General features: G+C 42.8%; 1 protein-coding gene and 1 long non-coding RNA gene across 2 annotated transcripts; both read right to left on the reverse strand.

The window, feature by feature from the left end:
• Positions 1 to 749: 749 nt before the first annotated feature.
• Positions 750 to 164,694, reverse strand: RAPGEF5 (Rap guanine nucleotide exchange factor 5). The gene is made up of 26 exons (XM_074574833.1): positions 164,368 to 164,694; positions 133,866 to 133,916; positions 132,615 to 132,721; positions 131,462 to 131,583; positions 129,924 to 130,092; positions 124,323 to 124,389; positions 116,661 to 116,709; positions 100,550 to 100,626; positions 94,775 to 94,900; positions 67,054 to 67,157; positions 66,671 to 66,759; positions 38,460 to 38,538; positions 36,260 to 36,404; positions 34,298 to 34,395; positions 33,621 to 33,651; positions 32,595 to 32,673; positions 29,449 to 29,598; positions 26,651 to 26,748; positions 24,719 to 24,841; positions 23,284 to 23,462; positions 19,864 to 19,954; positions 17,082 to 17,132; positions 15,873 to 15,960; positions 12,507 to 12,571; positions 7,891 to 7,945; positions 750 to 4,562 (listed from the first exon to the last, which is right to left on the reverse strand). Exons 1-26 carry the CDS (start codon positions 164,560 to 164,562, stop codon positions 4,444 to 4,446), a joined length of 2,607 nt encoding a protein of 868 aa, XP_074430934.1. The 5' UTR covers positions 164,563 to 164,694; the 3' UTR covers positions 750 to 4,443.
• Positions 164,695 to 216,036: 51,342 nt separating this feature from the next.
• On the reverse strand, positions 216,037 to 216,578 carry LOC141738253 (uncharacterized). Its single transcript, XR_012585347.1, has 2 exons — positions 216,404 to 216,578; positions 216,037 to 216,196 (listed from the first exon to the last, which is right to left on the reverse strand). It is a non-coding gene; the product is annotated as an uncharacterized LOC141738253 (long non-coding RNA).
• Between the last annotated feature and the right edge of the window lie 38,941 nt (positions 216,579 to 255,519).

Here is a 255,519-nt window from a genome sequence, read left to right on the forward strand (position 1 = left end):
AGTTAAAATTCACCCTACCCGTATATTAACACTGGCACAAACACTTTGTAGGTCAGGCTTAAGACTATTTAAGGTGCAGGCACTTAGAGGATTAAGTGCTGCCTATTTGTAAAGCACTTTGAACAGACATCACGCCGTAAGTACCGAGGATTATTTCTGCGTGAAATAGCCAGGTTTGGCTTAGTGGTTCACAGGGTTTGCAAGTGGAAAGGGTAGAAGGACAGGACAAGCCTCACTCAGCTGCATTACAGCACACTCGCAGCCCATCATGGACTCTGCCTTCCCCGCTGCAGACCAGCTGAGAGGAGGGAGAGGAAACCGCACCGGCAGGGATGCCTGATGACAGGGGAAAGCACTGGCTGTCCTCAGTAAGAGGATCAAGTGCTGATAAGGAGACTCCAGAGGATATGAAGATAGATTTACTCCTCCCCTCTCCCACAGGGACTTCTCATGGTGGCTCCAGGCCCCTCTTAGACTGTGCTGTGATGATAAGGCACAGCTGAGACCCCATTAACATCACCCCTGCTTCTGAAACTGCCTGGGATACATCAGTACCAGAAAATCCCACCGACCAGAGAGGAATAGGTTTGCGCTCCTGAGCCTCTAACCAGGCGCACACTGGTCTGCATCCACCTCACAAACGTGACAAGGGTTTGCGGAACCGAATGACTAGAAGTATGAGTGTAAAATATTCCAGTTGTTAGGAACAAAAAGTACATGTGATAGGCATGAAGGCACAGAGCCCAGGCTTCATTAAGGTAGTTTTTATATTTTGAAAAGCGATATTAAAAAACACTGGAAAATGCAAGGTAAATGTAACAGTTGCTTCTACAAGTTTTAACCTTGTATTGCTTGGCCATTTAGACATATAAATTATTGCTTACTAGCTCTCATAAATACACAACACAATAATATGTACAGAGGCAGACAAGCATGAAATATGAAAAGGAAAACATTGGCAACATTGATTCTGGTAAATCAGATTATTTCATACATACCAGATCTCGTAACGGTGGATAACTACTAGCTGTAGTCCCTGAGAAGTTAGGCAAATACCTTGATTTGGGGTTTTCCATTTTATTAGTTTTAATGCAAGCTGACAGCATTACAGCACTCAGAGAGAACGGTACAGGCAGGTGTTCTTACCTCAGCTCATTGACTTCATCCCAGTATTTTTAACAGTGTAATAAGATGGCAATAAATAGAATATGCAAATAAATATTACTCTGCTAAAATGTTTAGTATTTACATCTTTCTTTGTAATTTTACAGCAGCATATGTCTTACTATTCCTGATAACACCATTTTTTTTTGCCACTGTCATGCAAATGTAATTTATGTCTATCTGAGACGGGCTGGAATCAAAAAGATGTGTCATAGAAACATCTAAATTTGATGCAACAAAATCCCACATCAAAGAGGTATAAAGTGACCCAGCTTCTTCCTTTGTGTTGTCTAATTACTCCTCCTAGCTACTTAAGAAAATACGCAGAGGTGTGACTGTGATAAACTGGCTAAAGGTTGGACTCGATGATCTTAAAGGTCCCTTCCAACCTCAACAATTCTATGATTCTATGATTCTATGATTCGTGGATTTTTATCCTATGTAACATAATTGCTGTATTGAAGGATTTTTAAAAAGTCACACAATATCACCAGTGCTGGACCCTGGCAGAGGCTGTGTAGTGTCCCCCTCTCTTTCACAGAGTTTGCTTCTCGTTCTCCTCCCAACCACCACACCTTCAAACTGCTTGCCAGTCTGCAGCCCAGCTCTGCAATACTTCACCTGTTGAACGAAGGCTCTGATGGGCCTTTTTTTATTAGGCATATTAGCTATAGATTTGGACTATTTGCCTTTGCGTTATGGTAACAGTTACAATATCCGTATTTTCAACATGAAATTGATGCATCCAAGTTGGCCCCTCCGACCAGACATTTATATCCTAATTATACAGGCCACCATGAAAAGTTGTTTGTAAAGTTCTAAACAGTAGTCTAATTAGCCACGACACAGATAACGAGGTTAACGCTGGCTACGTGCCTTCAGACTGAGTTTATGTCAGCTGCAAGGGGCAGACAACACCTGATTTAGTATAAAGTTACAGCGGTGCAGAGAGCCAATACCTCAGCTAGCTTGAAGCCTACTGGTACAAGTTAACGCATCCATTTACTTCAACCACATTGAACTGGCAGAGGAGCCTTCGAGGTGGCTCTAGCATTCTCTCAAGTCAAAGCCTGAGCACAGAGCCATCTTTCTTCTTCTGTTTTTTGTTTTGTTTTGTTTGTTTGTTTCTGTCTTTTGCCCCCTTCTTTAATTTCCTTGTCTTTTATTCTCCTCTGGCACTGCTGCTGCTTCAGCAGCAGCAACTACCAAAACTATCACAGAGCCAAATGCAGTGAACTGAGAAACAGCCCCACTTTCTCATCCTGAATACTTTCTTACGCTCCCTCTCCCACAGATGTCAGGAGAACAGCTTGTGGACTAGAGTGTTAACACCACATGAGCTAAATTTAGCATGCAGGCTGGTAAAATAATGCCACAGTAAAAAAAGATTTCACAAGGGGGAGCTCAAAACCCAGCAAAGCACCCAGGTGATGCGGCTAGGGTGGGGATGCGGGGAATGCTGTAGCCAGAGGAAGAACTGCAATAACGCAAGCAGCAAATTGTATCTGGTTTGTGTTCTTACACTGCCAAAAGGAGCCCACCGCAGCTAGTATCCTCATCTGAACAGTTTTGGTCTGTTTGCACAAAAGAGTTATTTACAATATGTGCAGTCACATCTACAGAAGAACATAGGAAATTTTTACTCCATGGCCAGCAAGAGTTTATTTTTTTTTCTTTTTACTGGGTAAAAAGAAGATTTTTTTTTCTTAAAAAAAAAAATCATATAGCATTTGATAATAACAAAGTACAAGCAAATACATTTCTGAAACATCTGTTTCCTTTACAATAGATCTATACAATATTTCACAGATGGGAAAACCGAATGCAGTCTACAGATTCCCCCACAGACTACTTGTTAAAGCTGCTTTTTTAAAAATCCCTTTAAACCAGAGATAACACAATGATGAAGAGCATGCTACTTCAGTATTCCCACATTTCAGGAAAGGAGCATTCTCTTGGAAGTCTTCCTCACGTGGGAAACATGGGATAGAGATGGGCAAGCAATGCAATGTACCCTCCCTGCTCTGCAAAGGGACTGTTACCTCGAGCCAGCGTACAAACACGTGCCAGACTGTGCAGCACACTGCACGTTGCCCGTGGCATTCGCTAGATTATTTCAGGGCAACTTCTTAGCACTGAAAACCAGAGCCACGGTGATGGCGGTGCTTAGATGTAGGTCAACTGTAGACAAGACTTTAAAAGCGCTGCCTCAGTACATGCTGAGTAGTAGTACTTGTTGCTACATGAAAATTGGCCTGGAGAGGAGTGTGAGTGGGACAGTAGCAGTAAAGGGCCCCTGATGCTGTAAGCTGGTGTGTATGCAGGTAATTACAGTGGTACCCGATAAGGTGTACCCTTTTGTTCTTTAAAAACTAGAAGCGTGTGCAAGTTCGGTGAAGTTTTACCTGCTGAAACAGTATTTCCAGGAGGCGAGTTAGGAATGTGGGTGGATCTAGGCATTGCATTACACCAAGGAGTCTGTAATCCAAGCAGAAAACACAGCTCCTACTATAATAATTTATAACACATTAACGGCAGGAGCTGGTGCTGAATCTAAGATAACTGAAAAGAAAGAAAATAACATGTTTTCAGTGTACAAACAATTGTGTCCGTAAATTGCAACAAAAGTGGATTGGCTCTTACAGTGTGTTTTATAAAGCAGATTCTTAAGGGACCATAACAGCGTGAACTGTTTACTGCTGACCTCCACATCACGACGCACTCTTGAGTTTCGTCTGGTGCCCTGTCTTTTTATATTCCCGTTCTTGGTTGTCCCCACTTAGCTCAAGTACGATGCTCCAGTGGACTCAGGGGAGCTGCACGGATTGCACAGTATTTTTGGCAACAATACTTTGGCAGCCTTGAACTGGTGGTGAGCTGAATGCGGTGAACTGAGCTTCAATCCCCTTGCGGCATGTTGCTTGCTGAAATGTTTTGCTGCGGTGACACGACGATTCCTTTCATTCTAATATTGGCAGAATCTGCATTGAAAGCTACACTGGACCGAACAATATTTTCACAGAAACCAAGCTCCTGAGCTCAAAGGATGCTGCTCCGCTCCCTCCTGTCCTGGTGACCAGTGGGGATGGCACCAAGCTTGCCCTGCAACTCTGTGAGCAGCTCCTTTGCTGGCTCGTGCCTGATTTTCCTGCGCATGTTGTGTTGAGCTACTGATAAAACTCAGTAAACTGTTCTTATATAGGGAAGCAACATGCTTGGCATAAACATTCACTTAATTCAAAGTGCTGCAGTTACAAGGTTATATGAAGCTGTGTATGCTCACACTCGCGGCTCTATCCTGTGAGAAAGCTCAAACAGAGCTTGTTGGTTGTCGATGACATGCAGGTGATGGACGTATGGCTTCAGCTCATGATGCTCTTTCGAAGGAACTTCATTGCCTGCAAGACAGGAGAAAGGGGACGGATCAGAAAGCCATGCCTTGCCTGCTCCTCTGCCCTATGTGTTACCAAGTCCCTGGTGTGCCAACATGTCACAAAAAAGACGGCCAGTGATCCAAAGGACTTGCTGTTTAAGTGCAACGCATGAGCTAACAGCTACATACAGAAAAGGGGAGAAGAAAGAAGGCGGCAAGGCTGGGCAGCCAGCATGCACAAAGGAGGGACAAGTGGATGGCAAGAAGCTGACTCTTCCCAAGCGGAAGATTTACTCCTGCCGGCAGTACAGGCAGTCTGTCCCCTGGAAGGGTGGTTCAAGGTTTCCTTTGTGTTGCTCTGGCAGCACAACGGGACCTTGAGCAGGGGTGGGCGACCCAGCCTGTAACTTTTAAACAACCTTAACACAAGTACACAAGACAGCAGGCCCCGGATCATTTCCTTCAGAGCAGGTGAAAGGTGTCAGCGCAGCAGACAGATACAAAAGCTCTTCAAAGCTGCTCTGACAGGCCCCCGCGTTTTGATCTGTTATGCTTTTGATTTCTGATCTAGTAACAGAGACAAGAGTCATGCTGTCATTTCACGGGGGTTTACACGGCAAGAGGAATTAGCTGTGTAACAGACAAATTGAAGGGTGGCCTGAATAGCAGATGTTTTCTGTTACAAGCTTTACGCCTGACGTTGGCTTGTGGGAACTCGCCGCCTGTGAAACACTTCAGTGTGGCTGGTGACCAGAAGTGGAAAAGGAAAAGCTAAGCCCATGGCCACGACACCCATCAAGACAGGCAGAGAAAGCAACGAGATATGTTCCTCACACGCTGCTGACTGCTGACAAACGAGACAAACTAGTCCATGTCCTCAAGGAATTTTTAATAACATTACCATAAATTAAAAAAGAAAACCCCTCAAAATTCCCCGAACCAATCAGCTTAACTCGCACGCTCCCTCCCTCTCCTTTGTTTCATGATCATCCTTTTCTCCACGCTCTCCAGCTACATGAGAAGCTTTCCAGGAACCGACCATCCCACTTGTTTCTAAAGAGTGCTGTACGACGCTGGGTAAGTGACGTGGGATGTCAATGCATGTGGCTGCTAACGGGGCTCCAGGGCAGCCGTTTTTAGGAGCTATTTCTGAGCAGCTATCTAACTTGAGAAATGTGGGAGAGAACAGGACAACATGATAAATTTGTGTCAGGATACAGAGATGACCTTTTTGTTCTGAAGGAATAGGATCCCAGCAACTACTGGAAAACATTTGTATTTCTCATTAACACCTGAAATGATATTTTTTTTGAATTTTGTTATTTTCTCAGGCTGCCTTGCCTGGTTTTGGAAATGCTATTATTTGTTTTCAGGATTTAGGATATAAAAGTATTATTTCCATTAAAAAGGCATTTCAGTCTTGCTTGGAAGCTAACCAGTTTCCAATCCAGAAAGACTTTGGCCTGCAAGGTTAATACACATGATACAGTTCATAAACAATAATATTCCTTGCTTAGTTTTGTTTGAATTCTTTCCTACAGTCAGACGCCTGCTGCTCTTAGGCCAATCTGAGAATTGATGCAGTAGAAAGATTCACATTCCTGAGAGCAAAATAAGCCCACTAGAAAAGGAAACTGTCCATAAAGTCTCAATAAATATTCAGTGAATTCATTTCATGCCTAAACGAATTTAAGAAGAAAAAAAAAGTGCCTACAGGGATGTCTGTATAAGCTGCTTTTTAAATGCCAGCTTCACAATAAATCAAGTCTGTGGTAAAATAAAGTAACAATCATGTACTTCAAACTACCAGATTATATGATAAATCTCAGGTATTAACCTTGGATTTATGTTGCAACACTTAAAAAACCACTTGGAAAAAAAAGGGAAAGAGATGAAAGATTTGCAGAGAAGCTGCAAAAAAATTCACATCATTAAAAGGATCCAATGCTACATTTTATAACACCAAATAAGAGACATTCTAACTTACAGAGGCATGGTTTGGATTAATCAGTATTTCCTTCAGTAACTGGTTTAACAGAATAAAAACAAAAGGCACATCCTTTTCCCTCTCCCCCTCTCCCTCTCTTATATATATATCTCTCTATATATATCTATCTATCTCATAAAATAACACAAGAACCATAGTACTGACCAGCCTTTGTTTAAAAAAACCTGTACATACACATGGTAATTCTACAGAACAAATGTTCAGCAAAGCTCTTAACAGTACCTATCATTCTCTAAGGTACATGTATTTATATACAAAATTATTATTATTCTTTCTGCCGGAGTCCATGCTGATGGCTGCTGAAAATTCAGCTAGAAAAAAACAAATTATTCAAACTCTTTTTTCCCCAAGGCTGCAGCACAGTTCTGAACTTCTCTTTGGAAAAGAGGTTTCAGTGGCCTCGATAAATGACATGTTTAGCGGGTTTGGCTTAAAAACTAACCACTTCCTAAAGTAGTGTTGTGCTTGTCCCCTTCCTGTGTTTAACCTCTCTGCAGAGAAGGAGAAATGCTGAGAAGGAGAAAAACAAGGTTTCTCCTCTGTGAGCAGCAGAACAAAGTGAGCTGGAGTCTTCTGGCATGGTCTCTTAGGGTTGGATTCTCTGGTGGCTGATAAGGTGGAAACACACAGAAAAAGTCTTTTGTGCAGCTGAGGAACTCGTGACCGTTCCCATCTGCATAGATCTTCCAGTGTCTGAAGCAGGCAGAGCTCTATTTGCAGGCTTCCCCTAGCAGAGGTACTACCACAACCCCCTCCTTTCTACCTAGTCAACTACTTTCATGAAACCCAGAGGATCTTAGTATCTTGAAGACTTCTACAATTTTGTGAAATGTCCTTAAGAACCCAAAATAAGCAAACAATTGCTCTTGGTGAAAAGCCAAGAGAAAAGCCGGTGTGATGAATACCATCTTTTAGCTACTGGAAGCCAAGACAGCTGTGAATCCACTACCAAAACACAGGGACAAAGCAGGAGACTGACGTAACTTGGTTATAGCTGGGCAAGTGGGAAACAGCAGCGTACATCAGAGACCTCCCTTATTAAGTGCAGCTGGCACAGATCTTACATAGTATTTTGAAGAGGTGATAATTTTTGCAGAAAAATAATTTATGAAAAAATTTAGGAACTGTTTCTGCAAACATTTTGTAAATTAAAAATTCATCCAACTGTGGTTTCCGCTGTGTTGACCATCCCACAACGTTGCCCCCTCTTGCCAATTGGTTAAATAATTGTTGTCCACGTTTTGCTGCTGTAGTAAACCTGAGCGAGTGGAAAGAAAGCAGAAAAAAACCCCAAAACCTCAAGGCTGAGCAAAGGCAAAATAAGTAGCGAATTTTGGCTACTCACCAAACTGGTTATTTCTGCAATGTCTCAATGACCGAACAGTATCTGCAATCATGTGCTGCAAAGACAAGATATAAAACATCAGTGCCAAAAATCTGAGATGGATTCTGTCATTAGAAAACCCTGAAAAAATCTCCTTGCCCTACACTGTACAGCAAAAAGCAACAGTAGTAAGGTAGAAAATGAAGACAGCAGGAGAGAGACTTTGCTCTTCGCCTTAGTGATAACATATGATGAAACAGGGTTAGTCTAAAAGGTCCTTATTGATATCACACAGATTAAATGAGAACAACTCCCTAAGAGCCCATGGAAAGTGCTAATGAAAACCAGCCAAACAGTTGCTTATTTTCATTCCTGTGACTTTTATTAAACTGAAAGCCAGCAGCAGGGAAGTCCTGTGGACTGGGTGGATGCTTCTGGCTTCAACCCCCAGCTTCAGTGCATTATCCAGGGCATTCGCTAGTCTGCAACCTCTCCTCCTCTCTCCACATGTCTAATTAGACTGTAAGCCCCTTTGTGGCACAGACTACGCCTCAGTGTATAGCTGTATAATGCTTAGCACAATCAGGCACCAGTATCAGCTAGGCCGTTTTCTGCAGGACGATAACCAACCCAAAACAGCCAGCCCATAGCCTAAATGCTGCAGAGCAAGCACCCTGACGTCTCTGCAGACACATACCAAATAAGACTATACTGTAGCTATACTATTTTAAGAAAAGCTTGGATATTGGACGTTCACTTAGATTAGGCAGAGGAAATAAGAGGTTTAAGTTTGGTTTCTCATTCAGGCTTGGGTCTTCAACTTATGAAAACTGGAATCGTTCACTATAAATCAGTGGAGTGTACTCATTTTCGCTACATGTCGCCCATAAAATTCTTCAGGCATCACTTTTTTCTTTTTATTTGACTGCTTCTGTGGCAACTCTTCACCAAATCTAGTAATTAATTTAAGCAAATTGCAGTTAGCAGGAACGATATAATAGCTCATGCAAACAGTGGATGCTCTTCTCACATGTCCCTCAAAACCAATCAGAGGCAGAAAGGATTAACTGTCTCAGGCAGAGTATGTTTAAGACTAGAATGACGCAGAACAGCTCATCTCTCAACACCCTGGGAGTGGCTTACAAGGCTCCTCCACAGAAAAGCTTATCACAAGAGCATGTTTAATGGAAACTTCATGTTCCTTTCATCAGTGAATCAAAATAATTTTTCTTGTTACCCGCTGTCCTTCATTTGCCACGAAATCATGCAATCTCTTGTGCTGATGTCCTTGCACTGATTCTAATGAAGTTCTAATGAGATGATCTAGATTTCATGATGAATAGTGTGAGTACTGGGAGAGCTACAACTTCCACCAGTGCTGCTGCCGTGATGTTTTCCAGCTGATACCCTTTGCATTTGGCTTATAGAAGTAAGAGAGACCCCACTATCACACACACTGTCATTCTTTGCTGTTTCTCCTTTGTAGTCAGTCACTGTGGGGGTCCATCCCAAAACAGGCTTCTGAAAGTGATGTTCTGGTAATGGAAGAACTTCCTCGTGTAACACCGTCTTAAAGCAGAATCTCAAATCTCCCAGCTTTAGTAGCCTAATCAGGCATTTCTCTCTGTCTGTTTTCAGCTCTCTGGGATCCAATTGTAATACAGAAAATCAGCCAGTTCATCTGCAAAGCAAATGCTATTTTCCTGACTGTTTAAGCAGGTGCTTGCATACCATTAGTGTGATGAGTAATACATATTTCTCATGGCCTTTCAGCCTACCAGCTACCTAGGATCATTAGCACTCATTTAACCGAGTATAGCAAAAACTCAAGCTTGGGAGTTGCACAGATACTTGGGGGCTGGGGTTTGAGAACCTTCAGCTCCATGTACGTGGTCCTTACAGCTGAAGGCACTAGGTAAGAAGGCATCATCACAAACGGTAATGGCCATTGACCTGTATTAGAGTTTGCTGGAGTGTGGCTAAGACATGTCATTGCTAAGATTTGGGTGATGGCTGACTGGAGAAAAAAACCTGAAGAAGCCACATTTCAGTGAAGCAGCTCAGTAATCCCGTGGAAATACCTTGAGATGCAACAGGATAAAACCATATTTTCATTTACTCCTTCAGATTTAGTTGAGGAAGTGGGTATGGTACTAAATATCAATCTAATACTATTCTAGACCAGAGTTTACCCAACATGGGGTTAAATAAACCACTGCAATCCCTTCAACTTTTGCTAAAACTAGGCAACATTCCTGAGACAAAAGATTGTTTCATTTTCTTCTCTTTGCAAATTCCCTTCTTTATATTTTGAATTAACTTTGTCTTCACCGCAATCACATCATGTCAAATCAAGTTCAGTCACGGTAGGATTGTTGAGGCCACGATGGTCTAGGAATATAAAAGAAGAAGGGATTGCGGAGAGAGAGAGTATCTTTTATTAAACAAACTGATATAGTTGGAAAAAACAATGGTTCAGGCTGATAAGTCCTCCTTCAGGTGAGATGTTTAATGAAGAAATGAAATATTTCAAAATACTAATCCAAATGGAGACATGAGAAACCATCTTTGCTTTGAAATTTGTAAGTAGAAATTCTATGCATTTGTGACAGTGAGTAAATTCCTTCCCCAAAGCAGTAATCTGCTATGGTACAATAATTTTTTTCTTCTTTTTCTGCAACAGCAAATTTGCGTGTGAGGTTCAGTGCCTTGATCCAAACCAAGCAGGAGTCAATGTCAATCCTAATTTTTCTCAGCAGAGGTCAGAAAGTGCTCAGCACGGTATGTAAGACCAAGACAGACATTCTTCCTTGGGACAAAGCCCTTATAATTAGAAAAGAAACATGAACTGATGCGATGCATCTTCTTAGTAAGTTCGTGCCTATTGACTACATACCTTAGCATCCAAACGAACCGGTGTAATATGCCTACTGCCTGAGTTTCCACTACACTCATTTAAATCTCTCCTAAGCTCCCACTTCCTAAGCTTGCAATATCGCCTGCATTCATATGTACACAGGGCTCCAGGAGACAGCACAGTTCCCGAGGGTGTGATCCGACTACTAATTTGGAGGAAGTGTCAGTTTGAACAACCCTCCCACCACCGCCATCACCTCAGACTCCCCCCCCCCCCATTTAAAATGCCCATTATCCATTTGCATGGAAAAGGTGAAATCCTGGCTGACTGAAGTCAATTAGCAAAGCTCCCACTGCCTCTGGAGACACAATGGTGACAGAAAGGATGGGAAATCTCACCCAGCAAGCCCAGCATACATTAAACATATACATGATTAAACAACAAACACACAAACAAACTAACAAGGTCTGGCTAAGACTGGAACAAGAATCAAATCCTACATATTCACTAAATAAATATATGGGCCAGTTGGGGGATTTTAGCAACAATCATTGTGCATCAAGGGCTAGTTTAATTTACATGTTAATTGGATGTACTTCCAAGAGGCAATGAAGAAGAACATGCTAATGAGTTTTATGCAAACACCTAAAGGTCAAACAGTTAATGGACTTGGGACAAGAAAACCTTTCATTAAATGCAAATCAGCGTTCTTGTAAACTCTGTAACAAGAAAAGGTACAGAAATCAAATAGAGAACACAAAAAGAGGAGCTCAGGTTCAAAAGTCAAGGTCTACATCTGCTTGCAAGTTGAAAGACAACATGCATTACGATGGGGTATGAAAATAAGTCCAACATCTGGTTCATGAATAACTCCATGGTTGCACGTTAATTCTCAAACAAGTGTAAACACACGGAGAAAAAAGTTGGGAACAATTCACCAGGCACAGCCATCTGCACTAACAGTCCCATGGCACATCTAGAGCAACTGGGAAGAACATTTTGGTTTCTTGATCAAATACTCCAGGCCAGCAAAAAGAATCAAAGTTTCTCCACTCCACCACTCTTCAGATATATAAACTGTGGCTTTCAGTGCTACGAAAATGTTATCAACAAAGAAATGAAATATGCAAATCAGAGAAATCAAGCCTCTATCAGTAATATCATGCCAGAGTAGATGTCATAGGATGTCTAGAGTAGATGTGGCCGAAGACACAATGTCAGTAAGTGCCCTTCTACATAAAATAGTCCCCTTCTACATAGTATAGTGGTATTTACAATCAGTTTAATTCATATTTCAGGCATTATTTTCTTCATCATCTAACCTATATAAAAAGTTTGATTTTCATTTGAGATCCCTCAAATTAGCATACCACTGGCAAGTGATAAACTAGAGAAACCTTTTCTTTGGTGCCTTGAGAAAAAACAGAAAACACAATTCAGAGAAAGCTGAAGCAGGAGAACTTAACTGAGGAGAAACAGTCCACGAGGTGGTGCAAAGGAGAGAAAACTGAGTGGACTGTGTGGTGCCAATACTGGCCATCACTGGTTTAGCCATTTTACACAGAAGCGGGGTGAGGAAGGAGTGAGAAGAGAGAGAAGCAGAGGAAAGGGGCAGAGGAGATAAACTGTTGGCCGTTTCATCCTGTTTGCTCTTTTTTACCCCTGTTTGTTTCTTCCTGATTCAGCCAGAAGAAAACCTTTTAGTCTTACAAGATAAGGAGAGGAAAGGAAAGAAAAGAATGTGAGTCTCTGCGAAACAGGAAAAACAAAATTAGCTTACCAGCTTTTCAAAATTAACAAGGTTATCCAGAAAAGTTTTATTTCCTTCGTGAATGAATGTGACATCTGAAAAAAAAATAAAGGAAAAAGAATTACTTTTCATGCCTTTGTTGTTTAATACAAAGAAATAAAATGACTAAACAGCAACAAAAAGAAAAAATAGGCAAGCATCCCATTAAGGACTGACACAATACCTTGTAACAGTGGAACAAAAGCCTGGTATAATGATGACATGCAGAGATATTAGATAACAACACTACGTACACATCGTAACAAGAGGATTTTCAAGTGGGAGGATTGATTTCTTATTAAACCTGGTCTGTGTTACTTCTGGGGTGCATATCATACAGAGGGTGGCCGGGAGCAGGATGGGGCATCCAGAGGGATGGCCCTGCATGGCATGCCTGATCTCCGCACCCTGCGGCACAAATCTGGCCACGCTGCCCATGGCTGTGCCAGGGCTGGGGCTGGCCGGTCCCTCAGCCCAGAGCTCCATGTGGGCAGAGTTACCAGATGCTGGACTTCGGCTCTGACACCCCTTTGTCTCTCTCTGCGGGACACAATGACTCTGAAGGCCCCCGCAGGGATGCAGTGGCCAGCCAGAGACATTAAACACAAGCCACCAAACTGAAGTTCAAAGCCTTGAAGTAAGTATTATGGCCAGGGAAAAACACTTTTATACAGCATTCTTGGAGAGAATTTGCAAAGGCAACAAAAAGGTCAGTGAGAGGAAAAGGAAAAGGTCTATATTTGGCTCCAGGAAGGGAACTGAACACAGTGTAATGAACTGGAGAGAGAGGAATATCAAGCGAAAGAAATGTTGCCAAGATAAGATTACAATTACAACAGTAACTTGAGGTAATTTTCTCCATTTTTCTGATGCATATTAGGACACAAAGCAAGACCTATCTCTTGGTCACGAAGTACCAAGGACATGGACAGATTTCCTTGTGGGGAGTGAAGTTCTGCCTCTGACAGGGCATCCTCTGGGTCACTGGAAATACTAGCAGGAGCACCACCACCACGCCCCTACCAGCTCTCTCCTGGATGCGTGGGTAGCCAGGGGTACCAGGAGGAGAATAGCACTCTCTCTGTAATGACTATTTAGAATCACAGAATTGTTAGGGTTGGAAGGGACCTTAAAGATCATCTAGTTCCAATGCCCCTGCCATGGGCAGGGACACCTCCCACTAGAGCAGGTTGCTCAGAGCCCCATCCAGCCTGGCCTTAAAAACTTCCAGGGATGTGGCTTCCACCACCTCACAGCATGACGCAGCACTCCGATACCACTGCTTCTTAAAAGCCACAGCCGTGTCTGCCAGTAGGCAAATGGCACACAGTAAAGGGGCAACATCTCTCTCAGCAGAAGCGCCATCCTCTAACCCACCAATCTAACTGTGCATCTCAGCATTTCTCCTGTGCTCATCTCTAGGTAGGTCTCCTATGATGCCCACTTGGTCCCCCTCGTTTCAAAGGATTTTAAGACTGGGAACCTGCAGCTGATGCTGGGGGGTGCTTTGTCACACCCCACCCCGCTTCATCCTCCCCCAAAACAGCCAACCTGATTTATTTCCTTGTGTTTCACAGACTCGCTCTGTGCCCGAGGGGCATTCTGTAATTGCTTAGAATGGAAATGTTAACGGCTTCACATGCTGCCCCTGGGCAGCATCCTAAAAATCAGGGGGAAAGGAGGGAGAGGGACCACCTACACCTCCTCTGCTGGGCTGCTTTGGGGCACCCAGGGAAAGGACATGACTTCAGGACACAGGCATTACTTGTCTCTATATGAATGCAGTTAAAAGCCGTCCGTCAATTCTAATGAAAAACTTATACTGGAAGCAGAAATTTCCACGCAGCTTTTTAAGTTAATGACAGCAGTGTGTATATCTCTGAGGTGGAAGGAACAGAAATTTGCTTTGCAGCCAACAACTGAGAGTCTAGATAAATTCAGTGGACCAGAAAATTGCATCTGAGCTATGCTGTAAGGGCACATCACAGTATTTTATTACATATTTGAAAAATCTGCCTGATTTTCAAAAGCTGCGTCTGTGTGCTGTAAGAGCGCTCTGCATTTAAATTTAATTAACTTTAAAAGGACACTCTATTTTTCATAATTAGAAAAAGTTTATTAATGATTTTCAGTTTTTTCTTGAAACTACTTGTGTTCCTTGTGTGTTGAAATACAGTAATTTGTTGAGTTACTAATGATTTCTATGCTATCAATGCTTATTTTGTTGGTCTTGGAAATACCGTTAATACAAACATGCTTGACATGGAATAAAGTTCTATGTACTGTGCAATACTTTGGGAATTACCAACCTGGGCAACACCTCCTTATGGATCACTGTACTGAAGAAGACTGCTGTGTTATTTTGCAAAGCCTCCTTGCTATCTCCAATACATTTTACAGATACAAATGCTGCTTACGTGCTTGTTCTTTTACACCATATTGTAGTGGTATGCAAACATCATTGCTACGAGTTACTCTTTTATGTTTGCTGCCTTTGTAGGCAAGACATACTCAAGAGCACTTAAAAAATATTGATTTTGAAGCCTTGATAATTGTATCCATCTGAATTAATGCAAACTCCTTTGATATGTGCAAAGAGGGGAAGTGCCTGATGGCTCCCAAACTGTCACCGACTGATCTAGAGAAGAACTGTCTTCAAACAGTTTAAACTCGTAGCAGCAGTAGCAGGTTGGAATAAACAGCCTAAAGAGAACACTTATGGAATACAGGAATACTCAAATGAATTTGCCATGTTCAAAGACAAGGCAATTAATAATTAATGACTCTGAGACAATGGAATATTTTAAATACCTGCCACTTAATTAGCTGCCCAGCTCACTGCGTTAAGCAAGTAGTTGTATTTTGTTTTAATTGATTTTTTTTTAAATTAATTTTTTTAATAGTAAGATTTTATTTCTCTCTTTCAGAGCTGTAAGAGACTGTCCCGTCTTCTCAGGACAGACAGACAGACAGGGCAGGTTCTGCCTGCAGGATGACACCAGGCAGGTTTAGCCCGGCGAGGCAGGGCGAGCATCTCCGACCAGCAGCGTGGCCGAGGCTGCCTGTGCCATCTCTAGGATGCGGCCAAAGAAATGGCACATTGATCTACCCACACTTGGCCGGGAAGGTACTGAAGTCTGAAAACCTGTGTGAAAACTGCCATCTTCCCCCTCTCTTAGAAGGCAGCTGTTTATTATCTAGACCAAGTGCTACCTTGTAGATGCTGCTACATCTGCCACATATTTACCGTAAGTCCACCTGAAGGAAAAATCACCTTATACTTTTTTTAATTAACTATTACAAATTTCCATACATGCACTTGCACAATGAAGAGGAGCAGCCAAACTTGAACATTACCTTTCAGAAGTAGGGGCATGAAGGGGATTTTCGGCGATTTCATTTTCTTGAATGCATCTCTGTAAGCTTTGTGATTCAGAGAAGGGTCCTACAAAGCCATTTGGGTAATAGAGAGAAAAATCAATAGGCTATAAAAACAGCAATTCTAAATCCATTACGGGCTTATGATCTGAACATGATTTAGATATAAAAGGCTTCTTCGGGAAATGAGGTAGATAAAGGTTTTCTAAGCTAGGTGACTTACTAAACTGAACAGGAAACATAAACAGTGAAAGGAACAAAACCAATTATGTTCCTCTAGATGAAGCAGTGCGAAAATGGGAGTAAGCTGCAGAATAGATTCACTGGGACTCCTCTGTAATATCCCCACAAATTTCTATTAGCAAAATCTCTTCAGTTTACTATCTAGCACAAAATGTATCCCAGAATGTATTGCTGATTAATTTCTTCTTCAAAAAAACCAAAAAAACCAACAAAAACAAAACCAGCAAATGACCAACGAACAACAAAAGAATCCCAACAAAAACTGCTCTCGGATCAATGGAGCATATTGGAGATTTTCAAAGAAAATACGAGAGTATGTTTCAGCGGTGTTATAGAAGTAATTCAAAAAGTCATGTCAATTTCCCATATAAATGAACGCTTTTGTACACCAGTTCACACGCAATCTTGAAAACACATTAATTTATAAAGGACTCTAAGTACAGAAGCGTGACATCTGTTTAGCGCTGGATCTCATGTTCCCCGTGCCAGGCAGCGATCTCACCACGCACCCATTTCCATGACAGCCAGAGGAAACACTTGTTTATTTAGCTTTGATAATGGTGACAAAGACCCTTAGCCACGTATTTTGATATTTTTATTTTTTTTTTAAACTTCAGCTGCCCTCCTTTTCTCCTGATCTGCAGCATGTTGCTTTGGATAAAGGCTGATTAACGACCAGAGCAAACGAACAGCTTCCAAATTGATGCTGGGGAACCGGCGCTACATTTGCCTCTCTCTGCCCTTCCTCCAGCTGTCAGCCTTTTTCCTATTCATGTTTGGAGATCACCTCTGAGCTCTGGAGTGACTGCGTGGGCTTCAGCAAATCACGGCTCTGACATGACAAGTTCCAGCTCCAGACAATGACAGGCAGCCTCCAAATAAACAGGGAAGAAGGAAGGCAGGTAAAGACAAGCAATGCCGGTTTGCTGTCAACACCGTACTTACCGTCAAACTTTCAAGTTCAGTGAAAAGTTTCTTGAACTTCCCAGGAATTTTCTGAAGTAGGGAAAAAAACAGAGGGAAAAAAAAAAAAGTAGAATTGCTTAAAAAAAACCAACACACCACCAACAAGCAAACAAAACATAGGCAGAAAAATGCTGAGGTGTCTTTTTCCATGAGACTGCCATGTGTGAAGTGCCTGTTGTAAGTACCAACAGGCCACCTTCTCAGATAGTTAACCTCAGCTCCTCAGCTCCAAGAGCCCTAATTACAGACCATGCTCACTGCGATGCCAATGAGGCACCAGACCCTGCAGCCTCACCTCAGGGACCTGCATCTTTCTTTTATAGAAACTGCTTGTTAGCAGGTGTTTTTATTTTCTTCCCTAGCTTCCACATCTGCTGCATTTAACTTCCATATCAAGTTAGAAGCAGTAACGCAGGCTGAGAATTCAGACATTGCGATCACATCCAGGTTAGAGCATTTGTTGTAATCAACCTTCCCTTAAAATATGAGTTCTAGAAATCAACAGGCGTAAGGCTCAGTGCTGTTTGATACACTGCACCCAGGGCTGAGCAGTGTTACTACTGGCACATGCTGGTGCCAGAGGAAGAGAACTTTCCGTAAAAAGCGATTACTCCATCTCTGGTATCCCATCCTGATCCCACCGGGAGGTACAGGAGTCACCTTCCAAGGGAGGCCAGGCACAAACTACCTTCTTGCCCCTTACGATGATAACATCTGCTCTGCTCCACAAGCATCCCCTTCCTTTTATCTCGAAGATGCTTTAATAGATTCACCTCATTATACACAAAGCAATCGTTCTTCAGTTTGAATTTTGCTGCTGGTATTTCAGACTTGAAGAATGGTGCGTGGACCTTAAAGCCTGTCTGTTTTTTCAACCATACTAGTTAGTCTAGTAAAATATATCCCTTCTTAGTACAAATCCTGTCTTCCCTTTGTCCTTAGACCCTGACAGCCACAATGACACTACCAAGAGAAAAGAGATTTAGAACAATTGATCTTAAGTGGATGTGCTGTATGATTAAAATGGTTAAATACAGAATATAGAATTGCAATTGCAAATTTTTAATATCTTCAATCAGGGAAAGTTAGGCACACTAAAACACTGCATACTGTAGAAAAAAAATTGAAGAATATGCTTGGCAGCATGCTACCTATTTAAGAATTCAAGTGCAGAGCCAATATAATTTAGTGTCTAAATGGTTCCTTAAATTTAGGTGGCTTCATTTACATGTGTAAGTAATTATAATTAATTTATAAACATTGCTCTACTTTCTAGAAGTCACATTACTAATGCAAATAACCTTCTGCTTTTGAAATTTCCAGTGCAGTAAAGTTTTACAAATAAAAAAGCATGTGACTTCATAAATATTTTACATACAGAAATGTGACATATTTACAATGATACATATGCAGATGCATTCCTTGTTCCGACAAGCAAAATATTCTGCTCTTCCTGAGAGAAGTCCACCAGCAGCCCATGGTCTCCAGAGGTCTCATCACACAGCTGTGTGTTTCTGTGTGGGAGATCTACACCATTGCCACCGGGTGCCTTTGACACAATACTTAGTCCCTTCCACTCTGCTACCAAAGCCCAGAGAAATGGGATGAAGGCAAGCCGTAAGAGCAGGCGAGGGCAAATGTTCCCTAGTGGGCAAGGCATTTTAAAGGTAGGAGAGAGAATGAGTTTCTGTATCATTGTCCTCAGGTATGTATTTTTCTCTAAAATGTTTGCTTCATCTGTTATTTAAAGATAGCTCCTCCTTGCCTGTCCAAGTCCTATAAAATCCCTGCAGAAGCTGTCACTGCCCTTGTTTCTCAGCTTGCTGAAGCCACTGATATAGGCAGTGATGTTTCCATACGTATGACTTCATCTAAGGGGGAAGGCTTGGCTCTGGACAGTGTTAGATAGGTTTGTAAGTCTCTGATGGCCATTTGGTTTCAGCCCTTGATGCTCAAGAGTATCTCCAAGGCAGGAGATCACAGCTGTTCTCTGTCACTTTGTATTACAGATTCCCGTTTTTTGAGTACTGCCGACTTGTGGCACTGGGGGCATGGGGGAGGCATGAAACTTCACCCCACTACGCTAGATCACTCCTTCCCCAATTTTTGGTTCTTCAGCAGATATAGTAAACTCGCAGAATACTAGCACTCAATAATTCACTTGGATGAAAAAAAAAATCCACGATATAAACACAGATCCCAGTGGCACCCTCATCTAAACATCCCATGCTCTCTCTAGCAACCGGTAGCTTCTTAAGCAGATAATCTCTGTTCTCCAGTATGCTCCTTATTCACCGCCCATTTCCTAACTTTGTTGTATAAGATGAGCAGCTGCAAAAGAGCTGATAAAGGAGAATTAAAAAGGGTTTATTTCTACTTTGTATTTTTTTAAAATGAAATTGTTGCACAATAAGGTACAGTTTGTTTGGAGCCACCTTTATAAGACTTTCTCTTCTGACATCTACTTAAAATGCTAGGATAATTTACCCGTCTCTCTTTTTCTTTTTTTTTTTTCTTCCAGAGGGTAAAATCACCTTGCTTTGTTCTTTTTTAAAAGCTCTGGAAGGACACATTTAGTTTTATTTGAATAGCTATGTATCTATGGTTTCAAACCACAGAGAAGTTTCTCTACCAACACTCGCTCCATGTTTGGTTTCAGCATGAAAAAACAATAATTAGAAAGAAAAGATAATTCACCAGTATGCAACCTTTGTGAGAAATGGTTTGGATAGGGCCTAAAAGATACAAAGATGTGTCTTACCTCCCACGTCTGAGACAGCCGGCTGACGGATGCAGTGTTGAGACCCATAACAATAGCAAAGAATGAATTCAGATTTCTTTGGGCTTTACAGCTGTGGAATAAAAATACGAACGCTGTATTCTGATTTTTTGTACTCGGAATCAGAGATAAATGGAATGCACAGGTATCCTAGGCTACTGAGTCCCATTTCAACCCTCAGCACTAACGTACAATCATCTTCCACATAATGAACTCATTAAATGTCCTCTCATGACCACCTGCAGTCTAGGTGATGGGGTCTTTAAGAAGTTTTTTAGCAAACGTTCCACGGTTTCATCAACCCTGTTGTTGGCAGGTTATTTTTTTCCTTTGCTGTCAAAAGTAATTTTCCCTTTTCAATGTTCAAGTTACTCTCAGCTGTCCTTTACCATACAGAATAACTCCTTGACCTCTATTCTTTTGTATTATAAATATTTCCATCCCCTTTTTAATCTTTTCTGTGAATTGTACATCATTGGTTCCTTCAATATCTCTTTGTGGTCACGGCCTGCAATCTACTTTTCCATACTGTTATTATCCTTCATTGAATTCTTTGTAATTTATTTTAACTTTGCTCTCGTGCATTTCCTTCTTACCAAGGAGATGTAGTGAGACAGCGGGGAGGGAAGGAGAAACATATTTTCTGTTTTGGCTCTAAGTTCTTACACCTTTATCCTATGCAAGTATAAAACAAATATCAAATTATTTATTTGGAACAGCATCACACTTTGTCCTTGCCTTTAATTTGTCATCTATTATCACCCAATGACCTCTGTCACGGTACTGTTCTTTACAATCATGAATTTATTTCTTGAGCTCAGTATTAGCATTCTCTAGCTGAATTACTTTGCATCTATCTAAATTAAATCTTATCCTACTGTTGTTTGCACATGCCACTAGACTCCTTAGATCATTCTTTTTCTTTTCTATCCTCCAATGCATTTGCAATCCCTCATCATTTTTATTGTCTGAAAATCTGATTAATGTTCAATTTACATATCCCTATAAATTAGTTGCAGTTAGCACTGATTCCAACACAGGTCCCTATGGAATTTGCTTGATGCCTCTAATCTTTGACATTCTACTATATACGATCAGACCCTGCTTATTGCTAATCCATTAGGAAATTTGAAATCCTAAAAAGTTGAGCCCTTTTCAGATGAAAAGATTCCCCTTCCTCCTGCAGGTTCTTGAAGACCACTATAAACATACGTGTGCACGTGTGTGTGACAGTAAGAAATCCTCTTTTAAGATAATTTTAAGTATGAATGAATCCACTGCCTTCACTGGGATTTATCATCAGGGAAAAGTACGTGCCAAGGCCTTAGACTGGAAACACGCCAATCCTTGTTACAAGTTTTATAAAGCTTGCACTCATCGCTGTGAACGATCTTGAGATGACGTATTTCTCACTTCACTTCAGCTATCTTAAAGTTAATCCTAACTTTGTTGCTTAGACTCCTTTTATCATTAAAGCCAGGCAGCTCCCAAAGGTAACTCATTCCAAAACAAGAAAGGTGTCCAACACAGCCCGAATAAACTGTCGACTGGTTGGGCCCATTTCTCACAAAGAACTGTAGTGAGAAGGTACATCTTTTTCAGTCAGCCCCTGATCGGGAAGCAAGAAGGCTGCTGTTGTAATCCATTTATTCTAACCCTACATTGACCTGTTTCTGTAGCTCCTCAGGATGTTCATTTCTAACAACATCCTTATTCATTTTCTTTATTGAATCACTTGTTTTCTATTTTCAACTAGCTCATCAACAGTGGCTGGCGTAGGTATCTGTGTTTCAAATATTCTCTTTTATGCATTGACACACTTATGTAAAAGCCTTCTGTCTTCTTCAGGAGCTCCTTGACAGTGAAGCACACAGACGTTGAACATAAGATCTTAGTGTTGGTGCTTTCCTGACAAGCTGAAAGTAACAGGGGGCAGCCAGAGCTGCCCACAGCTCCCTACCTCTCTGCCTCAGTCATAAACAAAATAGCAGGGCTGCTTGCTCATGCCTCACGATGACAGTCTTGTGCTTGGCACACCATCCTTCCACCCTAGTTTTTCCCCTTCCATCAACTCTTCCAGAACTGATGAGATACGATAATGTCTTCTTTTATAAAGCTGCTTTTCTGATTTAAAAAAAAAAAAAAAAAAAAGATCCCAAGCAAACTACACACTCACTTATTTGTGCATCCATTATTTCACCATCTACAAACTGCGACGATGGGTGCTTCTGCAATGCACGGGGACAGCCTCACTACTGTTTACTGACAACTGTATCTAGTCTCCAAAACTTTGGCTTTTCACTTAACAGAGATGGAATTAATTCAAATAGAGCAACATTTTAGTCTGGTGACAAATATATCCTATTCATACGGGACAGACATGAAATTTTCCTTGGAATGCAAATTGATGCTACTGTGATGCAAGCAAGACATATGGAACTGACCGTTTTTAATGTAATTGGACCAAACTTAGCCATTGATAAGGCAGAATATGAACATACTACTGGATACCATACGACTTGCAAACTAAATCAAATCACATTTATGAGTTACACTAGATTAGATTAGAAGAATTCATTTCAGCAAATGCACTGCTTCAGCAGAGAACAGTCCTTTCTGTGTAAGTGCCTTGCAAATTAAATCAACCCAGTCGATGAAGGAACAAATTATACATTTTCCACGAACATGCATATTCAAATATTGCAGAAAACCAACAAGTGGAGAGAGAGGCAAGGAGAGCGGTTGCTCATATTTAAATTGCTCTATTCCCTTGGTTACTAAGAGTGGTTACACAGAAAAGGACTCTCTATGTATAGTATATATTTGTATTCTGTTCCAAGGCATAGAATAAATGCCAGCACTATTTAGTAATGGTGCAAGAATAGACCATTATCTAATTAATAGACCAAATCTAATTAATGAAGAACCCCCCGTCCAATAAACAAAAAATTACTTCAGAGAGGATTGCAGGGGGCAACAGCTTACTCCAGCCAGTTTCCCCCCTAGAGGCAGGACTTTAAAGATTACAACAGAGGTTTTTTTGGTTTCCAGGTAGTCTTTGGTGGGTAACGGTGTTGCTGCTCAAATAGTTTTGTAATATGGTCCTCAGGTTACCTCTGCTCAGGAAGGAGATATCTCTGCATCATCAGGCATTTTGCGGTTGTCGCTGCAGATGCAGCGGCTAAGCTGCTAGGGAAGATTTGAGCAGCACATACTCCACCACATCTCATTTTGGACAGTGTTTGCTGCTGTTATTTATGGAATATTTTATCTAGGCACGCTTACTATTAAAACACAGGACGACAAATTAGTTTTCTTTCTTTGCTTTTTGCACCTATTTCTCTGCTCACCAAATAAAGCATGGGAAATCCGAGGATTTTTGTTGCAACTTGAGTAACTTACTGGGCAGCAATCTTGATGAACTTTTTGACTAGCTGGACACGTTTGCACAGCTGGCTGCAGAGGAGTATCTCAGTGGCAACCCAAAGCTGGACCTCGTTGCATCTTTGGAGCAGAAGACTGAGATTCTCGGTGTTCTCAGCACTTCCCTGTCTGCTGAACGTGAAGTATATCAGCTCTTGCTGGAAGACATTGACAACATTATTAGGGATATAAAAACAATTAAAATGTAAATGAATTATAAATTATTTAGAAGCATGTTTTTGAAACAAGACTTGGTTACAGATGGTTATTTTTTCATTATCCATGAACCAGTCACAAATGAATCAGGGTCCAGGTCTGGCACAGAAAAGTCTAGAGGCTTATTATGGTAGGCAAGTGGCATGGAAGTCCTGCAAGATGTGCTTTTCTTGTGAGATTTCCTGCAGTTCCACTTCTGGCTACAGCCAGATATAGCACATAAGCAATCTTTCTGTATTTCATCACTTCTGTTGCAGTATAAAAACGCCACTATATCAGACCATTGCAGAATCTGAAAAATTTCCATTCAAACTCCTTCCTAAAAATAGCCAAGTTTTCAGGAACAGAGGTGTGGATATCGATTTCTGGGGGGAAAAAGAACCAACCAAACAAAACAAACCCCAAAAAAACCCAAAACCCCACCAAACTTGACCAGTCAAGTTTAAATCAACTTGACTTGATTTAAAGTGTCTAACCTGAATAAAAGAACCTGAAATTAAAAATCAAGGAAAGCACCTGATGAGAAGCAAGGGAATTTCCCATTCATTTTCTCAGAAAGACACCATGATGTTCAGTGAATGATATTTTCAAGTGACATTCTGTACTGTTATCAGCAGCTCACACCAAAACCTACTGAAGTCATTGAAACAACCCAATGGGCACTGAAGGGGGCCACTATCCCATTTTATAAAGTCTGTCCAGTATTTTTTATCTCACTGAAGTCTAACAAGAATAGTAATGTGACCATCTAAATTGCTGAAACTGCGAATTCTTTTGTGGTTAAAGGGATATCAAGGACACCTATTTGTGGAGTCCTCTATTTACTGGAACATTATTCAGTGCAAAGGACAATTTGCATATACAACATATTCACACAGTCGGTTTTTAGAGCATAATCATGCTCTTTTACTCTCTTGAGGCAAATCTCAACAAAGCCCACCAGGCATACAGGGAACATATGAGCACAGGGAAGTCACAAACCTTCGACAAATTTTTTCAGTATCAAGGATAGCAACACATTTCCCGAACCCAATTCAATGCCACCACTACTGAGAGCTGCCAAATCATGCTGTCATGATGGTGAACTGAGCAGCAAGGAATACCGATGCTCCAAAACGCTGGTGCAACGTCAGGACATCATAATGGCACCAGGCTGCATGAGACTAATATACCTGGAAGTGGACATGGTGCTTCTTACCTCGTGAATTGCATTGAAGAGGCTCCAGTCAAAGTTTGTTAGTTCTAAGGCAAGATCCCAGGTGTTGATTCCCAAAATTCTCACAGACCTTTGCTGCAATTCCTCATTTTCAGCAAACGGGTTCTAAATCAATAGCCAAGAGCAAAAAAAATCCTCAGCAAGTGCCAAAAGTTCTGCAATGAAACAGCTATTGGACCAAGGTACCAAACAGGGCTGAGTAAGTAATCTTCTCTAAGTGCACTCTGAGGGTTTTTTCCCCCCACTAATCAAAATCAAAGAGTTATAGCCTATTTAATAAATAGCTTGAAACAGGAAATGGGTCAATAAGATCAATGATTTGCTATTGGATTAGGCCTTCTCCCTCTCCCTCTCTCTCTTTCTCCAAACCTTGAATATAAAACACTGACCAAGTAGACAGCATAATGAAAATAAAATCCCTGAAACCATCCAAAAAGAAAAGCTGAATTAAGACACCAGGAAATTTTTGTATTATAAGCTAAAGGAATCATTCTGCAAACACACTGGATTTACAATAAATACGCACAACTTGCCCATCAATCCACCTTTACAAATAACATAAACCCATCCATTTTATGATTAATCTAGTCCAAATGTAATCACCAACAAACACTAAAACACTGTGGGTCCTGATTCATAAAAGTTACTTATCATATGACTGTGGGGTGCACTGGTACTGCTGGTGTTAAGGGTCATTTGACACTTCCATTATTAGCTTGGATTTTCAAAGGTTTGCATTTCTCTTGGGTTTTTTTACCTCATCAGGCTGAAACTTGGCACATGAACCATCTGCCAAGATGAAAGATTATTCTTATCAGTTAAGCCATTACTTTGGTGCTATGTTTCTGACAGTTACAGCAAGTTTCGCGATTTTTATTATGTAACTAATGAAACTAGATTGGCTGTCACCTGTCTGCACTGGAAACCTTCCCTTAATATTCGCATTTTTAGAGGTGGCTACAACGCCGGAGATAATGGGGATGACAGATTACAATGATAGTGGTGTGTCAGCTCTTCGGGGCACATTGATCCAACAAAATGTAAATAGACATTTCTCATCCCTAGGATGAATGCACAGATCCTAGCGGTACTGACAACGCACAGAAGTCAGCTGCGATACAGTCCCTGCGCCTTCCTCGAAACATCTGCATAATTAGCAGAAAACTAGTGAAAGAGTAATTCTGTGAGTGCTTGTCCATTCCCACCTCACTGGGGTTTTGGGAAATCATGGGGGGAGAGAGTCTGCGATCCTCGTTTCTGAGGACAGAGGGAACGAGAGGGACCTGCTGCCCTTTGCCTGGCTCCCCTCCCCGGCAACAGCAAGAGGACGGAGAGACAGACAGAAGGAAGGGAAAAGGACATACCACCGGCGATTTACACCAGCCACAGACTGACCACGCGGCTGCCACCACACTGGGGTCACACTGATGCCCAGTAATTCTGGTAGAACTCACACGACATCTATTTCTACGTGTAGTAATTCCACAGAGTTTGTCCATCACCTTGTGTGAATACGTACCAGCCACTTTCAGTGTGACAGCGGTACAAAGAGGGGAGACTAAAAAAAAAAAATAATTTAAAAAAGGAGTCATGTGGGCCCTGAATAATCCTTATCCCATCCAGTCCTGTACAAGCACAAGTCAGCTTTTCCAGGCTGATGTAGATTGAAAGATTTAAGCTGTCCAGAAGCTTTGGTCTATTTGAAATTGATGAACAAATTCCATTACTGTTCAGTCAAGTAACTGCTGTTAATGCAAGATATTATTTTTTTTCAGGTACAGAGCAGCTCAGTAAGCTTTACTAAGGAAGCCAAAAATAAATTCTGTATTGAAAAAGCCCTCTGAGAGGAATATTAAGTTCTTGATCTGGAGTCAGACAAATAAAAAATGGGAAGTATACAATACACATCCTTACCAAAGAATCAGTCAGATCTTTTCGGTAGACAAACATACGACTGGATGACTCAAAAGATTTTGAGATAGCCAAGTCATTTGGTTGTAGTTCATGTTTTTCTGTAAAAACAGAAAACAAAACACAGAAGCTTTAGGAAAGGAGTAAAAGCCATATATAAATATGAGAAAAACATTACAAATATATTTGTAAAGCCACATCAGCTTCTTAGAATGTAACTAAGCATCAAATCCAGTCCCTGTGAGGACTGTCACCTCCATACCGTTTGGGCACAATAAAGGCGGGATGTCTCTGATGCTGCACTAGAGCACAAAAAGTTCCAGCATCTGCTTTCAGCCTGGAGTTCACATAGGATAGAACAGAAAGAGACTCTTAAATCATCTAGCCTAACCTCCTATGCATTATACAACATTTCTTTTCAACCCGGTGCATCCACTGTAAACATGACTTTTGTTAGAGCAAAGCGTCTCGGCCTCCAGAGACTGAGCTGCTGCGTGTCACGGGCAGACAAGAGCAGGGGTGGAGATGTCATCAGTAGCTGCAGCCATTCGATAGGAAAAGAAGTTTAAAGACTCTCAACACCGTGAAATGCACCCCATGGAGCAGAGCTGAAGAGTCCTTTACAGTATGGTATTTACAGAAATCCCTCTAGACCTAGAGTAATTCATTTAGGAAACATCTGAGTAAAAGACTGGGACACACCAAACTAGTAGCAAAGAGAAAGGACCTTTTTTTTTTTTTCTTTCTTTCTTTCTCTCCACTTCAGAGTACTAGTTCAGCTCTGGGCAATCTTTGATGCATCAGAGAGAGGTGTGGGGAAAAATAAATCAAAACCCAGAACACTGCTAAAAGTCCGCCCTGGGAAAACTCTCTGATCCTGTGGGCTCCAAATAATCTTCTGGAGACCTGACACACGAGATTCGATTGCAGTGATTGTTTTAATGTGGACCCAAAAGCACTACAAGCATGTCGCCAGCTACCTTGGACTTTTCATTGCCCATGAGAGAGGAGTAGGACCAGGAGAAGTCTGAGAGCCAAACATCATTTCAGCCTGTTTTCCCTCTTATCCGCGCTTCTACCGACACCAGATACATTTATGTTGAACTACCAGTGTGGTTTTTTCAAGGTAATTTTGAATAAAAAGAGCTTGCTTGTTTTGTTTCAGGAGTATGATAGAAATGCATTCTCCAATGCTCATGCTGCTGCCCTCCAAGTGGGTGGCAGATGACAGTTCTGAGTCATGCAAACGGCCAAAAATCAAAGAAAAAAAATTGTGGCAGGGTGATGTTTATTGCTCGCAGCACAGGAGTGACAATGCATAGGAACAACGATACTGAAATTGTGGTATCTCCAATTAATTCAGGCAACGTGACTAAATAACATTTTTAGGGTTACAGTGGTCATGTACAAATGCCAAGTGGCAACCACTTCTGTTCTGTGGCTTTCTTGGGAACCAATGCGGTCCAAAGATAATAGTGTGCTTTGTTATTTATGAATTGTTGGTTTTCTTTACCTAAGTTCGGCAGTTAGCACCAGATCTATTGCTATCAAAGCTAAACTTGCCCTGCTCTTGAACAGGAGCGCAAGACCTGACAAACAGCAGCAGCGCAGTGATTTTGCAGCGCTATGAAACGCACTGGAGGCGAGTTTGGGCACACACAAGGGTAAACAGAGTGTGCTTGCAAATGATGTAGCCTGGCTGGCCAGGACACCTACGTGTAATGCTCCTGTGTGGCCACTCCATGCCCAGGCCCTGGATAACCAGGGCAGGGCACCATCTCTCGGCCACCCACACCAGTGCCCTGCAAAAAAAACCCGGCTATTTCATTGAGCTCACCGTGGGGGAGAAAAATGTGACCTTCCACTTCTGAATCAAATAAATAACCAGAACAAGCCAGCATTTGTGTATATTTCATTTAACTAGACTGACAAAGAACTAGCAACGAGTGCTATATCTGTAAGGATGCATCCTTTGTCCCAACGGATCAACACCAACTAACGTTATCTGAGAATACGGCCAAGATATTCTCCACTCTTAGCCCCTTTTTGTAGATGCAGCTTCGCATTTCCACGCGCCCAGTTAAATTGCTTCCTGTATATTCCCCAAGAGCCAAAAGACGCTGCAATGAGCAAAACAATCTGACCAAAGAGCTTGAGACCTGCCAAAAAGAAAAATCAAAACCAAAGAAAATCTTAGGGGTTTGGCTGGTCCCTAGTATGAGCCCACGATCAGTCTGGTCTTCCTTAAAAAAGAGATTAAGCCTTTCTGTTTTATGAGAAACATTAAAAATATAATAGGCAGAAAATGTCAGTTGTAAGCAAGACTGCTTACAAAATACTGCTTGGCTTGCTCTCGTCTCCACTGTGCAAATATATGTCCCCCTCCTTTCTGTTGGAGAATATTCATTACCCGTGCCATAAATGAGGAAACAGCCGCGCATATAGTATTTGTTATTCCCTTTTATATTTTTAAAGCAAACCATGCCTCATCGCCTTCCAAATTAATTTAAATGCGAAAGCAGGAGATTTATCTGTGGGGAAAAAATAAAATCTTGCAGTGCTGCTGGAGACTGAGAGTCCTTTGCTCTCCTTTCCCAGTGAGGAGATGCTGTCTCCAACAGTACCCAAGAATGAGCTGTTGCCATGGAAACGACTCTCTGGGAAGCAGCTCCTTATTGTTCCCGTGGTCATCCAGCTGTGGGCCCGCACAGGAACCGCTGTATCCTTGCACCAGAAAATGTCAGCCCTCCCTTACGTGGTGCACTAAAAGGTAAGTAATCCGATGAAGGGAAGTTATTTACCGCCAGAGAACGTGACTGTCACCAGCGCCAACTCCTCTTCTGGGTACTGGATCTTTTCTGCTACGATCTTCAGTATCTCCTGAGCTGAAGTGGATACTTGAGCTTTCACACTGACATAGGAGTGCTCCGTTATATACACACGGCAGAAAACTGCACAAAGGAAGAAAGACACACTCAGCAGTAGGCAGGGACACCTGAACAGAGCAGGGGAGAACCTTGCAGACCCAACCGTGGCCATGCCTTGGGTGGCTGCCGCAGCCTGACCCACAGGGACACGAAACTAAGCATAAACATCACCATTCCCCCCATTCCCACCCCTTCGCCCTGGGAAATGAGAAGGTCAAGCAAATGGAAACAGAGACCCTCACAGCAAGACCTATTTAAGACTTCCTACTGTGAGGATTTGTCACGGACAATCTCCTCTACAGCCTGTCTTCTTTGCAAACTCAGCTGTTGCCATCTTTTCTCCCTTCCTTTTAGGTTCAGATAAATCACCGTCCTTTCAGTATATTCTATATCCGCTGCTGAAATTATTTTGGACCTCCGCTTCCACCTGGAACAGGCGGCTTTGCAAGAAAAGCACTCCATGCTCTTCAACCACTGCTGCTACCTTATCTGTCTAGACATCTAAACTGCTTGAATTGCCAGGGTATTTTAGCACCAGCAGAGGCTGCCCAAACAGCAATGCAATTAGTTGTGACACCTCTTTCCCTGAACCACTTGCAGCACACATAAAAGGGACTGGTTTGGAGAAATTCCACTGGCTCATCACTTCCACTGAAGTCCATGAGCTGGTGAGGCTCTGGGAAGGAGAGTCCCAGCAGTTAATGCTGTGGTCACCTCAGACAGTACTTTGTTTCTGCTCCCCTCCTTCTGCTTGCCAGAATTTTAGGTTTACATCTTTTGCTGAGTTCGCTGTAGCCAGTTCTTTGAAATACAGCTGCCATACTTAAAAGGGAAGAAACAGAGCTGCAGACTCACAAAAATATTTCAAAAATCACAACATCTGCTAATAAGAATCACCACAACTCTTGGTTTCATACTCACTTCAATGCTTAATTAAACTTTCCTTCCTTCTACACTAGCAGTTCTTATTGCAGACAGGCTGCTACCATGTCAGTATAAGACAAAACTTTTCTTTGCCAGAAATCCTATATTTTTAAATTATTTTTATTGACAGATGTATGTAGCAATAACTCTTTGTTTGTCCTACAAGTCTTCGTGGCTTCAGGGCACTTTCATTAACTGAGACCATGCCAGAAGTGGCTAAGAACTCTGTCCTCGAGAATAGCCTTTTTCTTCTCTTGTAGTAAAGAAAAAATGAAGATGAGAAGGAAGGAGGAACTTAACATTTAACCTTGGGGAAGAAAAGTAATTTGATTTTATAATTTTTTCTTCACCTGTCTCTGCTGACAGACAGTAAATCAGATGTTGATCCTATGGCAGAATCTCTCTTCGGAATGGATATAACTCATTAAAAGATAGAGACAACAAATTGCACACTAAACTACTAGGTAGAAAAATATATTTTAAAAAATCTGACAGAAATATTTGGCTTCCATATGCAGCATGCAACACAACTTGCCTACAGCGAATTTGTTTGAAATCTCCCTCTGTCATTCGGGATGGGAAGATGACAGCAATATGTTAATTTATAACTGGGCTACTGACATATCCTTTTGTTTAACATCGAACTAAACCAACCCACAGGTCAGGTTCTCAAGCACAACCATCACACCGATTCTCCCAAAGCCTGCTCCCCAATGCACCTTTCAAACATCCTGTCTGTGGTATCTATTGGCATGGACCACGTCCTCTCTTCCAGGAGCCTCCGCTGCTCCTCTGTGAGCTGCAGGAGGGAATGCCAGTAGGAGGAAGCAGCCATAGGCTGCAGGTCACGCTGGTAATGCTTACATTAGGGGATAAAATGCCTCCAGCCCAGTGGCAGGGTGCGGCTTGGACAGACCCATCCTCCACAAGTGCCAGCAGCAGCAGCACTCCATTGCACCGACTTAGATGTTCACCCTCAGCGCCTGTCTCTCCTCTCCCCAACTCCACTTTTGCGATTTCATTCCCTCAATCCCATCATCTTCCATGGCTCACGCTCTCAGGGAGTGAGATAAAAGCAATTTAACCCAGTCAGGGCTGGCCTTGATGGGTCCTGCCCTTCATGTCCCCACAGCCATGCAGTCTGTCCCCTCTCTGGTGACAGCACACTTCCCCCCCATTCACCCATGAACCATGTCTGACTTTTTAAGAAGAATGAGTGTGGGGGTTCTCATCCAGAAACGACATTTTTAGAAGCAGCCTTGATAACGTAAGCCTCAAATAAACTTGCATTTGAAGCACGGAAAGAGGATATCTATGAGCAGCATGTATTGTGTGGAAAGATTTGGCATTGAAGGAGCTCAGTTTTTATTCTGTCACAAATGAGCGCTAAAAATATCCTGACTTCAAGTAAACTTCCGGACATTTGTTCCCAGTGAGAACTGAAGATATACCATCCTAGGGTGAGACTTCCAGGTAGGAGGTCCTTCTGCCTGTTCTCTGTACCCGGCTTTATCCTCCTCCCTGGCTCCTTCCTTGTACGGGCATTGCAGGAGGGCAACAGCCTCACCGTGTTGTTGCATTAGTAGTGAGGAAGGGAAATTGCATTTTGAAATGCTTGACATTAAAGCGAAGTGGCACCTTGCACTCCACATGGAGACGTTTTCAAGGAGAGAAGGAATCAAGGCGAGTTCCCAGAGGTAGCAGATCCTGGCCCATTTCATGTAACAGGCTCATTCATTCACCTTTTGCAACCAAGATCTAGGTCAAGAGACCGAGAGCATGAAATGGAGCAGGAATAATGCCTGGTGGATGGGCTGCCAGCATTCCTGGGAGGCACACAGCTCTGCCACAGGGCTGCTGCAGGAACCCGACAGGGTCAAAAAGCCTTTGAGATGTCATGTCACTGTTGAACCCCTGCAGAGTAGGAGGTGGGAAGTTAACCTTACACAGTCAAATCTTCCTCCTTTTGTGGTCCTAAGGTCCTGTTCAGAAGCCGCATGTCAGTTAAAAAAAAAAAAAAATTACACTACGGGCAGCCCTTGAGAAACAATTTCGCAGTTTTGGAGTTTTTCCTCCACTCTTTCAATCATACTTACTTTCTTCTGTTTCATTCATGGTTCCTCTGTGCTGCAGCCAGTTCTCCTTTAGACTGAATTGGTGGAAAAAGGTTTTATTCTGTGAGGGAGTGTGGGAGGAAAAAAAAAAAAAAAAAAAGAAAAAAGAGACAACAGTGACTCTCTGCATCCTTGTTCTTTACAAAGCAGTAATTCACACAACACCGCATTCAGCCCGGACATCTGGCCAAAAAGGTTCCTGTATAGGAAATCCACCCACCCCTTCTTGGATCAGTGAACTGGGAGTTGCCTTACTAAATAATGGCCAAGGTGGGGATTTTGGAGGAAGCAGGACATGCCTAGGCTAAGCAGCCTGGATGATTCAAGGTTCTCTGTAGCCACGTTCATAGCCCATATCTTACACTCTTATTCTTATATACATTTCCTATGTACCAATCAGCCTATTTAGCAATTTCACTGCAATCTCATGCTCTGCCTTCCACATTTCTGCAGTAACATTTTAAGCTTATTACACACTTCAGCTTCAGCCCCATAAATTTGACGAGCACAGCAATTCACCTCCGTGCAGCCTGTACGCCAGCTTTCCCTGGCTGCGTCTTCTCCCTCCAGATAAATAGACGGATTCATGTTCCTCTCTTTCTTTCTCTGTCCCTGTCACAACAAATCCCCCCCTTTGCTCTGCCTACTTGACATCCGTAGTCAATGCCTGTGCTCGGCCTGGTTTGCCCAGGTTGCTACATCTCTCCAGCCCGGTGGGGACACGCTCCCGGGCCTCTCCTGAATTCTGACATCTCAGAGCCTCTTGTTAAGATGCTAATACTGTCACAGCCACTGCAGGTTAGCTCACACAGATGACAACGAGGAAAAAAAAAAAAAAAAATTCCTTAAGCAACGTTGCAGGTCTAACCTCACTGATGTATCCTGTCATGTTTTTGGCCACCAGTCACTTTCAATTGGGAAGCCAAGAAAAGAAAGTAAAGCGGGCAGAAGGAAAGAAAGTGAGATGGGAAGTTATCTAGCAACCAGCAACAATTAGGTCTGCCTTACCTTTCGGTGAGGTGAATATTCATCTACAGTGCTGAAACAAAAAGGAAAATCCAAATTATTCGTTCCATCCAAAGATTAGGAAAAGGAAGTTTCCGTCACTGGCACAAAGGATGTAGTGAAAAGCAATGCTGCCAGCCCATGAGCTGCCGGAGAACACAGACACAGCTTGGGTCCCCAGTGTAAGCTAGTCAGGGCCACCCTCAGGGACACAGCTCTTTCCACTTCCCAGGGGCCAAACCACAGAAAAAAACTCCCATTTGTTGGAGTACAAATACCATAATTATTAGTAAAATAGTAACCCTGAGATGACTATCGCAAAAGAGATTTACTTCTCAGTAGTGCAGATTGCAGAGAGAGAATGAGAATGAAGGTACCACCTGAAGTCACAGACTGCAGCTTCCAAGGGAAATTTTGCCAGCTTTTCCACAAAGCATCACTCTACTTGCAAGTCATTGCAACCAAAATTGATGGGAGTGACTGCTGAACCACACACACCACCCAACAAACATCAGAGAAGGCTGAATAATCCAGCTTTAGCTTAAAGACGAGATGATTTGTAAAAATGAATACAGTACTTGTATCACTCATCACCTTAATGAATTACAGCAAGATGACAACAAAAATAAATTACAGTCTAAATAAAAGGAGACTTGATCACAAATATAATCAATACTTACTGACGACGATGCATCCCAAGTATCTTCTGAAATTCTTTCAGGTCCTTCTCAAGAATGGGATATTCATACACATCATCTAACACATTCCTGTATATCGTCTACAAAATAAAACGGTATCTGCAAAGATCTGACAACGCAAACATAAACCTAAAGCATCCCATTAGCGGTCTAAATCAGTTCAGGCACTAGCTTACTAAAACAAATTTCATCATTGTATTTCTGCAAGACCCATAAGGAGAGAATGTTCCTGTTTAAATTTCCAGACTGGTCAATATCCAGCTTGCCTTTGGAGAAACACTCTCTGTGTCACCACCAAGCGAGAGGGCAAAATGTTGACACTCATTTGTCTACAAACCGGAAGATTTAAAACAACACTTGTGGCCGTTACACAAAATCTGGGTTTGGTCAGAAGAACACATTCTGAAGCATGAGAACACACCACACCATCATCACTTACCCAAAATGATAACAACCAGGTTCATTTGATTAAGACTTTTAAAATGGAGAATGTTCTCCTTCACTTTTCCTCACGTTTGCATGCTTTTTAAATTGAGTTGATGTCTCTCACAAACAAATAACAACATACTCCTAGTTGTAAACCAATAAATAAATAAATCAACCCTACTTCTTATTTTTGGGGGAGGCATTGTGTGAATATCATCAATCAGGAACCTCAGTTAAATGTAAAAGACGCTACCTCGGATAAGAGGTAAATAAGCTGAATTAGTTCTCATGATTGAAATTCTAGGAACTATTTTCTCTATACCTTTTCAGAATCTGCACGTAGATCCTTCTCTTTCCCTTTCAAGAAAATGAGGACCATACGTATGAGCTGAGTCATCAGGTTTGCTTTCGCCCAATTAACACTCCTACATTCATAAATTTCAGCGTGAATGATTCTGGCCTACAATCCTATATATCGTTTTTGCACATATAATTCAGCCACCATTAACATTGCTGCTGCTTAATGTTGCGCAGAAGCCTCAAGCAAAGAAACTGCGTGACAATGCACAGTCACACCCCTCCGTGGCCAGAAAGACAAGCCCTGCATCAAGACAGGTGCAATGCAATGGAACCTAACTGACGGCTGGAACAATGCCCCCTTTCCAGGACAGCACTATACTTCTGGGACCAAACAGCACAAATCCTGAGGTCTCTGCTTTCACATGCAGTGTGTCCTACTCCAAAACCAAAGCAAACAAACAAAAAAAGGAAGGGAAGCTCAAGACTTTCTTCAAATTAAGTCCAATGTTTCACCTCTTTATCTTGAGCGAATGACTGAAGACAGCAAAAAGACTCTTAAGAAGATCTCTAGTTGCAGACAAAGAGTTTCCTCCAAAAACTTTCCTGCAAAGTCTCCTAAAATACTTTCATCTTTCAACGAGCAGGGAAAAAAATGAAATAAAATCAAGAACCATATGGATCTCAGGTCAGCGACAACATGGGTATTTGCAAATTTTCAAGAGAATTATAAAAGCTTCCGGAACTCATTCAGAAAGACTAGAAGATCCTCACTTATAAGTAAGGACATAATTTTATTTATTATAAATACATGAAGCTGTGCTGCTCTCTGTGTGCACCTGACAAACACTGTGGAATAGCATTTCACTCCTCAGTCAAAGTAGCATCTCTTACAAGGACCACAAAACTCTCTCTTCATTTGCGATCCTCTGCGTACTGACTGTGGACCCTGTTCTGGCAGAGATGACCACTGTGTTCAAGGAACCTCCACATCTTTGTAGTTTTCTTACTTTCCTAAATTTTCCCATTTTCTAGTTTCATATCTGAAAGTAATGTTTTTGACATTGAATGTACTGACATTACAGACTTTCTCTCCAATCTGACTATCTCTAAGGCATTCAAGGAAGAAACATTTTATATTATAGATTTTGTTGTTGGGGCTTTTTAGACATAGCATGATAATTGCACAGTGCTGAAACGTGTCAGAAAGTGTTGCAATACCTTTAAAAATTGTTTTAAATGCTCATCTTCGTGTAACCAGTCTTTGTAGAGAGAAGTCCACTGAGACACCAAATGCAAGACTTTTCGTTTCCTACAGGACACATCAGAATCATCTTCTTTCCCTTGGTGATTCTTGACACAATAGGTACAGCAGGTTAAGGAACAAATACTAAGGTCTCACTTAAACCTAAAAATTAAGTGATGGAAAAGACTTTGCAATCATCTCGGTTGCTAATGAAAGATGTTTTCACTACATTGCTCAGCTTTACATGCTTTATCCCATCTGGAGCTTTAGGAGGTTCATCAACATTTTGGAACGAAATGCTCGGTAATAGAAATGTCAGTTCATCTCCTGTGCCAACAGGATTTTTTTTTTTTTCCTTTACAGATTAGAGAGGTGAGTCTATAACAGTAAAATCAATTCAAAATGAATTATACAATGTCGAGTCATATCTTTTCTGCCGAACTGTGAACGAACCTTTGTCCTGCACACTGATGTCAACATGAATGTCTGGAGGAAGGAGGACAATGCATCATTAACAACAACAAAAAACCCAGGCAGAGGAAGTCAGTTTCTTTTTCCCTGCACAAATTACACTATCTGCAGAAATAACACTATTAAAATAAAAAAAAAAGGAAGGTGAAAGAATCTATTTCCACCATTGTTCTCTATTCACAAAGCAGAAACACCAAATGACAGAAGATATACAACTTTGTACATTGTTCCTGTCCCTTCACTGTTCTTTCTTTGATTAGGTGAAAGATGACGTTTTCACCACAAAAGGTAAGGAGGAAAAAAAAAAAGAAAGAAAAAAAAAAAAGAAAAACAAGTTCATTTTATAGCTACAAGTTCATTCAAACAATAACCCACAGATTATGGAAGTAATTGGAAATACAAGAAATAAATTCTTTTACCTCAAAATCAGTTAAGACTTATACACTATTACATGATAAAAGGAGCAGAGATTGTAAAATACTTATTTTTTTTTCTCGTCACATATTCTGAAATGTATTACACAGATACAGGTACTTAAGAATTAATGTATAGGTCTGGATAGGTCTTAACCCCATTTTAAATGTTATTTCATAACAGTTAGAAAGTTTTATGTAACTTTAAACCAAACCAGCAGACAGAAAATTGCTTGGCTGCTATGAGTTAGGTGTCTTTTGGGTACAGGCTTATTCAGAGGCAGCTTTAGCTTTGTACATTCAACTTCAGAGCAGGAATTTTCTGTTTATTGATTTCTCAGCTATGGAAACGCTAAATGTTTTAATATCTCTCTCTCTCTACTTACAGGCACATGCCAACTAGGGGAACTCGTATCTAAATTTGGATGTAATGTTTCCAGTTTGATCTCTTCCTCCACAACCTATTTGACTTAAGAAAACAATAAAACCTGAACTTTGGGAAGCTACAGATTCAAATTGAATTCCAAGTATCACAAAACTTTATGAAAATTGGACTGAAGAGACCCTGAAAGATCAGCTAAACTAGTCCATCCAAGTCCACCCTAACTAGTCCACCCTGAGAGGCTCACATATACCCTATGCTATCCTTGAATATATTTTCTAGTTTCTTCTTCTTAATATTCTCCAATATCAAAGATTCTACTGTCTCACTTTTCCACTCCAGTGTTTCTTTTCATATTGTAGTGTCTAACATGAAACTGGTTTACAGCAATTTAATCTCACTGCCTCTTGTCCCATTCGGAATTGGTATGGGAATAGATTCTTCCCTTCCTCTTTTACCTAAAGGTAGGAAGGCTAAGCCCTGACTTCCTTATCCTGTGAAGGCTGTCTCATTTATAGATTCCCTTTTGTCAGTAGAACAATCCCAATTCTTTCAATACTTCTTTGCAGGTCTTTTTTTTCTAGAAATCTGATAATTCCCATTGCTCTCTTCTGAAGTTTCTCCTACTTATTCATGCATTTCATAGGGTGTGATGCCAAAACCCCAGGTGCAGTCCACCTTCTAAGCATGCCATAATAAATATTTGACAATTGTTCTCTTTTCTCACCGTTTTTACATGCAACATCAAAATAAACACGCGGAGTTGTATTTCAATTATACCAATATGCAAAGAGCAAAATTAATTATCCCAGGCATGCAATTTACTACTTTTGATACAAGGCTTGACAATATATAAACCTAAGTGTAAGTGTGTGACCTCTGTTAATACAACGCTTAATAAAAGGATATTGCCTCAGAAGTGCCTGGCACAAGTCATCAGTCGTCATGAAGACTGTGTACGTGAGAAGGAAGTCATCCAGTAGAGTTTCTGCAGAGGAAGATAAAAAAGCCCAAGGTACAATTTATTAGCAAGAGGAGGAAGAGAATATCTACTCCTCTTAGTGTGCGTGGTAGGAATAGGACCCCCTCCCCCCAAAAAAAAGATCCAAAGCATACAGAATACATCAAACTAAGTTTCAAACAATACATTGCCACTGCAGAGATCAGATCCTTTATTTAACGAGCACATCCTCAGCTCTCAAAGAACCAACTAGCACAAATATGCATAAAATAAGCCACAGTTCAGGAATCAGTAAGAAAGAGTCCTTATCATGAACACCACCATCCTGGTTGCCTCTGCTGCCTGCAAAGCAGCCTTCCTACCAGATAAGATGTTCTGGAAATTCAGAAGCAAAGCTCTTAGCAATAGGAGAGAGAAAACTGTGATTGCCATGTACCATGATTAACATCTACGCACAGCAGTTGAGAATCATGAAATACATCTACTCAGATCTTTAGCTGGTTGGTCTTGTGGGCATCATTGTAAGCACTGAGATGTTTTCTCTAAGGTTTATTTAATTACATTACTGAAGTTTTTTTCTGCCTCTGATGTTCCCCCACCCCCCCAACCTGGTTTCTATCATACAAAAATGGGCTGAAGGTACTTGCTGACAGACCATCTCTACCCACTGCAGTTGTAGCACCTCAGGTTGTCAAGAAGAATGGCACTGCCAGTTCAGATCTCAATGTAACTTTCTCATTCCTCATTCCCAAGACACACTAGTTTTAGGATTTTTCCAAACCTTTACACAGCAGGGAGGCTGAAAGGACTGGGTTTGCTCTAGGATGAGAGGGCTCAGGGCTAATCTTGTGGTGGTCTTCAACAACACAATGGCAGAGTAGAGATAAGACTAAGTCAGACTTTTCCTGGAGGAGTGCAGCAAAATGACAAGGGGCAACCATCAGAGTTTGCAACAAGGGAAAATTTGTCTAGATACTTTAAGGGACTTTAGTTTTGTTTTTTCCTCCTGCAAGGAGGGTCAATCACTGGGACAGGCCTCCAAGACAGACCCTACAATCTTCAACATCAGGTATATTCAGGGCTTGCTTGGGCAAAGCCCTGAGCATCCTGTTCTTACTAGACCTGCTTTGAACAGGGATTGGACCAGACGCCTTCACAGATCACTTCCAACTGAAATTATTCTATAATTCTTAAATAACTTTGCTTCAAATTTTAGTAAATTACTCATATATGATGTGTGATCTAGGAATTAATTTGTATTTGGTTCACAAATAACAACAACTTTAGTTTTCTGCAAACAGACGAGAATTATATTGGTATTTTTAACCCCAAAATAAAAGTGTTTGTGTTTGGCTTTTTGGTTTTCTTTTTTCTTTCCAAAATGGTAAGGTTTTCCTCAAGTTTTGAGGAGTTTCTGCTCACCATATTTCCTTGAATTCTGGCAAATAGATTGTGTTCCCTTTAACAAGAGAACAGGTTTGCATCACCTGCTTTATCAGATAAGAACAGGAACACAGACAGAGGCTAAACAATAACAGAAGTAATTCTGGTTATACTGCAGAGCAAAAAATACTTCACCAGCATAACTAGTTGTTGCTAGTTAGTACCAAATATCCACTTGTGATTGAAGTGGCGGATTTACAACTGCAAAGACTAAGGGCTGAACCATACCTCACATGACAAAGGCAAGGCTGAGCCCTGATTTCCTTATCCCGATTTTCTCACTATTTGTCCGTGATCTGTTCCAGTCCAAGCTGGTGCTTGTGTATGAGTGTGCACCTGAGAGCATCCCAGCAGCTTTTCACACCAAGGCTGCAATTTCACAATAATTTAGACCAATTTCAGTTACAGCTGCTTTGCACTTCCTTGTCAGTGAATTATTGACCCCATAGCTGGGGTGCAGGACGGCAATAAGAATTCATCCATCTATCATTCAAAGCCAGATAGCATGTGGATATCACATGGAAGGATAGCTAATGACATCCCACCCTCTGAGCATGGGATTCAAAATACCTCCATTGTCTTTAAAAAAAAAATAAATCTAGCTAGATCAATGCATTTAACACAGCTTGTCTAGAAAAAGTCCTGATCTGAAGACGCAGAGCTAAAAACCCCCCGCATTCAGAAACAAAACAATTAAATTCTTTATATTTCACCAACGTTGTTAAAAATGGTGGAAAGTATTATCTCCGTATAAAAAGAATATTTTGTCTCAGTAAATGAAAAGACATTGTGAACAGCTTGTTCACCCTCTGAAAGGTCATCTATTCATTCTGTTGCACATCTTTTGGATGATACAATGCAGCTATTAAAGTTGGAGGTTTCACAAACATTTATTTGGAAACTGTTGTTCTTGAAGTCAACAACCACATTTTAGTTCTTGACCAAACTATGTAACTGTGTATCAAAGACACACTGAACAACAGATTATTTCCACAACTTTCTACTGTGTATAGGTGATATTTGAGTTTCAGGAATACGTAACCACGGACACTTGCTGAAGCAAAACAGGAATGCTTATCAATGAACTTCTACAATTGTTCAAAATGGTGTGACTTTATCACACTAATTGCTGTTAAAAAAACAATTTAAAAGTTTTCCAGATGTCTACCTTCAATTATTCAAGCACCCAAAGTGCTGGAGCGGGAAGAAAGATTGGTTTGTGATGATTTGAGTTTTTTGCTTTTTTGCCTGAACTTTTTGCAAGAAATATGCTACAGATATTACTAATGCAATTCTCTCAAAAAAAAAAAAATACTGAAGGGAAGATTAAAATTGTATGTTTGTTCATATAGCTTACAACTGGTTTTAAGTTCTCTGTCCATCTCCCTCTCTCTGCATGCTCAATCACACATCTATCTATTCACAGCCTTCGGCTTCTAACAACCTTATCAAAACAAGGTGTATCACTCAGCCAATTTAGTCATGCATATGTATACATAGTGATTTCTTTTTTCTTCTAAATGCAGAGGAAATGCTAAGAAGAAGAAGAGTTCACAAATTGTGATTCCAGTAGCTTGCATATAGGCTAGATCTCTTCAAATTGCCTCTGAACTTGTTTAGAAATTTAAACCCTTGAGGAATGTTTTGAACAAAAAAAGTCTGGATCCTACATGTGGTCCATTAATAGCATCATTCATCTGTTAAATTACTTTAACAAGTAAGCAATGAAAGTGCTTTTGATAGATTAAGTATCTATTACTAGACATAACCTAAAGACTCTACAATAATATTCGTATTTTTAAATGCCTGCACTAGCCTGCAGGTATTTCCCTGAACTCCTACTGTTCACTGCAACTATCTTCTGTATTTTCTTCCTAAATGCACTGTAATTTAAAATCATTCCAGAATGCTTTTTCATGCCACAGCAAGGACACAAAACCTGAGGGTGTACTGACTCTTCAAAAATAATTTGTTCAAAACAAACAATTGCAGGCTCCTCAGATACTTCTGGACATTAATACATGTCCACAAATAATGAGTTGCTGGTCTGAAACTGCAAACAGAGAGAAAGGCTAAGCATGAGAGAATTTGTTCACAGCAAACATTTCATTCTGTGTTACTGGCAGCCACTAAGCAGTAAATTTGAATGAGGAAGGGCTCTGAGTGTACAAGTTGGGCTGATAATTATGAACAGAAGTCTTTCTGGCATTTTTCTGTTTAGTCACAGTTGATTTAAGAGTTAAAAAAAAAAAGGCAATTCCAGTGAAGTCATTAATTATTTACAGTGCACCATAGTCCCACTCAGAATGGCAGTGAAATGCACTCCTCTGCTTCCAATTTTTACTCTGTGTCCCAGTTTCTGCATAAATTTGTGACCATCATCCCCATTATTCCCACAGAAAAAGTTTTTCTAGTATTTGTAGCAAACAGGGAGAACAAAATGCACAGCAATAGTCGGAAAAGAAAAACTCCCTTTGGAAGGGAAGTCCTTGAGCAAAAGCCTGTGATGCTATGCTATTTTTTTTTAATTTCTCTTCTTCATGAATTTTTTATTTAACCATTTTCTTCTAGCCATCAATCTAATTTTTCTTTGTTCCTCACAGTTTTCCTTTATTTGGCTAAGCAATTATTACAAAGTATGCAGTTAGCTTGCAGCCATGGAATATTTAATTTCAAAGACAATTTCAAGCATTTTAAAGCTTCATTAAGACATGCAACAGAACCAGCACAAGTTCAATGGGCTCCTGTTCTTGTAGCTCTCTGCGGGCAGCCTTAGGCAGCAATCTCACCACACTGAATGCGTGTTTGAGTATCATAGGCATAAAAATAATGAAAAAGCAGGCACTGTGCTTGTTTGTTATTAAATAATCAATTCGCACCAGCTTCTCCTAAGATAGTTTCTCACAGGCTGTGTGCCCCTCTCTTTCCCCAGGCAGCGCAGACACCAACTTCGCTGGGAGCAGATGGTACCGCTCTTCCCATCTTTCTGTGATAAAGTCCTTCTGCAAGATACAGTCAGGGTGGCTGAGGGATGGCAAGTGCAGTATATAGACATGGGATGTTCTGACACACTGAATTACTCAGGGAACGTTTGCTTTCAGCAAGGACCCGGCAATATGTCTACAAGAGAAGCTGCAATGGTATTGCACATATAAGGTGATGACACCCAATGGCAACTGGAAGATCTCCAGAGGTCCCTTCCAACCCTATGATTCTATGAAGGGCCATCTTGAGTCCCAAAGGCAATAAATGGTATATATTTGGATAAACAACACATCATATATTCCACTATACTTTAAAAATCAGAGAGTTCCCTGCTGCTTTCCATGTGCCCACTTACCTCTCTAACCAGATCAGACCCTTTCCTTCCAAGAGGGCAACTCTTCAAATATTAAGTCAATGTGAGGGCATGTTTTTAAATGCCAGGAGGGCAGAATGGGTAGCTCACATGGGTTTACACACCAAATCTGATTTTTCACTGGTTTCTTTTCTCCCTTCTTTACCCTCTTCTCTAGGCAGGGTATCAATTACTAAGCCTCAGGACAGAAATAAATATAGGTCTGTAGCCAGAAATCGTCCGTGACGCATATTTAACAGGTCAGGACAGCCAGTACACTTCACGGTGTTGTCACGTCTAACACCTGTAAGCTCTTCTTAAACTTGTGCATTTTCTTAAACTGCCACAGTGGTACAAGGCATCAGTGGAGCACTCTCACATTAATAGCTTGTTACATAGACCGAAAAGAGACTTAATCTAAATGCTATGCTATTTTGCCTTTGTCAAATGGAGGAAAAGTTAAGTTCTTTTTATCAAATTATTTGAGGACAGTTTTTAAAAAGCAAATATTTCAGTTTAGCTATCACATAGAATGAGTAAAGAACGGGAAGTGGGGGAATATTCCAGTGTTACGGACAGATACACCTCCCTAACTACCCACTAGAAATTTGTACGTCCACTCGCTGGTTATTAGTGTACGTGTGCACCAACCAGTGTCTTTAGACCACCACAGCTAAAGCAATACTGCATACTCATTTACACTACAAACATGTTCAATGGCTCAAACTGTATGCAGAATATACCTATTGCGCTATTGCTAATATTAGACACCCTGTCCAGCTAAGCCAGATATAATTATTCCTAATGCCAGCACCAAATCATTAATCCCTTTATACCCACAAGAAGAGATAACTTGAAGACAAATTCCAGTTTGTCCTGGTTTCCTGATCACCCTGTTACATCCTGAATAGTTTTTCTTTTGCTGTTTCTCAACAGCTACCAACAACAATAACAAAAAACTGGCGAAAAATAGGCCAAACAAGTCCTCCCACTTGCAGTGACAAACTGTGATTGCCGAGCCGACAATCACATATTTCATATCGGACTTTACAGAGCAAGTTTCCACATCCTATTCTACACGTTCTATAGCGTTTCTATTCTATACACTCATCCTATACACTCTATAGCATTTCTGCTTCCATCTTCTTTCCTTTTCATTACATGCTTATTTAAATATTAAGAAAAAATAAAGCTATGCAAAACAAGAAGGACAACAGGATTTTAAATATACAATGCATAAATCCTTTTTCTTATAATTACATGGCTTATAAAAGGTAACTTCCTCTATAGAGAGGAATATAAACACGTAGACTCCACATTCCTTTATCTGCAGATTGTTTATGTCACTACTGTCAGTTGGGGAAGGGTACTAATAGTGAAATCTTAAACTGCAAAGAAAAATAACTCCTCTGGGGTTTTTTTAGGAAAACTCATCACCATTCTGAACCCAAATGTCTCCACTTTGCACTGTACAAATCCATTGTGAATGGCTGTGCAAGAATTACAGAAAGATTTAAGGGTTTTTCAGACTTGTATTCCACACTAAATCGGATTATAAGAAAATATAGATAAAGTACTGGAATGCAAGTCTTTTTCCACTTTATGCAAAGTAGCTATTCAGCTTTCTCCAAGGATTTGCTGGAGGAGGCCAAACCTGTAGGGAGACTGAAAAAAAAAAAAAAAAAAAAAAAGGGGGAAAAAAGAAAGATTGCCTGAATGAACAAGCCACTGGAATTCATGGTTAACTCGTAGGCTAAAACTACTCCTACGGCAATTCTGTAGTGTCAGTTTGGCAACCCTTAACCCTTATTCATGCTATACAGCAGTTGTGGTTTTCGCTATGACTACGAGAGACTTAAACTGAGTAAAAGGATGAAAACTCATGTACTGAATTAAAAATATCACTCTCTGAACTCTCTGCGTTCCAAGCCGAGGAAATCGCTCAATGTCCTTACAGCTCAATTTATCTTTCAGAAACATACCAAATAGAAGATCATAAGATCTTCTTCGTCGTGAAGCATGTTAGAACCGGACTATAGTCTATTGGTGGGCAGGGTATAAGAACTCCAGCAGCATGAAATGTGGATGGGGATTACACACACATTTTTCAAACATCAATGTAAGCGCCGAGTTTTGTGTGGTAATGAGACCTCTTTGAAATTTTGGGGGGGATTTTTTGAGAAAGACAAAGACAGAGAGAGAAATAAATGCATTTTAGACAACATACACCGAATTCTAAAAGTCTTTAGCTATGCCATTTCCCATTCGTGATTACGGCAAAGACGATGGGATGACCATATGTTCAGATCCTGGCATCCCCTTATGTTAATACACTTACCAGTATTAGCCAGAATTCCCAACTTAAAAATCACGAACAACTTCAAAATTTGCTCTCATTTACACTCACTGTATCATCTCTACCTTGCAGGACCGGCCACTTCTCTAACATTTAGTGAGGCTCATCCTCCAGAGTATATTTGGGGAAAAAAACCCACACAACCAACAGAATCCTTTGGGGATTTTATCTCCCTGTGTATGACTGAAAAGCTGGGCTCAGTAACGCTAATGGCACCTTATGACTTCAAAGCAGATACTGAAAATAACTTTTTTAAAATAAATTATTCACTGATGGGGTTAGCAATACCACAACTGCTGAGAAATAGCTAAAACTTGCATTTCTCACAACCACCAGGAAAAGCAGCCCTATGAGATGGGGTTACAGCTGGGCAAACAGACAGATGAGCTCCCTGCGCCTGAGTAAAATGGATGCTGATTACTTACTACTCTTTAGGGAATAGACATTTTTTGCTATTTTAAATATTCACTCACTGAGTTCAAATTAAACTAAATGAGGGCTACGGCAGAGCATTTTCAAGTTTTTTCAGCCTCTCAGTGCAGAAAGCTCTTAAGCTTGATAAATTCTTGTCACCCCTCTTGCTCCTTTCTGTAAAATGAGAAAAATTATAATCACACCTCAAGGCAGACACTGCTACATGTAGATTTTTTTGCATGTTTTGGCTCACGTAATACTATGCAATGCTCTGAAAGCTTTCAGCAATGCAAATGCACGTCCGGCCAGTGGTGGCTGTAATCAGAAAATTGCTTGTCCTGCAGAAACGGAAAAACGATTTGAGGGCAACTCTTTTCAAAGATCGGAGTTTCTCAATAATCTGTAATTCCACCGCAATTTACCAAAAATGTCAGGATGTCTCCGACTACGAACAGAAAATGCAAACTGCTATCATTACTATCTGACCTAGCAAGATATTGCTCATGTCTGGGGGGATGCTGAGTGGTTTCAGATCTCCCCTGCATTCAGCAGATGGCAACGGCGCCCAGGACCTTGCAGGATTAGCCCTTAATCCAAAATCAAATCCTCTAAAAATGCTATGCCACCATGGACACAGCATGAAGCAAAAAATGAAAATTACGTTGAGGAAGAAAGGTCAATGGAAAAAAGAACATCGATATATAATTTGCTGCTAATGTATTAAAACAATTATAGCAGTTATGTCGTCTAACCACCGAAGCACCGAGAAATCAATGCACAAAGGAATAAAGAGCAAGCCATTTATTTCTAGCATTAGGTTAGAAAAAGAAAATACACAAGGGCAAAATTTTTAACCTGTACAAGCAGAAGTTTTATTAGAGGACAAAAATCAGAACGAGGAATGATTCCTAAGGTCATCTCCCAGAGATTTCTGGCAGTATTTTAACATCTGCAGAATGAATCAAACACATTCTCTCTGGTAAGGTCAAAGATCCTCCTAAAGTTGCATTCCAGTTGCTGCTATCACATGTATTGGAGCAGTTTCATATTTTGTTTGAGGGACAAAAAGCCCTGAAACCACAGGCAGAGAGCAAATGTCAAACTTGTCTAGCTTTAACGAGGCGCTAATTTTTCCACATAGAAACCTGAAGCTCTTTATTTTTTCCCCCAGGTAGGAGGGAGCCCTGGTGATTAATGTGCAGCTATAATGGTCAGGCTTACTTGAAATTATTGGGCAAATCCACTACACCGTAGCCATTTCTAAGTATTAGAAATATTGCCTATAGCAGTCACCCTAAGACACTGCTACTTTTTGTTAAAAAAAGCCCTTGCCCACTGCAAATAAAACACTCAAGCTTTCCATGCAGTTAAACTTCACTCGACAGCAAACTGAGGTATTTTAACGCACATGTGAAGTCCTCACACAAGCCTCCCCGCAGAAGGCAGACACTCCTTGTTCTCCAAAGTACTTTAGGAGAAAAACCCATCCTCCCTTTCCATCGATTGTTTAAAATAAGCCAGCCAGGCCAGGGTTGCCTGGAGCAGCAGGATGGAAGATAAAAGATTTAATGGTTCCCTTTCATCCTTCTGCCCGGGATCCAGCTGCCTTAAGGGGCAGAGGAGATGAGCAGGACGCCCTCACAGAGATGTCCTCCAGCAACAGACAGCAGAGCACATGAAGGGGCTGCATCGCCTGTCCCCCCCGCCACTGCGAGCCTAGTCCTACCAAGTGGGTGCTATGAGGTGCTCGTGGCTGCTCGAGGCTTTTCCCAGATCCACCAGCTCGGCACACGTTTGAGTCTAAAGGGAACTCTAAAATTAGACTAGACACTCAACTTTCAGAAAGTTAATATAAAGGAAGATGTACTTAATTCTTCATTCTTTTCATCTTTGCTGTCCAATGCTACTCCTATGGCACTGAAGAAGAACCAAGTTTCAAGTTCAGCATGTTCTTCTCTTGGCTGAATTGGAAAATCTACTCCTAGGAAACAGTAACATCTAGATCTAATATTATATATAAATATAAAAACATCACCACATCTTCAAAAGAAGACTGCGAGTACTTTATTTTGGGTCTTCAACTTGATACTTTAAAAGAGCCTACTTTCCAGTGACACTCCTAAGAACAGGAACACAAATTTTCTATTTATAACCCCAAAATAACATACATATATATAAAAATATATATATATAAAATCTTCACTGGCAGTATTTTCAAATATATACTAAGTTAAGACTATTAGCCTGAAAAGTTTTAACTTCAGTACCTAATGGCAGGCTCCAATATCCACTATATTTGGACAATATCCAGTCCAGCAGATTACGACGACTACAGTATAGCGACCAGAATACACTCCATACTGGTACATAATACGGATAAAGGACAGCTCAAACTACACGTGGCAATGCCACATCTAAAGCTCTGTAGGGCAGGTGCAATGCCTAGACTCCAGTGTGCGGTGTTATCCCCATCACCTGCTGCTGACTGCTTTCCGTCCCAACCAGAGGGATAGGTCCCTTTAGGGAACAGAAATGTACAGATCCGCACTGTGTGTTTTTAAAAAGTGTTTACCAAGAAGCTTTGATCTATTATTTTCCCCCTACAAAGCACCAAGGGGAAATTTCTTTGTGCTTCGGCCCAGGGAAGGAGATATAAGAAGAATCTTGTTTGCCCCTGGGAGGCGAATTATCATAAGTATGCTAAGCAGTGCAAGCTCCCCAACATGTGGCACTGGAGCATGTGCAGCAAACATCACAGCATCTCTTCAGGGAAGCCTAGCAGGACAAAGCCTCCACTGGCACAATGCTCCTGGCTTCCGTAGGTTCAGCAGAACTGCCTACAAAGCGAATGATGGCATTTTCATCTGAGGAAAAAAGGCTGGATTTGGTCCAAATCTATGCAAAAGATGGCAATAACATCCACTAGACTAACGCACTGACTCCTTCCAGCACGTGAATCAGCAGTGCACTGGGGTCAAGTGGTGGGACAGTTTTGGCGTATGGGGTCGGGCAGACTAGGTTAGGGTCCAGCAGCTGTGGTCCACTGTCATGTCACCTCAAGAGCGGGGACTCACTTGCCAACACCTTTTGACATTGGGAGATAAAAGGCCCAGCAAAAGTGCTGCATGGCTGCGATGTGTTACAGGCTCTGCTGGGAGGGGGGGCGAGGAGGAGGAGGGAATACTGGAGGGAATCTTGCAAACGCCACAGGAGACAGCCATTAGCATACTGCAATCTCACTGCAGTGCTGAAGGATGCCTCTTCCAGCATTTTGCCCCAGGGTACACAATAGTTCAGGCTGATGGGCACAGACTGCTCTGATGATACCTCTGAAATAACTTAAGCAATATCTAAACACCTACAACGCACAGCGGAGACCTCCTTGTACTGGGAGGCAGGTGGCAGGAGGGACACGTGGCACCCAAAAAAAACCCCTAAAACCAAAGAGGGCCATACTTACAACTTGCATTTCTCACACCTGCCTTCCTCCCTGCTCCCTGGGCAGCGAAGCGCAGCTTCACAGCATAAAACCAGAAAAACGAGCATCAGAGCACTCATAAGGCAGCTGCATTTTGCCTCCCCATGTGGTGAACGGGTTCCAAAAAAACCTGATGAGTTTCATAATGGCGATGTTAAAACACAACGTTACATTAATTGTAGACTTATTTACATGATATATGCCCTTAAATTACGAACCTGGAATTGTACTTGCTATACTGAGACACCCAAATCCTTCCAATGACAGGCTAACGTGTAATTAAAGACAGCTTTTCTCCTTATTATTACATCTTAATGGAAGACAGCAATCAAAAAAATGCCTTGTGCCTAGTCTGTGTCTGTATTAAGAACATCTAACAACTTCAAACTATCGGGTTTGTCAGTACAACCCCGCACTGACAGCAGAATGAAAGAAATGACAAAGGCTCTTGCTTGCACGGCTTAAAGATCATACAGGGGTAAGACACGAGGAACAGACAATATCTGGAGTTCAGCTGCTTGTGAGTATTAAAATACCTGCACAGGCATAATTCCCTGTGGCAGCAGAACCGTGCTCTTGTGCAAGGACATTTGGCTGCTTGCAATAGACAGTAGTTCAACGTTACACTTTTGAGAAAGAACGCCTTTATTTTGATAATTTTCAAACTATTTTCATTCATCGGAGAGCTCAGCATTAGCTCCTTGATTCAGCTGTACCATAATTACTCAGAGATTTTATTTGATGGCCTTGCTTATTTCAGTTAAACAAAGCAGGAATATTAAGCAATTACTGGATGAAAGCCCAGTGGGGTAATTTTATAAAGGCGTATATTCACTTTTGCCATTATTTCAGATTTTTAGTGCTATTTATTGATTTAGTCACATAAAATACAGCCAGAATACAAGTGTCGGATAGGTATAACTTTGGACTGGTATAGCCCAGCTTTCTTCTTTTGTATTTTTCTTTTCCAAGTCGTATGAGATAGCGTATCTTTCATGCACAAACTGGAAAGCATCTAATCAAGAGATACATTCTGTACCTTGTAGAAATTGTTTGTTCAGTTTTTACCCCTTCATCAACACTGCCAGCTGCTCCTTGGACTTCCACAGGGCACAGAGGAATCTCCTTGGCCAAGATGTAAACCATACCTTTCTGCAAAAGCATACATGAACCCGACGCAGTGCTCCGGATAAAGGTAAAAATTGTGAACTGCAGTAACAGGATACTGTAATAAACTAGGCCTCTTGGCTCAGCTGCTCCATAACCATGTTCCACCACTACACATAACAACATCTGGCCCTGACCAGTGCCTGATGCCATCTTTCATTTCTATAGCTCTTTTTGGCCGCAAGTCCCAGCACGTTTTTTATAAAGCCTGCTTTATTTTTCCAGTTTACAGAGAAAGGGAGGCAGACACGAGCTCAGCGGAGGTGAGAGGGACCTGCCAAAGTTGAGAGTACTAACCCAGTGTCCTCACTCCCCTTCTGCTCATCGCTCCACGGTCCCATGTAGATGATACTGGTGCATTTGACCTCCTGCCAGTGAGGCCAAATCCACCAAATGTGAGACTCAGATGGTGATCCCACTGCAAATCACCTTTCCCTACCGCATTTCCCAACCTTTTTCAAATCAAATAGGCTAACAGTACTTCCCTTCAGCATTTATTTTTCTTTCTTGTTCCCTAAAGGGAAAAGGCTTTTGCGGCTGAAACTGTCTGTCCAACTGTCTGTCAGCCTTGCTCTCCCTTACCCCTCTAGCTTTTGACTCTGTTGACAAATTTCAACCGGATTCGAGACAGGGCATCAAGTTTTTAAAGACACTATGTTCCTCTAAGTAATGAGAGTAAGCGCATCTGCAGAAGCAAGAGAGAGCCAAATTACTGTTCCACTGAAGTAAGGGCTGCCATGTAAGCACAGCCATGTTTGTAGACATAAAATAACTCAGCTAGAAGAGACGAAGGGATTGTGCCTCAAGCTACTGCTAGGAGGACTGTGGTTTTTTTGATTAAAAGATAGAATCTCAAACACCTGGACTACTAGCATCACTGAGATAGCCTCCTTATTTAAAATTCTGCGAACTGCGTCCATAGCCAGTTTCTCTAACAAGGCTTCCTATTGCTGCTGTTCCCATCCCTCTGCTGCACCGGGTTGCTGGGTCTTCTCTTAGTGGACCCTGTAAATTCCCAGGGCAGAGCACTGTCTCTTACTTTGTGTTTGCATAGCACCAGTCACAGACACTGTGGCTTCTGAATGCCTGTATATATGTAAAATGATAACTCATTGTCTTCCCGCATTTGTTTCTGCAAATAAGGGGTTTTTTTCATTAATTTGTTATTCAGTTTGTCATTAAGGCAAATTATAAAAACCCATTTGTAATTATTTTTCTTTTCTTACTAAGCACCAGCATCCTTTCTATATCATCCGTGGCTAGTCTATGGAAAATCATCAATTACATGATGACAGTCTCCTTAAACAGACTGCAATCACTTGTCCACGGCTGCAGCCCGGCAGACAGTTCTGATGGGTGTAACACTACCTATAGCTTCTTTCAGGTTACCAAATAGTGAGCATGTATTTATTGTTACTAAAGAGTGCCTGCCAGAGAAGGTAGCAAGGCTTCCTCTTAAGGGAAGACTCGGAGGATTACATACAACTCTTCAGCTAGCTAAATACTTCCTACATAAGAACATATATTTAAAAGCAATTTTCCAAATCAGTTTTTAGAAACACATCACCGATTACAGTAAATATACAGGAGCTAGAATCAATTCCATTAGGAGCTGCTGTTTTAAAGACATGGCTGTCCACATCCCAGAAGGACAATGAAGTATAATATGCAAGCTCATTTAATCACTGTATCCAATTACAAGGAGGAATAAATCATCACACACATGCCTATGTCTGAATTTTAAAAAGTAAATAAATCATGAATAGTCAAGCCAAACGTTGTGAATCTCTAGATTCACAGATTTGCAGGGGAAGTGGTGCATTCACTTCTCATTGGAAACGAGAGTATCCAGAAACTATTAACATCTAATTATTTGAAGATAAATATAAAAGCTGCCTCTTTTTTTTGTTCAGTTTGGAACCTGATCATACAGAACTGCCATTCTTTGCAGTAGGGAACACAAATCCTGACAAACATTGACCTCAACTAAGCTTGTATATTGTTTAATGACAGACTTTCCTGGTCTCTCTGCCCTGATCCATACCCAAGACTCCCCTAAGTCACAGGGGTTCAGAAGAGGAGCTGGGCCTTCTGCTAATGCTACAAATTACAGCACTTTGGGCAAGTGCAACTTGCTTTGGGCAAGTTTACCCTTTGCTGTAAACACCCTCATCCCAGACCTACATGACCGTACCCTCTAGGAGGATCTGAATTCTCTCCATTTGTCAAGAAAACCCAATACAGCAGTTTCCTGCAAAGCTGATGGCATTTTTGTGTTCTTCAGATGCTTTTAGAAAATTGTTATTAAAGATTTATCCTTCTTTGTAATCAAGAATATAGTTGTAACTTCCCAAATTGCATCTTACTAACCTTGATTCGCTGAACAAATTTCCTGTCCTTTAAGCCAAGCTGTTAAATCAAATGGCCTAAGCATGTCAAAACCCTCACCCAAGTATGAAGATCAGATTCTCATTAATACTAACAGAATCTGTATGCACACATCAAAGAAAAAAACTGTTCAAAATATTTACATAAGCTCCATAAGCAACCCCTAAGATGTGCCAAAGCTTTTGCCTAGAGAGGTGGGCCATCACACTGGAGACTAACAAAATTTGCCTCAACCCAGCAACACCACACTGGGATAGACCTCAGGAAAACACTTTCTTGCTGCTTTGCAATGGAAGAGAAACATTTGGGAGAGTACTGAAGGTCTGGAGAACATATGGGAGAAGCCCAGCTTCAGTTGGCAGAGACCCTCCTCTGCCTACAGGTTTAGACTTACCTTGCCCAACGGGCCCAGGGCTCCTGCCTGAGGACCCACATCCCAAAATCTCCATGCGTGTGCTTTGGGGCTTCTGCCCACAGGAAGGCTCAGGGGGCCAACGGACAGGGGGGTGCCATGGTGGCAATGGCTCCCCAGGGTCTCACACTGTCCTGGGGAAGGGCTCCCTGCCCACCGATCAGCCCTGCTGGGCCGAGCACACAGCCCCGGCATTGACACCATCTTCAAAGCGTTTGCAAGCTGCATGTGGTCCAAGAGCCCTGCACTGCTGTCACAAGGAGAGCAAGAAGGGAGCAGACAGCGTCCCTTTGCTTCCCAGGCCCTGCTGGGGGGACACTCTTTCTCTGGGTCGGGAGAGAGAGGACAGCCAGGAGCCCCCAGCGCGGCCAGGGCTGCCTCCTCACAGCCAGGCTGGGCTGGAGCGGGCCAGAAGTCTGCATCTGTTTGCCCATCCTCAGCTGCCCCGCTTTGTTCGTCCCCATGCAGGTGAAGGTGGAGGTGAGGAGGCGTTTCACCTGCCGGCATGCAGGGCAGGTGCGTGTGTGTGTGCGTGTGTGATGAATTTCTCAATCATCCAGTTGTTGCCTCCCTGCCGCTGCTTGCTGGCATGCACTGGGATGGCAATTTTCCAGCCATCCATTACAGAGTCATCTCCACAGACAGCAATGCAACTGTACGAGGAGAAGCCGTAGTCACCTTCATAGGCTAAATGTTTGCATTTGCCCCTTATTGGTGGTTTCTGTGGTTTGGGGCATGCAAAACATTGCTCGCTGCTGCTTTAAGAATTTGAATTAAACCCCCTTGACAACAGGGATCTGACAAATGCTATTTGTTTGTGGCTGTTTTTCACTGTTGTTTGTTTGCTTGCTGCTTCCAGCTTGTGGCTGTGCATCCCCTGTGATGTACTAACAGTAACAACAAACAAAATCCCACAGACAAGGCTCCTGTCGGGGCGAGGAATGAAACCCAACAAGGGCTTCATTATTGTGTTGATGCCGGGGCCCTCAAATAACGACTGGGAAAGAACAAAACCAGTATCTCGCTTTCTGTTTTGAGCTGCAGTGGTTCCGAGAGAGACGCCAACCAGCCCTAAATCCTAAGAAATAGGGGTGAAAGAGGGTTAAAGAAAGGCTGTGTGGGGAATTGGTAGAGCCTTGTGGGCAGGAGGAGGAGGAGGAGGGATAATGGCAGGAGGGGGATGCAGGGGCAGGAGAGAAATTGAAAAGCAAGAGAAGGTGAGGTATAAAGGCCTCTAGCCGTCCTGGGTCAGACAGCATGAGTTCTCCATGATTACATCCCTGATTTCTGGCAATTTATCAAAACTCAAGTTCAAGCAAAGGAATAAAATCACAATTCATCCCAAATGTTGTCACAAGAAAGCCTAAGTTTTTTTTATTATTAGCTTCCATCAAAATTAGATCCATCAATGCTGCCACTTTATTTACATTGATCTATTTTCCCCGTCCTCCCACCGCCCAAGTTTTTTGCCCTTGGTGTCCTTGAAAACAAGCCGCTACATTTTCACTTCAGAGAGAGAGTACTGATTTGGTTTCGGAAAGATCTCACAAGCGTTTCTGAACTGAGACTAAGTCATCTCATGATCTCAGCCTGGCTCGGGAGACGGCGATGTGAGCTGCTGCCACGGCTACAACTCACATCGGCATTTTTCACCTTGTCTAAAAGATGGGACAAGCAATTTACTTTATTGCAGTAACTGATGCTATTCCAAAAAGCTCTTTCTGTCAGAGCCAGCTACAGTCAGTGAGAGTAACTGACATCTCACGAGAAACCTTTGGCTGTCAAAGTGCTGTAATTCCACTCCTATTTCAATCTGTGAAAGGATCAAAATTGACTTTAAAAAAAAAAGAAAAAAGGCAGGATTGTCTCCGATGCCAACAACATAGACTCTCCTAAAAGGTGCTATATACCCCAACTGACACCAAACTGGATCAAGCCTTTCCTTCTAAAAAAGCGACAGCAATTTAAAGCCTGCATTATGAGCTTACCAATTGCAGTCAATGCACAAAGCTTCTGAATTTATGCCAAGTGCATTCTGCTCCATTATCTCCCTTCCAGACAGGCCCCTCCGCTCTCACAAAAGTATTCCTACTAAAAGCATCTATTTCTGCATCCAACAGCCCATCTTCTGACTTGCCCACTAAAATCAAAACCTACCAAGATAACACAGACCACAGCAGAATCCCCTGCCAGCCTCACCCAGCACACAGCAAATCTGGACGTCGGTAGCTGCAGCCACAGCTGCTCGTTCCCCTCTTTTTTCCTTGGACACGATAGAAAAGGCAGCAGCCAGCGTTAGGGCAAGGCGAGAGCCAAACTCCGCTGCACTGGATAACTCGGAGTGTGCTGGCACCAGTTTGCCGCTGCCACAGACGGGTTTCTCAAGCAAGTGTGTTTATTCCACACAGCAAGCAGAGGCGTTGGGCGCTGTAATGCAGCTCAGGGTTGGCAGCTGTTAAGGGAGGTCTTAAGAGCCCGCAGAAAACCTCATCAGGCACTACGCGTAGGGGCAAAAAGCAGAAATCTGTTGCAAATTAATGGCTCACAAAGAAGTCTCAGGTTGTGGCTTTTTGCTCTTCGTTTCCCTGGGCGTCCTCTGAGCACAGGGATTTACAGAAAATGGTTAGGTGGGAAAGAAAACAACTGCATCAGCACACTGTACAAGTAAGTATCACCTAACGGTAGTAACGGGCAACACGACAGGGAGCTTAGTAAAGTAACGATAATTGTAGTTTGGCTATAGCCAAAACCAGCCCCGCTCCTGCTCACAAAAAGACTGAGGCCGCTGCTTCCATAATACCATGAAACCGTTTGAACTCGGGGCACGTTAAGAAGGATTGCGGGGGAAGGAGGAATTAACAGCATGAGAGTAAATTTAGTTCACAAGGGGAAAAAAGCAGCTTTGAAGAACAGATTTCTTTCAGATTCTTAATACACAACCTCAAAGCACAGGTCTTCAGTGAATCCATCCTTCCATCCTGTGGGCGAGGAATGAACACGCTCTTTATATTCCTCAGAAAATGTTAATCTCACAAAAAAATCATTGTATTCTATAGCAACTTCCAGCACTGGAAACACTGGAATTCAAACCCTGAAGACAGTGCGTGAACTGTATTCTTGGACTCAAAGATGCAGCAAGTACGTCAAGATACAGTTTCATGTTTTCAGCATTCTTACATAAAAATTCCCCCACCCCATGAAAGCGTCTTAAAAAAAAAAAATCTTTCAGAGCACCATATCCGAGTTTTATAACGTTACGGAATCAGCGCTCAGGCAGGAGTGCTCTGCTGTATTCTGAGAACAAGCTTTCGACTTAACAGCCATCTCACTAATGCTACTAGCAACACAGAGTCATTAATGGACAAACACCCTGACGTATGTCAGCAAGTGGTCAATCTCTGTGTTGTGGAAGAGGAACACAAAAAGAGAGTACTGAAGACAACGTCCAGTTTTCCAATGGTCTGCCGGTCAGGGGTTAATAGTAAAAAGCCTTAAGAAGGAAGGAAAGGAGAACAACACGAAGTGGTAAGATCGAGTGAATACCCAGGAAAGATGGCAGACCTGCAGTGAAGGGCCTGATGGTTGGGGTTCCTGCAGGACTGCACAGTTTGTGGCTCCTGCTGCAGGAACAGGACATGCAGACACTTCATAAGAAGCAGCAACACTGATATTTCAGTTTTGCATTTCCAGTTCCTGCTCTCACAGTTAAATGACCTGCCAACCCACACACCATCTGTTGCTATTCCTCTTAAGCTACTCTCTTACAGATCAGGTCTCACTTTTCCTCTACTAGAAACAGCAGCTTTGAGATAACTGTATGTGGTTTATAATTAGTCAGCTTTAATGAGCCACATTCCAGGAAAACATAAAGGCAGGGCTGTATCTGGGAGCTGAGAGGATCCAGAAAGTTGTGTCACCTTCAGAGTAGGGGCTGTCCTCTCCCTTCATGGGTTTCACATTCGGTGGTTTGATCTCACCACTGCTGCAGGGGAACGGATCTCCAGTAGGCAGAAGTCACTAAGAGTTACCATAGTTTAGACTCATTTCAGAACCTATGACTTTTTGCTAAGCCAATATTGACTGCTTTTGCCTTTGACGTTCGTACGGCTCACTAGAGCCAGTATGACATTAGTTGCAACAGAAGGGATCTGTCCTGCTTCATCTCCACACCTGCAGCCGTGGAATTGACCCAACCTCCTTTGTAGCGTTTAAGCCAGACACGGAATCAGCCCAAGTGGTTGGCATACTTCTAAGATGACATCTCCCCTGTCAAGAGATCTCTTTGGCATCAGCACTGTTCAGTGACTCAGTTTTCCTTTTTGCCTTCATAGCCCTCAGTCCCAGCCTCCTGACCGGGGAACACTAGGTATTTGTGCTAGATGTGACGCTGACCAGCCACGCTCAAGTGATTAGAAAAGGACTCAGACTAAGGCAGAAACTAAGAGGCAACCTCTACTATTCTTTTTATCACTAAAATACAAGCATTTTTATAAAATAAAACCTTGCAAGTATTTTTTTATCCCTTCCACACTCACTTCTTGGCCTAACACCACCAGACAATCAGCAGTTATCAAAAGCACTATTCCGAAAAAAGTTCTACAGAAATATTTCTCAAATATACCAACATGTCTCTTTATAATCTCAGCTACTTAATGCATCTGTTAATTTAGAGATATATATGACCATATATCCTTTCATAGATTTCAAACACTTACTCCATCGGTTTCATAATTCATATTGCCTAGAGCTCCAATGTCATTAGGGTGAAAGTGATTTTACAAATAACAAATTAAAATTCTTTAGGGACACACTGGCTTTCCAGAAACCTTACCAAATTCCCAGCGTCCAAACAACTTGTCTCCCAGGTACCTCATCAAATTGTTTGTATCACCCAAGTCTGTTTTGCAGTACAACAAATGAACACATTCTGCCTTTTACAGCTAGGAAAAAAAAGGAAAAAAAAAGCCTCTTTCACTGTCTAAAGAAAATTATGAAACTTCACCCCTAAAAAAGTTCTCCTGCTAGACCTGCACTTCACAGTTCCTTTCTGCTTAAAACACTAAGATCATCAAAACCCTTCATATTGTCTACAGCGTGCATCTTCATAGTAAATGGTTTCACACTAGGCTTTCATGACGGCTCCTTATCACCTTCTCACATAGTAAAAGGTGACAACTAGCTATAATGAACAACAGAATTATAGAGAAAAGACTGAAGAACTAAGAATACTATGACAGAATTGACTAATCATATACAGTGGGTAGCTTCTTCTTTTGCAAATTTTACTCAAACACAAAACACATGAAACACTTGGGGCCCTGCCATCATCCCAAGCTATTCTTGCACAGGGTACAAAAAATTTTATTTAGATGCTTGAGGTGCCCAAAGGTGCCCAGGTGCTCCTGGGCACACTGAAACCACGTGTTTGTCTGATGACTACCTTGGTTCCTTCCCCTTCTTGAAAGGGTCTACTATGCTAAGTATTTGTGGTGATGAACTGAAAAAATACCATCAATATCTACAGAGAGAGTCCTGATCACTAAGGACGCTCATCATTCCCCACGCTGCCTCTAGTTTCCCAGCCATTGGACATAACAGTGAAACAACCCAGGAGAAGCATCCCAGGACTCTGCCTTTCTGAAAGTTTGCCCTAAATAAGCTTCAGTGCCCAAGAGCAGAACTTTTTTCAGGCTCAGTGTCCTCATTTCCCAGAAATAACTGCCTGAGCTCCTGCCAGGAGACAGTATCTTAGACATGTTTCCCTTGTCGGCATTTCCTATTAGCTTAGGCACCACAGCGAGTGACACGCTGTCTGTAGTGAATCCCAGACGTGGCACTCCTTCTGCAAGCTGATTCAGCCCAATAATGTGACAGAAAATAATCCTACCAAAGGGGAAAAAAAAGAAGTTTCCTACTAAGATACTTAGATCTACTTGGCAATGAACAGGAGGACAACTGGAGGATGTCAGATCTTCCCATTTGAGCAGAAGCCAGTGTCACTACCAGCAGCAGTTGGTCCCAACCTCATGCTATCCCCAGGGCTCCTGCCTCTCTCATCCCAGCTCCAGGTCCCACCACACCATTTGCACAGCCATTCAGCAGAAAACTGTTCACTCTCTAGTGCCAGAGGAGCTGATAACTCGCTCAGTTGTCCAACTGAAGGAACTAGTACCTTATTATGATAGGTAATATCATAATAGGCTGGAGCACCTATGCTGTGAGGAAAGGCTGAGAGAGTTGGGGTTGTTCAGCCTGGAGAAGAGAAGGCTCCAGGCAGACCTTATAGTGGCCTTTCAGTACCTAAAGGGGGCCTACAGGAAGGATGGGGAGGGACTCCTTATCAGGGAGCGTTATGATAGAACACGGGATAACGGCCTCAAACTGACAGAGGGCAGATTAGATTGGATATGAGGAAGAAATTCCTTACTATGAGGGTGGTGAGGCACTGGAACAGGTCGCCCAGGGAAGCTGTCGATGCCCCATCCCTGGAAGTGTTCAAGGCCAGGCTGGATGGGGCTTTGAGTAGCCTGGTCTAGTGGGAGGTGTCCCTGCCCATGGCAGGGGGGTTGGAACTAGATGATCTTTAAGGTCCCTTCTAACCTGAACCATTCTATGATTCTGTGATTATAACCTTAGATTCTGATTAACCGCTTCCAAACTGCAATGTGTGGCATGCAATGTACAGGGACAGAACAAAGATCCCCATAAAATAGAACCAGGTCTTTGACAGGGGCCAACAGAGGATGCCCAGGGGAAGAAAAAAAAACTAAGAAAAAGACAAATACAGAGTTACCTTTCTCTGACACGCCCTCCTAGGTTCCAGCAACTGACAATGGAGACTTTCCAAACTGCAAGTTGTACTGATGTCACCGCACTCAGAATTTTGCCAGGATTTTGCCTAATTTGTTTTTAAACCCTTCCAAACTTTGGCTTCTACAAAATCCTCACAACAATGAGTTTCACAGTTAAGCTGTGCATCATTTAAAAAAAAAAAAAAAGTCTCTTTATTATTTATAAACCAAATAATCTCACTGTGTTACAAAACACTTCCTGCATTATGAGAAGCAATGAATAATCTTTCCATACTCACCTTTCCCACACAATTCGTAGTCTTGCAGACTGCACCATGTGCCTCCTTCGCAGAAATTGCTTTTCTGTGCTGACCAGACCTAGACCATTTACTCTTAGATGTATTTAATCTATACTTCTAACTGCCCTTGCTGCTCTTTTCATGTTTTTTTTAGTTCATTTACAACCTTTCTGAGCTGGTGGAGAAGAAGGAACCATATTATACATACCATATTACATAATTATACAATGTTATAACTACGGTTCTTGCTTGTCTTCTTTCCTAATTGTCCCAAATCCCATTGCCTTTTTGATCCATGCTGATCAAAAATTTCCAAGAACCATCCACACTATCTCCAAAGACCTATTTTCTGCATGATATTAGCCAATTCAGCACCTCTGCTGAATATGTATAATAAGGATTTCCTTTTCTCCATGTCTGAAAATTCATTACTTTGCATTTTTCAAACTTGGATCTCATCTGCAATTTTATCATGCAGTCACACAGACTTTTATTCCTTTCATCTTCCTTCAGCCACGGGGCTGGTTTGAGGGGGCACACTCCCAATTCATTTCCCCAGTCCTACACCGCCCTGTTCTTACTACTTTCATGAGGCTATTTCTGAGTCGTATCAGCTTCCTCATCTAACTCACCTTGCGGAGACACCTACGCAAAGTTTGTCAGTACGACGACAGGACGACGCGGCAGCTCAAACAGGCAGTGAGGGGTGGGAGTAACAGATTGTACAAGAACATAATCTTGCATGGCCACCAAAGGTGAAACCACGGCTTCATTTATCATGAGTTCCTCAATCATTTAATCTTACCAGCACATTCTATTACGTCAGTTTTCATCCCACACTCAGCAGCACCCAGTCTTCAATGGAGACTTCTCTCCATTTTAAACACTGACAATTTACTCTTATGTTTCATTTTCTCTCTTTTAAGTCATCATCAGTCCTGAAAAGCATCTTCTCCCTTATCAAGAGGATCTTTTAACTTTCTTTAAGGAGTTTTGGCAAGGGACTTTATCAAAAGCATTCAGGAAATACAAATATAAGATATAGGCAGACCAGACCATATATACCTTCATAGTCCTTCAAATCTTTAACAGCTCTACAGGATACACAAGATCTCACTTCTCACTGAAAAAAACCCAAACGTTTCCCTTCCCTCAGTACAATATCTCTGCATGCATTTCTTCCTTCTACTTTTACTGTATCACCACCCGATTTCCCACCATAAAGTCACAACTTTCTGCTGCAGTTTTGCATCTAATCAAACTCGTGCAAGCCAAGTTCAGCTGCTAAAGGCACTGGTCCTTCTCTCCTGCGCATCTTCCACTCCCTGCCACCCTCTCCCTGAGTCAGGGGCAAACTTTGTGCCACTGACAGACAGGTGGATCAGGAAACTGATCTGTCTTAAAACTAATAGTTCAGTATTTCCTTGGCTAGTACCAACCAGGACCAGCTCCCTACTCAGCTCTGCTGACAGAGGCGACAGGCTGTAGAGGCTCAGAGGAACCAGGGCAGCAGCAGGAATGAGTGGCTGGGGAAGGCCAAGCTGCTGCTTTTGACTACAGCACCATTTTCTGCTGGAATAATGTATTGGTAAAATGACAGCCTTATTGCTTAGACGCTCACCAAATAGAACCATTTCTTTTAATTGGCATCACATTTTCCGCCTTCCTCTGCCACTGAAGCTGATTTATATGATAGATTACACACCACTGTTAAGGAGTTCAGCAATTTCATATCCGAGTTCCTTTAGAAGTCTTTGGGGAGTAACATCTGATCCTGGTGATTTGTTACTATTCGTTTTATTGATTTATTCTAAACCTACTTCTACTGACACTCCGATTTGAGACAGCTTAGACTAATACTGCAGGAAGCAATGGTCCCGTACAAGAACCTCCCCAGGTTCTCCCACACTGAACACCGAGATAAACAATTATTTTAGCTTTTCTGTTATTCTTATGCTGATGTTGCTCCATGCGTGTTAACTCTGCTGAACTCATTCCTCTCCTAAAGGCATGTCAGTAATACGTGTTTAGCCCACTCAGTTTTCCTAAGACTTTGGGGAAAAGTTTACAAAAGCCCTCAAAATGATGACAGACAACATGTCATTATAAAGGACTGGTAAGAGGAAGGGCCAGCAGGCATTTATTCTCTCCATCCTACAAGCTGAAAGATAGGATCACAAAATGTTGGGCAAGTATTTATTCTCCTTGACATCAGTCCACACGCATCACATCATATGCTCATGTTGATTGTGTGGCAGTCAAAGGAGTATGTTTTTTAACACCTTTTACTTATCAGTAATAAAGCACAGTGAGCAAGAGTTCTAACAGCATCCTTTATAGCTAAGAAACAAACAAAAAATATCAAAAAGCAATAAGACTTTTTTGTCTTGGATTATGGAACAGAAGACAACACCTAGAAAGAGCAGAGCCGTACCCCTTTTTTGCAACATCATTTAGCAGCTGGCTGTGATCAGCTCATGCAAGACAGTACCATTCTCCTAAAAGGTCACACATAGTTAGTGCCATTACCAACATCAAAGCAGTGTCATTGGTGCAAGTGCAGAAACAGAATGGATTAAACAAAAGCAATGTCATCTTTGATGAGGATTACCCCAGGAGGTATGCCTTGCATTTTCTGCTTGGATATTGACACATTTGAAGTGTCTCTCTCAGTTCAATTCTTAAAACTTCAAACTGTCCTCTAAATGATGCACTCAGCAGACATCCCACAGTGATCCCAACAACCTTAGAGATGACTCAGAGAAGCTGTACATTACAGGAATTTAAAATTTCCACTCATCTCGTGGTAGGAAACAATAACTTGGAGGGGGGTACATTACAGGTTATAGAAATCAGTGAGATGAAAACTTTCTCCCTTTGAGATAGAAGGTTGGCAAGACTTTGTTACTGGCAAGCTCTGATTTAAGATGATGCCACAAGAACTCACATATATTCTGACTTAGTAATCACAAAAAAAAAACCTCAGTCATTGAACTGTTAAGTAGCTAAGCTTAAAGAGTCTTGTAGACCTCAGGCTTTCAAGACATCCTTGCCTACAGAAGTCATCTGAGGAATGGACTAGCCTAGCTGTGCACCTTGCAATGTCCCCTTTAGCGTCCTCAGTTGCTGTGACAGTGTTCGGCCACACCACAGACACCGGGACTCTTCTTCGGGTCAGGTAAGAGAAGGTCTCCCCACCTATTTTTTTACAGAAGAGGATGCTGGAAGTGTTTAAGGCCAGGCTGGATCAGGCTTTGAGCAACCTGGTCTAGTGGGACGTGTCCCTGCCCATGGCAGGGGGGTTGGAACTAGAGGATCTTTACGGTCCCTTCCAACCCGAACCATTCTACACTGCAGTAGAACGCTTAAGCTATCTCGCTACAGGTTTAGTGGCAGCTGAAGGGAACGTTGAGGCCTGGGCTGGACCCCAGTTAAATTTACTCCAGAGCAGCCCCAAAGCTTCTCTTTACTCTCCCAGCTGCAAGCGGTACCTGCTGAGTTGGGCTAGACAATGGAGGATGGCTGGGAGCAACACATGGTACATCATTCAGCCATGTCAGCGTTTACAAAAAGCGGTGCTCCATGACCACGCTAGCCCCAGGAGATAGTGGATATTTTTTTAATGACCACAGAGGGTTGCAGTTATGATTTGTTATACAAAGGGTGGGAATGAAAACATGCAGAGCATCCGTCCTTGGGAAGCAGTGCAAAGGGTCGAGCAGGACAACAGCCCCCAGCACACCAGCATATGTAAGAACAGCTCTTTCTCATGTTCTTTACAGACACAAATAAGCAAACCGGGTTGGGGGTTGCAGGGAATGCAGGAGGCCAAGGAAGTCATCCTGGAACTGGCAAACCGACAGCAGGAACAGCAGCTGGGTACAACAACATCGTCCTTTTATGTTCCGCAAAGCTACGCCTGCTAAAACACAAGCCTGTGGGATTCTGCAACTCGACCATCCTCTGAGATGGGCCAGACTGGAACTACAAAAAATACAAAGAACAGCAAATCCAAGCACGCAAACAACAGAAAGATGCCTTCAGGTGCACACACAAAGACGTACATATCGATGTCGATATCCCATACTTCCTTGTGCCAAATGCCACTCAGTCTGCAAAACAGACTGATAAAAACCATTACAGGGGTACCTTCCACATAAAATATCGGGAAATATAACTCCCAAAACCTTTCACTGTGACAACATTCTGTATTACCAGATTAATAAAATCAGAAGAAAACAGTATATGGTGAACTACCCTTGAGGGAATGGAGGGCCGCTGGGCAAGGTTTAGCACACTTCTTTGTGATGGCAAAAAACTGAAGCCACAGCTACTTTGTTCTGCCCCTGGGATCCAGTTAACCCTGGCTACAGGGCAGAGCTAATTGTTTCTTTCTAGAAGGAGTTAGGATAAGGCAGAAGAGGTGAGGGGAAGCCAATCAACCTTTAAATACATTACCATCTGCTAACAACCAGGCAAGTAGTGGTTTAGCATTTGTTTTGAGGGCAGTTTACCAGCCCCTCTCTATAACAATAAGAACAGGCTTATGAACAGCCTCCTGGTGATGGGGGGAGAGAGAGCAAAGAGAAAAGAAAGAAAAGGTAGTACACGTGAGAATATACACAGCATCTAATGCTTTACTAAGGAGTGCTTCATATTTACGAACACTAAAATATAATGCATATCACTAGTGAAAATCTCATTGTTTTCCAGCAAGATTGTGAGCTTATAAAAAAAAGATGAAGCAGACTATAAAGACAGGCAGGTAATGTCACTCACTCTGCATATGATAAACATTAATGGAGAAACTTATTCTGGATCCAACATTTGACTTTAAAGGGACAAGGAAAGACCCTCACTACACTGCCTAAGAGCTGGCTCAAGTAAATTCCACTCAGAACTAGTCTGAGGGCATTTGTGGAAGTAAAACAATCACAGTCTCTCTCTGCACTAAATATTAATGTCTAGGCAGACAAAAGCAGCGCTAGGAATACCATAATAATATCACCAGCAGACGCTCTATATGTTTCTTCAGGGCATTCACACATCAGCACTAGGAATATGCCTATTGTCCCACATTAAACTAACGACTTGTTCCAAAAACCCAATCTCAACGTTCCTCTGGGAATCGCAGATGTTATTTATATTTTCAGTCACCTAAAAGGATTAAAGTGTGTTTATTCTCAGTAATCTCATTTGGAGAGAGAGAGATATATACAGGCAGCAGGAGTATGCGTTTTAACCCTATTGGGAACGATGAAATGCACGGCTCCATTTACAGCCAGCTGCCTTCCTCAGCTCTTCAGTATTCGGGACCTCCGAAAGTGTCACCGGCCTGGCCGCTTTCATTAAAACTATCTATGGATTGCAGGTTGCAGGCACTCCTGATAAACTATCCCGGGAGCTCTTGGTGACAGCAAGCTCCGCATAGTGCCAAGAGATCCAGCTGAAAATTAAACTGCATGTCAAGTAGCCCGATCAATATAATAATTGCTCTAGGCTGGAGCAAATTACAATCTCTGGTTGAAAACACACCAGTACAGCATCAGGCTATACGCTGTATCCTGAGTTATGAGGAAATCTATATATAAGGCGTGCTTACGAAACAGAAGATGAGCCAAAGTACCGGGGTGGTGGTAAAACGCGTACTTAGCCAGGAGGCTGAAGTGCACAGCAAGAATTGTGATCAATGTAATGACAGCCGCAGGCTACGAGGAACGGCAGCTTCTGCCCGAAGAGCCACGGGTGCCGCACCGGGCACGCCGCAGCCTGCGCCTCCCAGCCACCACCGAAAGCCCAACATTAAAGAAAGGCTGAAGTTGCCGCTAATCGTGTGGCTCCCGCTAATTGCCGGCATTCCTGCCCCGCCGCCCCGCTTCGCCACCTCCCCACAGCCGCACGCCCTCGGCTTCCTCCCCACATTGCACCGGCTTGAACACCGGGATGGCAGCCGGCTTTCGGGACCGGGACCGGCACTGGGCCCGGCACCTCTCCCCCATCCCCGCCCAGAGCCGGGGACAGGCGCTTCCCCGGCGGCCGCCGCCTTCCATCCCCGCGCCGGGTTCGCTCCTTACCCGTCTCTTTGTCCTGGGCGGCTTCCAGGTGCAGGTCGCTGAGGAGATGCTCCAAAATCTTCTCCGGCGTCCCCGACACCACCACGTATCTGTCGGAAAGCAGAGAGTCGCCGGAGTCATCCTCGGTGGAGGACTGCGAGCGGCTGCTCCACTCGTCCTCCTCGTCCTCCTCGTCGATGTACTTGAAGTAAGGCACGTCGAAGGTGGGCAGCGGCCGCTCCCCGCCGCGGCCCGCCAGCGCCTCGGGCACCCGCACCCTGCCGCTCCCCATGGCCCCCCGCTCCCCTAAGCTCGCCCCCCGGGGGACATCGCTCCCCGCCCGCCGCCGCGGAGCCCGGCCCGGCCGGCCCAGCCCCGCACTCCCGGAGCCGCGGAAGCCTTACCTCCCGCGCCGCTCGGGGGCCGGGCTGCGTGACCACACCTTCCGCAGCACCAGCGCTGCGCCGGCCTCCTCCCGCGCCCCATCGCCGCCGCCTCCATCGTCCGCCTTCCGTGCGCCAGGGTGGGGAGGGGGGAGCGACAGAGAGAGGGACAGGGAGAGATTGAGAGAGAGAGAGAGAGAGCGCCGTCAGTGCCCGCCGCCGGCCCCGGGGTGCTGCCCCGCCGTCGAGCGGTGCCCGGGCAGGGCTGGCTGCCGGAGGTCTAACACCGAGAAGGGGGCTCTTTGCACTGCTCCCCTTTGTGAGCGGACCTCGGCATCGTGTGTTGGATTTCAATTCGCAAGGAGAGGGGTGGGGGTGGGGGGTGCGGGTTTCTCTGTCCCCGAAGTGATGGCTTGTTCAATTTCCAGCCGCTCGAATCAAGCAGGGGACAGGTGACAATAGTCAGAAAGCAGCAAGTGCTCCCGAGCACTCCAATAATACAGAAGCAGAATCCACCTTCTGTAAAGCTTCTCTCCTGTATTTCAACAAAGGCAATAAAACCAGTGGGACAGGCATGCAATGTATGCCTCTGAGCATCTCTTTAAACACTGTGTACGGTTGTGTTTTTTTTTTTTATCTCCCTCCTTTTCAGCAACTTTGAAACTTAGGAAACAAACACCACCACAGCAAGTTAAGCCCAGTGACCGCCCCATGCGTGAATCTTGGCCAAGCTGTGATTTGGACGCTGACTTTCTCCCTCTCAGCCGCCTGAAACAGAAGGGAGCTGAACAATCATCCATTTCTGCACACGCAGCCCACATCCACAGAGCAGCCAAAGCCAGCTGACTGTGCAGCGCAGGAGCTGAGGGTTTGCTGCTGACTGAGCAGGGCGCATTGAAACACGGCTCGCAGCCCCCTGTGAGATGCTCCTGGCAGATTCAGGCACCGGAGGGGGAGCAACACAAAAGAGGCAGCTCTTTCAATTCAAGCACATCCAGTAGTTGCTCTTCCTCTAATTCTGACCTGGTTTAGTTATATCGTTCAGTATGTCAAACACACATATGAAGGCAATACATGGGCTACTCTGAGGAGAAAAAACAGCACTGGCGCATCAAATGTACAGTATCCAGCAGTGACAAAGAGTTCAATTGGGCTAAAAATTGCTGAGGAACACCTATTGGCAAAAGAAGGGAGAGAAACCAGTTTATGATCCCCCTTTCTGTTATTTTATTTCTAATTCCGAGACCCAGCGTGTCTGATTGCTGCTTCTGGTTGTCACTGTGGTGCAGGCATGCCCAAAGATGCAGCCCCTGCCCTGAAGAAGTTTTCTTTATCAGTAAACAACGTGTAGAATTGATCTATGACATTTCTGCAAGGTCAGACATACAGGTACTGAGCCAATTAATGTCAGATATTCATTGTAACACTCCCAGGGGACATAACTGAGCAGCCGCGTTACAGGAATACTGATGCATAATTGTAATCTTCCATTTCACCGGCCGTGTTTTTTTGTTGCCTACATATTTGAAAAGCTGCAATGAAAGAAGCAGCAAAAGAGACAGAGAGGAAGAACAAGAACAGGTGCAGCATTAAAGCAATTCAGTAACGGGGAGGTTTATCCAAACAAATAAATCTCTCCATTTCTCTGTCTTTTCTCCATCATCCTCTGAAGAGATCCCCGATCCTCATTTCCCTGTGCTCACTGACATTCCAAACTGCAGCACATATGGGGCATATCCGTGATGTATGGTGCTGTATTTGTACAAACCATCTATTTCCACATATATGGGAATGGATTTTAAGCATACCCATATACATTACACACATGAGCAGCTGGCAGCAAGTCAACGGGGAGCACTGGCAAGGCAAAAGCTATCTCATACAGAAAGGACATTAACAATGGGCTGTTCTGCAAGACAGCGCTCCTGCTTCAGCATCTCACCACTCAGAGACATTTTCAAAAAAAATTTTGGGTAATTGTACGCAAATTAGCTGCATAATTCTCACCCCAAAACCCAATGGTGAGATATTCATAAGGCTCTTCCTTTTGTCCTTACCTGTTTTATCAATTTCAAGGAAGAGGAAAATCAATCTATTTTGTCAGAAAAGACAAAAATTGCACAAAACTAAGGCCAATCAGGTTCAATTTGGATTTTCATTACCTGCAATAATTATTTCCAAAAGAAGGGGAGGGATAGAGAATGTCTTTATTTTGCTATCTTCTATTAAAAATAATTTCACTCTAAGGGAAGAATTATTATTTCATTAAAATCCCACTTATGCATGATGTGGTTTTGTGTTCAGTCAAACCCTTTAATGATACCACAAGCAACAACAATTAACCTGAGCAAAGCAAAACACACAGGCAACTCCTATGTATTTTCCCGATTTTTACAAGTCCTGATTTCATTGCAGATATTACTCTAAAATGACATCAAGGCACACTTCATTTATCAGAATCTTGAATGGTCCGTGAAATAATTAATTCTCGCTGGAAGAAAACAGGGCTGGCTCTCAGTATGCTCCATCTAAATCCAGCGGCAGATGAGGAAGAAGATGCAAAGGGCCCCCAAGTGACAACAGTGTGTACTGAAGAGCAAGGCAGCACCCTAGCTGAGTCCCTAAAATTCAGTGACTGACTCAAGAGACGTTCTCGTCATACCCCCAATTAACAACGAAGCCTCCCAGCACTTTTTCAGACCCTTATGCAGCCCTGGCTTAAGCAACCTGCACGGACCACGCAGGAGCATGGCAGCTCAACGCTACCAAGGCTGAGAGAACTGTATTTGTTCAGCCTTGAGAAAAGAAGCCTTAGGTGAGACCTTATCACCATGTTCCAGTATTGAAGGGGTGGCTACGAAGAAGATGGAGACTCCATCTTTACAAGCAGTCACATAGAAAAGAGGAGGTATCATGGGTACAAGTGACTCCTGGGGAGATTCCAATTGGACACAAAGAGAAAAATGTTTCACAACGAGAACAATGAGCCATTGGAATAATCTCCCCAGGGAAGTGGTGGATTCCCCACCATTGGACACTTTCAAGATTGAGTTGGACAGGGTGCTGGGCCATCTTGTCAAGACCACGCTTTGGCCAAGAAAGGTCGTGCCAGGTGATCCTGGAGGTCCTTTTCAACCTGATATTCTATGACTCTATGATACCATGTCTCCCATTTTATGGCCGGGCAGATGAACTGGGGCAGCGAGGCTACTGCTGGATCATGCTGCAGATCAATAGCAGAATCGCAGTTCAAACTCTGGTGACACCACACTGGCATCTCAGCTTTGAGCCCCCTACGCTGCCTATTTGACATTTACTTCCCTTCACTGCAGAAGGTGGGAAATGACTCCCAGCAGCCTCGGTCAGAGTACGTTTGGACTTGTGCTTTCGCAGAAGTGGGACAGGAGGGGGTAGAGCACCAGAGATGCCACAGAGGTTAATCACTGTCTCACTTCACATGTGGCCTTGAGCAAGTTTCTTGTGTAGACTCTCCCCGTCTCACTTGTGCCTTCAAAAGCACCATTCACATCCTGCTTGGATATATTCAATCCCTGGTGCACATTACCCATCACTAGGAAATTTAGCTAGTGTCAGGAAGCTCTCTGTGTGTCAACCATTATATTTCACACTTATTATGGCTTTTAATTAATCATCTCTTCATAGCTAAACACAGCACTATCAACCCCTGCATTACTTCCCAGCTAGAGTTTTGAGTAAACAGTAAGGCCTTTTGGGCTCAGTGGATCTTCTGACCAACATTATGGTCAATTTTCCACTCCTCTCATCCATCTTCCTAATACTGAGATAAGCCATTTATCTCCCGGGTAATATGTTTTAACAGCAGAAAAGTGCTACCTTTATTTTCAGCATGAAAGGAACCCCGGGGTGGTATAAATATTTATATGCTTACAGGAACGAAACAGCTGGAAGTCCTTGCTTAGCGGGCCTTAACTTGTGCAGGTTACGCTTTGCATGAGTAGGAACATGACCTTCCGAATTACCACTGGGGCAGAAGAACGCAGAGGTACATATGGTAGTGTCGAAAACAGCCACGCTATACCGGCTTCCTTATGGAAGACATTCGGTTTCTGGGTTATTTGCAATTGGCAGGGAAGTATCTGTTCTCTGGACAAAGTAACCGATAACTTTGGTATCAGTCAGGGATATTTCCGTGTCCCTAGAAGTCCTGAGTTTGGCCTCTGAATTAATTAAAAGAGAAACCAACACCCAGAATGTGCTGCCTCCCCCCTTCCTACGAGAAACATCCACTGCTAGGAATAGCACTGAAAAGCTGCTCTACTTTCTAACAGCTTTCTAACAGCAAAAAGCCAGCGTGCTCTGCACACAGTGTATTCAGAAGCCTGCTTCATCGAAAAGAAATTGCTTTCTCACTTCATTCCTCCACTGGACAGGACACCTGCGCAAAGATTTATTTCTTTACCTTACCCATTACTGAAGGGTCTGTTAGGCTGGAACACCTCTAATTGGCAATGCAAACTATGCGCTTCCCAATGACAGGACTGTCCTTCAACATCTCTCCACCAGCTTTTTACAAAAAAGGGACCAGACCCAGAGCTACCCCGGCAAACCCCAGACCCAGAGAGGCTCCAGAGAGAAACCAGACACTGCTGGTTTCAATGGGCAAAGAAGTAACACAGCAATTAAAAGATAACCTATAAGGCACCTATAAACTTAATGGAGCATGGAAAATCCAGTCTGCAGACAGATTTTGCTGCTGCCAAACAACAGAGCAAAGACAAAACGAATCGTCTTTGGGCAACACGCAAGAAAGCAAACTTTACACAGGCTATCTGCTTCAAAATCACATTAAATAACAAAGAAATTGTCTCCTCTAGGAGTTACAGAGGGCAGGAACATTTTGTTTTCATAGCATAATTTGGTAAAACTGACTCAACGCAATCAGATAATGCTGATCACTTCTGCCTCTATGTCTTTTGATGCTGGTGCCAGGGCATGCCCTTGAGAGGTATGGCAAAAACCATACACGAAGAATTCCTGGGGCTGTTCGTGTTCTGAAGACGAGACCGCTCCTCCCCCCCCCTCAATGAATCCATGTATCTTTCCTGCACTCACAGGAATATGTCCGTGTAAGAGGTGCGAAATACAAGAGTGGAGGCTGTAAGGGGGCTCAGAAGCACAAGCATAGAGAGGCTTCCACTGCAGTGCAGGGAAGGTGCTCAAACTGGTGACGGAGCAGGCCAAAAGCCACAGAATAACAAGATCCTCACTGCAAAAGACTGATTGTTTTGCTGAGCAGGTATATTTTTGCTTGGATGTTAAAATCAATCCCTGGTGTGTATTACCCATCCCGAAGAAGAATGACAAGGGCATGATCAAGAGAGAAAGTCCCAGTCTGAAAACTGGCAAACGCTGAGTGGTATGCTTTAATTTAGTGCCTGCTCCCGCAGTGTGACACAAGGGTCCCCAAACCTGCCCACTGAGAACTAGCTTGGACACAGCAAAAGTTATAGAGTGACATCTGCGGTAGCTCAGAGCTCCCTCCAGCCTCGTTACGTCCCACAAGCAGATCCCGGCCATAACAGCCGAGAGCTACAGCTGTAAAGAAAACCCTTCGCAGCTCAGGCTGAAGCATACTCAGAGCTTACCGAGCCTTCAAATATTAACCTGCAAAGCTCTAAAAAACTCTTTACAGAGCATGTACAAACTACCTTTTTTTTTTTTTTTTTTTTTGGCCTCTAATTTGGGCCAGTTTGTCTGGATGTTTATGAAGATGGCAAAAAAACAGAGAGTCTTCCCCAAAGGGATTTCAGCTCCCTCTTCAGAAGTATAAGGGCATTAAGAGCTTTTCAGAGAACTACTGCCAATTTTTTTTTAACATAGCGAAACAGTACTTACCCCTAACCTTACTCTTAGCCGCTTCTAAACCATGTTGGCTGCATTTTTCATTAAAAAATTAAATAGGTTGAGGCAGATACCTTTCAGAATAAGCAGATAATATGCAACAACTCTTAGAAGCAACTGAAAATGAAGTCTTACAATGGGACACATTTGCCAATGCTAGTAGTAGACAATGAGCCCTGGCTATAAAACACAAACATAAACATATTTATATTAAAAACATGAAAGAAGGTTAAAAAAGAAATCTGCAGCCATTCTATTATCAGCTTCTCCTATAAAGAGACACTCTTTCAGACAGCATCTATCAAAGTCTAAAGATGATTGCCTGCCTACACTTCACTATGTTTTTCCCCGGAATCAGTTATTGTGGAGACTGCAGAATAAGATTTAAAGTCACCAAAGTACAAATAGATGTACAAAAATGACCCTATATTCCTCTTTATTTGACAAGAAAATGGAAATGAACCCATCATAATTAAAGTGGAGATGGACAACAATATCTCTGATCTCTGTGGATACTCCATCTCAGAATATGTTGCTGTATTTCAGTTTCGAGACAGACCAAAATCTGCATCAATAGGCTTGAATCACTTTCAACTACAGCTAGAGAAAAGCATTTCAAAATCACCAGCACAGCTTATTCAAACTGCGTAAGGAGGAGACTGGTATTTCTTCTGCTGTGGTTACCCTCTCTTTATTCTAGAAAGGTAAAAACAAAAAAATAGCTACTATTCTACCTCTACTTAAAATATCACAGCACAAAACATTTTCAGTGGAACTGCCTATTTAGTCAGTTGCATGATCACCACTTTTTCCAAATTTCAAGGGAAAAACTACCTTCCAGGAATGCAGGAACATCAACAGCAACTTTTCATATGGCAATTCTTAAGAATTAAAAAATTCTTATGTAAGTCTATGTTATTTTATTTCACTATAAAATACAGCTCATAGCATATTCATATTACATTTTATTATTTTCCCCATCTTATGAACTTTTCTCCAGTTCTTCTTTGTACTCTAATATTTTTGTTTCCTCCTGCAGTTGTTAAATCTACTTTCATAAACACACACTAATTCACAGTATACTGGAAGAAACAGAAATCCACTAATGACATGAAAATGCCTTACATAGTGATTTTGTTTTGGCTCTCAGCAACTTCTGACCAGTCTATAAAACCGTAAAACGCTTTAAATGATTCCACCACCACCTCCCCCAGCAAAGGGCACCCAGGGGTGGTACCAAAGCTTCGCCATGGTCTCACACCGATGTATCTGCCTCAGAGATGCACAACAAAGAGCCAACATTCGGCTCACCACAATCTGCTCTGAATTTATCAACTTTGCAAATGGCGGTAAAAGGAGCACCAGCCACATCACGGGGAAAAAAAATAAAAATCAAAATCCTTTGTTGCTGAAACCAATTTTGAATATCACATCTGATAATGCACAGAATAAGCCCTTTTAGAAAAACTGTTGGTGCTGTCATCTGCATACTGAGTATCTGCGGCAAAGGCAACGTTAATAACAAGTTACCCTTGTAGAGGGGTCAAAAGGACGGTGCTGGTAAAACAGAGATGACAGACAACAGGCATCAGGGAAAAGATTAATATCCCTACACAGTCATACATCAAGGAACTCAATTTTTGCCTGTAATCCCAAAACTGCTGAGAGTAGGATTATTTCTGCTTTCCCTATTACTAAGAAGAAAGAAACCGCTCACGGGAATAGGGCACTGCTAAATGCGAGTCCTTATGCGAGCAGAAAGGCTGCGGTTAGGTCCGAGGGCAAAAAAATAGCTCCGTCGCGTGATGTTCCCAAGCAGCGGTCCCACCGCAAGCGAGGCTGGGGTTTCCTTGTGCAGGCCACTTAAAAACCATGAAAAAACCTGTGTATTTCAAGAGAGACAAAAGGAGCGAGAGAAGAGGACCCTCACGCTGCATTTCATAGCAGGTTAGTAGCAAGAAATGCCCTAGATCAAGACCAAATTGTCCATACCTCTGACTGGCCCCCAGTTACCTCCAAACATAATTTAAGGTGAGAGCACTTTTACAGATCGGGCTTTAATGAAAGGAAGCGATACATCTAACACAAGGAAAAAGGCACAATTTCTAAAATAACATGAAAAAAAAAATTACTGGTGTCATAGCCACCGAGGTAATCATCCTATAACCTTAACACTCCACAACTCTTTGTCGGATAATGAAAAATGTCTTTTTAAGACAACTGAAGGCTATGCATTTTGGTTTTCCCTTTCTTGGAGCACACGCTCTTCAGAGCCATTAGTAGATAAGTTTGACAGCCTGACAGAGAGCTACCACCTTGGCAAGGACAACCTAGGAGACCTTCTCTCTGCAACTGTACAAAAGCGGAGGGGGGGAAAGAAAGGCGGAGGGAGTGGGGAGAGGGAGACAAAAGACGTGAGGATGGTATTAATATTGTTATCATTCTGGATATGGAAGAACTGCAGGTCTAGAGCATGTGTATTTGTAGAAAAACCTGCATCACACCAGGGCAAATTATCGTGGGTGTAGAACAAAAGGGGCAGGTGCCACCCATCCCTTCCAGTGGCCTTGCAGTTAACGTGGCGGTGCGTGGAGCTGGCTGGAAATGTTCCAGTGCAACTTTTTTTTTCTACTGAAAAACTGTGGATTCACTACAACTGACACAGTGCCAGAACACGTCAGTTTGAGCAGAAAGCAATACCCCCACCGCCTGCACGTACTGCCCGCCCCACGCTGGCAGGGCTTCTGCATCCCCTGCCCACCAGAAGCTCATCTGGCCTGGAGGGCCAGGTCCCAGGGTAAGTGGCAGGACGGTTACATCCATATTTCTGCCCTAAGGCAGTTTTGCAATTTTATTATTTTCACCAGAATCAGAATGGAAACTTTCCCCCTCCCTCCCAAGAATATCAAGTTTCCTACAGGACAAACATTCAAACACCAGGTGCAAGTACCTCCTTGGCGTATAGAACAGAACAGAATAGAACAGAATAGACTACACTGGACTGGACTGGACTGGACTGGACTGGAATGGAATGGAATAGACTAGACTAGACTAGACTAGACTAGACTAGAATAGAACAGAACAGAACGGAATGGAATAATGTAGATGAAGCAACAGTTCAATCCCCCAGCTATCAAAGAGTGTCTTCCAGTGATGTCAGTGATCAAGCCTTAGCTGCAGTGAAAAGCATAAGGGAAATTATATAAAAACTGCAGGATTTATGTCTCAGCCAGGAAGGGGGGAGGACTGTTGAGGATTTGAGGAGGACTGCAGACTTAACCCAGATACCCCTGGACTGATAACACATACTACTATTGCCATATGCCTTAGGAAAAGGAAAACGGAAGATGACTGACTAGATATACAGAAGTTATACTTGAGAATAATCTTAACATCAGAAGAGCAAAATTCAAGAAATTACTGGGATACGAGAGGAACTAGATAACAACTTGATTAACATCCAACAGGGCTGCAACTTGGCTTCTATGGCAGCCCCCATACAGTTTTCACACAAGAATGAAAACCACAGAAGATAGCTCACTAACATTAGTTGACTTAAGTTATTAACGTAGACTAATATTCACCTTGGTAAGGACAAAGGCCTTACAACCCTTATAATGGACGTAGTGATAAATAACGTCTCCTGAAGGAATGGAAGTGAGATGGCTGTAAATATATGACACTGTTCAGCCTTACATTGCTCTAATTACCAGTGTTGGACACATACAACTCCTAAGTCAAACTGACAAGATTGCTGATCAGTTCCTTTGTCTTTCACTCCAATTCATACTTGGTGTGGAGTAAAATACTATTTAAAAAAACTGACTTATCTACTCACTGTCTGCCAGAGAAACCTTTGTATCTTGCCTTATGTCCATACTACCTCTCAATGATGACAATGCCATTACTCTAATTAAAAAAATTAATATATATATATACACACACACATGCACTATCCATATTATAAGCGACAGTTCCAAATTAGGAAGACTAAAACTTGTCTATTAAACTGAGATGCTGCTCATTACATTTATCACTGTAAGGCGTATATCTTTTTGTTGAAGCATTATGCTCACAGAAGGACACAGATGATTTGTCACCAGAGAATACTCAGCAAAGGCCAGGAGCTGGTTCTGGTCTTGCAAAATGCTTAAGATAAACTTTAAAACCGAGAATACTATATAAAGCTTGAGCTCATTCTCAGGAACTCTAAACCCAAACTCTCTCAAATGCATTGACGTTTAATAAGGCCTTCTAAACAGCAAGTGTGAAAAAGCACCAAGGGAGTAAAAAAATATCCAAAGCTAATGTTTAAAATAAACCCAGTTTATTTAACTTCTAGACCAACAGCAGATGTCACAAAGTTGAGTTTATATCCTGTGTTTTGGTGGTTGTTTTCAACTAAGTTATATATAATGCAGTGATTTTTTTTTTTAGAAAAGCATGAATCACTGTAAATATAATTTGTGTTTGGATGTTGGTTTTAACTCCCTTCAAAACAGCCTGAAATGACCAGCCTTTTTACTAATGCTTTCTACTGGTTCTTTTCTTGCTAATTAATTCATGCATCTAAATCATTCAAAAATAGATAAGCCACTAATCACTTTCAGACTTGATAACGTATCCTAAGTAGACAGCAATGCACAGAGCATGTAATAATGCTGCCAAAGAGAAAGGAAAACGGAGTGAGAGGGAAAAATAAAGCTCACTCTGTCCATCTAATAGCAGGAGATTTGATTCTGCATTTATTATGTAGGATGAAATGCTCACTGATGTCAATGAATAGTTTACTGCTTCTATACAGGATGCTTTTTTCTAACGTTACACACACAGAAGCAAATTAAAGGCTCTCCCCCTATTTTTTTTTTCATTTGGTACAGGTTTGTTGTCCACATTTATCAAAAGTAAAAAAGAAAAGACGTGGGAAATAGTGGGTTAACAGTTAACCAGCTCCTGTCAGCAATAATTCATTCAAAAGTGGAGGTTATAGCGTACAAGAAATAACGAAATTTTACTGTGAGATTACAACAAGGAAAAGAAGAGCTTTTGTGCACACCTACGTAAAGAATAATATTATGAAATGATAAATTTAATTACATTTTCATGTATTGAAGAAAACCAAAGTGTCACAAACAATAAAAATTACAGAAAAATATACAATGCCAGTCACCACATTATGAAGCAACATTTTATATTTCTCCCATTTTATGATTTTATATAATCACATATTAAGTTACTTTTATTTTTTTCCAGATGGAATCATGTATCTGCTTCTTTACTAGCTACACGCTCTAAAAATTTATTTCAGTATGAATGTTGGGAGTTTCCTCTCTGCTTTCTTTAGATAATACAATCGTGCCCAACTTTAGGAGGGACGTAAGTTAGTTACACCAAAGGCAATCTCAACCTTTATTCAAGTTATGGAATGAAAAATGCATTGTTACCATGGCAACTGGTAAATCACATGGTATCTGCAATGAGATGCAAGGCATCTTGAGTAAACACTCATCCGTGTGCTTGTGTGTCCTCCTCCGCACAGAATAGTTCCTTTGTGGAGGAACATGCACAATTTCACTCTCTTCTACAAAAAGTTGATAGAAGTAATGCAAAATGTTATTTTTGCATGGGGTAATTTAACCAGATCTACCATTAGAACAGGAACAAATATTGCAAAAAAAAAAAGATTAAATATTGAATGTTTTCCTAGGATTTGCCTCAATCAAGACCGTGAAACTTTACAAATGACGGAGCGTACTCTCGAGCTCATGTTGTACCTTGGCATCAGAAGACCATTCACAACAGCACTAGAAAACAAGCCTTCCTGACAGCGTGAAGAGCTGCCAGACATGCAGCAGCACATCGCGCTGGGGCAGCTGGAGCTGTTACCGCCTCCAGCTATCTGCCCCACCCTTCCTGATGGATGTTGCCACCCCCAAAACAAGGACATCTGATCCACCTTTGCATCAGCCCTGAACCACACTGCTGCCTGTCTTGCCGGGCTCAGATATTAGCAGGAGCAGCTAACATACAACCTCTCCCTGAGAGGGCCTCCTTTCCTTCCCTCTCTTAACGATGACACCTCTCTCCAGAATAATCCCTTCAAACCATACTGCTCCACTGCCAGTCCCATCCACAAAGTGTCAAATATCCATCAGTCACAGGGCTTTGAGTGTACTTCCCTGCTGCCCTTTTCTAGATCTTGTTCTCCAGCCGCTATCACGCCCACACAACGCTCCTTCCCCATCCTTTTAATTCACCACTAGCACCAGATTCCCAAATAATCTTCCTTTCTCCTCCCTCAAGATATCACCTCCTTCTTGACCTCCCGAGCAACCTGAAGCGCTGTTATCTGTAGGGAGAAACAGCCACACAGTGATGCCACTTGCCAGCTTCCGATATCACACCGTATGCACAGTGGTTTCTTCAGCCAGCAAGGGCTCCCCTTGGGGATGCAAATGTCCACTGACACATATCTTCTCCTGACCCCACTTTCTCCCACACACCACATCCCATCACCATCAGACAGCATGGTACGCACTACTCAGACACTGCCAACACCTATGATGTCACCTATGATGTCACCAAGGAATTCCGAAAACTCTCTCTCTCCTGACCTCCCTTCCCTTATTTTTGGCTTCAATTCCTTCCTGAACTTCACTTTATAGAAGTTATATAGCTTTATGCAGGGTTATACTGTTTTTCTGTATAAGTTGAGATCTCATCTAGCCAGCATCTTCCACTCAGGAAATTATTTTTATGTCACATCTCTCAGAAAGTCTCCCTGTCTCATAAGCCCTTCCAGTAATGACTTAAACCTGTTTACTTTGTCATTGCTGGGCCCTTCCTTCCCACCTGGTTGGTCATTTGCTATTGGACCTGAACGTTGACAGGTAAGGGGATGCCATGGGTGAAGAAGAGACACGCTCTGGAATTCAACAGCTGTCACAGAGCATTTGAGTAAAGGAAAGATAAAATGAGATGTGCGAACAAATGGCCAGGCTTTAACTCCCTAATAGAACCCTGTGGAGAGGGTTACAATATCCAAGTACTCTGGGGAAATAACTAATGATCCTTTCTTCAGTTCAGTCATGTTTCAAGAAGCAATCGCCTGAGTTACTAAGTGCTTGAGACTGCCTCAGTAATTGCAATGATTTATTTTATGCATCATCATAACTACAGCACTAGGTCAGGAGGACTTGTGCCTTATGGATGCCTTGAATTTTAACACAGATATTGGAGGATTAGGAGACTGCAATCAGAAACACAGAGACCACAATGATTTGACTGGGGGGGGCGGGGGCAGAAATTAAAATGAACGGTATTTTCAGGTGATCCTAAGCAGAAGTTGAGTTACATTTTCCTCTGCTCCCTTAAAATGCAAGTGATCACAAACTGATGTTCCTGAAGATCTCTGTTAGGATTTTTTTTCCAGTGTAAGTAATGAACGTGCAGTTAACAGTGTAACTACCTACTCATTAAAGACAAAAAAAAGCCCAAACCATATTGTCTCTGTCTTACATCTCTGTCTGTTCCAGAGGAAATTCTCCCTGTGCAAAGCGTGTTTCTTCATCTGCCCTTAGTTTGTACTGGGAAAGTGGCTGCAAAGAGGGAGGCAAGACCTTCGGCTCATGAGCATTTATTTGCCATGAGAGGTATAACCTTTACACGGAGCCACTCACCTGACCTACCACGTGTGCCAAAGGATATTTTGTGAGGACACACATCCACCATGCAGGAGGATATATTTGCACAGCAACAAAAGGGGTTGATGAGCAGCTTCTCGGGTATCCCCATCCTCCTGACATCACTTAAACCCCGTTCCCCGGTCACCCTTTCTTTTAGCTACGTGAGGCTCCACTGGCACAGAAGGACATTTTTAGGGTAATGATAATTTAACGTGCTGTCTTCACCAGAACTTTCAGGCTATTTGAAGATCTTGAAGACAATTCCCCTCCACCCCCATAAACTTCAAACTGTTCCCCCATGATAACGGAAGTAAAAGCATTGCTAACCTGCAGCACTGTTTTTCCAGTTACTGTGTTTCAAGGTTAGCAATGTGGAAAATACTAAACTAACCCGGTTTTCAAGGTCAAAATGAAAAACACAGCAATGATAGTCCACAGCAACTTCCATTCATTTGGTATTCAGGATGCATTCTTTCTGAATATCAAATCACAGAATCATTGCCAATTCATCAGATTTTAAGCTTTAGCTTATTAAAAATTAGACGATGCTAAAAATAAAATGCAGGTTTTTATCTGATATGATTAAGATGTTTCTGTACAGCATGATCTAAGCCTCTAATTATCTATATCTCTATATTATCTCAATTGTTATTTCAATATAAGCAAATTCATAACAATGCATTTTAATGGAAAATATTCATATACTAAAAAGTGGTAAAGCAACAGCAGTCAATAGAAGCCAAAAAACTGAATGTCAAGATGCTAAAAAATGAATATGCTTCTCTACGCTGTGTGTGCCAGGAAAGCAAGTGATTTCCCCTGATGAAGCAACTCTTTGGGGCTTTCATTTTCCTAAAAGCCCTGGTCTATTTAGAGGTAGCTCCTAGCTCCTTGCCCTTAACAATGCAATACAGATAAAGTTCATTAAATATATTGTTGAAGGTAGGAAAGCAAAGAAGTTTTGCTGTAGCAAGCACTTAACGTGTGCATGGCAAATCAGAAGGGAAAAAAAAAGTAAAAAGGACTGGAACAAATTATTTGTCATAAAAGCAAAAGTGATACCTGCATATTGATGTTACGTGCTGTGCTGCATTAGCAAAATTGCCCAAATGAAGAGTCCCCAGAATGGGGAGTATTATTAGATCTTAATCAATAGGATTTTCTTCAAGCAGGCTGGGCACCCAACCATTTGACGCAGATCTTTTCCATGCACGAGAGCACTGGAATACCGAAAACTGCAGCGTTAATGGAAACTTCAGCAAGGAAAATTGCAAATGCCTACGATTTTATAGTTGATTTTCACATTATAACGGTCAAGCAGCTTTTACAGCTTGTTGATATTTCTGCTGGAATGCTAAACCTTGATTTCTTCTTACAGCAGGTAAGACATGAATTTCTACCATAATTAAATGACTAAATTGCTATTCTTTTTTACTGTTTCTATTCTTAGGGGATCCTTTAATACATATTGAACATCACACAAATTAAAAACTAACAGCATTTTAAAACAACAGTTATATGCATGATTTACTGTGTAGCTTTTGTCTAATACAAATATTTACTATTTACATGTCACTGGAATGAAAACAGTATGTGTCAATTGATTAACCAGTAAATATTAGACAGAATTTAAGCGCATTGCTGCAGCAGTTGAAAGGGAAAATGGTGTAGTGGAATTGCAGCCTTTTTCCCTGCATAGTAAAAAACTAAGTTTTGCACCAGGGAAGAGACAGTCGTATCTGTACGTATACATATGTGTGCTTTTGTGACAGCTGAGGGTGGGAGAGCGAGAACAGACAAATTACAGGGAGCATACGGCCACCCCGTGCAAGAGCAGAGCAACTCTCTGTTCTATGGATGGCTGCGGATCCCACACAAATTAGCACAGATACCCACAGCTCTGTTGCAAAATTGGAGCATGTTCCTTCAGTTCCTGCGTAGGTTCCTACAAGGGAAGTAAGTCTAAAATGAAATATGAGAGGCAGACTTTTGGGGGTCTCCTGAAATGAAAGCTATAGCTGCTCCTCTGAAAAAAAATATAAAAATAAAGGCCACCTTTAAGCAAGTACCTGATTTGGGGGTCCCACATGAAAAATCTGTCACCCTAAGCAATCTGTTCAGACTTTAAAAGGGAAGCTGCTTTAACCTATCTATAGTATCCTTCAGCCAGCCAGGGCACCCTAACTACTCAAACACCACATTAGTGTGGGAGAGCATCCCCAGAGCCTAAGTTCACGATGTTCCTGAAAGCAGGAAGCAGCACTTCCATGTATGAACCAGGATCTGAGGCGCAGCGACGTTCGGTCATTAGCCCAAGGTGTCGGAGGAAGCCTGAGCAGGACGGGGAGCTCCCAAGTGCCCGCCTGCCAACCCGACTCCACCACCCACCTTTCCTCTTCAGGGAGGCATCTATGGTAACGTGTCCCTACAAAGAGTTATCTGCAAGATAACCCAGTGAACAGACAGCCTGCATCTAACACTCTTTCCATCAGCAGGCACTGGACGGAGAGCAGGGGAAAGGTAACATTCACAGCCCTGACGTTCCCAAGGTGGGGACACAGAAGTTTGTAGAGGTCTCAAATGTGATGATGCCTGGGATTCAGGTTTTGATTGGAAGAACTGAAAGGGAAATTGAAACTTTACAGAAACGGCTAGATGAAAACCTGATGCAATCTGAGGAGAGAAGGAGGAGGGAAGTGTCAGAACAGATGGGTCACCAGGAGAAAGCAGCTTCTTTATGTTACCAACTAAGACTGTGTGTAAATGACTGGTTATTCTACAATGTGAAAAAAAGGTTCCCTAAGTTACCCTTGTAAGCAATCAGCTTTCCTTTTGGCAAGGTTTGCAATCTATTTGATGAATGAATATCTACAGCACATAGCACACATAGGCATTTAGCTCTACAAGAGAACTGGGGGACCACAAGCACCCCAAGTTCCTTGGTGGAGGAGGATTCTGCCCCACCCTTGGTGAAAGCCTGAGAAAGGCCCCAGACGCAGGACACCATCACCTGCAAGGTGCAGGATTTCATGAGTTCCCAGTGGGGCACTGGGCACTGCTCAAACTCCTCTGGAAAATCTTGCGATGCCCATGATAAAGCAGGTAGGACAATCCTCCACCCAGGCTTAATTTACTTCTTCTGCCTCTGAGGGGAATAGGAGTAAAGAACTCACTGCAAAGGGAGTTTTGTTTAGAAGCCACATGCTTCTCTTACACAAGTTCATCAAATCTCGAAAACAAAAAAGAAATCAATATAGCCCAATGATTAGCTCGCTATAGGTACTGTGCGCAGACTGACAGATTATTTAGACAGACTGAATCAATGTGTTGATTCCACTGAAAAGATTCAGGTTTCACACATGAGGAGACAAAGCCGGACTGTTGGCGCACTTTCCAGCCAGGTGCCATGCACACAAGGAAATCGAGGCCTGAAAGCCTCTGGGTTTTAGCTTGAAACCTGAACAACCAGGCTTTGCATGCGAAAACTGAAATTCTGGCCTCTTCACTCCAGTCAGCTCTGATTAGTGTCTTCTCCCCTGACCCTGACCCCATCGATTCTCTCGATTAACCTACTAAATATGGCCAAACAGCATATTTTCAAACACTAAATCGATGTAACTGCTGTAGTTGTGTCCACATATATGTTTTAAAGGTTCCTGTGGTGAATAACCCCTTACTTGAAATATTAAAAAGCGTTTTGCAAAAGGCCGAAACTGATAATGTATTAATTTGATAAGTATCGGTGCCTCTAAAATGGGGAAAAACACTGTGATATTGCAAACAAACCGAAAAGGTGATGCACATTCGCATTCTGTGCTTGTCTCCTACTCTGCCAAAAGAGCAGGTTCTCACTTGTTCCCCCCAGCACCGGGCTAAGTAGAAACGCTGCTCCTGACAGAGCATGCACAGGTCTTCTCCCCTCACCTCCCAGAGAAAATGGAGAGGAATTAAGGGATGGTGCTCTCAGTCCAGCCACCCTGTGTGAGAGAGCAGTGTCAGCCAGGCTGGCAGGGGACAGAGCTGATGCACGGCACAGCCAACAAGGGGTGGGAGCCGTCTGCCTTTCCCGTGATCAAACACGGCCGTGCAGTTCAGCATCACCCCCTGTTCAGGGCTTACCCTAGTTCAGAGCTTGGAAATCCATCTAAGGTTTGATCTCCAGCAAGCTGTTAAAGGAAATACCACCTGCTATTCATGATCTTCCTGAGTTAGGTCATTCTATTATTTTCCCCGTCCCCAAATGAGGCTAAAGTACTTTTTCCTGCAACCAGCAACTGCTGCCACTCCCACACATCACGGCCTTCCCCGCTCGGATGTGCACGTTCCAGCCGCTGACAAAAAAAGCTGGGAACTGCCCGCCACACGCTGCCAGAAATTATACTCGAGGAAGGCCGCGAGGTCATTGCTAATTTCAAACCCTGTTTCATGTTTCCACATGAAACATCTAATTAAAACTTTTCACTGCGTCGTTAAAATGAAATCCATGCAATTGCACTTGAGACCTCATTTTCACGTGCTGTGAATTAGAATATAGGAGGTGCTGCACACAGCGGTAGCAACACTAATCGAGGAAGGAGAGGGGAATACCTGCTTTGATTTAGAGGAAGACAGTCAGCAAAAATACCACTAACCGCCTGGGTTTTCATTCCTTTGCTCTTTGAGCTGCCACATACAACCAGGAAAAATGAATACAAGTGGTGTATTAACTGCTACCAAATCAGCATTCTCCACAGGTGACCGTGTGTCAAGCACATCTCGCAAAATGCCACCACCTTCAAGGCTATGGCGCGACAGAAGCATTAGACCCTAAGAGCTATACCCTGCTCTCACCAAAAAATACGTATTAGCATCAGCAGGAGCTGAATTAAGCTTTAAAATGAGTGACAGAATGGTCATAGCAAAAGGACAAGGTTTGGAGACTTTAGGGATGTCTTGTGATTTAAAATAAATAAACCCTGGAAAAAAGAACCCTGCAAAAAATACAAGGACAAGTTGTCCTTCCTTTCTTGCCGTGGAGCTTCAGCAAGGGAGGCAGAGACAGGCACTTTACAGCCGCCCCTTTTCCAAAAAGCCCTCAGTGCAGACAGCCCGACTCCGGTACATGGGAGGCAGCTGAACCTAAGGGAAAGGCTGAGGCTTCACGCCGGCATGGCTCCCGGTGGTCTCCAGAGCCTGCCTGCAGGAACAAATGCTAAGAAATGCTGGTGGCATTTATTCCAGTGAGGTCCTGACACGGGCCATCAGATCTCTGAGGAAAGCGAGGTTGCTCCGGCAGTTGGGGAGGGTTGTGGTGCCAGCCCAGCAGCGCCTGATATCAAAGGAGGCCTCACCGACTCCAGAGCATCCTGCCCCTGGAACCACGCTGACCTTAGCACAGAGTGCACATCTTGCTACAGAATATCCTCTGGTGCGGTGTCTACTTCAAATGGGAGCAAAGCTTGACATGTAGAAACATATTCACCCATTCAATGACACTAGCCATGTATCTCCTGCATTACTGGCCCAAATCTTCACTTCAATGAAACTGAAGATTCTTCCTGAACTTATTCAGGAGAATAGGAGAAAAAAAGAAAAAAAAAGGAGACCTGCAGCACTGAATCCTTTTTACATTACTCTGATCTGGGGGCAGGCTACCGAATCTCAGATAACTTCCAAAGCGGATGATGTGGTAGACAGTCATCAGCTTCTGGCTTATCATCAAAGTTTTCCAGTTATCAGCCAGGTCCACACCGTGAGCCAAAGCCAGATGCACTTGACTGGTTTCAATTCCAAGAGAAAAGTCAGTAAAACAATGAATGACTTAAAGACCTGCACCATTGGAAGGTGAAGGACAAAATTACCTCTGAATTTCAAAAACTGCTTGGAGTTTCTGACTAAAGTTTGCATGGTACGTATTCAAAGCATTATGAAGTTTTCTTTTTAATCTTCATTAATTTAGATAACAAAATCACAAATTTGACAGAGACATCTGGGCACTTTTGTTATTCACAGTTCCCAGGACAAATGCAGAAATATCTGTACAGAAGTAGGATAGCAGGACTTATCCACTGGATTATCAGCATAACCGGGAGTTTATCAATGTCATAAATCAGAAAAATGGAGAAAAGAACATTCAGAGCATCATCAAATGTATTGATCATACAAAGAGAGGGACAGAACAATAAATTTAAAATCGAAAAACATCAGAACAGGTGTTTTGAATTCATAAACTGGTAATTTCTACATTTTTAAAGGGAGAAAACGATAGATTAATTCTATGTAAGCCTTTGGGCAGTCTAGAAACACAAGCAGGTAAGTGGTTCAGAATCTGGAGAGAAACACAAAAGCAGAGGAAAGCTTTATGAGAGTTTCTCTGCGTTTTCACATTGATATACAGAGCAGAAGGCAGAATGATGGAACCGCGTTTTCAGTGCTGGTGCAACCAGGAATTGTGTAGTCCCACTGCCCATGGAAAACAGCAGCTCTGTCCTCTCCCTGCTCCTGGATGCTGATCCCCACTCGTCATTCACCCACTTTGTGCATGTAAGCCTTCATGAAGCCACATGGTGAAACACAGCGTCTAGATTAAAATTATGCCAGCCAAAAAAATGCAAGGACATTTAATTTGACCCAGCTCAGTTTCTGGATTTGGTAAATCACAAGGCTTTAGGGAATAAAGGAGGAAGGCCATGTTTCACTGTCAGCAGCAGCCTAGCTCTGGTCAGCGAGGGTCATCCCTGGCACCACATCTCATTCCCACCCCATGCTCATATCCTCGTACCATGAGGGAAACTGATCCAGTTGGAAAGTAACCCCACAATAGAGGTGTATTTATTTTATTTTTCAGCTGGATTATTACCCATGTCTCTTCACAGAGCAGCACAGGGCTGGGGACAAGCAGTCGGGGCAGGGATGCTGCTGACGGCACAGCCATGGATGCGATGCCCAAGGACCCAGAGAATGTGAAGTGATTGCAACTGCTTGGCCTTGCCTCAGCTATGCTCAGGTTTTTAAAAAATATCCCCCTGGCCCTCAGCAGTTCAAAGTCCAACACAATTCCAGCTTACTGGGATCCCCCAAACCACCTCTCAAGGATCTCAAAGCAATTCATTAACACTCATTAACCACTGCAGGTTTTACAGCACCCCGTCAAGGTCTTACATGTTTAAGACCCCATTTTATATCTGGGTAAACAAAGGTGCAGAGAAGTGACACGATTTGAAGAGGGTTACATATTAAATAACTGATGGAGTCAAAATGACTGATGGAGTCAAAAATAAAAATTCAGTGTTCTGGCTCCCAGGTTTTAGCCTGCTAAATGCCACATGCCCTTTTTACCCCTTTCAGCCCAGTAGTTAACGTATTGTCCCATACAAGAATGAGTCACCGTTCCACACCAAAGAAAGCCCAGCAAAATGTGTACGTGGAATTTCCTTCTATACAAAGTAGTTTAAAGTTACAGAATAAATCAAAGAGGAGCAAATTAGGCTTTCTTTTCTTTTAAACACTAAGCCGAGCATCTGGAGGAAAGAAGGCATTATGGGAATATGTAACTTGACGCAAAGGAAAACAGTGAGCTTCCCACTTGACCTGTTCCTATACTATGTTCACTTCATGAGAGCACAAGCACGACTCCTCTCAAGTGCTTCATTTTTACAGGAAGAAGGACCATATAATCTCACCGCTATTTTGCATTCCTGGTGAGAGGGCATTCTCCTCCAAAACCATGGCCACATTAAATAGATTCAACAAAAGGAACACTAAGTCCTCTTAAAAGTATACGGTAAATAAAAATACTTTTATTATTATTTTAACAAAGGTGTCGCAAGAGACTGAAACAAAGCTTTTCCTAGCAGCCAGTCCCAGTCCTACATCTGAGCAGGAGGATCCTTATCTGTGGCAAACTTTTCCATTTCAAAAAGATGCCTGTGCCTGTTCTGCACTGAAAAAAAAAATCCTAGGACCTGCAGAAGTCTTTCTTCTCAGAAGATAAAGAGGTTGGCTTATGAAGAACAGGTGATCACCTGGGGCTATGCATTCATTCCAGCAGATGAAAGATCGACCGTCTGGAACAGGACACTCTCTCCAGGACATGACAGAACTAGATTCAAGTCCCTGTTCCTCCTGATTCAGACCAGAGACTTGAACTTCAGGTTACCTCCACAGCAAACATGTACCTACCTCTTAATTACTTTCTCTTACTCAACACAAAGCTATAAACTGACAACCTCATTGATAGACTCTTTTTTTTCTCTTTTTTGGCTTACAGTTGAAAACTAAGTCAAAATTGCAAACTATCAGCTTACCCCGGTACAGCTCGCTCTGCTAATGCTGGTAGATCTAAGAGGTATGAAGGGAAATGGCAAACTCCTGTGCTAACATGCCAAATCCATTCTGTTTCAATGACTTCAGACGTCTAGACCACCTCATAGCTATTCAAGCCACAGAAGTTTCAGCAAAAGCTTTTACTGTGCTATAGTCATGTCCACTTGATCCACAGTTCTGCAAGAGATGCAGAAGAGCCTCCAAAAGCCAAAAGCACTAAATCTGCACTCAAGCTACCTAATAGATCTGTCCCAGCCAGAGCAGATACAACAAAAGCAGTGACGATTTTTTTAAAAAGTAAAGCACAGATTTCAGTCACTGACTGCATTCAGACGTCATTCGATATCATTGTTTTAAATAACATGTTTCCGTCGGGGCCCTGATTACTGACCGTCAATTCAACAGTACATCGGTGCAAGGCCATGGCTTTGTCAAGCTAACAAATACTGCAGCTCTGGACACGTCCTGACGTTCATTCTTGTCTCCTTGCAGGCGTCCAGCTGGACAGGTAGATGCACCCTAAAATAACCTTGATGTGTCATGGCTGGAATTTCCTCAAGAAATTCCTCGGTCGTGAGTAATCTATACAACCCGAGGCTCTAAATCGTTAATCTTCTTTTGTAAGCCTTTTAACAGCTTCAGCCTAACCACTAACCTGCTTCAATGAGCAAATCATCTGTCTTCTTAATGAGACCACTGATTACAAAAGTTAGTACCTGGCAAATTAACAAAACTGTTCTTCGGTATCTGTTGTCCTTCTGAAAACATACCTGCCCGCCTATAATAGATCTCTTTCATCTTGAACTGGCTAAGTCACAGAATCAATACATTCAAGCTTATATAATTTTAAAGAGTATGTAACTCTAATTAATATATACATTAATCTGTAAAGGGATTACAAGGCGGATTTAGGAAACATTCCCCTCCGCACTGATGCATGAAGTATTGCAAGAGCCCCAGCCTAGAATATAATTTATATATAGTTGAATAAAGAAATGTGTATTCTTTATCCCTCTCTTGCGAACACATCAGAGAATCTTAAACTTGTTTTGAACATTAGTGTCAATTTGCAGAAAGTTTATTCGGTTGATCCGACTATGAAAACGGTATTATAATCTAAAGAATATTCTCCCGATGTTGCTGAGGTGAAAAGCACTTTTACATTATTGCTAAGACAATGACACTATAACCAGAGGTGATTTTCTTAATGAGTGCAACGCTTCATTGAAATAATAAGTGGAAACACTGTACAAACTGTATCACGTCGATTACAAAGGCGTTATTTGAGTTGTAATTGCTTAAAAGGAGTTCAAAAAAATACGGTTCAGTGCAAATATGCCTCAACTGCATCTCAAATGTATGCTTGAGCAAAACCAGCTATGATGAATTACTTCAAATGGCTTTACATACAGACCTTGCTTTCTATAATTAATGTCAACAGTAAGCAAACTTCTCAAAAAAAGCAGGTTCATTTTGTAGCTGAATATTTCAATATGGATTTTTCATCTATTTTATGTCAAAGCAATTGTTTTAAGGGAATGAAATATTTAAACAACAGAAAAATACAAATATCTAGTTTTACATTTTCCTAGGCTTATGATTGTGATTTGCATGTAATGATAAAATTAGAACTGCAAGCTTGCATAGTTATTTTTACTCTAGCCCCCATTTGATATTAAAATAATTTCTGTGCTTTTAGACAACCATTCATTTTATTTATTTATGGATACATTGAATCTCATTGTAGGAATGCAAGAGCACAGAGAAGCAACTTATCTGCCTATTTAGGAGTTCATTTACTACTATTTACTTTCTACTTATTAGCAAAACTGAAGTTTTAGGAAACTTAGCACATATGGTAGGTTCAGTGCTTTAATTAAGAACTTTATTCTAACACATTAGCAAGTGGGAATGGGGGAAAAAAAAAACATTACAATTTCGTTTTTGCTTTCCTTGACAAGTCTGTGAGCACCATTACAATTAAATCACTTTGCGAACATTATATTCACCAGAGAGGGAGTTGGCACTGTGTGCTACAGAAGAACACCAATTCCAATATAGCAGTCTAACCTGGTCACAGCAAGCTTGCGGTGCCACAAGCAACTAAGCAGCTCACATATAATAGAGTTTAAGCACAAAACTTTTTAAATTATAAGACTTCTTCAGAACGCCTTTTTTATCCAGAGCATAAATCTGAAAATAAATGATAGCATACCATAAAACAAAAGCCGTATGGACTTTCTGACTTGGGCACCTAAAGTATAAAATAAAAATGTATGCAGGTACAAAATCATCATATATATACACCCCGGTTTTACACCCTCCAGAACACATCCAAACTGAAGGAATCCCTTCTCTCCCCCACCATAGTTCCAAACCGAGCCTTCCTCCAATGAACCACCCAGCTGCCACATATTTTCCCTCATCCATCTGCTTTTTCTGAGAAAAAATTATATTTTGTCTCCTTCTGTACCAGTGACCCAAACCAATCCAACCCATGCTTCACCTGCCCATTGTGGGCCACAGACCTCCAACACCACGCCTTGAAGAATACCTTTAGGTATTTTATCTGCCTGAAAACCTCTGGAAGACCAGAGACTTGTGCATCCACGTCATCTACCTTTCCTACGTGAGTCACCAGGTTCTGTCCTCAAACTCAGATGAAGATGGTGATTATTTATCTGAATGACAGGAGGGCCCATCAGTCCTCCTCACAGCCTAGCTCCTCATCGCACTCCACACCTCATTCGCTGCGCAGTAAGAAAGTTATTGGGATTGTTGGGTACCAAATTCTTCAATTGGGCTGAGTGCTCCTCCTTCTTCAAAGGAAAGTACAAGAATCGGCAAAGCCCAATCATACTACATTTGTGTTTGCTGTTAATGCTGGAAAACCAAGTGAGGTTGTGCTCGTCCGAAGAGACCTGCTGTAGAAACACACTGGGTAGCACCAGAGGAGTCCCAACTCCATTTCCCATTCTATGCGTGGGACACAGTACACGTACAGAGGAACTATGCATATACACAGTTCTAACCTTTCGTTCAAGTTGAGGGATTTTTTTGCATATTCCTAGAGGAGAACAAACCAGAACTCTGCTTTGGGCAAAAATTGCCCCTTGGCCATCTTGGAAAAAGCAGTTTGGCTTGCAGGTGGGTGACAAAGCCCCCAGCCTTGAGCAGTGACACCACCTGGGGTTGACTGAAACACAGAGCCCTGCAAACCAGCAGCACTTCTCCTTCGAGGTGGGCTGCCAGGAGGCCAGCCTGGCTAGCCGGCTCTCCAAGTGCGTGGAGAGGAGCCTGGCAGGGTGTTCAGGCGTCTCATCTACAGACCGAGGGCCGTCCCTTTGAGGATGGCAGATCATCCGTGAAAGGGCAGTTCGAGCTCCCCAGGAGGGAGAGCTGGCAAAAGCTTTAGCGCAGGGATACTTACTGAGAAATGAGGGTCCTGTGGAGAACAGGCAGAGCCACTCCATTTTACTGCCTACATTGAGTGCCCATTACCCTGTGTTTCTAAGACAGTAATGTAAGAGTAAGCTAGGCTTTTAAAAATTTTAAATAAAAAAAAAAAAGAAAGATGGGCATGCTGCACATCATTTTGTAAGGACAACACTCCCTGAACATGTTGTTCCTCTGACATTTACAACGAGCACCAGGGACTGGGCAGTCAGCCGATGCCAATGAATCTGCCATCACTTCTGTAGCTGCAGGATGAGACGGGAAGGTCTGAAAGCCCCCATCCGAGCCGTACTCACTGCAGTCCAGCCTGCTGCTTTTCTCCTTGGAGAGGAGAAGGAACAGCTGGCCGGAGCAGCGAACTCTGCCCAGCCAGGCAAATCCTGGCACCTGCACATGCGCCAGAGCAGCTCTCGGACCACAGGGGAGGAAGGGAGGGAGAGGAAGGGATGGAAGCTCACAGCTTCCTGAACGTATGCAACCAACCACCCCCACCCCAGCGAAGCATGGGGTTTTTCCAGTGAAAGTAAATCACCTGAGTCAGCTAAACTGCGAACCCTACGACGGACCTTGCCCATGTTCGGTAATGCCTTTTGGGCGACCATTCCTAATGAAATCAATAGGCTGGTTGGGGGCTCATCAAATACACCCGCACCGAGGATCGCAAGACTCGCTCACATCTGGGCATGGGCTGCCTGGACCGTAGGGAAGAGCCACGTCACCCCCCACCCTACAACACCCAGCAACGTGCAGCACGGGGTGGGGGGAGCACACCAGAACTTGTTATTGCCAGCCCGAGCTGTAAGGTGGTCCCCACCCAGAAATAAAGGGCACATGAGAAATGACCGGGGCTCCTGCAGTCCCTCAGGCGACATTTCTCTTTTCCTGTCACCTCCTAGGTTTGAAGGCACATCCTTGCCCGAGAGCAGTAACTGCTGCTTTATAACGCAGCTTGCTCTAGCTGCCGCTAAACTGAAGTCACTCATCTCCTAAATAGCAGCAATTGCTAAGTACCATACTTTTCAAAGGAGAAGAAGAGCTGAGCGCTTCTTTCCTTGCCATTTTTGGAACTGTACTGTAATCTGTGCAGCTACGGAGCTGCAGCTGACACCACATCACCCTGTGCAACGACCAGAGTAAGCAGCAGAAATATCCACTGAATTTTTTGGAGTATCAGTCCCAACATTCCCCTCTCCCCCTATGCCCACAGCATCTGTAATCTTGCTTCCAAATCCTGAAACACAATTCTAGCTAGCTAGCCTTCCCTAGCTTAAAATCTTCTTTACTTAAGCACCTAAACTTTTAATTGCACTTTGCTGATACCATTTAAAGATATATGGAAATTCTGCCAGATGTCCACGGCTAGCGGATCTGCTGAGGAACAATTCAATCTCAGGGATGTGAGCCTGGCTAATTACCCTTCTCCCTCTTGCACACCTACTGATACAATTACATATTTAACTACACCAGACTACACCTTATACTCTGCCGAACAGAGCAGTATGAAGCTCTGAAAGGAGATTTCATCATTCTCTTTTCCTTTATGCAGCCCTACTTCAGTAGGAATGAGCTTGCAGATGAGCTGAAAAGTATTTCTTTTCTAAAGCACATGTCTTTTTTCTACAGTCCAGTGAGCAGAAAATGGAATAAATTACATATACATTATAGCAAGACACATGAGGACTAGGTGGGATTTTTGTTGTTTCTTGCAGTTATTATCTGGGAACCTTTAGATGAATATGCAATCAGAATAGAAATCTGGAGATTTCTATCTGGAGAACAAAATTAGGATACATTGTGCTGCTATAAGCAGAGCAGTCAAGTTTTACTGCATTTTCAATCCAGTTATTAACATCTCAGTAAGTGCTTTCAGAAGCAACAAACAGAATGCTGCTTTCTTCACTGTAACTTTTGGTTGAAAACACATTTTTTTTAAAGAAACTGCTGAATTCCCTACCCAGACCATTCTTCCTAATTCACCCTGAAAAGCTCCAGCCAATGCTTGCATCCAAATATACCAGCAGCAAAGTAATTTTCTTTAAGACAGTTTAAAGTAAGTACTTTAAGCACTCATATACCTTACACATTATTTAAATACACCCTAAAACCCAAATATTTCATATTCACCAACAACAATTTGGTAGAAAGCACCCTCAAATCATCTGCTATTCCCTATATGTATAAGGTATTAATAACCGTAACTGACAATTAATGACAACATAATACTTTAAGTGTGTTGACAATTATTGAACTGAATGCGCTTCAGAGAAATGTAAATGCCAGAGGAGAGCAGCTACAGCTCCATGACTAATGTGTGCCCTGGATTCTGACCATCAGCTTTGCTATTTCAGTTTTGTGACCTAAATCTCCCTCCCCTACCAGAAAGAAACAAAACACCCAAACAAGAAATGACTTACTTGTTCTGCCTTCTCCAGTGGTTTTCGATCCGCCTGCAAAAACTGGCAGTTTTCTCTCGCCAGCTTCTGGACCAGCTCAATCCGGCCGATGTCATCTCTTCCCTGGAGCTTGCACAAAACCCCTGCCTTAAGGGTGGGAGAAAGAGCGAACAGATACTTAAATCCGCAATCCCAGGACATGACACCGCCACAAATTTCAACCTTAAAAGAAATGCATCTGTTTTCTCATATCTGCGGTACTTGGGCGCCGCTGGCTGAACGCAAACGAGGCACCGCTTCCTGGGAAACAACTGGAGAGGAGCTGAGGCACATCTGAATCTCCAAATGTATCTACTTTGGAGGAACGAAGGCAGGGCTAACTAAATGAACCGCTCCTCTGAGTGCAACTATCAGATAGGCTGTGTTTTATTTGTTCCTGTCAGCCTGTTTCCTGTTACATAAGAGAACAAGAGCAAGAGGTTAAAAACTCATGGGAAAGTTAGCCAGGAGCAGCCCTGGAAAAAGAATGAAGCGCAACACAAGGCACTCCTAAAAATAACAGGCTACAACTCCCTCCGCATTTTTCACGTATGCAAGCCTCAAGAGTTAAAAGACAGTTGCGCCGCGTTTATTTGTTCTGGAAATAACAAATCAATATCTCCTGATTTTGTTTAGGGAAGAAAATGAGATTTGCTTTAAAAAACTGGGTTAGAACTATTTTTTATTTTTTTTTGGCTAACATTCTGCCAGTTATTCAAGCTATGCCGATAGTGTTTCATCAAAACATTCAGCACTGGTTGTTTTATAAAAATGCCATATATATACATACATATATATATATATAAAAAAAGACGGATTCATGCTTGTACACAGGCATACCAGATCCATCACAAAGTTAGCTGATGAGGGCTACATTGCTCCCTGCGAAGTCAGTGGCTAGTATCCCTGTCCATGATTTGGTCATGCATATAGCCTCTGCATAACTCAGACCTGGCTTGATGATACCACACAGCTTTTATTAGCCCAGATGTTTCCTGATGAGAACAGCATGTCCCATGGAGGGCCAGGCACGTGGCATGGCTATGCTATTGCTATATGACTTTAAAGGCAATCTGCAAATAAACCTTTTTCTCCACTTCCTTCACCCTTTTCGTTCTGCTATTTATCCAGAGCTTTACTGAAAAACTCATAAAACATCTTACAAGTCGGGACCAAAAGCCAGGGATGCCCTGACCACTAACCTGCAGTGCCACGCAAGCTCCAACCCTTTGGCCTTGAGAAACTCCTGCCCATGACAGCTGAAGGTCTGCGAGTGCCCACCCAAACCATCCTACAGTCCCCGGGTTTCTCCAAGGAAGAGGGAAATGTGGATTAAGGTTTCTTCAGCTGAGGAGGAAAACAAATCCACTTTCCGAATAAGAGCTTTAATATTGATGGAAAAAAATAGATTCCACGACCAAGTCCAAAGAGTCAACCATACCAAATTATTTGAAAGAAATTTTTATATGCCTACATTTCTCCAGTCTGGATGAAGGCATCTCCTCACAAGCCTGGATCAGGCACTTGTGCTCTGGAGAAGGAAAGAATATCAGATACAGCCTGTGCTTTGCATGTCCAATGCTTAGTCCCCAGCCTCCTGAGGAGCCCAGCTTTCCCACATAAGGAATGTATGCAGGTCAAAAATCTGCCGAGACAATAAGGAACCGCAGCGCCCTAACCTGAAGGTCCTTACATTGCTATGAGATTAGCTCCTTATCTTCTAAATCCAGAACATGGATTTATGAACCAGTTCTGACACACCGTTATCACCTGCAGATCAGGAGTGAGACTGATTTTATCAAATGTGGAAGAATATACTGATCTAGTTGTCCAGACTCATTTAATCAATAAAGAAGCGCTTAAGAAGAGAAAATTTTTTTACTTGACAGTACACATTTAAAAATGGTCAGATGAGTTGTTTCCTAAAATTCTCCTTTTTCTCCAGTAATTTACACAGGGAACCTAGGCAATGATCACAAACTTGGGTGAGGTCTGCTGTCTGCACTTCGCAACACTTTGATGGCTTGGGGACATCAACTAGAGCCAAACCTGCCTACTTCATGGCTTCGGGATGCTTCTAGCAGAGAGTATAACATCTGTGCACTGTAATCCCCCCTGGCTTGTAGGCTAAGGATAACTCAAAGTGTTATTAGCCTGTTAGGGCTTTGGGGCTATGAAGATTTACAGTCTCACTGGATCTGGGATCTTAGTACTGTGGAGGCACTTTTCACACCTTCGTGTTGCACCCAGACAAGTCAGACCGTGACCTACGAGTGGCATAGATGGCTATGAGTCCCTGTATTTCAAACATCAGGTGGACAACGACAGAAGTGCAGTGTTCCCTCTGCTGAGCAAATACTCATTGATCTTCAGTGTATGAAGTAAAGCCCAATGGTTAAAACCATTTATGTTAAGATGAGGAAGGAGGACTTCAGTTTTGAGGTGACAGTTGGCTTCAGTGTTTTCAAGTGGAAGAAACATCCTGGAGAAAGACAACTTTTTAAACACATGGGCCTCACTCTCTTTCACCCCTTTCCTTCTGCCTGTGTTCAGACAGAACATATTATTGCTTTCTGCATGGATGAGCACCCCAGGGAAGAAGTATCTCGAGATACAAGCCCATTAGCCCTGCCACGAATATGGTCTGTATTCAAATTGGCAATTTCATTAAAGAATCATATTCTCCTGTTTCAAATAACCACCAAGACTAAATCTTACATTTTAACATGTCCCTTTCTCCCCCTTCTCCTCTGCTATTCTTTAATTTCAAGAATTGCAGAGAACGTGAAAAATATATTTATTTTATTGGGTTTCCAGAGGATAGAAGGTCAACTAAAAGATTTCTGGGAAGGCTAAGGTATTATTAAGTTAATTGTACATGCCTGGCTCCCTAAGTAAAGAATGCACTTGAAATACAAAAGGCTAAACATGCTTTTTCATAATTAAGAAGAAAAATATGAATCACTTTTAATTCTGATTTCCTCAATTATGCAGACTTTCTACTATAAATCCTTCTGTTAAATACTTACAAGAAAGCATCCAGGTCAACTAATTAATTAATTGATGACAGCTTCTAGAAGCTGGCTGGGAAGATGTTGATAGAGCCTCCTATTACTGGTCATTTTCACTTGTCAATATAAATTTAATTTTCAAGCAATACCTTTGAAGCTGTTAGACAAAAGGGTAAAGGCAAGTCGCCCTTCTTGCAAAGTGTAATTTTGATTTGTAATTTGTGCAGGCACACACCCTCCAAAATCCTGCATGCCCAAATGTTTGTGCTCAGTCCTCTAATTCTCGTACACCAACAGAGATACAAGTACTAACTTATGTGAAGGTGAAAAACACAAAGTTGCATTATTTTAACTGGCTTTAATTTAATGAATGATAAAAGAATGTAGGAGCTTTATAGTAAGGCTTTACTACCACTCACGGCCCAAAATTACTATAATTAAAGGTGTTTATGCAATATTTGAAATGAAATAAAAAAGTTTAATGGGAAGGAAAGTAAATTAGTCACTATTGAGGTTGGAAAAGTAAAGATGCTGACAACACATTTTCTGTTTCAGAACATCCATTGGAAAATATTCCCTCTGCAAAGTCCATTAATGAATATGCTAGCAGCGACACAGAGGTGAATTAAGACATCCCTAGGCAGACAGGATGGGAATTTGTTTACTTTATTTACGTTGTTTACAGCATGCTCGCTTTTTAAAATCATTGTACTGAATTTTTTCCGCAGTTCTACCAGTTTTGTCAACCAACTCCAATGGAAGTCAAGCCTCCGTCCCGCAGAGCGGTGTTTAGAGCAGGCACCACACCCTTCAACTCTGCTAACAGAAAAGGTCCGTGGTGGTTTGGGTTTTTTCTGCTGCACCTCTGTCTCCTTCTGCGTCCGGTGACGACAACGTGATTATTACAGGCTTCACCTTTGATCAACCTGCATACTTAAAAACCATATGCCACTGCCTCAAAAGATGATTTGCTTTGCCTCAGTCACACGCACAGTCTCACTAAAGTGAAAAACATCATCCACACCTTTAAACCAAACTGTATTCGGTGTTTGCAGGATGGCGTTTTTTATGGCACTGACAAACAAATCGTAGCAACAGCTGCTTTGGTAACACCCCTCTCTCCTCCCAGTTGGGCGCTCGAACACTTTTGTTAACTGCTCACTTAATAATTGCTTGATTTTAAGTGTGTTTCACTTTCTTAAAACTATATATATAATAGAAGCTGATTTCTAGCCAAATAAAAGCTGAGCAAATCAGTATCCCAATAATAAATTCTTATGGATTTTTATAATCTGCCCAAGTAATCTTATTAGCTGTAATTTTAGGAGCTTTAAGCACACGTCATAGTCTTTCTTTTTACATCTCTGACACCAATGTGGACAAACGTTTTCAAAAACTACAATAATCAAGTAGAACTGAGCATACGTGAAACCCAAAAATGAAAACAGAAAGCCAGATTTTTTGTGCAGTGAGGTCAGTATTTCCCACTGGGTTTCTTCTATAGCTGTGCAATGCACAGCTGAGCTCTAGAAGACTGATCCTCAACCCCACACTGACGTGAGTTAGGACTCAAAACTCAGGTAACAAAATTTTCACACATTAGGGCTCCTACTACACTTTTGTTTTTTTTAAAATAGATTTGAAACCGCGTACAATGAAGAAAAGAGCAGGCCACTTCCGAACATCTTGTTTGAGCATGACTCATGCTGGAAGAGCCCAGTGACACACCGACAGAGCAGGCGTACCCGCACGGTCTCCAGCTCTTCTGCCTGCACTCTCCAGGTGTCTGCCATGGCCCAGGTTTGCCAGCAGAGCTGCTACCAGGCTCACTGTGGTTGAGACAGCCCCGACCTTTAGAAAGATACAGGTACTGCTAACTTGGGTACATGGCTTGTACCCCTTCACCTCGGCTTGCGCACAGACATGAGTGCAAATCCTCTCTTTCTTGCACACAGCTTTTTAGCAGGCAAGGTGTTAGGAGATAAATCAGAGACAGGAACCGCAAGTTGCGTATGGAGGAAGGAGAAAATGTGGCAACTGGTGGGGAACATAAGATTTGCAAGAGGAATATAAGAAAAAGAACAGTCAAGACTGGGAGAAAGCAATTTTAAATTAAAAGCAATAATCAGTACCTATATAATGAGCAATATAGTTACACTTGCACAGCTTGAATGCACGAACTGAATGACTGAATGAACTGAAGATTAATCAAAGAAGATTCACAGAATTAAAAAGGGTAAGCAATTCTACAATAAAATACTCTAAAAGGCAGTTAAGTTTCTTCTGAGCAAAATCTAGTAGTATGCTTTGGTTGTAAATGAGGGCAGTTAGGGAAGGAAAGAAAAAGGTTGTTGCTTACACTCGAGTGACTAATAAGTATCCTCATTTCATTGCATGTCTACTTACAGTGATTAAAATTCAATCAAAATGTCACATGCCCTTGCCTCCTGTAACACATCTCATTTTATTTCCACATCTAGTATATGCTATGTGCGTAATCTAAAAAAAGCAGAGAGATAGCTGAAGAATGCTGTCCGATTGCAACATCATGGGATTAATTCCCAGAGTAATCATCAATCTTATTCTAAATAGTCACATAAGACAAGATCCAGCAGACTTTCTCCTTCCTATGGGTTCCCTGCACAGAACATGGAGGAAAATCCATTTCCCAGAGCTATTGAAAGCAGATCTTTCAACCTGTAGATCTGAAAAAGTTCCCAAGACAGCATTAATCTTACACATTTACCTGAGCATCAGAGGCATCCTTGAGCTCTTCTGGTCCTCTTATTTCTTGACTGCTGTTTTCTTCATTTTGATGAATTGCTAAAATAAGAAAGAGGGAATGTATTGGAAGCAAGCAGGTTTAAATCACAAGAAGCAGCAAAGCAGCACGGTCCGGGTTAGATCAAATAGGATGACCATTCAAGAAACTAGAAAGCTAAACTTGGATTAACCGCCTTGAGTGGTTTTGGACAAATCCTATAAGGTATTCCTTATTGGGTTTGGACAAATCCTAAATAAGGTATACCTTATTTTCCCCAGGCAGTTAAAAGCAGTACTAAATAGTTTTATTTCCGCTACTGTTAGTCCTGATAAAATGGTGACATTTAAGGAAACTCTACTATTCCATACGTTATAACAAGACCTGGTGACTCATAAAGAATAAAACAATCAGACCTCCCTTTACTTTCATTATATTGCAGAAGTTCAATTCAGACTAAACAAAATAAGCAGATTTATCCCTCATCTCAGACTTGGAAAATTCTATATAAGCCAAGCACTCTCAGTCTTAACAAACACCACCACTAACCATGAAAAGTCATCTTCAGAAATAAATGGTAGCAGAAGATGTTCTGTTAAAGGTTATTTGCTGCTAACACAACAAGAGAAACCAGTAACTTAGTTCAATTAACATTGCTTAACACCAGCAAGACTTGCCAGACTTTAAAGAAAAAAGTTTTGGATCAAACTTGTAATCTCCACAAGGGTTGAAACCAGAGTTATCAGTTTACCTAGCTAAAAATACAAGGACCACTTTTGAAGGGACACATCAGACTTCTGTATTGCAAAACAGCTACATCTATAGGTAGTTCTACTATCTCTAGTCCAAGATACCCTTCCAGTCAACACACCCACCTGCTGTATTTTGTGGGACATTAAGCCCTCTGATGTTCTGAAATGTGATGCATGGCAGGTTAGGAGGGTCAGACCCAACGAAACACATGCAAAGTGACTCTACCTTACACCATACCCATTTACTTACAAGCACCATAGTCAAATATCATCAATCTTGTGTACACATTGAATGATTTGCTAGTGTAGCCATAGCAGTTGTGACAACAAAAGCGTCCTTGATGCGGTAGAGGTGGCAAATCCATTTCCTGAACAACGCCAGGCTCATGGCTTTGATGGATGGGTGAGAGGGATCCGCTTGCGTGCTTCCTCCTGTCCACCTCCTCCCTCCTTCAGCCCTGGGTACCTCAGCTGGTCATCAGGCTGCATCCGGCCAGCCACAGCCCACAGCACAGTGTTTTCAGACAAGGTTCTCCAGCCCTGTTTTGCCTTAAAACTATGTCTGTGAGCTGAGGCAGCCCAGGATTTGATTGATTAACAAATCGGCTGTTGAGGGAGCAGGAGAAGGGTTGGCAGGTAGCAGTACTACCTTCACCAGCCACCCTCACCTAAGTTCTCCTCAACTCTCAGCCCGAACCTTTAGATGTCCAACCCGGTTACCACAGATGAGCTAACACACGTAACATGAGCCATGAGGTCTAGCTTGGTGTGTCTACATGGGCGCTTTCTCTGGGTCTGATAGAAAAAGCAGCCTCGCCTTTAGGCAGCATCCTGCCACTCAAAAGAAAAGTAACTTTAGACAGCTCTTGACCTCTAAAATAAAGCATATGGACTTATTTTCTTTTTACTGCAGGATTTCTGCTCATATTGCTATGCCATATAGGTTATAATTCTTCTTTCTTCCCCCGTAGTTATGCTATCCGGGGAGAAAAAAAAGTAATAAAAATGTAATTATAAAAGGGGAAAAAAAGTCATTTTGTCAATACAGTTCATTCCATTCAGGGATCTGTTTTAATCCATTATCAAAAGAAACCGGGGGTCTGGTATAAATCTTCACTAGTGGCTTTGCTGGCATCACTTTACCAGCCAACCTCTGAAATTCAAGGTGAATGCTGAAAACACAAGGTCAATCTAGAGCTATAACAGAAAGCATCTACAATGGGGGGTTATATCCCAGCAGCACTTAAAGCTAGGCAAAATCAAAACGTGCTTGGGACATTGTGGCATATCTCTGTCCCAGGTTGGAAAAGTAACAACCCACTGGAGCACTCACCAGAGTGATTGCCCTACAGCTCCGTGTGGCCCCTGCTTCCCTAGGGCAGGTCAGGGCTTCCCAAGGCAACCTACTCCATCCAGCCAGGCTGGGGGCCCTGTGCAGCCCCTTCCCTTGTAACCCGCCTCCCAGCCTTCCTCCCCAAGAGCTGCCTCCTCCTCTTGCACACTGCCGCGCGTGCCCGTTCTACCCACTGCTGCTGAGGGAGTCACAAAGCATTCAGGACATCCATTTGCCAAACACCAGGCAGAACAACCGGCATGAGATGGGAACATTGCAAAGCCAGAAGGCATTAACGAATGCTAAAAAATGGTTGTTTGAGCAACTGCAAATCACTTAAGTCTGTGGCTGCATTAGCAGAAACACAACGTTTCCCCAACTCTCCTTTCAATTTTCTGATTTCTCCTAAAATCAATTTGCTGTAGCCGCTGATGGGCAAAACATCCCCACAGACGCTGGCTATTAATCACGGTATTTAAAGGAGTGGCACCGTGCTAGTAACAAGACCACAGGTCCAGGTTTAAGTGATTTACATTGATCCAGCCAGCTTTCCCACCAAGCCTGAGCAGATGGGCGCTCCGCAAACAGCTGTGCCAGGGGAAGAGGTTAGTGGCTGCCAGCCGTCCTCTTGTCACCGGCCTCTGTTACAAGTGTCCCCTTCCCTGCCCAGTGCCAGGGCAGAACACCCCAGAGCATCTTCAACCAAAGCAAACAGGCGGACCTTCAAGGAGCAGCACGCTGTCGCTAACCTGGCTGGGCTGGTAGATTAGTGGCCGGGGAGCTTGTGAGAAGCAGCAAACACCCACGGCTGAGGGCAGTAATATCTTTTACCTGGCACAAAGGGAAAGGGAAAGGGAAAGAGAAAGAGGGTACGCATCCACAACCCCAACGGATACAGGTATCCTTGGGTGTCGAACAATTTTAGCATGAGTGATTTTAAAGGTGATGAGAAAATGACCTCGGTTTAGATGTACCCTAAGTGAATAGCTTAAAAAAATAAAAGAAAAAAAGCTGGTTTTATCAGCAGTTTCACAGCTCAACTCTAAAAAAGCTGAAAAAGTTCATAATCCAAACCCAGTTCTCCTTGGCTTCAATGTTGTTTAGACTGTGTAAGGAATGTAGAAAAGAACCAGTAAATATTTTCTTAAAGGAAAAAAAAAAAAATCCCAGACCTCACACTGACGTTCTCGGAGCCCTCTTGGGAGAGAGGGAGCAGTCGGCCTCTTTTTCATGAAATCACAGACTTGATTTTTGTGTCCTTTCTGCCTCTTATCCAAACCCGTAAGAACCAGCCACAATTGAACCCTTTAATGACACGCAGGAAGCAACACTCAAGGAATCACACCATCTCATACCTTTTTTTCCATCACAAGAACATAGTCCCTTGAAGGCTGCAGTGGCCACACTGACAAATAACAATGCTTAATTATATTTTCTTGGTTTCTGTATGAAAAGGTTACTACATATTTTGTCCATAAAATACAGAAAAAACACACCAATTTCTTAAAATATTCCAGTGTATTCAGAAATTTATGTTACTGAGGATCATCACACACGCTTAAGAAACGAATTGCAGTATTTCTATACACGGTATGCCTCCTAACCCCGTAACAACTCACAGACAACACTTGAATTGGCCAAGGCACTGCCCTTGTGGGTTCTTCTGCATGCAATACAAGTTCTGCCATAAAATCTAAGAATTCAAGGATAATTTCCCACTTACTGTCAGTTGGCCACTTACTTTCTCATAAAAAGGCTTGACGTTGCAAACTCAACCATAGGAAAAGTGAGCGGAAGGCTAGGGTGGGATGGGAAAGTATTTCCCAGGCGAGTGTTGATTCTGGGACGGTTCCCTAAAACTGTAACATGTACATACAAAAAAGTTGTGAACTTTGGAGCTGGGCCAAACCCGTCCTTCTCCGCCAGCGTAAAACGGCTTTGCTCCCTGATACGAATACCCCAGCATGTCTTACAAAGCAGCAACAACCAGGGAAAGGCAAAGGTGGTTTACCCTAAGCTATATGTATCTATTTAATGTCATATTTGGGTTCAGGCTTCAGACCAGAGACAGGAAAAAAATGCAAGCAAACATAGAGTGACCAATTCCCTTTCCTACCTGCTGCATTTCTCCTTCTTTGGAACAGAAGTCGCCATGAATGAAAGAAAAAGATGTTAAATGAGCATTAGCTTGCTAACGTGCAGTTCAAATGTGTCTATTTGCAAATTAGCCTAGGGAATTCAGGATGTTGATTTTTTATGGTCACTTAAGGATTGCAGGGCCATCATCTGATCTGAGTTCCTTGTGCCCCCACGGACCAGAGCTGAGATTTTGCTAGCAGATTCTTCTGTAAACTAATGTTGGAACAGCGAATTCTTGTGGGGGAGAGCCTTGTCCTTTGGTAATCCTGTTTCAGCTTATTAAATCAGCAGAAAAGAAATAAGAAACAAAAGTAAATAATTTGGTACTGGCTACCTCAGCAGAATCAGCCATCACACGGGGGTGTGAAAGGGAAGGGAATGCAACCATCGCTCACACTGGAACTGAGCGCATCCTTTGTGTCACCATTACCCACCGAGAGTGTTCCCCTGCTTTTGTTGCCACGCTACAACGTTTAACGTAGATTTAAGACATCGGAAGGGATTTGTCTTCCCCAGCAGCACGGAGCATTATGGGCATGCTAAAGGGCTCACCTTAGCAAGACAGACTGGCATGCAGTGAGGGTCACAACAGCCGCCTGCAGCACTACGGACCTTCTCCTGCCTATGGAAGAATCCTGCCAAGGGTGCCAGGGTTACCCCCAGAGCAGTGTCTCCACAATACGCTGTTCTGTACGTCCCCAAACTTGAAGGTAAATTAATTATGTTTCATGAGTAAGATTTTAAAAAGTCACATAATACAATGCACATTATTTCATGTTAATACTTTGTCTTATTCAACATAGCAGACTCTTTCACCCAACTGAAAGTAAAAAGGACAGTTAAAAAAAAATAATTCACATATAAACCAACTCCTGGAACCCACGGCATGGCAATCTTCCCAGAGGCTTTGCTGTATTGTGCTTTCTTCCTTTTCTGTAAATGAAGTTTCTTCTTTCTACCCCTTCTGGCTGCAAAGATAACCTTCACAACACAAACCCAGGCACTAGCGTCACCCTGCTGCTGCAGCCAGCCAGACTGGAACAATAACACCAGGAGAGGTGTGAACTTCCTCCCTTTGGCTTAATAGGGTGTTAACTTTGAAAGCTAATTATTTAAATGCTTAAGAGAGGACTGCCATCACGGTTAACCATTTTGCTGCTGAACAGCAGGCAGGGACATATCTGTCCATCCGTAAGCGGCTCGCTGTGAGTGGCACCCACATGGCCATTCCAGGACAGAAAGCCAGCTTAGCTCCCCATCACATCACTGCTGGCTGTCCCACTCCTCCTATACTTGCTGTTCCCTCTCTTGTACTACCCTAAAGCATTTGGCGAGTGTGGATTGGCAAAGGATTACTTCTAACCTGGCTCTGGTTTGATGACCTGGTTGAGAACAGAGCCCCCAGGCAGGGCAGGGGACAGGGCACCCCCCGCAAGCCAATGTTGCTGCCAGACCCCTTGGTCCGCACAAGGGGTCTTCAGCCCTTGAGCTTGCTGTGAAGTCCAACCGCGGGACAAGGATTGCCTGCCTTTTGGGGCCAGGCAGCCCGTACACCTAGCCCTTGGCAGACATGGAGTTTACCTCTGCACTGCCCTAGGCTGCTCCCAAGGCTGAACTTGCCTAGCATGTTGCAAACCCTCAGGCAAACCCTCGGGAGCAGCCCAAGCCTGCGAGATCCCAGCTGCCAGGCTCACCTGCACAGCCTATGCACCGGCTGGATGAGGAGCTCCCTGTCCCCACAGCTGCTCCAGAAGCCGCTCTGCTCGCCATACGGAGCTCGGTCACCCCTAAGGCTACGTCCCCTCATGTTTTCAGTGATGCTCCTCAGTTTCAAATGGGCATGTTCATTTATTATTCAGCGTTGTCCTTTAACCTGCTAACATCCTACAACACCAAAGAACTCTGCCCTTTCCAAAGATTTCAATCCTCTCAGTACTATGAGCGCAAAATTTATATATGCATCTCTCCTTTCTCGCCAGTAAGCAAAAGGCACCTACGTGCCCTGTACAGATAGGAGACACGCACCACCTTGGAAGTGGTAAAGAGCCTACTCCTCAACAGCAGAACTTTGTTTATTTGACAAGCCAACAGATTTTCACTGTCTCATCCCTGATGGATGGTTACAGCCTGCTTTTCTGTCCCTGTCAAACCATCACTGTTGAAAAGACCTCAGGAATCTGCAAGAATATTCCCCGGGGGGAAGGCTCCAGTGCTCTGAATTGCCAGCAGCCTGCATCAGTTGATTTATCGTCAGCTGCTGGGAAGCTCACAACTTCTAGCATTCTTCTTATATCCCAAATTTTTTGAGAGGCGTGTTTCTTTTCTCTTTTCTTTTCTTTTCTTTTCTTTTCTTTTCTTTTCTTTTCTTTTCTTTTCTTTTCTTTTCTTTTCTTTTCTGTTTTGTTTTTGGTTTTTGTTTTTTTCCAAAGGAAGTTGCTAGCATGAAGCTTTTCAGAAACAAACAGGAAAAAAAGCATCTCTCTCTTAATCACATCATTCTAAGCTAATTTCATGATTTTTGAAAACTTTATTGTTATTTTGAACAATGGAGTTTGAGGTATCCCTTGTTATTCTTTGTGAAAGGTATAGAGCGAGCTCTAGAGAGGCTGGTTACTATGGCAGCTCTGAACTGTTTAACAGTGTTATAATGTTTGCTGACGCTTATTAATTTATCAGAGTGGAAAAAAATGAATAGCTCATACGGATACCACTGGGGAAACTAAAAGCCAGATTCTCCAACTTATGTAAGGCACTAGCGCTGGGCGGTGGAAAGGAAGATGAGCAGCAAGTAAATGCTTTACGAACCTCTGACTGAGGACCATTTTAAGCCAGACCAGGTCCTCGTGCATACTCCTCTATTTTCCAAGTCCTATTTCCAGATTAAAGGGGGGAAACCAACAAGCACTGAATAGCTCTGAAATCCCCAAAAGCTGCATGTAAGAGACAGCGATAATCCCAGGAATAAAACCCTCCAACTGAGAATCGGTTCCTTATTTACCATGAAACTGTAATCTTTTCCCAGAAATTACTGAAAAGAGAAAGCTTTTTAAGCTTAACGTGTTTCCTTTTATTAGCAATACAAAAATCGCCTTTGAGCTTTCTCATTCCTTCCCACTATTTCTGCATATATATATGCAAATTATCGTACCGATTTCCCTTCACCGAGTACACCACATATCTCTGAAACAGTTGGCAGGCCCCTGGGGGGGTGTTGCCCAGACAGCTGTGCAATCAGCTGAGTAAATCAGCTAATTAAAGAAACAAAGAAAATGCAAAAATTATTAAAGACAGACTCCTGCTTACAGCATTGTTCAGCACCTCTTTATCTAAAAAAGCCCAGCAAGCATGGGATGGAATAAAGGTGCTTGTAAATTGGGGAATGAGCTACTGCACACGTGACAATGATGCCATTTTCTCTCAAACACCAATCTGGGATTCATGATATTTATGCTTTGTAGTTTAAATCAATTTAATATAAATTACTCCAGCATTTTATTTCGTTTTAAAATGACAAAAGCACGAAATGTAATGTTGGTTTCGTAAGTGATTTCTGTATGTAAAAAATGGTCATTAACTTCTGCTTGACCTTAGGTGTAGAACTAATATTGAATTTGCACAGAGGGTACTCATTATGCTGGTCTGGTTTCCAAGCAGAAAAATAAGTTCCCAAGGGTCCTGGTGCTACAAGCCATGTCTCAGATCTCAAACAGGAAACAGGACTCCCAAAAATGATGCAAAAACATTTCCTCTCATTGCAGAGTTTATCAAAAGGAACAGATAGCAGCAAGGGTAGGAATCTGCAATCTAAACAGAGCAAAGCCAGGGTGGTAAGAAAGGAGGCTGACAGATGTAGATTTGGTCTTGCTGATCCATACACCATTAAGGCGCCGTTCCCTTCCACTGCATCCGAATGACCACAGGAAGGACAAACCTCACTTTAAACGAGACTCGGGCCCGCCTACGCTATATAGCCATTGTAAATTAAAGAATGAGCATACCAAGTAAAGCCACTGATATTTCCCAACTCAGCTGGGTTATGGCCTTTGCTGTTATTCTTTTCACATTATTGTACAAGTGGTTTTGTTAGGAAGTTCTGGTTATTTTATTTATCAATCAGAACTGGAGCCTCTCATCTGCGTTTGAAGGCTCATGTTTCATCCAAGGTGGTGGTGCATTAGAGGAACATAATTTGTAAAACACCTCTGGCTAAACAAGGGAGGCATTTTTTAGGAGATAATCAACTGCTGTTGATTCATGTGGCCAGGGAAGGTTTGGTTTTCAATGCCTGGCACTTTGTGATACATAGTAAGGAAAAGCCACATTTTACACATACTTTGAACATACGAATTCGTATCATTTTTTATCCAGAAGAAAAAAAGTAGAAAACGAGTTGCAAACACTGTAGGATTACTACAGGAACAGACAAAAGCAATGTTCTTTGTAGCAATAGCAGGTCGAGGAAGACCATTCAATGGCTGAATGCAGAAAGCTTTAACTTTTACCGGGTGCTTTTAGACATGCGTTTTCATGTGCATGATATTTAAAAAACCAAGTGGCAAGGAATGTATCTATAGCAGCGTTGCCTGAAACGAGATGTTGGAAGGGTGGAGAAGAGCCCGTTACATGATCAGCAGGTGCGGGGAGAATAATTGCTGGGAACTGATCAAACAAGGAGGTAGGGGCAGTCGCTGAGCAGGGTGGTGCAAACCGAAACACCGCGCTCTATTCCATGGAAACATCCTCGGGGCATGGCCAGGAAAGGAGCAGGAAACAAAGAGGACTCTGAATAAATAAATTCTGTGAACTCTCTGTAAATGTCTCTCCCAAAGCACTGGAAACAAAACATTCACCTGGGAATTGTTGGGTTTTTTTTTGCAGAACTGCTGTCTTTCCAACCATACTGTGCAATCTCTTTTTGCGTATGTGCAGAACACCTGTCACCTACACAGCTATCCTGCATTGCTCATTCTTCTATGCGAGTGCCTTACAGATCATACCAAAAGAACTATGCCTGAAGTTCTGAAACCACTGCAATAACCACACCATAAGCTGTCAAAATCCCTCTCAGCGTAATTCCCACCCGAGAGCTCTTTGGAGCTCTTTTCCTTCTCTTTCCAAGGCTCAGAGTCCATTCTGCGTTACATCAGCTGTGGAATACACAAAGGCTGGTGGGCGTAACTGCGTAGTCTGCTCACTGGTGTTGTCCAGGGCACTTCCCACCCCCAGCATTGCCCATGGTGGGCACAAAGCAGGTGGTCACCGATACAGCCATGGCACAACGGAGCTCTGTGTGTGTGTTGCACATAGTGTTCCTGACCAGCCAACATGATGGTCAACACCATTCCCCAGGGCTAGAAGGGGTCTGATCCTATCTTTTTGAAGCACTGCCAGTTTTCTGGTATGCCTGATCTCAGGAGTGATGGAAGAATCCCATGGGATGCAACAAGACATTGGTCCCTAGGAGTGGGCATTCCCTTCAATAAGGCATAAAATATTTTAAAAGGATCACTTAAAGAAGCCAACATGATTACCTCCCTTACTTCAAGGCATGAAATCCTCAAAGCACAATGTAACTTTACAAATATTCCTAGCTATGTTTTCAGGTGAAAACTTTTATTTTGAGCCACATTTCAATGGTCAGAGGAAAAGCAGAGATAAAGTTATCAGGACCTACCAGAAGCATGACACTCCTGCGCCTTTATTTTGAGTGGCCATTTCTCCAGGATAAATGCCATTATTAACACTTGCAGAAGAACTCTTATTCCACATATTTTGCCAAGTTTGACTCTTGCTTTAGAGAAGTGGATGCTTGGAGGAATTGAAAATTGTGATGAAATAAGGTCTTACTTAAGTCAAGTAAACAAACCCACTGAAAAGAGACGTAAGGGAACATAGAAGAGCAGCAACATACTACTGATACTAACCTTTTCCCACCCTTCAAACTTATCAATTTTTCCACGAGGGAAAATGCACACCTCTCTGGCACATGACTGTCACTTTATTCTGTAAACAGGAGCCCCTCTTTATGCCCTTTTTCAGTGACATAAAGTAAGTGGACATTTTACACCAGAGATATTGTATATCTGCTTGTTTACAAAACCTGTAAATTCAAAGGGTACTTGATATGTTTGAGATCTAAACACAATACTGAACTGCTCCGTTCTTCAGTGACCTTTGAGCATTTATTTGTGACCTCATTTTCAAGTATGTGTACAAATCTCATTCAAAGTCGTAATGATTTCCAAAGTTTTTGCTAACTATTGGGGTATAAAGTTACCAAGAAGTCTCACAAGGATCTGTGCTACTTAGGGAAAAGGGCTGAGTGGTAAAGATGTGGTTTCCTGAGTTAACTAAGCTGACACAACAGCTTAATGCTGCCAAAAGGGTCTTACTGAGTTCCTTCCCGCATCTCTCCACCTCCTGACCCTGATAAGAAGCCACCACCCTCACTTTGTGCCAACTCCAGCACATGCTGCTGCAATACTGCTCTCGCTGCCCCATCTCAAAAGGAATACAATAGATGTGGCAAAAATTATCAGATTTAATGGGATAGATTTGGTATGAGGAATGACTAGCAGTTTAGCCTGGAAATGAGACAATTCACAGGGGGTATGACAAAGGTGAATCCTGAATAGTGTGATGATGAACTGGGAATGGATTGTTCACCACTTACCGTCACCAAAGAGCTATATCGCAACTGAGTGAGGGTCGTGGGGAATGTGTTTAAAACAAACAAGAAAAAATACGCTTTCACATACCACACACATGAATTGTGGGGCCCTGTGCCACAAGAGATGATGAAGGTCAGGAGTATACGCAGGCACAAAAATCAATTCGATAAATTAATGGAGAAAAGGTTCACCAAGGGCTACCTAACACAACATAGTGGGTACAGCAAGATCCCTCTTGCACAGACTGGTAGATGCTGAGTACGCACATCAGAAGAAGGACTGTTTGTACTTGCTCCGTTTCTCTACCCTGAGCATCCCCTACTCATCGCTCACAGTAAGATCGGAGCTGGATGGACTTTTAACCTGACCCAGCCTGGCTGTTCTCATGTTTTTAACCGGGCTGACCTTGCCTGGAGTGTGTTCGAGTCGAGTCACGCAATCAGCTCTGACAGCTGTGCTGTAGAGGTGGCGCAGCGGCTGGGAAAAGGAATAGCTGGTCACAGCTTGCTTTTCATTCATGTGGGCAAAGCTCAAGCCCCAATGACTGCTTCATATTGAATCGCCTGCCCTAAAATAAAAATACTAAGCAAATCACATATAGGCGGTTAAGTCCTGACAGAAGCAATACAAAAAGAAAGGGGAAGGGTGGATATGTATACATATATGTCAGAACAGGGTGGAGGCAATCCAGAAGATCTCAAATATAAAGTTAATACATTGCGAAAGTCATATTATTATAAATAAAATGTAAACGACCCATTTAAAAGAAAAATCATAGAGCTTGTAAATTTAAGAATGGCACGACTAAAAAGTATCTAACTATATTGTGGAAACCTGAATATCATTCTTAAGAGGGAGCAAAACCACACACAAGTGCTAGGGCTTTTGTGGCTGCCCTGCCCTTCACAGTGGGAGGGAGAAGCACCCAGAGCCCCGACGCTGCTCCTGTAACACCTGTGGAGAAGCTGCTGTCGTCCCTTCCTACCTCATCAATATGGTCAGATATTATCTTAATTAGCGCCTGTATTCAGAAGCACAAGGACCAGAGCCGTGCTCTTACTAATGGCGCTTTGCACGAATAACATTATAGAAATTGGTTTAGATATGAAGTTAAAGGAATTTGCTGGGTGATGCCATGGGGTGCAGCTGGGTTCATGCACAGCAATGCAAGGTGTCTTGTTTGTGGATGGGATTAACAGCAGTTCAGAGCATCCACCTGACAGATTTTGATCTGTTCAGATGTACCTGTGTAGCTCCGCCACCGGCTAAAGCCTCCAGCCTTAGGCTATTTGCTGCTTTTTATCCTTGTTTTAGTTACCACCTCTAACACATAAGAGATGTCATGAGCCATGACAAGGAATTGAGATAAATGCCAAACCCTGTAAACCTTCAGATGAGAGGCTGCGTTTCTGTTACGTTTCAGCACATTTGTGGAAGCCATCAGTAACCAGCAAGGTATAAATAAAGCCAACAATTCTAATGCCAAGTGCTTACAATTAAAAAAAAAAAAAAGTTATCTTCTGCTCCACTTCCTTGCTTCCCCAAAACCTTTTAGCAAACCAAGGAAGACAGCATTTAATCTATTTATTCTAAGGTTAAGCAAGAACAATTTTAATGTTATTTTTATAAAGTGCACAGGCTCATTTTCCCCTCTTAGGTCACCTTTATCATGAGAGTTTTATTCTAATGAAATATAAATGTGCTTTCTAGTCAACAGTGTTACTGAGGTCCAGCAAAACTTCAGGATTACAGACACTAATTTTACTATTTTTTTAGTTTCATTTGCAAAGACACTAAAAATGCTGAGCTCTCTCTGCATGAGGGCTCTCAAATACCTCTCTGTCAGCTTACACCTAGCTATTGGAGTGGGATACGTGCAGTACACATCCGAAATATGAAAACTGAGCCCTTTTCCACAGCATAGAAGTTTTTCGTTTTTCAGGTTCTGCATTTTTCCTTCAGCCATCTGTCAGTTTTATGTGTTTCTCCTATTCTTCCACCCCACATTAAAAACAGAAGAACACCTCTTGGGGAAAGGCATTCTCCCCCACACCCTATTGACTTTTTATTTTCTGGTAGCCGACATTCAGATCAAGTCAGATCCTGTACTAGCAAGAATTTGATACTCTGCCCTACCTCCCAGCAGGCCCAGGTCTCTACCTTGGTTTTCAAAGCATTTTGTCAGTAGATACAGCGTCTAAATAACTGAAACAGCCATTCTGCCCCAAGAACTGAAATAGCTGTGATTGATTACCACTCCTCATATACATGTACTAGGTAGCAAACCCAAGCTTCATTTAAACAAAAATAAACTGTTTCACCCTGGTAACCAAAGGTGATGTTTCCTCCCTCCAAGAATAGCAAACCTTCCTAGTTGGACCCTCTTCACCTCTTGCAGAGGGTGTTTGTGGCTTGTATAGCACTTTCCATGCAATGTAACCCAGCAATTACAACAACAGTCTCAGACAAGTAATAGGAAAGCTTTAATCAGCCAGTTTTTCTAGCACAATTAAATCACTGCGAAGTGCCTCTCTAAGGGCAGAGGTATATCCAGAAATTAAAGTAATTCAGGAACAAATTACACAGTCCTTGCATTAAGCAAAAATACTCTTTTTTTTTGCTCTTACTGGTAGTGCTAACTGGCTATCTAGAGGAAATATTTTAAAACACTGTAATTTAAAAACCACCAAACAATCAAAAACTTCTGCACAACCGCTTTGGTTTTTGGGCTGCTGATCTCTAGGAAAAGTTTTGGCTAATGAACTGATTACCAACTGCAGGCAGGTTCCAGCCAGCAGAGTAGGACCGTGCCCGTCGCCCCCGCTCCCCACTCGTGGGGGAATCCCAGGGCGGATGAGCCAGGTGCCCACGCTGTTCACACCAGCCTGGAAGCCACCCAGGGCAGCTGGCCCAATAGCCATGTTCCACTCTTTTCATGCCAAAATAAACTCTTTGTCTGATCTTGGTTGGTTTATTTCCTGGAATTACATGGAGTCTTGGGAGAGGGTTAGGAGAACAGTATCTTCAAAAGATACTGGGGCTTCTAGCTCCAGAGGTACTTTCTCTGAAATATGCTTCGCTTCACCAGGCACAGCATACCATAGCTTGATTGCTAACAGTAACTGCTACGCTGTGAATTTAACCATCAGCAATAAAATAAAAAAAAGCGTAATCAACCACCCTAATTTACTCTGCTCCTACTGTAGCAAAGGCATTAACTTAAATTAGACCTTACAGTTATGCCTGATCATGTAGTCGTTTTTTACAGTCGTCCAAGATGAGGCATAAAGAAATGCAAATTTCAACAACAAGCATGCACTAGTTAAATTGACTAAAGAGGTATCTTTTGTTCAGATCTAAACTGATATTTTAAGTGTTTACCTTAATGTATTAGGAAAGGCTGGTCAGCACTTCAGAGCTCTATAGGCAGCTTTTTTTTATTTAAGGCTGTGATTTTTAACAAAATATTTCTACGTACTCAGTGTGAGTTGCTACTACACTAATAGAAAGGAGACTCCAAGAGCTATACTCCTTTCCCATTTTCATCTCCTGCAGCTTATTCCTAATCCAACCCCATCCCATTTTCTACTGACACAACCGTTTACGTAGCCACCCACCGACAGGAAATGGGAGGCTAATTCAGGTTAAAATCAACTCTTTTGGGGAATGGAGTTTTTATTTATTGCCAGTAGCAGTAGTAATATTTGCCAACGCAACTGCCGAGAAGTAGGGAAAGAGATTTCTTAGAACAGTATAACCAAGTAAAAAGGTAAATGGCACCATACTCTCGGCCATTTTACAGCAAAACTAAAGGTTTCCTTGAGCCCTTCCTTAAAATAGCCTGTTTTTCTCTGCACCGAACCAGAGCAGAAGCATTTCCGTGTTCAGCCATTATAATTCAGGTGGGACTGGGGTGATACCAGGTAAGGGCAAGCAGCTGAGGGGTGTTAACACCATAAACTACTACAGCAGTTTCAGAAGCAAAGCTATTACACAGAAGCAATTTAGGTCCGAATTCACACTTACATTTGTGTTTACTTTCTGCAGGCTTACATTTACAGATGACTGTGGATATAACCTATGGGTACCTCTATTTCCAGAGAAAAATGTATCAAACTGTGTCTAGAATAATTTTGTAATACTTCACATTTTCACAAGGAAATATCTGCAGATATGTCAGCCACATCTTCTCGGTGCCTCCAGGTTAAGATATCCTGTTGTGCGCAGTGCGTGTGTCGTGTGTAATAAATTTTGTGCTGTACTTGTAAGCCGCAGCTAGACAGTAGACAGATACAGATATTATGGCACAATATTATTAACAGGTGAGAAAATAGCTCAAAAAGTGCAAGATTTGTGGTCTCAATTTCTAGCAAAATCACTGAAGATCACAAGAGATGCTCAGTGAAAAAGACCTCCATGGCTGTATAGTCAGGTCCGACCAAGTAGGTTTTGTTAGTTCCCATGCGGTGGCCGGCAAACACAGCTGCCGCGCTTCCGCTCCAGCTCAGCAATGCAGATAGATACCCTCTGAAAGTGGCTGTGCTACCAAACCCCAACAGAGCTGAGATGGCCACATATTTCACTGCCTTTGCACTCTATCACCAGAATTTGCTGTAAATGCTTATACTATCAAACACTTTCAATTATCCACTTACATTTCCTCTTCTACTGCCCTGATAACAGAGACTTGCCTCTACAGCCATACAGATGTATAGTCAAGTCTTCAGGAAATAACACCTTCATGGATGAACTTGTCCTTTTGCTTTAGCATATAGAGATACACCTGACTGGGCAGCTAAAACACAGTGAAGATGGCATGATATACTGGGCCATAAAAGAAAACATAGGAAAATTCTCAGCTTATTTGTCTTAAATGTAAGTCAAATAAAGACATAAGCTTCTTTTATAAAGTGCAAGTCCAGAGAAAATAGTGATTTTGTCCAGAAAAAGGCCCACGTTCACATTCAACTGTAACACTCCGATTTTATCAGCTAGGTCATTAGATGTGACGAGCTAGGGGAAGCAAAGCTTGACAGTAATTGCATTGTGCTATACACACAGATTCTCCAACGAGAGAGGAATGAGGTCCGCTATCTTTGCTTCCCCATGTTAATAAGACAGCAATGACAATCCAAGTGCTTCAATAAATGACAAAAGGGATCAGTGTTACAAAACCCCCTCTGAAGCCCAGCCTGACTCACCTGACTTCCTGGCTTTCAAGGCAATGACAGCAGCCAGTTCCCTCTGTACCTAAAATACCAGGAAAAGAAAGAATGGTTATAGTTACTGGCACAGTCAAACAAAACAAAATGCAACACTGGTAAGATATCGGCTATTGATCCTTTGGAGCAGACAACTGCACATGGAATTATGCAGGTACTTGGTTCTGAAACTACAGTCAGTTTTCCTAGCAAATCTATTTCCTTTTCAGCTGGGAGTTCTATGACAACTTTTTTTTTTTTTTTTAAACTTTAATTTCATGTAACTACTGCACATTCCTTAGGGAGTGGGCAATTCAGTAGCCCAACCTGTAATTTATTTGCACAGCATATCTCTTTTCACAAGCACTCACCTGAAGCATCTTCCTTTCCTTGTTAAATGTTTGTTTTGCCTCTGCTGAGCACACTGTAATGCTGGATTTATTGTGTGACTCCAGGATAAGAGAGTTCTCCATGCTGAGGTCCGGCTGAGGTTCACGTATATAATTGACATGCGCTTTACGGAGCTTTCAGGAGGGAACAACCTCTCCTAGTAGCACGGCTGAGCATTTCAGAAACAAAATTTAACTTGAGATGAATGTGCAGAGGTAAGAACCACCTGATTTCCAGATTGACAGGCTATCTCGCCAGCCTGTGATGAAACAGCCCTGCCATGCTAGCCAGTTCCCTTCCTCATTCTTCATATTTTCCCTAGCATCTCTACACAACCAGCTACCGTCCCTTTAGCCAGCTCGACTCTACATCCACTTCTCTCCACAGGTCTGTTCCTTTTTCTATCAGTAAAATTCTGTATTGTGCATTGTTTTTATGCTTCATACTTCCTTACTGCCATCGTCTGTCCCATTGCAGCTGCTTCAAGTGCCCTCCAGTTGACCTAGAGCACCCTAGACACTCTCTCCTGCATAAACCTCAGCTCTTCCCTTCCTTTGCCCCATCTGAGCTCTCAGACCCTTCTGCACACCTCCCAGCTTCTTCCAGTTTCCCTCATTTTCCCAAGACGGTCTGTCTTTAGTATTAAAAAAAAATAATTATGGGACATTCCAACTATTTTTCTAGGGATTGTCTTCCCTCTCTGTACAAAGTCTCTAGCAGTGCATACTAGCCATCTTGTCTAACAGACCTATGCAAAGCTCAAGGCTATTCTGCAGTGGGAGTTTTGACATCCAGTTTCTGAGAGCATGTGAAATTTAAGACATCGTTCACAAGACATGTGGTATGATCAGAATAAGGCACAAAACCTGTGAAGGATCCCCAAAGCAATACAATTACTAACAACTGTCAACATCCTGCTCTCACTATTCTGAAGAAAAGTTTGAAAACAAGAATAATTAACATTATATGGGTCTGAGCAGAAAGGCAGACAAAATCACCCAGGACATTTCAGTACAATGCTAACTCCAGGATCCACCGATCAGATACTCAGCAGCCACCCAGCAGTATGCAGTCATACCAGAGGCCACATCCTTCCTCTGTTTGCATCCTTCCTTCCCTTGTGGCAAAGGACCAGGGAACTTTTTTTGCTGTCCTTGCAAGGTACAAGGATCTTTTCTACTCCTGGCTGCTGCCCCACTGAGAGGGACAGGGTTTTCTGCCACTCCAAGCAGGAAAATATGAAGGCAGTGCCACAGTTTTCTTAAATGTCGTCCTGTTTCCAGCACAATTGTGCAAGCTGGCAGTATTACCTTCCCTTCCTTCCTTCCTGTACACTCATTCCCATGTCTGGAGAACTGTTAATCATGGTTAATGTAACCATAAACTGCAAGTAAGATGGGAAAGAACAGTTCTTCTGTGGAAAAACAATTTGCGTGCTTGCTTACTTTACAGCAATTAATATACACTAGTAATAATACATACAAGCTATCCAAAGTTAGAGTGGGATTTTCAATAAAAGCCCAAATTGTTTCCGAGTAACAACACCACGACTTTTTGTGGCTACCCGGCTCAGGCCCTCTCCCTTCACTAAACTCAGCAGGAGGTACCAATGTCGATGCCCCGATCCCGGTCTATTCTCACAGGTTACTGACAGTAAGAAACAGTGCACTGATCTCTCATCTTTATCTTTTAGCATTTAATAGACACGTTATCTCAAGATTAGCCTTAGGAGATGCTACAATCTGCAACAGTTGTAAACATACCAATTAACCCAATCAAACAATTGAAAAATGCAAATTTCTTCCTGAGTGTAAAGAAAAAACCATCTTCTCAGAAGAAAAAGCAGCGCTGTGGCATCCTGCAGTTATACTTGCAGTATTACTTTTCCTTATAAGGTGGCACTTTTCAAGTTTGAAAGACAGTGCTAATATCATAGGCAGTAAAAAGGCTGTTTTTCTGTCTTTTGTCTATCTTATGCAAAATATCTCATTGTTTGCTGTGTGCCAGGAATGCAGCCGGTGTGTTACTTAACCTGAGCAAAACCCTTCAGTTAAAGCAGGAGAAAAAACTGTTCTTCTAGTCTTAGTCTTAATATTAAGCAAACGTTCCTTCATCAAAGGGTTTCATCCCGACAGTCTGATCTCCCTCTCATAGGGCACACTCACATCACAAAGAACTGGTACTGCTGAGCATCCTGCTGGATTTGCCTGGTGTCCCTAGGTTTCGTAATCTATATGCTTTTGTCTATTTTAGTGTAAATGCACTTGACATCTCCGCTGGACATGCAATTCCTATGCATCATTACACTAATGGAAATCCATGTGCAACGTTCATTCCTCATTGCACACATGCTACACATTATCATACTTCTTTCTAATAGGATTTCAGTTACTGCCCGTTTGACAAAATCGATAGTTGCACATCACATTGAAGATAATAATGTGGACTCAAAGTAAAATACACATTCAAAAAAGAGCTATGCCCACCATAATAAATTGAGATATTAAATACAAAAAACAGGGTTTATACATATAGGTTGTCGCTACAAAGCTAACACTATCTACATAGTATCCCATTTTGAGTCGCATTGAAGATGTCAAAACTGATCCAGTTTAAAGGCCAGCTTACTGCACAGTATTTACAGAAATATTATGAAAGTCTGAAAGAGAACATTTTGAGTGTGCTGTTGGCATGTTACCACATCTTAATCAGTTTTCTTTTTGCAATATGAAAAAGCAAGAGTGTGCATACAGAGTGGTACCCACGTGTACTTCTGCCTGACTAAATACAAATGGCATATTTATATGGTGAATCTTCTCATCTTCAAAGGACAGAGGCAGAGATTATTCAAAAGTAAATGACAACTACTGTTCTTCTCTTATCCATGAATCAGCTCATTTTATCACAGAAGACACAGTTGTGCATCTAGTAGACAGTGCTCTACCACCTCTGCTTTTTTCCCCTCTCTTTTTTCTGCCTATAGTAGTCTTTTGTGAAACAGTATTCTGGATGTCGGTGTGCCAAATAAGACTTCAGATCTAGAGACAAAACGGCAATGCTTACAGAATCTCAAAATGAAATCCTGCAACAGTAAGCTCTAAACAGCAGGGTTTTGAAAGAGTCTAGTTCACATTTTTGCATCTCAAGTAATGATAGTTTCATGGACTTTAAATAAAAGTAGTATTGGCTCACGTCTTCAAATACCAGAAAACTGTATTTCCCAGATACACTGCATTCATATTCTCATATTCTCTTCCGTCCCATCACGAGGTAAGGTAAGAGCTTTGCAGTGGAAACACTCACAGCCATCCCACTGTGCTCTGGGTTTAGCAGACAAGACATTGAATATGAAGCTGTTCTTTGGGAGATGACATGGAATACATGACAGCTCTGGAATGCTTCTTTAAACCCAGGAGTAATCACTGCATTTTCTTAAAAATTCGTGATGAAAAAAATTATCCAATGCAAATGCATTTCAAATGGCACTTTGCACTTGCACAAATGCTTGCATGTCAGCTGCATTTACAATTTAAGTTTGATGGTGTTGTCAGTGCCTCATTGTAATGGGGCATATGATATAAGCATGTAATTTGATAGGCTCCGTTCAGTTATCTTGACTGACTCTGCTTCTTCCATCATAGAATAAAGCACATAGAAAAAGCGTGACCCCCAACAAGTTAGTTTCTTATCTTTTGTATCTGACTGTGCTCTTAAAAGACGTGTATTTCATACATTATGGACAAATTAAGACAATAAGAAACCTCTGCAGTTTTTTCCCCACTGCCCTTCTGACTTGGCATCATTCACCGCAGCTATTGCTATTATCTTTTCCAATCTCCATAACAATTGTTTAAAATCAAGAGTGCATTTCTCTAACTAATCAGTTCTAGATTAGCTGAATCATCAAAAAAAAATAAATCACAAATTCTGCAGTGAATGTGAAAAGTGGAACTCTACAAGAAACAACACCTGGTAACAAAAAGCAGTAGGGAGTAAGTAATAAGAGCAAGGCCAACAAAGAAAGTCAGGCTACAGTAAAGAAAAAGAGGTAGAGAGAGGAATTCACCAAACTTGTACAGATGCCGCTATGTCCGTGCTAATCACTCTATAAGCCCTTCATAGAGAGTGCATACCTTACCAATGGAGCCTAAGGTATGACAGTTTTTCCCTACAGTAGACTTTAAAAACAACTCATTTATTCAGCATCCTACAAGTGCCTATTTCTGGTCCCTGACTGTAAGGAGCACCTGGGGAAGCCAGCTCAGATGTAGATGCCTGCCATATGGCCACTTATATTTAGGTGAGGTGAGTTCAACCCTGTGCAACAGCAATAGCTTTTACAGAGTTACAGAAATACATAATTAGACCTTACGTGCATGCATGCTTACAGTTTCTCCTGTGCTTTCAGATGCTAAAACAGTGAGTTATATTTTAGGCACATGGATTCCTCCAATGGTGCTTGGGCTGGATCTTCACAATCAGTTTCGGTTTGAAAATTTGGAAATTTAATCCCCCAAAAAAGAAAAGCTGACACAGAAGCATCCTTCTGACCTGACACAGAATGTTTTATTCCATTACATGAAAAGCAAAAAAAAGCAGAAGAGATTGCGGTACTATGAACACTAATAAGATTTGAACCTCCAAACCTAGCAATGTACAAAAAAGTCAACTCTGATCTCTGACTGCTTTATTGTTGGAGTAAGTGTGGCTGGAAGTAAGGTTTTTGGTTTGTTTTCACTTTTGAAACACTGGTCTGAAGAGTATTGTGAACAGGATTCTGAATTAAGAATTCTTCAATGAAGACTGGTTTGATTCTGTGCAAAATATGTAAACATTCAGTGAGCCAAAAAAGCAAGACAGTGTGAACACATTTCCAGTCGTGGCTAATACCTTCACTTTTGGTTTCCAGCTCCTGCTCACAGGACTCTCTTTCCCTACAAATTCTGAAGCTGGCAGCAAAAAGAAAAAAAAGGAGAACCTGTATCCTGGTGAGTCCAGCCCTCTGCTGAGTGGTGCAAGCTGAGGGTTGAAATTGCCTTGGGACACATAAAGGTTCTCCATACACTCGTAGTGAGTACTTTAGATCCCAGTCTACAGTATGGAGCAAAAGCAGTATTCTGGAGGGGTAAGATGGAGAAGTTCATATACAGAGGGTAGTATTTGGAGGATTCTCTCTGGTCTTATGGTTTTCCCCAGGGTTAGACTAGAAAATTGTTCTAGAGAGCCTGCACAGTTTTGTGGAAAATCAGAAAATGCAGGAGAAAAGATCAGTCTTTTTGATGCCACCATGGCAATAGATGGGTCTCAGGCCATCTGGAGATGCAACTGCCTAATTTTTCTTTAGCTAGTTAGCTACAGCAAGACAATGGTTCATTTAAAAATATCTGCCCATGTGCCCTGCTGCTGGAATCACTCATGATGTATTTCAAAGGTTTGACCTTGCAAGCTAGACGTGAAGCACTCTGAACTCACTGGCAATTACTCACATGTTTAAAGATATGTATTTTACTCAAGTGTATCCAGTACAATTAGATCCTGTTCTTAAAGTCAGAAAGTCACTTTACTTTGTTCATAGAATCATAGAACGGTTTGGGTTGGAAGGGACCTTAAAGATCATCTAGTTCCAACCCCCCGCCATGGGCAGGGACACCTCCCACTAGACCAGGCTGCTCAAAGCCCCGTCCAGCCTGGCCTTGAACACTTCCAGGGATGGGGCATCCACAGCTTCTCTGGACAACCTGAGTTATTGAGTGCTTCCCTTTTTTAACTGATGAAAAAACATTATTCATCTATTTTTGAGGGACACTGGCAAAGTTTTATAGAGTTGGTAGTTTCATGGGCTTTTGAAAAGATCTTACTTTGCAAAAAGTATTTTGTGTTTTTCTATTTTTTCTCTCTATGGAACTAAAAATTGAGGATATTGAGGTTCTGAGTTCTTTCATTTTCAGTTAGGAAAAAAAGGTAGAGGACGCAAGGACTTTGAATACAGAGAAAATTAAAAACAAAAAACAATTTTGAAACACTAAATTTTCTCAATGTCAATTATTTTTGCATAAGGTTGAGCATACAGAACCACTGGCTTTACAAACACATTACAAAATGTCTTTTGTAAAGACATCTGTCTTTACAAAATACAGCCACAAATTCTCCTTCCCTTCCATTTTTCAGAAATTTCAGGACAGTACTTTATTCATTTTACTTAAAATAGCTCTTATCCTCATGCCTTTTTCACGACAACTTCACCCTGCTTGGTTGACTTTCATCCTGTACTTTATCACGTACCCAAAACAGAACTGGCACTAATTCTGTGTTTTGCTGATACCATCATTTAGGGGTGATGTTTGCAGAACCATACAATCACAGAATGGTTGAGGTAGGAAGGCACCTCTGGAGGTCGCCTGATCCAAACCCCTGCTCAAAAGCAGGGTCAGGTAGAGCAGGTTGCTCAGGACTATGTCCAACTGAGTTCTGAACATCTCTAAGGATGGAGACTCCACTTAAGTCTCTGGGTAACCTGTTCTACTGTTTGATCACCCTCATGGTAGACAATTTTTTTTCTTATGTTTAAGTAGAATTTCTTGAATTTCAGTTTGTGCCGCTGCTTCTTGTCCTGTCACAAGATGTCACTGAGAAGAGCCTGGCTCTGTCTTCTTTATTCCCTTCCATCAGGTATTTATACACATTGGTAAGATCCTCCCATAGCCTTCTCTGTTCTCCAAGCTCAACTCCCAGTTCTCTCAGCCTCTACTTGTAAGTCAAATACTCTACTCCCCTGGGTGTCTTCATGGTCATTCGCATACACTCCAGTATGTTCACGTGTCTCTTGTACTAGGAATTCAGAACTGGACCCAACACTGCAGATGTGTCACACCAGTGTGGAGTAGAGGGGAATGATCACCTCCCTTAGCCTGAGGGTAACTAATGCAGCCCGGGAAGCAGTTGGCTTTCTTTGCCGCAAGGGCACATTTCTGACTCATGTTCGACCTGCTGTTCACCAGAAAAAATCACCATGATCCTCCAAATTGGTATCTCCTGGGCCATGAATAGCATGGATTACAAGAGAGCAGGCTGCAGCTGTCCTTGCTAGGTCTGATTTTAATAGCTTTGGAATTGCACTCTAAGACCTCAGTAACGTTTCCTCCTTTCAGAGACAAAAAAGTAGTTTGCATTACAAACACCTGCTCACTAAAACTAAGTCTTTAATTTGAAAGGATCCAAAACATGACAATATTTCAAACATGATCAGTACAAACTTTGATGCAGTGACCTTACCGCAGAAGTGAGACGAGCAAGAATTTCAGCATTGGTTTCTGCCGTATCTTCTATTTTCTGATCAGGCCTTAAAAAAATAAAAATAAGATTTTATTATTTCTTTCATTTTGTTTCAATATCTTTTGATTCCTGGAAAGCAAGGGAACTGTGTACCCACAGACACTAATGTAAAAGAGCTTTTGAGATTCCACATCAAAATGATGACTGCAACATGACAATAATTAATTGTGTCAGTAACGACAGAGTACACCCTTTGTCCCTTGCTGTCAAGAACTCTTGTGATTGGACTAGTGTAAAACGGTGAGAGAATTCTTCGGCTATAAAAATATGATGAAGAACTGAAGAATGCAGGACCCTCTTAGCTCAGAGTTTATTGGAATGCATATTTTGCTCTGCTAAAAACATACTCCATCAACAGTGCAAAGACTTTTCCATCTGCCCACCACCCAGCTTTGGTAAGGTGTGGAGGAACACCATGGAATGCAAGATCACATAGATAAAAGCAGACAACATCAAAATCATTATGTGACACATGAAGCTTGATATTTAAAAAAAAAATAATAATATGTGATAATGAAAAGAATACATGTAAGAAGCCAAAACTTAGCAAATTAAAGCAACAGCTGAGAACACTATTAGGTTCCCTTGACAGTTACTCACAAGACAGAGAGACTTAGTGTGTCTTTGCCGAAGTGGGGCAGTGCAGGAAGAACCCTGCTAGAAACTGTCACAGAAGTCTGGCCCACGTGGAAAAAGCTACGCAAAAGCTGTTGTGGACAGCATGGGATAGGACTGTGTTTTTCTTTAAAATAGTCTAATTCCCATCACTAAAACATCTGCGAGCCTTTTGGAAGGTTTATCAACAATCAGAAGAAAGATACAAATATGACAGGGTTATTACTATGGGAAGAAGAAAAAGAAAATGCCCTTGAGTCTTTACTTTTCATGGTATTCACAAAGTGTGGCATGCCAGCAGATACACAAAACTGCAGCTGCTGTAATAAACATAAATCCCAGGTATTAGCAGGAGCTTCTATCTTTGACTAAATAATTTAATTGCTCATATGCTCTGATGTCTTTAGGGAGAGAGCTGACAACATGTCTGGAATATGTAGCTGGTATATTGTGGTTCTTACATCCCATGTCCAAAAATTTCTTTCCCTGATTAAAAAATTAAGGTCAGAAAGTACAGGATGACACGTGCATTCATTTTGGGGCAAGCATATCCAGACCAAAATGGTAATTCAGATTAGAAATAACTATTTTCACAACAGCCTTTCTATTAAAAGTGTGATTTAACATTTTAAGTGTTACAAACAGCCCAAAAGAAATAAATGAACGCAGTTTCATTTACAAAGACCGATTCAGTCTTTCTCTTTATAATTTGTAATAAGATTAAAATAACTGACCTCTTTAGATGCCTGTGTTTCCCTACACATCTGATCCCTTCTGATCTCTCAGAACCAGGCTAGGACCTGCTTCTTCTAAATTGAAGGCAAAAGATAGCAGCTCAGTAGACACAGCCACAGACGCAATCTATAAACCCAGAACAGCATATTGCACAGCTATTTCCATATTGGGCATTTATCACTTCATCCTCTATTTAAAAATACTCCCAGTATTCATCTGCATATGAGCATCGAATACTTCTGAAACGATTAATATACTAAAAATTACAGTCAGCTCTCCAGAATCAGAGAGGAAGGGTATTCTGATACCCAGGCTAATGGAAAAATGGATACTGAGGAGCAGAAACAGGACAGATATCATCCTATTTTTTTATTATTTTTTTTTTTCAAAAGGGGCCAGCCAAGGCCTAGGAGGGTTGGTACCAAACAGGAGCTACAAAGCCCAGGCAAATGAGCCTAATGCCTATAGAGGTCGGTGGTCTGTGGGCTCAGTAGTGTGTTAAGCACAGCGAGATGCAGGAATGCTTGCCCTAGATCTGCATGCAGGAAAGTCAGGTCCAGCACAATTATTACTGTACGCCACGTGAAAGCAACTGCAGTGCTTCCCAACCCACTGATGGAGGAAGCAATTCGGATACACGCATGGTCCTGTACCTGGAGCTCAACTGTGCAATGTAAAGCCACAACATATGTCTCTACGTTGGCTTTACAACCCACTTACGACACCATTAAAAGACCCACAGATACCTGAGACCTGTTTGCATTCAGCAAAAGCTTTCCAGAAACTCTACAAGGCAGTAACTAAGTGAATATCCCACCCTAGCTATTTGCATCAAAACCAAATTACTTTTAAAAATGATTACTTTTCTGAAATTAATAAAATGTAAATTATTTCAGGACAGAAGATACAGAATGTTGTGTAACACTTCTGAAAATAAAGTAACAAGCAATCTGAGATAAAGAAAAAAAAATCCCCAGTTAACATCTCTTCAAATAATTAAAACAAATATTATGGGATACATTTCAATAGTCTAAGGCACCCAGTGCAGTCTTGAAATGTTCACTGAGTCTACCAGTGGTTCTGGGAATTAGGTGTTGTTATAAACACCCCCATTTACAAAGAAGGAAATAGAAGCACATAAAGATTAAACACCTGATACAAAGCCACTGCAGTCACTGGAAAAGAATTCAGGAGGCATTGGATGAGAGCCTAAGCGATTGCACAAGGTTGTAAGGAAGCCCATGGCACAGCTTTCAATACAGATCTTTTGTTCCCAGGCTATTGCAATATTCACTTCTTTTCCACTCAAGTAGAATTGGCTGTGATTAACATAGGGTGTTTAATGACCCCAAGAGGCCTCTGCATCAGTCCCATCTCATCTGACAACATTAACAGGGTCTCACATGGAATACACATGGAATAAACGTAACAACATTAGCCTTCAGTTTAGTGTGAGCTGCTAAAAATCTGCTATGTCCTGTCTTGTTTTCCATGGTAGATTACCACCATTGTTATGTTTAATGTAGGGAATTTGTCAAGGTCAAAAGGCAACAGGGAGTACTTATTCTGGAACTACAAGCACATCTCAGGCTTCAGAACACTATTTTAATTGTAGAACGTACTATAGTATTATTTGGTAACACTGCTAATACCGCCCAGAAACAAATAGAAATCCTTCAAAAATCTGTACAGCAAGTCAAGACTGGGCCATGTTTATTTAATAGGGTTTCCAGAAGAGCTGCTGAAGGGAGTCCCCAGAGCTCCTACTGCCTACTTCAGGTCTACAGGCTGCTTCTTGGAGAGCAGATCCATGGTAGTCCACAGAGACCCACTAATGCACCCAGCAGTCCTGCTGCCCACCAGCTGCGGGGAGACAGAGCTCATCTGGCTCCCAGGACCACCAGGAGATGTCCAACGTTGCCTTCTGGTGCACAAGCAGGTGGTCGCTTCTGATTTCATCAAAAGCAGGGAATCTAATTAATACGGTAAGAATTTCTCTGTCCCTATGTACATACAGAATCAATGCCGTCAATACAGATTATGAGAAAAACTAAAGGTAGAAAAATTAATATAAGAATATTAAATTACAAGGAAGACTTTGCTATCTAATGGTATGCAAAACAGCATATATGCTTGAGAAAAGACAAACACTCACTGCAAGGAAGAGTTTTTAGAATTGCCCTCTTTCTTCATGAAAAAGAGTAACCTGGTCAGATAACTTTCAAAAACACCTCATCAATTCTATTCCTGTTCAGATTGTGTTTTAGCAGTGTACTATTTGCATCAAGCATGGAGGGTTTTGAACCTGGAAAAGCCTCTTTTCCCTTTAATATCACACTCCCTCAAGAGTATACCGTTATTTAAAATTCAGTTCCTTCAATACATATTTTTTTAGAAAGCACCCTCACAATCTGACAGGTAAAGCCTCCAGAAAATAATTCTTCAGTGACAATGTTCCCAAAAGGAATCCAACTTCAACTAAAATTTGAATAATGTGAGCAGGAAGGAGCTGGAAATGTACATTAATGAATAATTGTTCAATTCATGTGACAGGGATCATCTTCCACCAGGAATGACAGTTGCACTGGAACGATAAAACTGCAAAGCAGACTGTAAAATAGTGTTACTCTCGGGCCAGAGTCAGCATACAGGACACATTTTTAACTCGAGCCTAAAAAGTCTTCAATGCATTTTCCTACTCAGCATCCTTCACATAACACATCAATATGACCTATCTGCTCTATCTTTTTGATTCAAAGCCTTTGTACGAGTAGTCATGAACCATGAAAAATGGCCTAATTTGCAGTGATAATGAGGAAAACCCCAATTGCCACTGAAATCAAGATGAAATCGCCCTGATATTTAAAGGACAGACAAACTGCTTAGCACCAGAGTAGGCTGGAAGACAAGAATTTCTATTTGCAAAAATATTCAAAGGTTTTCTCCCATATGAGTCCTCTGCTTAGAAGATCATATTCAGTCCCGCTGCTCTAGCCAATCTGGGGTCCTTGTCACTTGGCTACAGTCACTCAAGCTGACCAAACAAATGCATTTTCAAGGGACTCCCTGCTCCAGAACTGCCAATTTGTGGTTGGTGAGGGCAGTCAGCAACAGGGGAGGATATCAACTTTCTGCCCTGACCCATGCAGAGAAATTACTGAGATATTTTTCTACCAGCTGAACATGTCTGAATTTAAGAAGCTGGGCTTGAGACAGCTTACAAGGACTTTGGGCTTTGTGCTCCTTTCAAGTATATACATTGGACATTTATTTGAGAGAATGTATTTTTAAAATCTAATATGTAGGGAAGAAAGTAGTTACAGAAGAAAAGTTTTGTCTTTGACATCAAAGAGACTAAATCCTAGTACTGGCAGAGTAATGGTTCTCCACAGTATCAGGTTTGAGGATTCATCATACAAGGGACAAAGGAAGAATTTAACCCAGCTTGTCCATCCAGGCCAGCTCCTGCAGACTTGCTAAGGCATGAGGGGCCACAAGCCTCCAGACCTCTCACTGACACCTTTTTCCTATATTTTGGCCTCTCACTGTGGCACAAGTAACTATGGTTTCCTTCTAGCTGCAGTAAAGAGACAACATTTAGAGTGCAGCTGTATCAGCACAGAGGGTATGATAATATCCAATAATCAGGTGAAAACGGAGACATAGGAAGTGAAACTCTTAAAAGGCATATTCTGAAAAAGGAATAATAATGTGAGGCTACAGAGCTCTGGCAAAGGTGCAGTAGCAAACTAAAATCACATGACTGTAGGTACCGTATTTCTACCCATCCTCTCTATCCATCTGACAGCTGAGCCTGACACAGAACAAGGGCATCTGATCTGCTCATCAATCAGCTCCACACCATGCCTGCTGCCAAATTTGTGCCAAGCCTCCAAATGTAAAAGGATACCAAAAAATAATAAAGCCATTTGCCCAGGTAAGATAGCAAGCTAGAGTCAGCAAGCTAGTGCACAAGAACTACAATATGCCAAAACCCCCAAGTCGAGTGCCTTCATTTATCTACCCACACTGACTTCCACAGATGAAAAGCCCACCTCTACAAAGTTTGTCAACCCTGAAAAGAAAGCTGGCTCATTTGCACAGTAGTTTGGGAGTAAACAGTGTCATTATAAGCCAGCCACTTACAAAAGAGTCAGCAAAAGTTGCAAACAGCTGTATACGCACACTTACAGATTACACATGTCAATCCTGGGAGGAGACAAGGGCAGTAGTTGAAGTAGGAGCTTTACTCCATTCTTCCATGTTTCTTCTTTCTCAAATTCACAGAAAAGGTAGGTACATTCATCCGCTGAGAACTGGTAGAAAGCATGACTGTCTTGAAAATAGAGTTGTCTGTCCACTGTTAGGAGAAATAACATTAGATAGCCTTTAAACCTTTACCACATAAAGGTTCTGTGTCCCCACCACGTTCTGTATTGAGCTTGGCTTTAATGCTGAGGTGCACCAGCACATAGGTCTAAAGGATCGCAAACTCTGCATAAAAGCAATCCTGCCTTGTATTAACCTAGTGCAATCAAACAGGACAACCACAAAACCTCAATTTGAAGAACTCCAGGCTCCTGTAATTCAAGCATTAAGACTGCTGAGTATTTAATCAATTTTGGAATCAGGTCAGAATTAGGGGATAAAAACCTTCCACTTGTCAGATTTCTGAGCCTCGATTTCCATTGGCTTCTAATCTGTTCTCACTAATGGCCAGGCACTGGAAGACAAAGTTCAATAATGGGGATGCAGCCCATCATTATCCCAGCTTCTCCTCAAATCTGTCATTCATCTCAGTGGCCAATCCAGCCCTAAACCACGACACAAGGCTATTGGATTTGTAGACTAGACCTGGGTAAAATGACACGCCAGTACAACAGCTGTCATCTTCCCTGGCATAACTGGGATTGAACTGGGATCGAAGGACAGGGTCCAATGCCAAAACCTCAGGCTCTTGCTGGGAGAGTCATTCAGCCCTTGTTGAGGCTGCATGATCAGACATACTGTTGGTGTAGTTGGAGCAGAAGAAAACCTTTAAGTATACTGTCAGCGCACATAAGCAGAAATCTTCCATAATACCTCACCTTTTTGCAAGGAGGAAAGTTAAGTGTCTAGCACAGACTCCAGGGCCGGGTGAGTTGAGCTACCTAAGCAGTCCCACCTACAAAGTAAAGTCCATCAGATTTCAACAACCACATTAGCTGGACCAAACCCCTAAATTTGGTGGGGAAGGTGGGGGCATCCGGTTAGAACCTGGCATGACCACTGTCTCAAGGAGCTGAATCCTCTCTCAATTGTAATCTAAAACTATGAAAAACAGAGAGAGGAATGGAAAATCACTAATAGCTAAGAGAAGTCATCTGGCAAAGCCATGATCTGCAGTGACTAAACAGCTGCTCTCTTGTGAGAAACCTAAAAGGGCTTGAGGAGAAAAAAAAAATAGGCTGGAACTGCCTGCAACTTGGTGATAGGCAATTACATTTACAAAAGCAAAAAGAAGGAAATTGCCTAAAAAAAGAGAGACTCATCTTTGGTATTTATGAAATGAAAGGTCACAGAGGTGAGCCTACAGAAGAGATAGTAAAATAAACAATTGTCAAGGAAAATGGATCTATCTGCTCTTCTTTTTTCTTTCCCTCCTTCCTCTCCCATCAAAAATCTGAGTCTTATCCTATGCAGGAGAAACTGATAGCCTTCCTCACACTAGAAATACTATCAAGACTGACCTGATAATATAATGCCCATATCCAGGAGAAGCTGCCACACTCCAACGGCTGTAGATCTGCACTTAACAAAAGGGCACTGCTCCAAAAGCCAGTCTACCAGTTCCGATCCAACACAGCTTCTCCTGAAAATCAGCAAAACGTCACTTCTTACATTACAGTAATGTTAAAATGCTCTTTTATAATAAAATGCTATTTTTTAAAGCTATTAAAAGTGAATCCTTTTGTTCAGCAGGGTAAAACCTTTGTCTCAATTACTAATTTTTGTAATTCCATTCATTTCAAGGGAATAAATTACTCTGGCAAGTCTCAGGGGATGCCTCTAGTTACAATGAGGGAACTCGCGTTAGGTGAGTGAGTTCCCTTACATACTTAATTCATGTGGCACACTTTACAATATGTAATATTTTTATCAATTTCTGCTGCCTACAGACAGTCATCCAAAGATGTATAAGAGCTAAATAAAATACAGCTTTTAGCCTCAGGATTTTATTTCCTTTCTGAGCACAAGCATAAGCAATACAGCTACACAATATACGTGTAAGACCTTGAGTGTTGCTCTGCGACGTACTTCATCTTTCACATTATTGGTAAACTTATCTTTCTAAATCATAAAAAAAAGAAGTTGTGACTTTTTTGAAATATGGATATGAATGAATGGTGCTATAATAAAGACCTGCACATTTCAGCATAATTGAAAATAGGAGGAAGCATTTATGCTGTAATGCAACACAAATGGAAAACCACTTCATTACAGAAATATTCCATAAATTACACGCAAAAAGTCACTGTGTAACTAAATCTTAGGAATCCAATTAATCTCTTTTACAACTCATATAACTTCAGACCAGAGTTGAATTTAATACTCTTTCTTTTCAAGAAAATAACTGCCAAACACAATTGTATATGAAGTCATAAGCAATTAAATTAACGGACACACAATCAGGCCACTGCTGCTTTCTGACAACCGACAAAGGAACATAAGAAAAGATATTAAAATACATGAGATTTTAAAGACTTTTTTTAGAAAATATTTTTGATTCTTAGTAACACACACAAAATCTCACTCTTGGAATTTACTCTCTTGTCGAATCAGGGCATAGACAAATGCAATTAAAACCCATCCAGTTGATTAAAATGAATGATCTCAGGTTACCTGCAAATGCCAGTAAGGTACACCCTGTCTTTAATCAGGTCAGACGCTTGTAGAGTAAAAATATTCCTGAGAGCTCTCCCAGCACAGGAAGGACTTTCTCCATAAATCTGAATGAAAAGAGAAATTGAAAACTGTGACAAACAGGGATTTATTTCTCCTGTATTAAATTGTCTTGCCACTGTCGGCTCCCTCCTTCTGAGCAATGCCTTCTCCCCAGCTAACTGACAAGCAAGCAGTCAAAGCCTCATAGGAAACGCACCCCAACTTCCGCCATACCCAGCTGTATCATGGGTTGCAAATGCCCCCACGAGCTGGACTACTTTTATTTTTGCTGCCTTAGAAAAGCAGAGGTTTTAGTATTCGTAAGCTTTACCTTTGAACAACCGACAAGTTCAAGTGAAAACAAGTGTTATTCTAGCAAAGCAAAAAAACTTTATTAACCATTGCAAAACCACACAAACACAGTTAAAATTAAATATTATTCCATGTGTATTTGAGTTAAATTATTTCATAGAAGCCTAATAAACATTGAAACACCATATCATAGGTTCTTCTTTTTGTTCAGAAACTTTGGAAGTATCCTATGATAGCTATGGGTCAGCTAATCCATGCCTTCCCAGGAGGATGTGGTCTTGCAGAACGGACACACCTCTGACTTCCCCTACACCTGATTTCTACCTTACACCTCAAGGCTGCAGATGTGTCTGTCAAAACAGGACCCAAATCCATCTTCTATAAAACCATGTTCCACCTGGACTCTGTATACCAATCCTTACTGAATTTAACTCAAGTTTCTTTAAATGGTGATGTTTCCTTACCGTCCCAGCAAAACACATCAGTAACACAAATAACTAACTTGAAAGAAAAACAATGACGCAGTTTCAACTTTTTGTTGTTGTTTCCTATGTTTAGGAATCTTTCACGGAAATATAAAATAATCCTGAGACAGTAAAGTCTTGTGACATGCAAAAAAAGAGCTCTCAAATAGTACAAAAGTAAGCTAAATGGTGGCAATCGTTTAGACAGCTGGGAAGTGAGTGCACATTGGAATTCACAGCAATTCAGTTTGCAAATTCACTAATAGAAGTAGACGATTTCTAACACACACAAATTATAACTTGCTAACTGTATTTAACTGCAGGCCACATTCACAAATGTCTTCAAAGCTACGATTAAGAGGTTGAACCAAAGCAAAAAGATTCCTAATACATTGTTTGATGAAATAGAATTAAAAAGAAACTTGACAAGTACCTTGTTTGAAGGAGTTTCCAAATAGGGATTTGAAATTCTTCTGGACAGTGTCTGTAAGACAGTTTTGTAGAGTTTTAGTTTTGTTCTGTTTCTTGGATGGAAAAAAAATAGCAGCAATCTAGGTCTTTTAGCTATTGACATCTAAATAAAAAGAATTTATCAAATCATCTGAGCAGTCTAACTGAAGTCTCCAAATATTTATTTTTTTCACATCCAGAAAAAGGTTCGGTAAACACAGTTCTGTATTGTTTACTACATTTATTCTTGATCTGGAAAAGATGAGCAATGAGGTGGCAAAGTCTGTAGACAACACACAGTTATTTGCATCAGGAAAGACCAGAAATGACAGTGAAGAATGTCCAAGATAAATCTAAAAAAAGTTAGGTGAAAAGACAGTATCATGATGAGCTCAACATTAACAGCAGCATGTATTAGAGGGAGAAAATGTAGCTACACATGCTCTAATATTTCTTAACGCAAATTTTATCAATTCAGTAAAGACACCTCAAGGTCACAGAACACTTCTCAAGGAAGACCACTCTTCTACATAAAATTCTTAACTGTAGTTAAATAAAATATTAGGATAAATGAGGAATAAAATGGTGACCAGCGGGGAGGTAACATTCCTGTTATATGTAGATCAGCATTTTCTCTGCCGTGCCATATGCTGCACTGGTAACAGCATCTCAAAAAATGGACGCTACAGTGTTAGATGGGATTCAGACAATAATAGTAGTAGGAATAATAAAGGGTTGGGATAAATTTTAATATGAGAAGAGACAGAAAAGACTGTGACTTTGTTCAGAGAGATTACAGGAGACATAATGCAATTACACAAAATAATGAAATGGCACAGAGAGAAGACTTTCTGTGCTCTGTTTTATGTAGCAGGAGAATAACCGATCACTCAATGAAATTAGAGAGGATTCCTATTTGAGGAGATGATAGAAAGGAAAATGACACATAACTTCACAGCAAGGAAATGCAAATGCCAAAACCTTACCGCTGATTAATACAGATTGGGGATTTAAAGTTATAAAATTAACAGTGAACCAGAACTCTGGAAGGCAAACAGAGACAGGATAAACACCTCTACGAGAGTCAGGTTTCCCCACCTTTACTCACCGTGATACTTCCATATCTTGCCAGTGTTAAAAGACAAGATATTGTCTACTCTGATGCTTACTGGCAACTTCGATCTTACTACACGCCACACAAGACACAAATAAACATTGCGTAAAAGAAGTCTGGAAGTGGAACAGAAGACATTGTGCAGGTGCACTGGCAGCACAATGGGAGGATTGTGTGGTGCTCCCTCACGTTATTCCAACTTGTAAGCAGCATAATTAATTCCTCACTTTGAGAAGGTTCCAATTCTCACTTGGTACATTGTAATCACAAAAAAAATCATCCTTCACACCCTGTAAGAATTACAGAATCCATATTTCAGTAACACCACCTGCTTTTTTCCCCTCTATGTTCTGGTTACTGTATTTTTAGAAAGAGAATGGAAGTGACAAGTAACCACAGAAGCATCTAACGCTGTTTACCCTTCCACGCTCATCACAAATGTTAGTTCCACACGTAACAGTAGCTCCATATGGAAATACTATAACATAAAAGCTTAATTCCCCTCCCCTGTATCCAAGAAAGATGCCATAAGAGTGCAACATTGCCTCAGATCCCACTTACTCTTCCTAGCCGGCTCGTCATTAGCACCTCGGCTCTGCAGCAGCCTTACATACCACCACTTCACTTGGTTTCTGTCCAAGTCTTTCATTCAACAAGCCTCACTCACTGCAGCAGCACGGTCGAAATGTATACATTGATTTCCCCCCTCCCCGCTCTATTCCCAGGCTGGCGCTAACGACATTATCATCAGCAAGCTAATTCCAGTGATGCCAGTGGTTACTACAGCCCCGGGCATTGCACTGGCCCGGTCCCCAGCATTCAGAGGCCTGCTGAGCCTCAGACAGGGAAAACACTGCTACTGCAGGGTGCAGTTACACAACAGCATGAGACCAAACTCAGCAAAAAGGACAAATTTGGTGGCCTTTTACAACGGGGTTACAGCATTGTTGGATAAGGGAAGAGCGACTGACATCACCTACCTGGACTTGTGCAAAGCATTTCATACTGTCCCATGCGCATCCTTGTCTCTGAAATAGAGAGACATGGATTTGATGGGTGGACTGCTTGTTGGATAAAAAATTGGCTGGATGGCCACACTCAAAGAGTTGCTGTCAACAGCCTGATGTCAGGGTGGAGACCAGTGAGGAGTGCTGTCCCTCAGGGGTCCAGGACCAGTATTATTTAACATCCTTGTTGGGGAGGTCATCCTCCCCCTCTACCTTGCCCTGGTGAGGCCACATCTGGAGTACTGTGTCCAGTTCTGGGCTCCCCAGTTCATGAAGGACAGGGAACTGCTGGAAAGGGTGCAGCAAAGGGCTACAAAGGTGATTAGGGGACTGGAACACCTCTCTTATGAAGAAAGGCTGAGAGACTTGGGTCCTTTTAGTTCAGAAAAGAGAAGACTGAGGGGGGATTTTATCAATGCTCCTCCAAAATGATTTTGGTACATGCACCCCAATTCAAACTACATTTGCAAATAACTCTTAGAACAAGCCAAAATGTGCTTTTAAAGCAAATTCATTAGTCATCAAGCAAACAACTCATCTCTTGTGAAAACTACCTTGGAACAGCTCTTGCTGCCCATGCCAAGTGCTGCTTTCCAGGCACTGCTACCTCAGCATCCCCCTGTGCCTCTTCACCAGATTGAGTAGAAGCTTTGCCAAACCACGTGTCAGGGAAGAGATGGGGATGTGTCAGCATGTATAGTCCTGGGACAGGAGACCATATGTGCAGCCAATCCAGAGCACTGGGTGTCCTCCAGGAGGGCCTTCCCTTTGTACATGAATAAATGTGCATAGGTGGCTTCAGCTTCCCTGCTGGGATGCAGAAAAAAGAGGCAGCAAACTGGTGCCTTGGGCTGGGCGATCAGGAGCATGAAGTATGAACGTGGCCCAGGGATGGCATCCTAGCTTGGGGACACAACTTGCATGTGACAGGAGAGGACAGTTGGGACAGGTAGCCCAGAAGGTGGTTTTGGAATAGAACTGCTAGAATCCAAATCTAAATAGACAACAGATAATTTAGTCTGAAACTGGGAAAAATTAAAAAGGAGTTTACTGTGGTATTTAAAACCACTAGAAACACAGGGAGTAGAGCAATGGTGTTAAAAGAATGAGAGGATTAGAATAAAGTGACCAGCAAGTAATTTAAAACAACCAGAAGGAAATAATTCTTTACAATCCATATGACCACCTCATGGAATTATTAGCCAAAGAATCAAATATTCCAGCTAGGTTTTTAAAAGCAGTAGCTAATTCAATGACTGATACTACTATGCAAGGTCTATATCTGGGATAAATTAGTATTGCTTCAATCGGACAATTATTGAGTCTGCCAATATTTAAAGCTAGGCATGCAAAGATATTGATGATAGTATTTTAATATATGAACACAAACTGATATTTGAAAGGTTTGGAAAGAAATTCCCCCACAACATACTAAACAACAAGCAAAGTGTACTAATGAAGGCACAATTTGGTCTCCATTGGAAAGATCAAGCTGTATCTTACTGTGAGACGCTGACTTAGTTCTTTACTCAGCAGAGTATTGAACTGGCTCCACTATAGCAACTCCCTGTGCATTTACTACAACCTGGTTAATGTTCTAATCAAAGGCTAAAGATACTACAGAGCATGTTTTCGGTCATGCTTCTTGAAGATACATTTGAATTTTCTCCTTGGTTTTAGATCTGGGATTTTGCTTTGGCCCCATCTCAACTTCAGAGGATGACGTGCCTACAAGTTGCTTGTGCTTTGCCTCCTGCCCAAGCTGTTCCCACAACTGCTGCTATTTCTGCCATTGCCAGCGCTGCAGTCGCGGTAGCATCAGCAATGCTCCATACATCTGCTAGCAATTTAATCACCATCACGCTCAGAAAGAAACAAAGCAGGAGTGCTTGGAGCTCCAGTTCAAGTGCTTTCCTCAGCTGGGATTTAGTACAGTGGTAGCAGCCAGCAACCTGTCTACACTAGAAGTCACGCTGTAACACTATAGAAGAGGCCATCGAAATTGGAGGAAAATAACAATTTCAGATATGGGACGCAAATGTTTTGCTTTTCTTCTAAGAGCTTCTGATATTCCTGTGCAGTTAGCAAGGAAAAAAACCTTTGGCAAAAATAGGGAAGTAAGAAAATTATTTCATTAATCAAGATTATTCTTTTTTCTGAATCTTTTACAGAAAAATTTACATTGAAACTAAAAGAAACAAGAAAAGGCAGAATTATGGCTTTTCCTCCCAGCACGTTGTTTAAGCTTCCATTCCAAGTGTTTCAAATAACTAGGTTTTTAACTGGTTGCATTACCAAAAATTGAGCATAATGCCACATTAAGAGTTTGCAATGTGCAATCAAACTTTACCTGTTTTCAGTTTACAACATAGTCATAAATATTTGTCTGATCAGGGTTTAATTTGCAAACATGCCCATGATAGTTTCATAGTTTCAGGGCACTATCACTGTGTCCCTAAAGAATTCAGTATAGCACTTGTGCATTACAAATTGGATTACTCAGTATGCTTAAAATTAAGCAAACACTTCAATGTTGTCCTCTGTCAAGGTTTATTTCCCTAAATATAAATAGCCTGGAAAAAAAAAATCATCCCATTTTGAAATGCACGTGGTGTAGCACAGACTACCTGGTAACAAGATCGTTTCTGTTCCCTGACAGGGGGATTTCTGCAACTACTCAACACCTGAATCCTAAATGGGCTAATGTGACCACAAAGGAAATTATACATTCACACAGATTTCCAACAAGCATTTAAGCATCCAAGCCTAAAATACACTTTCACAAGTATTCATGCTGGAAACTTCTCACGTTCCAACCATGAGACACAGTGTACGGAAAAGGACCACAGATAAAGCTGAATCCAAATTGACTCTCAAATACAACCATATGTTTGTGCTTTCCTCTCTTTACTAATCATTCAATTCTAACAATACAGTAGCTCAGGAAAAATTACAAAAATCCACCAGGGGTATTTACTTAATTTCCCTCAGGCTTCTCTCCCCCTTCACACACAAATCAAAAAGTAATTATTTTTTTCCTAGACAGATTTCTTTGTCTCATTACGAACCATGACAATGATAATGCCATAATAGCGACAGGAACAACTGCAACTGTTACAACTGATGGAAGTCTGGGGTTTTTTGCCTTCAAAAATATTTGCTGGACTTGCTAAAAGCAAGCAGCTATAATAATTAGAGAGTTTCCACTCCAGCCCTGATCTGAACATGAATCTTGGAACAAAGCTGGGCTGTACCTGTCCGACACAACCTCCTCCACCTGCAACACAAGAAGGCAGCAATTTCTGCAGGAGTAAATGCTCATTTATTCCCAGTGCTTAGTCATGCCAGGCAAGGAGTGGGGGAAGGGAAAGAAAATTACTGAACAATTATCACTTTACCGCCTTCAAATTTTTGCATTTGACATCGCTAGCTACTGTGGAAATTATAGGGGTTTAAGCAAAAATCAGATATGGGTGCTGCCTTTAGGAGATGAAATGCTACCGTTGTTTGAGGGTGGCTGGATGTAAGGAGTGTTGTCATGAATCCCAATCCGTTTCCATGTGGCAGCAGATTTTTCCTCGTGGTTGCTAAGGCACAGCAAGCAGAGTTGGTTGGGAAGCTCGCTGACTTTCAGCAGATATCATTCATATGAAACCGTAGAATATGCCTGACTTTCTGCCAAACAGTATTCGCAACAAACAACCTTCCCCCACTGCTCCTCTCGAAACCCGCTGTCAGAATTCACAGATAACGAAGAACAACCAATGGAACAGTTCTCCACATTAATATTAATTTAAGATTAAATATAAAACTCTTTATAGAAATGACTTTTCCGTTATAAAGGATCTTTTTTATAAAGGAAAGATCTTCTGGTTGTCTTAAACTTCGTCTATTTAGGCATAGCGTAAAAAGGTCAAAAAGCTGTAAAAAGAGAAATTTGTATTCAGCAGAGCTTGCAGCGTAGGGTTCCCAGGTGAGCCTGCAAAGCTCTCTGGAGACAGCCAAATGGGTTGTTAGTGAAAGGAAAGCAAAGAGTGTATTCTCGCCTGTTTTCTGTATAAAAAGAACCCGCAATGAATCTGAATAAGTAATTTCACAAAAGGGAAACCCACTACTCATGGTTTATTCTTGCCTCCCCCAAAACGGAAAGGCATCTGCAAAGAAAATGGCTGCTCTTTGTAAAGACAAGCAATGCTCTTTAGATTTAAAGACTTATTTCTTCAGATGACAACAGTCATTAAAGCAATATGTTTAGAAGCATTTCTGTATTTTCCAGTACATACTGAACTAAATATGGCTGAATGGGTTTATGCTTCAAACAAAACCTTTTTTAGTTAATCTTGCATAAGCCAGCCACTTTAAAAGTCTCCATAGCCTAGCAAGGAGTGTAATTTAGTGCGCAAGAGCAAATTTTGCTTGCAATGCCCTTTTTTTTACCCAAAAGGAGTTAAGAATAGAAAAAGGTATTACAGAAGACAATATGGCAGGACTGGCTGGTTGCTTTCCTCCCTATTTCCCATGGAAAGCTGTGGATCAATCCCTCTTCAGGAAGGCACTAACACTGGCCCAAACCTCCTCTGTCCTACCCTGTGCATCAAATAAAGCTGCAGCATCCTGGCACTAAAGCCAACCCAGTCCAAGAGAAAGGGAGCAGTGGTGAACCAGCAGAGGGGGATGCCTGGGTTAGAGAAACCTTCCATTCCTTCAAAGAAAGGCGACGACCACTCTCCGCCTAATGACAGGTTTCCATGACCAGATTAACGTACCATAAAACGAGGCCACTGACAAGCAGGTTGAGCCCTCCCTCCAGCTCCTGCTTCACCTTCCCATCCCCACCCCTCTTCTGCTCTGTGCTACCCCTCCTGTTTGTGAAGCCAAGTGCTGAACCAAACTGGAGGACTGATAGCTTTGAACCATCTCGTTAAACAATGGCTCGTTTTAACCCAGATTATTCCCCCCCGCCCCAGGTGACTGGAGCGGTATGGGAGCCATACAAGCTCGATCGCTAGCGAGGCGGGTGGTAGGGGCACAGGGGAAAGCAGTGGGACGCGGAGGGAGGCAGGAAGGGACAGCTGTGCTCGGAGGAAGCATTTGTTTATGCTGAATTAAAACTATCCAAGGAATGATGGCATAAAACACGCCTAATAAATCCTCAGTGTCTCTGCTCCATCAACATAAAAAGGAAGTTAGCTATGCCCACAAAAAATGACAAGACAAAATTCAAAGGTGTCGGTAATGGGGAACTTCACCTCCCACCTTCATGTTCACATAAGTGCATCGGTTTAAGGAAAACAGAAATCCCATCTCATTTAACTCCATAGATCAACTGTAGACTGCATGGGCTACAGTCATAGTTTACAATATAGAAATAGGGCTTAAACAAGTTTTCTCTTCTCTTTCTTATAAAAACATTATGGATACTTTCAACTCATATGCTAATACAGTGTTTGCAATGAGATCTCATTAAATATGAAAACAGGAAAGGATCAGGAAAGAAACAGAAAAGAATCAGTTTTACTACTTCTTATCATGCTCTATATAACATTAAAATATGCAGAGTACAGTTAATTGACTATTTGTGTTCCTTCATTTACCTTACTTTATTGCAGCATTTGTGTTGGAGTTTGCCATTTCAGCCATACCTTTCCTAATGCTACCTAAAAAGCTTCCCAGAGCATTTCACTCTTCCTGGCTGTCAACAACATTTCACAGGAAAGCAGTATCCTCCCTTTTTTCCAATACAAAATAGGCACTGTACAGACTGCGGCAGTAAAAATTAACATTATTACTACATTTATTCCTCTTTAAACTTCAGCATCTAATAAATACAGTAGATCGTCTTTGTATTCTACCATTCCTGGCCATTAGCATCTAGTTTGGTTTTGATCTGGGGACACAAGAGCAGGTGGGTGGGTTTTTTTGGTGATTATTAATTTTTTTTGCAACAATTAGTATTTCTAATGATGCAAGTTATCATTTAATAATACATTACTTAAGAGTTTTCAAAAGAATGCGCACTGGATATTTCACACTATAATTAAAAAGATGTTCCCAGTGACAGGTTACCATTTCTTTTCAGATAGATCTAAATGAAGACATCAACAAAACAGTGAAAAGAGAGATCAGGAGTAGGAAAATGCAGATTGTCTGCATACTTAAAAGCTTTTCAAAGCACCTCTGTTGGCATATTTCTTCTGTTGCCAGCAAAATACCTTCTCACGACACATTTCCAAATAAAAAAAAGAAAGCAGGGTGGCATATCAACCAAGCAAAGACATTCTGCAAGCCAGGCAGCTTGACTCACAAGCATGCATTAGTAAAAAGAAATTTCATGGGGAAATTGTGTGCCGAACACCAGAACTAATGCCCAGGCTGTACAATCCCCTTCCTGGGGTTTTCATAACTTGACCAGACAAGACCCTGTACAACCGCTCTCGCTTTGAAGTTAGCCCTGCTCGGACCACAGGCTGGATCAGACTACCTCCAAGAGGTCCCTTCAAACCCAAATTATTCTGTAATTCTCTCTTGCTCCATCACTCCCAGATACAACTTAATTCTGATCCTCCAACCAGCTGTAGCAGGCACAGGAGAGAAAGTCTGTGGAGCTCCAGAGCACCCAGAAATACTTTTCTAGAGGCACCCTGTGTTTAAAAAAAGTCTCTTAAAAATCACATATTTTTCCCTTTCACCAAAACTTCTCCCGTGAGCACATTACCCACGGTGCCAGGTCTCAACTGCTGAGGGGCTCATGTCCCTCTGCTGTCAACATTACTGCAGATAATACTGGTGCCAGAACTTGGCCTTCAGCAACCCACAAATTTTCACAGATTGAATATAATAAAAATTTTAAAGCAGACAATCAATTAAGCAAGTCATTGATCTCACCTGTCACCAACAACCACCCATCACGTAGATGTAACTTTAAATGCTCCCACTCTGGTGCCAGGCAAAATCAGCACGGTTAGGGAGCTGATTTTCCCCAGTACAGGCTCGGGAGCATTCCTGTGAACTGCCCCCCTGACCCTGCTGCAGGGATGCTCACCTCTGCCCCAAGAGTCGTAACGAGCAGCAGAAGGGCAAAAATACCCAATACTGCTGCAGCTACTTCAGTGAACACAGGTGCAGGAACAAAACTTCGACTACTAGCTAATATTCTGCAAATCAGCTGTGCGCGATGCTGACGATAAATAGCTAAAAATGTCAATATATAGTATATGCATTATTGAATAAGAAAATCTATTAAAATCTTAATTTATTCAGAAGCAATTTACAAATAAAGAGCCAGTTTTATAGATTTCGATAACTAGAGTAAGTTTAATGTTACAAGTTTAAAAAGACAAAGTTAAAAATCAGTGCTTTGATTATGATTTATGAAAATACCTCATAGTATATTGCATCAGTTTAGTTTACTATTTGAAAAATGCCTATATTTGTGGCAACCTTTTATTTTTTTTTTTTGAATGAGCTGCATACAAATAGTCCATGAATGCTTTTGCAAGTGTGCAAAGGTATGCTTTTAATGTCTCTGTTCTTACCTGTTTCAGAAAGCTTCACATTTACCACTGCCTGCAGAAAAGGTAGGTCACCTGGTAATTTCCCAAACCCTATTCCTAGAAGTAGAGGACAGTTATTCCTTTCAGGACCAAGAGGCATGTTCTGCCTTTGCCAGTTGAGACACCTGAACAAAACATTGACATTCTTTATTTCTAAGGAACTGATTGTCTGGTTTTGCAGAGACCTATTGGACAAAGCACCAGACTGTTCAGCAAACCTCAGTTTTATACCCAAATCTGATGTGGTCGCAAGCTGCAGCAAGTCATGGGACCAACCATGACCACTCTGCTCTGCAAAGCACTTTGAGACTCAGTGGTAAAGATGGGCTATGCCAAGGGCTAGAAGCACCCAAGCTGCCTGCCATGTAGCCAGGGTAACCCCACTCTGAGTTCAGGTACCTACAGGACACTGAAAACACAACACGTCATGAATAAAACTGCCGACTTTTGCTTTTCTTGCTTCTGAGGTTTCCAAAGAGCAGGAGTGGCCTTCACGGTGGGTGAACAAGCTCCAGTTAAAGACGCTAGCATTGCAGCCTGAACAGTTCAACAATCTGCAGCACTGTTGTTTGTATTGGCAGCACTCTGTTATGTGACCTCTTGGGAACAATATTAATTTCACTGACAGTAGCTCTTGGCACAAGTCAGTGCCAACCTACTATGGACTGGAGAGTGGGAGTTCTTAACCACTTCCAGAACTGCTGTGATTTACTTTTTTGTAGACAAACTACTAAAGATTAACTATTTTAGTTTCGTGAAGCAGTCAAGGCCTCACTGTACAAAAGAGCTTTGACAATGTCCCGCATGGCATCCTGGTCTCCAAGCTGATAAAATATGGGTTTGATGGACTGACAATTCAGTGGATAAAAAACTGGCTTGACGTCCGCACCCAAAGAGTGGCTGTCAATGGGTCCATATCCAAGTGGAGGCCAGTGACGAGTGGAGTCCCTCAAGGATCAGTACTGAGACCAGTCTTGTTTAACATCTTCATCAGTGACATGGACAGTGGCATAGAGTGCACCCTCAGCAAGTTTGCCGACGACACCAAGCTGTGTGGGGCGGCTGACATGCTGGAGGGAAGGGATGCCATCCACAGGGACCTGGACAGGCTGGAGAGGTGGGCCCATGCCAACCTCATGAAGTTCAACAAGACCAAGTGCAAGGTCCTCCATCTGGGTCGGGGCAATCCCAAGCACCGATATAGGCTGGGCAGTGACTGGCTTGAGAGCAGCCCTGAAGAAAAGGACTTGGGGGTGCTGGTAGACGAGAGGCTCAACAGGAGCCGTCAGTGTGCACTAGCAGCCCAGAAAGCCAATCGTATCCTGGGCTGCATCAGGAGAAGCGTGGCCAGCAGGTCGAGGGAGGTGATTCTCCCCCTCTACTCCACTCTCGTGAGACCCCACCTGGAGTACTGCGTCCAATTCTGGAGCCCCTACTACAAGAAAGATATGGACATGCTGGAACGTGTCCAGAGAAGGGCCACGAGGATGATCAGAAGGCTGGAGCACCTCTCCTATGAGGACAGACTGAGAGAGTTGGGGTTGTTCAGTCTGGAGAAAAGAAGGCTCCGAGGAGACCTTATAGTGGCCTACCAGTATCTTAAGGGGGCCTACAAGGAAGCTGGGGAGGGACTTTTTAGGATGTCGGATAATGGTAGAAGGAATGGATTAAAACTAGAGATGGGTCGATTCAGATTGGACATTAGGAAGAAGTTCTTCACTATGAGGGTGGTGAGACCCTGGAAGAGGTTGCCCAGAGAGGTGGTGGAAGCCCCATTCCTGGAAGTTTTTAAGGCCAGGCTGGATGGGGCTCTGAGCAACCTGGTCTAGTGGGAGATGTTGGAAGTAGGTGATCTTTAAGGTCCCTTCCAACCCTAACAATTCTATGATTCTATGATTCTAAGAAGCACTCAATATCAAGGAAGCAAAAAGATTGTTCCCTGGGATCACACAAGCAAGTTCTTGGCAAAGTAGATCCAGGAACTCCTCACCTGCTCTCAGCAGAGCCTCAGCACTACTTGGAGCTCTGCTACCGGCACCTTCAAACAGTCTGCAGAATGGCATCACACCAACCCTGATAACATCTGGTTTGTGCTTGAAAACCTTTGGTCCGGCTGTTGAAGCAGGAACAAATGAAAACTCAAGTGCACTCCATCTCCAAAGGGAGATTTGTTACCTCTGAGATGGGGAGGGACTTGAAAAGCAAGGCAGTTCAAAAGTCTCTGCCGGTGTGCCAGAAACCACTGCACGCCTGTCGTTCAATCCCGATTACTTAAGAGATAGAGCAGCATGGGAAGTAGAGTGCAATAACCATCAGATATGGAATAGGATTAGAACATGAACAGAAGTTTAGCATATGCAAACAACCACTAAAAGCAGCTTAGGTAAATTTAGCTTTCACTAGACTGAGAAGTTACAGAATCAGAAAATATTGACAGATGCAAGACACAGATGAATCTTGTAAATTTTTGGACATGGAAAAACAGCTCAAGTGTCAAGTACCTAACAGATACAAGTTTTACTTAGTACGCTAAGATCATAACCAAACAATATAAATGATATTTCTTATGCAGATTAAGCTATTAAGAAAGTAAAAGATGTGCTCAGCACACCCATAAGGTCACAGAAACAGTTCAGATGTCTTTGGATAGGAGCCTCCTTCATGAACACAGGTTCCAGAAAAGCAGAACACAGTCTTTGAAGTCAGGCAAAGCTTCTGCCCTAAAGAGGCGGATTTCCTTACTAGTATTCTTTACCCTTAATTTTAATTATGTGCCTTTCTTCTGATATATATCTGTATTTTCATTCTTTATTCACATAACAATTACTTGCACACATTTGATATTACTAAAGTACATGGATATATCACATCATGCCTATGTTGCATTATTCTGAATTTATTCACTGTAAATTTACTCACTCTAACCTCAATTAAGTCTACAAGTCCTTCTTCCTGCTGCCGTGGAAGTTTGATCCCTCTGTGTGAGGGCTGGGGGGTTTCTCCATCTCTTGAGATTTTCCAGCTGGTACCAGGGAGTTTTCTCATTTTGATATACAGTTATGAAGGGCAGGACCTTGCTCCAACAAGATACATTTGAAAATGTAATGAATAGAACTGGTCCTTATAAGAGTTCCCTACATTCATCATTTATTTTCAAGACAGCATGGGCGAGATCAGACAAGGCCTGCACAGATGATCCCTGCACCTCTCCCCAGGCTTAGAATACAGATGTTCAACCAAACTCAGTTTAAGCGAAAAGCCACAAAATTTGACAAGCTACTCTTGTGAGATTAACACCCTCTGTGATGATACCCCACTCAAATTCATAGAAAAAGGAAGTATTAAACTGTGTTGTACTAAACCTTTTTTGGAGAAAGTAGATATGAAAAAACTATCTTAGGCAGCCTAACTAACTAACTAACTAACCAACCAAACAAATAAGTCTTCCTTCGATTGGTCCCACATCAGTCTCCTGTCCCACCGGAGGTCATTAATCCTGGTAATTTCTCAATCCTCAGAAAAAATCCCTCCAGCAAAACTAGACCTGGTATTTAAAGCATAAAGTTCTTATCCCTTTGTTTTATTCCTTATATGTATTAGGAGGTCTTTAAGCAAATATAAAGACACAAATGTTTTTTTCCTTTACAAGACAGGTACTATTCCTTCAACAGAAAAAAAATCCAACAATTTGAGAATCAAAGGATTAGAAGATATTTCTATTTTTATATCTGACTAAATTATCTGAATTAATTAACCTTTAATTGCATTTCCAACTATTATCTAGTTCTGCATCCCAACAGAAGTCCCACCATATGATGTCTCTATCCTAGTCAATCCGATTCCAATATTCAAAGGCACAAGCAAAAAAAAGAGTGATAGAAATCTAAATTAGCATGAAAAACACATGTGCAGTAGAAAAAAATAAGTGCATAATATTATAGCAGTGCAGGGATTGGAGGTGAATTGTATGTTATGAAGTTGAACATACATGCCTGTGTCAGATCTGTCTTGACAAAGAGACTGAATTCTCCATGATTTCAACAAGATCTCTGTACATCAGATGCTGTACGGAAGATTACTGGTCTGGAGGAACTGTTTGTGGGCCACTTATCTCATGTGGAATGGGCCAGACATCCACCAGATATGAAGATAGTCCAGAAAATATGTATCAGAAGATCATGCTAAGGGTTTAACTGTAGTTGATGTAGCTATTAAGTGGCCTTCCTAGTCAACTAGTTATAAGCTTTTGTTTTAAACGAGAAATCTCTTGCCTTGAAAGTTGTGGATGACCTTTCTAGGGCTGTTTCAAAACATACATGAGGCACTAATCACAGCCTGCACCTGCAGAATCTGCAATAACAACCCAGACGGAGCATCTCATCCCTCCCTAAGACAGCAGTGGTAGCACTATAACTATTTTTAAGGAAATACTCATTAGAACACGTAAGAGAGAAGCAGAAGGACACAATGTGAACACAAGCACGCTTACCAGTTGTGTGAACCAGGCCATCTAAAAGAAAAGTAGAATAGCCTCTGCATTACTCACAGCTGAAGTACAGCTGAGTGTATCCTGAACAAAGCAACCTCAAAGAGCCAACAGAACAGTCTGCTGATGCTGTAGTACAATCAAAGGAAAGGACACACACATCATTGCTTTTCTACGGGGTCACATTTCCACCACGAGGTCACATTTCCACCACCTGAGGACAGTCAGGCCTGGCAGCCAGTGCTAAGAAAAGTACATTTGAGGAGCATCTGACCAGCAGACTAAGCAGCAGCTCACGCATTCCCTGTGCTCCTTGGAGCTGCATTCTCCTTGCCCCGCCGGACACACCACTGTCCAGGGCTCTTCCAGGATCCACCTTTACATATCCATGTAAAGCAGCAACACAGAACTGAGCCAGCTTCTTCCGCTTCACCAGATTGAGTCTTCAGCCCAAGATCCTTGAAGGGCTGCTTTGTCCCGTGGAAATAAAAGCACCAGAGGTAAACACGAACCACATTTTTTCAGGTCTAGGGGCAACGAGAATTAACTGTCTTCCTCCTTAATATTCTGCACGACAGCCAATGCTTGCAACATCGATCATTTCAACGTGCTGTTTTCCTCCTTCCACTTGCCCACCGTATCCTGGTTACCAGCCCACCCAGATTTAAAAGTCAGTAATAAATATCATTTTAAGTCAGCAAATGTTTTCTGACCTACGCAAAGCAGGAGGCGGGAGAGAGCAAGGAGAGCGGCGGGGGAGAGATGGGGAACTGCTGCCTTTAAAAGTTGGTTCAAGCAATATGTCCATGGAAGATGCTAATTTGTCAGAGAATTTAGACTGAAGTCAGGGAAGCAAAATGATCTAAAAGATTAATATACTGCAGTATTCCCCACCGCAGTGGCTAATCTGTCGGAGACTAGCAGAGATACTCTACCTGTGTTTCCATAAAGACTAACAGAAAGCAAGATATCAGCAACCTCCTAGCGTTCTGCTGTGATGCTCAGTCTGCCCTCATCAATTCACCAAGGAAGCCTGGGCCAGCCTGGAAGCCCTACCAAAGCAGGCAATACCTGTTCAGACTCTTCCAGCCCCTTTGCCACAACAATCTCAAAAGCCCCTCCAGCTCAATAACTCATTCCGCAGCAGGGACACCCAAGCCATCAGTTAAACTCTGGGCAGATTGATGGCAAATTGCCACTTACTGGAAGAGACCTTCATTTTGAGATACACTGTCTTCAAGAACCAGTTGATTGCTCACTGCTTCATCCTTTCCCACACCAGCTTTTTAGAGATGACTTCAAACCAGCCCTTGCCTCAGTGGAACCACCACCACGAACCACATGGGCTTCACCAATTTCACCTAAGCCAGCCTAAGCCTATGGGATAACGTATCTATTTGGTCACCTCTCAAGTGCCAAAAATAACTGTAACAAAATTAAAGAGTTTCAGCATCTTCTTGGTAGGTAGATACACAGGCAGAGGCTTCTTCAAAAAGCAAAGCTTGCAAAAAGAGTAACAGAAGTTTTTTCACCTCTAATCTATTTGCTGCCTTTCATCTATGCAGCACCATAACGTCTGTTGCGGGCACTGGACACACCAGCAGAAGTTAACTGGAGGGGGCCTCTAGGACACCATTCCTGGTCAGTAAACCCTTCCCTTGGAATTAACCTTCCTGCTCCCTCCACCAGGATATGATCAAAAGATCAGATGGGTTCATGAACAACAAAGCAACGGGAACGCTCTGGGGTTTGGAAGATTACACGGGAGGTTTGTTTGCATGTTTTTAGCGTGTCTCATGCTTGTTGACGTTTTGAACTTCTCCACTTGTGCCAAGAGATAACAATGACTAACTTTGGAGGGAAAAAGTCACGGTATAAAGAAACAAGCATACACATAGTGAAACTGGAGTTGGCTCAGGCTGAAAAGAAGATGACTCACAGAGCCTCAGTGTTTAGTTTTGTTTCTAAAAGTCAGATAACACCAAGAACTGCGAAAGCAAGGGATGAAGATTCAGTCTGTTTTCTTGCTTAACTCAAATAAAAAATAAAAAAAAAAATAATCAGGTTTCCAGTTTTGTAAGTCTCACAAAATTTACCATTAGCTCTTCATGACAGGGAACAGTTTTTAAACTCAGATGTATAAAAAGAAATTATTATTGTCTCTGGATAGCTTCTTTGGAATTCTTTTTATTAACAAAATGGAAGAATGTAACATTTCCTTATCCACCATCCTGCCATAAATTTTCCTGTAATATGTTTTGCTATTAATAAGCAACTGAAGAAGGTCCTTTTCTACAGCCACAATAAATGAATTCTCCAAGACCATAAATTTGCATTGTATTTAATAAGACCACAACTTTTATTTAATAGCAGTGCTGCTCTGTTAGCTACACTTTGTGCTTAAATGCAAAAGTCCACTACAGGGACATTTTGTGTCTGTGTTTATTAATAAAGAGCTTTACAAGATTAGAGAACAGCTATCTGTAATGTGACATTCTTCAAAAATCTTTGGCGATTTACCTGTTTTCATCCTGGTAGCAGTTTTGCCATAAAGTTGCATAAGAAGAAAAATAGGGGGAGGGAAAGGGGGGAGAACAAACCACTCTCTTCCCCTCTCCACTCTTTCTTTTTTGATTTATTGGACAGGTCGCTAATTCTTAACAAGCATATTCTCTACTCCATCCCTGCAGTTTTTAAAGAAAGTACTGATAGTAGCAGAGACAAGAGATGATACTCTTGCAGAGCCCTGCTCAGTGGTTATTTGACAAAGTTGTTAGTTACTAGTCTGTGTAGAACCTTCCATGCACCATAACCCCATGCACCAGTACAGGCTGGGGGCTGCTGACCTGCTGGAGAGCAGCTCAGCTGAAAGAGACCTGGGAGTCCTGGTGGACAACAGTATGACCATGAGCCAGCAATGTGCCCTTGTGGCCAAGAAGACCAACGGCATCCTGGGGTGCATCAAGAAGAGTGTGGCCAGCAGGTCGAGGGAGGTCACCCTCCCCCTCTACTCTGCCTTGGTGAGGCCGCACCTGGAGTGCTGTGTCCAGTTCTGGGCTCCCCAGTTCCAGAAGGACAGGGAACTGCTGGAGAGGGGACAGCAGAGAGCTACCAAGATGATTAGGGGACTGGAACACCTCTCTTATGAAGAAAGGCTGAGGGATTTGGGTCTCTTCAGTCTGGAAAAAAGAAGACTGAAGGGGGATCTTGTCAATGCTTATAAACACTTAAAGGGTGTGTGTCAGGAGGATGGGGCCAGGCTCTTTTCAGTGCTGCCCGGTGACAGGACAAGAGGTAACGGGCACAAACTTGAACACAGGAAGTTCCACCTAAACATGAGGAGGAATTTCTTTACTTTGAGGGTGGCAGAGCACTGGAACAGGCTCCCCAGAGAGGTGGTGGAGTCTCCGTCTCTGAAGACATTCAAAACCCACCTGGATGCGTTCCTGTGCAGCCTGTTCTAGGTGACCCTGCTCTGGCAGGGGGGTTGGACTAGATGATCTCCGGAGGTCCCTTCCAACCCCTACCATTCTGTGATTCTGTGATTACAAACAGTTGTCCACCCATTGAACAGCAACTTGAATATTCTTGTATTTCTTACAGCAACAGGAAAGCCTCTGACACAGTATGTTGTAACAAGGTCAAGACTGACATGATATTAACTGGTTTCCTTGTATGTTCAGAGACCGTCTACACAGCAATACTCTACAGTTGTACCTCCAACTTCAACAGAGATAATATAGACACACCCTAACACACAAAACTCCTCTAAAGAAGGTGAAGCAGACTTCACTGGAGAGACAAAAATATTGTAAATGATCAAGCAATAGCAAAGTAATGAAGGACAAGAACAGGATTAAACAGGCTGTTTTCATTAAGACAAGGAAAACACAAAGTTGCCGCAATGTTATATCCTAGGCTGAATGCTGTTTAATAAAACATATTTGTAATGTCAGTATCAAGATAAGCAAATTTTGCTTATATTATTTTGCTTAGCCACAATCAGAAGTCTATAAGCAACTTCAGATGGACCTGGTCAAGGTAGGTGACTGGACAACTCCATGTTAAATTACGTTTATCCACATCAAATGCAAAGTAACAGCCACCCGAAGGGAAAAAATGCTGACACCTTATGTGGGTTTAAATTAACTATATCAATTTAAAGAAAGCAACCTGAATGGCTGCGAAGACATTTCAGTGAAGAACTAATCTGTACCACCAGGAACTCTAAAAAGATAGCAAATTTCTCGGATGAAAAGCCTACATGATGGAGACAGGGAGGAAATTGCATGTTTTATATAAATCAGTGGTGCGGTCTCATCTAGAATATTACATTCAGCACAGGCATCACAAGCTCAAGGGGACATTGCAGAAGCAGATAAGAGTTCAAAACAAGGTAACAAAACTGATTACAGCATGGAAAGAGCCATCCAGAGAGACTCCGATTGCTTGCTTTAAAAAACAGCTGTAAAAATGAATATATAAAATCTAACTGTACGTAAGTTTGAAGTTCCCTGCCTCACAGGAACAACAGAAGAGTCACGGAAATTAAAGGTGGGATATTCAAAACTGATCAAAAAGAAATGCTTTCATTAACAACAGAACAAAACAAAACATATTTTTCCTTCCGCTGTAAAGTCATTATCACCAAACCCCGCACACAAGCTCTGTAAATGTGAGTTCCAAGAGGAGTCTGAAGCCAAAATACCAGCCAGATTCATTAAAAGGCTGTATTTGTACATTGGTAACATGAAAAGCTAGAACTACAATGGTTGATGGTAACAACCCCCAAGCATCAGAGTATAACATATCTCTGGCTATTTGAAACCAGAAAATAAACAATGTGGAAGGCAGACTATACAACATTTGCCCACACACTCTCTTAAAAGCACAAGAAACTTTATATTTGCGGCTAAACCAGCTACCTGTTAGATCAACCTTAAAACTTAGATATAGGAGCAGACAAACCATCATCATGACCCACTACAATGTGTTTTTTATCTCCACTAGCTTCCTCTGAATTAATTGTTTTGTTCTTTTTTTAATAAAACCACTACCGGTATAACGTAAATATTTATTGCCACATTGAATTGCAAATGATCAACTCAAAAGTGGGACCTTTTAAGCAGGGCTTCAGATAAATTCTCAGTTTATGCACACACTGCATGAGCTGAGGACAGTCATCTCAATGGAAAAAAACCAAGCGAGATCACTCCTGCTATTCAGCTTGGAGACTTACCAGTTTTAATGCATGCACTGGCAACCTAAGAGACCTATTGATTTGCAGCCATTCATTCAAGTGCAGTGAAAGCCATAATTAGATAAATAGCTTTGGTAAAACTAATCTGAAACTCATTTGTTTTGGGACTGTCTGTTTAATGAGATAAAACAAGAAATTAAATATCTGCTGAATGTTCCTCTTTGTATCCTTCAACACAATAATAAAAATATAAACAAAGAGGCATTCATTTAACTACCATTATTATTTTTGCATTTTATGTATTTTGTTCCAGCAACTGCTGTCAAAGACAATTACAAAGACGCTATTTATGAATGACTATGCTCTAACGGGCTGACCAGTTTTATCAATCTCTTTCATACATGTGGATACCAAGCAATAAAAAGAACAGGTCTTTTAATCATTTGTGAACACTCTTCGAGCTGACAGAGTATAGCGCTACGATGGCATCTATGGTGTAAGCTTTTAGAGTAACCAAGTTCCATTTTTGGACATGATCATGCTGTTCTTTGTGAACAGAAGATATAACAATTAATCTAGCAGGATTGCTGTATTTTGGTTCTTTACTAGTTTGTTTTTTTTCCAACAAAATGTTGAGGAAGACTACTTTAAAGAATTCCTATGCACAATTCAGGGGTACCATGGACAGATGTTACAGTTTATCCTTCTTTAGCCAAAACACACTTAAGCTTGGGGTACGTTGCATCCTTACCTTTCTTCTTTGGCAGCTAACTACAAGATTCTGCTTTTGTTCCTTTAGGACGTGCATCTCCCATGACTTTGGCCTTCCTTAACAAACACCACAAATCTCAGTTTGTCCTGCAACACAGATTCAGCAGCAGACTCGCAGCCCACACCCCCAGATTTGCTTTCGCTGCCAAGAGGCTTCGGGCGCTGCAGAAATGACACACCGCAACAAAGCGCTGGATTGTACACGAGCTGGGACCCAGACCAGATCTAAGGGATTCTTTTAGCTCATTCCTTCAGCCATCCAGTAAACAGCAGCTTTGTGACTTTCAGAGCTAACCATGCGTGTGCATTGTTTTTCTCCCCTTCTTTCCATATTTTAAAAATCAATTTATGCATCACTGAAGTGCATTCACCTACGGGATGAAACGGAGCATCTGCTTAACAGTGTGCACTAGCAGTCTATGACAGCAAATGATTAACACATCCATCTGAAATTACAAAAGGATCACTGAGTCTAACTCCCTTGGCCAGAAAGTGGTGAGAAAACCACGATTAAATGCTTATTGTCTTAAAAAAAACCCAAACACAAATAAACAAAACCCAAACACCTGCTCTCCCTCCCCCTCCCTACCCCGAGCAACATCATAAATTCTTGATGCTCACAAGTGGTGTGGACCTCAATTTTCTGTTGAGTTGGGTTTTTGTGTTGTTTTGTTTTTCTGTTGTTTTTTTTTTTTTTCAGGTGGGGAGGGAGGCTTAATCCAAAATGCAGTACTTCCTCTGGTTTACTGCTCCTCAGCACTGACCTGCAGACTGTATATACTGTGCCATGAAGGGCACGGTTTGACATACATTGCTTTGGCCAGTGGTATCACTGTACGCAGCCACAGCCCGTGGCTTGGTGCTGCTTGTTCCACAGTCCCACTGATGATGCTGACACACGACCTGCAGAGATGCTCAGAAGGGACAGCTGCAGGAGAAGCTACTAGCAGTTCACAGTAGAGTACACATATAAAACCCACGCCATAACGAAGCAACAAGACTGCTGGAGAGCCTCTGAACTATTTCTTTCCCTACTGCTCTAAGCCCATGTGTGTCTCAGACACATAAATACTGAGCTATGAGGTTCAGGAAGCACGGAAAGAAAGGCAGCGCCTCCAAACGAAGGGCAAAAAGAAAATTGCATTCCTCACAATCAGTATTTTTAAGAAGGCAAACTAAAAATCATCCATCGTTTTAAGTTTTAATGTGTTAATTCAGTTCCAAAACTGAAGGCAAAAAATTATTACTGATGCTATGAATACAGCTCTACTGGTATTTATATAGACTGAAGACGTTTTTTCCCCTCAATCAGCAGAATATTTTCTTTTTGCACTATAAAAAGTATATTGAGTTTTAATCAGTTAGCCTGCTGTGTCCTCTCCAGGAAAATATCTTGTGAAAAAGGAATTCATCAGAATAAACTGTATAATACAGTATTTAAATATTAATAATTGACCCTAGCTTAATACAACTGCCATAAGTAGAACAATTTACAAGGTCAGACTAACCCAAGCCAAACCATAAGTTAACATAAGATAAAAGACACTGTGACAATTATGAACAGCTACTGCCTTTTACACCTGGAACTTGAAAAAATTCAGATCCTGTTTCCATGGTTTTTAACTTTACACCCCCAATGATTTCATCTTTATCGTTAAACTTTTGCCAAAAGCGCAGATATAATGAAAAATATTTAAATCAAAAGGTGTCATATGGATAAAGTTTATACAGTAGATACTAAAAAGCAACTTAAAATGCACTGAAATGGATTTATGCATATAGACCCTGCGGGATCTGTAAAGCAGCCTGATTTGAGGAAAAAGAGATTTCGGAGTTTGTGCACAAAGAGCAGAGAAATGTATGGATGGCCCAGCAAAGCCAGACCTGAGGGTGTCCAGAAGAACGGAGCGCTCTCACTCTGTCCAGAGTTAAAAGGTGACCCATTTTATTCTCAGTCCTATAGGACCGTACTGAGCCTCAACTAACACTAAGGCTCTTTTTCTAAGCATTAATATGAATCCCTACTAGAAGATGGCTTGCATCCCAAGGAGATGACTTTGGGACCAGACCTACAGCACCTGGGTGCCTGGAGATCAGGCACAGGAACGTGGTGAGACCCACCTGGGCTCTTACGCAGTTCAGCAGAGCCAGACCCAAAGTCAGTGTACTGAACCCCATCGCTTCGTACACTGGCTGTTACACCCGACACCCACGTGGGGAGAGGTCAGAAACCATGGCTGGACAGGAGCACTTCAGCTATAACTGAATAAGCAAGTTATATAGTATAAATACAAAGTTATAGAGTATAAGTATAAAGTTACATAGTATAAATATAAAGAACAAGCAACTTCCTTTCCCATATGTGAAATTTTACTTTAATTGTTATATATTAAGCATAAAACATCTGTTTTATTACAATAACTTTCCATGAATTAGGTTGAAAAGGTGGCATATTCTGCCTTCCTCTCCCACACACTTTTAAAAAGCTATCACCATCTATTTTCAGCATTTTCATCAGCATAAAAATGCACAGCTTGTTTTGCAATTTCCTCATGGCACAAATGGAATTCAAACCACTGGGGCCATACGAGTAACAACAGCTGAATACAAACCTTAACGGGGTTTGTCATAATTGTACAGTGCAGCGCTTGTTCATTCATCCTGGCAGCTGGGAAATGTAGCGTGAATTAACCAATAATGCAGGTTTGCAACCAAGCAAATTAAAGTATACAATTCCACAAAGTGAACTTTGTCCATTTCCCTTTAAATATATAACTAAGGGGACAATCAGCTCACATTTAAATTGAGTCTTTCATCAAGATGTAACACTAGCAGAAGTTTGGCAAATACTCAGATACATTCCTTTTAATTCCAGTGGAGTTGATCTTGTTTCCTACATAGATATCCTTGACAGGTTTCCAAGCCACACACAGCAGCGCATCATCTGAGGATCTGCAGGCTATCTCCCTCGGAAACAGGAGCAAAACCAAAAGTGAAAGTAGTGAGAACCTTCTTCAACCAGAACTACAAAAATGTGTAGGGTGGATCAATGTTTTCTTTCGGAGTCCCTATCTGAAGGTGTTATTACTGAGACATGAAAAGCAGCACCTTAAGACTGAGCACGGGCAAAATTAACTCAAGGTGTTTTGAGATTGAGCCTCATTTACAGTGTCGGCAAGGCGTTAAAGACAAGACCCTGTTTCATAGCAGCCAACTATGGGTCAAAGAGGGACTTACCAGGATATGCTCTGGCCAAAACAGAGAAAGGGAACTCAGAACCTGCCCCATAGCTCAGAGCAAGCTGCTGCACTTTTTTTTCCTGTATCAAAGGGTCGATGTCCTCCACCCTATGCACCTCCCAAGAGTGTGACCCACATGAGGCAAACCCACTCTTCCCCATGCACTCGTGCTGCGCCTGGCCTGTCCCGGGGATGCTAGAAAGCAGCTGAGATGCCAGCCCAGGCACTGCCAGCCTCACACCCAGGGTCAGAGCAAGACAACATGCCCTGGACATCACCCTGGCAACCAGACTAATCCTCCGCCTCAGGGAGAAAAATAACTTTGGTCTCTGCAAAACTTATCAGGTTACTTCCTGGGGCAGAAGAGTGGGTTTGCCTCCTGTTTCACTCAACTGTAGTTAATCAAGATCTGCTTGAGGGTAGGAAGGCTCTACAGAGGGACCTGGACAGGCTGGATCCATGGTCCAAGGCCAACTGTATGAGGTTTAATAAGGCAAAGTGCCGGGTCCTGCATTTTGGTCACAACAACCCCAAGCAACGCTACAGGCTTGGGGAAGAGTGGCTGGAAAGCTGCCCAGCAGAAAAGGACCTGGGGGTGCTGGTGGACGGCCAGCTTAACACGAGCCAGCAGTGTGCCCAGGTGGCCAAGAAGGCCAACAGCATTCTGGCTTGTATCAGGAATAGCATGGCCAGCAGGAGCAGGGAAGGGATCGTGCCTCTGTACTCGGCACTGGTCAGGCCTCACCTCGAGTACTGTGTTCAGTTCTGGGCCCCTCTGTACAAGAGGGACATTGAGGTGCTGGAGCGTGTCCAGAGGAGAGCTACCAGGCTGGTGAGGGGTCTGGAGACCAGGTCATATGAGGAGAGGCTGAGGGAGCTGGGCATGTTTAGCTTGGAGAAGAGGAGGCTGAGGGGAGACCTCATTGCCCTCTACAACTACCTGAAAGGAGGTTGGAGAGAGGTGAGTGTTGGCCTCTTCTCCCAAGTAAATAATGACAGGACCAGAGGAAATGGTCTGAAGTTGCGGCAGGGGAGGTTTAGATTAGATATTAGGAAGAATTACTTTACTGAAAGAGTGGTCAGGGACTGGAACAGCCTGCCCAGTGAGGTGGTTGAGTCACCATCCCTAGAGGTATTTAAGAAACGTCTAGATGTGGCACTTCAGGGCATGCTCTAGTGGCAGAGATTGTAGGTTGTTTGGTTGGACTCGATGATCTCAAAGGTCCTTTCCAACCATGAAGATTCTATGATTCTATGATAGTTTCTCAGATGTCATAACACATGGGCTAATTAAGAAGTATTCTCAATTTAGTAATTCACTGAACACTGACTATGAAACAAATTATTATGCAAATAAACACAAGAGACACTGAAATTCCCCATCAGCTACTGTGGTCACTGCCGCTAAGCTATTTTACTCATTACTCAACATTTCACATGTCACCAGTCACAGACCTGACACATTAAAGGATACTGTGAAAGACGATTATCTTAATCAAATACGTTTAGCAGGAATACATAATAAGCTTGATTACAATAGGAAAAATTCAAGACTACTTACCGAGACTATTTTTAGTCACATAATAACTGACAAAGTGATGGGAGTATTAAGTTACTGAGTAGAACCTCTACGGCAGGCTTTAAAGCAAAATGTCACCAATATCAATCAGCCTACTTCGGTAATACTTCTGACAGTAAAACTTTCGATTCACTGAGCTAGTACAGTATTTTTGTGCACTGATTTCAGCCAGTATAGCACCTACACACCACAACACTGCATCTTTTTAATGCAGCAAGAATTCCAAAATCAAAGCCTCTAGTGTATATATGCATATACATAGGTACCAGAGCAATTGTTCTCCTGATTTTTTTCTCCTCCTCTCATTAACAGCACTGGTCAAATGAGCATGAAGGTGCTAATGAAGTGTGCTGATGGCACAAAATGGGAGGTGTTGTGAAAACAAATGGAAACAGAATGGCGTACAGAAGATTAGGTGACTGGAATATTAGGAAAAGAGTGTAATTCAGCAGGAAGAAAGACAAGGTCACCCAGGCACTACCAAGATGAGGAGCTGCGAAGAAGAATGTGGACTGCTATAAATGTCAGTCATTGGTGAAGATTACCTGAGTACAAGGTAGATCTATACGCATGGCTCAATCAAAGTGTAACTATCAAACACAAACATAATGTACCCATGGAAAGAAGTACTGGAAATTCTGAGTATTTCCAGCAGGGAATTTCTAATCTCCTGGCAAAACCTCATCTACAACACCATGATTTTCCCAATCGTGGAATGAATTGATTGGAAGAAAGTAACTTGAATGATACTTCTGAAGTAGCATAAGCAACTGAAAGCTTCTTACAAGAGATGAATAAAAATTTAGCAAAATGTAGGTTGAGAGGTTTGGATACTTCATTTAATTAAAACAGATTGCATACAATTTGATTTTTTTTCCCCTGCCAAAGAAGAGTTGTCTCCAACAGCATGACAACTGCCAGTGCCAGAATATATGATAGATATCTCTAATACGCTCCAACCCTCCTAGCTATTTTCAGCTCGGGAACCTTCTGTGCCTGATGAGGATTATGTATGTTCAATACATTCCTCTTCCATGAACTTCTCTGGTCTCACCTTGAACTCATGTAAACTCATGTAAGCCCTAACTTCTGTGGTTTATTTTCAACCTGTAACCCTACAGTCAGTTTACATCCTGACATATACGCACACAGCAAAGTTGTCACTCAAAACAGAGCTAAGGTGAAGACAGTCAGAGAACATTTGCCTGGCTGAAGACCTCTAGGAACCTCACAAAAGTCATTACAGGGTCTCAGAAAAGAAGAGTCATAGTATCTCTTCAACTTCCAGCAAGCCAAAAGGCACATCCCACAGCGAAGGTTTGTACAGGCCAGCAAGATCTTTCACAATATCAGAGTAATAGCGTTTGACACCGTGGCATCCAAAAGGTTTTCCAGCTCCACTACTGTGACAAGAGCAACATCCGTGCTCATGTATAGCAACAGTATTTTGTTTGTGTGTAAATGTAAACACTGAAAATGTGTGTGTGTGCATGCATGCGTGCAAGGTAATTTGTCCTCTGACTTCTGAGCGCTTCCCTGCTCTCCCAGGAGGCACTCAGGAGGGGCATTAGCTCCATTAAAAGTCCAACTCAATCTTGTGAAAAGGATTTTTGGCATAACGGAGTGACTGCTGCACTGATGTGCCTGCAGGACCTCACCACTGGCGTTCCTGGTGCTTCCAGAGGCAGAGACCCGTATTTCATCGCTAATCACAAGAAAAAGGGGAGGAGAGGAAGACATCTTTGGCAAGCACCAGGAAGAACACCAAAGACAGTTCATGACCAAAATGCTCATGCTTATTACATGTGTGCTGAACACATACCTCAGGGAGGCAAACTAAGAAACAGAAGTGTCTCACTTTCCAAAGATTTTGAGAAAGCACATGGCAGAGGGAAATGGTTCCACAGGGCACAGTGACGCACCGCAACAGATCCCTCCTCTGCCCTTGCACAAGCTCTGATACACACACACAAGACACACACACAAAACTACCGCAGCAAAAGATTGGGTCATTTTCTGCTGTTTTACCCAGCAGAAACAAAGCAGCACCAGGCAGAGGCTGAGGAGTAAAACCCACGCCTCCCCGCTCACTGTGCAACCTCCAGTGCCATCTCCGACATCTGTGCTGCACTTGCCCTAAGACAGAATTTAAGAAAAACCACCGTCAGGGACAAGGCCAACGTCCAGTTCAAAGTTCAGGAGCTTTAAAAAAAAAAAAAAAGCATTGGGCTTCCCTAGCAAAGGAAGCGGCGGATAGTTTTATCTCTTATCAAACAGTCTAGTGCCAAGGGCCGAGGAGGGAGAAGCCCAAAAAGATCTAAAAAAGATTATTCCGCCCCACACTGGTTTGCAAAATTTATTCCATTTTTTGTATACTACCTTCTACTATGCAATGTTTTCCACCCCCGGCACTGCAGGAAGTACTTGAACAGCACGCAGTGAAGTACATCCCTTAAAACAATTATAGCACCCTTAACACTTCCATTATATTTTATTATCCACACTCCCCAAGCATGCACGCATGCAGATTACCCCTGCTTTATAGATGAGGGAGCAAACTGCACTGCAGGTGGTCCCTCAGCGAGTCAGCATCAGAGGCAGACCCCCTGCTCAGGGGTCATAATATTTTTCTAGGAAATTAAACAAGCCAGAATTTCAGCTAGTCAGCATTTGCTTGAAAACAGCTCACCTAAGTGAGCAACATTCCTGATGAAACCAGCTGGACAAATAAGACTCTCAGCTTGGCGTTTGAACAAACAGAAAAGCACAAAGAAAAAGTCACTGGAGAGGAAGATCAGACTAAATTTTTTTTTCAAAGGGATGGAGGGAACGGAGATTTCATAAGCAAACAAAACCCTCCAAAAATTAACTTTGTATTAACTTGAAATATTTTGTTGAGGTGGAAAAAAAAAAAGGAACCTTTGTTTCATATTTGTGTTACTCAACCTTCCTTCAACCTTATTTTAAGGCTTTTTTAATTTAAGAGCCATGTTTAAAAGGGAAAGCAGTAAAAATAATAAAAATTTTATTATTCTAACATATTCCTTCCCTCTACCAAATACTGTCATTTTTCAGGGTTGAAGTTATTCTCCACATTAAATAGAAATACGTGAAAAGTGTCGTGCCCCTAAAATTCCATTTCTGGGGGGAAAAGGCACACGCACAGAGCAGACAGGAATCAACACTACTAACAGAGTCGGGCTGCTCCCTGGAGAATTGTGTGCATAGGAGAGACCCTCCATGCACCCCGAGTGTCCACTTTGTTTCCAAAGGGAACAAGTGACATTAACGTCACTACTGGACTCCTAGCACTACCTGTGCCTCAGAACACCCCACTAGACACCTGCACTGATGAATAATTCTAGCTGCAGGAGAATCCCTGCAAATCCAGAGATGCACAGCAGTCCTGTTCTCCACGCAGGACCAAGTCACCAGCCAGAAGGTCCTGATGAAGCCATACAGCATCTCCACACAGCATTGCCCACTGATCCAAGATCCGCTGGGCTGACTCCAGACTGACTTACAAACTCACCATCCTCCCTCCAGCCTTCTTCCTACCAGCTTAGACAGTTCAAGGAAAACTTTGCAAGATGACCCACCGGGTACTGGAAAGCAAAGCCACAGATGACACCACCACTAAATCTGTCATGCTGTGTTTGATGGTCCGTAGCGCGGCACATCAGCAAAGACAGGCAGAGCCTCAGCTGGGACTGTATGAAGCAAGAGGGGACCAAGGCTTCAGCCAGCACAGCTGAGGAGCTGCACGACCCAGGAGCCACCCAGGCTTCTCATCAGGCTGTTAACTCACCCACTTCAAATATATATAGAGTAGATGTTCATACCACTTACTTGTCAAATGCTTTCAGTAGCAGTGATGAATAACCACAAGGATAAACCTGAGCCTACTCTGCATGGTGTCTCCCTGAAGCATTGTGAATTTGTTGTGCTAGAATAGTATTTCAGACCTGCCTACAAACCAACACGGTTACCAGCAGTGGTTCTGCACTGATTCTTACCTCCTCACTGCACACTTACTCCACTTCTCAGGTAGTATGATTTTAAAGTGGAATAAACTAAACTCAATTCAGAAAAGGTCTCATCTTCACTGGAAGACAGATATCTGACATAAACAGCCTGTTAGGGCAGAGCAAGACTTGACTATTTGAAATTATATGAATCCCCTTAGCTCCGTGTTCATATGGAAGCTTGTCAGTGGGTTACAATTTCACCTGAATAATAAAAATCATTAGGCATCTCCATACAGATTAGTCTTCATTCTGTGGGTTAAACTCACTTGAAGAAAGAAATTAATCCAGAACAGGAATCTGAACCAAAATATTACTCAGAAATAGCCACTCTGCTGTAAATTTATATACTACCTTAATCTTATTTATCTTCCTTGCATGTTCTTCTAAGAACAAAGCATTCACCCAGGAAGTTTGGTTTTAAATTCACACCCTACTATATTTCACAACAACTTCCCCATGGAGAGAAAGCATTTATTTACATGGGTAAAGTACTGCAAACTCGATGCGGGTACAAATACACACCATGCTGACTTCTCCTTGCACAGGCATTTATCAGTGTACCAAAACCACACGGCAGCTCGCTTGATTCCCCACGCAGACAAACCCAACCCCATGTAGGGAAACCCAACCCCTTCATTTCAGCTACTCAGATGGTGGGTTTGAGTCCCGTTTTGGCCTGCAAGTAAGGTTTGATGGCAATCTAACGCCCATGATATGGCACCAGTCACAACTGGGAGACATCAAAGGCACGAGCGGCCGCTCACCACTGCGGTTCCCAGCTGCGGTGGTGTCACGCTGTGCTTCGCCAGGGCAACGCTTCCTACCAATGCCCTGCTGTACCATCAGACTTTCTAAAGATGAGTCAACTTATGTGAAATTTGGCTCAGGATTTCCGCCATGCCCACCTGAACCCACGGCCTCGGCCTCTGGCGGCATGGGAGACTGGGGGCAGAGCGTGTCCAGAAAGGCCATCTAGCTTCAAAAACTCGAGCGCACGTTGAAGTTCACTGCTTTCACAGGCGCTTGCACAAGTGTCCGAGCACCCCTGCCAGACGAGTGTATGCATCGGCCCATGCAAGTTCTGACACACGGGAGGGGAAAGGAGGGACGAGAAGAGCCACGGGAGGAACAAGGAGATGGGGACGGGGGCGCGCACTCACCCCAGACTGATATTTCATTTTTCACCAGAGCTGGCAGAGGCGGGCCGAGCCCGGGGCCGGCCTGCGGGCACCCCGCCTGGTGGCCGCCGAGGTGCCGCCGGGCGCGGAGCCGCCCCATCGCCCTCCCTCCCTCCCCGGCGCTCGCCCGGTGGTCTCCCGCGGAGGGCCAGCGCCGGCCGCCTGCCCACCGCCCGCTCCCCGCCGCGGCCCGTCCGGGGTGGCTGCGGGCGCCGCCCCGCTGCCCCGGGCACCGCCGGCGGGCGGGGGGCGGCCCCGGCGGGCGGGCGGCGGGAGCGCAGCCCCGGGCCGCCCGCTGGCTCCTCACTCATCCCTCCCTCCCTCACTCACCCGGCCGGCGGCGGCGGCAGCGCTCTTCCTCCGCAGCGTCAGCCCGCTCCGCAGCAGCGCCGGCAGCTCCCGCAGCTTCTGCCGCAGCTGCACCGGCGGCGGGTCGTGGGTGCCGCCGCCGCCGCCGGGGCTCCAGCTGCGGGCCAGCTCCGCGCCCTCACGGGGCGACGGCATCTTGACGGAGCCCACGGCCATGCCGCATCCCTGCCGGGCTGCGGCGCGCAGACCCGCTTCTGCCCGCCCGCCCGCCTTCCCCTCGCTCCCACCCACCCGCCCGCCCGCCGGCGACAGGGACACGGGCGGGCGGTCGCACGCACCGCGCTCCCCTCGCGCACCGGCCCCCGCACGCCGCGGCCCCGCCGGGCGGGCAGGAAGGGCCCCGCCGGCCCCTCCGCCCCTCCCGCCCCTCGCCGCGGCTCCGGCAGTGATAAAGCGCAGGTAATGAGGAGGGTGGAGGAGGCGCGGGCGGGAAGAGGCAGAAAGTCCTGTTAACTCCTTTGCGCTCGGGGGCGGCCGCCCGGGCCGTGTCCCCAGCTCTCCCGGTGGCCTGCGCCCAGCACAGACCCCGGGGACACGGCGCGGGGGGGGACACGGGGGAGAGGCGGCGGGTCCCAGCTGAGGCCGGAGGGGTTCGGGCTTCTCTAGGGGCTGGGCGATCTCTGGCCGCTCCCGGAGGTTGCCAAGGCCAGGCTGGAGGAAGCCCCGAGCTGAGCCTGCCGCGGCTGGAGGGCCCCCAGGGTCCCCAGCTGCCCGAGTCATCCTGTGGTCCTCAGGGCTGTAAGGGGGAAAAACGCTTCCCTGCTCCCCTCCCAGTGTATTCTTGACTCAGTGAGGTGTTTTGTCCTCCATGTCAGCATCGGTACTGGAGAAACTGGTGTTCACTGGAATGACTTGCTCCCAGTCATTCCCAGGCAATCCCTGGAAGGGAACCCTCAATACCAGAAACCAGTTCCTTCACTCTTTGTATAACGAAGAAAGATGCATTCAAGGCACTTGTCTAGAATTCAGTTCCTTGAATTATGGGGGCTTTACTTAATCTCTGGAGTCTGCCTTTTCTACCTCAGTGGTACAGGTGTTGCTTCCTTTCTGCCAGCCCCTATTCTCATCTGTTTAGATCAGAGAACTGAATGTAAGGTGGGGCTCTCCTGACATATATATATATATATATAATATATATATATATCTTCTGCCTCAGAGCTACAAATAAGGCTCACCTGCTCTTCCAGGTTGAATTCACCAGTGCCTAAATGTCTTGGTAAATGACATTATAAATTAACCCAATCTCACAGACACGTTGCAGAAAGTTTTTGCCCTGTCCCCACCAAGAGGTCCCATTGGTTTCAGAGACTGACCCTAGTGTTCACCCATCCATGCAGGGAACTGGCTTAACCATGAAGCTAACCTTGCAATAGAAGTAATAATTTTTTCCTCACTGATGTGCTCCCTAAACCAACTCCTCTGGAGTTGCAGGGGTACCCATAGTGGAAGGGGGGTGGCAGATGAGCCCAACCTGTGTCAGGGTGCCAAGATGTAGAATGGCCCCCTTCCAGTGTCAGTGTGACATTGGGTTATCTGTCACCTGAAGGCAGCAGCAGTAGCCTGGCCTTTCAGCTACGCTGGCCTGACAGCAGGCTGCTGCAAAAAGGTGATCCTGCCTACAGCCCACGGTTGTCTACTCCCTTCGCATCCCTTACGCGGGATCTCGTAACCGCCTGACTTTAGTCAGCTGATCGACCTGGTGGAAAAATAGAAAATAATGAATTTTCCGTTGGCCAGACAGCTGAATTGATCCACCTTGTGACCACACAGCCGCAGGATTGGGGAGGGCAGAAATCTGCATGTGGGGGAAAGCAGAACCGCTCCTTTCAGCAGCTGTCCGTCATTAAATCAGCTTAACTGCATCCTGTGCACATGCCTTCATGAGCAGTACCAGGCTGACCCAGGTACTTGTGAGAAGGACAGGTTTTGCTCCAGCCACATTCTTCTGCCACCTCCTTCCTGCCAGTACCAACAATCATTGCCCATTACATGAGCCAAATCTGAAAAGTGTAAAAAAGTGTAAAAAAAAATAAAAATCAGCTATTTTAGCAGGGTGATACAGCCCCGTCACCTGATGCCTATTGCTGACGCAAAAGCCAGAAAAGGGACAGGAATGTGAGAGCCTTAACTTCAATGAAAAGTGTGCTGCAGACCCTTCAACCCCAAAACACCAGGGAGATCTGTGAGCCCCAATTTGCTACACCAACGCCAGCCCTTTTGCAAGGGCAAGTGGGCAATTATGCCATAAAGATGCTTGAGCCGAGGCCACGCTGCATAATCAGGCATGAGGAAGACGAAGAGCACTGGCTGTTCTGTGCGATGCCTCGTGTCCCACGCATTTCTGTTATTTCACTTGATTTGTGCTTCTCCAACTGCCCCGCAATGTGGTTTTGACAGCTGTGTTGCCTGGCAGCCACTTTGTCACAGCTCAGGATGTAATTATGAGGAAAGGTGTATCTTGCACCAAAAAAGAATAATGGATCCTTAGTGTACCGGCTTCACAAAAGGACCAGCTTCTTTGTCCGAGTCTTTAGGCTCTGCTACAATACAAACAGCAGTAAGACAACTCAATAAAGTGTTACTTAATGTGACAGGCTGGGGTATAACCAGAAGTAATTTGATTATGTTAAGAAAGGGTAAAATTATGCCAGTGCTCAGAATGTCTTGTTTGTTTATTAACTGAGCAAGGTAAGTATAACTTGCAAACGATGTTGAAAGAGAAATAAATACGCTCTGCAGTGCGTTTAAAAATAATCAGCTACCGGATAACATAATTTGCACTAACAACTGTCAGGAAAACGGAGTAGATAGTAGTTAGGTCTTTCTAGCTTGGATCATTCCACTTTTGGGGAAGATTGTGATAGGAATTGTTTAAAATTAAACCTTATATTGCTTCTTTTTTGTGAAGTCTCAGAAGGTTTATGTTGGTGAACGAGTCTGATACCTGTTCTTTTTCCTCACAGGAAAGGTGGACCTGGGGGAGAGCAAAACTAGATCTGGTCAGGAAGTATTTGGCAAAAGAGTTTCATTATAAAAAATAAACAACAATAAAACCTAAAAAACCCAGTGTATTGCACTCAAAATGGTGTGTTCAGAGTACCTTGCTTTCGGTGAACTGTCACTGAAGGGAGAGCAGGGCTCTGCGGAAAGGGGGTCCCTGTTCTCAGCAGGTTTGGCCCTCGGCTGACTGCGGATTTCCTGCCCCTCACAGTAACACAAAAGGGATGTCAGATCCACTGACCACGTGCAGGCACTGGGGAACCTCCAGTTCTCCTGATTAAACACTTTTAATTTGGTCCAACATAAAGCAAAATCAAGGAGATACTCTCTCCTGTGCTTCTACCAAGAAATTTAAGTTTGCATATACTTCCCAGAGCCTGGATAAGGTTTTGTCCACTCGCTTGCAAGAGACTTCGTATAAATATAGGAACATGTATGTTTAAATGGATACAGGGTGGAATCTGGAGACGTAAGCAAATTTATTGCAGCTTTGCAGATGTGGGGCCTGGGAGTGTCTGCTTTTTTTGAGCGTGTTTGTTTTTCTTTCGTGGTGTAGCACAATCAGAAGAAATGCAGTAAAAACAATACAAGTTGTTTCATGCCTGTATGCCTTTCATATCAGTTTTTAAGTAGATCGTTGAAAAAAAAGAATTGTCTGGAATCAGACGTTTCTTGACAAAGCATAATAAACACTCATTTTGGACTTAAAGTATTAGGAGTTCTTGGCTCTGTTGGAATAATCAATAGATGCCGCTTTGGATTTCCCTGCATGAAGCATAGATAGGTAGTGCAGGGTTAAAACTGGGGAGCACTGGGGTGCAGGAGCCAGATGTGAGGAAGCCATCGACAGGCAGCAATCCTGAGCCAGCTGCTTGCAGAAGTCCTTTTTGAATGTTTGCTCTCCCTGACCTGGCAGGAGGCGTTCCAAAAATAGCAAGTTTTTTTCCAAAGCAACACCACCCGCCGTACAACCGGCTAAACATCACTTCCCCTTCCCCAGGCGGTCCTGACAGAGTGGGGACGGGGGAGCGACGCTTTTGTACTCTTTCAGAAACTGAGTCGACTTTCTTCTTCCCATCTCTTCAGAAAGCAAGCGAGCATTTTTTTTCTTCAGAACCTCTTTCTTCAGAAGCCTCTTCTCCCACGCAGGAGGAGGCGAGCTCTGCGCTGCCCATCTCCCCGTACCACATCTGAATGAACCACAATGGAGGTCCCCTCCTGCGGGACTTATCCCGTGCTCTCAGAAGAATCGTATCCTGCAAACTTTACTTTGCCAAATGTTACTCCAGACCCAATGCATATGAATCGCAGACTGTCCCTGTCATGCTCTGAAACCCTGCCAGCTCTCAGGCCCCTGACATGGGGTAGTCTGCCCTGGCAGATTTTTATTTCTGGCTGGGGGAAGGCTTTGCTCCATCCTGTTGCTTTTCAGAGGAGTTTTGGGGCACAATCCCCAGTGCCAAGAAGGGGTATGCATGCCCCTCATCGCTTCACCCACAGTGCCAGTGTGGCAGGTGACCATCCAAGCACCGCGTTGTGGCTTGGAGACGCGCACTGCAGAAGTCTGGGCACCTCTCACCTTCTTCTGCTTTGGAAAGTTGTCATCAATTCATCCAACTTCAAAACAAAACCCGTCTGTTCACCCTCAGAGCTGCTAGAGATTGTTTTTTTGTCTGAATAACTGGCTTTAGCCTTTTGAGTTTTCACCTCCCTTCCACCTGATCGAAGAGTGGGATCCAAGTTGCGTTTTAAATGTTGGATATCGCCGACTTACTGCGGATATAAATAGCATAAATCGGTTATCAGAGCCATATACATCAGGGGCATTTATGTGGATCACGTGTACTTTTTTTTTTTTTTAAGTCATCAATTTAGTTTCTCTTTTTTTTTGAAAGAAGAATTTCCAGCTGGTTTAGTACCGTGTCATCGCATAGACCAAATATTCAGTGCCTTAAGCTCAGAATCACTGCTCACAGCATTTCCAAGATGTGAAAGGCCTGCAAAATGTAACGTACGCTCAGCAATGGAAAGATACCAAAACGGGAAAGGGGCACGAGGAAGAGGGGATCAGCACAGGGTGTGACTTGAAAGACAGCAGAACGGGAGAATAACTACAAAAAAGAGGGAAGAGGTGAGAGATAAAGGAGATGTAGGAGTAGGTGAAATATTTCAAGTAGTTTCATGATTTGGGTGACTCATAGCTGGAAAGGCTGAAGCTGCCTCTATTAATTCAACCCCCAGTTTTCTCTTGATGGCCTGCAAACCTCTTTAGCATCTGACCCTTTCCCCCTCTGCGTCATGCTAACAGCGACCAGCCCCTCTGCCCCCAGCTCCTCTTCCAGCCTTCAAAACTCAAGGCATCTTCAAATGGCTGCTCAGCCCATGTCCTGCCCAGGGTTCATCCAGGGGATCGGGACACGATCCCCGTTATTGGCTCTTCACCGCTCAAAAATGAGAGAGCTCGGGAGCATCCTGACCTGCTGGGTTTGCCACTGCTGTTGTTTGAACCAGAACTGGGGGCACTACTCAGAGGATGGTTGGGAGAGGGTGTGTGCCGGGGGGGTGTTTGCAATCCTAAATGGATCTCTTTTTTCGCATTTCCTTTAGTCATTTGGTCCTTTTTAAGAATCACTGGGCCATGATGACAAGGGCAAAACTAACATAAATACAGCCAAAAGAATTGTTTAGTGCGTGGCAAAACTTTTTCTTTCGTACAAACCCAAGGAAGAATGCATTTGCTGTGGTAATTGTGATTTGCCAGAGCTAATGAACCTGACCCAACTCCTCAGTTTTATTTGTCTTTTTAACATACCTGGAAGCAGGGGACCTTATGACCCCTCGGGGAAATTAAAACTCTTAAAGCTCTCATGTCCGGCCTTTTCTGTCAAAACAATGTTGTTATTGAGCTATTGCTCTTTCTTTTACAGGACAAAATTAAACTCCAAAGCCAATAAGACCCTCAGTGGAGTTTGTTCGTTATTTCTTTTTTTTTTAACTAAACACAGAAATCTCAAAATGACTAATCAATATCTTTTAATTAAAAATTAAAAAAGAAACACGTAAATGGAACGGTGAAATCAGGAAGTTTTTCTGGCGTCTGCAACCTAAATTCAAGTTCGTTTACCCCCAGGCACATGGGTGTATGCGTGATTTTTTTTTTAAAATGTCCGATGTGAGAAGCTTTACATACACTTGCAGAAGAGATTGTGTAGGAGATTTTGGAAGAGACAAATTGCAATTAGGTGCTAAATTCTCACTGAATGTCAATGGAAAATCTCCCCTGTGTGATTGATGGTTAATCTGCATATTTATCTTTTCTTCCTTAGCTCTTAAATTCTGTATTTATGCTTAAATTCATGTTTTCTGTTTTAATTCATATTTTATGTTTCTTCTCCATATGTATAAGTGTGAGGATGCTTTAGCCCAATTTTGCAGAAACTGGGTTGAAGACACTGTGCTGCCTCTTTGTACGTCTGAGACCTCTCTGTGAATCTTCAAACGCTTAAGCTCATTGAGCACATTTGACAGAGGTATTGAAGTCCAAAAACTATTAAGTCCTTAAAAGTATTCTGAAAATGAGCAGCCAGTTAAGAGCTGCGGTTAATGCTTCACTGAGGCAAAAAGTGCAGCGTTTCGTATGAGATCTTAGAAAATCCAGATAGGGTCTCAACCTCAAGACAGCAATCCATAGAATATCAGGCTTCATCGATCCCCCTGCTCACATAACCACCACAGAACTGTGATATATGTATATATATACGTTTCTATAGAGTATACATCCCTACAGTGTCCAGTCAGCTTTCACATGGGCAAGCTACCATAATGTAACAATAATGACTTTCTCATATGATTACGTTATCATTTGCAAAAAGAGATATTTGCATATATGTGCACACATATATACAAGGTCACCTTTTGTTTTAAGTACATTGTTAGTATCTCTCGCTGTCTCCATGTGAACAGACCTTAGCCCCACATAATCTCTTTGATGAAGGGAAAATACAAAACCACATGCCAAATACTTTGAGTTTTCAGCATAAACCTGGATCCATGTTGTCAAACTTTTCCCAGGGATAGTAAACCCAGTAAAATATTTTCATTCCAAGTTCTTGGGAGGTTGGAAAAATCAACAAAAGAATAGTATGAGACCGATTGCCAGAAATAATATTACCATCTTAAACATAAAACCATCTCACAACATCTTGTGAGCAATGAAATGCTTTAAAACATTTTCTTTAATTTGGTTTGTTTGTGTTGTGTTCTGGCTTTTGTTTTGTTTTAAATGTGCCTGATTTTTCCCGCTGAATGAGACCACTGCAGCTGTTGAACAGAAACACAAGGCAGATGCCTGGGAGAGAAAATCGTGTCCGATCTGGGGTTTGGGCGAGAGTCTCCACTGTACAAGGGATGGCGCAGGTTTGCTCAGAGACTAGATAGGTTTCTCTGGTTTTGTTAAGGATAACGTTTCCTCCTGGTAGAGGTAGTCAAGTAAAGCCAGACTGACACCAGCAGAGGTAATAAGGCTACGGACAAGTCCATGTGGCTTTGTCCTTTCCATTTGGGTGATGGTAGAGCAGGGAGGGCTGACTCCAGCAAGTTTGGTGGCATAAGCCAAAGGCCAGGGAGAGATGTCGTCTTCCATGTCTGACAGAGTGGGAAGGCCAAGTGCTCTTGAAGGGAGCATGTGCCTGTGGTCTAGTGAATGGCTTTTGAATGGATCCACACAAGGGCATTTTCAACTCTGTGCCTGGAGTTACAGCTTGATGAGCCCTCAAGTCTCTCTCCAACAGCCCTCCAGGGATTCCTGACTGTTCAGTTGTCCCGTGGGACAACGGTTGAAAGGATCTGTGGGAAAACATGATGAAAGCAATCTTGTCATTATTTTTGTAATGACCTATTCAAGCAAGTAGTCGAGAGCAGGGGCAGGGAAGGAGAGGTGGCTAATCAAAACAGCTCTCCCTGTGCTGAGATACCCAGCACACCTGGAGAAAAGAAGTTGGCTCTGTCTTGCATACCCCAATCTCTTCGCCCTTCAGCCCCCTCTTAACTGCTTATGGACACCCCTGGGGACTTCTGAAGGGCAACAGGAGTTGAGGAGTTAAAGGCATTGGGAGAGCAAACCAGTTTGCCCTAGAACTTAAACTGGTGGCTCCAGTTGAGACCATCCATGGAAGATTATGGATTGTAATGAGGGGTGGGTTTCAGTGAGAACCTCAGCTACAAAGGCTGAAAATATTTGTGATTTTTGGTCTTGCAACTGTACGTGTACATGAGAACAGTACTAGCATGCATTTAGCTGTCTAGTGCATGCATTTAGCTGTCTGAAATGTGTTTAGGTTACCTGGGAGCACCTAGAGCTGTAAAAGACAACACCTATAGTCCAGTGCCCTGACAAGCCATATCAGCAGCCATGTAAAACCTGTCGGAGGAGAGTCACAGTAAATGCACAGCATTTTTCTGGACCTATGCATGAGAAAGAGGTAAGATGAATTTTCCTTGCCCATGAGAAAATACTGGTGCCTCTCACTGAAGCCCCGGAAAAAGACCTTTTTTGTACTTTGCCTGCAAGACATTTACAGCACGTATCAAAGGAAATTTAAGACATTTTGCCAACTAGAGGACTTGGCTAAACTAATACATTTGTAGCTGAGACTAATTTTTGAATTAGAGCTTCAATAATACTCTTATGGCAACCTGCCTAGACTGTTGTGGTTAGACAATAGCAATTCTTCCCTTTTCTTCCAGTATTTTTATTCATTTGCAACACAATTTGTGAAGAGTATAACTTGAAAGCCAGCCCAGCATCCCACATCACAATTAACAGACAAACCTTTAAGATAATTAAGACATACATTATTTCCCCAACCTTGTATGTGACTGCCTCAACACAGTCAAATGTTTAGAGCTAGACACTTATCTCTAAACATTGTCCTCAGCAGTGATTCTTAAAAAAACCCTAATACACATTAAAGAAGGAAACAGAAAAATATTTGATTATATATTTGAGTTTCTGCTCCCCAATTCTTGCCAGCCTGTATTTGTCTCAGGGAGACTGACTTGCTGTTTAATTAAGACCTAGGTAGCTTTCTGGTAGTAAGCTACTCTTACTGGCTTGCAGTGACTCAATTTCTAGTATTGTTTTGTTATTCTGACTTGTTAGAAAAGGAGAGAGTAAATACTTGTGAGTCTTTCAAAGGTTCAAGTGTCTCACTTCCCACAGTTTTTCAACAAGATAATAAAAGGCACCTGGGAAAAAAGGCATGTAAGTGGCCGGAGAAGGCTGATAACAATAGGATGATATATAGTGAGTCCCTCCAAGTTTATATTAGGCCTGTATTACAAACCATGAATATCTTCCTATCAGCCTTCACTGAAGCTGCCAGTCAGTAAGTACTGATTACTGATTAAGTAATTCATGAAAAATTCTATTTTGGCAAGCAAGAATGCTGTGTGAATGGGGAGTTATTAAAATTAAATGGGTCATGTAAAATCCGACAATTTGTCCTGTGAGCTCCACTGACAAAGCTGAGCCAATGTGGAGAATGGCCGAGAACTTCTTATTCTGTTTGAGGACTTCGAAGTACATCAGATCTCATTAAAGACCAAATAAATGCATTTCAAAATGGAGAAAAATGGAATTGATTCTTCACCTTTGGGTTTTGTTTATCTACAGTGTATCTACATGTGAACCGATCAACCAGACCCACTTTTCCTGTAAATGGAGAGAAACAGGAGTTTGTAGGCTTGGATGCAGCCACTGTGTTTTGGATGAAGCATGTCTTACAAATGGCATTTGATCTCCACTGACTATAAAGTGAATTAAGGCAGGCAGCTCAAATCTAGACAGCTGTACTGCAGACACCTAAATTTTGCACTGAGTTTCCACTCACACTTCTGTAAAATGGGCGTAAAACGTAACTAAGACAGGAGGGAACATTAACATTATCCTTGGCAATGCAGATTGATCACATACAGTACAAGGAATTTTAAAAGTGGACTTTAAAGGCCTGCTCCACAGTCATTCAGTTCTTACCAAAAGCTGCAGAGATTTTTGTTAAGAGCAGAATACATATAAAATAATAAACCTATATTGCTGGGTTTTCGGTTTTTTTTTTTTTGCTGCAAAGTCCAAAATCCACTGCCACTAATTCCCTGTCACTGAGTGCTCCATAATACAAATCCATATGTGAATAAGTTTGTTATATCTAACAGGAGTTGTATTGATTTCATATAAGTTGTGCAGTACCCATGATTGGCAGTTTATCAGTACATCAGTTGTTGGCTTGTTTATGCAAAAAAAAAAAAAAAAGTGTTTTAATAACTTCAGCCAACATTAACAAACCTCTCGGGTGAACGTATACTATTCATGCCCTACGCACTCATTGTCTTGGATATCAACTACACACCTTAATTAAATAAACAGGGTTTATCTTTTGTTACATTACAAATCAATGATATACACTTGCCTGTAAAACTACTTGGTAAGACCCGCAAGACAGACTCCATGTCTGAAACCTTTGTCCTACTTAAGTTATAAGGAAAACACTAACTTTAAGGTAAGCCATATACAAACAGGCCATTTGTTGTTTAACCTGTTCTCTGGAGGCTGTGTTGCTACAGATGAATAAACAGTGCTTAGTCTGAGGACACCGTTCAGACTCACCGCGTTTTCCAGGTGGTAGGCTGGAGAAGAGGAACAGCAAAGGAAGGGGCAGTAAATTCACACATTTGCACCCTGTCACGGACTCCAGCATGCATAAAAGAAGTCACCGATATTTTGAAGATGGTGAAATAGTTCAGACAGTTCATCCAGTTTCAACAGCACGGTGGTGCGACTGCTGGAGTAAAACTGCCAAATTCTTCCCTCTTTCTTCTTTAGGACTGTCACAGATAATCTTTGGCCAAGTAGCTAGTCAGATGCTGCTTGCCAGCCCAGCTATCAAGATTATGGATATCACAACCATTATTTCATTAGGACACCAGCCGTAAGCCCAGAGCCTCTGACTTGGCCACAAAGACTTCAACAACCACCAAGGTTTGCTGAAATGCAAATGTCTTCTTCCCCATAGGAAAACATGAGAGGGTTGTGGGGCATTACCACTGACACCACTGACAATCAGCACATTGACTACCATATGGCTCTCTCTTCCTCACATCTACATACGTCTCCCTAGCTTTCTGGCACCGCATGTACTCCCCTGTCAGAGGCATGAAATGTGAGTGCCAAGTGGCAGAAAATAAAAGCTGAGGCTGTCCCACACTCCCACAGAACCTTCCTGCCCACCTCCCTTCACTGATGCTGCCAAATCTCATACCCAAGATGTCCTGTGATTCACAGATGATTTAATCAGTTCTGAACAGATAGATCTTGTGATCAAAAAAAGCACCAGAAATGCAAGGGACCATAAAAGGACACCACCATACCCAGCAGTCCATCAGGGCTCCTAGTGCCCATTATCTTCAACCAGCACAAAGTTTTACACACTGACAAGGGGGAATGAACGAAGAACATTGAATACAACTGTTGCTTCTCCTCTATCATGGTAAGCAGGTGCCACTTGACAAAAATAGCTGACATGGAACCCAAAGGACGACGCACTCCGCTTCAAAGACACAGTATGGCATGCAAAGTGTCCTGGGTCCATGGGTAACAGCCTGCTATTGACCATGGTCAGCCTTCTCCACTCTAGGTGTTCAAGGCTAGGTTGTATGGGGCTTCGAGTAACCTGTTTTAGTGGAAGGTGTCCCTGCCCATGACAGGGGTGTTGGAACTAGATGATCTTTAAGGTCCCTTCCTACCCAAACCATTCCATGATTCCTAAGTAAGCTCGCAAATAAAATAGCCAAAGATGAAGTGTAGCCTTGTATAACTGAAGCTTTATGTCTATATTCAGATCCAGGACTTGGATGCGAAACCGTTTAAGCAGATGCAAAATTTCCTCTAGTCACTGGACAGAGAGTAAACATCCTTTCTCACTCTCCTGGAACTGCCTAAAGCATTTGAAGTTGTCTCAGAGACCTGATTCCTTTTCCTGAGAACAAAGGCAAGGTCCGGGATAACAATCTGAAATGGTCTGAGCTCTTTCTGCAGCAGGGCACTCAAAAAGTAATGAGGGAAAACTGCAGCTTTATCACAAACTTTCACACAGCTCTTCTTCAACATCTACAAGTAATCACTAGGTACAGCAGCTGGAAAACCAGGACATAAATTCCTGCAAGACTTGTTGCTTGGAAAGTCATTTGTATCATCTGTCTGAAATCAAGATTTTCCATAGCATCATCTAACCTGTGCCTGGTAGACGATAATCTGGTTTTAGTAAATCATGCCTTGATCATCCATCATCTGACTATAGCTTGCATTGTATGTTGGCGGAAAACTGCAATTACTGTAAAATACGGCCAGGTATCTTCTCAGAAACACAGGCTACCACAAGAAGCCACCCTGTTGTACACAGTTCTCCCCTCAGGAGAAACATGCAGCAAATTGAGCACACAACAGACTTGACTCAATTTGCTCAGCACGTTGTGAGAATGTGCAATGCAGTTGCAGTGTAAAAACCCCACACAAGCGCGGGGGGAACATACGTATTTACGAACATCCACGCTCAGCTGAAAGACTGCAAGTGATGACAAATTGAAATTACTTTTGAAATTGATTCCAACACTTAATTATGCTCACAGTTAAAACTTTGCTTTTTAGAAAGGTATTTATAACAAGCATTTGAGTCATCTAATTAAAATGTGACTTAGAACAAATAAGCATGAGAGCCCAACTTCCCTACATGCCCAAAAGGAAAGATACTAGCTCATGGCTCAGAGCACCTAAATAGATTCATAGAATCAGACAGTGTAAATATCTATCTTTGCCTTTGTTTAAGGTAACTTAAAGCCGTGTTCCAGTTCAGGTTTGTCACCTTCACGTAATTACTTTCGATATAGCAGAGAAACATTGAAGCAGAGCAAATCCAGTTTTGGATGTAGCGAGAATAGTAATACTGCAACACGCCACCAGCAGCACAGCTGGAACTTCAGCCCACACTTCTGCGCCTTGCTAGCTTGGGATAGGCTTAAGTACATACTTATGCCCTGCTCAATGGGGCCTGTAGAAACAGATTTCAGCTGTTATAACAATGCTTTTGTCTCTGGCACGCATCCGTGCGAGGGATTCCAGCTTCTCCAATTTCCTGAGTGTTGCTCGTTTCCTGGAACATTTGGAAGCGTCACAACCGTCTTCCCCATTTCTCTGCCAGCTTGCAGCTTGCCCTCCGGGGCAAGGGGTTCAAGTGGCTTCATTTGATCCGCTTTTACTGGAGTTTGTCTTTTATTTCTGATAAGATGTAAACAAATAACCAGGAGTGCTGGATAAAAACAAATACACACACACATACACCCCTCCCCTTTCATTTCTTGTCTACTGTCCCATGGCAAAACTTGGTGTTACAAAAGATTTGCCTCCTGTTCACCATCTACTGACTTCAGCGGCTACTCCTTCAGTCTTAAAACTCGGTCTGCGTTCTTCTTAGTAGCTCTTTTCCAGCATACCCATTGCTGTACAGCTCTGGGGCAACTCTACAGGCTGCTCTCCACACTGCAATGCTGCTCTCTTCTCATAGCAGCACAACGCAGGCTTGTGCTGGTGTAGGCAGGGCGCCAGGAGGTGTTCAAAAGCTGCTGAGACTGTTCAAAAGTTGCTGGCAATGGCTGTGTCCCCTTGTCCCCCACCCTCATCATTCTCCTATTTTATTCCAGCATGAGGCTCAGGAGAAGAAACAACAGACTGGACAGAACTATCTCAGGAGCAGAGCAGGCCCTCGAGGTCGTCACAGGGAGACTACTTGATCTTCTTCTGTATCAACGACAACACAACTGTTTCAGTTTCACATCTCACTGACAAAATCAGGAGCAGAACAATGTGGAGCTGCCTTGGCTTTCTGAATGATTGAGCATATGTTCTCACTCTGCTCCCAGGTGGCGTAAAGCACGATCACTGTCTTTTGTTGACGGTGTTTTTCTTTCTGAAAGATTGAATTCTACATCCTGGCTTTCAAAAACCCAGTTCACGGTGTTCTGCATTTGCCTGCTCTAGCAAATATAGGGGCAGTAGTAAAAGGCCAGCGTGGGAGCCAGTGCAGGGTGACTGCTGCAGTTTTCATACTCAGTCATGCAGAGGCTTTGGTCGATATACGAAATAGCTTTCTAACCCCTTCACATACACTTTCCTGATGGAAATTCTTTACAGGTCGTTGTTTCCCTCGCCTGAAGTTTTACAAATGAATCACCAACACAAATCTGACTTCACTTACACATCTTTTAAACAACCCAGCCAGGAAGCATTTGGTATTCAAGGGAGTCTCAATAGGGAGAAGGGTTAAAATCTAACTCCCCCTCATTGACAGGCCTTTAGAAAAGCATGTCATACTACAATGTCACCTTGCCTTTGCTCTTGAGGATGAAGTTTCTGAGAAAAATGTGCGGTGAACACACTGATAATGCACAGATGTATTCACACAACATATGCACCTTGAAAGTGTGTTAAATTTTTTTACCGTTACTTGTCTATTTTTGGCATGTCCCTTTCTGTAAATTCCCTATGTGCATGTCTATACGTGTTTGCAATGGTATTAAGAAAGTATCTTTTGCAGTGGTATCTCTAAATCATTGAGCAGTCTACCCGTTACAGCCCCTGTAAACTGCCTGCAGAATATATAAACACCCAGCCTTTTATATATGCATTAACCTGGATTATATCATTGGCATCCATTAATCTCCATTATAAGCATTTTTTTTTTAAAAAAAGGCTGTCCAGTGCAAAGCTTTGTATAAAAAGTGGTATGGATAGAGGCACTGGGTTAAAACCAACTGTGTTCCCGTGGCACAGGCAGTCCATCAGCTGTATCGCAATAATTGACCGTGAGCATGTTCTTAGTATGCCCCAGTTGCAAAGTAAAATGTTTTAGTTTAAAACACCATGAAGGTGCCCGCCCACACCCTTAAACAGCCAATAGGCTGCGATGTGGCTATTACAACTTACAGTCCTCACCATGTCTTAGGACAGGCTTAACTGTGACTTTGGTAGAGCTTGGAAGCTTCTGCTGTTACATGCCAGGCCATAAAGAGAGACAGAAAACCCATTCATTATTATTAGATTACGATACAGGAAAAATCAGGTATCAAGAACCACCTACCCATCAGCGCTGCTTCAAGCAATGAGACATAAGATATCTCCACCACCTTGGGCTGCTCAAAACAGTGAAATCTCACTGCGTCATGAATTATGAATCTTGGAAGGATGTGATCCACCTCAGCGCTCAGCACTTTCAGAAAGTTATAAAGCTACCCGAAACAGAAAACTGACATTTCAAAAGCTCCAATGAAACACTGCTTTTGTAAATTTTGGTTCCACAGTATAAAATTGTTTCATTTTGACTACATAACCTGTTTATCAAACAGATACGCTGTGATTCTACATTACAATAATGCTGCTACTGTTCCGAGCATCCTCTAATACAGTCCAGAACAACGCTTATTTACTCATTTAGTGAAGCAGGTTATTTGATACTACTGAAAAATCTGCCTAGTATTGATAAAACAAGCAAAGTCAGGTGGTTTTTTTCAACCTGATCAAAAGTTTTAGCAAAATCCAAATGCATCTATGAAAATTTTTGTTTTGAAAAAAATGATGTACTGCTGCAAGGGAAATGTCTCCTTCCTTAGTCGAACAGTGAAACTATATAGAGTAAGTAGTAGCAGTGCTTATAGTGTCTGCTACCTACAAATACATTTCATAGAATCATAGAACGGTTTAGGTTGAAAGGGACCTTAAAGATCATCTAGTTCCAGCCCCCTGCCATGGGCAGGGACACCTCCCACTAGACCAGGCTGCTCAAAGCCCCATCCAGCCTGGCCTTGAACACTTCCAGGGATGGGGCATCCACAGCTTCTCTGGGCAACCTGTTCCAGTGCCTCACCACCCTCACAGGAAAGAATTTTTTTGTGACAATACAGGTCTTATTCCTGTACAAACCCATGCTTTGCTGGTCTTGGCTTCAGTCCCTTCACTTTAGGCCTTAGTCTTTTCTACACTCCTCTTCCTCAAAGATTTCTGGAAACCTAAAGGAGATTTAAACAAAACAAAAAAAACGTCCTATTAGTCTTTGAGAAACAAAAATATTTTCTAAAAAGATTCTCAAAATGGAAAGCAGGCTGAATAATCAGAATTTGATTTTATTCAGACAGCTGGTTAAATTCTGCAAGTCCTGAATATTCTGCTCCAAGTTATCTCCATTACAGGAGAGAGAAGCAGTAGCAGAATTTCGTATTTCAGAAGTAACTAATACAAGATGGATGAGAAGCTTTACCATTGAGTTCGAAAGACAGCATTCAACAGTCAGTATAGTTAGCATCTGGTTATGAATGGCAATACCAAAGCTGGCACTGTTAAACATCTTTATCAGCAACCCAGATGGTGGGATGGAGTGCGTCCTCAGCAAATGCACGGATCAATCCAATATAGTCAGCATGTGGAAACAGTTGTCCTCCTTGGTGTTTGTGAAGCCACTCTGGCCACTTTTACATCCCCTGGTACAGAGGTGAGATCAAAAAACTGGATGCTTGCATGGGCCCTGCAGGCTTCGTGATACAGTAAGATACAGCACATCCTGCGACTGAGGCCCGTTTTAGCTTGTCCTTGACGTGAGATATTAAGGATGTTCAATTCCATAAATGCAATAGCACAGCACATGCCCTCCTGGTTCACAAAACGTTCCCACGGCCTTTCCACTGTCCTGGAAAGTGTGATGTGCAGCTGGGACAAACACAGTAGGTCAGGGAAGTTTGTAGGTTAGTGGGTTGCGTGGTACGAAGGGTTAAGATGGAGGGGAAGGCTCCCTTCTCCTCTTCCAGGCATGTGGTCTCAGACCTCAGGCTGTGGGGAAATAAACCTTCCCGGGAAGTGGAGTCTCACGGGAAAAGTCTTCTGCTCCACAAAGCTCCCCAGTCTAAGGGCAGCAGAGCTGATGTTCTGGTGCTAGCTACTGCCTAAGAAATATACAGTTTGATGCTGTCTTGGTGGAGTTGAATCACCCAGACATTAAAAAAAACACTTTAAAATGTGCTTTAATTTCTTCTGTTTTTCTCTCTCTTTCCCCACTGGAGAAAGTTTCCTATTCCCAGGCATCATGTAAGCCTACGCAGAATTATCTGGGGGATTAATGAATGCAGAGAGAGCGGCAGGATTTAGAGAAGACACCCACGGGAGGAGAAGCACTGCTGAGATGAACGTTTCCAGCAGACAGATTATATAAAACTTTTTACTTTCATGAGGTAGATCTAGCACTGGTTGCACAGGCGTGGTGGTGGAGATCACAGGAGCAGAGGGACTGAACGAGGTTCAAACTGTGCAGCCAAAAGAAAGCTCTCTGGCGGGGAGGAGAGAGTCTTCAGATCCTTCCAGCATCATCACATCTTCACATATGTTCCCTATCAACCCCCTGCATGAACAGTAGGTGGTCAATACACTCTTCATGCACTTATCTTTCTTAGGTACCCAGCAGGCTAATTGGATTCAAGTACTCTGCTTTTCCTCACCCCTGCGGCAGAGAAAAGGCTTTTTATCCCTCAAATGTGACAACAACAAATTTCAGAGCCATCTCCCGTGTGCCCTTTCTGTGCCATGGTCTTATCAAAGGGTCGTGGGTAACATTTGTTTGGGAGGCACACTAAAAAACAATGGGCAGCCCATTACTGACTAATTGCTTAATTTAAACCGGTGAAAAAAAGAAGTTCAAATTCAAAGCTGAGGGACTCTCAAACAGCCGCAGGTGTTTCCCTCTGCTGTTTTGTTTCTTCTTTAAATTTATGCTAGCTGGCAGAACCAATATCTATAGAATAAAAATTCAGTTGGTGCCTACCTTCTTTTCTCACCCCACCCCGCACTGGATTTCTCACAGCTCTTCACAGGTCCACTGCACCGCGCCCCTGTTTCCTGAGCTGGGCACCGCTGCTGACCAAAGCCCCACAGGGCAAAACATGCTGGTAAAGGGAAGGAAGACTCTGGAAAAGCTGCAGCTAAATGGTCTTTCTGCCTCTTCTTGCGAAGTGGTTCTGAAGCACATTGCTATCGCCCTCTTGTCTTTCACTGAAATATTGAAAGCATTTGAGGATTTTTATGCTATGTCAATTTAAAAGCTTTGATACCCTATTCCACAACTTCTGTTAGCAAATGTGAGAGGGTTTCCTAGCTCCTCAGGATCCAGACCGTATCCTGCCAGCACCTCTAAGGGAGCGTGGCAGACAAACCCAAGCATGCTATAGGACATGGAAAAGCCGGAGCACGCGACTCGTTGCAAGAAGGTTGCAGCAGAGGAGCGAGCTGTCTGTCTGTGCTGAGCTGCTCCACCTCACCCCAAGAGCAGCGTTAAGCAGAGCTTCCACTGGAGTGACAGTGACACTTCTAACAGGTACTTAGGCAGAGTGAGGTGCTTGTTAGTGGGGCTATTATCTGTCACGAAGACATGTCAGAGCAGCTAATATAGCTTACTGGGGGGAGGTAAGGATACAGCTACTCTGAGCAACATAACCTTCTGCCAGCAGAAAGTATCTTTGTAGTAATTTGCTTTCTACATTAAAGATTATACATATGATGTTGGGATTGGATACTAAAACAATTGCTTTCTCAGTTACAAAAATGAAGCGTTGGCATAATAAGTAGCTAACTACTTCAGTCACAAGAAAACCTGTAAATATTTCATGTCTCAGGCTGATGCTGTGGATGTAATGCTTTCTTCTGGACCGGAATGGGGCCGATCTTCTCTAACCATAGACTAAGTCCACGGGACACCTCAGAGATGATGCTGCTCAGCAGCTGCCCGTGCCAACCGTGGAGGCGTCAGCCGCCTTCCTGTGTGAACACAATGCTAAAAAAAATCTCTGGGATTGATGGAGGAGCAGCAGCCAAGAGGAGCATCGCAGTGTGCAGATAGGCAATCGCTGAGGATTGCCAGCGGCGCCTGGAAATCAGTGTGCCTGGGGACGGCACAGAGAAGGCTTGAGCCAAATGAAAGCACGTGCTTGAGTAGTGGCAGAGAAACTGGTGTGCAACAGAAGGCTGATGGAAAATCTTAAAGGCAGAGGTCAGAAAAGCAGTCTTTTTGCATAGGGACTTGACCAAAATAGCATCAAAATTGCTTTGTCAAATCTAGGATGAAATTCTTCTAGCAAAACTATTTTTTTCCTGAATAAATTAGTCCTTTTTTGAAGTAAAAAAGCTCAGGAAAGAAAGGAAAGAAAAAAAAAACAACCAAAAAAAACCCCCAAAAAACCAAAAGTGGAAGAAACTCACCTAACTTTTCTTTCTTTCCCTTTTTCTCCTAAATCTGAGAACTGGGCCATTCCTGGGGTTTCCAAATGTCATCTCATCGAAGACAATTTGAGCACAGATGAAGAAGTTGATTTTTATCTAAATTCTTCATGAGGTTTCAATGCATTTTATTGTTGCTTGCTTTGTTATCAATATAATTTTTAAAATGATACTGAAGGAAAATAATTGCTTTAACCACTTGGTGAAAAAACCTCTGTTGAAGTTGTAAGAACTTTGTCTAAATCCTGAAGGATCATGTTTGCATACTGCAAGTCCTACAGGTCACACAGTAATTGTTTAAACTGTGGATGCTTTTTATTCTAAGATAAAGGCTTCTGCTTTTTTTTTTTTTTTTTTTTTAATCACAAGCATGAACTGGAATTAAGGATCTCTGAACCTTGGGGCTGTTTCCACCTGAATCTCTAGACTCAAGTGGAGTCTGCAAAGGGCCTCTGTAACCATTGCTCTACCACAGGGCATAGATCAGCCTTTTAACCATGGGTTTACAGGGAATTTTATAGTGGCATCAGCACTGCAGGAGACGTGCCTGCTCAGGAGCTGGACTCTGATTTCAGGTCCTCGGTCCATGGGAAAGAGCGTGCTTTGTTGCTCCATTGTAAGCAGGTTAATATACTCATTTTAACAACTGATTTATAGTTCAATTATTTATAATTTTCATTTCCTGTTGTTACTTCTCCAGTTAAGAGACATCATTACAGGTAAAGCCTGGGCATTGTGCAGAAAGTGTTCACTGGGAATCTACACAAGGTCACTAAGCATGTTCGCGTGTGTGCTGTTAAAGGAATTAAAGCTAAATTGAGCCACGTACTTGGAAAACAAAGCAGATGATGTGTATTCTGCAGTGTTCTTTTCCTAGGACAGTATCTTTTTAAGAGCAAACAACAAAGGGCACTGACATGGTTATTTTGTGACCATGCAGAGGATGTGATGCTGCTATTTTCTCATCGTGCAAAGAAAAAAATGAATGCTGCCCATCAGGCCCTCAGGACCGGGCTCAGTGTTTGCTGGTGTCCCCCGGCAGCCCCCAGCCGTCCTTGTCTTCTGCTGGAAGCTCAGCTCGCATGTTCTGGGTGTGGGGACAGAGCTGGCCCAGGGCACAGAGAAAGACAGCAGCTCCTTGAGGCTGCCAAGGGCAGTTCTGCACTTGCCTCTTGCTGCAGGAGAGGTCAGTCCGGGAGAGAAAAGCTGGCTTTTCTACTCATGCTTTGGAGATGCCCGTGGGCTGGTGTGTTTCAGTAGCCAGGCTAGCCACTGCCTTCCTACAAGATGTGTGTTTGCCACAGAAGCAGCACAATTTTTTGGCTATTTACTTTAGTATCCACGGCTCTTCCTTTCTTCTTGTCCTTGATTATCTCCTTGTGCTGTCTAATTGTGAAGAGAAAACTCCAGGAGGTCAAACCATACAGTAATTAAGCCTATGTTAAAGATTAAATGAAAGTGCTTAACCCTATTTGAATCTGCTATTCTAAATTTCATGGAGCGAACTCCTTATTTGGGAAGGAAACACTGCATTTTGCCTGAAGTAAATGATAAATTTTCTGGATTTTGGGACTGATAAAGAATAGCAGGGACTTGGATCCTGGATCACATAAAGCAAGTAAATCTAGGAAAATGTTTTCACCACATTTTTGATGGTCCCGATATCTACTAGATCTATTTTGTTAAACTGTATTTAAAAATCCATTTATCATAGCTTGCTTATCAAGATGCATGTCACATGCACCGTCATGCTGATCAGCCTGAAACGGAGCAGTTTCTCAGCTGATAATCTGCTGTGCCACAAGAAGGGCAGGTTAGAAGTCAAGACTCCAGGGATTAAATTGTGGTCCCTTTGAAATCGATAGGCATCTTGCCAATCAGCTGGATTCTGCTCTGTTTTGCTGTTTCACATGGATTCTCTTCTTGATTCTTATCGGCGACTTGCTGTGGGACTTCAGCAAGTTATTTAACTCTTCTAGTCTTCTACCTTTTCCAGCAGTATTTTGCAATGCATTAGATATATTTGTAATATTAAAAACATTAAGATGACCAAACATTCCTCTGTGGTCACCCTCCTGACACATCAATTTCCTGTTGAGGATTGTGGGTAGGAAAGGCCAAAGGTATTTCCTACATTAAGAAATATAATTTGTGTATAAGAATATTTGCCATTTTGTGGGTAATTTTCTGAAATCTTCTTTCCATAAGTTCTCTGGGCAAAACCCCCTTTTGAGGTCAGCAGCAAGGCTGTGTGAGTAAAGCCTAAGGACTTTATTTGGCACTTGGGGCACATAGCAGGATGCTGATGGAAAGATGTGCAGACCAAGCTCTATAGCAGCTTGTTTTCTCCAGTGTCGTAAGACACAGAAAGCAACACTGGTGTAAAGAAAGGCAGCAGCCATGTTATTCCCTAGAAAATGCAGTTCTCACTCATTTCTCCAGTTTCCCTTCTCACATCTAAGACAATCCGCCTGCTGCTAGGTGAAGGTGTGTAAAGTGGCTCATGTCCAGAGAACAGCACCGTGGGACATCTCTGGGTGACGCATGGCCACCCTTCTGAGCAAGTAAAAAGAGCCATGTCCTGGCCATCCCAAGGGGATGCTGCACAATTGATGGATGAGCTCTTTCTCTCCAGAGCAAGGTAATCTTGACCATCTTCTCTCTTAAGAATAGTCACTACATCCTGGTATCGCTTGACATGTGAAGCATTGCCTGGGAGACAAAACAGGCCCAGGGATCCTGGTGGAAATTCAACAGTATGGGCAGTGCTGAAGGTTTGTGTCCTAGCTCTGTTCAGCTCCCTGCTATATGCATTTCCTTCATGACCCAAGCTGTCATTATTATTTTGCGCAGTACCTTTCCAGTTCAGAGTGCCTGAGTGAGTGCTGCATCGCAGCCTGCCAGATGTTGTTTTGGTAGCATGCCACCGGGTTGTACAGCTTGTGTATCCTGAGAAGTGGCAAGTGGGCATCTGTGGGATGTTTTCAGGTTGCAAGGCCAGCTAGGGTAATGTTGGAAGATTGATATAGGAGGAAGGAGCCAAATTTGTAATGGTTTCTTTCATGCTTTGAGACTGTGGGATGATTATTGTCAGCTGAACTGAGCCAGCTTTTGATGCATTTATGAGGTGTGGGTGATCAGGAGATCAAGGAAATGAGTAGGAGATTACATTATTTGCAGCATAGGTGCCCCTAACTTTGGTGGGTCTTTTGGTGCCCTGGGATCCTGGAACGTGTAAGTGAAACAGAGCAAGGGGGGAGGGCAGCAGGACCGCTGGGGAAGCAGGGGGTGGGAGCTTGCTCTGCACGCTGATGTAAGGTCCCAGGGCTGCCTGTGGCCATCTGCTCGCACATCTGACCCGTTTGGCTCTCTTTGTTTAAAATGAGTGAGAGCAGCAGCAGTGCCCCCCTCTCTGCCAGGCCCCGCAGGTGCTGCTCCACAACCCGAACCGGAGAAAGAAGTGCACATTTACGGAAAGTCCTTTTCCCTCCCTTTCCTTTCCCTTTTAAGGCTCTTGGCCAAGCTGTGTGATTCTTATCTAGTCTCTGCAGAGCCTTTAAGTGAGGTCATTCAGGAAGTTTAATTAATCCTGTACAATTGTCGCTACATCCTTGGCTGCGCATTGTACTAGGGCCCAGCCCACTACCACAATACATCTTACGACAGCTGAACATCTGTTTAAAAACTGATTGCCAAGAAGAAGTACTTGCTAACCCTAGTTTTCCCTCTGGCTGTATGTATGCAGTTCAACACAATATTGTATAACAGTGTTAAGAGTAAAAACAGAATTTCCCCTTGCTCTCGGGATCAACTGGTAAAGCAAACTAAAATTATCTGGGAAAGGCTGGTTTTCAAATATCAGTGGTAAAGAAATGGGCTGGCCTCCGTGTGTCCCGCTCGGCCTATTTCCCAGGCTGGCGCCGTCCGGGGCGCTGGGCTGCAAACTGATGCCGTGGGACATGGGACTTGCTGGGATGCTGGGGCGGGTTCACCGTTGGCTTCCGTCCCCGACCACTGCTGCTCCCCTGCTTCAGTCGTGGGACATTGCATGTCCCTGGGAGCGTGTGCTCTTCCACTCCTTACCCTCTCAGAGAAATTACACTGTGAGAGGAAGAAAAGAAGAAAGAGAATGATAATGAAGGAGGGGAACTGCAAGTTTTTTGCAGGGGAGAAAAAGAACAATAGCTGGTGGGAGACAAAGGGAGTAAGCGGGGTGGCCACTAGCAGAAATATGGAGCAAGCAGCACCCAAGGCTGTAGGGGCAGAGAAAAGATGATGGAGCGTATTGAAGACATGGTGTCAGTATGTGCCTTTATTGGACAGAATAGTAAAGTATCCTTGTAGCCTTTTCATCTCTTTTCTTCCTTTATTTACTCCTATCCCTCTCTGAGTTTGCTCCAAACATTTTAGTAGTGTAAGAATATTAAGAAGTCTAGCATAAAATCCATCAAGGAGCTGCTTTTTGCAATGGTAGGCAAGTATTGGGGCCTGAAGTGGCACAGCTTGTACTTTAGGGAGAAGCAAAATTCGTCCCTGCTCCCGCAGGCAGGAGACCCGATGTGCTGTGCCCCAGAGCCCTCTCACCTGAGATAACCACTCCTGTTCGAGGAAGGTGAAGGTGGGCTGGTGTCCCAGCACACACCAGTGCCACACCAGCCTTCCTGTCCCCCGGCCCCTCGCTGGCATGTTGGGCTGCTGTGGCTTGCCGAGGAGCAATCTGACATGAAAATTGTCTAATTTAGCATCTGTGATGAATAACGGGTGGTGAGAGTTAATGTAGTAAAAGAAAGACTTTTTGAGTCTCCCGAGGTAATAATCCATGCTTCCAATTTCCTGAATGGTCCCGCCTTTTGGTTCAGTAATGAAATCTATTTTTCATAGTTTGTCTGTTTTGAGTTATCTGTTTGGTTTCACCCTTTGCATTTGTTAAAAAAATAAAAACTAAAAAATTCTGCTTTCTTTGAAGTTTTGCAGAATGATCGCACAGTTGGATGGACAGAGAGGTGTATTTACATGCAGGTGGAGCCTTCAGGATTATTAGTCCTGGTATACTCAGATTTAACTCTGTACAGGGCCAGTCTTTTATAGTGGTTTATCTTGAAATAAATTCATCTTTCTCCAACATCAGGTTGTCCTTTCTTGGGGTTATTAAAGAATAGAATTTAAAATTAGCACCATATACTAATTAATTTCATATTCTTAGTTTATGCACTTGTCTTGCAGATACAGGCAAGCTCTAAACAGTAAACTGTTGACATAACCTGCAGTATATGAAGGCATCATCTGTAATGATGATGATACATATATCATTATATATATAAAAAATTATTTAATTATTTGTATCATCTCCCAGGAACTGAGATCTGTACTGACTTCATGCACAGAAATATGCTTGCCACACGGTGTCTGAACAGAAATGTCAGGGGGCTGAGTTTGCGAACGCTGTCTGTGTGCAGATGTTAAATGGACAGCTTAGGCACCGTCCTCCTTCGATGAACTGTACAACCGGTTTCTCTATAGCAGAGAGGCATAATTGTGTGGCCAGGGACCACTACCAGAGACAAAATGCTTGTGGCAGGAGGTGTCTGTCTGTTCCCACCCTTACGGCACCTCTCCGGAGGACAAAAACAAACCCAAAGCCCATCTCTAGGGATGTCTCAGTTGTTCTGGACTTCAGGCATTCTGCTGTATAGGTGTACTGGAGAGCTTCTCACTTAGCTTTTTGGCTAAGAAACATGTGATGACCAACTTAAAGGAGGGTATAAATACTAAGGAGGGCTAGAGGTGATATCTAGTGTTATCTTTCTAGGAGAATTTATATTTATTGGTAGCTTTCTAGCCAGTATTTCCCTGCCTCAACACAATCCTCTCAAGTACACTTACGGGACTGCATGGGTTGCATTTTAGGGTGTTTATCCATCTTATCTTTTGACATTGGCACAAATGTGTCTAACTCTGATTTTTGCGCAGAAGCGTTAGGCGTCAGCATAGGCTGGGTATGCGTCTTTCATAGTGTAATAACTCCCCTGTTGTCCATACCTCCATTCTGTAGCATTTCTGACATTTTCATGTTTCATGTGTCTCAGGCTGCCTGAGCTTGCTTCCCTCTCAGAGTACCTTGTACTGTTTTATGGCTTGCGTGAAAATTGTAGGCAAGGGAGAACTGCTTTCTGGGGGTGTAATATACCTTGCATTTGTACAAGAAAAGTTTATTTTATCTGCTTTGGGGTAGAATTTAAAGTCAGGAGGAGATGGCAGCTGGTAAAAGCCGTGTTTTCGAAGTTTAAAGGCCTGTCCTGATCTTACACCCTGTCTTTATTCGCTTCTCACAGTTGAAGCCAAAGGCGATTGTGCTAGCACAGTCAAAACCAGAATATGCCCCACTACCCATGAAATAAATAACAGCTGGCACTGATATACACAATACCATATTTCTTCAAAGGGCTTACCAGACATTAACTAATTAATCCACTAGTGCTTTTATTTAATGAGGTCTGAGTACCAGCATGCTCACAGAAGTCTATTCTCTACGTGCTGCTCTCTGAAGAATGCCGCCTTTTGTTTTTAGCGCCACACGCAATAGTATTTTATTGATTACTGTTTGTCTCCTACAGTGCCGTAGGGTTTTCACGTAGCAACATGCTGGAGAACCAGCTTTACCTTGCATTGTGTTAGGTGTCATGACTGCAGTTTGCTAGTACTTGACATTTCTGTTCAAACGGTGTTTAAAACTCCATGAATTCTCACAGAAATGGAAAAACAAAAGAAATAACTAAGAAAACCATCAGTCCCATGAAAACTATCCCATCTCCTCCCTCAGATTGGCTCAATTTTCTGCAGTGTGTCAGGTGTTTTAGCACGGTGGCTCAGATGCTTGAAACCCAGCTAGATTTAGCCGAGTTTTTGCTCCAGGCTGGATATTTTGTCCTTCCTGCGTGCTGCCTAGGCCTGTGAGGGCTGTTCCTCTCCCCAGCACACAGCCCTCACTTGACACCGAGAACAACCCCCCCAGGCTGCCTGCAGCTCTTCGGGGCTCAGCAACCTTATTGCCCCACCGATTGCCGCAGACTCAACAATCCTTGGCCCCGTCAAGAATGATGCAGCTGTCTAGGCGGGGGGGGGAAATGTCTGTGCCCATGGTGGGGTCCCTGCCAGTGTCTGTCTGACCTCAGGGCTGGCTTCACATCCTGCTCTGGGCGATGGTTGCAGCTGGGCGAGGGGCGGACGCAGCGCACACAGCAGGAAAGGCGACTCGGTAGGCATCCGTTTTTATGGATCACTCAGGGTCACGTTTTTATCTGGGTATGCAGAGCTGCAGCTATCAGCTGTCACCTCCCGAATAACTTGGGAGCAAGATAGATGGGAGGCTTTCACCAGACAAGTTAAATCATGTGTCAGATTGGTCGGGATTCTTCTCATTGAACAGCTGAGGTTTGGTTTCTGGGGTTGCAGTGCCACTGACACACCTCGTGCTTTATACTTACAAAAGACCACTGAAGTGCTAAGCTTTTTAAAAGCTTTATAAATGTGTAATATGGGGAAGATTGATTAAAAATATCTTTCTAGATGCAAGTGGCATCACCTACTCTGGTTGTATATTATCTAATTATAGTTTATCTTTATTTCTCCTTGCCTCACGATATGAGATATCATGAATTCTCTCGCAGGTTTCTTCCTGCTGTATCAAAAGAATTGTCAGGTCTTGTTTTGGCTTGAGCAGTTATATTTTCATATGACGCTTTTAGTGTTTGTCCCAAGTGCCTTAGTACCACTGTTTCCAGGATGCAGTGGGTTCTAGTTTCTCTCCCTAATCCCTGCTCCCTTTGCTTGCTTTACACTGCATTTGTACTGACTAAAGATGGCTGGTTAACCATCACATATACTAGAAATTCCTGCTTACCTGTACCATAATTAATGCTCATGAACTGCACCACTGTCAGGTGCCCTTTATATGTTCTTAAGGCCATAACTCAAAGCAGAGTCAAGGAGAGAAAGGGATTTCTGTCCATTTTCCTCTTCTCTGAATTTTCCCGTATGGGGTGTATGTGTGACAGGAAGGGACCCACGGATCAAAGATGTCAGTGCTGGGGCCCCTGCACCACCACTGTGTGTAATTTGCCCCTTTACTCCACGGCAGGGTTAGTCTGGTTCTTCATATGAATGCCCCCAGTCATTCAGTTGGGCTTTCGCATTCCCAGGGAGGCTAAAAGTACACTTTCCTCTCTCCACACCTGGACCAGAGTGCTTGGTTGAGTTTCCTTTGAAAGCAACGTAGTCCATGCCGAACAAAGTACCCCCACTCCCAAACACCACTGAAATGCACCCTGTGAGGATGAACGTGGGGCTATGCGGCTGCACTGTGTTACAAGCGCTGCCTGAAACACAGATGTGCAGATCCAGCCAAGGGAGTCCAAACGATATCGGGTTTATGCTAAAAACAAGCTGCAGATTTTGTCAGGCTGAGGATAAAGCTGGTGTGAAATCACCAACCTATTTCTGCTGGACTAACCCCCGCATCTCCCAGCTAGCCAGGCTGCCATTTCCCTTCTAAAGGCTTCTTTACTGAATGGTCTAGGAATATGGGATTTCCAAATGAATATTTGAAGAGAAACCAGGGGAACTAGAGGAAACAATGAGCTGGCTTCTTGTGTGAGAGCTGTGCCTCCTGCTTCTTCAAACCATGGGGACAGCCCCTGACCACAGGGCAGTGTTTCACTTGTGAACATGCCTTTGCCTTTCCTCTTTTGCAGGATGGTGTGTTGGGCACAAAAATTCCCTAAGCAGAAACGCAGCAGCTCCTCCGCCATCGGGGGCTGCAGGTCCTTCATCATCTCCATGTTGGTGGCCTTGAAAAGTCTTAAGAAAGCCCCAGTCTTACAGTCCGTGACGGAGACCTGACCTGCCCTAGGAAGGAAATAATCACACAGTCTGCTCTGCCCTTGTCCGGTTTGGAGCCAAAGATGTCACTTCACCACAAAAGCAGAGAGGAAGAGGAAGGGGGAATGACCTCACCCAGCCGCAGCAGAGAGCACAAAGGGGATAAGACCGTTGGGGACAAACCCAGCTGCTGTGGGAACTTCCCCTCCCTGGCCTTTCTGAAGGTGTCATCGGTATCTCCAGCCAATCAAGCAACCTTCTGTCTGACGCCTCCTGTCCATGCCTACTCACCCGCTCAGTCTGACCCAGTTCTCCCTGTCCTGGCACAGCCCCCCCTTGGCAGTGGGACACCCGGACCCATGCAATGTACCTCCAAAGCTCCCTCCCTACTGTTCCTCTTCCATGTACTGGCACAGTCCACCTTTGATGCCTTCCCCCATGCACGCCAGCCTTTGCTGCACCTGCTGGTGTTCTGCCTGAGTACAGTTCAGGGTCTCTCCTTGGGTAGCAATCTTGGATGCCTGTGTCTTGGGCTAGACATGAGTCTGTCCACCTGTTTTTCATTGGAAGGTGGAAGCTATCTTGGGGAAGGGCTGGGATGACACAGTCTGTATCACACATACATTCCTGGAGATAAGACAACTCCCAAAGAATCCAGGTGTTCTGTGCCTTTAGTTTTTAATTGACTACTAAGTAATGCATGAAAACTAGACTTGTAACATCCAATTTTTAAGAACTTCCAATCTCCTTTGATGTAGGCAAAAAAACCCCACAACAATGTAAAGGCTTGGTTTGGGCAAAAATAATACCAGAATAATGCATTCTACATCCAAAGGAATTAGAAACAGCTAATAGGTGAGCTACAGACACGTGTACGTGCTTTATCTCTGAAAAAGAGCATCCCTTTGGATATTTGCTGCCTATTTTATGCCCGTGGATTTCCCTGTTTCCTTGATTCTGTTCACCTCCCAGGGTGTGTGAATGTTGTCAGGCTATCAGGTGCGTAAATACCAGGAGATGAGATCAGTTTTAACTGGGGAAACTAGGATTGGGAAATGAAATTTATTTTTTTTTTCCCCTACAGTAGTGAAAACGTTTGGGTCTTATTTCACTGGAACTAATTAGCTTTGTTAATTAGAGACCGGTTTCTGTTTGTCCTGCTTGTGCATCTGATGGGAATAAGAGCAGAGAGCCCAGGGAGCAGAAAGACTTATCAAATTCTTTTATAATATCTCAATTGCCTTGTCTTTAACACATGGTATGCAAAAAGGTTCAACAGCAAAAGTGTGATGAAGAAGTATGGTCAGTGATGTAGGACTCAGCAGTCACCTGCAAATTGCAGTTACTAAATCTTTGGTAGTACAGGTTTTGGCTTCAGTAAATACTGAGATAAATTCAGATACAGCTTCCAAGATATTTTCATACTGTGAGATCAACTATCATAACTTGCAATGTTACAGCTGGTGGTTTTTTTTTTCTCTTCCTCCATCCCTTCCTTACTGCAGAGGAAAATTCTTTTTGAAGTCTTGGGACATGACGCTTCAAAGCAAAATTATAACCTTAAACATAAAGTTCCTGCAACCTGAATATCCCTGTGTTTTCTCAAGGTGACAAATTTTAATGCTATCACTAAAAAAGCGATAAAAAATAATAATGAACTGTCAGTCTCATCAGCTTTTTTAGAGGAGTGATGAGATAAATTGCAGAGTGAAGCAGTTAAAAGTTGGAGTAAAAATACATTTACTACCTTTTTGAAATCAATGTATATTTCAGAAATGTTCAGCAATAGGCAGAGTGCTTTGGGCAGAGACTCTGCTGATAGATTTTAAACCTACTGAACCAGAATTTCAATGTGAATATGCACGTGTCAAGCTCTGATAGGTGCCTCTAATAGCTGGAACGAAATTGGTAATGCTCATCATCAAACATCACAAAAAAACTAACCTGTATCTTCCCAAACACTGATCCGGACCCTTTGTATGGTTTGATCCGTCATCAGGAGAAGCTTCGTCCTCTCTTAAGAGGTGGTGGAGGAAGTTAAAAGAAGTATTGTAATGCATTCATACATTAGCAAAGTACCTATAAAAATATTTGGAGCATAAGAATCCTTTTCTAAGCTAAACCTACTGCTATCGGCAAGTGCTTGGAGGCTGCTGTTTCACTACTTTGAATTCCGTTCCAGTTTATCCATTTATATTATGTCAAAAGATGACATTTTATATGGCCTTTCTCCTGGCCACTTCTCTCTCTCCTTCACCTCACCTAACCTTCATGTAAGAATAGATATAGTGGACACCAGAAAACTTGTATTTTGCTTCCAATTTCATTTAATCCTATGCTTAATGATGTTGAAAATTCACAGAACCTCTAGAGATCTCTTGGGTTCCAGGCTCTACGTTTACAGTTTGCATGAAGGTAAAATCACATGGGAAATACTCAGGAAAATGAGGTATTTTCTCTGTCATAGAAAATACCTTCCTCTGATAGCTGCAGGATCCTTGATTAGTCTTTGTCTTTCACATCCTTTTTTAGGGATGTTATCTGTGCCCGGGTTGTGTATTTGTAGCAGTCTCCAGCAAATGATTTATTTCCCACCAACTGTCAAAGAGGAAGGATTATATCATGAGGCTGATTGCTGAACTGTCTTTATTGCATCATTACTGGTGTTTTGGAGAGAGCTGAGAGAGGAAGCCTGGGTTACTGGTAGCCTCGGGATTGACACTCTCTAAACAAGCTGAAATAGAGAGTGGGGAGAGAGAGGGATTTTCTTGCAGCGCCAGGGCAGTTCCCCTGGCAACAAACTGCTGTCAAAAGTGAGTTTGCATCATCTGAAGGGTCCACGTCCTTGAGACCGGGGGGCCAGAACTTGCTCCCAGTTCTGTGAGCCAAGCTGTGCGATGCTAATGAAAGGCTTGGAGGACATGCAAGCAGAAAGCTCCCTCACTGGTTCTGCTCTCTCCAGCCAACAGCATCCATACCTATTTTTTGCCAACCGGTGACTGTGGGCATGGTATGAGAACTCAGGAGACCACAGTGGAAGGTTCAGGTTGCAATTGCCTCCATGGCGCTTCACGACGGAGGATTTTAGCGCTACTGAGCCTTTGGGTGCTGCAAAGTATCTCTAGAGGCCTAAGTGTCCTCATTACCCAGGAAAAGGCTGTTACCCATGTAAGAGGCATGGCTGGAGCCCTGCTGCAATCGTGCAGGTGGGGAGAGGGAACAGTTTTGTGGGGCCTGAGGACTATGCCAACACACGTTGTGCCCACAGAAGGACGAGGATAGCTTCCCTATTTATCGCCATCCTGGATGAACGCATGGTGTTTTTCACCTGCCATCTGCTGAGCACGGGAATCTCTATTCCATCAACTCCGTGCTCACATGACGGTGGCTTAAAATCTGCTTCCCCACATAGGGCTGTTTCTCCTCAGCATGCATGCCTGGAAATAAAAAAGCAGACATGTACCAATTTTATTCTATACTTCTATGCATATTAATGACACGATTTTGCGGACACTTTCCAGGGCTAAATACTTGAGCTAAACCCAGCCAGTCTGGGAGACCAGGGAATGTGTGGACAGGACTAAGAAAGGGTTCAGAAGGCAAAGTTTCTTTCTCGGGCCTGGGAAGGTGTGAGAAGAGCTGTCTAACTCTAACTTAATCATAAGGATGGTGGAACAGTTCCCACTATGTAGGCAGCCGTGGAGGCAAGAGGAGCCTGCTGGGTTTTTGACATCTATTTTGGGAACTGGTGTAATTTTAACTGCCTTCAGCACAGCCCAGGCTCCATGAACGATCTGTTCCTTCACAACAGGAGGAAGGGATTGCTCTGCCTACTGTAATATATCTAGTGCAAAATTTTTTGGAGGTAGCATTTTGATTAGAGACAATCACAATGGATGAATTGGTTTAAAAATGAAAGTGGCAGATGTAGGTGTAATTATTTCTCCCTTTTCTTTGATGTGAAGATATTTAAATGTACATCTCATCCAACTGGAACTGACATGGGGTCATTCAGATGAGGGTGACTAATGTAGTGTTGTCTCTTTTAAGTCTATCAATACCTGTAGTGACACAACATGGCTCAGCATCAGCATTCCCTCTCTAAACATGCCTGTTTTTAAGCGTTTATGTAACTGCTGCTGGAATTTCCTCCTGACTGGTTGACACTTGTCGGATCTATTGAAACCTTTTCAGCAAATCAGGAGAAAAAATATTTTATGTTGCCTAGAATGGAAAAGTCTTTTCTTAAGTCTAGTTTAGGTTTGGTTTTTCTGTTTGGTTTTTTAAGAGGAAAGCCAAAATTGTTATAATTGAAGAGCTTGCCCGGAGAAGCTGTGGAAGCAAGTGGGCAAAGCCGTAAGAAACCTTAGCAAGAGGCTCTCTAGGTGCCTCCCAAGGTCCCTTCCAGCCTCAGTCCTTCTGTGATTATACAAACTGTGAACCTTGGCAATGTGATAGCTATGTGCTCTCAAAAAATTGGTTTAGAAATACAGCACTGGGGATGACGATGCCTGCTCAAGATTGGCAGTATGTCAAATGCTTGAGATGAGACGGGATATTACCTTGCAACCTGCACACCATGTTGGAAGGAGCTGCTTTTTGATGGCAGTGCCGTACATTTGTCAGAGAAATCCCAACAAGTTGTTTACTGTGAGTATGTATTGCATGTGTACATTGCAGTACACCTCTGCAGTATATATTGACAAAGTATGCTCTTAATAGACTAATGTTCTTTTAGGCATTATCTGAACTCATACGGATGTGACAAGCTGCTCTGTCATGCTGTGGATCTCCCGCTCCTCATCCCTCCAGCAGAGCTTGTAGGGTGCCACTTTTTCAGAAGAATTGTGCTCAAGTTTGCCAGCATTCAGTTTGTCAAAAGCAGTAGTAAACACTAAATGTTATGGTGGCTATTTACAAGGTAGTATGCAGAGGAAGATAGTAAGAGCCACGTATGCAAAGCAAGAAGGCTGTTGTAAGCCAGTATACAGCAGCATATATAAGAAGTGTTGATGGTAGGTTAGCGGTTTGGCTCAGTGGGCCTTCGAATTTGAGCTACTACCTCATCTCCCTCTCAAACAGCTTCCTCCCAGAGTGATGTTAGACTGTCCACTAGGAAAGAGTTGCGTGGAGGAAAAGCCTGAGTTTCTCTGTGCCCATGTTCCCCTTGCAAGGTATCCTACTGGCTTCTTGGCTCCAGCATCTTTGGAAAGATGTCATCTTTCTAGTGGTGGCTGCCACTTGCTAGTGATTGCTGCTGGAACAGTTGCTCTCCAAGCACCTCTGCATCCAAGATTTCATTTTCATGCATGTTCCTTCCATGTCTGTGTATAATTAAAGCTGAGCAGCCAGTTAGAGCATCAGCAAAAGTCTGTAAATGCCAGTGCTGCAATGTTCATTTACCTGCACGACATGAAACAATGATTTTGAATATGTGAACCTTCTCCTGTGGTTTACTCGACACAGCATCAGTATTGTCTCAGTTCTGCTGTTGTCGCCTTCTAATGTGATTCCGTGCCATGTGAAATTATGCAGGTAGGCCTGCAGGGTATAACCTCAGCAGCAGATATTTGCAAGACCAGGTCCAAATTAAATGATAAAAATCCTCTTCCGTTTCTTCACTTCCTCTTTCACACGTCTTTCCCACTACAACTTCTTCTTGTGTGTACCTTCATTAAGACAGGCAATGTACTCTCCCATATTGTGCTGTTCTAATATTTCTTTATTCTATTCTGGTTCTTATGCCGCCCACATCAGTATGGCATCTAACTATCACGTAGAGATTTGAGTGGAAAAAATTGAAAAAAATGAGAAAAACAGCCCTGCTGATTAACACTCTTCTAGTGATGGAAGTGAGAGAAGGAAGAGAAATTGTTCTGTTAGCATTTAATTTTTGAAAAGCACTCAGTGTAAAGGTTTTGGGAGGAACTTTCTAAATACTTTGCTTAATAAAGCAGCAATTATGTGAAAATGAGAATAGGCGATGATTGCAGAGACAATGGAATGTGATTTCTGGAAAAAAAAAAAACCATCACTGTGCAAACTCAAATCTTCTAACATCAAAGAGAGCGGCATCGATGCAGCATTGATAAACTACACTCAAGGAAAGTAAAATGCTAGGTAATGGCCATCTGCCAGTCACTGTAGATTAAAAGATACCTTTTTGTTGCTTTTTGAAGGTGGAACAGAAAGAAAGATGTTTTACTGAACAAGATTATAGGAAAGGACATTCCAGATCATGAGCCCTTAATCTGGTAGATAGGGAAATCAGAAGATATATGGGGGAGGTTACCCATCTATCTGCCTATATGTATGGTAGTCAATACCCAGCTGTGCGGTCAGAGTTTGGGGTAAATTAGCATGAGAAGAGGAGAATGGAGGATGACTGCAGGAAGCAGCTATGACACGTAGCTTCCCAAAATTATGCGATGGTTCTTTGTTGTTAATTTTCAGAGAAAGAAATGAGATTTCAGTGTTTGGCCAGTAGCCAGTAACTATGTAGACGAGATTAAAACAAATTGTAATATGAGGTATTCGGTGCTATTTCTTGTGGCTTCTCTTGTGTCTTATTGTAATACTCCAAATAAACATAGACCAAGAGAGAAAACATCTTTTCTCTCATTACAAACTTATCCTACAATTACCAGTAGCAAAACAAATACTTCATTTCAGTAGCACCTAGAAAGCATGAATGAACTTTGATCTTAGCTCTGTATTTCAGTACAAGCCTTCACAAGAACATCTAGTACTGATACACTTCTGAACACAGAGAAAAGGCTGAAATAAAATAGGATACAGAACGTACAGCACAGGCAGAAACGTAGCATACTGTGGCATAGTGTTGAAAATATTTTTATCATAGCTGTACATCTAGTTCTCAAAAAAAAAAAAAAACACCCAACCCTCTAGTGCATTTTTTCCTTAAATTTGTATTTTAAAACTGATTATATTCAATGACTTCTGGTTCAGACAGAAGGAATTTGAAGAGAAAAACTAGCATACATAAAATAATATGGGGCATTACCTTTTCAGTTTTAATAAACTCACTGGCAGCTGCAAGCAACAATCATAAAAATTATTCCAAGCGCAATTTATATCTCATATCTGATGCCAGGTAAAAACAAAGCAACAACTGAGACACTAAAATATGCTAGGTTAAAGTATAAGGAAATGAGGGCTTTTCCCTGCTCTCCCCATGAGTCAGTAATTGGAGTTTACACCTAAATAATAAAATGAAGGGTGCATTAGAGGTAGCATGGGTATTTATAAAACTCAGAAACATGTAGGAAAGGATTCCACACTGGAAGTGTATAGTAAAGCAAGATCTGACTGAACACAGCCAGGCTTGCCTGCACGGAGGCAAAAACAAATATTTGGATGAAGGTACTGCAGCTTTTGTATTATTAAACATACCTACCATTTAAGAGAAAAAAAATCTCTTCCACGTTGGAGGAGTCTGTTCTTCCTAGGGAATCCTGCTGAGTGTACTTCAATGTCTTCCTTCAGTCTTGTTAGGGCAGATTTTTCTGTTACTATTGTTCACAGCAAGCATGGGACGTTATGTTGTGGAGGGGTAGACGTATCCTTTGAAGCCTCCTTTTTTGTTGTTTTTGGGCTTGAGGGGGTTTCTTTGAAGGCTGGTGCTAATACATCTGTGAGTACGCACCCTTGTGAGCTGCATTGATCTGAGTTAGTCTTGCCTGGGCTATATGAATGTCAACAGCTTAAGAAAAGAATGGAGCGATTCTTTCAGCCCTCAGATGTCTGCACAAGGGTGAGGAACTGCAGAGATCCCACCTACAGTATAGAGGATATTGTGCAAGAGGGAGAATTTGGAGAAACAAAGTAGTGCTCGTATATCCTCTGCCTCATGGTTAGTGCAGGCGGGCAACAAAGTGGCTGGAGAGAAGCAAGAGAACTGAGCAAGAAAGGAGCATGCCTGACAACAGAGAATCCAATTCTTCATAGCTGGGCAAATTGGTGCATGTCCATGAACTATCTCATGCCAAAATCCCCGTGTGTCCTCAAGCCTTGAGATGAGTACACTGGAGGGCTGAGGGGATGCCAGGAGGCATTCATCTGAGGAAGACAGTCGCACCTGCCCGGGGCACTCCCACGTGCTTCCTGGGGGAGAGTGCTGGCATACAGCTGGGTCCCTGGGCAAACCAGCGATGTTGACCTTGGCCACCCTTGCTGGCTTACTTCCCACCTTGGCTTGAGATTTGGATTGCTTAACTACCTCCTTGCTACCACATGCCTGCTGCAGGACATTGCAGGTCAGGCGACATAGCGTGGGCATAGGAACTATGTATAGGGGCCTTATGGATCTCAAGAGCTACATGTTTTCTACCCTTACAGGACTGTAGGGACCTTCAGGTCTCACAGCCCCTGAGGAGATATCGTAAAGGTACTAACACCAATTCTCTTTCCCTACTGTATTTCATCCAGCCCAAATACCAGGTGCAGCAGGGAACACTCTGCCCTAACTACAGAATTATTTCCTTCTGCCATTAAAAGAAATTTTAATGCACAGCAAGCTCCATTGAAGTGCAAGTGAAGGGCCCATTTCATAAAAGATTTAGGCACTGTCTCGGTGCATACTTTTGATTTGTACAGCAGGGAGCTTGCACTTGGGAAGAAAAAGGGTTGGGGGGAGGACTTTGCTTTAAATGACAGCTTTTTTCCTCATTCATTTTGCATTCAAAAGACGAAATATATTTTCTCTCTCACTAGCCTTGATTTATGACCTTATAAAAATGAGATAGAATCAGCCCAGAAAGAAACAAAGGTTAGGTCTTCCCAGAGCCTGAAGCCTTTGTGTAAGTCCCTGAAGAACAGCTGTGCAAATTACATTTGCTGCTATCAGATAAAGTGGAGACAGAGAGCAGTTTTTCTAGCAGGATCGGGACAAGATTCCATTTTATGTTGCCATTTTGAATGCAGGTTTGATTTTGTTTGCTGGTAATCACCGCCTTTAACATTACCTTGCTAAAAATGGCTATTGCAGGAGAACTCGCATCAATATGATATCAGCACAGGCAGAAAGAGAAACATCCTGTTTATGTGAATGTCCCTAACAAAGGAGTCAAGATCTAAACAGATAGAAGAGAATGCCAGTAACCATGAAACAAACTACATGCCAGATGTTAGTCATGTTGCTTAGAGCACTACTAGAAGTTGATCAGATATTATGTTGATGAGCGCAGCTTATGAACCTGTAGATAAGGAAAGCAATAGGTGTCATTTGCATGATTAAAGGCTCGTGTAGCACTTCTACATTAAATCATAAATAATTCCATTTTACCTGATTGTATGAATTAAAAGGTTACATTTTAAGGGATTTGCTTTCCTTTCTCTGCAAATTCATGCAAAGCATTTTAAACTAGAAATTAGTTTTATTTTATAGCTGAAAAGAGTCACGGAATCATTAAAAAATTTAGGTTGAAAGGGGCTTCTGGAGGTCATCTGGTCCTAGCCCCTGCTCAGAGTGGGGCCAGGTTCAAAGTTACATCAGGTTGCTCAGTGCCTTGTCTAGTTAATTTTGATTATCTCTATGGAGACATTTTTTCCAGACAGCCTCTTCCATTGCTTAACCACCTTCACAGTGAAATTGTTTTCCTTCCATCCAGTCAGAATTTCCCTTGATGAAACTTGTGTCTGTTGCCTCTTGTCCTTTCACTGTGCACCTCTGAAAAGCATCTGGCCCCATCTTCTCTGTAATCCCCCAAACACCCTGGCAGGCTGCTGTAAGGTACTGCCGGAGCCATCTCTTTTCGGGGCTTGACATGGTTTAACCCCAGTTGGCAGATAGGACCACACAGCCACTTGCTCACTGTCCCCATCTGGGACTGAGGAGAGAATCGGAAAAGTAAAAGTGAGAAAACTCATGGGCTGAAATAAAGACAGTTTAAATTGGTAAAGCAAAAGCTGCACATGCAAGCAAAGCAAAGACATGGAATTCATTCACTACTTCCCATCAGCAGGTAGGTGTTCAGACATCTCAAAGAAAGCAGGGCTCCATCACGCGTGATGGTTACTTGGGAAGACAAACTCCGAATGTGCCCTCCTTCCTACCCCAGCTTTATATACTGAGCGTGATGTTATATGGTATGGAATATCCCTTTGGTCAGTTGGGGTCAGCTGTCCTGGCTGTGTCCTCTCCCAACTTCTTGTGCCCTCCCAGCCTACTTGCTGGTGGGGTCATGCGAGAAGCAGAAAAGGCCTTGACTGCTTAGCAACAACTAAAACCACCAATGTGCTATCAACACTATTTCTCATCCCAAATACAGAACACCACCATCCATAGCACTACACCAGCTGCTAGCAAAAACATTAACTCCATCCCAGCTGAAACCATGACAGGCCTGAACAAGCCCAGTTCCCTCAGCCTTGCCTCACTGGGCAAGTGCTCCAGCCTCAACCATCTCAGTGGCCCTCCACTGAGCCCATCCACTGACATCTATGTCCCTTTAATATCTGCACATCAACAAAAGTTACTCAGTCTTCCATCTACATTTAATCCACTGAATTCACTTTAAAGCTATCTTTAAATTAACATGACACAGCTGCAAATGCAAAACCTTAAGCTTCTCTGCTGAGACTTTAAAGAGGGCCAATACAGGATAAACACAATGGCAGCAACAACTCCTAGCAGAAAGGACTTTTGAAAGCCACAGGTATTTGTACTTTCTGTAACTTCAATATTTTGTAAAGGCACAAAAAGGAACGAAGATCAACACATGCAGTCACAAACTAAAACTGGCCCAAACACACAAAAACTGAGGCAGAGGAACACAAAGTTTATCTCTACTCATCTCTTTTACCTCCACAAGGTGAAGGAGACACCTCTGCCTCCACCACCTCCCTCTACAGCCTCTGTCTGTTCGAGTGCGAGCGGCTTTGCTGAGTCCGGAGCACCTCTGGGTGGCCTCGAGTGGAAGTGGCAGACACTTTCCTCTGCCCCCTCCCCTCCGCCATCTGCTATCCACTGTGTTTCGTGGTCCTGCGTTTGGGTTTACGCCTGTAGACCTGGCAGATTTAGCCCCGATGCCTCAGAAAGGCCAGGCTGCCACGCTGCGTCATGCCTGCAGGCCCTGGGCCAGGGAGGATTAGCAGGGGGGAAACAGAAGATTTTCCAGAGGAAAGCCCCTACAAACAGCCTTTTGGGAAGAAAGCCAGGCTCAGATTTCTGTCTATGGCCGTACATTGAGAATAAAAGGAAACTCCGAGTGCTGTTAGAGCAACATTTTCTGGGTGAACACGCTGCACCCCTGCTACATTGCAGGATGGCTAAATCACCTCCATGGTGGCACCCTCTGCAGCTCTCCACGCACTGTCGTGGGGCTTTGGTTCTCCTGTCTCCTCCTGCTGGTCTCTGCCTTAGGTGAGACCAGTCCTGTAAGCATTAGGGCACCGTGTCCCCCCCCACAGAGGACTCTCTCGGGTCCCCGTGCGCCGATGCTGAAAGGCCTGTCCATCCCACACGCTGCCCGAGGAGCGGGGCGCTTCCCCTCCTGGTCTGCACCAGATCTCATCCCCTTCTGACAGCCATCCCCAGGGTGAACCATGCCTAGTTTAGCTGGAGGACAAGACTTCAGCACAAAAAGCACAAACGTTTGTAACTGAGCTGATCGATTTGTACTTGTCAACATGAAAAGGCTTCGGAATAGCTACACGGGTCCTCCTCAACGCTGCACATGGCGAAGTGTTTAACTACTTGAAATCATGTCTTTCCGCCCCCCCCCCAGCTAAACTCTGGATATTGTCTACTGTTAGAAAAATGGCTTCTCCTACGGCTCCGGACCATATGGCTGTGTTAGTATGACTACTGGGATTAAGGAATTTCAGCCATCTGCTGAGCCATCAGCACCCATTCCCTGCCTGTCCCCTGCCCCAGGAGTAGAGTGCGTCCCCAGGAGAGGAGGGATTTGGCTACCCAGCCTCAGAGCTGGGAGCAAGGGGAGCTGGTTATGCCACTGATTATTCATGGGCCAAGATTCTCGGGAAGCCAAGAAATCTCCTCTCTCTGCGTATGAGATGAAGCTGACACCAAAGGAGGCTAAAAAAAACTTGGCCTTGTTAGTGAAGATGCCATTCCTCTCTCGGTCCATTAGTGCCACTATTCCTGAATTTTAGGCCACAAAAAAAAAAAAATTCTGGGTTTTTGCAAAGCCTCTTTTCTTGTACTGGATTGAACAATGTCACCAATGCGCCCTGAAATCTCCTGGAAATGTAAGCTTCTGGCAAGGAGAAAAATCAAGCTACGTGAAGATTTTATTGTTACTTTTATAAAATTCTAGATTGCTATAGTTTTCAAGTGAAGAATATCCCAGTTTGCACAGGCAAATCAGCCTATCGGTAGGAGCTGTTATTAAGTAGATTTTACACAACACAGCCTGAATACAGTCCAGTCAGCATTAAAGGAAAAAAAGGCTAATGATGTGTAACGGAAGTACCTCAGCCTGGCAATACAGAGCCACAACTAATGAAGCACCAATGCATCATCTTGGGTGAGCAATCTCTGTAACTTTTCAAACTCTTTGTTTTACATTTAAATATTTTAATATTAATTTATTCTAATGTCATCTCAAGTGAATAATGAATGATACCAGAATTGTGGTTTAAAAGACCTCCAAAAACAACAAAAAAATACCAGACTCTTATAGATCAGCCTGCCCTGGTTATTAAAACACAGAACAATTTTAAGCAGAAAACCTCTCTATAATGGACTCCCCAAAGGCTACTTAGCCAACTACAAGAATTTTATGTTTACCTTGAAAGCGGTCATTAGTATACACTAATAATATCTAAAAACATCCCTAAAACCTGTACTTATGAGTTAAATAACTTCTATAGTCCAGAATGAATTTAGCAGGAGACGATGTAAAAGAACAAGAGTCTAATATGTAACAATTAACATACAGGCAAAATGCACCAAAAGTACAAGAGTAGGATATTTGTGGAAGTCCCTGCATCATTTTCTGGATTGCAGTGATTATTCTTCCCGCCCCTCCAAAACAGCATAATGGGTGTTTCTCAGGGATTCTACTTAAGTCGCTCCCAAAGCGAAAAAACCCAGCAATCCTGAACTGCTATTTTGCATTTTCTGAGGCAGTCAGAAAATGTCAGCCAGTTCTTATGTTTGACCTCCAAATGCTATTTCCACTTAAATGAGTTTATCAAAGCACAGGGAAAAGATTAGTGTTTTCTTTCCTCAGCCTTTCTCAGACACCTTTACTCCTGTAAAAAAACAAGACCAGATTTAAGTGATTTCCACCTCTGCATAAGGGGTCAAAAAGAAATTTAGAAAATCAAACTAAATAATTCTTTTCACCGCCTATTTCAATTACTACCTTGCTGAAGTTGTAATTATACTGTTATAATTGGGAAGCATCATATGCTTTTGGATACTAGAATGACTTGGCCTAGTATATGTAATGCTTTTAATACAGGGTTAGCTTGCCTGTGACTTTCAGAAGCGTGCCACCACAGACTCACCAGGTCCTTAGGCTGACAAACTGGCACAGCCATGAAAGGAGAGCCAGACTCTCCCGCTACCCGATGCTGCCTCTCCGCTGCCAGAACTACCACTTACAGTGGACTAGGCTGAAAAACTGATCCAGCTGAAAATTAACTGAAGCAATTGGTCCCATAACCAGTACATTTCCCCCTGTCCAGCACCGTGGCATTTGAACGTGAGTTTTTGCTTTTGGAGCACCTTGCCCTTTTTTGTTCATCAGAGGGCAGTGTCTCCGTTTCCACTGTAGGCTCCAATTCTGTGTTGTTCTCTGTGCTGCTCTCATCTTTCCTTCCTCCCAAGGATTCTGTTGAGATTAAGAACCATTTGTGTATCTGCCTGAAACCTTCTCTCTTAATTCTGTCTTGACTCCATCCACCAGTCTAAGAAAAATATTAACTCTTCCTCCAAAGTCTGCATCTTTTTTCCTCTGTGGTCAATATTAGAAGAAAGTGGTTTTAGACAACGTATACATAGAGGAGATTTTTAGCCCACAGTGCGTTACCACTGCAGACAACACTTAAAGTACCATCATTCCATAAAAGCCTGATGAAATCCCACTGCTATTGCTGAACAACTCCGGATAGGGAGGCCTGTTTGCTTTTGGCATCGTGAAGGAGTGACTAACACATGGAAGTTTGTGGAATCTATGAACAAGCCACGAGCTGCTTTTCAAAAAAAAAAAAAAAAAAAACCACAAAAAACCCCAAAACAGTAGTTTACTAAGGACATTTCAGCTCTGAAGAATCTGGGCATATTCAAAACTCCACAATCCAGCATATGTAGTTCCAGTTCAGACAACGGTCCTGTTGTATATGTTATGAATGTTACGTTCAGTCATGTTGATGCCTTCCCTGAAACTGGAGTATCTTATTTTCAAAAGAAGGTTAAATTAAACAATGTCATCGATGTCTCCAATCTTCACAACGGTATTTCCCTGATCTTAATTCAGCATTTTGTGGGTTACAATTATTTATTTTTTTTCTGTCTTCCCAACAGCAAGAAATGACAAATCACTTTAGGGAGGCGGAGGGAGTGCAAGGAGGTAAGATACTGTCTTTAGGAGTAAAAAGAGGTATTCAGAGAATGGGAAATCAGTCTGAATTTGGTTGTCCTGTCAGGTATCAGGCTGCATGGGCTGGCTCCTTGTGCAGGTTTTCTGACTTCTCACACTTAAGTGTTTCCTTATGTGCCGGTTCAGTACGTAAAATCCCTGTGAATTTTTTATTCTAGTTTTATTATTATTTATGAGTTCCCATCATCCTGGCATCAGCATTTCCAGTTCTGTAGCCAGACTGTTGTCACTCAGCCTCCTAATCTCATCTACGAGTCCGTGACAGCTCTTTCCAATGAGCATTGCATTTGGTGGAAAGGAGGTAACATGGTCCAGGAAGCCATCTTCATTTAAGAACTGCTGCCTCACTAAGAGTTGTTTCTATTTTTCCCTCCATCATGGTTGTGGTGGAAGACTGTACATAGTCCTTCGATACCAGCCTGCTTGCATGACTAGTGTTAAACAAATCACGCATTTGGGATGAGGCCATGGGAGCTGCTGGATTGCCTTGTGGCTGTTGTTGCTGACTGTAACATAAGACTGCCAGGTTTCGACACAGCAACTGCTCAGGTTCTTTGACAACAAAATAATAAAAGGTTTCAAATACAAGTCATTCAGCCAAAGCACCATCAATGGATTACTGTCCTGAAAGGTAAGGAGAGGTAATCAAGGAAATTAAACCAAGAGACAAAGGGCTGCAGCCTGGCTCTCTTTTCCTGGATGCAGCTGAAGCAGCAACACCCCTAAGAAATCAGTATTCAGTAGCACAGCCAGAACTACCCACCACAACAGAATATCATAAATATCCAATGCATAGATGTCTGAGGCCTTACTACTGCAACTCCGCTTCTGCAAGGATCAAAGCACTCTGAAATGGATCAAATGAATAATTAATAACCATGGCCTATACCTCACCAGCATGAAATTGCTCATTTAATTCTAATCAAAGTTAAGTCTCAGTTTTCCAAGACCAGACCTTTTATGAATTTTACTGCAAAACCCCAATGTTCTAAAGATGGTTTTCCAATGCTATTTACAGTTTGGGTTTCATGACATCCTGAAAGAGTTTGTTCTCTTCATCACTTGCCTCACACAGGTGAATTACACAGCTGCAGCAATCTGCAGGATGCACGACCATAAACACAGCAGTCAGTAATGCAATAGCTGCCAAGCACCTTGACCTAGCAGTATCTACATCTTAAGAGTGGAAGCATAGTACATCGTCAGAAGCTATAGGAGATCATATACGAGACTAGAAAGCAAGATAGTGACTTACAGTTTAGACATGAATTCCCTTCACAAGCCATGTTAGTTTTTGCCTCTTCAGACACAATCTTTCCTCTTCCTTTATGTGCACTCCCTCTGGAGAGGCAGAGTTAACAAAGTTCTTCACAGCTTGACCCTTTTCACCTCCCTGGCACTCCCCCAGGGTCCCTGGCTTTAGCGTTCTCCACCACCAGCCAAAAAAGGCTAGATGCAATGCTCCAGAACCTGTCACAGGAACACCAAAACTCAGCCGGAAGAAATCAAACAAGCCATGAACCGGAAGGTTATTCCAGAGGAATTCTCTATGGGGGTGCATAGATTGTCTTAATAGCTTTGTTGGCTTAAACACAGTTCACAGAGTTTGGCGGTTCTGAGGTCTGCCTCCCCAGAGGAAGCCCATAGGGACCTTGTTCTCATATTTTCATTGCATTTTTACTTTGATCCAAGGAAGACGCTTCTAACTGATAGGACACATTAAGTTCACAGAGCTAGTAGAGTTTAAGTTTTCTGACCATGGTCCTTGGAGTTTTTGTCCTGGGAATATGGCAACTTCTTATCGTATCACAGTCACCACCAGTAAAACAGCTGACCTAAATTTTAATCTACTCTTCACATTATTATCATCTCAACATCAGAATGAGTTCTAGCACTAATCGCACTTCCTCAGAGATTCTGACCTTTAAGAATTAAATTATTTGAAAGACCATCAAAAACAAGGAGAAAACAGAAAAATCTGCTTTCCCAGTTGGAACAACCTCTAAGTAACTTGGGGGAGTGGGGCAGCTCAAAATTATGTAAGAAAAAAATTTTAAAAATTAAACACTTTCCTGAAACAGCCCAACATATAACCTTAAGAACGTTTATGGTAAGCAAATTATGTCAATGACAAACAGTGGGAGTGAACACGCTGGCAGGACGTGAACAAGGACCTCACCCCTAACACAAAGCACTGAAGCAGCGGCTCTGAGGGCTGCAACCTTCCACCTGCATTTTCTCCAGAAATTTGAGGGCCCAGCAGGGGAAGGCAGGTGGGAAACTGCAGTCAACTGGGAGGAGAGAACTTAGGGCAACAATAATGGTGATGTTTTAATGACTTGGCCAACGCTACTGAAAACAAGAACAACTGCCTGTATTTGTTTGTATTCCACTGAAGGCACACAGTGCATTATGTGACACATTAGACTTAAAAGCTCCCAGCGTACGCAATGAATTATGCAGCAGTGTTTATTGAACAATTTTACTAATAAGCCATCTTAGATTTAAATAATAATAATTTTGCATGTAAGGCATACAGTAAAAATGATTTATGCATTCCAAGTGCCTGGAGCAAAGTGTACCTTCCTTAGCAGGAGGTTTATGGGGAGCCGACAGCTGAGGGTTTACCAGCTGGGCAGAAGAATGGGGACAGAGGAACAACGCGCCTCTAGTCCCTCTCCTATTTCAGCCAGCACAGAGCCAGCCCTGTGGTGAGATCTCAGGACTCTAAATATCAGAAGTGTGAGGCTTTACCATTGAGAGTAACTAGTGGCCTTAGCTGGCAGCTGCAGGTCGTTCTTTTAAGTACATCTAGTGCTAAATGTAGCCAGAGGTAAACAGCAGCTGATGAAAAGCAAGATGAGAACTGCAAGATGGTGAAGTGACAATATATTGATTTTGGGGTTTTGGTCCCATTACATGGGGATCACCCTAATATAGAATCGTAGGACGTGTTGGGTTGGAAGGGACCTTTAAAGGTCACCTAGTCCAACGCCCCTGCAGTAAGCAGGGACATCTTCAACTAGATCAGGTTGCTCAGAGCCTCATCCAGCCTGGCCTTGAATATCACCAGGGATGGGGCCTCCACCACCCCTCTGGGCAACCTGTTCCAGTGAACGTTCCAGGAATATTCCAAGAAGCCTATCAGGAAGGAAAACCAGAATTTTGCAGCACTGCCCCATGTGCTTTAGGGTCTTCATGACTTATGTATAATATGTAACATTATAATTTGCTGCAATTATATAATTACAGCAATATTACCAATTTGATGCATTATAATATTTTGTATCATAATCTTGCATAATTATGATCTGCAATATAATGCATGAACTGATTTGTATACTATGTAACATCACATTAAAATGTTACTCTCTGGCTTTTCCCATGCTCCAATTACAAATTGCCAGTTAAAGCATTCCCTTAAATCCCAATCCACATCTCACTTCTGCTTTCCAACCTACCGTAATATTTTTTCCTATCTTCACCACATAGATTCTGCCTAATCTGTCTTGTGTTCCACCACAATGTTTTTGCCTTGGCACCCCACGGTATTCTAATCTGGTCCTGGTGGATTATAAACCATTTTGAATTAATGCAGGATTGTTAAAGAGCAGAATCACAAAGCTACATAAAAACAAAGCTTCTCCACCATTTAGGGTCTGGCTTTGTCTTTTCTGCTAACTAGAAAATAATAATCTTTCAGAACTATTAGTGGAGCATAGAAACATCCTTTAGTTTGGGTAATATACTGTAAATCAGCATATCTACATACTGATTGTTGAGCATATCTGGAACCAATGGATCAGCTACAGTCTGTAAGAGTCTCCTTATAGCTCTATTAGTCACGATAATGATGGAGCCTTGCCCTGGATCACCAAAGGACCTGCAGTCTCCTTTCCAGCTTTGCTGTCTGCTTTGCACACCCCTAGCCAATCTCCCAGAGGTAACAACCACTTCTTTTTTCCATATTAATTCAGCAATAATGTCTAATAATGGGGTAGTTGTTTTGTACTCTGTCAATTTAAATTCAAATACATCATTTGCATTACCGTCACCTATGGACTGTGTTTCGGTTTTAGCTAACTTTAAAAATATGGTCATTTCATGTTTCCCCCTGAAGTTTGCATTGAATTATCTGTGTAAATAAGGAAGCAAATCCCAGAGCTAGCCAGAAATTTTGTTAAAATTGTTTTCATGGATAAATGAAAGGTTTTAACTTTTTACTAGAAATTTCTACTATTTCTAAGAAATTACTACTTTTTCCCTGGAAATAAAAAAATAATCAGGCAACATTCCAAAGCACAATTTTAAAAACACAGCTTTTTAGTAAAAAAAAAAAAAACACCAAAGTTTTGACTACGGGAAATGAGAAGTTGGGATCTCCTGGCTAGACTGTCGTGGTTTTGGACAAATTGGCCAATGGCTGGCAACAGAGACTCCCCCCCAGCCTCTCGTGCATAGGGAGGAGGGGGAGAGATAAAGAGAGAATTACGAGTTTAGAAGAATAGACTAAACTACTTTAATGAAATATTAATAATAAGATAAAAAGGAAAATAATGAAATAGATACAGTATACACAAAACCGTATTAAGCTCCCAGGATGATGTCACCAGCAGGCACTGGGGAAGTCCCAGGCTGGTCTCAGCGACGGGTGGGAACTGGGTTCCAGAGTTGGAGTCAGGAACACACCGATCAGGATCAAAGGCAGATGAACAGACAGGGTCCTCCTCAGACATCAGCCATTGAAGGAAGAGAGTTGACCCTTTGATCCCTCAGCTTTTATATTGGGCATGGGGCAGATGGGATGGAATACCCCTGTTGGTCAATTTTTGGTCACCTGTCCTGTCCACTCCTCCCCGCAGGTGGGACCCCTCTATGCTTTTCTGCTTCTGACCCTCTAATGGGACAAATAACAAAGTTAGCTGACCTTGGTTGTTATAGCAATAAGTATGAGCAAGAGCCTCTCTGCATACCATTCCGTGGCACAAACTGCCTTAGCACTCTGAACGAACCATTTCAGACGCAACATGCTGTTAATTTCAGAGAGTTAGAAGAGGCCTAGCTAAGAAGTAAAATTACTAAAACGGAAAGTTGGTTCTGTTTTACCTCAAACCAGGACAGATACAAAGTTGGATTTGTAGCTTGGGTGGCTGAATCTCCCCTCTCAATTAGAAGCTGCCACCAGACTAAACTTGTCACCAGGCGCTGCCAACACAGGTCTCCTGTGGTGGCTGAGCCAAACAACCAGACAGGGGTGATGCCATCCAGCCGCAAAAAGAATAAACCAGGTGCATTTCCAATAGCATCTTCAATGTTTTTGAAGTTTTCCATTTTAATTTTAACAGAGAAGTAGCACTTTATATAGATTTTTTTTTTTAAACTGTACTATATGAATGTCTTTTCCCCTCGTGAGCTCCAGTAGCTTCCCCCAGTGGAAGGTAAAGCAGGGAGCTCAGCTCCTGGGAGTGCTCAGCAGAATAAAGCACCAACAGCGATCATACATGATTCAGCATTTGACCAAAGGGCATAGCTGAAAAGACTGTAACTTTGAACTTCTCTGCTTAATTTAATTTGCATTCAATGCGTTTCTGTTGTTCTCTGCTAATACAGCCTACTTGGCATTTTTGTCAAGTAAATCTTCCTATTTTTCCCCCCTCCTCTGCCACTTATATCCCATTCATTGGAAGAGAAATGGACAAAAAATTTTGAATTAATCCAGAAGATTTCTTTCAATCCCCTTTAGCTCCTCTTCCCTCTATTAGGGTAATGTTTTATAAATTTTGGCCTAGATTTTGTGACAAGATCATGTCTTTCAAGGGAAAGATTTCCAAAGCCCATTTGTGTTTCAGTATGGGACTGGAGAGCTGCCTTGGTCACTCTTCATTCTGGGAAGCCGTGCTCACGCTGTGCTAACCACCTTGGATAACTGATGAGATGGGTGATTCTGGTTTCTGACCTTAAATACTTTAAAGAGGCCACATTATTATACACCACTGAACAGTCATCCTGTGACAAACCAAACCCTGAGGATATGTTTAGCTGAGTAACTCAATTCATCAGACACTCGTGAAAATTTTTGTCGTTGTGGGCTGGTGTTTTTAATAGTGGTTAGTACTTAAATAATACTGTTAAAAGTATTATTTGTAACTATTGAATATTTAGATTCCTATCTCCTTACCATAACCTCCCTATCTGCTTTCTCGAAACTTAAGTATTTATTATCTTTGTTTACCTTTAGCAATAGGTGGCATGCTCTGGGTTTAATTAAACTAAGCTTCATAGAATGGTTCACATTAGAAGGACCTTAAAGATCGTTAGTTCCAACCCCCTGCCATGGGCAGGGACACCTCCCACTAGACCAGGCTGCTCAAAGCCCCATCCAGCCTGGTCTTGAACACTTCCAGGATGGGGCATCCACAACTTCTCCGGGCAACCTGTTCCAGTGCCTCACTACCCTCAGAGTAAAGAATTTCTTCCTAATACCTAGTCTAAATCTCCCCTCTTTCAGTTTAAAACTGTTACCCTTCATCCTATTGCTACATTCCCTGATAAAGAGTCCCTCCCCATCTTCCCTGTAGGCATCTTCTCTTTGACTCCCTTCGGCTGCCAGAGAAATCAGGCACTAGCTGACAAGGCGTTATTGACTCTGGAAGGCAGGGGAGGTTGCCGAGGCGCGTTTTCCCAGGGATAGCCGTGTCCGTGGCCACCGGGAGAGCGGGATGCGGGGAGGCAGCGGCGGGGAGCGCAGGGCGGGCGGCTGGCTCCATCTAGTGCCCGCTTCTCCCTGGCTTTACCCACGGGAAAAAGCCTGGAGCTCCAGGGCTGGTGGGGCTGGAAAGCAGCTGCCACGGAGAGTCGATGCTGACAGTGAGTGGAAATGCATTAGCCATCTGCTCGGGGGATGATGGATGGATCCTCTTACCTGGGTGGCTGGGGTCAAAAGAAAGCCTGTGGCCCCATGAGGAGTGGGGCTGGAAGGGTCCTGTCAGAAGGCACGCGAAGGATGTAACGTAAAACCTGCTCTCCTCTTTCTCCCTAAGGACACCTTAGGGACTACCATTTTGGGGAAGCTCTGCAGTTCAGCTTTGGGAATTTTTTCCTGCCATAATTACATGCAGCTATATTTTTAGCCCCTCCATTAAGTACATATTAAGTCTTTAAATCCCCTGAGAGCTTTTTTTTTTAATAGATTATTAGAATTTTTTTTCACCCTTTTATTTTTCTTTAATTAGCTGTTATTCATATAAATTGGTCTAATGCTAAATGAAGGATCTTTTCATGAAATTCACCACATGCAAACTAAAATATCTTTGTGACATTACTTCTGTGAAATTAGTACTATTTTGTCCTTATTCCCACTTGCTTTATCATCTGTCACCTGTGCTCAAATTTGGCCTGATACAACTTGTTAGCATTCCCAGTTCTACCTAACTGACAGCTGAGACATTGCCCAGCAAACCCTGGTAACATCATTGCATGGATGTGAGAGTCAGTAGTGTGCACTATGCCCGTAAACCGCTACAAAGCAAATTTGGCGAGATCAGTCATTTCCCCAGTCCCCTCCTTTGAATGCAGCCGAGCGCATCATGTGCTGCTGTCACTCCCATACCTTGAAAAGGTTTTCTGTGACCAGTGTTTTCCTCTGATGTCAAAATACCTTTTGTTGAAAAGATGCAGTGGTATATATATTGCTGTACAACATGGGTTTGTTTTGTTTTTTTTTTTCCCTTAAAACAGAATGGGTCAGGCTCAGCATGTTCAGAACCGAGGGGTCTCCACTGCAACAGGAAATGGGCTAGAAATCAATGTCACCTCATGTCTTTCTATTGATTAAGGCTCCTCCCATAAATGTTCATATAAAATCTTGATTATGTGTTGGAATTTGTATAAAGCTACTAAGGATCAGCAAGCCAGCTGCTCCACCAGGTAGCAGAATTTAACAAGCTTTCGGCAAAGCTGTGGTGAAGACTACGCTGATGCAATCCACCAGCAGGGCCAGCAAAGAGCCAGCAGCTGCTGCTGTTACACCCAAGGGTGGGCTGTGGCAGCTTTACCAGGCAGTAGGTCTGTACATGGGAGAAGAGGGTTTGAAATCCTTGCTCCGTGGTGAGTACTGTACAGCCCCAGCAGGGACTTGGCATGTGGAGGAGCCACTGCACAGCTGCATCCTAGCTGGCCACCACCTTCTGTGTGCAGAGGCAGGCAACAGGAACCCATGCAACTCTGCTCAAGGTCCTGCCACCCTCATCTGTCCTCTGGAGAGCTACCCTTGCCTACATCAGCATGACAGGAACTGGCACTGTGGCTAGCAGTTATATGGGTTTGTGTTAGAGGATGAGTGGACTGAGACTCCTGAAAACCTACAATATTCCCTGCATATAAGAACATATGTTGCATCTCTGCTTACAGATCTGAAGAGACAACACTGGTCAAGACGATCATTTTAACCATAGGATTCACACTGAAAGTATGTACTATGATTTTACATTCATATTTCTGTCCACTATTAGTTTCTTTACTACCTCACAATATTTTTTACAGTGAACTGATGTCTCAAATGTTCCAGTTTCTACTCAGCAAGGGATATTTACTTTATAGGAAAGCCTGGAAACAAATTTGACTTGCACTGAAATGACACAAAAGCTCCCAATTAATGTCGATGAGAGTTGAGGAGAACTCTGAACTAAGTAAAGCCCATTCTGATATGCAGAGAGGGGAGAAGGGGATCTATGGAAGTCAGACAGCTCCTGGCTGAGCTCAAATGCAAGAGGAAAGCACGCAGAAGGTAGAAACAGACAGGCTACCCAGGAGGAATATAGAAACTTTTCTTGAATTTACAGTTGTGAAGCTAGAAAGGCCAAGGCTCAGCTGGGTTGGAACTTGCAGGGAGCACGTAGGTCAGCAAGAACATTGGCAGCAATATGAAAGCTAAGACACAGCCTTCCTGTGTAGTCAGGCAGGGAACCTGGTAACAAAAGAAAGAGGAGGCTGAACTACTCAATGTTTTTCTTTCTGACCTTAGGTTTCAACAGTAAGGTCTGCCACCTGGTCTCCCATTTCCCTGATCTCCTGCTAGCCTAGTCTGTGGGAGCATATCAGGAGGCAGCGAGGGAAGGGCTACTCCAGCAGGGAAGGTGACCAAGGTTAAGGACAGCACAGATGGTGATCTTACCATTGGGGCATGATCCAACAGCTCCCGAGCAAGAGTACTGACAGCAGCAGGTCCCATCCACCATCCAGCAATCATCAGGCAAAGGTAAGGTAACAAGGTAGATCCAAGGTCAACCCAGGAAATCCAAATAATAAATCATGACCACCAAGAAACAGGACTAGAAATGGGTTCTACAGCTGCAACATAGCTCAGGAAGGGATTCATAGCCTGGGCCTGAGCTTAAGAGAGCTCCTGGCCTCATGGTCAGTGGGTGTGTGGGTGAAGGTCCCAGATGAGGGTGGTCAAGGCAATTACAGCCCATTAGTGCACTCAGGGCCCCAGTAGAGTGAAGAGTGCTCACAGCTGAGGAAGATATGGTTAAGGAGTATTGGAGCCAACTGGATAGATACAAGTCCACAGGACCAGAAAGGATGCACCTGAAAGTCCTGAGGTAGTTATTGTGCTACCCCTCTCTGTCATCTTTGAAAGGTCATTGTGATTGAGGCAGATGTCTGATGTTTAGAAAAAACACATCACATAGAATCATTTAGGTTGGAAAAGACTTTTGTGATCACCGAGTCTAACCGTCACAGCTGTCTTCAAGAGGGACAACTAAGGGAAATGCAGGCCAATGAGCTTTGTCTTAGGTCCAGGAAGGTTATGGAGCAAATCCTCCTGGAAATCATTTCCAGCCACATGAAGATGATTGGGAGCCACCAGTGTAGACTGTTCAAAGGCAAATCATGGCTGAATAACCTGAGCTCTCTCTCATGAGATGTCTGGTTCTGGGCATAAGGGAAGGGCAAGATCCCAAGCTCTGGGTCTCAAGAATCTTTTCAAGGCACAGTGTTTCCTTTGCACAACATAAACATGTGGAAAGACTTCATCTACTTTGTCTAGGCCAGCTTCCATAGACCATCCCAATTTTACCAGATATATAAGCTCATAGACTGGATTAGATAAGGCATCCTGATCCTGCAGCATAGTTGTTTCTGTGTTTCCCCTTGAGGGTCTTGTGAGGTTTTATTTCTTGTTTAAAGTAGTAAACTACTTCTGCCAGTTTTCTTTTTACTGTCTTTATCTGAGCAGCGAAGTACAGAGGGAGGCATTTTTGGCTTGGGCCAGGAGGAAGGCTTGTGGGAAGTATCCGTGCTGAGTCCTTGGGTTTCACAGAGTGTGTGTGGCATCTGGACAGTTGTCTTTCAGTCCAATGCAGGTAGGTTCAAGGAAAGCATAGCCTTTCTTTCAATTAAATGTATGAATCAACCTTAAATATTTTGTGTCCTGGTTTCAGCTAGGATAGAGGGATAGAGTTAATTTTCTTTCTAGTAGCTGCTGTGTTCTGGACTTAGTATGAGAATAATGTTGATAATATATATTGGTTTAGTTGTTGCTAAGTAATGTTTACATTAGTCAAGAACTTTTTCACCTTCCCATAGGAGCTGAGAAGGAGCACAGGCAGGACGAGCTGGCCTAAGGAATATTCCATACCATAGACGTTATGCTCGGTATATAAATGAATGTTGGCCAGGGGGCAGGAATCCACAATCATTGCTCAGGACAAGCTGGGCAATCTACCATCACATGGAGAGAGCAACTTGCATTGTATCACTTTATTTTGTGTATCCTTTTACCATTATTATTATTATTTTACTCTTCTGTTACTGCTCTATTCAACTGTCTTCATCTCGACCCATGAGGTATTTTCCCTCTCCTTTTCTCCCTCTTCTCCCTACCCTACTGGGGGGAGGGAGGGGAGAGAGAGTGAGCAGCTGTGTGGTCCTAGTTGCTGGCTGGGGTTAAACCATGACATTTTGTCACCTGATGAAAATAGGTTGTTACAGGAGTGCAGTTCAGTGGGAATATCTTTGTAGTAACAGAGGGGATAGTTTCTTTGGGGTCCACTGCCGAGCAAAGGAGTCACTCGTGGGAGTGGGCCCAACTGGGACCCGGCCAGTGCAGAATTCCTCTTTGTTGTGCAAAGCTTTGCGCTAAATCCTGGTGCTTTTCTAAATCTCACCAATGCACCCCAGACCCATAACAGATGGAGATATGCAATATATTGAATTAGGTAACTTGTCCTTCTAGTGCCAATGTAGATCCACATTAGACTTGCAGCAGCTTTAGTAGATCCACGTGTTAAAAGAGGAGCAAGAAGTGCCTTTGTAAAGTGGGTATCTGGGCATTGAAATTGGATGGCCTCTTTGCCAAAGGAATGGGATCCTCATTCATTAGGTAAAACACAGTAAGTTATAATAACGGTTAACTGCACTGAGAAAAAACAAGTAATGTCTAGACACTATTTCTTATTCATGCACTAACATTTCTCAACTCTTTAAGTGTGATGAAATATTTTACTTCACAAGCCACAATGCTTTTCAAAACGTAGAGTATAACTTCTTATGTAATGGCTTCAGTGTCCCCTAAAACACAGAAAACATAGGTTCCTCTGCATAATACTTCTTCTACATTCAGGCCATATTTCTTTTACCTTCAGGTCATAAATGTGAATGGCAAAATATATCAAAGTGGCAAATGATTTAAAAAACAAAAGGGGAAATTACAATGGATTGAAAAGAAAGTCATACTTAGTTTTCCAAATGAGGAACTTATCAAAGAAAAGTGTTTCCTGCACAGAGTACTTCGCAGAACAAAAATAATCGGGCTATATCTAAAATTGAATGCATGCACACCATTTCCTGCAAAGCTCAAGCGTGACTCAAGTGAGGCTCAGTGCGATGACCGAACCTTTGATTCCTAGACAGACTCTTTTGCCTACTCGTGTGAGCAGTTTTAGCGTCAAAATGTTCTTCCTCACAAAGTCGGTGGCCTTGGATCTTTCTGAGAACTACGCATGTCCTTAATACTATGGGACCATGGCAAATGGGCACTTCCTTTGGTTTCTGCTGTGATCTGGGGACAGACGCTGTGCAGACATCAGCTCCAATAAAAACTGGAGGTCTCTGTAACCTGATTGACTCTGGCCAGATACCACTACTCCTGGGGGCATCTGCTAGTCATGTGCTGCGTGATCCACCTGTGTCCCTTACCGATGGGTTGATGTGCTGCGTGATCCACCTGTGTCCCTTACCGATGCCACAACACACCTTACACGCAGGCCTTTCTCTTGCCATTGTCTGGAACAATCAGCTGCTTCAACTCCATGAATGTTTAAATGCAGTATGGTTAAAAAGATGCCTTTTGGGTTTTTTAATGAGTCATGGAAAAAATGAAATTGTTATGATGGAAGTGCCATTGGAGTCATACTTGTTGCGCTGTATTATTCTTTCCTCTACAACTATATGCAAATTCTTCAATGGGCTTTACTGAGATCTGATGTAGGCTGTTGTTCTCTGAAGTTTAGGGAAATCCCCAAATTAAAATCATTCCAGTATCAATTTCATAATTCCATGAAAAGTTTCATTAAAAATGCCATTCATGTCACTCCCTGAAGTCATCCTTGCAATTGCAGGATGTGCAGTTACAGTAGGAAGGGAAAATGGTCAAAATACATAATTTTTTTATATATATATATACACATAACTTATAGTACTATACAATATATTGTTGTTATGTTATATGCTTCATATACAAAATATATAAAAATACACGGTTTAGTGTGTGTGTATATATATGTATATAGTAGTATATATGTGTATATATTATGGTTCGTAACTGATGCCTCAAAGCCACAGTCCTTGGAGCTATTTTAGGCTAAGGCCTAGCACTCGTATTTCAGGGGAACTGGTAGAAAACACACTGTTGAATAAACAGTTGAAAATAAATGCATATGACATACCGAAAAAAAACTTAACAACGCTTTTCCAAAGGGAAAGTTATGTTTCAAAAATCTATTGGAGAAGTCTACAAGCATGCAGACTAACTAGGTGGATCCAGTTGATGAAGTGCACTCAGATCTCCAAAGACGACTTTACATTGTCTTTTAAGGGAACAAAGTTTCCATGGGATAAGAGTGAAGGACGTTGCATGGCTAAGCAATCATTAAAAGATAACAAACACAGATAAGAATAAGCAGTCTTTTTCACAGTGGAGGAAAATCACCAACTGAATCCCACAGACTCGTGTTAAAGCCTGTACTGTCTAATATATTCCCATGCTGTGCAAAAAAGTGTAACTACTGAAGTAGCAATGTTCACTGATGACGCTATTCTACTTCTCCCAGAGAAGTGGACATTCCAGAGCTCCAATAGACATTCAGTGCAGAAGAATCAAGTTTACAATTATATTCCACAGTCCTGGATGCTAAAGTCACTGGCTAACATAGTCTAGCTTTACGTCTGTACCAATAGTGAGCAGTTTTCCTTCTTGTAGATATCTATCTACCATAGATAGATACTCTGAACAGCCATTATTAGTTCTGTATTCTTAAACAATGTTCAGTTTCCTTCTAATTGGTATGTAAACATTTTTTTCTATTGTAGATTTGGTGACCATATGAGTGTTGGTGCAACTTTTAGAATATGAGCAGCAAGGTAGACTGGCACAGAGCACTGTTAGCATGAAACGCTAAATCTGATCAGAAAAGACCTGGAAAACAGAGTGTTTGCAGTGGCGGTGGCCATTCTGCATCTCTGCTGGTGTTGTGGTCCTATGACAGCGGAGCTCGACCGGGGCAAGGGTGCCAGAAAGAGATCCTGCAAAAGCTCTGTGCAGATGACGTAGACGTAGCACACACGCGATGCAAGTCAGGCATCAGAAGCATCAGGGGAACAGGGTCCTAGCATCATGAATTTGCTGCACAGGCAAATGTCTTCAGTACCAGCACACACTCTCTCCAGTACCTGCACATGCTTCACATCCGCACACTGGATACCATTTTTGCACTGATGCAGGCAGAGGCTGTACCTCTATCAAAGGCTGATCTATCAAAACCATGTATCAGGAGGCCAATTGAAAAAGTCTTGTTTTCACCAGACTAGAAAACTTATTTCCATGGATCATGCCATTGCTCAAAATAGAGGAAAATGCACTTTAAAACAAAGTTTTGTGACCAAATGTTTCAGACAATTAAAAAGGCATAAGCTTTCAGACAGTGAAAGTTCTTGGAAACAAATCCAATTTTGAGTAGGAGAGTCTTAGAGACAGCTAGAGTAGTCTGTGAAATCAGTATAACTGATCAGCAATCAGGTAGGGGACAAGATACTGTACATTTTTAAAAATCCTTTTAGAATAAGACATCTTAACAAAAACAAAACACCAGGCAGACTTTTTTGGGGGGGTTAACTTGTGGTTTTAATTCACTATTGCTTTCTTGAACTAGTTGCAGAAGACATTACCACATAACTTGCTTTCATTTTCTTATATGAGCATGTTTTTCCTTGCCCCAAGTGAAACAGGATATCCATCTTTCAGAATTTCTGTCCTACCTTTTGCAACACCATTCATTTGTATGTGGTAAGAGCACAAGCATTTAGCAAATTACACTGTGATTAAAGGAAGTTTGCAGTTTTTCTATTGCAATAGAATAAAGCTTTTGTTGAGCTACAAGATTGACTAATGTGGGACGCTTCCTACTTCCCCTTACTTTGATGTCATATATTTAAGAGAAGAACAGCAGAAGTAATAACTGTATTTTAGTGTTTATTTTTTCTCATTTTGCCATGACGCTGACTTTCAACAAGGGCAGATCTAAAGAGCACGTAAACCAGCTGGAGGTGGCCCTTCAAATCCCATGCCATTAGTCAGACATTAGCCGTGTCACCCATGCAAAGAGTATCTGTCTTCACCCCATTAATGCTGTATAGCGATTTTCTTTTTTAAAGAAAATGCTGTTAAATGTCTATGCTGCATTGTCTTCGGTAACAAAAAATAGCTAAAGATCGTGAAGGGAACCTGAAAAATAAAGTGATTTTGCTAAGGAGATTTTTCAACTATACATAACATACTATGACCAAAATGGTATACAGATTCATTTCTTAATAATTTGCACTCCAAAATTTCAGTTTCATTTTGGAAGGAAAGAAGTCACCAATGTAGAATTTTAGGGCCTGTTTGCTGTAGGAGAATCCACAATGATGAGAAAGTAACTGGGGAACGAAACACTGACGCTGCAAAGCGAAAGTTGAGCAACTATGACTTTTTTAGCTTGACTGTTTCTCCTTTTACAGTTTTCAATTTACCAACTTTTCAGCTTCACTAGCTAGTTAATATCTGGGCTCAAAGAAGAGCAGAAAGATCTTGGCCAATGAATCAGCATCTCTGTCCCTTCAGCATGAGCCTTCGCAAAGCCTGGGCTCAGAGACATCCAAGAGATCCTCCACCAAATGGGGAAAAGGTAGGAAATGAGAAAAAAGAAGACGTAATGGAACAGAAATATTAGGTTTTCCATATTCATTAGAAAGGACATGGAAACCGATATCACTGGTTTTTTGCGTTTGGTTGTTTTGGGTTTGTTGTTTGGGTTTTTTGTTTTGTTTTTTTTTTAAAAAGAGCTTCCAGCTGTTTTTAAAGCACTTTCTTTACTTGTAAAAGGACTTTGATTCTTCAAGTGAAATTACATGCATAGGTGCCCTTTAAAAAGTATTTTGTAGAGACACTATAAAGGTTCATCCACTTCAAATCAATGGCTACTTTCCATTATGAGTATTCCATACCACTTAAGTGGGTTAGAAGGAGATTGCTTACTTGGAAGCACATTAGCAGGCCTGGATCACACAGGCTCCTCCTGGGTTTATACATTGTAAAACTGCCTTTATTCCCAGGAACATGAAATATTTTCTCAGTGGGATTCTCACGACATACGGGTTGCAGGATGAGTGCTGCTCAGGGAAGGCCACAGCTGCTCAGCACTTTCACTCTTTGCTCAAAAGGTGACCCCCCCTTCTCACCTATCTCCATTTGTGTCTTTCCTGACGTTTTCTACCCCAGGAATGGTGGAGATGTGCTACCTCAACCAGATTTCTACCACAGCCTTCTAGACCTCAAAGCTATGAATTTACCTGAGGGAAAAGATGGCATTAATATTATTCCCATGGGAAACTGAAGACAAAAAGCTTTTCCTGAGGCTATCCATAGATTGGACCAAAACCCAGCAATATTTTTCATAAAATGTTTCATTCACAAAAGTTGCCTCATTTGTGAAATTAAATGATTTCAAGGCAGCTGCAGCTACACAAATGAATTAATGGCAAAGACCTCAGGTCTTCCTCCCTCCTGATACTGTCTGCATTTCTTCAGATATCACAGTTTCTTTGCTAAGATGCTGAACACGGCAATGACTTCATCTTTATGTATCTGGAAAAGGAAAAGCACCACTGTTGCTTAGCTTTTGCAGCCTGGTGATTATCAGCGGCCTACATGGGCTTCTTATGGCAACCAAGAAATTGCCCGTGGTTCACCTTCAGAAGGTACAGAAGGTAACAAAAGGACCATGCCTGAATCCTTCCATACTGGTGGTAACTTCCAGTGCCAATAAAAAAGTCTTTGGGCAATTTTAGGAATTAATGTGTCTCTACAAGTTCTTCAAACTAAGGTCTTTTGTTTATTTTTCATTTCGAACTAAACATCTCTCTCAATGTTAGGTTTAGGGTTTGATTGGGAGTGGGTCATTGAACACCTTCATTTTATGTCCTAAACCTTGGAAGGCAGCTGCTATATCCTTAATATGCAGTGTATAATTAGTACCTAAATGATTATAAAATACTTCAGGGAAGGTGGCATTTTAAAATGCTCTGAGGACTAACCAAAACCAAGAAGACACAAAAAAAAAAACAAAAAAAACCCCCCAAAACCCAGAGAAGTTTTCGATGTTGTTTCATTATTTTTAAAAGGGTTGAGACCATTCTGCAGAAGCAAATCAGCCCTTGGGGACCTCTCTTCCAGTGAAGGTGGTTACAGGACGAGCAGACTTTCATACAGCCTTTCAAACACTGTCTCCCCTTGGACCTCATTCCTCATCTGCTTCTTCCGTTTTACATATAATTTCCAGCAGTGAATAAAGCCCCGAGGAGAAATTAACCTAATTATTTGTACATGGCCCCCCACGGTCTCCTACTTGATTGTGTCAAGTGAGAGTCATTCTGCTGACGCACCACCCGCCAGACGGCTGTACAGTAGAGCGGTGGCTCTCCTTCCCTCATTTTGCTTTCCTTCTCCGCTTGGCAGAGGTACGCATGTGGGATTTCACAGGGTTGTCTGCCAACTTTGAAATGAGAGATGTGTCCGACTACTATTGGTTGCTCTCAATTTGTAAGGGCTAAAACAACATTATTTGAAGCTTCAGACAAATGCCAGGAAGGAAAAAAAAATCTCTGCTGTTGATTTACTGGAACACACTATCATCGGACTTGAAGGAAGGGAATTTAAAAGGAACAAATTGCACGGATTGCGCAAGCCATTAATTTTACAATTTGATGAACAAGCCAAACAACGCATGCCCTAATGTGAGAACGTAGGTAACAAACACCACAATTCACAGCCGTCATGTCTATCTTAAACTGGTCTCTGCATAACTTCCCAGACTAACCAGTTACTACACTTTCTCAAATAACAGCTGAATTTGCCCGTTCTCCTCTTCATTGCTTCCAAAATCATTTCCTTAATACAGTCAGAGCACAGCTAGTAAGACATTTAGGGATTAAACTCAAGATCATTACAATATACCTAAACTGGCTATTAAGAGAATATTACAAAACCCTAACAAGCACACAAAACCTTTTTCAAAACATGGAGGTCGCATTTCCTATATACAGTATCTCCTTAATATGGTATATCAGCCAGGGCATCTTATTCAAGAGTCATCATAGGCATTTTGTGGGTGTTGGAGCAGAAGGAAGAACAAGAGGTCTATTAAACACTGAACCTAACGCTGGACTATAAAGCAGGACTTTGCACAAAGACTGAGTGCCGGATGTATCCATCTTGCTCGTCAAAATTAGCAGCCAGAGAATTCACAAGATGTTTAAAGGACATTTATAGAATGAAGACTCTTTCTAAAAAATTGCTTGATGGGTTTTGTTGCAAGATAGAAGAGTAAAAATAACTTATCTTAAGATAAGAAAAATGTTTCAACCGTTTTGGCCAACAATGAGTTCTGCTATTTAGGTAAGACTTGGGAAAATTTTCTTTATTCTTAAGACTTCCTAGGCATTTATCACAGAGCAGCCAGAGAGGACCTCATATAAATTAGATAAAAAAATTCATCCTGGCATGTAACTACTGATTAGCTGTTAGAAAGGTAGTAGGAGTCCACATTGCTATTTTTAAAATCCTAGTCTGCTGATCCAAAAAACCCACGCCATTTCTAAGAAATGCAAAATATTTTGAAAGACTGACAAACGTGGTTGTTTTTAAAAAAGTTTTCCTCCGCGCAGTTTTCCACTGCCAAAAAATAAGTAATTTTTCAAACTAAGTAACTCATTTGGGGATAATTGTTTTCGCTTCATATCAGAGACCATTTTAGGTTCCTTGTACTCCAGATGGTCCTAAAACGCTAAGAAACTCACCATCTTGCAGGTGCTTCACTGTTTCCCCAAACTGGGGCTGTAACCCCATGCCCTTTGCCTACTGCCCCCTTCTTCAGCCTCCCTCCTCATCCCAGCCCCATCCCCATTGCTGCCACCTCCTCCAGCTCCCCGTGCCCTTCTCTTGAGGCAGAGGCATTGCAGAGCCCACGGAGAGCAGGCATGGGCGCAAGAGGAATTCAGTGTATTGTGTCTGTCTCACGGAGCTCCCCTGCTTTCCTGGGAGATGTAGGATGAGCTATACATTCTGGAGAAAACACACACATCTGGTGGGGGTCCATTGCTTGCGCGGACAGTTTGTCCAGTTCTGTGGCAGAGGAGTAAATTAAACCTGTGAAAGCTATGTGCAAAGATGGCTACTGGTCTTGGTGGCCTTTCTGTATGGCAGTCTTCCACAGACAGTTTAGTCTTCAGTGCATTTCATTTCCCTTTATTTTGTCCATGAATGTCGATATAAAATACTGTTAGTACCAAAGATTGACCATAAATTCCCACAAAGGGGACGCTGTCATGTTCTTCTCCATTCCCCACCCAATGGAAAGACTACATACAGGATTGTCATTCTGTTCTAGCAGCTTTTTTCTTAACATAAGATACAGGGCATGAGTCAGACCTTAAATCCACCAAGATAAGGTCGACACTTTAGATAGCTATATCCTGCTATACCTAAGCTTTCAAACTACACATGGCAATGATGAATTTCGGATCATTATTCAATTAAATCTCCAGCTTTCTAGGGAAGTTTTGCACTTTCCCCTGAACCTCATGCCACCATGAATATACTGCCAGAAGATGCTCAAGATAGCTACTTCAAAATACAATGATCTCAGTCACTTCATGGAAAATGGAATGGAATGAAAAAAATGGAAATGAAAATGGAAAAATCACCATTCCACCAAGTTCTGCTGGAATTCTTTCCTTATTGCCTTCAGTTTCCAGTAACCTCCATCCCCAGGGCCTCAAAGACAAAGAACTGGGAGCTTCTTACCCATGCTAGGTAGAGGTCGAAGAGAGTCAGTCTGGTACTCTCCTGGCCTGGCCACACATGTAGCGCTCTCAGCCCTCTCGCTTCCCTCCAAAAAGTGCTGAACTCCCCTTCCAGAACCGGCATGCACACAGCATGCTGGTAGATGACTAACACTGTATTCCATGTTGAAAATGCGCTTTATTCTGTTGTCATTATTTTTTCCAGAGTCAGCCCAAGAGCTATCCTTGCTCTGTTTTATCTCATAGCAGTGGGATAGTTTGGCAACAGTATCACTCACCAATTATTGATGGGTTTTGCTTTTGCTCCTCGTAAAGACAGGAGACATTTTTCAAGTGTCTGTTTTCCAAAAGCCATGGAAGTTGGGTTTTTTTTGCCAAAGACATGGATGAGTCAGGCCGCGAACAGATAGTACATGCAGATCTTTTAGAAGCGCATTAAGCCACTCCTGGGAAATAGCTCACATCTGACTTCACAGCCTGACACAGCCAGCACGGTCCGAACAGAACACCCGTTAGCACATGAATCATGGCAGAGCAACAGGTAGCTCAACACACAACGTTATGTCACAGTTACATCAATGTTCAGGGTAATAAAAGAGAGAATAAGATAGAGAGTCAGAATAGAACTGTATTATTCAGTCTGATTAGAAGCCAAAATATTGTGATGAGCCAGCCAAAAAGGACAAATGCCTTTGCACACACATATTTCCCCTGCTGCCGGTATTGCCCAGTGGGGTAAAGCCCAGGGAGAGCTAGTAACTCAGAGAGAAAGATCTCAGCATCCACTGTAAACCTTTGGCAGTCGAAGACAGACTATTTGCTGCAATTTGATTCCGCTACACAAGAAAAAGAAGGTTGGAAAAAAAACCGCACATGGGAATGACTAAGGTAACCACTGAACGTTATTAGGAAGCATTCTGTTGTCTCTGTAACTGAGACTTACTTTACTCTTTACATGGGATGAGGACACCAGGAATGCTGGGGAGCCTTCCCAGGCCCTGTGCTGCCTCAGTGCGCAATTTGCTCCACTACAGTTCTGACAGAGCAACTTACTTCCTATCTGCTCATAGAAATACCCACCTGCTTTCTGTCTGCCAAAACTACCCAGCTATCTTAATGTCTGCTACATTGAGTAGAAATACCTGAGTATAATTTATTCCAGAGAAATACCTTAACACATTCAGAAGTGAACAGATTTGCTTGTTGGGGGGCAATCCAGTCACCCAGTAACATAATGCTTCAGCTAGATCACCGTTTCCAGAAGCGTATTTGAACGCACCATTTCCAGAAGACTGAAGTGAGAAAGTCTTTCCTAAAAGGGTGTCTCCAAAATAATTTAGGGAGCTAATGAAAACATGATTTCTGAGGGGTAGAGATTTTCAAAACTGAAGTCCAGGATGCCAGAGTTGTGTACTTTGACATAATTAATCTAATACAAAACCTAGACCTCTACAGGATGTGCATTGAATTCTGCACAATTCTATTTTGGAGTCAGAACAGGTAAAAAGCAAGAGTTGTACCCAAGCTGTGTGTACAGAATACTCTTAAGGACACTGAGACGTAGTCCCCATCACTACTGAAAAACACACATAGTCATCGAACAGGGAGATGTGACAAGGTTACACAGCTTTCGGAGCATTGCAGGAAAATGTCATCCTATTTCAGAGGGGATGTTGGAGTATGTAATTTGTTTTTCATTTCAACTGATATTAAGCAAACATTATAAAAGACTTAGTGACCAGCTCCTTTCCTCCAGCATACTGCTGGGAAGCTGCAGTGTTTAGAGGCTGTGATCTCACCAGTTCCAAGGAAATCCAGCAACAGCACCAACAGCCGAAGAGATGGCAGTAAGCCAGGCCAGTTTCACTTGGAGATTTCTGCTGCCGGTGTATGCAGAGCTGTCAAAACTCCAGCGAGTGTCACCAAGCCGACGTTGAGAACTGGGGGAGTTTCACACCACTGCCCGGTGCTGGGGAACCAGCACCTTCCCAGCCCTCTCACCCCAGAATATGATTTAACGAAATTATTTTTCTATTAACCCTTGCTGTTGGCCAAGAAGAAGCAGCAGCCAGATTTTCACCATGAAAATTACCCATAGGGACAGAAATGTTAACATTTCAGCAGCAAAGACCAGCAGTGCAACACAAGGCCAGCCAGGGCTAATGCAAGGCACTCCTGACTATATGAGGAGATTAGAAAAGATGAGAGCTTCAGGGAAAATGATGAAGAAATAGAACAACTTTCTTTGCTGAAAGGCCCAAAGCCCCAAAACCAGTCTGAAAAGCTGTGGTTACATAGGGTGGAACGTGGTAAGGAGATAAGGGGGACGCTGGAAGAAGTGATACTGGGATGAAGCAATCAGACACGCTCATAGGAAATGACCCTGTTACAGTGATACAAAATTAGCATTAAAAAAAAAAATAAAGAAAGATTAGACTTGCACTGACAGACGTCTGAATACACAACTAACTGTAGAGAGGAATGTGACAGTGTTTGTGAGCTGCAATACAGGCTAAGTATCTTCCAACTGCAACTCCTATAACTTCTTTCAGTTATCCCACTTGTCTGAGATACAGTCTATGTTGACAGAGAAAACTCACAAAGCTCAGTATCCTTTAAAAGCTGTAGGGAGCAAGTGCGGCTCATAGCAAAGCCTGCAGCTGGAAGAATGGAGCATAACATTTAGTGCTATGACAAAATGTCTATCACAATCCTAATGAGTATGTGTTTAAACTCCAAACACCTGTCGGTCAATTATAATAGAGTGCTGTGAATACTAAAGTGTTTTGTAAAGAGTCCAATTGTTATGAGTTCTGCTCTGGGTGATGCTGAGAAAAACCTGCTATGTAACTGCAATGTGCTCTGCTCCTTTTCTTGATTAGAGCTGGCTGGGGTCTCTCTTAGCCTGTGCTACCAGGGCAAAATCTGCATACTCGCATTCAGCAGATGAAGCATCAGGATCATGGAGCAGATCCTCCTGGAATCTCAGCTAAGGCACATGGAAAATAAGAACATGATTGGTGACAGCCAGCATGGCTTCATCAAGGGCAAGTCATGCCTGACAAATCCGGTGGCCTACTATAATGGTGTTACAGCATTGGTAGGTAAGGGGAGAACAACAGACGTCATTTTCCTGGATTTATGCGAAGTGTTTACACTGTCCCACATGACATCCTGGTCTCTAAATTGGAAAGGCATAGATTTGATGGATGGACCACGTGGTGGATAAGGAACTGGCTAGATGGCTGCACTCAAAGGGTTGTGGTCAACGGCTCAATCTCCAAGTGGAAACCAGTGATGAGTGTCATTCCTCAGGGGTCGGTATTTGGACCGGTGCTGTTTACCACCTTTGTCGGCAACATGGACAGTGGGATTGAGTACACCTCAGCAAGTTTGCCAATGACACCAAGCTGTGTGGCGCAGTCGACACACTGGAGGGAAGGGATGCCATCCAGAGGGACCTGGACAGGCTTGAGAGGTGGGCCTGTGCAAACTTCATGAAGTTCAACCAGGCCAAGTGCAAGGTCCTGCACATGGGTTAGGGCAATCCCAAGCACAAATACAGACTGGGCAGTGACTGGCTTGAGAGCAGCCCTGAGGAGAAGGACTTGGGGGTGTTGGTGGATGAGAAGCTCAACATGAGCCAGCAACGTGTGCTCACAGCCCAGCTAACCGCATCCTGGGCTGCATCAAAAGCAGCGTGGTCAGCAGGTCGAGGGAGGTGATTCTGCCCCTCTGCTCTGCTCTGGTGAGACCCCACCTTGGGTACTGTGTCCAGCTTTGGAGTCCCCAACATAAGAAGGACATGGACCTGTTGTAACAGGTCCAGAGGAGGGCCATGATCAGAGGGCTGGAGCACATCTGCTATGAAGACAGGCTGAGAGAGTTGGGGTTGTTCAGCCTGGAGAAGAGAAGGCTCCAGGCAGACCTTATAGTGGCCTTTCAGTACCTAAAGGAGGCCTATAGCAGAGATGGGGAGAGACTCTTTATGAGGCAGTGTAGCGATAGGATGAGGGGTAATGGCTTCAAACTGAAATAAGGTAGATTTAGATGAGATATTAGGAAGAAATTATTGACTGTGAGGGTAATGAGACACTGGAACAGGTTGCCCAGAGAAGCTGTGGATGCCCCGTCCCTGGGAGCGTTCAAGGCCAGGCTGGATGGGGCTTTGAGCAGCCTGGTCTAGTGGGAGGTGTCCCTGCCCATGAACTAGATGATCTTTGAGGTCCCTTCCAACCCAAACCATTCTATGATTCTATGATTTCTTTAAGAAACCCTGGTCTTTGAAACACCGTCTCTAGAAAACAAGGAGTGGATTACCCTTGGGTTCAGGTTCACTGCATTTTGTAATTAACCTCAAGGCCTGAGGTTTTCTTACATTTAATTCTAACATTAGACATATAAATTTAAATTGTCACATGGCTTGAATTATTAGTAAAGATATGTGCGTGCAAAACATCAGTTAAATGCTTTTAAAGATGTATATAATTGGTAATGTGGGCATGTGAAATTAGCATTTGGCCTCAAGGATTTTCATTAGCTTTGATGCTAATTCATTAGGTGTCTTCAGACAAGGCAGCTTCCCTGCACCTTGAATTCCCTGCCTGGACAATGAAGAGAATGACTGGAGTCAATCTAGTAGGGGCTGCCGGTTTGATCTATTATTGTAATACCACTACAGCTAACAGCCACAGAGTCAGCCGGGCATCACTGTTGCATCACACAGAGGAGACACCTCAGTTCATCACAGTCTCCTTCACAGAAAAAGGAAGCGGGAGAGGACCCTGCACAATCCTGGAAAGCTTTGAACAACGGCTCTTGCCCTCAGTCTGGGAGAATTCACCACCGTTTTCTCCTTCATTTTCCCTTTAGCAGGGGAAATTTAGCATTTCCCCTGTTATCGTGACTAGCCACGGCTCTCAAGAGGCACTGAACACCTTTGGGTCTGTTATTCAGTGAGTAGTCTTCAGCCAGTGAAAAATCAGATTATAAAGCTTAGGAAATTGGGAAGGGAGATAAGGGATAACATTCCTTTTTTTCTCTTCACTGGCTTCCCTGGAAATACAGTAAATACCTCCAATATTTCAACCAGCTGCGGGGATTTTGGCTTCTTTGTTTCGTTCTTGGCAGATACATCTGGTTTCTGGTCAAGGGACAGCCCTTCACCTTCCCTTTTTCCTCTGAAAAGAAATAAAACATGGACATCTGCAAAGTAACCAGAACGAAACCACTTCATTCACTCTCAGGGAGACTGAGCGAGGTTTCCTGAAACGCAACAGGATGTGAAAGCAGCAGCAGCCCTTTGAGCAGAGCCCCAGCAGCCTCTGCTGCGGCAGCGCATCGTGCTGCAACGCCAGGCTGCCCGGGGAGCTTCTGCTCATTCAACACACCTCTCCCAGAGACATCTTACGCTAGTCCATTGCATTGAAGTTATTGCCTCTGACATCCAATGTTTGGCAAGAGCGATCTAATCCAAACAAAACAAAAAAACAAAAAAAACCCCCAACCCACCCCATTCAAAAAATCAAATCTGTTGCTTCTTCTGTCTATGTCTAAGATATTTGGAAATTTCACAACAACAATTGCCAAATTTCATTCACATTCCCCCCACCTTCCTGACCAGCTAACTTTACTCCAGACCTCAGATACAGTAGATTCAGCTCACATCCCAGCATCTGTTCATCCTAACCTTCTGTTTGCGGCACTGTTGTGACAGCTGTTCCTTGTGTCAGGACTGGCCGGCCGGGGAGAGCCGGGGGATAAGATAAATATGACAAAAGGCTGTTGTGACACCAGCTTTATACAAAGGAAATCGGGGATTGTGACATCTCTCCAACGTGTATACCAACGCCAGTTTTTCAATAACTGTGATTTTCTACTTGTACTGCTCTGCATTTTTTTAACTTTTGATGAAGCCCTGGCCACAAGTCTCTAATTGAAAGTAACTTTGCCTTCCCCCTCCGGTGTCAGAAGTACAACACCTTCCGCAAACACAGGCCTCTGGACCACAAGGTTTGGCCAAGCTGTAGTGCCTTCGGGTGCCTGACACATGCTGGTGTCCTGCGGAATTAGCCATGTGAGCTTAGCACCGGCGAGCTCACATGCTTCACCACAGAGGCTTGCCGCAGGATCTTAGCCAAAAAGAATAAAAACCCAACACTCTTCTCTCTGAAACATGTGATAAATAGAAAAATAAGTCACTGCCTCATATTGGCACCTGATTTATTAAAAGCGGGATTTGCGCCTCATGGTTTGCTGTTGAATCCGCCCGCCTTAGCACAGACTGTTTGCTATTGTTGAAAATAGGAGCCTCTAGCTCCGTGCCTCCCGAGGTCGGTGCGCTCCTCAGCGGCCTTGCTCTGCAGACGAAGGGAGGTCAGCCCAAAGATGTTACGAGTCGAGTCCAAAGTATTTCATAACGCTCCAGTGAGAAAAAACGGCTCAGAAGCTGGATTCCTGTCCCGGTGTGGTCGGGGCTGGCCTGCAGGCTCTGGAAAGCTTACCCGCTGATGTCAAGAGTGATTTAACATGTGACAGTGTGTGGAAACTGGCCGTGCAAGCTGTTTCAACATACAGTAAGAGCAGCAAAGGCAGCAGGAGTACTACAAGCACTTCACTGCCACAGCCATTCACGCCAAAGAAAATCCCCATAAAAAGCACTTACAACTGTCCTCTGGCAGAAGTTGGTTAGTAAGATGGATAGTCAATGGGATAACTGGAGATTCCCTAAGGCAGCCATGGTGGTTGCCATACCCCAGAGATAAGGCTGGGTGCGAGCAGGAGCCAGGAAAAAGGGGAGGTGATATAAAACTGAGGAGAATCCACATTTTTCCACGACCCAGGCACTTCCCCCAGGGCAGGAGAGGGCAGAAATCAGAAGCAGGTTTGCTGTTTCTCCTCTGGGTTAAAGAAGGGATTAATCACAAGGGGAAAATGCCTTGTAATACTGTGACTCAGCAGAAAACGTTACTTGCTTGGAAGCGGCTGGAGGACATGGCCAGGACACAGCAGTGAGTCAGGGAAACCTGGGATTTGGGCTGCTGCTTTCACCCTTCCCTCCAGCCTTCATTAACAATCTGAGTACCTGGGAATAAGGCGATGGCTTATAAAGAGATACCTCATTTTGTCTTGTGTAGCCGGTATGTATTTAAACTGCACAGCACAAATAGAAGTACAGATGACATTATTCCCCTTTTTGTGAAGTGATTTTTGGCACTGATTTTTCTCTGGCAGCTCCTGTGATGTGGTCCTAGAAAAACAGGCTGGCGAGCCACAGATGAGCCCTCCAGCATGTACTGTAGTCTAAATTTATAGTAAGGCAGACCTGGATCACCAGCTTTTACACAGAAAAATAAAAACGAGGAAGAAAACGTCATGTCACCACAGCCCAATACTCCGTGGTGTTTTTAGGGGAAGATTCCTCAGAAAAGATGATACACCATCTAATAAATCATGTGTTGTCTTGCCTGAGAACCACCGCAAGGGCACTGGAGCAATGAAGTGTGTTTCCAAGATGGTCATCTAACTTGACCTTTCATCTCATGGAGTCAAAAGAAGATAGGAATAAGTCTCATCCCCAAGGTAGACATTGAGAGGGTAGGATGCAATCCAACTGCTCTCTCCTGTCTGATTTACTTAAGTGGCGCTGCAGAGCAATGAATGGTATCTGGCTACCTGGGTACTAACTCAGAACGTGAGTTAAAAGAGTTTTTCAGACTTTTTGGCTGTCATGCTCACCTTTTAGGAAATGTTAATTTTCCCTATACCCTTCAGATGGACCTACATAGTGTTCTCCTTTTCATGATTTGATGTTACGCTTCAGTCTGGAGACCCCAGCCAGAAGTAAATCTCATGGTCAGTGGCAGTGGATAACTCACCGGGAAGGTGACTTCACCCCCTAGATTTTATAACCCAAGATACAGATGATAGGCAGCAGGTAAATAGGAAAGGGAAGCTAAGTAAAATAAATAGCCTAAATAAAACCTAAATAAAATTGAATAGCAGACAAGGGAAAGGCAATACATGGTGACAGTGAAGGCAGGTGTGATTACATGACCTAGTCACCACAGAGACCTGGGTAATTACAAGATGTTTCTGGATCATTTGTGTGGCAGACAGCATGAAAAGGTAGGATTTGATGAAGACAAAATGATGCTCTCATGAGTTTGAAATAGTGCAATATGCAAAACCATGAGGTTTTTATTTACTGGATGGACTCATGGATTTACTACAAGTCCATGAAACTCAAGCTGGGATCTGCAATGTTATTTTTGTCAGTCACGATGAACAATCACTCTTTCCTTGTTGCTGTTCTTCTCTTTTAAGCCTCATTGCTCAGCACTCTGACATCTTCTGAAAAATTAAAATGAGCAATGCTGGTGGGTTTTTCTTCCCTAAATTTCTGCTGACAAACCCTGGCGACGTGTTAGAATACACTGTTGGTGTTGGGCCACTGCCAGAGGATGAGCCAAGAAACTGGCTGCAAGCGCACCAGTCCTTACAGCTGAAATTACAGGAGTGAGTTAAATTCAACTTTGCAATCATTGGGCATGACTGCATCCTCGCAGATGTAGCTAGGTCAGCCTCCTGGCTCAGGCCCTTGTTTCTGTTGCGCCTGAGCAGCACAGTTTCCAACCCAGGCTGCCAGAGGTCATTCGAGGACCACCATGACTTCACTGGTGTCTCTCCTGGGGACAGCTGTGCAGGCAAGCTCAAAGCTGCCTGGATCTTCTCCTCTTAGGAGTCCTCTCTGAAAAGTATCCCTCTCTTCAGCGTTAGCTTAAACAGAGGCTATAGCTTACCATGTCTATGCCAAAACAAAAAGACAGCAATAATCCCTCCCGTCCCACATTGTTTATTCCCATCCCTGTCCACCTTCTTCCCCCTCTCTTTTGCCCCATCTCCATCAGCAGTGCAGGCACAAACCAGATCTGGAAACTGTTTCAGCTGAAATCCATCTCTCACCAGGTGTTTCTGCTTGTTGGGGGCTTTCTGTTAGGTTGAATGCACATCAAAATTCTGTCTAAGAAAAAGCTTACGAGACTATTTACCAGTCTAGTGACTCACTTGCATTGCCATTCCTTTGCTTTGGTCCAAAGGTACAACACTGCTCCCCAAAACCTCAAAACAAACTGCAAGAAAATACTAAGGAGACATAAAAAAAACCCAAACCCTGAACACCTCGACTTTTGTTTGCTAGGTAGTTTGAAATTCACATCCCTGTGTAGTTCCTCTCTGTCATCCAAGGCTGGGGTATGTAGTACATCATCACAGGCTCACTGATGCAAGTAACTATTCATAAACTCTAAAAAACACGCCAGGCTGGAAGAAAAGACAAGCCATCTCAGAGGCTGCTGGGCTGCAACAGAGTGACAAGGGGCTGAGGTTATACCAGATGTCCCAAACAGCTCTAGTCTTTGATTTCACAATTTGATGTGAGGGTCAATCCTTTGAGGTCTTTCCTAAGCATGGTAGCAATGCCCAGAGAATGAGTTTGTGGTCCAGTGGGGGAAGGACACAGGCAGAAGGGCACAAGAGCAAAGCAGCAAGCCGTAACGCTCAGGTGTAAAAAGGACAAACCATGGGGAGTTTAGACTCACAGTCAGCTCCTAGTCTCCTCCTGAGGGCAGATCACCCACACTCTTGGGCAAGTCTCTCATCTCCTCATCTGTGTGTTCATGAGGTTGCACCAAGAAGAGTTCCCTAAGGAGACCGGGGCACCAGGACCATCTCGTCAGCCTGGGCAGCAGCCCGGAGAAGAGCAAAGGAAGCACCCTGGCTTCAGAAATTCGATCAAAACCACTTGCAATGCCCATGGGAGATGGCTGCATTGCTGTTAGTTATGCTCTTGAAAATCTCTCCCTACTCTTCTAATAATTCCCAAACACACTACTAACATTACCGAATGGGGAATCCCAGACTCCCTCACACAACACAAGACTGAATGCAGCCGAGAAGCAGAATTATACTTTCCTTGAGGAATTTTCAATTCCTGGAAGTTGTATAACGTTTATCAATCCTTACCATGTATTGGCACAGTAAATGGCAGAAAGTGAAAAGAAACATTTGAGATTTCATGAAGCAAAACCCAGCCATACTAAACTGACGCCAGCAAAGATGTTTCCTCAGTTGAAGGGTGACCTGAAGCCCTTATGCTTGCTTGATAGGGTGTTTAACTTTGCTGTGCCAGTAATGTTACCTGCATATTTTATAGGGAAATAAAATAGCAAATCTATCTGCCTTGTATTTTGCTCTTTACGCAATTTATCTTCAGGGAGAATGACTACAAGCATGCTGAGGGCAAGCATTTCTTTACAGTCTCATTCACTTTAGAGCCTCACAAGCTCCCAGTAATATTTATTAAGAGTTCCAGTAGAGTTGGTACCATTGTTAGAGCCAAAACAGCCTCAGAGTCCTTAAGGTGGACTGGACTTTCAATAATAATAATAATAATAATAATAAAAATAATAATAATAATAACAACAACAACAATAATAACTACTATTATTAAACATTGTTGGTTTTGTTGTTATTATTAAGCAATTCTCAAGCCTTGTGTTGATAGGTAGGAGCTTGAAAAACAGCTAAATACGCCCCAGAGGCTCAAACCCAGTAAAGCAAATGGAGGAAGAAACATATTTTCTTAATATATTTAGCCTCTTGCTCTCTGGAATGTTTGTTTAATGCAAGTTATGCGGGAGTGGTAGTGCTGCTATTGTATATCCTGAAAGGATTCACACTGAGAAACCACCTGTGGTACAGAACAGAAGTGGACAAATGGGATTAGCTAATTGAGTTCCCTTTTTTAAGAGGCTGGGAAATGGCGCAGAAAGGTGGTGAGTTTGTCAGAGGAGGCCTGAGTGGAGGGGGGAGAAAAGAGGTGAGGATCCTCTCGCTCTTCCCGTCTCTATGCAGAATCCTCCCCTGGCAGCCCCTTCAGCAGTGCTGCGCTCCCCGGCACCCGCAGACTGCACTTCCACTGCCATTTTGTCCTGAGGGATGGGGAAGGTGTTTTTCTTTCCACTTCTGAGCAGCAGTAAAGAGAGTATTTCCTTAGCTGACTTGCACCGCGGCTCCCGTGTGTTATTTGCATCGTCGAGTCCAAAGGAGAAGGCTATGAAAATGCTTGTCAAGGTAAGATCCATTCAACGCAGGGCATGAAGCAGGTCTTTTCTGCTGAATGAGGGGTAGGGGGATGTGTTTTAGCAACACCAAGCAAGTCCAGGAAGTAGTTCTTGTAAACTTGCCTGAAATGATAGCAAAAATGGAAGATAAAGAGTTTTAAAATGGGAAAACTTTAGCTTCTTCTCTTGCCAAGTCCTTCTTTTGTAAAACTATGAAAGCAGCCAAGCCAAAATGAGAATAGGGATTGATGGAATTGTTTGGTGGGGATTTGGCTTCTTTTTTTTTTGTTTGTTTAGTTTTTAAAGTACTCATTAACATATATTTCTAGATGAAGTGGAAAGAATAGCATGCAAAACTTGTTCTCTAGAAGCACATGTGTAAAATGCAAGTGAGTTTGTTTAGTTTTTTGCTGTTCTAGGACTGGGGCCTGGAAATTGCGTTTGCTTTTCTCAGAAGACTTAGAAAGCAATTCACATTCCAAAAGCAGTTACCAGTTACAGTTTATCCGGTTTGTTTTTCAAAAGAATATGAAAAATATGTTTTTAAATGGCAGAAATAATTTACCAGCTCTAACCATTTAATTACCAGACAAGAGCCATAGGCTAGTAACACTATTGTGAAGTCTGTAAAAAGGACAACATGAAAAATTCAGTATTAGGTGGCTCATTTAGCTTACAGCTGTTCTGCATTCTTATCAAGTGGTACTCTATGTCAAAGAATGACAGGTTTAATTTCCTTTGCTGATTGCTCTGTTTAGATCACTTTGACGCAGATTATTGCTTTTACAAGAACATAGTCCAGCTGGAGGGCAAACATCTCTCCTAATAATTTTTTCTTTCTTTTTTTTTCTTCTGTGTTCCTTCACTGTGTGTAGTGGAGGTGCAAAGTCAAGTTGTATAACTTGGGGTTATAGTAGGTATTTTGATATTTTTAGGCATTCAGGTGTAAAGTCTGGTCCTGAAATTACAGCGCTGTAATTTTAGCTTAGTCTGGAGAGAATGATTTCACGAGGTAATAAATGAAACAGCGACTGGACTAAGCAGGATCAAGAAAACATTTAAAGCAGGGATTGAATTTCAATGGATCTTAGGCATACATTTTAACTTCTGTGTGCATTTAATTGTTGTCTTGCATAGAGGCTAACTGAAGCGCAAGCCTTCCGGACCTTGAGCCTCTGGCGTCTGTGCTTACTGGAGCCTATGCGTAAAACCCAGGTAATTACACTGAAGCGACTGGTGTTATAACTTCTGTTATAACGCCTGTCAGCCAGAAATCAGCACAGCAGTATCTGACCCAGAAGCCGCAACACCCATTGAAACTTCTGCATCTGGCAGCGCATCCTTGACTGGCCCCCTTTTACAAGGGGATTTTGGTAAAGACCGTGTTCACTATATGCCATCTCAGACCAGACTCTCCTGAAAAGACCCTGTGCAGCCTGGTGCTCCCAACTTTTCAAGCCCCACACCATCCCCTGCCTTCTTGTGCAGGGAGACCATCCTGCATCCAATACCACCAACTTACCTTTCCCTGAGAGCGGGTCAAGGGAGAAGAAAGAACTGACCTACCACGGACCGCTGGTGTTTCTCCAACAATGCTAATGAAGACTTTGACTTCTCCACGGCAAGCATGGGACGACACAATGGAGGATGTATCTGGCACATTAGGTGGTGCGACCAGGTCTCTGCTGGGTCGGATGAGAAGGGCAGGTCCCAGCTCTGGGTTGCAAACATGGACTGTGCCCGCCGGTGGTGTGCCCAGGCTATGGGTCCTTGCTACACTCCACCCTTTGGCTGCTGTGAAGTGCCACAGCTGTATTTGGCACAAGCGGTCAGAAAAACAATGAAAGGCTGTGGCAGTGCATGGTAAAGGTGGTAAATGCAGGTTCGCCTCAGGGTGATTACAAGGTAGGAGCCAAACAAGTCAACTTATCACTCAACGCAGAAGATTGGCTCAATAACTTCATGCCCAGAGTTTCCCTTTTCTTAGACAGTTTGGCCAGGATTTGCTTGCTCCAATTTATGTGCCAGGAACTTTTCCAAACATCTAATGCTACAACTTTGCTAGTGAATTAAGCATGACTAAAACCATTCTCAGGCACTGAAGCCCATTATTAAACCATCTCACCTTCCAAAAGAGGATGGCTGCTCACCAACTGCCAGGAGTGGTCATTGATTGGTCTTAACCCCCAAACCATGTCCAAAAACTGTTTTGGAGAGTGATATTTGCCCTATCCTGAAGTGAGGCCAGCTATATTTTGATGACTGAATAACACAAAGGCATGACTCTCCTTGCCCAGGAAGACTCTGGCAGCCTCTGGCATCTTCACTAGTAGAGACACAGCCTGCCATTGATTCATTTCATTCATTCTTCTCCTTCCCTCAGTATTCACACCAGCCACTTGAGTAGGCAACTACATTCAGACAACTTAAGGTCTCTCAGCACGTCTACCCTTAGGGAATTACTTTACACCTAAGTCCTTCCTGATGTAATTTCTAAACATACATGTGTAAATCCTGCCCTCACTGTCAAAACCATTAGGTTCAGATGCGTTCAGATCACGCATCTATGTGAGCTTCCTGGAGCTTGGCTGTTTCCTGAAGCTGTTTCGAAGCTTATCAATATTAGATTTCAATATCACACACATTGGCACCATCTCTTGGGTGATCATTTATTTCACTGTGTCCTTTGAGGTGCAACTGGACAACATAAAAAAAAAATAATCATAGCCATCAGGTCCTTTCAATCTATGGCCTAACTATTGTCTGGTATCAGCCTAAAGCAGCTGTTGTACCTCTCTGCAAGTACATCTAGAAATTAGTTGGTTTCCTGGGGAAAAACAGGGCTAAGTGTACCAGTCACCGCTGCGATGTTCTTACCAAAAATGCTTGTGTGCAGACAGCACCATCCTGAACATCCAGCAAATCTCTCCTTCTGAAGCAATGTTGGCCTCTCCCAACAACAAATGGATGTCACAAACACAACTGCTGTCTGTAGTAATTATCCCTGCTTGTCCCTGAGATCCATCCACCATATAGCCCACTTGAGGCTGGCAACACTGCCAATGGCTGACTCTTCATACAGTGCTTGGACAAAACCTCCCCATCCCTGTGGGCTCACTTCCAACACAATCCCCAGGCACCTCCTCCCATTTGCTGCCTCCACGCACACCAAGTTCAGATCAAACACCTTCTCCTCTCTTCCTCTCCATAGAGGACTGTGCACCAGCCATGACCCTTACCTCCTGAGGTGGCACTGGTCTTTGCAAGCCAGTGGTAGTCAGGCCCAGCACTGGATTCAAGCCCCTGCAGAGGAGTCCTTGGCATCATGGTGCTAGTATAGCTTTCCTTTCACTGGGTTTTGGATGTTCTGCAGCAGCTCTGTCTTTAAGGTATGTTACATCCTCTGCTAAGTCACAGCCAGAGGACACAGGGGTGGAGAAGGACAGCCAGTCCACCTGGGAAAGGTGGATCAAATATGGGAAGGTCTTTGGGATCCAAAGCAGGAGACAGACGCAGAGACCATGCTGCAGGAGATAGGTCCAGAGACCACTTGTGACTGAGCGCTCCCAAAGCTGAAAGGAGCTAATGAAAGGGCAGTAGCAAGGACACATTCAAGAGGTGATACTCAAAGACTGGAGGGTTCAGAAGAGGGTGCAAAGCAAATTTTTAGCCACTCCAAGTATCAATCCCACTAACTAAAACTGTGGTGACAAAGACGACATATCCTGACAGGAAATGTGTGCAACGTAATGACATTATCAGAGGTGAACATCTGCAGCTGATTGAGGTTATTGCTTATAAGACAGCTACTCTCTGTTGACCACAGTGGAAAAAGGAAAGACGTATGCGAGAGAAGTGGAAGAAAGCATTTGAGAATTCCTCTTCTGTACAAGCACGGACACATTTCGTTTTTCACTTGGCCCCTTCTGCAGCATCCAACTGCCAAGCTAGCATACTTCTCTACTGCGGTGTCCTCGGGTGTCAGGCAGCCCAACCGAAAGTGCCTAATGCCTTCCCCAGAATGACGTGTCTTCCTTTCAGCGTATGCGTAACTGCCCTGGGTCTTTAAGCCACTGGAGAGATGCCAGTCCACGCGCCGCTGTCTGTCTCTGGGATCTGAACACAGGGCATTTCTAAATGATTCAAAGATATTTTTTTTCCTGGGGAGGTTTTTGTTTCAGTGCTCAGACCCGTGTCCCTGCCCACGGCTGTGCTGGGAGAGCAGGGCACCTGCCACCTCAGCAAGAAGCCCCCCTGAACACGGGCACACATGCACATAATGCATGCAGAGCTCACAGCGTGGGCTGGGACCAGCAATACCGGTGGTCGCTCGAGAGGTCTAGATGGTCGCTCGAGAGGCAGCAGACCGCAGGAGACAGAAAGCCGTGCCCTGGCTCTCGGTGTGAGGCTGAAGCAGTGCGTCCATGTGCAAACTCAGAGAAAAGCTGCAGGGAGAGGATGCAGAGTTATACACGTTCTGCACATATAGCTGAATTGCACCTCACAGGTAGATACATGCCAAGACCTGCAGCTTTTTAGGGTGCATCCCATTGGCCATTCCAGGAGAATTGCATCAGGACTCAATGAAGATTTGTACTTATACTTTGGATACATAGCTTAGGGCAAGCAGGGCCTTAGTCACTGGAAATCACAGAACTCATTGTGTAGCTCTTTAGCATCAGAAACATCATTTGTAGCTCAATCTACAGATTACCAAAAGCATATAAATTTTTTCTTTTCAGATACAAACAAAAAGCAGTGAATAAGATATTCTTTTACATGAAAATGTCTTTTAAATTACTCAGTTTTTGCCTTGTATTTTTATTTTTTGCCTGCTACTTCTATGCAAAAAAAATACGGTTTCAAAAAAAATGTTTTCCTGGGCATCCAATTATAGTATTTCCGTTGAGCTCAGTAAAGTATCAGCACGGTCCTTCCACATGTGTTTCTGTGTTAATAGTAGGTCTACTGGACTAAGAGCCAAATTGCCTGTATTTATTTCAGTGGAACAACATTGGCAGAAAACTGAGTTACAAACAAGGAAGGGCCACGGAGATGATCAGGGAGCTGGAGCACCTCTCCTATGAAGACAAGCTGAGGGAGTTGGGGTTGTTCAGGCTGGAGAAGAGAGGGCTCTGGGGAAACCTTACAGCAGCCGTCCAGTATCTGAAGGAGGCCTACAAGAAAGCTGAGGAGGGACTATTTACAAGGGCATGTAGTGATAGGACAAGGGGTAATGACTCCAAACTAGAACAGGTAAATTTACATTAGATATCAGGAAGAAATTTTTCGCTCTGAGGGTGGTGAGGCACTGGAACAGGTTGCCCAGAGAAGCTGTGGATGCCCCATCCCTGGAAGTGTTCAAGGCCAGGCTGGACGGGGCTTTGAGCAGCCTGGTCTAGTGGGAGGCGTCCCTGCCCATGGCAGGGGGGTTGGAACTAGATGATCTTTAAGGTCCCTTCCAACCTAAACCATTCTACGATTCTACGATCTTTCCTGCTAGTCTCAGGGATGGATGACCCTGATGAATCAACTGCCCCTTTCCCCTAGAGATTGTCCTACACACTCATATAAGCTCACTGGGGAAGATGAGGAGTTAGGGAGAGAGGGCTGAGTGAAATTGTTGTTGCTGACTCTTCCCAGGCTAGTGCCCCATCTTTTGCAAGCTCTGTAATTCCATGATTCAAAAATAAAAGCCAGGTCGATTTCACTTCCCCGCTTTATTTCACTTTCTAAATGACTTAGGAGAGGCTATGCCACTGGACCTGCCAAAGAAATTCAACTTTGAGAATCAATTTAGCAAATCTGGACTTCTCCTGGCCTCCTCTTTCCCCTGATTCCCTTTAATTCTCTTTTGATTCTTTCCTTTTCCCCTCACTCTTTTTCTATATCCTCATTCTCCCTCAGCTGTACTCTTTTTCATTGAAAAACAATATTTTTCCCATCCCTCAGCACCTCTTTTTGTTCATTACTTGACCATTCCCAGCTCTCCTGCAAGATACCCTGAATCTCGTGAAAACTACATTGAGGAAACAAGTGATAAAGACAACCAATAAATAATTTGCCAAGTTCCTCTGTATCAAAAAATGCTGAGAAGGCATCATTCCTGCTGGTAAGCTGTGAGACTCAAATACTGAAAGAGATGGCAAGGTATGTTCTGTCTCGTCCCTGCGTGTCTTCCCTGTAAGGCTCACAACCTGGAGAGAACACCTTGGTTCTCGGGTCTCTTTCCTGTCTACCACCTACACATACAAATTAATCCTGTTGTAAAGGTCTGCCTTAACAGTATTTTGGGTTTTGAGGGCTTTTCCTTTCTTTACTTTTGCTGCTCACTCTTGTGGTGTGAAAGGTATCTGGGAGCTTCTTCGTTCTAATGGAGCATGGGATCATTCAGGTGGAAGGCACCTCTGGAGGTCATCTAGGCCACCCCCCTGCTTAAACATCCAGTTCAAAGTGGGATCAAGTTGCTCGGAGGCTCATGCAGTCAAGCTTTGCAAACCACCAAGGATGGACACTCTCTGGACACCTGTGCCAGTGCTTGACCGATTCCACTCCGAAAATTTTTCTGGTTAGGAGATTTGTTCCACGGTTAGGAAGCAGTTTCTCATTGGAAACACACATTTCTATTCACAGCTGTGTTAGTCCCATGTGTTCATTGGTGTCCTCTCTGGTATTTACACTGCTGATACACTGCATTCTTGAGGCTTTTTTTTGCTGGACTGAACGCAGAATCCACTTCCCGGCTCCTTTCCAGCACAAAGCTCTCCATCCCTCTGACCACTCTGGGCACTTTTCAGTCTCAGTCCATGTTTGTTTAACATAGGCAATCAGAAAAATGAGTGACATTGGAATGAAATCTCAAAGACATCTTTGAATCAGTGTAGTAAGCTTCCCTCTTTTCTGCTGGATATACCTCAACAGACCACCCTAAAACCACATGAGCAGCATATCCACCATATACACCAGGGTCCTTCCCTTCCACAGCTATTTCCATCCAGCGCATTCACTGCCATCGCAGCACCCAGCTCATTAATTCCTCCCTCTCCATGTACTTATTAACACCCAGCAGTGCTCTCTCTCTTTTAGACAGCTCTGTGTGCACCTAATACCTGTTTTTTCATAGCTCCTTCACCACTGCATCCTACAAAACTCCGTGAAAAAAAAATGAAATTCAGAGGAAGGAAACTTATCTTTCCTTTGTGTAGGAAATAGCTTCTCAAGGAGTCTATCATGCAACATGATCCAACATTTTAAAGTCATGTTTCATTTTACCTTTCTCACCTCTTAACCTCTACCCATCCTTTCATTCAAAATATTCTTTAGAGCTTTGCATGCTGTTGCAGCCCACCATGTAAGACTGCCTGGGTCACCTCCGCTCCCCACCTTCTTAACTAAAGGCACCAGGTTTGCCTTTCTTCATATGTGTCTTATTTTCCTCATCTGAGAGATTTGAAAGCAATAATGCTTGCTACCAGGGCTGTGCTTCCATGTACCACTCCCTCCAAAATTCGTAGGCACACTTTGTCCCACAATAATCCAGGATTTTTCTGGGAAAACACTGGACTCGCTGTATCTTGAACAGCAGAAGGGGCAGAAAAATGATGACACACTTGAGATCCAAAATGATCATCCCAAAAGTGTGCAAAACGAGCCAAACTGAGCAATAGCTGGCAGTATGTTCATGGTTGTGGAGGCAGTAATTTCTTCAATTGTATCTCTACTGTCAGAGCTTATCTGCCAGGTCACAGGGATCCAAAACACTGCCATAGCTCTGCAGTTTGTTTTCTGGAGTTACTAGCTGGAAAAAGAGTGAGGAGAAGAGGTGAAATCATGGATGAGGAGTTAGCTACCAATAGGCAAGGTTTCAATTTCCTTCCAGAAATCTTTCTTTGTTGAGACATGTCTGTTTATCCCAATTGTGTTATCCTTTCGAATCAGCATTCCCAGCAAAACAGTTACCAGCACTGCTATTATAGTACCCATAGCTAAAATAGTTTTGCAATATGGGGAATATCAACAAGATGGATTTTGTTGGCTTCCTCCCAATCTTCTTGAACTCTTCTTGAACACTTCCTGAAGTGGCAAAAATCGCTTGGTACATGAGGTGCCTATACAAGAAAATATTTTCTCCTGTAATCTTTAAGAAATCTACACATAGAAATAAATTTTTAAGCAATTTTTATTGTGATACTCCTCATTTAAACAGTTTCGCTTTCTAAGTTCAAATACAGCTGTGAATAAAATCTCTGATCTTCTGCTCGAAACATCATATAAATGTCTTACCGCATGTCTAGTGGAAATTCTGAAATTTCATCCTAACAATTTAAACCAGACCTAACTCTTTCATCTGCTCAGCCCCTTACAAAACCATCATTAAAAAATCCCCAAAACATGGCAGAAGGAAAAGCTGCCAACAATAACCCCAACATTCTGTTGCAGCTCAATGGTAAGAACACTAAGTTTAAAAGCTAAAATTTGTGGGCACTGCTATTTAGTTAGGAAAAATGGTACCTACATGGTATGAATTTTCAAAAATTAGATTTATCAGTTCTGTAAACTAACTGTAATGAATAAAACGCAGAAGACTGGAAAGTTAGAATTCAGCAGAGAGAAATGACGCAAACCATGCAAATGAGAATGGTTATTTGTAATAGGATAAGACTACATTATTTACATAAAACTGGCTATTTACTATGCCTAAGCATGATGTTTGATGCCAGGATATCAAATGTCTTTATTTCCTGGTGCTGTCTTGCTCAGTCCGTAAAGCTTTCACTTATTTTCTGGAAACATTTAACATATTCCTGCCACGTCGCATAAAACTATGCCTGAGAGAAAGGTATCTCTCTACGTCTGCCAGCTCCATGTGTGCTGAGAAATGTGCACTGAAGCTAAAGGCTTCAGACAAAAATACCTTAAAAAAAGCTTCGTCATAGCAGAGCCCTGGTCCTGCGGACATCCTCATCTGTTTCATTGCTGTGTGGGTGCAGCGTCACCACCAGTGTCACCAGGGTTGCTCAGAGACACGGGGCTATGCATCTATTTGAAGATCTTCCCCATCTAAGACAGCACTGTGAAAGGAGCTGTAGAAAAGGAAATGCGAACAGAGACAAATATCTCAAATTAGCATTCATGACGTGATCCTTTGGTGAACGTTTAAGAACAATTCCCGGCCACGTGAAGGGCCAGAGGCCATCGCGTGGCTCCTTGCAGTGCCAAGGCAGAGATTTTCCTTAGAGACCATCCCTCTACCAGAGTTTCTCCACTACAAAGCGGAGCGTGACCATAGTTGCCGTCTGTCCCATGGCAGGGAGAGGAGCCGATTCCTCCTTGCTCTGGGTCTGCAAAACACCGTGTTGAGTTTTGGGCAGCTTTGCTGTGAATCAGCTCAAGGTAGATGGAACCTGAGGGGTGGGAATGCCCCTGGATGGGGAAGCAGCTCCGGCTCCCCCTCGCTCCTCTCACTGTCACTACAGCTGACATATAGTACACATGACTGTACTGTAGTAAAGTATAAATACAGTCTATCATATAGGTATGCGTAGTACAGCTGAAGAAATTATGCTCCTTTTCTTCATCGGGAAGAGGACAGCTACGTCACTAAGGATGACGTTCAAGATGATGGGAGCTGTGGTTCAGAAAGCCTGTCACTGTGGCTTCTTAATTATCTGCTTTGCGGCAGCACTGGGTGCCAACGAAGCCCTGCGGCATTACACAGGCAGGCCCCAATGCTGGCAGTCCCTGGCCCTGGGGCATTTATGTTTGGTGTGTAACATCATCCTCATCATCCTCGCAGCGTTGCTACCAACCTCCAGAACAAGGGACATCATGAGACAATGGTCCCCTGTAACGATCAGTTGCGTGTCACCTAAAATACAGTAAGCTTCTAAATAGCCACCTCTTCAAATGTGCCGAATTTTAGCACAGAAAAAAACCCCAATATTCTAGACTCTCATTTCTAATTCACTTTCTAGTCAAGACAAGGAAGCTGAGCAGCTATCACAGCTGTCCTGCAATTTGGAGACACCAGGAGCCAATCCTGGTTTTTTAGAGCATTCCCAGATAAAAAGGAATATTTTCTATTTCTCATAAATAACTTCTGACTTACTAAAACCATTCCAGATTACTGAAGGGAAGGAAATGCAAAACTGTCACTGATATTGCTTTTGCAAGGCTGCAGAGTAGCCTTGGCTTATGGTAGTGTAACATAAGGATGTTTTTCATGTGACCTTTTTCTTCCTGATGAACTCTTGCTTGGCAAGAGAATGGCAGGTTAGAAGTGCGAAGGCAAGAGTCAAAAGAGAAAAATAAAATAGGAAAGAGCAGAAGTAGAATAATTTCTTGCACAAGCTGCTCCAAAGGATTTTGCCAGTGCTTTACCAGGAAAAAAAATATTCTCTGATGCTAACCAAGGGAATGTCATCCCATGGCTTTTTCAGTCCAGTTCAAGATTAGTGCTACCTGAAATTGTTTATAGTTTATAGTGTGACGCTGTATTATCACTGAAAGGAAGCCTACCATGTATGCACAAGGGAACATCCTAGGCAAAAGCTGATCTTGGAGAAAAGACATTTTGGGAAAGAGAGGGTAAGTGCAGGGGGAGTTTCTGAGGATGCAAAAAGTGTAAGTATAAGTAGGGAATTAACAGCAAACTTCAGGAGTATCAAGAGACATTGCGCTGTGGGATTACAGGCTCCGATAGAAGTCAGAAGGAGCTATTGAGGAAAAAGCCCTTGAATTATTGAACCAATTAAAAGTGTTTCAACCTTTTTTTCAAATAATAAAAAAAAAATAATCCATTTCAACATGTTTGAAAGTAGGTATCACTTCTGGCAAGTGGCCACAGAAAAAATTATTTCAAAACAAAAAGCTTGTCACTCCAGAAAACCCGGGACTGCATTTTGGAATTATGAAATGCCATGGTCCCATTGTGTACGTGGCGACATTTCATCATTACGCTCTTCTTGTTACTCCGGGCTATGTCAAGAATACTAGTGCTTAAGGGGCTAACCCAAAGGCAGAAGTGGCAGAACAGGCAGAGTCACTTTGTACCCTGGCAAAGACGTGTCCTGCGTCAATGGCAAGCGAAGGATTTCAAGCAGATGTCATCTAATGTTTGGGAGCAGTAGTTCCTCTTTTTCTGATATGACCTGACGCGTTTTCTTCCTTGTGGTAGCTCAAAAAAATGAGATCTATTTCTTACTGTGCTAGCCTTTGTTCTGATGGTACTACTTTTAGAAAAGTTTTCTCCAAGTTGAATTGAGAAGGAGCTGAGGCTCAGAAGAGAGTGAAGAAATTGTACAGAGAGTAGGAGGGACAGTAGAAGCCGTTTCCCACTTTATCCATTTGTCTGTTTTTCCTTTTACATATAGGGCAGTGCCAGGTTCATAACGAATTCAATAGAAATGTTGCCATTGAATTCACCCTCTTACAGTAATTTTACCATATCACTGAGGAAGTTTTCAAACAGCTTTCCCTCTGTGTGACACCGATCTTTCCCTTTTGAGGAGCATTACTCCCATGACCAGTTCTCCGAAACAATATACAAAAATTTGCTCGTTATTGACAGAATAAGCAAACTATGAAACATGAAACAAAAAGTAGCGGAATTCTAGAAATGTTAAAGGAGCCTCCCACGCATTTTTTTATCGTCGTCAGAAGCCAGAAAATGTCAGCTTTGTTTTGCTGACTGTTTGCAGGCTTCTGATTCTGCAGAGGTTCTGGGTAGACCCACGAGCACTGGGAGCTCTGGCTACACCATCTGTCCACGGGCCAGTGCTGTTTTCAAAACCTCTGCTTTCCAGGGGTTAGGAGCTCACAGAATTTGCAGTCTGAAGGAAGGGTCTTGCAACCCCAACACATTGCTTAGTAGAAAAAATTGTCAGCTGTGGACTTACCTATTCGGATGGCAAAGCACGCCCTGACAGCGGGCCAGGGCTGCAAAAGTCTTCAGCGTGGCTGGCTTTGCTCTTTCGTCAGGCAAGAGGGGTCCTGTCAAAATCAGTGGAGTTACAACGGCATAAAACATGTGAAGTGGCATTCCATGGGCAAAAGGGAGCAAGGCTGGCCAAAAAGACCATTCAGGGAATAGCAAATATGCCCAAAACATAATCTGGAACTGACAGCAGGTGGGGAGACAAAAGTCCTCATGAATTCAAATTTAAATTAGCTACTAGCTTTGTCTGTTAATACAAATCGATGAACACATCAATGTCTTAAAACTTTTTCTTTTTTTTTAATCTGGTTTCAAGAGCATGGGCTGCTTCGGAGGTGCGAGAGGTGAATGTTATTTTGAGATGAGGTAAAACGTTTGTCATCTTCAATGCAAAGCCACAGTAACTCTTATTATTTGTCATTGGTACAGTCCTAGGAGCTGCATTGCAGCTGGCTCCATCATACTGACACAAGCGTCCGGGCAGACACGCAGTGACTCAGATCACAGAACAGATCCCAAAGAAAACTACTTTTTATTAAATTCCTTTGGTGGCTTTGTTTTCAACTAGATCCCCTCCCCGGTCTGACACAGCTGCTCAAACGCCAGCGCTGACACACGTGGGGGGTGGTGAGACAAAGCGACTAGTGGCAGAAGTCAGACTACAGTCTGGCAGTGACACTCTTTTTGGGAGCATCTTTCCCACATTGATATCAGCTCGTCACAATTGTGGAACCACATGCTAAATGTCAGGCAGAAAGCAGCAGATTTCACTGAATAGGCACCCAGGCTAAATGGGAGACATAGCACGTAGCTGATAACTGCACAGCAGCATCCAAGGAATGTCTTCTATATGCCTTTTTAAAATTCCCTTTAAAAAAAAAATAGTAGAAAATAAATTTTAGAAAGTAGCAATTTTACGAAATGTATAAAATATGCAACTTCACACCAGGAATTTTGCATAGACTATTACAAACACATAATGAAAATACTGTGAAATGAAGCACAAAAGTTTAATTTATCCTTTCTTAAACGTGCCTGTAATTCTGACCAAAGTCTTTGCTCTCTGTTGGTGTTTGCCAATGCTTACTGTAGTCACAAGGAATAAAGAGAATACACTTTGCTGCATTCACGTAGACGTATTTTGAAAGTCTAAGCACTTCATCCCAACAAGCCCAGACATGCAGTATCAGGAAAAAGCATACCATAGAAATCCCAGGATTCGAGCATTTATAAATAACAGTGTAGAAGATCAACGTAAGAGCAGCAGGGAGTCACACTTGATGCTACAGAGCTGAAGTACAAAGGGAGATACCAGGCGTATTCCCTCTCCACACCAGAACTGCCATCGTCGCACGTAGCTTCAGGCGTAGGGAAGAGCCGGGGGTTTTTCGGATCCAGACTGCTTCTGGTTTTTACTTTTAACTTTTGGTTTCGCGTGTATTTTTAACATTCAGCGGGGGAAAGGCAGTACATTCTGCGTTAGGGACGAGCGATAGCAGGGGACTTTACAGCGAGCAGCACCTGTCTGGGGTGGACGGAGCCGTGGTGTTCCCCTGCCGGGCACCGGCAGAGCCCCTGCCGAGGGAGGGGTAAGCGAGAGCCGCATTGTTGCATGAGGAGCTCTTGCACCAGCCCTTAAGAAATTCCAGGGAGAGGAGTTTTTTCCCCCTCGGAAAGCAGGCATCTCTCCCAGGCGGCCAGGACCCTTTGCCGGGGAGGATGCGACACCCAACCCTCCTGGGTTGCACCACACAGACCAGCTCTTCCTCCCGAAAGGCAGCCCACGGAGGAAGCGAGGCCCTCGCCCCTGCCCAGGCTTACCCAACAGCTCCGAGGTCAGAGACCTCCCTGGGAATCACTTTCTATTTCTGCCCAAGGGCCAAATTTCTTGTACTACGCATTTGAGCAAACATCCCCTGGAACCCAGGTCAGCCCACTGAGGTGGCAGGCACTCTCCCGACTTTCTCTTTCTGACAAAAAATGGTTCGCTCTAAGAGGAAGGACTGGAAAACATCTTGGCCAAGATTATCCTTAGGACTTTCCTGTAAAGTAGCAAATCTGGGTTCATAATCCCTTTAGATAGGGAAGGGATATGATTCAACATCTCCCACATCCTGGCTGAGTAATCTAAACAAAAAAAGCACCAGACCATCTAATTGGCCATCTGAAGGAAAAATCTAGTTGGACCTAGACCACTTGAATACCCTGGTGATGGGATCAAATTCCTTATTGCCAGCCTGTCCCCTAGGATACTTTTGCTTCAATAACAACAGTGTGGGAAGAGTGAAGACTACAGACCCAGCACAACCTATTAATCCTATTACAGTGTGCTGGCATGTAATTAGAGAGGGCTCCTGCTCTAGCAAGTAGGTTCTCTTTCACAAATTCAGTTTAGAACAATAAAGGAGTTTGCTAGAACTCACCCAGAGAGGAAGAAAGGCCCAAAAAACGCAAAGTGGGAGGCACTTTTCTGAGTTGTGATATTCAGGTTTCTCAACAAGATTGTAAAGTCAAATGTATGACCAAAGTGGCAAACTCCACAGAGGCTCCACCGTGCCGCTACAGCATCCTTGAGCTAGAAAACCTTCACGAAACCGCGCAACAGCTATCGCAGGTGTAGAGTGCAGTTTGGTTTCCTAGTTACCCATCTCTTAAGAAAAATTTCCAACACATATAAACTGCTAACGAAATGCTATCTCCCGAAAGGAACATACTGAAGCCTTGCATGTGATTCTGGCGATGGAGTCACAATACTTTTACTAGTGCCTGTTCAGCAGTACCACCACATTACACCATACGTAAAAGATAGCCCTCCAGCTGGACAGGCTACATGTCTCATTCTACTCAGATGGGATATAAATCACATCTACCCACATTCAGCTGTATTTCCCTATTCTAAGCTCTGATGTAGAAATAAAGCTCTCCGAAGCATGAGAAGTACTATCATCTCTTGCGTCATTTTGCATAGAGTGGCAAAAATAACCGCTGATGCCAGTACAGAAAGAAACTGGTGCTATCCAGGAAAAAGTACAAAAAATATTGTTAAGTGACTTGCATTATGCGTAGGTAATTTACAACATCACAGAAAAGCAATCACCAGGAAAAGAAGAACGAGGATGCACAGCTAAATGTCAAACTGAGCAAGACAACAGTCTGATGAAGAGATTATGGGCACCAAGAAATTAGGCATGAATGAGGGTAAACACATTTTGATCTACAGATGTCTCATGGAGCAACACGTCAAAGTTTTATGTAAGAGTGAAACAGATCCTATGGTTACTGAACTGAACTGGACTTGGTATGCATTCACGAGTGTGATTACTTTATGGATAAACATTGACACCCCTTCAATTTCCTTTGGCATTGAGCAAGTTCCTCCGAGGGAGAACTTGCCGCTTAAGTGCTTTGTAAAAGACAATCTACATCTAGTGTACTATGCCAAAAATAGCAAACAATGAAGATAAGAAATACTTATACCATTCAGTACCTCCCATACACTCAGGCTCCTCACTGTGCTCTCTTTTCAGCTTCGTCATCGTTCCCAGTAACTGAAAAACCTCCATCTCCTCCTTTGTCATAAAACTTCTTTGAATTTTCATCTGTCGTGCTCAGAAGAGAGCTCTAAGGGAACTAAGAAGTTCCTTACACACAAGCGGAATTTACAGTCAGTTTATTTTTAGATTTTCTACAGAAGCAGAGCCCAACGAACACAATATTAATGAAATGGGATCCTTGTGAAAACAGTGTGTGGCCATAGTGGGCGATGATCACAAACAAGCCAGATGACAGGCAGCGTAGAGGTATCATGCTTGTGAAAGAGAAAAGGCCACTGGGGTATTTCTAACTCGGCCAGTTCTCTGCGCTGGTGCCTCATGCAGCCCAGTGAAGAGGCATCACCCACCACACCAGGCACACGGCGCCGTGATGGAGACAAAGCAAGAGCTACCTTCCTTCCATGAGAAAAGTTTGTGCAATCATTTCCTGATGCTGTTTATCAGTGCAGCCACAGCAGCAAAGTGCTCCTAGTACACATCTAGGTTCACTGGTGAGTGTTACAATATTCCCTTTCTGGAGTTAAAACACCTGCAAGCATTTTTATTTGAAGGAGGTGTGTCTGTGACCTGTGGCATTCGGATACTCCCCAAGACCAGTTATCTCCAGGACCTCTTTCACCTAGGACTGCATAGCCGCCAGCCTGGAAGTTGACTAGAGGAGACCATGGCATGATTTCTCTTCTCGAGACTGAGAAGATAAGGCTGAAAATCAGGACATCATTCAAAGCTAACTAAGAATTTTTTCCTCTAAACTTCTGATTTAGCTTAAGGCATGGAAATTCATGGTATTTGCACGTAATATACTCAAGTAAATCATTTAAGTCTGTTACTACACATCCTAGTCTTGTTTAAAAATTATGCAAGTCTGCCTTTAGGGAAGAAAAATGAGCAATCCACAGAGTTTTTCACCAAAAAATCCCCAAACAACTCTGCAGTTCCCTGGCAAACAACCAACAGAGAACCAAAGAACTTGCAAAGCGGCAAAAGCAAAGGGCCGTTAGTCCAGTGTACCAGCGCTCCTCGGTGACACGCAGCTCCCCAAAGCAATGTTTGCTTATGAGAAACACGAACACAGGATATTAATGGCCTGTTCAACCTGTTCACTTTAAATACAGCACAGGGCAGCTTGGTTTGACACCGACGCATTCAAGCTCTCGGCAGAGCCCGTGGTGACCGTTCATTTGAAAATGCACGGGCAAAGAAAAAAAAAAAACAGTTTTTGAAGCTTGGGATATTTGATGGAGACTGTTGAAGTTGATACTACTAATGCTTTGTACCATCAAAATGTAGAGGAGAAGCACATAAACATTTACAGACCCTGTAATGTCAGTGCATGCTCAATATCGAGATTCTTAAAATAAATGAGCTCTGGAATGGTTGAAGTGTTGACATCTCGATGGACTACAAAGAACTCATCTCCATTTCTTACAAGATCTGTAGGAACTCAAGATCCCTCATTGCAAGCGTTGAGGCATTAAACCAAAAATATGTTAGGGGAACTGGACATCAGCTTTTCACCTCACTCAAGACATTTGGAATCTATTTGTTTAGTCGTTATCAGGATCCCACTTGAATGGTCTACCAAAAATTGATGTTTTCTTCCACACACAAACTAACACTTTTACAGAAGAACACCACATTTTTAGTTGTATTGCTTCTCCTATTATCAACAGCACAATCTGAAGCTGTATTCTCCAAATAAACATTAGTGGTTTGTATTACTACTGTAGAATAGTGGAGATTATTAGGAAGAAAAAACAGCCAAACCAAACACACAAATAAATCACAGTAGAAGATACTGCAGCCCTAGTAATTCTCTTACTTTATTAAAAGACCTTATTTTTCCATCTAGGAATGCCATTTATATAGTCCTTTAGTTGACTCGCAGCATTCGGCAAGCAAGGTCTCCTGGTGCTGCCAGCAGCACTGGGGTTTTACCTTCAGCCCAGGTGGGGCTCCTTGCAGACATGTGCCTGATGGCTGACAGAAGAGGGGTGACAAGCTTTGACCGTGACAGCTCTGCAGATTGCTGAATTCTTCAGCAGCAGTAGCGTTT

Source organism: Larus michahellis, chromosome 2, assembly GCF_964199755.1.
Source record: "Larus michahellis chromosome 2, bLarMic1.1, whole genome shotgun sequence".
NCBI lineage: Eukaryota > Metazoa > Chordata > Aves > Charadriiformes > Laridae > Larus > Larus michahellis.

Bases quoted from the DNA above. Each gene is read 5' to 3' on its own strand.
- RAPGEF5 (XM_074574833.1), bottom strand. From the start codon at position 164,562: ATGGCCGTGGGCTCCGTCAAGATGCCGTCGCCCCGTGAGGGCGCGGAG. The intron at 33,652-34,297 runs GTAAGTATTGAT...TTTTTGTTTCAG, and splicing joins CTTGGGATGCATCGTCGTCA to CACTGTAGATGAATATTCAC. The intron at 17,133-19,863 runs GTAAGACACATC...TCCCTACTTCAG, and splicing joins GGCTGTCTCAGACGTGGGAG to AAAATTCCTGGGAAGTTCAA.